The sequence below is a fragment of the Nipponia nippon genome, unplaced genomic scaffold, assembly GCF_047370975.1.
Source record: "Nipponia nippon isolate SJK-2023a ecotype South Korea unplaced genomic scaffold, ASM4737097v1 scaffold_27, whole genome shotgun sequence".
Taxonomy (NCBI): Eukaryota; Metazoa; Chordata; class Aves; order Pelecaniformes; family Threskiornithidae; genus Nipponia; species Nipponia nippon.
The window spans coordinates 2,545,205-2,829,169 of NW_028262344.1; the positions used below are offsets into that span (position 1 = coordinate 2,545,205).

At 50.0% G+C, this 283,965-nt stretch overlaps 3 protein-coding genes, 2 long non-coding RNA genes and 1 other non-coding gene across 10 annotated transcripts in view; all 6 read left to right on the forward strand.

Moving 5' to 3' along the window:
* Nucleotides 1–656: 656 nt before the first annotated feature.
* Nucleotides 657–162,111, forward strand: LOC104016049 (uncharacterized). Its single transcript, XR_015705975.1, has 12 exons — nt 657–752; nt 4,540–4,639; nt 13,438–13,515; nt 17,373–17,512; nt 20,901–21,079; nt 22,234–22,370; nt 22,938–23,051; nt 40,024–40,179; nt 45,215–45,391; nt 100,039–100,213; nt 156,317–156,442; nt 161,606–162,111. It is a non-coding gene; the product is annotated as an uncharacterized LOC104016049 (transcript).
* On the forward strand, nt 95,504–99,127 carry LOC148055029 (uncharacterized). The gene is made up of 2 exons (XR_015705976.1): nt 95,504–95,613; nt 98,409–99,127. It is a non-coding gene; the product is annotated as an uncharacterized LOC148055029 (long non-coding RNA).
* Nucleotides 162,112–162,150: 39 nt separating the features above from the next.
* Nucleotides 162,151–177,239, forward strand: LOC148055030 (uncharacterized). The gene is made up of 3 exons (XR_015705950.1): nt 162,151–162,250; nt 167,005–167,158; nt 177,117–177,239. It is a non-coding gene; the product is annotated as an uncharacterized LOC148055030 (long non-coding RNA).
* Nucleotides 177,240–253,576: 76,337 nt separating this feature from the next.
* On the forward strand, nt 253,577–256,035 carry ZNF703 (zinc finger protein 703). Its single transcript, XM_087763008.1, has 2 exons — nt 253,577–253,789; nt 254,213–256,035. Exons 1-2 carry the CDS (start codon nt 253,577–253,579, stop codon nt 255,590–255,592), a joined length of 1,593 nt encoding a protein of 530 aa, XP_087619134.1. The 3' UTR covers nt 255,593–256,035.
* Nucleotides 256,036–269,659: 13,624 nt separating this feature from the next.
* The window catches only part of ERLIN2 (ER lipid raft associated 2), a 14,326-nt gene continuing 20 nt past the window's right edge, over nt 269,660–283,965 (forward strand). The window contains exons 1-13 of one of the 5 annotated variants that reach the window (XR_015705908.1): nt 269,673–269,850; nt 269,953–270,024; nt 270,443–270,489; nt 270,962–271,023; nt 271,911–272,036; nt 274,008–274,081; nt 274,506–274,564; nt 275,812–275,903; nt 276,250–276,339; nt 278,630–278,709; nt 279,829–280,227; nt 282,824–283,118; nt 283,908–283,965. The exon at nt 283,908–283,965 is cut by the window's right edge and continues 20 nt beyond it. Coding sequence is in view for 3 of the 5 variants with exons in the window: in XM_087762734.1 (XP_087618860.1) it covers nt 269,683–269,850; nt 269,953–270,024; nt 270,443–270,489; nt 270,962–271,023; nt 271,911–272,036; nt 274,008–274,081; nt 274,506–274,564; nt 275,812–275,903; nt 276,250–276,339; nt 278,630–278,709; nt 279,829–280,038 (1,080 nt within the window). In the remaining 2 variants the exon portion in view is untranslated. Of the gene's footprint in view, nt 269,851–269,952; nt 270,035–270,442; nt 270,490–270,961; nt 271,024–271,910; nt 272,037–274,007; nt 274,082–274,505; nt 274,565–275,811; nt 275,904–276,249; nt 276,340–278,629; nt 278,710–279,828; nt 282,768–282,823; nt 283,119–283,907 lie in introns of those variants that run through there. The other 4 variants (XR_015705910.1, XM_087762735.1, XM_087762734.1 and 1 more) reach the window with 4 other exon arrangements.
* PLPBP (pyridoxal phosphate binding protein) overlaps nt 283,227–283,965 on the forward strand; it is a 6,210-nt gene continuing 5,471 nt past the window's right edge. Inside the window, exons 1-2 of the mRNA XM_087762738.1 lie at nt 283,227–283,560; nt 283,908–283,965. The exon at nt 283,908–283,965 is cut by the window's right edge and continues 19 nt beyond it. The gene's annotated coding sequence lies outside the window, so the exon portion shown is untranslated. The remainder of the gene's footprint in view (nt 283,561–283,907) is intronic.

The following is a 283,965-nucleotide window of genomic DNA, read 5'->3' on the forward strand; positions in this document are numbered from 1 at the left end:
TCCCTAAACTTGGTGGGGGACTGTAAGTATTGCTGCAATATAGATGATAACTACAGACTATTTTTATCTTAGTGTATTCTGTACGACCGCACTGACTTCACTGGGATTACATGTGCATTGCTTCGGGGCAGATTTGGTTCAGTGGATGTAATTAAGAAAAATTTAACTACTCATTTTTAAGATTGGTTTTACTTGTTGCCTGATGTATTTGTTAATTATTGGATGGAATACTCTAAATTATAATATTTTGCAATGAAACGTAATACCTCTGTGTCAATTAATTAAGCCTTGTAGTTCCTTACGGGGTAGGGAAAGCACTTTGATTTGTTGTGATTGGAGTGATATAATCCATGATGACGAACAAGCCAAGTCCAGACAAGCACCATATTCTCACAGTGCGGGCCTGGGAGTGAGAAAAGGGGCTTTGTAGCAGCCTTCCCAGGCACAGGCAATTTTCATTGTGTGTGTGAAACTCCACTCCTCCCTAAAGGAAAAGGTTAACATATGTGCGGATCTGGGAGCGATTCAAAAAACAATAAGAGGATTCCCAAATGGGATGTGAACCGAACAGCCCACATGCCAAGTGTTAAATCATCCCCAAGGCTGTGGTACAGAGGAAGGGGAAGGACGTCAGGGCATTTGTGCTGGTGGGCCGGGCCTTTCCAGATCCAGCTGCTGGAGCAACCTGCCCGTGTCACGCAGGTACCCACGGGTGTATTCTCTCTGGAGACTTCTGTGCACACATTTCTCACGTGAGTAGGTTTCTGGGGAGCAATGGTACAGCTCTTCTGGGCCTTGCTTGTCCTGAGGTGCTTTGTGAGTAGGCTTCTACCCCTTTATCTCTCTGGGCAAAATTTAGGACATGGAAATAAGCTCTGATCCCTGAGGATTTGCTGCTGTTCTGTACTTAGAGCACAGAAGGCAAACCAAATGAGCACAGACCTCGATGCGTACACGTGACATTAAGACTCATTGTAGCCACATTTTCCCACGACAAGGAGTGGAAGAGCTGATGTCGGAAGACTGCAGGCGAGGCATTCAACAAAGCTTTAGGGCTTTGCAAAGGCATTATGAAGAATTTAAAGATAGCTTGTCAGCGGGAAGTTGTTGGCAGCTAACAATTTGATAAAAGGACTTCCACTCCCTGCCTTCTAATGCTATAGACAACTGTTAATCACTTATGTTAGTCCTCAAATGAAGTTTGAAACATCTTGGACGTGTCTAACCATCTCTTAGCGTGGCTGAGAGCTAAATTATCTACTTTGATTCATGGAAACATGACTGACTGGTTTATATTAGGTCATGGCTGTGGAAACAGGCAAAAAAGAAATGCCTTACTATGTTGTAGCACTCTCAGTTCAACTCTGGTACACTGGACCGAACTGCCATTTTGGATGATATATAAGGTATTGAGCTGGGGTTATTTGCAGTATAAAACCAAATTTTTCTTCGAGTTTAATGGTGGGCTATTGTTGTAATAGACTCAGTTCGTCTGTGGGTTGGGCACAGACCAATTACACCAGTGGCTTATGCACCTGACACTGTGGAACACTATTTTCAAAATGTTCAGCTGCTAGGGCCACATTTTCAGAAATGCCCACAGTCCAAAGTACGTAGTGCTTTTGTAAGTCACTCCACTTGTACCGTCTTTGATAACGTGGTCTTGTGCTTTTCTGATATTCTGTTCAGTGCAATGTAAGTGTACGAACCTCAAACGAGAATGTGCTAGAGAAAGAAAGGTAACACAGACGTGGCAATGCACAGCATCATGTGAATGCAACTGTTTTCTTTACAGACTCATGCAGAGCCAACAGAGATAACTGTGCCCCCACAGCACAGTCAATTTGTGACCCAGATAACCTGCTAATGGCTGTAGTGAGTGACTGTAGCTCAATCAGAGACTATTTCTGTCTCTGCTGGGTACTACAGCATGTCAGTTCCAGTGCCCTCATCCTCAAGCTCCTCAGAGTCCAGTGCAGGATGATTTACGAGTCTCTCAGGAAAATCAGATTTCTGTAAGAATCATGTAACTTGCAGAATATATGGCAGAAGGATCCCTTAACTAAAGAATGGCTTGTTAAATCAGAACGTGCTTGGCTTTGGCAAGGTGGATGCCATTACGATGAAGTGGTTTTCCTGCTGTCTTTTCCTGCTATCTCCCACTTTAGGGATCCAACAGGTGTTTCCTCCAAGGCGTATATATTTCCCATAATATTAGAATGAGGAGTTGTCATTTCTGACAGGTTGTGTGTATAGATGATGGCTTTATTATGATAGAGATATATACATTGATTGATTGGTAAATCTGAGTCAAGTAAGGGAGCCTGTGAGAAGATAGTCTCTAACTTGCCAAAATACCATTTAATCACTGGCCTAAGGATTCGTTATCTGAGGAGATGTGTGGCTAATAGATGCAATCGCTTGTGGTTAGCACAGGGCTGCATAGAGGCACTGCAGAGATTTAAAGGGGTATGTGCTCCCCTCTCCCTCCAGTTTTGTACTAGCTTGCTAAACTCAGGAGAGCCAGTTTGAAGCCTCTCCCTCCCCTTGTCAGAGATGCAAAATTACCTTTCATTTTGCTGAAGGCGGGTACTTCAAAGCTGATCAAAAAAACGCTTCATGTAATATGCTGTTTGCCTGTGAAACTTCTTGCTGCAAGCGCTGCTGAGAGCAAGAACTGTGCAAGTGGCAGAAGAAAGCAACAGGGATAGGTAGTGTGGTGGCTTTGGCTATGTTTTGTGAACTTCTGGAGATCGATGGACTTCAGCTGAAGGGCCTGGAAAAAGATTGGAAGCCTCAGTCTGTAAGAGGAGCAGAGCTGTCACGAGCCATTTGGCATCTGCAGCACTTCACTTTGTGTTTGCCCTTCCTTTCTTTTCCCCTAGGCTACTTCCAGCTGCCGGTGTCTGCTGCTCTTGCCTCCTCTGAAGCAGCAGTAGTGCAGCAGCCAGCGCACACAGATCTGTTCTGCCTCTTTGGTGCCTTTCTTGCAGACGAGACTGGAGAGCAGCTAGGCAAAAGTCTGTCATTACAGTTTATGTCCATGCCATTAGTAGACCCTTTGTGGCTTTTATATCTTGTGCTGGTTTTAGGATAGGTGAACATTTATAAAACTTACAAATATATTAATTTAGAAGAACAAGGTAACCTGTTCTAAGATGATCAGTCCTGGGATTTGTTATTAGTCCCTTAGTTTAAGACCTGGGGAGCTAGCAGAAACTGTAAAGAAGTTCCAGCCTGGTCTTTGAATTCTCATATGGAATGGGAAAGACTCTGTAGCTATGCTGCAGTTATTGAAATGACTGTGACGTTTAACTAGTTCTCTTGGGTAGGGGTGAATTGTATAGCTATGGCACCATGGAGTTCGGCACAAGCTGCAAAACCCCGAGCCCCATTTGCAAAAATGGGGCAAATTCTCAGGTTCCCTAATGCTGTGCTAAGAAGTGCTAAAGCCAGTACCAGTGTAAGCTGGTCTGTACAGGGCACAACTAGATCCACTTTGCAGGCCTCATAATGAATGACACCTTCCCCTAGCAAAATCCCCCCCTCTCCTTTCTGTTAATCTCACCTCACCCAATACTGCATAGGCAAGATAAGGACAAATAGGACATGAAAAGGAATGTCAGGACCAAACACTTGTCTGGTCCTACAGCTCTACTAAAGCTGTTGTGTCCAGTATGTATTGTAATCCTAGATGGCAAGTTTCAGTTATCGTTGTGATTTCACTTACAGAGTGATTAAATAAACTTTGCTCTTGGGCCAACTGTTCAAGGCTGACTCTACCTACAGTAAAGCTAGAGAGCTGGTGCTGAGCAAATGGTTTATCCAACGGATTCAAGGTCTTTTTCTGTCCATGCCTGGGCCTTGAGGAGACATGTGAACAACCCTTTGTTGTTTGGCATGACTTCCCCAACAATTCTATTCTGTAGCAGTCCTTTGAAACAGTTTGATGTTCAGAGCAGCATTTGACTGAATGGCTTTTGTTTCATGTGGTCTTGTTGCTGCTTGTGAACTAACTCAATGCAAACACAGCTATGGATCTGCAATTTGCCTCTAAGAATATCCTGCAATATGGGCATAATTTAAAGTCCTTGAAGACAAGGGGAAAATTCCTGCTGACTTCTTTTTGCTGTTAATCAAGACCATGTTTATATAAATATTGCTTCAATGAATGTCCCCACTGAAGAACTCATTATTTAGAATAATCCTAGGGACCAAGTCCAAACAGATATAAACATTACAACTAATACAATAATTCAAGGAAACACTTTGCAGTATATTTTTATATGCAGTATGTTTGTCTCAGCTGACATTGACAAAGGAATTCCTCTACCACACAACCCTTTTCCCCCATACTGTCATGGTTCATATGTGACTCATATGTCCTAATTTTTCCTTGCTACTATGGGACGTGAAAGTTATGATGTAGATAAAGAGGGCATCTCAGCAGCAGCCGGAGATGTGATCTCAACTTGGGTAAACTGTAGCTGCTGCTCCTGAGAGGTTGTTCTGTAGCTAAGAAGTTTCTCTCTGTTTTAGGGGGTTTGATGGCCAAGGAGAGGAGAAGTGCAGTGTCATCCTAGATTCAAGAGGAATGTTCCACTGGTGTGATGCTGTTGCACTGCAGGAGGCTATTCTGGTAGGTGTGGGGGATTTGCTTTTGGGATCCTCACGTCTCTTCCTCCTTGTTCTCCTAGGAATAAGATGGAGCTTCAATGTATTGATCTAGATGGAGGGCACAGCACTCTCCAGTTTACTGCTGTTTATTTAGCAATGTTATCTTAGCCAATTTCTAATTTTGATTTCATATGCAAAGGTAGGAGACAGACCCTGCCCTGGAGGGGAGAGACTGAGGGTTTACCATTACCCCTTTTTCAGGAGTGAGCTGCAGATAAAGTATCTTGACCAGGGTCGCGTAGAGACTCTGTTGCAGTGGTGGAAGCTGAAGGCTCATTCCGCAGCCATATTCCCGTGTAATCTAGGTGGTAACCTGGGAACAGAGAAAGATCTCCAAGGGATCAGTAATGCCTTCTGTGTTCATGTAAAGCAGGGCAGGCACTGTATCTCAGGAGAGGATCTCAGCAGATGGGCAAAGGAAGGTCTGATTGACATCTGTTTTATTCTAAAATTTTGTATGTTGTGTTTCAAGACCCCTGTGTCTGTGACATTATTGATCTGGATATCTGTAAGACAGTTTGGTTTATTTATTTAATGTGTCTAATCCGTAAAAGAACAAACCCCATCTAGAAATGGCAGGTTGCACTCAGAGCTGCCAGAGAGCTGAGAGTAGGCAACCAAATCTTGCAATGAGGTGATCAAAGATTTCATCAAAAATACAGAATGTTCAAGCTGTTCTGCCAGCTGGGAGACTTGTAGCAGGCTGGAATTCATGCTGCTTGAAATGCTGCAGCTTCCTTCCAAGCAAATAAAAGGACCCTATTGCCCAGCAACCTCCAAAATAGGATTAGTCATTACAAATGGGCAAATATCCCAATAGGACTGGAAGCTCAGCTCTGTGAATTGAGGGGTGATGTTTTGAAAAGACCTTACAGGCGGGTTTACATGAGGAAAAAGCTCACAACTGCTAGTGTGTCCTAACTCCCCATGCGCCACTTCTGTTTTGTACTGAGTGTTTTTGTGTAGCTAAGCTAGACTGTGCAAGGGGCTTCTTATGAGGATTAAGAATGTCCACAAAGGAAATTAGTGTATAATAGCTATTGCACTTCATGTTCATGCAGTACCTTCCTTTGCAATCACATTTCTGGGACAGGCAAGCCTGGGAGTCTTAAGACGCATTCTGGGGAGTGAGTTGGGTGCTTGACAAAGTCCCAGACTGTGCTTTGGGTTTTTAAAAGTTACATTTTTGAAGTTGTTTAGGTGCTTAAAGGTGCGAGTATACTCCCATGGCATTTGTCATAACACTTCAGCATTTTGTTCTGTTTGGAAACCATGGGCAGCTAGATGGATATACTTTACACAAGTTCTTCCTTGATGTCCATGCAAAACACAGGGCATCTCAACACATAGCAAAATACGGTCCTCTGACTTTTACGTAAGATTACACAACCATCATTCTAATACAGCATAGATGTTTGAGAATTAATATATTTTTTTTTCCTTGACCTCAGTAATAAAGTGATAAATGCCAGATATGGCCAGCTTCTTGGCCTCAGGTTGGAAGGAAGGCCTAAGTCCTCCCATAGTGTCTTCAGAATGGCTCACCTGTCCCTGCTGCTCACTCACTGTACTGACTGCTCCTGTTGGTCTTGTAATTGTGCATTTCCTCTGCAGATTTCAGCAGTAATAGTTTTTCCAATTGTTCCTATAAAATAAGCTATAAAATAGATTGTGTTTTTAATTGTTTAGCTTCATTCAGCAGACTAATCGTTGGACTTCAGGCATGTTACATTAAATACAGCTAAAGGTTTCATTATTCAATTTAAACTAATCTAATTAGTTAGAGACAACCATTTAATTTGGTTATGATTCTAATCTCTCATCAGGAAACTTCTCCCTGACAAAGACCCTTGTTTCTCTGTGGAAAAAAAACTGCCAAGGACTGAACATTCCAGGGATATACTGATCCCACAGTTCCTGGTTGGTTAATGTGGACATTAATGCAATGGCTCTGACAAGCCTGGTTGGCTGACTTGGCCATACTACCTACCAACTGTGAGGCACCACACTAAGCAATACCCGCTCCCCAGTACATTTTCCCAGGCTAATTAGCTCATTTGAGAAGCATGATCAATTAGCCAGGAAAAAAAACACCAGACCAAAGTAATCATTAAGCTCCTGGCATTAAACTAGTATTGTTGCCTTGCTCTACATTTTTTATGTTTTATGCCAACATATATGAATTTTTCACTGCTGTAGGATACACTTGGGATCCAAATACTTAATGGGAGATACTTCTTTTTATATATAGTCTCATTCTACCCATAGATGTTACGCAGCTAAGAAATAGTTTAAGTCTTTCTAACTGAAGAGAAAAATCTAAATAAACCAAGTAGCTGGTTTAGAAGAACTCTGTTTTAAATTTAGAGTTGCAAGGACCAAGCAGCACTGAACCTGCAGGATCACGTTTTGGTCTGCCTCTTTGGCGATGGAAACTCACCACTGATTGGGCTGCAGGACTTCATGATGCCCTTAAGAGCTGGTAACAATTTCCCATGAGTTGAAAGACATTGTTTTTCTTGGGTCTTTGGAATATCTGCAAAGAGAATGGAAATTTATTCAGAACTTCCCAAAGCTGTGGTTATTCTCAGTAAGAATTTTTTTATATTCTCTTTCCCTCTTCCTTCCTTTCTCTAGCTCTCATGCACATTTCTAAATACCTTTTAAAACTTTTTGATGATAGCACAATTCAGATTCAAAAAGGACCAACATTATCTCAGGCTCTAGACCTGAGCTTGAATCCAAGATGGTGTTGAAAAGCTTTCCCTTCTTAAATATTCCTTTTCTTCTGGGGAAGTCTTGGTACTCTCTGGTTTCCTGCAGAAGCACTGAGAAGCTAATCCCTATTGGTCAGAGAAGAAAATTCACAGGTCTAGACTTCCAGTTTATTGGACACTTCCCCATTTCCAAAATTGCTCAAACCTTGGAGATGTTTCCAAAACACCTTTGTGCCAGCTGAGTTTGAAACAAATTTAATGTTCACCTTTCACCCTTAAAGATCCTTAATGTTCAGCTTTCTCAGATTTCTCCTTATCGCTATTTCTTTGGTTTTATCAGGGTAGGGCTCTTTCCTGTGCAGATCTGAGGGCAGCTAATGGCCAAGATTGTGCTGCATGCGCCATTCTGTCTTCCAACACAATGCTTCAAGCAGTCCTTCCCTGGTGGATGCGGAAAGCATCCTGGCCACTCTGAACATCTGATCCACGCAGGGTAAGTCCAGCTCAGCCCCCTAGGTAAGCATGCTTCCTTTTGCCTCTGAGCATGCTGATGTGACCAAAATGGAAGCTAAAGGAGGGAAGAATGAAAGGATCACTTGTCACTAGTCTAAGCCACAGCCTGTCTCTCCTGAATATAAGTATGTAATTGAAAAGAGCCAGGAGTCCATTTTAGCGTAGCCAGCTGTTAACAGCCTAGTCCAGTTCCTGTAGCTACAGGTATGCGAAGGAAGGAGTGATAAGGCAGCATTGCTCCTGGAAATATGCCAGTTCCTCCTGCAAATTCTCAGTGAAGCTTCAAGGTTTCCAGTAAAGAGACTGTGGCTGGAAGGTAAAGGGTAACCAGTGTTGGTAACTGCTGTATTATTTGCAAAAGCATGTGTGAGTGGAGGCCCCTTCCATCCTTCAAAAAGAGAAGAGCAATGCCTTTCCCTTGAGACTTGATAGGGTGGGTGCTCTGTTCCCAGACAAACAGAGCTTGTAGCTCAGAACTGCAGTGGAAGCAAAAATGACTTCAGCCCAGTAGAATATTTATTGCATCTCTTCCTCCCTTAATTTGGCGAAGGAGCTAAGATTTGTCCTCCTCTTGAGAATGTGGAGTATTAATTAACTGAAGACGGGCTGAGAAATGGATGGCTCTCCTAAGTGTTTTCCCTATACTTTATTATCATTCTAGGCTTTTAAAACAATGGCTGTGCCAAAGAAAAGATTAGAGTTGAGGCAGAGACAGGGTTTTTTTAATAACAACTAGACAAAATAATATCAATATACAGAGTATACAATCAGAACAGAAGACAAATTATTTATAAGGCATATTTGAGTAAGAGGTAATCGTGACTTGAATAGATTACTTTTATCTAATGTATTTATTGCTACATAAATATAAAGATGTATGGAACTGTTTATTGATTGTATCTAGAGAGGAAGTAAATAGTATGTACTTTTATATATATAATTTATGTATCTCCATCTATAGTGACAGATATAGATACTGTACCTACTGCATCTTTATACCTATACCTGGAAAACAGAGACTCAGAGCAAAAAGGATGTTTCATCCTATCAATCGCTGTCCTACTCCCCTCCAGTGTTTTTTGTTTTATCACTCAAAATTGTGGTACATGGAGTGCAGAACTCTGAACTACAATGTGCGTATGGAAAATAGAGATGTGAGCATCTGTTCATCAAAACCTTACCCAGCTGCCTTGCAGGGTTCATACTTAGTCATTTTTCTTTGAGGTGATAGCTTTTGGCTTGCTTTGTCTCCTTCCAGCAGAAGACCTCAGGGACCTAATGCTGACATAGGTGTGATCAGTTGGGTAAGCTGAGGCATGGCTGGTTAGGCAATTTACCAGGCGTATCATTGTCAGAACCATCACCACCTGCATACTCAAAGTCTTTTTTTTAATCCACAAGCATATTTTTCCCTCACTTCCCTTGGGAAAATGGGCACGTGATGAGTTGCATCAGAAAAATGGATCTTGCAGATTTAAACCTGTTCGGCATCCTTGCTATCATGAGAGATGGGAAAAAAGTTTGTTTAGTCATACTGGCAAAAACCATAATCAAGTTCTGTAGTTACAAGGTCACCGAGAACAGTATCAAAAGGATTTCTGCTTGTGCAGAAAGAGGCTAGTAGTCAGAACAGTTAGAGCAGAGACATGCAGGCACAAGGCTATTTGTGTATTGCAGCTAACACTGTTTCAGCACATCAGAACCAAACCAAATACACACCACCACCTTTCGGGTATGAGCAGAAATTGGGATTGCTTGGTCCTCTGTCAGGAACCGGGGTAAAGTATGGTCTAGACATTAGAACGGGTGAATGGAAATCAGTGCTTCTGGGTTTCTTTTCTGGCTTTGAGAAGGGGCAGGATCAAGTAAGGGTCATGGTGTCAAAGTTTCTTCTATTTCTCTTACTCCTTTGCTGCGCGTCCCTGGCAGCTACTAGAGGCATGCTGTACCTCAGCATAGAGCCCCATAACAATATTTATTTCCCAGGCTTGTTTAAAGCCAGATAAATTCAAGCTCACAATGTAGCAATACACAAATGCAAATTATTCTTGTTATTACCCATTACTGTGATCAGTTATTTCTGAAAGATTGATTCAAACTAGAGAGGATAGATTCTATCACCATTTACTATAACAGCATTGTCTTACTCTAGTTGACAAAATACTGTGTTTCTAAACCCACACTGGTTTATCCATTTTAGGTGTTTCACTTTGCATATTTATAAGGCCCCTATTGCCTAGCTCAGATGTTAGTGAATTGTCGCTCCATAAGCTGACTACAATTCCAGTCTAATAAATCTCTGGCTACTCAGTTAAGGCTATTCTTCAGATTTACAGTGTTTTCTGCAGACAGAAAAGCAGTGCTCAGTTACAGGATATCATCATCAATGAATAAAGATGTATTTGCAAAATAAGGCTAAGACACAAGTTTCACTTCTTCCTCAAGTCAGCCATTAAATCTGCTAGTGTAAAAATAAGCTCGCTCTCCTTATAGCTTCATTAGACGAGTTGCTAAAAAAGCCAGCCCATTTTCTTCTTTGCTGCCACAGTTATTTATAATTATAGGACCAAAATCTTAGGTTAGGATTCCCATACCAGAAGCTCCTTCAGATTCAACTGCAAGATTAAGGCTGTTTCTTACACTCTTTAAGGTCTTTGCCTGTGAAGGTCTCCAGACGCATTACAAATGTGTGCTCCTGTAAGATAGTAAATTACTTACAGGTTGTTGCCACCAAGTTTTGGATCAAGGTGCCCAGAGTAGAAACAGAATGTGCATGTCCCCACTCCCACTGTTTCAGTCTCTGCTTTCCCTCCCACCATTGTTATTTTATAGGAGTTCATCTCTGAGAAGACAAAATTTTCACTGATAAAATCAGCTCATCTTAGTTGGTCCCAATGGACTGGATGGCCTCCAGGTGAAATAGTTCATGGGAGTCAGAAAATGAGGAAAGTTTCAGGGAAAAGAGAGATACAAGCTGGGAAAGGATGGCTTTTATCAGAATTTATTTGTTTCTTTGTGGGGAGGAGTGAGAGTAGGGCTGCTGGCCTTATTTAAGTTATATAAGAGCACTGAAGACAAGTCCAACTAGAAAAGAACCAACAGTACAGAGAGTATCAAGAAATTTTCCAGAGTCAGTGGCTATCAAGTTAGCTAGGAAGCAATAAGAACAGCAAATGCTGGTAATGTAGCCAGGCCGTGCCCATGCTGATCGGAACTTGGTGTTGGTTCACCTCTGCAGTAGTTAATTACAGTGTACTGGTGAAATCTGCATTTTCCACCAGCGACGTACATGTACCAGTGGGTGCTGTCAGCTGCAGAGTTGGAAAACCAGCAGGTTTAGTAAGTCTTTTCCATTTGTAGGAGAAATGTCTACAAGTTGTGCAGAAAAGGAAATGGACAGCAGAAACTAATGCATATAGGGGAGACCCAAAGAGTACGGCAGTCCTCTGCGTCACAACCTAATTTTGTGAAGGAGAAGGGTAAAGTTACATTCAAAACTTGGATCCAGGAAACCTAGCCTCGACTAATGCTAGTAGCCGGGAGAGGAAGCAGGTAGAAAAAGACAGAAGAATCGTTGGGAGAGCTTTCTAAAGCAAGATGATTATGCAACTATTATCTGATTTAAAAAGAAAAGACAGAGGCTGATGTTTCTCACTTAGTAGTTGTCATTGCTGATGGGACAGCAGACAACTTCGCTGGCTATCCAGCTACCCTACCCATCCAAATCCTTTCTCATCCCCAGCTTTGATGCTGTAGACAAAGCTATAGCATTTTGCATCCTAACCATAGTGGAAAACAGTTATTGGGATGGAAGACCCTGAGTTCCTTTAACAGCTCGGGTGCTTTGGTAAGCATTGCGGCAGGCATAGTCTCAGTTTGGAGATTGTAACAAAGCCCAAATCAATTGCATTTCCTGTGGTTTTAGATTTCGCTGTGAGCATTTCACACCCAACAAACCCAGGCGTGTTCTGCACGTTACCTGTCTCATGGGGTAGAGAATTAGACAGGTCTTAGAGAACCAGACCCACACAGAGGTAAACATTACTTACACTTGCAAGAATGAGCGTTTACTAGGGTCAGTGCTGATGCCAAGGACTTCTAGTCTTTCCCATGGAAAAATTTAGGTTTTCCAGTAATGCTGTAATTATCACCCTGTCATGTCACAAAGCAAACAGGTTGGCAAACCTAGGTACCGAACTAAATAATCTGTGGCATAATCTAAACATATAATGGTAATTAAATCTGACAACTTAATAAGATACTGAAATTCAAATGTACAGTAGTAATCTACAATTAAGTAATCTTTTGTAATAGCACCCTGCCAGTTTGTAAAATTTCAGGTAGAGCGCTATGTACTGTTTCATAGCAAAAATATTGACATAGGGAAAAGGTATCCAGGCAATGATCAGACGTACATTCAAATCAACCGGTACAGTACGTGGAAGGGCACAATAAAGGCAATGATTCATTTCAGGCCTTCAGCTGCTGCCACTAGCATGCATTCGGAGATGCCTTGCTATACTTGGGAAGGACTTTTCTGCTGTTTTGAGGGATTGTGATGCCTGACATCTTTAATGAGGTTTTTGGCAGTCCATTGCCTAACCTCAGAGATGGTCGATTAGAGCAATGGTCCATCTAGGACCCTGTTAGGGTCTTTGATCTCCAATGTTCACGTGCTCCTCTGAGCAGAAAGGATCCATTATGCAGTATCTGAACTGGAAGAAGTTCCATTTCTAGCATAATCTTTAGTGGAGTTTAGATGCCATCATTTTGACTTTGATACTGTCTTGTGCAACAAGGAGTATTATTAATACTCAGTTACCCAGATGCTGTGCTAGGTAGCAAAGGAAAAATTTAGACATAATGGTACGGGAGACAAGATTGGATGTGATCAAAACACAGAAAGCAGACTTCAAATTGGGACTGATTCTACTAAATCAGCTAGCTGGGGAGAACTGGGAGGAAATAAGGACACGTGCTTCTAGGAACTTCTGGATTTCTCTTTTAAGTCTTTTTGGTTGCCAGGTTTTAAAAAAATAAGTGATGGTATATGCTTTTGCCTTCATTCCTGCAGCACGTGTCCCATCTATTTATGTACAGCCTTCTTGAAGGGGAAGGAAAAAACACAACCCCCTCCCTCAAAAGCCCTCTGAGTGCAAATTGGCTTAGTGGGGGCTTTGTGCCAAACAACACTGTAACCAGCACTGCTGCTCCACTGAGGGTAATTATATTTTAGTTATGATGTCAATAAGCAGCTCCCAGGGGAGCTTTTCTTTTTTAATCCTTTGAAGTTCTGAGTGCATAAAGTGAGCCTTGGAAAAGCAAACCAAGGCAAGAAACTTTCTAAATATAGGAAATGCTTTGGGATTTTTGCATGACAATGACATTTTTAGGCATAGGTAAGAAATTTCCTGCATTTGTCAGTCTGAACCATTGTGCCTTGGTTTCTTTCTTTTTCTTTCTTTTTTTTCTCCTTTCTGCTTCTGCTGACTTCCCTCTCTCCTCATGTTGTTATTGACTGTTTCTACAGATGCTGTTTTCAGAGCGAGAGCATTGGTGAATCAATCACAGCCATGTTATAAAAGGATCCCCATCGCTACAGAGCTGAGTAAGTTGTTCTTTAGGAACAAATTTCACAGAAGCAATATGCATGCTGCATTATTTATTTACCCCAGGCCCTTTTTAGAATTCACGGGCAGAAAGCGACAAGCACTACATGTCCAAGGAACTTTAAAAGGTTTGACTTAGATGTTAATTCACTGGCTTTGAAGGAGTCAGGATGGTTTATCAAAAGAATAAATATAACAAAGTGTTACAAAGGTCTCAGTGTGTAGCAAAACTCTGAAGCATCCATTTAGGAGAAAGATGACGTCCTTGGGTTTTTTTCTGCTGGACTGGATCTCAGGAGATCTGAGTTCTGGTCACATGGCCTGCATTCATCCCACCTATCCTAACATACTTCACTAAGGTAGATAAAGCAGAAGCGTATTTGCCTCGTTCACCTTTATTTTCAGTGGAGAAAGAGGCATCACCAAAGGCAATACTGCCCAGATGAAATCTGAACTTGCCCTTTTAGCCATGCTTTCCTCTCTGATGATTTGAAAAAGCACTGAGAGAAACTGTATACCCAGTTTTCACCCCACAAAAAAATGGGGTGAATCAAGGCCTAATTCTCTCTGTTGCAACCCTACCCTTTGTGAAACACCGGTGATGGTTCCCTCCTCCTCTTCTGGATTATGGGGGTAGCTGCAGGCTTCCTCATTTGTACAAGTGGCTGTGAAAGAGCAGAGCCTGTTCCAAACAGCCTGCATTGTGCAGCGATTGCTTGAGGTGCAGCACTTGGATGGGTCCGTGCACGTGCCAAGGTGGACAGAGTGCAGGCATTTTACTCCAGAGCCCAGACACCTTTGTCCTTATTCCACAAGGCTCAGCCTCTCTAGTCTGCATTCATAACTGAAGTAACCCATGGAGTTCTTTCATGCCACTCTTGGCTATCTTCATCTCCTGATGGTTACAAACTGGATCTGTTAATTAGGAACATGTGCACCGATTAACTGATTACTAGTAACATAGCAGTCAGCGTCACACCAGAGTGGTATGGCTGGGCTGCCAGTCCCAAGGGACATGGATGTTTAGCTCCATTTAAAGTGCTGACACAAGAACGTACCCATCAAATTAGCGTAGCGTGTTGCTAGGCATCATGACTGGCCGCTGACTCACTCTGGCGCTTTTTTTTTCTTTCTTTTTGATGCAATGCTTGTAAATGCTGTGTGGATTCAGCACATGTGGGGTCCTTGCTTTGGAAAGCACCAGTCCTCACCAGGTTTGCAGCTGGAACAGGGCTAGTGAGCAGCCTTGGCCTGTAGCAGGCACTAGCAATATTTTATTTATATGAAGCTCTGATGTACTGCTTAGTCAAAACTTGCACCTGATGAGCTGTGTCCCAGAAGCAGTTAAGCACCTCAATGGGCTATTCAGTCCTGTGTGCTCCTTAGACTGAAACACTCAGGAGCTACTGCAAAATAAAGAAGCGCAAAATAATGATAAGATGATGATGCCTCCTTCTGAGTAATTTCAGAACTCTTGAATTTCCCAGAGTGATATTTGGATGTCTTGTGCTGTGGTTTAGGCTTTTATTTCTGCTGTGTCCAAAAGTCTCAGAAATGTTTTGAGCTGGCTACTGAGGCCCAGCTCCTCTGAGAAGATATTGTGCAGTCAAGCTAACATCTTCAGACAGGCATTGCACCCCTGTGATTTCCCTCCAGGATGTGGTGTGTCAGTGGAGGGAAAAACATCTGCGATCTGTTGACATGACTTGGATTTTAGTCATGTCAGATCTTTGACAAAATAATGAATTGAGCCCAGTCCCTTAGCACATGGATGCCTTCCCCTGCTGTAGTCTTGAACAGCACAGAAATATGTTCAGAGTTACAGGGATGGGCTAGGAAGCAAAATAATCCCAAGAATTTAAAACCTGGAAGCACAAAACAGCTAAACAAAAACAGCTGGAGCTTTCTTGTGATTGAATAAGCTTCCTGTAAGTCCCTCTGGTAGACCTTGATCTAGACAAATGCTTGCTTTTGTGCCTATCTCTAGAAACAAGCTGAGAGGGGTAATACTCATGTGCCTTAAGTTGTAAGGGCTTTGCTCATTCCAGGCAATTTCTTATTTCACAGCACACTGAGTGTTGACCAAGGGTTATCTGTATCATTTGGTGTGTCTGACAAACCAAAGCCGGCAATATGATGCGTATTGCTAGCACTGTTGCTGCTCAAAACCTGCCATAAGAGAAGCTAAGACCCTTCGTATCTTCAGTTGAAATCCTGTCACCACTGAAGTCAGCAGGAGTTTTGCAATTAATCTTGACAGGCGCAGGAAGCAATGTGCTATCTCAGTAGAGCCAGAACTGCCAAGCTTGACTTGCCTCTGCCACAGTTTCTTTGTGACCAGGATGGCATGCCAGAGCCCCCCGAGTCCCAGAGGTGTGCCGTGGTCCCAAAAGGTGTGCTGTCCTCTAGCACCTACTGAGCTAAGGGCATGGAGTCAGGGACAGAGTTGATGGAATTAGCTGAGGGCCTGCAATCCCCTAAAGGGGGCTGGGTATGAATTTTGCCTTGAGGAACAGGAGAGTTGTGTGCTGTCGTCATGCTCTGACATGCTGCTGCTTCTCCTTGCCCAATGGTGAGAAAGAGAAAAATAAGAAATGCTAAACTGGCCGCTTCGCATCAGGCTGATGCAAGGCCTGTTAAATGGCAAACTTTGCATGGGGTTTCTGCAGGCCCAGATAACCAAGCTGATCACGGTTCGATGTGTCGAACCTCTTCTGAATTTGTGAGTTGGTTGGTGGGCTCAAGGGCATGTTATAAATGGTTATTCCTTGGAGACAATGGATTCTAGAAACCCTTGCCATAAGGAGACTGATCTGGGAGAGAAATAGCAAAGTGATCTGTAAAGAAATAAGAATCCTGCAAATATGTAAAGGAGAAAGAGAATGGTGTGGAGAAATAAAGTGGATCTCTTATTGTGGCTGTGAGACCGTGCTTTTCATACCCAGACTGTATAAGCTAGTCAGTGGAGTTGTACTGATTAATGCCAGATGCAGGGCCAACTCGAAAATCCAGGGTGGGTGAAATATTTGTGTTGAGAATACATGGCTGAAGGATGACACCAACACTGCAAGACAACAGGAGACATTAATAGTATTGTGATTCTGGCTAGTTTTAGTCATCTTTAAAAATGATGCACTCAAATGCTTCCTGACCCAAGGGGACATAATAGAAATCAGTCATTACTCACATGGAGTTAGTTGTGCTCGCACTCTATTTTTTAATGGGAAGATATGAGTTCTTGATCTCAATTCCTCTCAGTCTCCCGCTGTGCTGCTGTCATTCATCAGCATTCTTACTGGTAGTGCTGGAGTGCCAGGACATACCTAGCATGTTCAGTAGCACAGCAGGGGCCTTCTGCCTGGGTGTACTTAGATAGTTCCCTGAAAATAGAAAAAGTTAAGGAGGAATCACTTTCAGAGCAGAGGGAATTCTGCAAGACTATCTCAGCCAGTGAGAATAAGGTTGAGAAACTGGTGAAGATTCCTGTACCAGTAGGACAGCTGTGAAAGGGACTCTAACCCCAATTAAAGCCAAAAGAAACAGTAATCGTATTTCTGTTAAGTCAGGAAAATTAGGGGAAGAAATTAGATTATTCTTTTCTTTTCCAAAGCGGGTAAATTAATTATGATCTGATATCTTAAAACTTACTTTTAGGATTCTCTGTCTTTTGTCTGCCATTGCACAATCAGTTACCAACGCTGAATATTTTGTTCCTCCTTTCTTTACTAATGCTGCATGCTGTTGCTAGTGCTGGACACAGAATGGTAAATTGGATTTGTTAACTTTCATTTCTGATTCTAGATGGCTTCTCTCTGTTGCTCAGATGTTTCCTCTTTCTTCCTTGCTTTTCTAATAGAGTCTTCACCAAATGCCTAGTTCATTAATCAGGCTCCCAGCAGCAATTCTGAGATTCCAGAGCAAGATCAGCTTTTCACCACTGGTGCCCCCACAGGAGCTATCTTCTCAGATGGCTTCTTGAGTTCTCTTTTGTCTGTGGTAAGTAGATGTATCATGTCCTGTCATATTTAGTGGCATCGGTGTGTAACAGTGATTACCAGCCAGGATAAACCCACTTAATCTAGCCTTAGCAATGGTCAAGGCCATGTGTGTCAGAGAAGGGCACAAGAAACATTGCAGAGATTGGTGATGTGATTAGTTACGCGATGCCCTGAGAATTATATGTATCTATTCGTATTTAAGCAACTTGCTAATCAGTGGGCCTCTCTGATTCCTTGGGGTAGTGGGTTCCATACACTGAGGGGCAGCTATCAGCTCCAAAAGACACGTCTTTTAATATGTGCTATTAGCAGCAACTGCCCCTGTTGTTGATATACACATAGAATTATTTGGAGAAACTTTTAGAGTGTTTTTGTTAAGTTCCTCCTGTTCCCAGCTGCAAAATATTGACAGGCTGCAAAAGGTATTTAAAGGCAGCCTGATTTATTTACTTTTTGACAACGTGATGTTACAATCAGTCCCTCTAAGGGAACTGCAGTCACTGAAGCCAAAATAGCATTTGACATCAGCTGGCCCCTTGGTGGAAGCTCCAGCATTGGTGCTAAAGGCTGAGAAGATTTTGTGCACTCTGAATTTTTACCTGTTCATGTAGGAAGGAGTTTTACAAGGCTGGCTGGAGGTGCATTGGTAAGCTGTGGAACAGGGAGCTTGCACTACCACCACTTTACCATAGCAGGCGTTGGGATAAATGGAACATTTAACTCTTCTCATCTGTCCATCTAGCACCTAGGCAGAAATTCACTGGAAGTTTGGATGGAAAATCTATTGAGCTCAATGGGAATCTCTCAAGGGCTGCTTTCTGAAAAGGTATAAAACAAATTTCACACACATGGCCACCGCTGATGTTCCGCAAAACCACACCAGATTTTAAAAGAAGTGCATATTTTGATTCTCTGTAAATTCCTGGCAGTATGTTCTTCCAGAAGCATTTGCATCACAAGGATTGAATACATTGCACCAAAACTGCAAGAATGGAGGGAACGTGGTGATCCCACCCTGGTGACATAATCATTTTAAGTTGCTGTCAAAACTGAGTGATTCTGTCAGTAGTGACACACGTGTGGGTCACACCTCGGTGGAGTTATGCCAGGATTTTGGCAGCAAAACAGCAGTTCATCTCACAAGCTGGCATTTCCAAAACTGCCTTTTTTTTTTTTTTTTTTTTCTGGAAGCCCCTTTCTTCCTCTTCACCCCGATTCCCCATGCTGCAGTCAAGTTCCACATGCCTTGCTCTCAGCTCGTGTCCAGGGGGATAGTGCTTGGGTGGCAGTTTTACAGAAACTGAATAAATACAAAACAAATCTCTCCAAGGGATAAGCAGTCCAAAATAAGTGTGTCAAGTCCAGTTATGCTTTTCTGAGAAGACTTCAGTGCTAGGGAAAGTATTATATTGCTGCTACTCACTGATATGTCAATCAGCCAGATGGTAATTAATGACTGCTAGTGTCAAGTGTAAAAGTAACTCAAGACATAGCATGACCTGTCTTAAAGGATAAAATTTCACTCAAGTGTAAGATTCCAAGTCTGTCCAGGAATGATCAGCACTCAACTCTGCTTTAAAGTAGAGGGGCACCTTAGGTTGGATTCAGTCGTTCTGTAAATACAGTGAAGACGGAGAGAAGTACAATACTGCCTAGCAGTTGCAGGATGAGAGAAAAGATGTATGAACTGGAGAAGAAAGAGAAGCAAGGGAGCCTTCAGCAGTCCGATATCACCTCCTTTTGCTGTCACTGTGAATATCTGTTGAAATTCCTCAAGACAGAGCAGGAGTGCTGTTTTCTTTTAGCTTGGAAGAAGACTGGCAGAAGAATCGGAATGGCAGAATGTGGTCTGTAAAGTGAAATGTTACCCCTTGGAAGCCTGAAGCAGAACTGGCATTTGCTTCAACATGATTCTTGGGGTCTCAATAGGCAGAAAACAATTCAATGAGCACGATCGTTATGGCTCAGGTACTCTAATGAGCCCGGAATTCCCTTCCTGATCCAGCTGTGGGTTCCTAAGCTATACAGGACCAGTTTTAAAAGCTTAGTAGCAATGTGGAGTCAGTGGGACTAGGCAACTGCTTGGGGATGGGAGAAGGTTTCTAGCCTTGCCTTTGTGTACAGAGGTGTTCCCAGGAAATCTGGTTGTCTGAAGCTGTAACCGAACAACAACTGGGGAAGAAGGCAACATCTCATGGCCGCATTACAGAAATGTTGCTCCTTTCAAGTCAGCTTTAAGACCTATTCTAAATGCAGTGTGTTATTTCTTGAGTACGCACACACACATGCACACCTCTATAGTTTCCCCGCCTTTCAAGTTCCTGCAGTGTAACTCAGCAAAGAAAGTACAGAATGAGGGTGACATGCAAATCCTATTAATTCATCCAAGTATGGAAATGCAATCCTTTTGATGTCAAAAAGTACAGCAATGATATGTTAAAGAGCTCAGCACGCTTCTGTTAAATATGTAAAGTGCAGATTCCCCCAAAGCTGTATCACTCCTGGATAACCCTGGACTATAGCTCCTTACTCTAAAAGACTGAGAAGTACTCTAACAGCATTATACCCATTTGCCCGACAATATGGTCAGATGTTCTTAAGCGGATTTGAGTTCAGCGTGGATTTAGTAACACCATTCCTTCTCTGCAGCTTGTTTAGTTTCTTTACTCAGGCAAATGCAGGTGACAGGTTCCACAAAGTGGCTCTATGTAGGAAATGAGCTTTTTGAGAAAGGGTGGAAAATAAGTTACTTGATGCACTGCAGGCAGAGGAAACACTTTTAGATTTTTTTTAAAAAATAAAAAGAGAGAGACTCTAGACCTTTTTTTGCCTTAGATCTGAATTTGAACCATGGTAACTTTTTTCCCCAAGAAACACTGACGGGTAAGGACACAGAGTGAGGTTTTCAAAACAATGTGGCAACTACAAGGACAGAGAGCTTCCTGCTGCACCAAGACCCTGTAGGTCCGGGCAGGGCAGTTGCACTCAGCCTCACCTTGCACAGTGTGCTTCTACTCAAGTGACATCGGAGCTGCTGCCCAGTGTTCTTACATGCATACGTGTGCGCGCGCACACACACACACACGTCCCCACACTACTCCACTTGTGCCTTTGAAAATCTCTCATTCACATACAGCTTAGTGCATTCTTTTATAAGAGCAGAGGTGGGATCTTCTGACTGCTCTTTGAAGCTGGAATGGGCTAAGCAGGTGGTGATCTGTAAATATTGTCAGAAAACTTTAAACATAATTAAGGACTACTTTAAGTACAAAAAACTCCAAAGTGTCTGTCTGATCGCTTTCTCTAGGTTTTCACTGGAAAACTTGGTTTTCCTTTCCGAGGCATACTCTTTTGTCTTTGGCTTTTCATTGTCTCTTTCTTTCCAGACGTACTACAACCAGCACATCTTGGCTCTGCTGCAGACTTTGGTGACAAGTGGGACAAGCCCAGCATTGGGGGAACAGCTGTTGGAAGAGGGCGGCAGACCGCACAGAAGTCCTGACAGCACGATCCACGATGCCTCCCAAGTCAGATGCACGCTAGCGCTCCTGCCGCTGTCCAAGAGGTTGCTAACGGGTGTCATGGCGAGTTACATACTGAGTGGTGCTTCGTGGGCTAGGCTTTCATCCGTGCTGCTAGTGCTTTTGGATCGTCATTACCTGAAGTTTAGTTTCATTCAGTTGAATCTTGCCATGTAGCTTGAGCCATATTTTGAAGAGGCAAAGACATCAGATAGCCTTATTTTATCCTAGATTCTAAGCTTATGGGGGACCAGTCATTTTCTTTCCTTTCTTTCTTGTTAAATATTATGGTACTAAAAGTAATGAATAGTGATGATAGTTGGCTAAATAAGTGGTTTAGTATTGGGCTGAATTGTCCACTTTGGTTCCTTTGAGATAAGAGTGGTTTTGCTTCTTTTATAGCAGGAGGACTCCTTTGGAGACATTTACTGCAGAGCTTTAGACTTGTTGGGGATACTCTGCTTTGGGCTCTACTGCCTGATGGAAGAGCCCAATCCATACAAGAACAGGCAAGCGTACTTCATCTCAAATTGTACCATAAGCCAAAAGATAGTAGTCATGACTTTGAAGATAGGTATGTTATAGGCAACCTGAACTCCTTTTTTTTTTTTTTTTTCTTATCTTGGATTTAAACATTCTTGTAGGTAGCTAAGGCCATTTGAGGCAAACTGGTGTGTGGTCTGAACATGGTGCTTACTGGCGCTTGTATGAGATTCCCTTATGTTCACTTAAGATGTGATTTATCTTTACGAGTGAGCCTTCTGCATTAGAGAGCTGCTGGAGCATGAAGTTAGTAATGCTGCTGAGGGCAGGGATTTCAGAGAGTTTGCAGGCAGGGAGAACCTTCTCATCTAACCTGTTCTGCTCGCTGATTCTTTCAATTTCAAGATTTCAGTGATTGCTTGAGTTTCAGATCTCCTAGAGAGACATTTAGTCTTGATTTAAAGATTTTGAGCAATCAAAAAATTTATCACATCTTTCAGTAGCTGTTCCGGAGACTAATTAGCTTCATTTAAAATATATGTATCCCATTCCTAGGTAAAATTAAACCCTCTGTATATTGTCTCATCATTCCAAAGAATTCTGCACATGTAATCAGTCATTACAAAAAAACCCTACAGCTTTCTTGTTGTCCCAGACACTCAGTTCAAAGGCCTCACAAAGCAGCCTGAATCTCATGTGCTACTGCTTTTTTTAGGCTTGTGATTGCTCGGCCTGCCCGAGATTTGAAGATGCTGTCTACCGATCTGCTGCTCTGTGTTGTTCCATTCAACAGTAAAACAACTGATGACCTGTGATGTGGGATGGAAGTTTTCTTACCAAGCAAGAAAACAGGTACTACAGACACCTTCATGCCAGAGTTATGAGAGATTGTGAAATGCCCTGCAAATAAAAAATTGTACAAGTTATTAAGACCCCCACGATAAATTGTCTGTGTTCTTATTTCTTAGAAGTGGTAGTTTGAATTTGGCTAAACATTAACATGAGGTTACTAAAAACAGTATTGTTAAGCTTTAACAACAAACATATCGGAGAGTGAAATGATCTCTCTGCAAGGACAAGGGCAAAAACTTGAGTTTCTGCAGAGCACTGCACAGAACAGACCTAACTATATGCAAACACGATGACTCCATTGAGTTTAGAGATTCTCTGCTGAACTTCTCAAAGTTCAAAGACTCCAGCACACTAAAATTTGGTTTTCTTGCAGCGAGAACTGAAGATGCTGTATTGATATGCATGAAAAGAAACAAAAAACCAAGCAAAAAATCCCCATGAACTTGCACTGTAAATCAGGTCCTGCCTGTATGTTATAAAGTCAGTTGAGGGAAGGAAAGTGGTGGTGTTTGTTTTGGGTTTTTTTTTTTTTTCCTCTCTCTCTTTCTTTCCCCTAACACTAATTAGGTTTGAAAGACTGCAGCTTGAGTCCAGATACCACATGCCGAGAAGAAAGGAACCCAAACAGCTGACGCAGAGTTCAGACTAAACTAACTGCAAGCTCCCCAGGGACATCACAAGGTAAACCTGATAGTCTCTGTCATTTACAATCATTATCAGGCAGCTGACTCTCTGTAATTTTACTAGGGAGCCAATTAACAGATCCCTGAAGCTCAAGAATGAGGTCTTGGTCCTTTTTCTATTTTAGACAGGAAAAGGAGGAAAGTAAGTCTTTGTTTCAAATAGAGACTCCAAAGCTTTTCTACCCAGAGGAGTGGTCAGATCTGGGCTTGCACTTTTCCTCTTGAGGAATAAGATAAAGCACTGAGCATAAGAGTCAAGCAACTGGCTTTAGTACCCAGCTCTGCAACAAGCTGGCTGTGTAACCCTGGGTGAGTTATTTAACTGTATCCTAGTGCTGCTTGCTGCACACAGGAAATATAACAACATACTTGTTAATTTAGATAATGATTGCTTTGGAGAAAGAACTGTCTCTTGTGGTTTGTTTGGCCTAACATAAATAGGTACCGATTTAGGATGGGACATTTAGGAACTCCACTCAAACAACATGAGTAAGAAGCAAGAAAAAAGCTTGGACCAAAACTCCAGATGGATACATATCTGCGCTTAGGGAAATTTGGAGTTTGGATTCAGGTCTGAGCCTTAATGTGTTGGACTCATCTTTTCTGGAACAAACTAATCATACATTTTCAATTCAGGACAGATTGCAAGTAGGAATCAGTGAACCGTGCTTAGAGCAAACAAAATACATAGGAAGCATGCTTTCCCTTTGCCAGCCCTTTGCAGACCTGAACTTGGGCCAAGGCAGTCAGCTGATCTCTTGGTAGGAGTTTTTTGGCCTAAAATCACCCACTGTATATACAAACTTAGATAAGAATTTGTGCACTGGATTCTGTTTACCCTTTGGCAGAACAAGGCTTCGATAATAGTGTCTCAGTCCATTCCCTAGCATGCATTATTTTAAACACACAAGACAGTTAAGAGGTGGAAGGAAGAGCTGGGGCAGGCTTCGCAGTCCTTTGCAGACTACAAAGGATACCTCATACTAAGATTCTGCAAGCTTTCTATATTGTCATCATCTGAACCTTTCTTTATTTTCAGCTGTAATTCAGGCTAAGCAGGGCACGGAGGAGCTAACATCCTTTTTCTTCCTTATTGTTCTGTTGCTTTTAAATAACTACACCTGCCTGGACCTCTGTGCTCTGATGTTAAGCAGGCCTTGTGCAATGTTAAGGCATTTTTCTTAAGAAAACTGCAAGAAACGCCAAAACCTGTTTACTCGTAACTTCCCTGAGTGGGTGAGAAACTCGGACTATCTTGCCAGCACACTCTTCTATCTGAAATCATCTGCTTTTCCTAGAAAATGGAGGCAAATGTTGAAAGCATTCCTTCATGATTGAGATCCAGGATGTATTAGTTCCAGCTTTAAGGCACCAAACATTGGATATACTACTGTGTTACTCCAGAGCTATGCTACTTGGTGTAAAACTGTTGCAACCCCTGGTGTGAGTATCTGTCTTCTTTCCATTAGAAAGAGAGGTTTGCAGCAAGTGCCTTTTTTTTAAAACATTCCTTCTCTCCAAGGTGTCTTAGGTGCAGGACTGCCAGTGATGACAGATGCCATGCTCCCCCATCCTGCATTCACAGTATCTCTGTGATGGGGGAATATGCCCCTCTCCAGTCGTACAGCTTTTCCAGTACAGCGTATTTCCAGTTGCTTAACCTGCAACTGCTAGAGCATGTAATTTACTGGGGTAAGGTAGAGTGGAGAGAGCTGACAAGGTGAAGAAGGGACCTCTTTCACTTTGCTTATGCCACCTTTTTGTTCAGCTGCCATATCTGAGCAAGCAGTTCTGCTTCTCATGAAAGAAGGAAGAGGGAGAGAAATCCTAAGAAAGGTAAAAGCATTAATAGGTCAAGGCCTCCTTTGCATAATTCTATTATCACCAGGAAGATTCTGCAATAATCATGTTAGGCATGTGCTCTGGAGCATCAAAGTGACTTGTCTTACCTTACTTTTTGATGTTAGACAGGTTTAAATGCTTTGTACAGATGAGGCACCTCAGACAGCTGATCAAGAAAGCCTGTGCTGTTCAAGCAAAGCAGAGGCCTGTTTTGCTTTTTTTTAATGTCAACAATGCCACATTCTTCCAGCAAGGAATAATCTCTGTTGTCACAAACTGTGAAAAGCAAAGATGTAGGAGAGAATCTGTGTGTGGGTGCATGCAAACATGCTTTCTTGAAGCTACCACCTTTGAATCTTCAGCAACAGTATCTTCTTGTGTATTGCTTGGGTTATATGTTCATACACCTATTGTAATTCAGCTCCTGCAATGAAAACCACAGGGTGGTACACAAGCTGTTACAGCATCTCTGCACTGTAGTTTGCTAATCTGCACCCATTCGAAGCTGTAAATGTCACCTTAGTGTGTGGGTGGCAATTAATATTAGTAAGTTTTACTTTTTAGCAGTGTTACCGGAGTCTCCGATTGAGTTCTGAAACTTTTTGTGTCAGATACAATCAGAAGTAGTCCCTGACCCTAGTGAGCTTAGGTGGTATATACAAAAAAGAGTTATAAGGGAAGCAGAGGAGTTGTAGTTTGCTCAAAAGCTTACATCAGATTGGTGGAAAAGAACCCAGACCTTCTGATTTCTAGGCTAGCAGCTTTCCTGCTAGGCCATTTTGCATTTCTGCTCTCAGATCTCGGGTCCTGCTGACATGATCATTCCCTTGCCAGGCTGTCTAAGGATTTAACAGTCTCTTCCAAAGGTGGCTCAAATAGTCTTCATGGAGCACTACCTGATGAATTGTTTTTCCATTTGTTGTAAAAACGCTGACCATCTTACAGAAGCAGACAAGTATCATGCTGTCAAACAGGAAAGTTACTTGAGATTACCCAGTAGGTCAGCTGTCTTGCAGTTGTGTGTCTTGTCTGTCTTGTCAGCTGGGCCACACCGTTGTTTCAGGCTGGTACATGACGAACGGAGCCAGAAACCTCTCCAAAGATGGAAGCAGGGATATGTAGATTCTGCAGAGACTCAAACATGCTACAGCACTTTATCCTAACATGTGCATCTACCTGGATCTGAACACGGATAAGGACATACACACAAACACAGGCCTCTAGAAAGAGCGCTTGCCCATAAGGAGATGGATATATACATCCAGGCCAGGGTTGTTTTCTCCCTCCTCCTCCTTCCTGTAGTCAGATACAATCCAGCAGAATGAGTAGTGAAGGGTGTCACCGCTGTGAGCTGGGCTGGGTTTTGCAGTACAGCGTGCTGCAGGTGGCGACTGACACATAGTCAATGAGATCTGAGGAGAATCCAGACTCTATAAATGTTAGATGAGGCAGGCTGGGCATTGACAAAAACAAGAGGTGGCTGCAAACACCAAGTGGCATTATTCTCTGAGCAGGGATGGTGAGAGGCCTAGGAACTTCCCATGGAGATTAACTACTTCACGGCAGGATGAGGAGCTGTCTCCTGATGCGAAGGGACATCCTGTTGTCCTGAGAACACTTGGCTTTTGAGAGCGTACACGCAGTTTCCGGTGAAGCACGTATCTTGTCTGAAAGATGATTTTACTCTGCTGAGATAAACTCCGGACACCTAATGGTTTAAATTAATGCCAGAACAGAAGGAGGTCTCTCTTAGTCATTAATTGGCAGTGGGTTCTCTAGCCTCTTCCTGCTGAAGGAAGAGCTCTTTGCTGCTTTCCCATCCATCTACTTCGGCTTACTCTCTTGACCTGCCACCAATGTACCATAAAGCCTTAGTCTTACTCCCGACTGTCTCTCTAGTGGCCAGTTATAAAGGGACTAGAGCTGTTTAACTGCTGATTGCTTCTCTGTTTGCAGCAGGAGGCCATGCAGAGTGAATTAGGTGAGCTAACTGTATTAAGCAATCTGGAAGTGCATCATTAATGCTTCTGACATTTTTTCTGTAGTACACATGTGCCAACTAATAAGCGTTAGTGACTGAAGTTTCTCTATTGCTCAGAAAACAGATGTAGCTAGAGCAGTGAAGGTATAGACGCAGCCCGCTGGGCTCTCTCTCTCCACAAGTTGAGATGCTTTTCCAAACTCCTCTATCCTGCATATGGGTGGGAGTTGCATGGGGATAACGATTAGAGTTGGCTGATGTTTCTAACTTCTGCTAAAGCTTTAATGGAGAACTTGGGGTTTTGGGGGTTGGCTTTTTTCTTTTTGTGACACAATGGGATTTTTGTTTCCAGCCAGAAGGAGGAGCCAGATCAGTCACTGTGACTTGGAATTTGGTTGTCTTGTAAGGTTTTCTGCTTAAAAAAAAAAAAAAAAAAAAAAGCAACCCCACTGAGATTCATTCTTTCCCCTTTGGGGCAAGGGGAAAGGAATATTAGTTTTTTGTGAGAGAAACGCATTTTTTTAAGTCCATCTTTTTTTTTTTCTTACAGAAGGTTTCCAGGGTTGAGGTTAAGGGTTTAGTTCTGTTTTCCTCTCATTTTTATTCTTGAATAAGCCTGTACCTTAAAGAAAGCTTTAAAGAAAAGAAGCACTGCTATGACTTGCTATTGTGACTGTAAAATATAATCTGAGTAACAGGCATTTCTTTCTCCCTTTCTCTCATCTTGGTCCTGTTAAATACTCTGCCAGCAACGGAGAAGCAAATGTACCCAGTTCCTTCACTTTTCTATGAGAGCAAGGACTGGTGCTTGCCAGCAATGAGCCTTTTGTTTCCACCAGTGTGACTGGCCTTATGTACTTGCTTATCCAGGCAACTACCAAAAAGAAGGAGAAGTCCTAAATGCCAGACTAATGCATCAATCATAATTCCTGAGCTGCCAGCAGTCATGTAACTGCTTAAAGACCTCAACAGCCCTCTGGCACTTAAAGAAAAAAATCATCTAATTAATCACAGGTGAAACAGCTTGGACCTGCTCCAAAAGCCCCTGAATTTACTGCCAAGCTTTGATGCTAATTTTCCTTCTAAGTAACCCCCTAAAGAAATTTACGATTAGGTAATTAAAGTGATGAATAAAGAGATACTTAGAAGAAGGAGGGAGAAGAAAAAGGGGGGGGGGGAAAATCAACCTTGAGTCAAAAGCCTTAAATCTCCTCCCCTCCTCAAAGAGAAATGTTAGTCATTTTTGCACATGCATTGTCTCTGAAAATTGATTCCCACAGGAGACTTGAGAAATATTCCTTAAATTAATGTTTGCATAACCAAATAAAACAGAAAAGAGGGAACTCCTAAACAGATTGTAATGTCAAGGTGGTTGAGGGGGGGAAAAAAGGACTTGTGGCTTCTCTCTGCGAATCACATACGTGCAACTTTTGTCAGAAACTGCCTCATGCCTTTTCCCCCTAGGTACCTGAGGTCCATTTTTGTAAAGGTAATTAGATACCTAGGAATGCCATCTAATTAAAAAATTTAGTGATATCTAATTAAGAACTTCGGAGCATCTGAACAACTTTTAAAAGTCTGACCATAAGTTCTTAATAGGTCACAAGTCTTGCATAGTACTTGTCAGTGTCCTCTCCCATTCTTTCTCTCTTTTTTTTCAGAGGAGATGGAACTAAGTAGCCTTTGATTTGCGTTTTTTCTTCAGGCAAATGTACCACACCAAACTCAGTGTAAGGAGCGTGAGTTTAAACATAGGAACACATGCTGCAAAATTTTGATGGTGCCTAGATTGTTTCCACAGAAAATGCAGTTGTAGCCCCAAAATAGAGAAAAAAATTAGGATCTAGTTTCAGTTCCAGGCTGCTTTTTTTTTTATTAAAAAAAAAAAAAAAAAAGAAACAATCCACAAAACAAGCATGTCACTTCCCAGGGGTTTGCTACTGTCTTTTTGGCACAGTCTTGGCTAATTCTTTTCTTGTGGCTAAAAGTGAGTCTTAGAATCCAGGAAACTTCCTTACTGGCCCATAAAATGAGAAGTTATGGGGGGAGGTTGTAAGGTTCGTTTGTGGTGGTGGGCATATTTTCCCTCCAGGACTACATCTCACTTTGCTTCCTCCATTTTGATCCCAGGCCTTGAAGTGGCAGAAAGCTGCCATGCGCTCACCTTTGCTCTGTTCTGGGAGTGTGCCCAAGACTCTGCTTCACACTACATGATACACCTGACCTTTCTCTGTTAATAAATGCTTGCTGACCCCATCACATGGCCCCCTTCTGCTCTGCCTGGCACTGAGGGAAGAGTTGCTGAATGATTTTTGAGGGGACCGGAGAGGATAAAAAATGAGAAAATGGCAGATTAGATCTGAGGTGACAGAGATGAGAAATAAAAGCCATTAGAGCCCATTTGCAATGTGCCCTCATTGAGTCAAGTTTCAAGGTGTTTTTCCAGATTATTAATAGCCTGACAGCAGTTTTTGTACAGGAATCTGATACGGGAAATAACACTCATGTATACATACTGCAGTGTAGAAGGGAAAGTAGAGTCCTCTCATTTATTTACTTGAAGAGATTTGAAATACAGCAAACCAGCCAGCTGGGTTACAGACAAAATAAACATTCTCCATTATAATCGTGGCATCTTCAGACACACATCTCTATAATAATGCAGTGGTATGAAAGGAGCTCTCATAAACCTCTGCAACCAGCCTTTGCTGTCTCCACAGTCCGGGCTGTGTTCAGAGTAGCTCTGCTGAAGCCATAGCTTGCTTTGGTGTGGAGCGCATTGCTCAAAGCCATTTCAGTCCTTGGTTAGCATCTCTGAACCTGGGTCCTGTGGGACGTTTTTGACACTTAAAATCTCCCAGGAATCTAATTTAGTCAACGTGGCAGACTTCTTTTAAAACTCGGTCATGCACCAATCCTAGACAGATCTTTCCTGTCTCATCCCCCACTTATCTGAATTATCTCGATGCTCTCAGTGTGATACCCAGTGAAATGAAAGCTAGAAAGAGAGGAAAGGAAGAACAAGAATAGTTGGGTGTGTGGGAAAGAAAGGTTAAAAAATTCCCAAAGTTATACTTTGTAGTTGCATGCTTGTAAAAAAGAAATACCAGGTGGGTAGTGCTTTGAACTTCACAGGGCTTTGTGGGACTGAGTTGTCAAATATGAGTAATTGTAGCTTTCTTCATAAACAAGGGGTGGCACAGAAAATTTGACTGATACAGTTCATAATGCCTACAGGCCAAACAGACATTCAGCCGAAAGAGAGCAGCTCTTCAAACATCATTAGATGGTGATGTCTGCTTGTCTGCATCTGTTGCTTTCTTTTAAACTTTAGTTTTTACTTCCTCATCTCATGTTGCAACCTCACTCTAACTTGTGAACATTACTGGGCAGAAGTAATCAAGTCGTGATCTATATTGTAGAACACATTGTAGAGGTAGCCAAGCTAATTACCAGTTAAACTGGACAACAGACACTAATTTTACCCATTTTTTTTTTCTGCTCCTTTCTGAACAGCCTCTAGCATGCAGCATTGTCTGGGATGATGTGCTACCATGCAAACAAGCAACACTCCCCACAGATAAAGAATTTCCTAGTGGTGGTTGCATAGCCTTATCCAAAACAAAAGGAGCCAGCCCCTTCCCTTATTTTCATGGTCTCACAATTTATAATTTAATTGTAATTGTAGTTTGCATGCTGGCAGTTTTAGTCGATTCTGGGTGCACTTATAAGCCTCTGCCTAGCAGAAGACAGAAATGAACTTAAAACACTTGGTTGCTTTCTAATGAAGTGATATCCCTGCCAGGAGGTCTTTTCCAGGAGACAGATGAGACAGCCTGAAAATCCCCTTCTGCATTAGGGTCAATTACCTCTCAGTGGATCCACGTCACCTAAGATGCAATTGAGCATGTGCGATTCCTGCTTAATTTGGTAAACCTTGTGGATGCACAAGTATTTCCAAATTATATATCGTTGTGGAAGAAAGCAATGCCCTGAAAAAGAGGCAAGGATGAGGACAACAGTCTCCCACCAGGTCTTGCTTTCACACCCTTACAAGTGCCGTATAACTTGTAGGAAGTGTTGAGAAGCGTTTGTAATTCCTTGTCCAGTACTTCTTGACTTCTTGGACTTGACGTGTACGCTGCGAGTTGCTTTGGGAGCCAACAGGTTCTATAGCATCTTACCTTCTCGATCCAAATACTGGTGTGAAGTAATTCAGATTCCCTACAACTGCACTTTCAGTTTCCAGTAGCGCTAACTCAGCACTTTACATTTTCCAGTGAGGTGAGTTAGGGATCAAGCACTTTGCTCTGTAGGTTTGCATTTGAATAAGCTTTTAAGACCTGGGATTTTGTCTCTGCAGAGAATTGACGCCACGTTGAATCAGTCCGAGGAGTTTTCTGTTAGGGGCTTAACCAATATTCTCCTTATCTTTGCATTTTGTATGGTGTCTTATGCCATTGGCCTCCCCCTTCTTGTCCTCGATGCTGCTGCTTATAAATTCAACTTGTCTGAGTTGTCACAGGACCCCCAGCATTGCTGCATCTGACCAGCTCGTACTGCTGACCATAAGCTGCTACCTACAACGTAAAGAATTTGAGTTTCTCATGATTTAATTAAAAGATGTCCTTCACCTTTTACTACAACTAGTTGGTTTTATTTTAAAAAAAAATACAATTTTCCCTCTGTGAAAAAAAATCCTTTCCTTTTAAAAATTATAAAAAGTGACTTTTTCAAATTTTAATTTTTTATGCAATTTTTCAGTAATGTTTTCCATTGACAGTATTCTCCAAACTGTAATTTCTTAATCAGCTTAAGACTGAGAAGGCGAATGATATTTCAGCCCTGTAAGACAAAAGGTAATACCAACTCCAGTGTTGAGATCTCTAGCTTGTAAACAACTATCCTTCAGGATGAAAGGTGCCCATATAACAATAAGGCATTATTACACTTCCTTTATTACTTTGTACACGCATAATTTACTGACTGCTAAAAAGCCCCTGGTGGAATGCCTCTTTGATGTCATCTGTCTTGCCTAAGTAGTGGTTGCTGCTTGCTTCTTTCCTACCCAACTAGTTGCGATGCTGCCTATGGCAATTTCAGTGGCTAAATTCCTTCCTCCAGTAAAATCTTAACTAGTTGAACTCAATCTTCAAACAGGTCCACGTCTCCCTCAATAAATATCAAAAGGGAAATCCAACTTAATATAAACAGGGAATAGCAAAATGGTGCTATTTATATGGTTCAATTTCCCTTCAGTTAAACCACTAATGGCACATAGAACTCTCATAATTAAAAGCTGCATCTGACGGAACAAAGTCATCTGTGGAAGCAAAGAAAGGGGAAGATGAAAGCGCCACCAATACAAAACAACAGTCCAGCTATAGGTCTGTACATGTCTTTTCTCTGTTCTGAGAAACAGCCAGAGCCTGAAACCTCTTTTGACAAGTAGCTCCTCTGATGACAGATGCTCCCTGCAGCCTCCACAGGCTGCAAACAGATGCATTGTTCTTGCTGTCAGCTCCCCATTGAAAGGTGATTCTGGTAAGCAGCAATTGGCCTGATTTGTTAGCATTAGTCAGCAAGTGCATGGATCAGATTTGCTACCAAGGAAAAGGAAAAGCAGGTCTGAGACTGAAAAATCAGTACTCATAATCAAGAGCTTGTCAGGGTGTAAGTCTTGTTCTTTGGGATGTGAGGGACATGTTGCTAGTCTTGACTTCAGCTCCTTCACACTTTAGAACAGGACTCTCTTTTTTGTCAGAGTGCTCTGGATAAACTGATCCCTCTTGAGGATCATCACCCAGACAGCCTGCAGACTTCATTGCTGTGGCAAGACTTGGTGACTCTAGCAAAACTCTGATGTGGAGAGGGAATGAATTACTGCAAAAAATTGACCCTTAAGCCAGAGTAGGACTACTGATCAGAATAGGGTGATGGGTGAGGAGGGGGAGGCTCTGGACTAGAATATTCATCATTTAGAAAGGAGACAGAAAAGCAGATGTCACAATGATGATGTTCCTGTTTCAGAAGGATTTCACAGTACTGAATGGCCAAACAATGAAGCAAGAGTGAAAATTCAATGCTAGTAAAGGCACTTGGTTTAAAAAAAGATCCCGAAAATATTTGCTCAAAAATGTCTCTTAATTCATTAATACGCTGAAGGAGAGAGATGTCAGTGCTACGTGGATAGTTCTGTGACGGCATCAGCTCTGTGAGAAACTTCTAGAGAAGAAATAGAGAGCATATTGCTCTTTATATCCATCGTGTACCTGTGTCTCAAATACTGCATGCATTTCTGGTCACTCCCATGAAACTCTTTCCCTGCTCCATTAGACGTACCATGGAGTAGCTTTGATTATTGTGGTCTCTCTTCAACTGTAGCTGGAACAAGAAAATGGAGAGCCTGCCTACTGCTTCTTGAACAGCAGTGGGCAGTAGGGAACAAATGCCTATCATTTTCCACCCAAGTTATCCTACCAACTTCAGTGCATCTGACTGAGGTCAGTTTGATACAGTAATGTTTGGCTCATGTGCTTGATTCAAACTTCTGCTTGGAAAATTCTAAATAACTAGGTAATTTATGACTCTTCTTCTCCCCAGCTTTCCTCAGGCAGCTACAGACCCTAAAGAAATGATAGGTTCTCCCTGTCCTGGGCAGCAAGTAGGCAGAAACCCCACTAATACGGCGCTAGCTATAGATTCAAGCTCGTCTATACTTTGCTTTTTACAGAGCACCAGAATTGTTCACGGTGCAGAAGTGTAGAGCAGATATGAGCCACAGAAATGGAGCAAATGATTAACACCAAGCATGCAGGCTGGAGCTGCAATTGCACCTGATTTTTATTTTCTTTTTTTTTTTTTTTCCAGTACATCTCGGCACTTTTTCCCCAGCCCTTCCCTTTCTCTCTCCCCCAACGCAGCTAGAAGTAGTCCATTAGTGTGAATGATGCGTGTCACTGCATGCTGATCTAGGACAGGGCTCAGGCTGCTTTTCAGAGCAAGTGCCTAGAAGCATTATTATGCACCAGCCAAGATTCTCAGTGGTAAGTTAAAATGGATTTTGATTTTAAAGGTACATCTTAAAAGCACCTGGTTTTCTAAAAATGTAAAAGCTACTCAGTTCTCACTATCTGCAAATCAGAAGCTCTCAAATTAGGTACGTAAAAATAGAAGCATCCCATAGTATTCATCTCTTCTGGAAATATTGTTAACCCAGCCTGAGTTCCTTCTAGTCTGCAATTTGTGCTCGCTGCTCACTGTGTGGAGTGCCCAAGTGTAAATGACTCCCGATGGGAGAACCAGGCCCCTAGGACTCGAGCAGGTTGTGTTCACATTACTCTCTGCCTGTGAACTTCAGTCACAACCTGCACCATGTCACCGCTGGGAGGTGGTGCATTCCGCAGCCCCTTTCTGCCAAGCACCGTAGCCTTGACTAGAACTGCTCATGTCTTGCAGTTCTTGGTCTGAAGACCCAGGGCTGCTACTGCACGTTAATCTGAACTCAGTTCCGCTCTCTGTGAGTGACTGCGTTCCCAACCGTCCTCCATGTATCTCTGCCCCTGGGCAGTCCTGTTTAAGTTCTCGCATATCCCTGACCGATTCTGCACTGCCATGTCTCTGGTCTTGACCAGTTCCCTTAACCCAGCTCTGCTCTGAGGCTTTTAGATGGCTCAGCAAATGTCAGTGCTACGAGATACTCGAGCTGCTTTAGTTGCTTGATTCTTCTCCCGACCGTCACTTTCATTGCAGAGTTCTTTGCAGAGAGGCTCTTAACCGTGTAGACTCGTCAGCTGGTCCATATATGACAAAACTGGAAACATTATGGATGCTTTTTGCCTGAGAATTCACTCATTAAAGTCATCTCTCTAAAGCTTGTACCGGTTGTTGTGGGGGAAAGAAAATTTATTTGTCTGGGATAAAAGCCTTAGAAATACTAACCTGAGCAGAGTTAGGGCTGCTCAGGATCTTTCAGCATCTGTCCCTTCTCCTTTTTATTAATGCAATTCAACAAGTTAAGCCTGAGCAACTGTGTCTGACCCCATGGCTAGAGTAACATCTGTGACTGTACTCTGTCATTTGCAAAATGGAACGGCTCTAATCTCTTGAGCACACTGCTCTGCAGTGACATTTCCAGGACATCCGCACTCCAAAAGGCATGCAGTAGCCTTGGATTAGAGTTTAAAATAGAAACATGTTTGCCTTTGTGTACAGCATGGGATTGCTAAGGAGAAATAGCGATGGGAGCATGCAGTTGGATTGCGTGACCTACAGTAGTTGTATGGTTCAGAGGCTTTCATGCCGTGGGACCTGGTCTGCTTTTCACATTACAGTGATACTCTCAGCAATTTATTCAGCTTAGTCAGGGAAAGCTGTTACCTGCTCCTCCTAAGAAACTATTCACCTCAGTAGAGACAGCGCTAATTAACACGGGTCTAAATTAGAGCAGAACTGAGGCCAATGCTTTAAAAAAACTGGATGAAGTAAGGTGCTTCCAATAGAACGTAAAATCAGGAGAATGCTGCGTGGTTCTCGCCGAGCAGCCTGTGACGTCGTAGGAAACGTGCTGTCATTTCCCTTGCTGCAGCCTCCAACCTGCCGAACGCGTCTGCACCAAGCAGTGGGGGGCAACGGAGGGAAGTGGGTCTGTTTTGGAAGCAGTGTGCTGTGCTAGTGTCCCGCCGTGCCGTGTCTCGACTTCCGAGCCTTGCCTTTAAGCTGATGTGACAATACACCTCCTGGCTGTTTTGCAGGCTCAGCTGGTAGCTGCTCAGGTCCTTTCTACCCTTCTCTGTAATGCAAAGTAAAAATCATTTAACTTGTGTTTCTAAAGGTGCTTTTCATAACTGTAAGCCTGTTAACTCTGGTTTCCTAACAAACAACAGCTGAAATTCTTTTGTTTGTTTGTTTTAGGTATGATATTTTTTAAACACTCACAGCAAGCTGTTGTTGTTCATCTGTATGTTGGTAAATAGTAGCTGCTGCCTTTCACCTTGGGAGAGGCAGAATTTGAGCAAACAGCAAACTGCCTGGGTAGAGCAGGCACAGAACTCCAGAGCGCAGGAGAGTGGATAGAGGGCATCTGTCCAAAAGGCAGCTTGCTTCCTAAAGCCCGCCGATTTTCACCCTGCGCTGGGTGCATAAGCATCAGTTTGTGCCTCTGGAAACCTCCTTCGGAGCCGCTCCTTCTATAACTGTGATTTCGAGGTAGGGACTCTGGAGGTCTCTGTCTGGCACAGGGAAGCGGGACCTGTGGGAGATGGGTGCACAGCAGGCTTCTTCCTCTGTCCTTCCTCCTGCCCTTCTACCTCTCCCTTCTTCCAGCAGCCCAGTGCAACTCACTGGAGCCTGCTGGTGCCCAGCACGGCCTTGTGTACTCTCTCATTCTGTTCTGCAGTGGCAGTTTTCTGCTGGTTTGTAGAGAGCATCCAACTGATTTATTGCTCCCAACGTCTCTTAGTTTGTAATAAAGTTTTCAGCAGCTCTGTCGAGCCCGCTCCCCGCCCCCGCGCACGCACACATCCCCGCGCTTGCTTTGTTCTTCTCACACATAATGTCAACTCATAAACCTTTCATCAAGTCAACCAGGTGGAAAAAACCCATTACTGAAAGAAGTGTTCATTCAGGTTCGGGGGGGGGGGGGAAATGGAGAGGAAGGCGGAGGAGAAAGTTCCCCAATGGAAAAAAAAAAAAAAAAAGGGGAAAAAAAAGGAAAAAAAGCTGTGTGTGCTCTTAGCTGAAAAGCCGGCTTTGCTGCGCGCCCCAGGTGCCAGGCCCTGGAGGAGCCTGGCAGATCTGTCATCCCGGTGACAGGAGATGGAAAGCGCTGCGTACATATTCAAAGAGGCAGCGATTTGGGCCTAATACCCACTGATGAAAGGGAGCTTCAACACAGCCGGCCTCTGCCAGCTTGAACAAAACCACTTGTGCTTTTGTATGGCAGGGAGGACCCCCCCCGCCAACACGCACACACGCACTGGTGGTGGAGGCTTCCCTCCTGCTCCCCCCCACCCCGAATCGATGTGTATAAGCCATATTGGCTGCGGCTCATGTGCTGAAAGACGCTGCTGGCCACACAATGGAGGAGCTGACAGGGGTGTGTCGGCAGGAGACATGCTGTGTGGAGAAGGCGCTGAAAAATGGAAGTGAGGAGGCATGTGTGAAGTGCAGAGATCAGGGAGCAGCCCGGGATCTCATTACGGCAGCGTACAACCGAGGCGGCCCTGGGGATGGTGCGCTCAGAGCCTGGGTGGCTGCGGCAGCGATGCCCCAGCAGAAAGCTGTTCCTGCTCTCAGGGAGACCCCGGCACCTTGCTGGACGGGCGCACGTGCTACCGCATCCCTGGAGCAGGAGCAAGGAATGTCTCCCGAGCAGAGGCACGACAGCGGGACTCGGGGGATCTGGGCAGAGCAACCCTGGGCCAAGTGCCTTTACTTCTGTGCCTCAGCCTCCAGGTAGCACAGATGATAATATTGCTGTCTCCCACTCAGTCTCAACTACTCAGCATGCAAACTCTTTGTGGAAGGCACTGTTGCTTGCATAGTTCATTGATCCCCACAGCCAGTAAAATGTTATTAATTTTGGATGGAATTTCAAAAAGGGCTGTAGATGGAGTTCACTGAAAAATGAAATCTCCTTTACCCCGGCACCTTTGTGTTTCAGGCACACACTTTTGGGTTTGATGGATTTCTCTTTACACACAGACTTTGAGAAAGTTCTGCACAAAATTTTATTTAAATAAGTTTTCAAGCAACCTAGTCCAGAGTTACTGCTCTGGAGAAGGGACACAGGGGCGCTAGGGGATGGAGAAAGGATGGGAAGCAACAAAGGAGTACAGGCGGTGACATCTGTCACTAGTATTTTAGAAGTTAAAAATTCAGCATAATCTACTGCCACCCTGTCCGCTGTACTGAGTTCCAACAGTAACAGAATTGTCATGATTTCTACATGAATTAATTCAAATCTCTTTTTGCATGATATGGCGTAAGAAAGGGGCCATCTGGTTTATGTTCTAGGTGTCAGAACCACTCATACCAGCACACTTTCATAGTGCAAGATGTAAGTTGACTGCACATATTAATGTCTCCTTACCCTCTGCCTCCCTGAGACCTGATGCTGTTGTCCCATTATGGTGCTGCCATTTATACTGTCAATAGCAATAATAATAATAACGCAATGTTTGGCATGCACATAGTACCCCCGGTTACAACTGTGTCTGAGTGTTACTTACCCTTACAAACATTTGTACTGGTTGCTTCACATGAATGAGGCTTAGGGACATTACGTAGGATCGTGCTGTGACTAAGTTAGGAGTGGCCGAGTGCACAGTAAAAGATTGTCCAGCTCCCACAGAATTAGTATCTAATTAGTGACCTGGTTCATATACAGAGGTTATTGGCTTCCCCCAGACTGAAGAAATAATCATTAGCCGTGGAGTTGGGAAAAAGAATCAAGGTATGTGGAAGCCTGCCCATTCCATTGGAGAATGACAGCTGGCAGGCAGGTGTCTTCTCATTATGGTAAATATTTAAATACTGGCTATCAGACTTAGGAGCCTGTGATAATAACTTAGATAACAGTAAAAATATCATTAGGATATCTGTAGGCGATAACATCATACAGATTTACACTGCGGGATTTTCAGAGACGTAAGCAAACCTGTATGTATTAATCCTCAAAACACCCTAAACCAGTGCAGTACTTGCAATTCCTGAGTAACTGCAGGTGGAAAAAAAAAGGATCAAGAAAATGGGTCCGACTTTTTGGGCTGGAAACAAGTGCGCCAGATTTCGATTAATTATTATAGCAATATATTTTTTTTTGTTTGCGTTACAGCTTGGTGACAAACTGGTTCACTGTGATTTTTCCAGCAGTTAGTTGAATATTCAAAATCCAACTAGAATTGCTTTGCTAAGACTACTCACCAAAGCCATAATTTCTGTTCCCTTTGCTAGATGAAAGAGGCTCAGAAGAGTGGGGAAGAAGTCCTGAAGCAGAAAAGCCTCGTCTACTACAGATTAGCTCTGTTTATATTGCAAAGGCTCTGGCTCAAGCGAGGGTTTTTTTGCTTAGAAATATTGCCTTAGCATGAATTTGTCTTGAAATGAACTTTGCGGTAAATAGAATTTAAGCATGAGCTTAAATTTAAGGTCTTATTTAAGTGCTTTTCTACTTCACTTGCCAGCTAAGGATCTGGCCTAGGCTTTGAACATCTTTAGGGAGAAGAAACAGATTAATGAGATTAGAACATTTTAAATCACTTTTGTACTTCCCTGGGCGATCTTTATAATACCTTGTCTCTATAGACTCTATAAAGTGTATTGGCTGGATGCTAATAGACGGGGATGATGAAAATAAGGCTTGCTTGTGCATCTTTTCAGATTTGGGGAACATATTCAATGGCCTATGGGTATGTTCAGTTTCAGACGTCAATGTGCATTTAATCTCTTTGTCTGCTTTATGAAATCCAGCATTTGAGTGCTTAACACTCAACCTTATGGGCCTAATTTCCTTGCTGAGGTTTGCACCAGGTATTTTACAATCAGGTCAGCAAAATGAAAAATGTGGTCATGGGAGATGGTAAGGGGTGACCTGGGAACAGACAGGCCTTCACCCAGAACATGAAAACTGCAGCAGAATCTGGACAGGTACCTTTTGGCAACCCCTCTTAGCGTGTCCACACTCACCCCTACAATTTCATAGGCAAATGGCAAATCTATGATATTAAGCTTTGCAATTTTTTCTTCCTAATTCAGAAATAAGCCATTTCTTCAGTAGTGCAGTCAGGGAATCAGTGGCCTGGTGAGTTCATATTTCACCCTGTGACACTCGGTGGTTTCCATTTACTCGATGATGCAATGTAAAGCGACCCCCTTTGAGAGCAGTAGAGCGGATTGTGGATTGTCGGCCTTAGGGGGTGAAGAGGCTTGTCAAAGGGAAATTGAGCAATTGCAACGGACTGGAGTTTCCTGCAGCTGAAGTTCTTCAGCGAACAAAGTTAATCTGTTCCTCAAAGGCTTTATTTGGAGGAAAGTAGCAAGAAGCCCAAATCCCACAAAATATCAAAAGCCCTAGGATTTTTGTGTCCAGAGATTTTCATCAAGGCAGGTTTCCCTGAGAGTTTAATTGCATGTTCATCTCTTGCAGCCCCTGGCAGTTCACGCTCTGAAAAGCCACATGGGAAGAAGTGAGAGAAAAGTTTGGAATATTCTCAATTCTGCTGCTGGTTACTGCTCATCACCATCAGCTGGTCTCCCTCAGCCAGGAGGAGAGAGGCAACGATATGGAGAGCTGGAAGTACGTGTACGTATATGGGATGCCAAGAGGGGAGGGCAAAAGCACCAAAACAAAGCAAGCCTTGTTTAGAACACTCATATGCATAGAGTGGAGCATATACTTAATGGAGTGTCGTCCAAAACGCAGCCAGAGTAAATGACTATCGTAGAGAGCTTACACCTTGTAAGCAGGTCTTGCATGGAGCCAGGACAAACGCAGCAGGAAATGTAAACCCTAGTTACAGCTCAGTTCCCTGCACTGAAATAGTGATTATAATTAAAAATAAATCACCATTGCTTTTAGTTTGATGAAATTACCACTTATATTAAGAGCGGCTTGAGCTGACTCTAAATAATTTTCTGCAGAATGTCACTTTGGGATTTAAAATATTTGATCATTTAAAGAATATGTTGTGCTGCATTTGGGAAAGAAAAGAGTAAAACATGAATCACACATGGATGAATGCAAGACGTTCTTATACTCTCGGGTGCCTGGAGTCTATAAGAAATGAAATTAGCCCTTCTGAAAAAGGGTTGATTAATCCAAAGATGCTCCCAACCACTCAATTCGTCTGCCTTAATCGGATGTGGGAGTCAGTTTTGACTGGCTGGCCAAAAGGATGATGAGAAAAAGTACATTCTGCAAAAAACAAGCTGGGATTCCTTACTGAAAGGCAACTTGATTCCCTGTTTGCTATTGATGAAGACATTTAAATACTCATTTAAGAGATGACCTTTGAACAGAGACGTTAGAGAATGTATATAAAGTAGAAGAAAACAAGAAGCAGCACAACTCTGCAAAGTGATCTGCTAAGCTGAAGCACCTTAGTGACCGAGAAGCAAAGCAGTCTACGTGAGGCGCAAGAACTGAGAGTCACAATCTTTCCCCCCACCCAAAACACAGCTCAGGTTGCACCTAGCTGGTTATACTGAGCCTGAGACGGCTACAAAGATCTCAGTCTTTTCAAATGTGGAAAACAATCTTCTTACCTTAGGGATTTTATTGCAAGTTTTACAGTATTGAGTATTTTTTTCTAAAAATCTCATCTCCCGAAGACATGAACTTAGATGACAGCCATAGCTTTCATTCTTTTTTGTTTCTTTTACGTTGTTAAAGCTAGGCTCCTATCCAGAGTTATTAGAAGTTCAAAACTAAGCCTTTTTTTTTTTTCAAAAAAGCATTTTCTGAATTTGCATTCAGCACTGGAGCTATGGTAGCTTAGGGGAAACGAGAGCTTGAACTCATGAATTTTGAAAGCTTGGGGTTTACAATGCTGCAGAATGACTATTTGTCGAGTACAAGGCCTGATCTGGAAATGCATTTAAGACATGCATGACTTTGAGCATATAAATAGTTGCACAGAAGTCAATGGGACATAAATTTATGAATTTGCCTAAGTGCTTTGCTGGATCTTTGCCTAAGGAACCACTTACCATGAGTTTCAATAACAGAATCATAGCCTTGTTAATCAGCGAACCTCTGGACCAAGAGCGTCAGTGAAATGTGAAATCCAGCTCCATGCCGTATCTGTGCTACTCAGCTTGATTTCATCTCTACGTAAACTCACTCTGCTGTGCCGAGATTTATGTCCCTTGCCTTTTCCAAGAAGTGATTTACAAGTTCCATTTTACACTTGTGAGTGCAACAGAACAGTGCACGATGTAAAGCAGCATCTACAGCAGTCTAGGGGTGGTGCAAATCAGAACTCAGTTCTAGAGGGCAGGCACTGGAGCAGCTTTTTTCCTAGAAAAAGGCAGTTCCAGAACTTCATCAGTGAATTGTGGCTTTCACCTTCCACTTTTCTCGTGTAAAGTTTTTTTGGCAGCAGAGGAGGCTGACCAGAAAAGAGAAACATGAATGACTAAGACCGGTCAGTATTGTCAGGTCTCTGCATGCTTCATTAGTGCTGTCAGGCAAGAGAAATGTGGATTTCACTGTGCAAAAAATCATAAATCACTTTGGGAAATGGAAGCTGGGGTGGGGATACTGGGAAAGGAAGAGAGGGACAGTTCGTACGCTACAGTACCCAGTCGATGAAGACAGAGCCGTTCAGATGGACCAGCGTAAGGCCTGTGCCACCACACAGGGGTGGCCCCACGACTTCATGAAGCCTGTTTATTTCCTGCAATCTCAGATAAGACCATCTATCCCACTTCGGTACACAGGCCTTGTGATGGCTATCTGCACAGGACAAGTTGTGTCTGCTGGGGCAGCTAATTGCTTTGACTGCCCAGCGCTTCTGGGAATAATCACAGCACCTGTTTTAAACTGCTCTGCTAACTATTATGGTTATTAGCTTCGGCAGCACAGGTAGCAACTAGAGGCCAGGTCAGGTCTTCGCTGAGTGAGGCACGATACAAAACCAGAAGAAAAACAGGGTCTCTGCCTTCAGGATATTACAGTGTAAATAAAAATAGGAGCATGGCAATGGGACGGGGCTGTAATACCTTTGATCCTCTACTGCAGGCAATTTTTACGTTGGCATTTCTTTTAAAACAGAAATTAGCAGCGCCCCTCGGGAGATCATGGAACAAACAAAGAGTGCGAGGCAGAACATTCATTTGCTGAGTATCACTTTGAGCTATTCAGCAGATTTGGGTATATTCAATAAATCTGTGTCAGAATTCTTGCACTTAGAAAGAAAAGTGTTGTTACAAGTCAAAAGTATTTTTATGTGTTGTTCTGCACAGATATTTGTTTCAATGAAATAAGAAATGCTACCAAGTCATAATGAAACTTTCCCAAAATCTCTTTGTGTGACCCAGAACTAGCCACTGCTACTTGCCTGAGACGACTACAGCCTCTGTTTACTAATTTTTCTCTTATGTGTCCATGAGGTGTTCTCTGGACTTCAAATGCTTCAAAAAGCATTAAAAAGGGAAGAAGAGCTGCTTTTATGCTGCAAGCGTGGCAGTCCCTCTATTCCCAGAGACCCCTTGGGGTGTGCTCAGCTACAGAGCACAGTGGAATGGGAGCCGAGGGCTCAGCCAGCTGCTCAGAGTGCATCCCCAGCTGAAGCAGTAGCAGGAATGCTGAGCAGACGCTGTAAGGAGACACGGTATATACTCAAGAATGTAAAGAAAGCAAATGCATGGAAGGTTTAATTTATGGAGATTAGCATGTCAGATATATTTTGAGGAAACTTCAGGATTTGAACCAAAACTTTTCCAGGATTCCCAGATACTTTGTAGGTTAAAGGACCTTCAGTCCTTCCTATTCTCACAGCATCCTCTGCTGTGGTTCACACAGAACTGTGTTAACATGAGTCTGGAATATCTCAGCACATAATTATTTATCCTTCAATAAAACAAAGAAAACCATGTCTAAATCTGACTAATATCCTCTCCTCAGCCTGCCAAGTGGGGCCTTGTGTTTTCAGTATTGAAAACCAAGCCTGACTTGCTGCATATTTTGTGTTGCCATGGTTTATGTCCAAATGCAAGGATTTAATTTTGTCCGTCATCAAACCGTGGTTTCCATATGACACCAAGACATTCCTTCCCTCTGCCTGCTGTTCTGACAGACGACAGAATAGAATTAAACATTCCAACTACCACGCTTAAAACGCAAGAGCTTATGTTCCTTTGGCTTTGGAGATCAAGGGGCAGATCTTTAACGGGTATAAATTGTCTTCACTGGAGCTATGAAAATTTACACCATTTACCCCAGCTGAGGTACAATCTTGGACGTCTTTATTTCACAGTACAATTCCAAGAAGATAGATACAGTAGGACTGACAAATAAGATAGACTCTCCTTTTCTTCTCTGCCTAGCTATTATGAGTGATTATTGTGTTTCCTTCTGGAGCAGTTACTGACCAGCCCGACTTATGCCTCTGAAAGCCAGTGAAGAGAAACCCCTCCCCATATTTCTCCACTAACTGCAGCCTGCCCTACATCCCAGCCAATTTCAATTTAATGGCATCAACATTTAAAAAAAGCCAATCCACAGTCTCTACCATACTGAGACTGGGAGTCGAAAAATGACCAGTTCCTTCTCAAAACACCGGCTGGGGTTACAAAGAAGCCTGGGGGAATTACACACGCATCTTACTTTGAAATTTAAGCTCTGGGTCTTGAAAGAATAGGTTTATTCCGCAACTTCACACCCTGAAGGGACAGCTCATTGCCTGGGATTGCTGTGATGTCATCCCTTTAGGGAACTGCTTCAGATTAAGTTAGTGCACAGTCCTAGGTCTTCTTGTGACCTCCATCTCCATCAGAACACCAGTGGTGTGATCCTGGCCTGGTGGGTTTTCAAACGCTCGTGAGTAACAGCAGTTCCCTGTCTGTCCATCCATAGCACTCAGTCAATATGCTGGAAATACAGTGTTACTTCTGAGGGTTGTAGTGAGGCCGAGCTGAAAAATCCCTGTGGATAAGAAGAGGAGATACACTATCCTCAGGAAGGAAAAAAGAGTCCAAGAGGATGATAGTAACAATCCAGCTGGGCCTGCAAGTCAACACCATTCCTGGATTTAGCCAAGAACTCTGGCAGTTTTTGAAGTGCTTGGGATTTCACCCTGGATCTGTAGTCTCAAGAGTGGTTGTTGTCAAGATTTGCTAGGTGTGGTAGGGTGACTGCTGCTGATGCCAATAGTCTAGGAGAGGGGAAGTGAAACCTGCTGAGACTTGGGAATGAAACAAATTTGTATTAATTAGAAGCAAATGCTGTATGTTGGCTAACAGGTTCCAAAGCAGATGTTTGTCAAAATAGCCAAGACATGGGTCATCTGAAAGCAAAAGTTATAAATAATAGGAACTATGTTTCTTGTTATTTCATGTTTTCTCAGGTCAAAACCATGTGTCATTCAGTGTTGGAAATACCATGGAGTGAAACATCTTGTGTTGTTGTGCTATAGGGAGCTATGGGCCATCATTTCTGTGTATCTGACCCATAAACCCAAACCACCGTGCAGTTAGAAACCTGTGCATGGCATTACACGGGCAGCCACAGCCTGCTGAACAGGCACTTAGAGTAAGGGGACGTTTTTGCAGGCAGAGGCTGGTAGCCTTTCTCCACCTATGACCAAATCACTCTCTTCAATTTTATACCCATGCAGATGTCTGTGTGTGAATGGCGCTAGCACCTCTGCGATTCTCCATCCTTCGCTGCAGCCAGCACAACAGAGGACAGGCAGTTCCCTCTGTTCAGTCCCAGGATATATTAGAAGGCGATGAAGAAAGAGATGTGCGTCTGTCTGTGATCCAAACTTTCAGAAACATATCAGTTTTTCCAGGTAAGATTCCTGCTTTTAATTTGTGTTGACACCTAAATTTGGGGTGCCTTATTCATATAATGTCCTTTAATAATTTAACTATGGTCTTCAGATCAGGTAAGTCTTCACTATTCACTCTGAACATGGAACAGCAGGTCCTGAGAGGCTCTTCCTATCGTCAGGGCTGCAGAAACATAAAGACGTGTAGAGCCAAATTCATTGCTGGCATAAATACACATAATCAACAATTTTCAGAAGGACGTACCTGTTTGCTCTTGAAGTGAACGTGGTTTGCTTATTTCCTCTTGTACCACTGTGTGTAATATCCCCACACAAACATACTCTGACTGTGTTCTAGTATTTATATGCGGTGTGGTATATGCTGTGTAAATACCTACGGGTTCAATTGCCAGCACATAAATCAGCACAGTTAAACAAAGATACGGATTTACACTCCTTGCAATTCTGACTTTATAAAGGGGTCAGTAGGAGACAGCTCCTCGGCCTGGCACTTCACATGCAATTACCAACCCTATTCTACAGGCAGGAGGTGGTACAAATGGAAGTGCGGGCATCTAAATCTTCATACCAGGGTTTCTGCATTCAACAGTCAACTAGCCTGTGTGTGGATAAATGTAAAGAAAAAGACATAAAACTAGACTAACAGTCAAACTTCACTTTCCAGATGAAGTGAAATGCAATTTTTCCCCAAAACTTTAAGCAAGTAAAGATAGTTTAGATTTAAAGAATATTGTCCTTTGTTTGTACTTGAATTTGCTTACAAAGAGTGTAGTAAGTAAACATTTTTAAAAGGAAGAAATTAAAAATATGGAGGTGTTGTTCATCTTGGGATGTATCCATGTGACTGTCTTCATGTGTGTGTAGATATTTAGATGTGTGTTTTCTATCTTCAAGATGTGTAAGCTAGAACAAAAAGCCTGTATTTAAAATTAATTTGTGTAAATACACATGTGCATGTAAAGACACCCTGTTATATACACACATTTAGTCACATATATATGTGCATATATAATAATGTTTGTGTACACAAACGCACACAAATTATGTACAGAAAATTAAGCATATGCCCGTCTCACCCTAAAATGATGCATCCCTCCAAGGAACATCAAACCTATTTGTGTCAACAAACAGACCTCTCCAGCCCAGGAAGATACTAATATAGATACACAGTGAAAAATAGAAATCTCTATACATGTAAGGGCACCTACTCATTTATGCATCATTTCTACACCTCTTCCAGGTGCTCCCTCCCACTGTCCCTCTGTCCCTCCCAGGCAACACTCCCCAGCCAGAATCCTATGATCTTTGCCCTCTTTTCCTTCAAATTAAATTTCAACTTTTTTCAAATCTCTGGTAGAGTGACAAGCCAGTGCCAGAACTGTCTTTTAATACACAAAAGCATAAATAATGCCATCCATCAGAGCTGTCACTCAGAAAGATAGATTGCTACTTGTCCAGACACTGGAATGACACAAAAGTGAAAGTTAGAAACTGTCTCTTTTCTTTGCTTGCTTTCTTTTTCTTCTTCTTCTCTCTCCCTTTTTTTTTTTTTATTTGCTGGACTGCTTGATTCTGATTAATGGTGCTGTCAGGGAGGGATTCCGCTTGCCCGGATAATGAGTCAGGAATGTATTCCCTGTCACAAACACAGCAGATGTCAGGGGCAGAAGGGCCCGGGAATGCCAGAAACAATATACAGTTTCTTCCTAGTCCCCTGACAGGCCAATATGCTGCACAAGGTCTAATTTATGTAGACAAAATGCAGGCAAGGGGCTGTAGCAGCAGAGAAACTGTGCTGGGAAGTCTGAACTACAATGCAGCAGGGGAGAGAGCTGAAGGGAGGTAATGAACGCTAGCAGTGGGACTCAATAGCACTGCATCAAATGGCCTTAACAAGAATGGCCCAGGACCACTTTGACTCCATTAAAGTGCACTTTACATCATTATAGAGAGAAATCAAACAGGGCAGAGGGCTTCTGTTTCTTTTAATGGCTCGATTAGGTTATTCACTCATCGGGGTTTGCAGCTGTCATAGTAATGCAGCAACTGCCAGGAGAGGTACAATAGCACTCGTGGCAATGTGGGGCCCACGTCCCCTCTCAAAGTGGAGTGCATTGCCTCGTTCTGCACATTCCCCACGTGTACACAACGACTAACGCAAAGGCAGATTTAGAGGGGATTTGCCAGTCCTAGTGAAAGAATTTCAAAGTGAGTTGTCTCGAGATGCCTTCACTTTTGGGGTTGGCCACCTGGAAGCACTGGAAGGGGGCCAGGTCTTTGCTGAAAGCTGAGCACCTGCCTTTGGCTATCTGGGGCCCTGGCTTGGCATGCCAACAAGAGGAACCCACATTCACTTCAGAGAATGCTGACCTTCCCTCTACTGGAAAGAAACCCATGGCTTTTCAGCTACAAAATGCTGATATCATAAAACTAACTCACACATTGGGAAAATAAATTAGCATTTTGGAGTGCATGCAACTGCACTGGTCTGTTGCACTTTCTGTTCAGCACTCCGGGGCAATTTGGTTTGCCAGCGCTTGTTCAGCACTTGAAGTAATGAGGTCCTGGTCCAGGAGGACTGACACTCAGGGCCGTGTGATGGTGTGTTTCAGTCCCACAAAGCTTCCCTGAAGGTGTTGCCAGGCTGCCTGTACCTATCACAGAATGACTAGTGAAAATATTATTTACAACAGAAGCATGGCTTAGGGAAAGAAAAGGGTTTGATTCAGAGTCCTCTGATGTCTGCCAAAGTTTTTGTATTGACATCAGAGTCATGCAGCAAACTCCTAAGCACTTGGGAAACACCCCTTTCTTGAAGATGACACATTATCTGTCTAGCATCTGCTTAATGAAGTCATGTTCTACTGCAAAATTTCGAGTGGGAAAAAGACTTTGAAACTGGTTGTGCCAGAGGCAGTTTTTTAAGGCCATGGCTAGCAGCAAGTTTCAGAACCGCATGTGGATTGCCCGCCCTTTGGGATAACAGCCTTTTCTTCTTCCACGGTGAGCTGTGGTCTGTGGAAGAGCTTCTTCCCACTCTAATAATAATATAATAATAGCTATTACCAGAACAGAGCTAGTCACTTAAAAGGGATCAATTCCTGTACTGGGGTAAGTGTACTCTTCACCCTAAATCTGTTTCTAGAGCTTTTTACTGTGATCAGTCTGAAAAAGCATACCTTAAGGTATGTATAAGTCTCATCATTGAGCATTTAGTCTTAGTCCTAATACAGCCATTTTACTCTCTGTCTTTAACCAGGGTAAAAATAATGAATAAAAATAAAATGACGTAAGGCATTTTGGTGCATTCAAAACACTTTCTGCTGGCTTCAGCACACTTTAAGTCAATCCACTTGTATTGTGGTACGGCAGCCGTCCATGAACTCTTCCACAAGAGCCTGCTCCAGCTTTCATCTCCCTGCCTCTTTAACTTAATCTGAACCCTGACCCGTGAAAGGTCCCAGTAACTCCTTCCTGAGGAGCAGAAGCTCGGCTCTGACACGATTTTGGCACTGAATGGTGAACGACCTTGAGGTCATAGGATCTGTGGGGGTAGGAGGAGAGCGCGCATATCCAAAGAGGTAAAAATCAAGAATGACAGACAGATGAAAATAAAGATAAGGTTCTGCTACCCAGAATCACCAGATTAGGCCGGAGCTGCTTTGAAGGGGAGAGTGCAGTCAGGATGCTGGGATTGGCAGATTTCATGCCCAAATTGAATAGGATTAAATGGTTAGTCCTGAGTTTTCCCCTGACCCTACCATAAAATCCCATGCAGTATCACAAAGCCACGTGTGTGCAGCACGTATTTCCTATGTATTACATCTAGGCAGCTTGTTTAAAAGTGGCACTGTTCTGCTGAAGTCTGTTTACACTGGTCAGGGAGCTGTGCTAGCAGGATCAGGTTTGCCAGACCCATGCTCTGAGGGGGCACGATGACGCTTTTAGTTACATCGGTGTAAATCCAGCCACTGGGCCATATTTGATTTCATTTACAGCAGCAGCAGTCCAAAGCAGCTCTACTGCAAACACCAGCCTGTTTGTTCAGCAGCATGGATTAGCGTGACTGTATCAGCCTCAGTGAATTAGGCAGCTGTAGAGCTGGCCCAGTGCAGCAACTTCAGCTTTACCAGGGTATGAAGTATATACTCAGTCGCACTCTATTGAAATCAAGCTAGTGACTTCGTATTTACCCAAGTGGAGGCTAAGTGAAATCTCATTTTGGTTTTGTGAGGCTCAGACATAGGTACGAAGTTATCTCTGAAAGTGCTCCTGAAACTACATTTCCTGAAAATGCTTGGAGCCCTTGTCCTCTTGAATCCCATGGTAAAGTCCATTCGGTTTACCCACAAATGATGTCTTTCTGATCTCTAAACCATAAAAGCAATGTGACTAACAAGAAAGGTTGCTTCCCAAGTTGCCTGGCTTAACACAGCCTTGTCCACAACACTAGTTAAAAAGACATTTATTCTAAATTGATAAGGTTGTGCTTTCCCCCCCCCCCCCAAAGCTCAACATGTTTTTTATTTAAAATAGCTTTATTCCTGCTCAGAATGTCCCTAATCAGAACCAGCCTGAAAATAAAGGAAATAAAATTAAAGATTGCAATTGCTTTGGTTTTACAAGCCTGAGGCCTGGTGAGTCTTGCTTCAAGAGAGGGGAGGGGAGGTAAGGGGCTCATTTTTGTTAGTTTTGCTTGTATTACACCGATCAAAGCAGCATATTGTAAGTAAGCGCAAGTGTGGATTTAGAAAGTTAGCACATTAAAATAGCTGTGAGTGACATCAGATTGCAAGAGTCGGTGCTTGAAGGGAGCCCAGAGCACGGAGGTGGGACAAGGCAGGTCCTCAGAGGCTGCCAGGAAGAGCTGAGCGGGACAGGGTGCAGAGACTGAAGGAAGGGGCTGCTTTGATGCTGCAGGTTAGGGATGAACCGGGACAGGAATGCAGGAAAACACTAAGCAGCAAAGCAAAAGTAAATTTACCTAATGTAGCTGGTGCAAAAGTGTATTCCCAGCAATAGGAATGACCCCTTTACTTTCATTTCTCTTCTGTACCCTTTGGTGATCCCCCCTTTAACTGAAACAATGATGTAAGGCTTCACTCTCTCTCCTGCTCTCTTTGTAATTCAAAAAGAGAGCTGGGTCTCACATCCTGCTGGGGGAAAAGAGGCCTGGGCTGAGCTCCTGGCACCTTCTGCACACTGTGATCCCTGAGTGTAATGGAAATCCTATGGAAGCAGTTATGACATGGACATTAGTAACAATACCAGAAGCACTCCTCAGGCTGAGCTGTGTTATGTATTACCGGTGGTGCTGAGAAGAATGAGCGCTGTTTAACAGCACAGCCTTGACTGTGTATTGTTGCATATCCTGTGTTGTGGGGAAGGGAGCATGCATGTGGTGGAAGAGGTAGAGATAAGGCTGTTACAGCATTTATCTTTTTATGCCTTCCATTGTAATGAAACTGCTCTCATGTGGAGCAGAGCCTGCAGTGATGTCTGTGAAAGGGAGTCAGTGACACAGGCAAAGCTGCGCCTGTTTGCAGCAGCATCAGTGCAGAGTAACTCCATTAGATTGAGGCCAATGAAAGGCAAGTCGTAACTCAGCTGACGCTGGAGCCAGGAGGGGCTGCAAGGCTTCGGGAAGTCATGCTGTAGCGTGTGTAATCAGCTGAAGGCTCACAGTCCGCAAAAGGCTGCTGTACCACACCAAGGCTACCCGCCGTACCTGGACAGAGAGCCAGAGCGCGCTGTTGGGAATGGATGACCGCCCGGGCGGTGGTGGGAACGGGGAAGGTGGACTTCCCAGGCCACCCTCCAGCCTGTCTTGCCCCCCTGCATGTCAGCATGAGTAGGCAGCAGCTGAGCATTAAGTTATTTAAGCTGTCACCTGCTGAACTTTGCAAAAGTTGCAGCCCAAAAGATTTATGCTTATCAGAGCCAGCGCAGTTTTGTGTAACCTGAGTCCTTGTAGGACCAGGTCAAAACCTGGTCAGTGTTCAGGCATCTCCCCGACATCCCGTCCCCACAACCCCACGAGAGGGGATTGGATTTCAAACGCACTCTGTGTGTCGTCCTTGAAAGACATAATACAAATAAGTGGCACCCCAGGACCAGGCGTCTGTATCAGGGGGCAAAGGGAAGGGAGAAAAGCACATCTGATCAAAGATGCCCCCAGCCGCTTCGCTGAGGCATGTCCCTCAGGAGGGAGGCTGAAAAGACCAATTTTCACAGATCTCAGCACCAGGAAATAGGCATTTCATCATGAGTTGAGTCATGGAAAGGAGGATTCGGCCAGGCTGCTGCTGCTAAGGCAGAGACAAATGTAATTTATTACCCTGAGGCCTGCTGAGGCTTGGGGAACTCGGGAGGAACATGCAGCATTAAGGAGGCCTGGCCCCCTAGGAGGCTTTTTGGAGAGTGACTAATTGAGATGGGATATTCTCATCTGTCTGAGCACATTCAGTCTTTTCACACATTTGTATCGTAAAACAAACAGCATGTAGGTACTGGGAGAATGGGGCAGCCTTGCAGTTAGAGTGCTGACCTGAAATTCAGGACACCTGGGTTCACTCACAACTCTTGTAGGTGGCTTATGCAATTCAGCAAGTCATTTAATCTTTTCCTCTATCAATTCCCCATCTGCAAGAGCTGATGATAGTAGCACAGTGCACCCAGGTGCTAGGAAATACATGTGTTCCTGTATGCGTCGTCCCAGCGAGTAGGAGGGAGGTGGCAGCGACCCTCCTGTCCGGGCAGGGAGCTGCCGGTTATGCCCATGGGCACTCTTATCTCAGCTGGGGAGACAGGGTCAGCTGTGTCTGCAGTGGACCAGCTTGGAGGCTGCTGCATCAACAGCGCTTTTAGTATAAGCGCAGATGATCAAGAGGTGACACTACAGGTATTTCACGGCACTAAAAATCCCTCACAGGGATTTTTCACTGCAGGTCTCTACTGCTTGTTGAGGTGAGGGCATGACCCACCCTGCCCCAGCCCTCCCCTGTAGAGGTGGCTCAACTGATTTCAATCATGGGTGCACTTGGCTGAACGCCTCAGGTAACTGATAAATAGTCGGGGTTGGTACAGGCAGCTGCTCTGGCCCAAGGGTGGGATGAAGTGGTGTTGTTTGCTGTCCCTCAGCTCCTGTGCCTGTGATAGTTTTCCTGCGGACTCCCCACCTCTGCACGTTCTTACATGTCATTGTTCAGCCTGGTAGGTGTTTTGGATGGGCAGGGCAATGAGGTTTTTGCTAAGGGAGGGGCTACGTGACCTTGCAGGAGTGATTTCACATCGATGTACCATAGTTAAGCCAGCACTATAGCTGAGTCTCCTGTGCCTGCGCTGCAGGGGAGGAGGGCTGGGAAGTCATTAATATTTCTGAAATGTATTAAGAATTTTCAAATTAATGGGGGCCTTTTATGGCTGTGCAAGGTACTGGGTATTTTTCACGTGTGTGGTGATTAACTGATAGTATTAAATGCTGAAGCCCACCACTTCCCATATGTGCAAGCGTGTGCGTGTGTAGCAAGGCCAGGCAAATGACTAATGCAAACCTGAAGAGAGACAGCAGAGCATATTGTAAAGATCAACCCTATTTCAGCTTATGTTCAAATCGGAAATGCCAGAGATTGTTTCATAGTCTTCTGCAATGTTCATTATAAAAGTCCCCAGATGGCAGATGGCTATTAGCTCACTGTGACCTATATAAATGTCAAACGTAAAGCTATTGCCCCAGTGAAAATCTCAAAATAAATAACAACAGGAGGGATGCTGTTCTGCTGCCACCAGGATTTATGGATTATGAATTCATGCTAATTCATCCCAAAGCTGGCAAAAGGAATGAATCTTGTCCTTTTGGAGGAGTTCACTTAACACCTGCTTGCAGATGAATTCGAGTCCCCCATGCCTGATTCTTCACTGATCTCAGCTGTGTCCCCCTCCAGTCTTCTGCAGCTTCCCCTGGCGGGGCAGCTGGTTCCTGGGAAGAACAGGGTGTGCGCGGGGTGGTATCGATTAACATGAGACAATGCCAGTGTCACTCACCGCTGACAGCGGAGACTTCCCTTTGTTTGCCAAAATTGTGTAACAACAACTTGAACAGTGATTTCAAATTGTTTTCTTTGCCCTTATTGATCACTGTGGCACCTGTCAATCAGAAAAGGTGTGATTTCTCTCTAGGTTCTTAGGTAGTGGTTGTATGTTTGTAAAAACCACTTTGTGCTTGTAAGCACACAGTTGCTTACATTGGTTTGTTTGGAGGAGAAGGGGTAGAGGAAGGGGGGCTTTGTTTGCTCAGTTGTTCTGTTATTATGTTCTCATAAATAATCAAAAGATGAATAACACACACCATAAGTAATTGCAGTTTCTGTAGCAAAACTTTCCCTGTCCTACTTATTACTATCAGAAAAGAGCACGATGGAACAGATGCACTTTGTAGAAAGCCTAGAAAATTAGCTGTTATACCTCACTCCGGTCTCACTTGCAGCACCATCCGTCTGTGGTAGCTGTGTCACTGGAGCTGCTCTGAAACAGCGAGGAGCAGTCTCGGGCCCCGCCGCTGCAGCAGTTGCTGACCCGTTTTGGGTCAGCTGGATCCCACGTGCCCATCCTGCGGCCTGGGACCGATGAATACGGGCACTCTCCTGGGCATCTCGGGTGCCTCGAGCAGCTCCCGGTGAACTGAAGTGGTAAACAACTCTGTACAGCAACAGTGCATGCAACCTATAAGCTCCTAAGTATGCTTAGGGCCTGGCTATATGGGGAGCCATGAGGAGTAACTAATTGTATGAGATTACAAACAGAAGTTCAAGGCTGTTAAACCCCCATGTGGTTGCTCTGCTTCAGAATAATGTCTGTAGTTTGCTGCCGCTTCATCTAACCACAGAGCTTTGATGTATGCACATTAACTTCATACTTCGGCTTCATTTGTCTCAACTTCCCTCAATGTACCCTGTAGACAAGACCTTTGAAAGGAAAAGAATTGTATTCATGAGTTTTGAGGAATTTGTCCTAAATGGCCATTTTAGGATGATGGGCTAGACACCTTGGCAATCACCATTTAGTATGTTCATTTATATTTATGTTTCTACAGTGTTCAGATGCCTCGGGTGGCATCAAGGACGCACAGTGTTCAGCAATGAGCAAACTCAGAAGCAGGTTGTTTTAAAAAAAAAAAAAAAAATTGTGGAATTTGAAAGAGTTGCTTTTTTTTCCCCCCTCAAAAACAGTTTTTGCAAAACAAGTTGTTGCTGCTGTCAAAATTCTTTAAGTTTCACCAACATAAATTATGTTTTGTTTTTTTAATATATTGCTCGGTGAAAAACATAAATGAGCAGATTTTAGAAATATTTCATCTCCATAAAAGGCATTTTTGGTAAACAAATACAAGTGAATATTTTATTAAAGTTTTTGATAAAGATATGAGCAGGTAGTGATATCATGCAGTGAATGAATCAGCTTATTAAAAAATTAAGAGGAAAGTAGGAATGTGGGTCACTTTTATCCACGCAGGAACAACTTCAACTATATTTTTCTCACAAATATGAGATTTCATTTTTGAACTGTCACAATAATAAACATTCCCAAGTAGCATAAACTTGCTTTCATTTCTTAGCGCACTGATTTATATTGGCTGAAAGCTTGCAGGCCTCTGAAGCTGAGAATCTCTCTTTAAAAATAAACCCCCTGTCACACCTAGAGGTGCACTGCTGTTCCCTGGCGATATCAAAATTGAGAAATGGGGTATATGTCATATATACAGAGTATACGTTGTATGTGAGGCAACGCTGATTAGACGGCTGCAACATCCTCCGAAAGCCAAGTGAGGCCTTGGAGCACTGTGTAGTAAATCCAGAGCTCAAATCTATCGTGTAGTTAATGACCAGAGCTCTAAAAATGTGTATTAAGCATGACATTAAAGTGCCAGTGCTAAGTACTTCACATACTAAGTGCAGCTCTGCCTGATATAAATTAGGAGTAATTAAATCTATCAAAAAATAGAACTGTACAGTAGTTGTGACCAAACTGCACTGTAGTTAACATACGTGTGGCCAAAAGGGACGGTCTAATTTATGATGTGGGTTAGTCAGAAGTCAGGACTGGAAATAGCTGTATTTACTGTTCGTATTCTGTCGTACAGCAAGGAACACAGCCACGCTCGGGGCTTCATTGCCACCATCAGCAGTGGATGGGTTCGCTGGACTTGCAAGGAAAGATACTCTCTGGATATGGCTGTCGGTGACAAGTGCTGTCATTTTTATGGTAATCATAGTAACGCAATCCTGGTGACTTTTTGCTGCTTTAACCCTCCTGTTCCAAGTTGCCACTCTTCAGAACAGAGGGTCATGTTACCTTTGGGTATAAAATGAGATTACTCCTCCTAAGTCCATGAAACTATATTCATTTAAATGAACTGACAATCCAGCCTAGCGTAGGAAAAAGTTCCAAAGAAGGTAAAATTTCTTAGGTACATTTTTATTTTGTAGCGGGCTGCATCTTTGCTGTGAAAAGCGCACAGTAAGGAAACGCAGAGGCCCACTTCCCGTTTGATCCATCCCCGCTGTTCCACAGCGTCAGATCAACAGGCTACTGAAATTGCACTTGAAAATTAATTTCCCACAAAGCTTTTGCCGACAGCTGACAGGTGACAGATTGCTGCATTGGTTGTATATATATTGTTTGTGCCCTAATGTGAAATGGAGGTCTTTGCACAACACCTTTTTGTTTTTCTTTTCTTTCATTAAGCCTGCAATTCCTCTATGACCAAAATTACAGCCACGGGCTAGTGCCATGCAAAGACACCAAAGTAATGTTGAGGCCACAAGTCCAGAATCAGCATAATTGTGCCCAAGCTAATCAACTGGGCAAGAAGGGCTAGTAAGCTCAGGATCCTCCCTGTGTATCTGTAGTGATCTTGGCATGGAGGCTAGTATCTCTGGCTGGCATTGCACAGTAACAGAGCAGCTTACTGGATCATTGCTGGGAAGTGAAGTTAGTTATGCTGAAAGGATGGGCAAAAAGATTCTGTTCAATCCTCTTCTTATGTCACACTGAACTTTTACGTCAGAGGAAAAAAAAAATAGGAGAAAGGATAGCAACAGTAAGGAACAAACTCCTCATTTTGTGCTTGTGCAGTTCTGACCGCAGTGGTTAATTTGCTGCCCCGAGGGTCTGTGCTGGCGCTGCTGGGACTCAGGAGACTCCCTGAGGGATGCAGAACTGGTAGGAATAATGGCAGAATGAGGCCTGTTTTTATGCCAGGCCTGCAGAGAGAGAAAAAGACAGCTTGGCTGAAAGCAGATCTTTTCTCGGAGGCCCAGCTCCAGCTGCCCATGGAAGCCAAGTAAATCTGTGCAAGATGATGGTATTTGAGGAATTGCCATAGCAAAAGATGGGGGCGTGCGGTTGAAACACCAGCATCCCTTGTTGTGTTGCAGCACGGCAGGGTTAGAGTTAACATGACCTAGAAGCAGAAACAAAGAAGGCTTTCCTTTTTCATTCTTTGGCATGCCTGTTTCTTGCCTCTCTGAGTATTTGCATGACCATAAATTCTGAGCTCTGGAGGATATTTTCAGCCAAAGACTACATGTGCAGGATACCATAATGTAAACTGCATATGTTGTGAGAAGTTGTTAAATGGAACCAGCAGATGATAATGTGCCCAGCGTTGCTGCTAACATCACTTGATTTCCTCCCACCATAGGTAAAACAAGACCTCTTCCCAATCAATTCTAACTTCCTGACAGGCCTATAAATTAAAATAAAGAAGAGAATGTTTTTTGGCTACCAGACCTCCACTAGAGATCCAGGAGCTGGCCCCCATTTATGAGAGCGGCCCTGGTTCTGAGCAAGCTTAGGCATGTTTGAGCACAAATGGGTTTCACTTGCCATTTCCCATTTCTGCACTCTGCCTTGCAGACAATGCGACATGTTGAAAAAGTCTGGCACAGCCTGGTACATCTGCCACCTTTCCCAGTCTCTTTTCCACTGCTTTTCCATTGCAAATAGCTGTTCCCCCTTTCTGGTGAAGGTAGGGATAATGGGAGCTGCAGTGTTTCCTCCTTGCTTGAGGATGTGCAGCTGTTAAAGCCACGTGGTGAATACAGCAAAACTATTTTGAGGAACACTCTCAATCAGCTTCAACAAGAATCAGGACTGAAGTGGACGGAAGACTGGCGCCTCTCCCTGTCAAAATATTTGGAGGTGGTTATATATCAGGAAAATAATCTGGATGCTTCTCTTGCAGTGCAATCCTAGTAGACACTGTTACACAGTCTCAGGTAAAATTCGAAGTTGAGGGAAGGGAAAAGGGTTAATTTTTACCATATTGTCAATTTTAAATGTATTTTGCTGTTAGTATTACCAGGTCCTGGTTTGGTTTGTTTGAAAGTCTGATATTGTACCTGAAGTAGGCAAAGATTACTAGGAGATTTTTCTTAGGAAGCAACCGTGCAATATCATAACACTCCTGGCAAATAGCTTTTGGTATAGAGGGAGCAAAAGGCTCCTGCACAGAGGGAAAACCATCTTCAGTATTTCTTCCTGCTCTCAGCTCCAACACAGAATCTCAACCTGAAAAAAAATCAGACTTTCTGATAGCCCTTAACCCCAATATTAGCGTTGGCCTCAGTGTCAACGAAATTCACCTCTGGACAATGATTTCGGAATTAGCCAATTATTTCCTTCCTCAACCCTTAGCCAGGAAGTTTGTTTGTTTATTTTTCTGCACGTGAATCAAAGGGAGATTGTATATTTATCTACATAATGTTAATATGTAGAGGTATAACACTAAACAGTAATCAAATGCATATTGAAAGAATGCTAGAACATATGTTTTGGGGTTTGCATTTGTTTATAACTTTAAGTGGTCAGGAAGAGATAGCCATGTGGGTTGCGTGAGTCTTGTGTTTGTGGAGCTCCTTTTGTTTCCTGAACATCCTGCTATGGAGTTTCTTGAATCCCTTTGCCGAGGCATTTGATGCAGGTCGCTGTCAAAGGCAGGATATAAGGCCAGATGATGCACATGATCCACCCTGGAAATTGCTTCCTCTCTCCAATTTAGAAAGGAGTTAATTCCTAAAATTGTTTATAAGTGCAAATTACAAAAATGCATTTTTGTTTCGAAGCTCAGCTGCTGGGAATCTATTTACCTGTTATTTACTTGCCAAGTCTCTTGTCAAATTGAGACTTTTTCCCTGTGAGATTCCAAGGTATTGCAGGCACCTCAAGCAGGACAGGCTGAAGGAGAAAGCTCTGCTTGAGGTGTCTGAGATGTCACTAACTGTTGCTGAGAAAAGACAGAACCCTAAACTCGAGCCTAGCAAAGTAAAGCAGACATAGTATTTGACTTTCCATGGAGTTTCGGCATGCACTCAGTTTGCCTCGATGTTAATTTTGTTTCATTTCCTTTGCCATTTCTGGCTTTAAAAGTTAATCTGTATACTTATTATTTTGTTATCGTTTGTCACAAAAGCTTCTGAATTACTCTTTAATTGGGTCAAATGTTGTCTGGGGAGCTGAAAGGATTTCCAGTCCCAATCACGGCAAGACAATTGCATCAAATCCCTGGTGTGAGGAATGCTCTTGCTGTGATCTGTATCTGTGCGATTGCAGGAGTTCGGAGTCTAGCCAAGGTGATAAATCAGCGATGCATTTTACACTGGGGGCCTAAAACGTAGCTTTTGCCATACCTTTTTCAGGGCGCTGGTGCACAGAACACACGAGCCCCTTCTGCAGATGCTTCAATAGGATTACCTGCCACTTCTCTTTCCCCCAATGACTTAGCAAGCCCTGCAGGGGATTAAGACCCAAGCTTGTTCTTACGCATCTGGGCTGGGTGATGCTGAGACCGTTATAAGGGCTCTTTGCCCAGAGGTACAAGGTCTTACTTGGGGGCTGCCATTTGGGATTGGGTAGTACTAGCGCTGGGAGCGACTGCATAGCTGCCGAGGCGTCTTAGGGAGTCTGCTCTTCTCTATGCTGTTTCTGGGGGTTAGTGCACCTGAGAAGGCGTGCAGAAAGCTTTGTGCTCTGGGTTAGGGAAAAATGGAACGGTAGCCTTCGAGGACAGAAAAAGAGAAATATTCAGATTACTGCTCTGCAGAGTGAAAGGGTCCTCGGCATTACCGGAGGTGATATTATCTATGCTGTATGTAGTGTCCTAAGTGCTTTGTTAGCTCAGAACCCGAGGCCTCCATTAAATAGATGGGACAGATCCTTAGTTTATGAGCTATAGGAAGCACAAGGAGGGAGCACTAGATCTGCTTGTGGCCCCACTGCCTGCTGAGTTTGGATGCTCTTGGATGCAGGACTGGGGGAATAAAGAACCCAGTTCTGGAGCTGTGGGGAGGGGGGAAGCCTTGTAATTCGCAGAAATGTCTTTATAAGCCTACGGAGCTGACCAAAGAAAATAAGAAAAAAAATAACTGCAAGCCAACACCTTTAGCATACATGGCATGCAATGCAGTAGCACCTTTTGCAGGAAGGTGCAAAAACTTTAGAGAACGGTTATCCTAATAAGGAGAGGGTTAGTTAAGAGACCTTTTCTATTAAGTCCTGGAGATTTTTCCTTAAGGACAGGTGTTAAACAGCCTGATGGGTTGCAAGCACGCTCTGTCCTCCTGAAACCAAATTCTTTACCTGATAAAGACTGGAAGGAGGAACTCTTGGAAACGCAGCATGATTTAGATCCTGTCGTTTCCCAAGGGAAGTTGGATGCCTGTTTCTGAGACAAGGAGCACTGGGGCTCTCACGGGGTAAGAAATCCTCCTGCTTCCTTCCTTCTTGCTGAAGTGGGCCCTTTTCATTCCACACTGCCAGTTCCCTGTGATTGAAATTTGAAAGCATGTAGCTGTTAATCTGGGAGTGATTAAAGAGCCTCATTTCTTGGAAGAGTCAGTACTCATCATCTGCCGTGCTGAATGAGCCTCTAACATCCCCTGATCCCATTATATTGTGATTAATTGTGCCAGTTTAAGTCAATAATTCATTTGTTAAAAATAGGCCTGCAAAGTATCATTTGTCTCAGGGGAGATATCAGAATAAAAAAAAAAATTCATTTGATACTTCTCATTAAATTAGTGTTGGGAGTTCTATTGAAGGGTTCTGTTCATGAAACATTTATTGCAGGCCTATTTGATAAGAAGTTGTATTTGTCTAAAATTATGTCTGCTAACAGATGTAACGGCCTGCATTTTTCCATTGTTAATGAAAGTATAAAGAGTCTAAATAAGTGCGTGACTGGGGAGTGAAGTCTGCGATGACAATAAGGGAGATTTCTGAACATGTGTTTTGCAAAACAGGCAGAAATAATGTCCTCATCTTTCACTACAAAGTGGGGTCCTCTTCTTCCCGCTCACTCTTCAGTGTGACAGTGCGGTAATGGGAGGTTATGTGCCTGCTATGAAAGATGGATGTGCCCCCAAGTCTCATATGTGTAAATGGTTATAAATGTTGCATTCATATTCATCGAGCCATTAAAAATGTTTCAGCTGTAAACGGTTCTAAAAGGAATATATAGGGAATAGTAGCTAGTCTGCTAATGATAATGGCCATAACTGACAGAGACACATGCTTAATATCTTCATCTCTCTAGTCAGTCATACTTTGTATCACAGTAATATTCCTGGAGATGTGTGGAAGGATGTATAGATTATGAGAGCTCACCAAAGCTGCACAAAACATCCCTTCAAGAGACAGTCTAGGTGGCTAATGGGTTGTGCAGCCTTTGATTGCTAGGTCACTGATTTAAATCCAGGCCAGGTCACTAAGGGCCAAAAGCCCTTACTAGCTAATGGATGTTCAGTGGCCTGCACGACTGAAGCCAAAGGTGGTTTCAATTGCTCTGACCTATCCCTGTCTTTACTAGAACATAAACTGAGTGGTGCAGGGCTCTCCCTTGCTCCCTAGGTGCCGGAGGAGGCATGCAGAAGGAGGAGAAATGGGTTATGCTTTGTCCTTTAAAGGTGTGCAGCAAGCCCCGGCCTGACATGACTGCTAAGATCCAGGCACTAAAGCGTGCCAGTGCTCTCCCTGGCGCAAGGCAGCGCCGTGCTTGTTTCCCGCACTTCTGCGCCTTGAAGCAAGATCCAACTCCCACAACAGTAGGATAATTTTTGTACAGGCTTAACATCCCTGTAGGAATTCCTTGCAGTGCCCTGAGTGCCACTGGCCCAGCCATGGCAGCGCGTGCTGCCCCGGCGCTCCCCGCCACAGCTGCGAGAGCTACTGGCCTTTTTAGAGGCTCTGGAGGAAATAAAACCTTTTGGGGACACTTACCTGGCTAGTTGCTAGATTGAGTTGGGGTTAGAGTCACGTGCATAGTTTTCTTTCTTGTTCTCTCCTTTCTCCTTATGCTCCTTGATATCTGTTAGCTTACCGGTGATTTATATAAAAGACTCATCGCAATTACTGAGCTCCAGCCCTAAGTTCTTGTTACTCATCACCTAGAGCACCAATGGCCTCTCTTAGGAAAGGTGTCAGGGGCACATCCCCGTGGGCGGCTGGTTCATGTGTGTGCCCTGCACTTGCCCTGCCTCTACTGCAAAGTGCTGGTTCTCACAGAAGCTGTCCCTGTTATTCCTTCTGGGGCTCACCCACAACGTGAATAGTGCAATGCAAAGCAGAGCCTTTTTTGGTTTATGGTGAAAAGTGCTGGTGAGCAGCAGGCTGTTTCTTTGCAGGTTACCGTGCAACATGGTGTGTTTTACTTTCACCAATTCCATGGGGCCAGCTGAACTTGGCCCGTAATTTGTTTCAAGTAATGAAGTGAAGGATGGGGGAGTATGTGCTAGGGAGGGAGGCACTGGAGAAGACAAGGAAACACCGCACTGCTTAAGGAAATGTGCATGTTAAACTAAAGCTAGGTTTGGAAACCCAATCAAGGCCGATGCCAGGGTCTGTTCCAAAATCTATACCAAAAAAAAAAAATCTCTACAAACCACAAGTCTCTCTTCGAAATGAGGCTCTGTGTTTTTTGCTTGTGTCTTTGAGATATTTTATAGCTCTTGCATCACATTACCTGGTGATCTGCCCATCAGCCGTGCCGCACAGTGTACAATCCTTCCATTGTTTGAAAGCCTTCTTGTTTGACAGCAAGTTCTATTAATGTGATGTGCTTGGCCAAAAATGTGTCACCGCTGAGAAAGGGTGAGCGAAAAGCGCCTTTGATGTCTGAGTGACAAGTTTCATATGTCTGCGTGGGGTAGAGAGAATGTGAGCTGGAGCAGCACTCGGCAGGGAGGGGGAAACAGGGATGCCGGTAGTCTAACAGCTGTAGGCGCAGGCTCTGCTGCGTTGTTCTGTGTCTGTGGACGCTGCTTACTGCTCTTTGGCAGAAGGATATCTATATTGCCCTATTTCTAACGTAATTATGGGTTTACAACCTTGGCCTTTTAATGCACTTGTGCTACTTCTGATGGTGTCCATAGAGAAACAGGATGGATCTTGTTTATGCTTAGCATAGCTCAGCTCAATTAAGTCAATGAAGCTAAATCAAGGACAACTTCTGTTCGATGAAGCTGCAAGAAAGTCTCTCTGTAAAAACAGTGCAGGCTTTATCTCTCTCTGACAGATGGCTCAAGGAAGGTAGGGGTGTGCTGTCATTTTCTCACACTTTGGCAACATTTTGTGTAGCTTCTCCTGTCAATAAAATCTCATTTGAATTGACCTGAATTGACAGATATCTACTGACTTGAACAAGAGATGGATCCAGTCAATAAGCTCTCATGCCTCAGGGCATAAGCCAGTCACTAACTCGGGGAAGGCTAGAAGAAAATATCCCTGATGTGTTGATTATTCCATAAAATCGTCCACTAGGAGGATTTATGGACACTTGGTTGCTCACAAATACAACATACAGGACTGTAGGGACCATTAACCTGTTCTAGTCCAACAGTTCTGAGGTTCTGCAGCTCTGAGTCTCTTGACAAGAAGTGTAATAGAAAGATGGAGTATGGGTGGCGTTTAAAAGGATGGAAAGAGGAAGAATTTTGTTGTTGAATCTTAACTGGATACCAGAACCCGAGACGTGCTTTCCCTGTTTCCCCTATCCTCCTTATAGGATCCTTTATCTAGATTTGCAAACAGCACCTTTACAGTGCTTCTCATGCTTTTTGTTCAGGACATGCAAGCTTTTGCTCCTTTCTAATGGCTCATCTGCTTGTGCTGTCTCTGTACCTTCAGCAGCTGGGACTTTGTCTGTTAGCTCTAAGGGTAGGACATTCCTGCAGTGGTTTATGCAGTTCCTTCTCTTTGTTTTAAGCAAGGATGCATCCATTAAAACCAACAGCAATACTAATACAGCACTTTCATCTTCTTGGCCTTAGTAATTTCCTCATTTGGCTAATGAATATCAATCACAATCCTGTAGGGTGAATAAGCATTACTATAGCTGGGGAATGACCATGGCACAGAAAGGTTTGATCAGTTCCCAGAAGCAACGCTCAAAGCTCCAGTTCGGGGCCAGAAATCCTTTACTCTCAAGTTTCTCAGCTTTAAGAACAAAGCATAACTAGGGGTTTTATCATGGTAAAAAAACACTTTGTGGGTTAACTCGTCACATTAATGTGGTCACTAACTAAATAGTGTCAAAAATCCAAAGAACCTATAAGAAAAGTTCCCATTTTACAGAGTAAACTGTTCACAGAGTAAACAGGACACTGTCTCCCGTCACATTAGGCATGAAAGAGAAGAATCAGGTACCTGCTGCATGGTCAGCGAGTTTCCGAAGTTCCCGTGTATTGCGTGCTAAAGAAATGACCGCAAAGGCTAACGCTGCAGTTTGACATCAGCATGGGATTGCTCTGAAATGAAAGCCAATTGCAAGGGCCCTGGTTCTGATCTACCTACCCCGCTGTAAATCCAGAATTACTCTGGCTATGTCAGCAGAATAACACTGATATCAAAACAGCATAAAGGGAGAATGGGACTTCTGGAGGTTACAGACTAAAATTTGGGCCTATCTCTTGCTGAAGATCTACTTCCATTTTACTCTGAGGGCTTTAGAAAAACTTGAGCCACGCGATGGGTTTTTGCTGGCTCTCTGCACTAATGGAGAGCAGAGTTTTACAGCATGCAGATCCAGATTTCCCCGAAGTCTGCAGAGCATTGCATGCTTGTTAGATGCTGTGCTTTGTTAAAGGCTGTCCTGTACTTAACTGGCAGTGACTTGAGGACTAGTGAAAATCTTGCCATGACCATGTATCCTACGTGCTTTGAAATCCAGTCCTGTGACATGTGGGATGGGAAAAAAACCCTTGTCTCAGTTTTACTGTTATTTTCTGATTCCAAGCTCAAATAGAAGAGGGAAAGGTCACAGTTTTCATTCATCAGCAGTTTATATAATAAGTGTTTGGGTTTTCATTTAAATAACAGGGGAAGGTGTGTCCCAGCTGGGCCAAGAATAAAACAGTTGTATGGGCTTGCAGCAGTGCCAGGGACCACCTACACTAACACACCAGCAAACCCAGACTAACCCTGTCCTGGCTTTGCTGTTGTCACTGTAGTCATCCCACTCAGAAAGGTTTTGCTGGTTAACCTAAAAATGAGAGCTAAGTTTTGTGACCTCTCCTTGTGTTTTGCACCCTGAAGCACCTGAAGTTAGGAGGAGCAAACTGCTTGGTTTCAACAGGTAGTGGCTGCAGAAGATGCTTGGAGTTGCGGTCCCACCTTTGTCCTATGTTTGCTCTCTGGAAGGGTTATTAGGGCTGTTTGAGGGTCCTGCACTGGCCCCTCGGGCTTGAGGATTCAATTGCATGGGAGGAAGCACTCAGCAGAAAGAACAGGCTTCAGCCGGGAGGTCATTATCAAACTTATGCCTAGAACATCCCCGGGATCTGAAATACAGACACTCCCTGCTCAAATGAGGACCTGAGACTGCCTGCAAGCCCATCAGAAAGCGGGCTACGGGTGTGCGAACCAAAGAAGCGGTGATCTTTCAAAGACTGCACGGAGCTTTGAAAGAGGCCCTCGGTGAGAAGTGAAATCTGTCAGGCTGGTCGCAACCTCTTTTGTGAGGCTTCAGAAAAAGCTGGTTTTGAAGACATTTTGTGAATGCTTGTGTGTGAGATGTAGGGATAACCTCACTCATTCCCCACAGCCATCAGTGAAGAACAACTTTTACTTGCAGTTGCGGGTTGGATTTGAGCCGGTATGCTAGAGGTCAGAAGCTGTCACTGCTATCCCTTTAAGTCATCCTCTGTTCCCAGCCGTCGTGAGGCTGCCTGTCAGCAGGGAGCATAAAACAGATTGTGACACAGGGCAGTGATTTTTTAACAATCCTATTATGAAAGACAGAGTGCTCCCATTTCCTTTGCAGCTTTTATCAAGACTTACATTGCTGCCAAGGGAGAAGGGGGGGGGGACGGGACCTCACTGCTTTTTTTATTTTTAATTTTTTTTAAGAAAAGATTTTGCTTAGTTACTAAATTCCTCCCTAAGTCTCCTCCAAGCAGAGATCCAACAGTATCCCTATTAAATTATATAGAGCGAGTCCAGTCCTTGGCTGTCAGCGGGACCCATCAGTCCTAATTTATCGCCCCAGGAAACACAGTACAATTATGGTAATAAATAATAATAGGATTCAGTACATGACAACATGAATGATGGAGCCTCTCAGAACTCATTTACATTGCTTTGTGTTGCAATCACCCTGCTTCTAATGTAATGCCAAGCAAATGAGCCTTTTTGAATATTGTGCAATCTATTGCAAGTCAACTGGCACAAAACTCACTCAATAAATCATGTTCAAACACATGCCTCTAATGACAGGTAAATCAACAATGAAGTAATTGCATTTAATGTATTGAAATACTGGACAAAAACAGTGACCTCAAAGTGACTTTTTGTAGAAGGTTTGATATAGTTGCAATGGCAAATGGGTCTTTTTTTATCAGGCACTTCTTGCTCAGATGCACATGTGAGAATTAATGATACTATTTCCTTCGCACACCTTGATTTACTGGCTGCTTTCTAGACCAGCCCTGTGCCTGATGCTGGCAGCACTGGCTGCTGGGAGTTTGCTGGTGCAACCCTTGCGTTGCAGGTCTGGGGACTAAATCCCGGACTCGGTTACATACTCTCTGAGGATCGATGTACTTGATAATCAGTGACGCACTAGGTTCTCTGATGCTGCAGAGTGGTGTGACTCCATCAAAGGCAATTCAGCTCTACCAGTGTGTAGTGGTGGGGTTCTGGTCTGTTGCTTTCAATTGACTTTGTTCAGTTTCCCCAGTTTCTATGTTCCATTTATTTAAATGGAAAAGGAAAAAGACAGGTTCCACTGTGGAGCAGAGGCTTCTGTGGTACCTCCTATCAGCCCCTCATGGTTTCATATGTGGTGGGTTTTTTTTGTTTGGCTCTTTTTTATTTTCTGGGTGGCTGGAGGATGGAGGAATATGTGTATTCAGGTTCTGCTTAAACCAGAAGGCTGCTTTTGCTTTGGTGGCAAGGACAACATTAGACTTACATTTCTGATCCTTAATGGGATGTTTCAGGAACGAATTTAGACGTGATTCCCCAGTGCCTCATGCAGGCATTTACACCTCTGCAGACCTCGTTGGGACCATTTTCTACCCTGCTACACTGAGGGAAATGTGAGGGTATTTTCTGCTTCTTTCCAAGGTTGTTACTGACTGTAAGGGTCATGTCAAAGATCAGTTGGGCTCAAAGAGTATTCTACATGGGCAACTAGAAATACTCTGATGAAAAAATGTTGTCTAGGAGGACATTGCTCCAGAAAAATGTCAGCGCTCTAGCAGAGGTGTTTCTATTTTTGCTGCCGTTCCCACGCCATGTTGCCTGCTCGCATCCCAGCAGCTGACCTGGCGGGTTGCAACAGATCTTGAACTTCCACACGCTTGGCTCTTCAGCAGCCATCCGTGAACAAGCTGAGGGGCCAGATGGCCAGGCTAGACTAGTGTGCAAGAAACAGAGCCAACGGTATGAAAAGAAGTGGTCTTAGCAAAACAGTTCCTCAATTGTTGTTGCCCCATAAAAACATGGTAGCAGCAGAGGAAGGTTTTAAGGTTATCATAGAATGGTTTGGGTTGGAAGGGACCTTAAAGATCATCTAGTTCCAACCCCCCTGCCACGGGCAGGGACACCTTCCACCAGACCAGGTTGCTCAAAGCCCCACACAACCTGGCCTTGAATGCTTCCAGGGATGAGGCACCCATAACTTCTGTGCCAGTGCCTCACCACCCTCAGAGTGAAGAATTTCTTCCTTAGATCTAATCTAAATCTACCCTCCTTCAGTTTAAAGCCATTGCCTCTTGTGCCCTTGTAAGACGTCTCTCTCCATCTTTCTTGTTAGGCCCTCTTCAGGTACTGGAAGGCTGCTATAAGGTCTCCCCGGAGCCTTCTCTTCTCCAGGGTGAACAACCCCAACTATCTCAGCCTGTCTTCCTAGGAGAGGTGCTCCATCCCTCTGATCATCTTTGTGGCCCCCTTCTGGACTTGCTCCAACAGGTCCATGTCCTTCTTGCGCTGGGGGCCCCAGAGCTGGATGCAGTGCTCCAGGTGGTGTCTCACCAGAGCGGAGTAGAGGGGGAGAATCACCTTCCTCAACCTGCTGGTCACACTTCTTTTGATGCAGCCTGGGATATGGTTGGCTTTCTGGGCTGCAAGCGCACATTGCTGGGTCACATTGAGCTTTTCGTCAACCAACACTCCCAAGTCCTTCTCCTCAGGGCTGCTCTCAATCCATTCTCTGCCCAGCCTGTATTTGTGCTTGGGATTGCCCCAACCCATGTGCAGGACCTTGCACTTGGCCTTGTTGAACTTGATGAGGTTCACATAGGCCTATCTCTCAAACCTGTCAAGGTCCCTCTGGATGGCATCTCTTCCCTCCAGCGTGTTGACCGTACCACTCAGCTTGGTGTCATCAGCAAACTTGCTGAGGGTGCACTCAGTCCCACTGTCCATGTCACTGACAAAGATGTTAAAAAGCACCAGTCCCAATACTCCAGCCCCGGAGGAACGCAACTCATCACTGGTCTCTACTTGGACGTGGAGCTGTTGACCGCAACTCTTTGAGTGCGACCATCCAGCCAATTTCTTATCCACCGAGCGGTCAGTCCGTCGAATCCATGTCTCTCCAATTTAGAGACAAGGATGTCGTGCAGGACAGTGTCAAATGCTTTGCACAAGTCCAGGTAGATGACATCTGTTGCTCTTCCATTATCCACCCATGCTGTAACCTCATTGTAGATGACCACCAAATTTGTCAGGCATGATTTGTCCTTAGTGAAGCCATGTTGGCTGTCACCAATCACCTCCTTATTTTCCATATGCCTTAGCGTAGTTTCCAGGAGTATCTGCTCCATGATCTTGCCGGGCACAGAGGTAAGACTGACTGGCCTGGAGCTCCCTGGGTCTTCCTTTTTTCCTTTTTTAAAAATGGGGGTTATGTTTTGCCTTTTCCAGTCAGTGGGAACTTCACCAGACTGCCACGACTTCTCAAATATGATGGATAGTGGCTTAGCAACTTCATCCACCAGTTCTCACGGGACCTGCAGATGCATCTCATCAGGTCCCACGGACTTGTGCACCTTCAGGTTCCTTAGATGGTCTCAAACCTGATCTTCTCCTACAGTAGGCGGTTCTTCATTCTCTTCATTCTGGGCAGTGTGGCTTGAGCACTTGCCTGTGAAGACTGAGGCAAAAAAGTCATTGAGTACCTCAGCCTTCTCCATATCCTGGGTAACCAGGTCTCCCGTTTCCTTCCGGAGAGGGCCCTCATTTTCCCTAGTCTTCCTTTTATCACTGATGTATTTGAAGGCTAATGAAGAAAGGACTGCAGATTTTGGCTCTGACTTTATTCCCTTACCCTTCTCTTGCAAGGGAATTTGGCGAGTGTCAAAGGTCTCCTTGGATTCTTCAGGCAATGGAAAGGTTTTACATATCCCCAGGCTTGACTTTCTCTGCTGATAGCTCCCATATGATATAAACTGATTAGGAAAATGTCTAGAGTCAGGACAAAAGAACTATTAACTAAGAAAAAAAAGAAAAGAACAAGAAATTTCTGCAATTTCAGAAAATTGTTACCAGTTGTACTTACCATCCAGTTTGTTCCTCAGCAGTAGGAATGTCAGGATGCAATCACGCAGTTTTCCTACACACAAGGACTCTAGGATCTCAGTTATAAATACTTCCAGCGTTGATCTTGTGGTAGTTTGGGGGGGGGGCTTTGTTTTGTTTTTTCCTAGCCGTTAGGATAGAAGCATGGCAGGTATTTGGCAACAAGGCTTTCTGCAGCCACAGTTCACTGCCGAGAGAGGTAAACCACTCACCCTGGTAGTCTTAAGTCAAAATGGGTGTGGGGGTAGTTATTTTGCTTGGGGTTTTCTTAATTGGGCTACAGTCTGTGAATCTGAGCTAAAGTTGTAGTGTAAACTTTTGTAAGTGTTGACCTAATTTTCTTGCTGCTTTTAAGGGCTACCACTGAAAAAAAACCTGAGCTTTTTAGATGTAGTAGTGTGAGTATCAGTCTAGATAAAGTAAGCAGCTGCAGACTGGATCTGGACCTCTGAAGTAGTGGAGGATCAAGAGCTGGATCCTGGTTTTGGTCCAAGATTTTGCCTAGTGTTTTTCTCCAAACCACTCTACTCCGCTACGTAGGGCAGTTAGTGCATACATGACCCCATCTGTGCCGTTACACGTCTGTTCACACACATGCACACAGCAGCTGGGTAGCAGCACACAGACCCTGCAGTGTTCACTTGCACAGATAGATTCTCTTTCCCGGCTCCCTGCCTCCCGCCGCCTTCCCCAAGCCCCCCCGGTGTGAATTAATGTCAGCAGTTTGGCGGCAGGAAATAGACTCACTCCCCTTGTCATTTTATTACGCAGCTCCCAAGAGCCAATAATCAGGCTCTGGCTGTGAAAAGGCCCCGGCTTAGGCAGCTTGATTAATGACTGGGGGTCACTGCGCACCACCTTTCCCACTGGATCTCTGAAGCACACATACAGCCCAGCTGGAAATGAACAAGAGTCTGAAAGTGAGGAATAAAGAGTCTGAACAATCAGGAACTGAAAACAGCCCCAGCCAAGACAAAAGGGAGGAAATGCTGCTTTTGCAGGCGTCCTTCGTCCAGGAGTTGGGTTTTTTGGTTGGGGTTTTTTCCCCTCTGCAGTCAATTCAGTGGAGTTGCTGCATTAACTGCTCTGGAGACAGGGAAGGGTGCAGCCTGCAAGGATTTGGGAAATCTGGGATTTTGGCATAAGATTTGGGAAATGTGAATGTTCCTTTTCCTTTGCTGCCCCTCTACCATCCCTTCTATCTATACCTGCCTGCTAAAAAGGACTGTGTGCAGCCAGCAAACTGAAACGAAGTGCAGCGTTTTATGAAACGCTGGGAAATGGGGAGGACTAAAACGGGAAATAAACCTTGAAAGGGAGTGAATGCTGCGAGCAGTTGGCTCTTCTGCACCTCCAGGCTCAGGCCCAGCCCACGCTGCCTTCCCTGGCTCCTGGGAAAGGACAGGGTGGGAGGCTTGGATCCACACCTCATTTTCCAGGAGCAGAGAGGCATTCCTCCTGCAGGACCTTTTCTTCCTAGGTCCCACTGTCACCTTTGAGAACGGCTTCCCCCTGCAGCGCTTTCATAGCAGTGGCTGCTTCAAGCCAAGTTTCTCAGGTAGTTTAGCTCCCCTCCCTGCTTCGTGCCAGCACCAGGCAGGAGGAGGCAGGATGTCCAGCCCCACGTTGTTAATTCCCCTCTCCCCTCCAGCAATGAAGTAACAAGCAAGCGCATACTGTTCAGGGGTGATGTCATTGGTCTTCACAGGAGGCCTAGGGAGATGTTCTGCCTTGAGACATATTAACCCCCAAGCTTTTCACTTCACTTGGTCAATAATTACTCTCTGCTTTCTTCCCATGAGCTGTGGTGCTCAGTGCAGACTCCTTTCTGGTAAATAACCTTTAGGGGTGGACCTAAGGTTGGGGCTACTTACTCTCTCGCTTTTACAAACTTCATCCTCCAAGCCTCCAACCTGAAACCACAGGCCAGAAACACTGTATCAGGCAGCGTGGTTCTCTTACCCCCTGTGCTCAGGTGCAGCCCACGGAGAAGTGCATGCTGCAGTAAGCCTGCCCCGCAGAGGCAGTGTGGAAGTGAAGAACAGAGGTGATCTGCAAAATCCAGAGACAGTTCAGCATCCTCCAAATGTAAAATACTATTTTTGTCCTATGAGTGCAAACTTGGAGCAGTTCCATAGAGATGAACTAAGTTCTTGGCATTCCTGGAGTTACTACATGTGCACCAGGGTACCTGCAAGCAATGGCTTGGACTCAAAGATCCTTTCTCTTACAGTAGACGTGTGCTTTGGTTCACCTCTAGGGCCTTGTCTGTGCCCAGAAGTTTTGTCTTTTTAAGAACAGTGGTCTTGAAACCACTCTAAATGCAGTAAAGCATTGTGTGAACATGAGGTTTGGTTTCAGGCTGTTTTAAGCTGAATTAAGAGATTAAGAGCACCAGCACAGCCTTTGTACTCGTTTACTAAATCAGGTAAAAATTATATATCGACGTGTCAGATGCATCATCATCTTCCTGTGACTGCAGCAGTTGCTCCTTCTTCACATGCAGAGATGCAAGTTAACGTGTTTGAACTAGAACATTTTTCATTGAGATTTAACTCAATACAACTTAACTTTTGTTTGCTCTAATGACTTACAGTGGCTCGACTCACAGTGAGGGTGTCGCTTGCACTGCATTTAAGTCATTGCAAAAGAGGTGCGAAATGTTGTTGTTGCCCTACTTTGCAGAATGAGGAGATACAGTGGAAGTGGGAGAAATCAGTCCAATAGCACTCAAGAAACTGGCAATAAAGAAGGCATGTCAGTCACTTGTAGGAACAGAGGGAGATTTTGGATTTAATTCACCTCAAATTTCAGTTGATTCTGCACAAGTGAGTAGTGATTTTTGATTCACTGCAAACAAGAAAAAATGCTGATTTTGCTGGCTGAGTCAGCTCTAAGAATCTGATTTGGGTATGGCAAGCTTTATTCTTCTGTTGTTAAAACAAAATAACAAAAACATCTTCATCAGAAGAATAGGTGACATTTTGCCCTTGACTGAACTGATCTTTCTATTTTGTGAGTATGTAACTTCCCACTGTGATAGGCACTTCTATGTAAAACAAGCTGGGTTTGAGATGGCACAGGAGAGGAAAGCAGACTTAAACTGATGCAGTTAAAGTTTCCAAGACCTTATGGACTAGTAATAGAAAATCTACTTCGATGAGGTCACCTTGTTCACACTCACTCTCCTGCCCCAAACGCCTGCCTTTCCCAGCACTCTGCACTGCAGTGCTTTGTCCAGCCAGTTTTAAATGACTCGAGCAATGTGGTTTGCACTGCTTCCCTTGAGAGAGTATTTTGCAGTCTAACAGAGCTCACCAGTAGGAAAGATTTCCTGGTAATCAGTCTAGATTTTCCTTTGCTCGCTTTCATCCCATTGCTAATTAGCTATAACCCATTGGCCCATTTCTCCTTAGTGAAATGGTCTTAGAAAGCCACTTCCAGCATATCACAGTTTCCCATTTCCTCGCCAGTTCCCCATCCCTGTCTCTCCCCATCACCCACCATTTCCCCAGACAGGCTGGGCCCCTGTGTTCTTGGTGTTATCCAAGTGGGACAAAAGGCACCCTGATTTCCAAAGCCAGCGCCCACGGAGCAGGGAGGTCAGGCTTAGAATTCGCTGGAGCTTCAAAGAACGCGGGTCAAGATCCAGCAAACTCAATACCAGAGGAAATTAGGTTGCTAGGATCCCAAGATTGTTTATTATGCTCTCAACTTTAATTAGCTGTAAGTAACATCATGTCAGTGTTCTGCCACAAATGCTAAAGCTGTCAAGGCAATTTTACCGAGTCTGGCAGCTTAAATCAGAAACAAGAAAGTCAACATGTCAATAATGGATCTAGACATGATGGATATATTAGAGGGGAAACCTAAAAGTTCTGGACTTCATTATACTGACTTCAGCTCTGAAAATGTATGCCAGAGAAATCTGCACCTCGTTGGAAAAGCCCCTTGGAGATATTGTTCTCAATTATGGGGCACTTCTCTTCACCTCTGTGCAGTTGGGTTTTGCAGTATATACCTTACAAAATAAATTAAGGAAAAGGGCAGGGGTGGAAATAACCCGTTCAGGTTCAATTTCTACAAATATATCTGTAGAAGTGGAGAGGGCATGGTGAATCCAAGGATGGGACTTTTATTCCCCTTTAAGAATGAACTTTAAGACCCCCAAAGAAAATGCAGTCATCCTTAACATCAGGCAGTTTTTTCACTGGGAGTTTGAGAGCGAAGTGCGAGGGACTGTTACTGCGCTGGGAAGCTGAGAGGTGGTGTTTTGCTGGAAGATACTAAAGTAGAGATTAGCAGTGTCTCCCCCAGGGAGAAGTGTGCTCCATGGCAAGATGGAAGGATAGCATTTGGGAAACACCAACCACGCACGTTCCCAGTCCAAAAGGACCTGCCTTCTCCCCACCTTGAAGCAGCACCTCCCGCCCCGGGGGCCCTTTTGAAGATAAAGGTGCTGCCAGCTGAGCGGTGCTGGGTTCGGTGCTGCCAGGAGGCACGTAAGCAACAGAAAGGCAGCGGCTGGCACAGCCAGGCCGTGTCCATGCTGGGACTGCAGCAGTCACGCACGATGCTTGGAAAGAATTGAGCGTGATTTTTGGCAATAGAATTTGAACACTTGTCCTGTGGTGCATTGAGGCAGATGTTGGTCCTGGTGCGCAAAGCCCCTTTCCCCTATTTTAACATGGGAAAAGAGCTTTAAAGTGAACGTAAGTTCCAGTCTCCCCCATTTAAGCTTTCTTAGTGTAACAAGCACAAACAGTGCAACTGAAAATCGGGCCTTTTAATGCCTCCTCCAGCCCATGGGTCCGAAGGGGTGCTCTGTTGCCTCCGAGCCAGAACTGTTCTGTAAGTGTTTTGGTGAGGCTGGCTTTTCATGTGAAAGTTGCGCTTTCTTTAAAGCTTCCTTAGAAAGGGACTGACACCTTGACCATTAGAGCAGTGCTGCTCTGATGCTGAAAACACAAACGCGGGCAGAGGCCTCGCCTTGTCCCTGCGCTCCCTCCTGTGCTATCTCGGCACGCTTAGAAGAGGCGTCTGTATTTTCCTGTCGAAGCTCTTGGGCGTGAGGCTGCCGCGGGGAGTCACGAGGAGGAGACGACTGAGCTGCGACTGCAGGGGACGTGTGTGGGAGAGGGACAAAGTGCAAGAACTGACTTCCTTTATATTCTGTTAGTTAATAGGTGTTTGTTTTCTGACATGTCCCATTTTAAGTGTATTTTGGCTTGTGTATTATACATATGTCTATTAAAATTAAGCAGATTTGCCACGGTCTGACAATGTTAATACTGCTCTGAAAATATAAACAGATGTTTTATGAGCTCTCAGGTTGTGGGTTAACCACAGCTGGTGTGTGTGCGTGTCGGGGAGCCTGCGCTCTCCAGTACCTGGTGGGAAAGTGTCCCTGTGTCCTTAGGTGGGGCTGTCAACAGAGGAGCAGAGAATGTCTTATTTTACACTAGCGGTGGTAATGGTTGATTCAATGTTTGTTTTAAAATCTGGAAGTCTACAAGTTCAGTAGAGTATAAGGACTAAAGAAATCCAAAGCTTTTAGTAAAGCTGAACCGGCCTCTCAGTTCAGCAAAATGTGTGTGCACCTGCCAAATTTTGAGTAGCTGGATACCCCGTTTGCTCAAATAATGACTGCGGCTCCCCTTCGCACCCACGTGCTGGTGTCAGGCACCGGGCACGGTGCTGTCGGAGCAGACCAGTGCAGTGTGTCTGCAGCCACCTCGGGCAGGGCGACGAAGGAAAGGCCCAAACTGGTTATAGAAGCAGGAGCGGCCGTCTGAGTAACCAGTGATGCTGCTCCTGCGCTGACACACGGCTCGCGGAGCCCCACTCATGCTTTCAGTACTCTGTTCACAATTCCTCTTTCCGTGCGACTGTAAACCAACTTGCACACATCTGTTTGTTACCTCTTACAGACTCACTTGCTTTTGATCAGCCTTCTGTGAACTGTTGGTTTATTTTGTTCCAGTTCCAAACTGGTAACCACACTTCATTAAGCTTTCTGGACCTAGTTACAGAGCTGGCTATGGTACCTTCCCATCACTAGAGATTTCGGCACTGTTCAAATGTTTTGCATTTTGAAAATCTATTTTGCTTTTTGTTCTTTCATTGAAATACTTTGCTTTTGTTTCCCTGATGGATTTCTGTTCTTATTCACCGTGTTTGGTTTGGGGTTTGGTCTGAACTTTCTTGTCCTGTTGCCTGTTTTCCGTCAGTTGCCTTACAGCACGTTCACGTCGTGTCGCTGCAGGAATCTGCTGGCCAGCTCCGCTGTGCGCGCGGTGCCATTTAGTGCCGCGTGGGGAAACTGGTTCGGGCCCTCAGTGTGACACAGCTCTGGTCTGTCCTTAACAGGTACCATTTTTTCAGGCTCAGCACTGTGTTCATACAACTCCAGTGCTTCTAGTTTTAGGGCTGTCACTTGCTCCGTGTTACACTCCATGTGTGGTACAGGATTGCTTCTTGTGTAACTCCCCCTTGCTCTGTTGGCCACTGCACGACCGGACCTTTCTGCTATCTTACAGAGGCTGCTCAGACTGACTTTGCAGCTGCTTTTCCTGAGGTTTAGCAGCATGCAAAGGCCATCATGGAATAAAAAATTTGGCCCCTTTGCTCCAGCTTTCTTTCTCTTCCACATTTGGCTCTCCCAGATGTTGTTGGTCATTTCCGGGTTGTAATTAATAATAATAAATCAACAGAGTCCGTCAGGGCTGGCTATTTCCTGCCACCACTTGGATTAGGGGGATACGGTTTTTTTCCAGATTTTCCAACTGTTGGTCAAGGGAAGCTGTCATATGGGGACTGTTGGTTAATAATAAACCCCACCACATTTCCTCCCTGGGAAAGCAACATCTTCACATCTGCTTTTGGGTGGAAACATCTGTTCTATCCAAGCCTTGTCTGTCTTGAGAAGAGACAGGCATTCTGGGAAAGTGTTCCAGCTGGGTGGGTTTTTTCTTCCCTTCCCCCCCGAAATCTTTCTGACATTGATATGCGCCAAGCAGCCAGCAGTATCCGAACATTTGCCAGGCATTTGTCTCTTACACAAAACTGTATGAGCAACCCAGGGAAAATCATGAAAGATGCAGTAAGATTTTTAAAAAAAAAAAAAAAAAAAAAAGCGGCTTCTTAAGGATGCAAATATTTAAGAAAGGTGTTATCAACAGCATGAATACGCAGGAGCAAAGCAATCAGAGCTAATGGAGGCTTATCCTTACCCTATAACAACAAGTAATAATAAGCAAGTCCTGTTCTATAACTGAATTTCTATTAACATAGCAGCAAAATTAGGTAGGGAAGGGAAAATTACACAATGCTTCTGAGCTAACCCTACTTCAGTAAATAAATGACTATCAGATTATAGTGGCAAACATTACAGAGCTGGATATGCACATTCAGGTGACTGCAGCAAATATTTTGCTTTATCTTAATGGAGAAGCCAATGACTTTCTCATTGCAATGTCCCTGAGACAGCTGCAGAGCATGTTGTGCATTGCAAGCAAGGAGGAGCGATGCTCCGTCTAAGCTGGGTTGCCGTACCACCTCTGTTTCAAGACACTAGCAACCCATTTATTTGAAATGCTTCAATCTGAATTAATTCTCTCTACTTCAGTGGGTTGACCCCACACTCTACAGTAGCGACAACAGTATTTGGCCCTGAGGCATCTAACCAAAGAATAAAAATTGCCATTGCCAACATTTGCAACCTGCTGTGGACTTTAATTTCTTCAGGAAAAGGAACGTATCTGTGGTTGTGGAGTATCCACTGTAGTGGAGTCTCCAGCATAATTGAATCTGTGTGCCATGCCAATGCAAACGGGCTAAGTTTGACAGCGATATTGCCATGGCTGCATCTTGACTCTTTATCTTCTCAGTCCATAAACAGCACCTCTAGTGAGATGAGACAGGAGAGCTAACAGCTTGCTGGAGCACAGCTCACACTGCCTGTCAGATTTTGCTTCGCTGGTGCTCCCACTTCTGGTTTCGCTTCACAACCACTTCTACTTCCAAGCTCCACTTTTACAACTCGGGTTCAAAATATCACTTGCATGTGCTGCTATCCCATTTGAGAGGCTTTCAGGTCATGACTAGAGCTATCAGGACTATGCAGAGCTCCTCCCCACTGCCAGATGCTCTGCCCAGATCTTGCATTCCTTATCATCCTTGGAGGCCCTTGGGCTGTCAGTAGTAAAGCCTGTCTGTCCTTTCTCTCAGCTGGTGTCAGTGTGAGCCAGGGTGATGGTGGAGGAGAGGAACCTTTGGTGAGCCAAGACGCTGTCCCTGGCTGCTGCCTCCTGGGCCTCTCACCCTGCTTGGAGTGGGAAGATAGCCGGTGGTGAAAGCAAGCAGCCGCGGACGTTTTCAGTAAGTCTTAGGCTCTCCTTCCTCGCCCCATGGGCGCTTTCTGTGTTGCATGAACATTTGTTCCTTGTCGCTTGAGGGGAAGAGCGCAGTGTGTGTCAAAGCCAACAGTGCTCCAGCAGTGAAAATGTGAGGAGAGATGCTAAACAGCTCAGGAAAGGATTGCAAGCCTCCAAGTGATGAAACAGAGAACCGCAGCAGTGTGGCTGCAGAGGATCTAGGCCAATTATTTATTTTCTTGTGGTCACTGTCACTCCTAAAAAAGCCAGCTGCAGGCTCGTCCGTGCCCCCAGTGTCACCCTGACTGGCTGGTGCGATCCTGAGTACGTGTCAGGCTCTGCGTTTGCTGGGAGAAATGTCACTGGGAGCTCCATGCCCTGAGGCCCAGTGCAAAGTGTGAGAAGTCAGCAGAAGCCCTGCCAGGCAGTTGCCTGACTTTTTATTTTCTTTCATCGCCCTTTTTTTTTTTTCCTGTTTGGATTGCAAAGGATTCCGGGTGACAGATTTTGTGCAAAGAAGAGCGAGCATAAATCAGGCAAGACTGGCAGTGTATGCCACCACCCCTTGTGCACATAATTGCTAGATCTGGCCCAGCTGATGCTGGTCACAAAGTCCTGCCGGCACAGATCCACGTTCAGAGCAGAGATGCTGTTGTACGTGTCATTACCAAGGGCTGGACATAACGGGAGAGGAGAGCAGGGAGTAGCTGCTGCGCTGGGTTAGCTACACAACGCCAGCAGAGCAAGCAATTGCCTAGGGCAGCAAAATAGCAAAGCAGCGGCTGACTCATGGTAGATATTTTTGTTTGTACAATGCTTCACTTGAGCTGGGAGCCTGTGCTGCTGTTAGGATATAAAATGCAAAAGCAACCAGCACAGGTAAAGATAATCACTTACCCAGAGTGGAAGGGAAGGAAGAGAGGGATGTACAGGGTTTTGAGAAATGAATCCTGGAAGCTGGGGGGGAGAGACATCCTCAGTGCATCTCTGCAAGGCTTACCTTGTTAACACGGTGTATAATCCTCTCATCTTTTCCGCTGGGTGTCCCAGGGTGCTTCCCAACCCTGACAGGTTAAACTTCGTGCAGTGGCAAACTGCTGCATTGGTATAATCACCTGCACTGCAAACAAGGGAAACTGAGGCATATTGAGATGGGCTGCTTTGTCGCAGCTATCCTCTGCGTCAAAGGCTGTGCTGGAGGAGCAGAGCATGAACACCTTCCACCCTGTTCCTCTTCCTTCATCCCCAGCCCAAGCCATGGTGTAGGTGCCGTGAAAAGGCTTACAGACCATTGCAATTTGTGAGGTTGTCTTTGAGGCTGCAAAAAGATCATAGATTATGACAATGTTTTGTGCATAACATCAGTGTAAAGTCCTTTCTGGGAGCTCTGGAAGGCCAGTCGGAATCTTGCAGATTTTGTACATCCCTTATTTGACATTTTTGCAACCGCGTGAATTGTTCTCCTTCCAGCATGAAGCTCTGTGATTCAGTTTGTAGCTAACGCCTCTGGTGGGGCCCACCCCTGCTCAGCCAAGGCAAGCGAGGCTGCGGTAGCTGACACCAGCGCTGGCCAGGCTCGCCTGCTGTGTCACAGGAGGTGGACAGCAGAATTGCTCCCCTTGACCTCCACTGGTCCAGTGAACAGTTTCTTTCTAATGCTTGCGCACCAGGAGCTACGGACCTTGCTATTTAATGCCTCCACTGAGGTAGCCCGGCTGTGCCGCTCTGCAAAGCCTTCCCTGCTCACAGCTCTCCGTGGTGTGGTCAGAGGGGTCTTGTGGACCCCAGCCCAGCAGTGGGAGATGCGGCCGGACTGTTGCCGGGGCAGGGAGCGCTTCTGATGGGGCTGCAAACCTTCTTGCAAGGTGGAAGACTGAGGAAGTGGTTTTGCCAGCTGGATAGGGATTTATGACTGCAGCGGCACTTTCCTCCTGCACTCTCCCCTCCTGTGCTCAGGCGGAATTAGTCAAGCCACGCGCACCCGCTGCCAGGCCTTGTATGGATGAACTCACACGTTAGAGAAGGATTTGTCTCCCTCCGCTCCCCCTCCGGCGTCCTGCCACCTCCAGCCACCCCTGTTATTGTTTACAAAGGAGTACAGCCCTGCGAATGAAGCCTGCCGTGGTCTCCGGCTCTCTCCAGCCATGTGTTGTACCCCATGAGCTGGCTTGTGGCATTTATTAGCAGGAGCAGAAAAGTGCTTGCCTCATCACAGAGAGCAGCTGGAGACAGAGAGGTTTTCAAAGGCATGTGACTGACCTCTACCTCGGCTGCCGGGGGCTTGGGTATTGCCGACTCAGTGGAATTTTCTTCTTCTTCTCTTCGTCTCTCTCTCCCTCTCTCGTTCCTTTCCGCAGTGTCCTGACCTTGTGAGGCCTTGGTCTCCCCCCATCCATCTCCCAGCATTCAGTCTCTCCTGTGAACTCATGCTGGGAGATTAATTGCCACTATCGCCCCTAATCCATCACACTTCCCAAAGATTGTTTTGACATCTAGTTAATTTTTGGCTGATGATTTATCAAATTCTTATTACCGTGCTCTGAAGGGGCTCATTTATTGTGTTGATTCATGGTAATGATAAAGGGGAACCTTTTTGAATTTTAACTACATTCCCTCATGTTCTTCCCAGCACAGCTAAAGAGGAAAAAGGGAAAAAATATAGCCAGGGACTCTTAATTCAGAGAGTAAAAGGGGAGGGGGGAAAAAAAAAAACCAACCCTCTCTATCCTCCATTATTTGTTTGAGAGCCAAAAGTCCTAAAAGAGGTTAATATATATTAAGACATATTTTTAGAGTTCTGGTCTGGACTGTGTTTCAAGAGCATCCCCCCAAGGCTCTTTAAAACATTTATTGCCCTGTAATATTACCTAAATGTCTACTACCATTTTATTCAAATAGAAGTTAATGCTAAATGATGTCAGTCATGTACCAGTGGAAATGTAAAACATGTCTCTCTGCCAGTCCATATGGCAATTCCAGCTTTTAAAAGTACACAGAGAATTTTCTGCAACCCTTTATGTCATTCCCCCATCTTTGTTCCCACCTATTTTTAATTTGCTGCGCAGTTTTTAATAAGCCCAGATGGTAAAGGAAACACAGTAAATGGCCATTCTCTCTTTTTCTTTCCAGGCAGCTCGGGGAGTTAGAGCCCTTACATGGAGGGGAAGAACCGTAGCATGGGGTATACATGGATTTGTACGTGGTTTTGGGGAAGGGAGATGCACAGCTGTGGTAGTGGGCAGTGCGGCAGCGTTACAGGAGCTGCAGTGATCCTAGAAGGGTGTGTGCTGATATGGGATTCACTCAGTTTAGGGCTGAGGACAGGCACAGGAAGAGTCACTTGAAAGATGCTCCGAGGACCTAACAAGCAGCCGTTTCCGTCTGCCCAAGCAGCAGCCTCCTGCGTGGCCCGGTTTAAGTGCTGGCTGTTCAGAGGAGGAAGGATGCTCTTGTGTTTAAAGCCCTGAGAGCTTAGCTCCTGGTTCTGCTCTAGCCTTTCCCTTGTGACTGCAAGCAGTGATGTATGCTCTACGTGCTTTAGTTTCCTACTTCTGAACAGCAATAATAATCTTGCCTTTTATCCGTCTGTCTTCACTATTAAGCTTGCAGGTTCTTTGGGGTGGAGACTGGCTCTTCTCTGTACAGACACAATGCTGACAACAGTCCTGGGCACTAATCCAGGATAACTGAAACAATGGATGAGAGATAAGGGAAGTAGAATCAAAATAGTAGGGAGAAAGCAAACAGTTCCTTTTTATCAATTCAGTTTTCAACTTTAGCAGATCATTTTATTTAACCTTTAGGGACCCTGTAGGATTCATTACCAAAGCACAGAATTCATCACAGAAGAAGCCGTGAGCATCCAGCTAAGGGCTGAAGGAAGGGAGGTGGCTGATATATTCTCTGCTGTAGTCAGGTTTAGCTGCAGGCCAAGGTTGTGCTGCATGTGGCGGAGCAGGCTTGCTGGGCGCCGCGCTGGGCTCTGCCGTCAATTTGCTGAGACAGATCAGTTTAGAGCTCCTGGGTATGTTGTTTTATCGGTCTGGGTATCTTTCTTACCAACAAATGAATATAGAAGTTTCCATCAAAAAGTGGAGGTGTTAGATGTGAAAATACGACAAAATGCCGTAAAAATACCTGGGTTTCCGTTTCCTTAAAGAAATCCCTGGAATTTTAAAAAAAACCCAACCAACCAAACAAAAACCCCACAAAACCAAAACCATACAAAACCCCCTGCATTCTTCTGACAGTCCATACAGGGTTCTTCTGGAAGCCAGGTCCCAGCAGTCAGTGTGGAGCCCCTGGATGGCTGGTCCTGCCGCTGCTGGTCATCTCCCAAGCTAACAAGACGTACTGGGGTTCAGAGTAAAATTCCTCCAGGTTCGGCACACTGATGTGGCTGCAATAACCTTTCTAAACAGAGAGGGGCCTCAGATCAGCAGTTTAACAGTCCTTCCCAATCGTCCTGAGAGAAAGCAAAATGTTGTTCCAGCTCTGCCCAGAGAGTCACGTTTTCCTTCCACCCTCCTCCTCCTCCGTCCTGGAGTGCACTGAGCAAAACCCAGCCCTTTTCCACGCAGGTCAGCAGGTGCTCTGGCTTCCATCAGTCCTTGTGAGCTGTGCCAGGTGGCTGGGTTGTATCTGTAACGTGTTTGACAGCACTGTGCGCTATGCTTTGTGGCTAAGTTTGAATGCTGCACTTAAAAACAAATCTGATCCGTTTTAAAAATTTGTGGTGGGGTTCTGTTTTAATTTGTTTCAATTTTTTTAGGGCTACTGCCATTTATTAATTTTGATCCCACTTGCATATTTTACATTTATTGTAGATGTGGGATTTTTCCAGTGTTCCACATTGCTTGCTTGGTTTCCCCTGCCTCTGCCTGGAAGAGGAGGTTGGTGGCTGAGTGTCAGATGGAGGGAGAGTTGCTGAAGAGGAGATGAGGGTTCCAGTGCGAAGGTAGAGGGCCTTAATAAGGGGACTAGACACCCACTCTCTGAATCTGTTTATCACCTGTTACCGTGCCACAAGGAATAGGGTCCGGCACAAGATTGAGTATGGTACTAGTTTGGGGTTATTTTGTTGCCCTAGGCCGAAAACCGCTGATGGCCAGGAGCTCTTTCACAAGCCCTTCCTAGCTCTGGGGACAGTTTCTGCCAGAGAGACCAGATGGGCACCTTGCAGCGATAACCACTGCACCCATAACTGACCAGATCGCGGGAGCTATGCGGGCGCTGCGTGGCCAGCGCTGGGACCAGGAGTAACACACCACATCACAAGAGGCAGGGGCTGCTGGCCCAGTCCCACGAGCTCTGGGAGCCTGAGCAAGGCTCAGATTTGCACCACAGGGGCCTTACTGTGCTCTCAGTAGCACTTGTGTAAATCAGGAGGAACCCTGTCCAAATAGGAGCAGAATCCCGACTGGTGCAGGGCAGAATCAGTCCCGTAACGACCAGTGCCACCACAGTGCTGGAGTGAGCCCGAAGCAGGGTAAAAGCTCATGAGAGATTGTTCATTTACATCACGCCCTCTCCTTATCTTTTATTTTTCTTATTCTCTCTTCTTCTCCTCCCCTCTCTCCCCCTTCTTCCCTCCCCCTCGTACTCTGCACCTCTCATTTTCCATCCCTTTAAATGAGGTCACCCTGACTGAATGAAGGACGCAGGGAGCGGGAGAGGTCACGCATTAGCACTGCTATAACTGCGCTGCTACTGAAACTAGGCAAGTCATCCATCACGGCCTCCACTACTCCATTAGGCCCCGCATGAAATATGCCCTGCTCTGAATCGCACGGCCATACATCTCCCAGTCTAGACACCTTCCTGTTGTGTGAAGATCAATGCCGCGCGGTCATGCATCATGTGTCATCCAGTAGCCCTCACTCTAATAATCGTGTCTATTCTCTAGTCTGCAGTATAAATTATGGGTACTGTGAAAGTACTATATTATTCAGCAACCTTGGTCACTAATGGATTATTGGTTTATTGGCTGATAATGTGAGCTCCTTTTTTGCCTGGATCCTACCTTTATTTATTTATCTTTTTTCATGATTATTATTCTGAGTGATGACTGATCTGGATTCTTATCCACAGGCTTTCACCCTTGCAAAGCAATTATAATAATAAGGCCCTTTGACCATGGGCCTATTGCCCTGGCTCTCGCTTAATAGAGATGGCTTTTGCTAAAATAGAAGTCAAATATCTGTCTCTCTCTACCAGCTCGGTCTCCCCTTCCTATCTTGTTGAAGCTACTGAGCCCTTTTCCTGGGATAGAGCCCCAAGCCAGGGACTAGAAGTAAAGACCCCAGGATCTTTACGGGTGATACTGCAAGAAACTGATTTCTGAAAGAGATCTAATGCAAATAACCTTCTCTGCCAGACCGCCGCAATCTTTCCTCCCACGGTCAGACACATTCCCGTCTGGAGAATAAAAGCAATCCCACAGGGTCACGCCGAGGGTCCCACCAGCTCAGCACCCTGTCTCTGATAGCAGCCCGTACTGGATGCTCAGGGAAGTCATAACAAAACACGCAGCATACCCCAGCAGCTCCTTGCAGTTGGCAGCCGCAATATTGAGGTAATTTTTCCCAGTTCTACCAGTAGTTTCTTGTGTTGCACCTGACCATACCCTCTATCGCACCCAGTTGCCGACAGGGCGTTCAGATGGCAGAGGAGGAAGAAACCCCAAGAGGGGAAGGCAGACTGGTGGTAAGGCTGGTAAGGCCACGGGGCTGGGGCAGGGAGCACGGGACGAGACCCGGCTGGCACGTGAGCAGTCAGCACAGGCAGCCTTAATTGCCTGTAAAGAGTGCTGCATGTTGCTGTGCCATGGCTTCCTCACGTGTCAGCTGCTAATTTGTTGCTGTTTGTTTGTACATGACAGTAATGTGTTTACCTCATTAGGGGATGTCAAAGTTCCCCAAATCTGTAGCTGGGAGATTACGGATTTCCTTTGCTGACACACTGAGGAAGCGCGGCAGACGAATGAGCAGGGGTTTTGGCAGTAGGACGAAAGGCAAGCAAAGCGGAAGGATGCGTTAACCCTTAGAGCACTCGGTCCATCAGAAAAAGCACACCCTTCCCCGAGAAGGGTTGGCTGCTATTTGTTCCCAGATCTGGAGCCAATGTATCAAACTATGGCAATTAAATACCTTTGGATACCATAGCAAGGACCACGATGTAAAAGCTGTAAAACCTCTTAAAGCAAGGACGTGAGAAAGAATGGGCATATAAAGAGAGGGGATTAGAAAACAGCCACTATACATCACACTCGGCTGCTCGAACCGCAACCAGGCCCACATGCAGCTATTCATTGAGCGGTGTCTTCCCATTAATTATGATTAAACTACCTTACAGTTAGTCATTCCTTCATTTGTAAAATGCTCCTATTTTCCAACCAGTTCTAATCTTGGCTGTAATTGTCCTGATGGTAGAGTAGTCGCTCCAGAGAGCCTTTCCTTCTCTCTCTGATGTATTTGAATCTAAACAGGGTTTGTAGCCCTGTGGCTGCGTGCCGTAGTTCCTGCTACTACAAGGAGGTACAGCAGGGCTTGACCACGTCCAGCACCCCGTTCCTGCACAGGGCTCTGCTGTTGAGACCAGCTGAGGCCCTGGATCTCACTGACCTCGGCCTTCCCCTTTTCAATGGCATTCATACCTATCTAATTTACAGGATGGCTCTGAGAATTAATTAGTTAAATTTTTGCACGTTACTCTGAAAGTACTAGAGGCTACTGCTGCCTATGTTTTCTGCCAACACATCACATTTGCCACCTTCCATGTGAATGAATTCCTAGGATGCTGTCCAAACTGACAAGAGGAGCAGGAAATGCCTCCTGCGAGGGCAGCAGGAAGGTGTGAGGAAATTAAAGGAGCAATTCAAGAGCTGCAGCTTTTTCTTTCACTGTAAGAGAAAGCAATAGTCATGTCCCCCTCCCACATCCTCGACTCACCAAGATAAGCCAGGCCATGTTTTCTCAGGCCCCGACATGCTACGAAAGCCCAGCATGCACATCAGTGCCGATGAGGCTGTCCCCCTTTCCGCAGCGTGGCTGCAGCCCCCAGGAGGAGGCCGGAGGGAGCGAGAGAAGCCTGAGGGATGGGGATGGGAGAAGGGTCTGCATTAGCTCGGTTGGGGTCACTTGCAGCACATGCTGGGAATTCCTCAGCAGCTGGTATCGCTGACAGACAGAAGGAGTATCTCAGGGAAGATCTCAGCAATCAGTTTGACGGGGGCGGCTGGTTCCACTTCCTATGAGACATAACTCCGGCACCACATTTGACTCTGCTGATCAGATAGGAGCTGCATTACAAGGCAATATTGTGGTTTCCCTTAATGTCCTGCCAAACTACATTTATCTTCTCATTCCTTCCCCACCCTCCCTGAGAAACCCTGCTCAGGTCACAGCCTGGAGAGAAAGCCTTCCTTGTGAGGAGGAGGATGGAGCCCTAGTGCAGAATCTGGGTTCATAAGCATGTTTTGTATTAGGCGGGAATGAGGCAGAATAACTTAATTAGAGGTACTCTCAACTGGTTCACTGTACATAGGTCTTGACCTACAAGGGTGCATGTAAGAACACTAGAAGGCTGAAGCAGTGGTTGTAAAATCCTGGAAGGCTTCTGACTACTCTTTCCAAAAACATCAAAAATGTGGCTAATAAAAGGTAGTCTTTCGAATATGTAAATCCATAGTGAGGAGCAGGGCAGTGTGATTGAGTTGGCTGAGTGCTGTGTTGAAGTGTTGGAGCGACATTTTAATTCCAGCTCTGCTGACAGAGGGCTCTCCAGCAGCTCGTGACTGGGGAGCTGGAGTAGCTGAGTAGAGTAAGACGGAGCAGAAAACTCTTAGGCTCAACCTCGCTGGTGAAATGTGGAAGGAGGGCTTCCATCAGCTTGTGGACCAGAGGAATGGTTGTGCTTGGGACTTGGGAAAGGCACGGCAAGGAACAGCCCTGTGCAGGCAAAGGGCGTGATAGGAATAGCTGAGTCTGTCTTTTTTTCTCTCTTAAAATCAGTGAGGAATTGCAGCAATTTGTTCCTGTGCCTAAGTACTGCTACGAAGGTCTGCTCACAGTCGTCCTGAATCATCTCGGTGTAGAGGAGAAACTAAGTAAACAGCAACAGCCACATCAGACCCTGAGCAGCACCAGCCAAAAATATTGCTGTGGCAGTTCCAAGTGCCATCAAGCATATGGCTAGCGAGGGCACTTTGTCATCTCTGCCTAGCAGGACTGAAATACTGTGCCGTCAGCTTCCATCTGCATCTTTGTCAATGGAGGAAGGCTTCCATCATACAACCTCTGTAGGTACCAAGGGAACAAAGGTACCCAGTTTCTCCAAAAATTGGTAAAAAAGCTGGGCTGTGATTTTGATCAAAGCATCAAGCTACAATTAGTAACAGCAGGCTTATAATGCACTTGCAGCCAGAAAGTGGTGTGACCATGGAGAGGTAGACTCAGCTCTGAAGGATTACCTACAAGCTTATGCTGATTTTAATTATACATAAAATCAGGTACAAACACACACATGCATCTGGATACGTGGAGGCACGAACACATACACAGTCATCATTAGCGCTGGATGCCTAATAACCTTTGCCAGGCATATTTGTGAGCGTGCATCATACCGGTACAGGTGTGTATGGAGAGGAGAGAGAAAAAAGCTGAAAAAGGAAATGTACTGACACCTCCTAGCTTTCTTCTATCTGCTGCTCCAGAGATCTCTTTCTCCTCAAATTACTTCTTGCCACAGTGATAAAGGGCTTGCAAGGCTTGTTGGGATCCTCTATCCATCTTCAGGAGGCCACAGTCAGGGAGAGGGAAAAGAAGGGGGGAACCCCAAAATTCCTCAGCGCATTTTTCCATTCACTTGATCCATAGCCGAGGCCCTCCACCTGCAGAAATCCTCAACTATCACATTTCTACTGCTCTGGCCAATAACGAAGATAATTGTTTCATCCACTTTGTCAAGCTGAAATGAAAAGAGGGCAAAGCAAAATGATGCCATCATAAATCATCAGGCTGAGACAGCAAAAAAAGGACAAGATAGTGACTTCATTAAGGGTTATGTATTGTGTCATTAAGTTGGCAGGGGTCACCTTTCATGTCACGCAGCAGCCCCATGATGCATTGCTGGCTCCTCTTCCCAATAAAATTAAACGTAGATGTAAAACTGATTAGGCCGTGTTTGCTTCAGCCCAAGGCAAGGGAACTGCGCAGGGAATAATTGATACAAGATCGCGACTGATTTGTAATGGCAGCGATTTCTCTTCCTGGTCATTTCTTTGCTGACCTTGCCCATTAAAATAAGCCCAGCTGCCTTGAAAAGAGAGACGCTCATTCCACCCTTTCCCTCCCCCTGCCCGAGCCACTCGCCTGGAATTCATTTCCTCACTTACTTTCCTAGGGATTTCTCATTCAGCACTACGGCAGCCTGACGGCCACACGCTGCCTCTGGCTTGGTTTAAGTGCGGGGACAGCCCTTTGTATCTTCTTGGTGTCGCCGGTGACACCGTCCTCATGTGTCGGTGGCATCCCCTGTTCCTGGTTTTGCCCTCCTGACTGACAGCGGATCCTTACCTTCCTCTAAGCCTCCACTCCCTTTTCCATGCCCTGCTGCAGGGCAGGCGATGCTCTCCTGAGACCTTGGTTACAGAAACGTCCCAGTGCCCAGGTCTTCAGGGTTTTGGGAGTGTTTTGTGGAAAGATTTTGTTAGGGCTATCAAAACATCTTCCAGACAGGATGGTGTTAGCTTCTGAAGGCCTGAAACGTAAGACCAAGTATCTTCTGACAGCACCAACCTGCAATTCTGCAGTGCCCTGCAGTCCCTCTTTGCTACCCGCCATGCTGTGCTGTACAGCTCTGAAACAGGGGGCTGTCAGATGGGTGAGATAGGAGGGAAAATGTGGGCTGATATAAATCCCTGTTAGAGGTTATTGCAAACCACAGGGCCGCTTACCATCCGAGATCCGGGCACCTGAAACACCCTTGTGCTGCGTAGCTAGAGTATGTAATTGTGTCCCCTCTGAAACTTAGACGCAGTGTCTCAGAGGTGGTGTTGTTCTGGAGAGATGCAGAGACCAGTGCCGGCTCCATCATGCAGCTGTTTGGTCCTCGGATGCCCTTTATTTCTCCTTTCCTTCTCCTGCAGCATCTATCTAATAACATGGGGCCCACAATAGTGCTCTGCGTTTCAGAGGAGGCCTCCCTGGTGCACCATATATTACTTTGCCCGAGTAACCTCAGCAGATTTACACTCCCGCTGTTTACAGCACTTTCCCAGGTAAGGTTAGAGAATATGAGATCAGGCCAGGGATGAAAGTGGAGGCAGTCACTGGGATTTTAACTTCTGCTTGCACTTTCCTTCGGGGAGTTTGAAAGAGGAAAAATATGACGCTCACCCAAAAGACAGCGCCAAATCTAGAAAAGTGTTCAATGTGGGTGGCTTTCAGAGGGATTATTTATCCACTTAGAGCTAAATATGTGTTTATATGATCTGATGGAGTGGAACTCTTACTTGCAACAACTGTGCCTCATTCTTGGTGCCTTTTGGCCAAGACTTTCTTAAGCGGCTACTGGATTTGGGGCACTCCACTTAAGAGGGCCAGAGTTTCTGAGCACAGGCACTAAACTTTGCTGGAAAATTGAGTGGCTGCTAAGATGCCTCAAGGTAGATGATTAGGACAGTGGATTCCTCCCTCCGGTCACAAAGTACTCTTGGAAATCCCAGCCCTGGTCCAGGATAAATCTGTGGCCTGCGAGGCCACATCCTCAGCTGCGGGACGCTGCAGCTGCTCTACGTATTGCTCCATGGGGTGACACCAGGTGGTTCCAGCTGAGGACCTGACCCTGAGCACAAAGAAGTGTGTGAGCTTTCAAAGAGCTGGGCCTCTACAAACATCTCTGAGATGAACCCAGGCAGGGTTTCAAAGCTCTCCCTGCTTCTGTTTCCTTCGTGCTCAAATAGGTCAGGGAACCTCATAGCTATCAGGCAATTGGATTGATTGAACCGAGCACTCGCAATAATGGCACTGGAAGAAAGCAGAGTAAATAACGAACATTGGATCCCCTTTGCAATGAAAAACTATTAGAGAGACAGAACCAGTAAAACAAACACAATTCCATGTGTCAATCCAAGACATATGGACTAAAAATACATATAGGGAGAGAGCGAGCTTGCACAAGAGAGAGAATGCAAAAGCCTTATAAATGGCGAAGTGAAAAACACTCATTTCCCATGCAATAACTAATATGGTGTGGAACAAAGGAGCTGAGACCTTCTCGCCATAAACAACCGATGAAAATATAAACATTTTCTGGGGCGCAGATGGCTGATGCTTTGATTTTATTTTTCTTTTCTATACATTTGACAGCTAAATTCAGTCATTTGTGAACAACGTGGCCATAAAAATGAGTAATAATGATTGGAGGTATCTTACTTTTGTTTTAATGGGCTCTAGAGTGATTCTGAGGAGCTGCTCCAACCCTTGGGGGGGAAAGGGGGTAAGATGCGCCGGCCAGATCCTCAGTTGCTGTTCGCAAGCCTCACAGCAGCAGAATTACACCAGCTTATGCCAGCTGTGGACTGGGCCTGTAGGTTTTCTGCAGTACTGGCTCCAAACTCTAAATTAATGCTGTCCTCAGCTGCACTGTTTCAAATTTGATTGCAAAACCCTGTTGCTGACACAGACAGCTATCAGCGTAACATTACCCAGGACAGGCGGAGGGGGGGGCTTTCAGAGATTTTATCTGCTTTTCAACTTTTTTCCCTCGTTAATTATTTCGGCTATGTCAAACTTGAGCAGAGGATTTTCTCAGCAACCAGAAAGAGTTAGGCACTCCTTGCCAACCTTAATTATTTGTATAAAAGTCTTACTGAGAGATTTTCGGAGGGGTAAAGCTACATCTGCAGGGAGACACGCTGCCAGTAACTGGAAGGGGCTTCAGCCATCACTGCAACAGAATTGCAGTCTATTTTCATCCACAGACTCGCTATAAAACCTGGGTGAATCCAACAAATTCCCTGTACTTCTCTTTACCTTGCTGTAGAAGATACTTACGTTACCTACATGAGCTGCTTTGAGGTCCTCAGATCAAGGAAACACAAGGTGCTACTGTTTGTTTCCAGAGCTTTTACACACTGAGCAAAAAGTAAGTGTGTGTGTGTGTGTGTGTGCTTTTCTGTGTGTGTACCTCGTTATTGTTGAGGATACTAATTCTGGATATAGAGGAGCTGAGTGGCAACAGCAACATGGAATCTAAATATAGAGAACATATAACAGAAATACAAACTCCATTCTCAGCAATGTAAATTTTAATGAGATTATGTATAATCCTTCTATTGACATTTCTGCCAGGGTAGCACAAAAGCATGAGGTTTGTCTGTATCCACCTCCCATATAGCTGAGCATTTTAGCCTCACATTTAGGAATCTCCCCCAAATTGCCTGGCCAAAGATTACTCTGTCTGGATGAGAGTGGATCCAAGGGATGACTTTGCCTGGTATCGAAGGATTAGTTGGCTTGGAACTTGTTTAGGGACACATCCTAAAATACACAGGCCAGTGTTGCACATCAGCTATTCAATGACGTGATATTAGATGATATTTAAAACTAAAGCTGGCTCTGGCAGTGAGATTTACCAGGCTGGAAAACTGAGTAAAGCACCATGAACGGGAGTTTCAGCTGCTTTGCTGAAGGTGGAAATTAACTGCTTTGCAAAAAAGGCAAGGAAAAAACCAAACATACAGTGTCAAGAGTCCTATTTTGAGGGCTTGAACTCCTCCCAGGCTCAAGCCAGTCTCTACTAGGATGGATGCTGTCCTAATACTGCAAATTGCTACACGCTTTGATTAAGGCCTTTGCTTCATTCAACAAGAAAGTCTTATGCTGAGCCCCAAGACAGGATCTGTACCCTCCCTCTAAGTGTTCAAAACCACCAAGCACCAAACCCTGTGGTTTTGCAGTGATAAGGACTTGACCCACACTCCTGCAGTCCTTTCCACTGGCCTCGCTGAGCCATGCCAGGGCTTTGTATAGTCCTTGCAGAAATCTCCGCCACTGAATTAGTGCTCCTTCCACTGAGCCAAGCACGCCGATGCACAGAATTATGTTCCAGCCACACCTCTGACCTTCCAGCATTTAGAAAAGACATCTTCATAGATGAATACAAGCCCGGAGGGAGGCCAGGAACAGTGAGAAAGAGCAAAGTACATTTCTGCCACATTCTCACTAGTGTTCTCTTCGCGGTCTCTCCTGCTGGTTGTACTCTTTTACTGCCATTTGTAACAGAGCCAGAAGACAAGGAGAAGAAAAAACGGGGGGCTTATTAAGTAGATCAAATGTTAAGGTAACATTATGTGCCACACTACATTCTGTAAGCTGGTGAGGACAAGGTATTATTCCAGCGGTAGCCAGAGATGGCTTTGGTGAGTTCAATTGCTGCTTTTTCCCATGGGCCTATAAGATCCAGGTCTCTGTGGTTCAGGAGAGGTTGCAACAGGGCTTTTCTACCATCCTTCCCCAAACAGGTGAAAGAAAAGACAAAACTCCACTTCTGACTCCTGGTAAGGCTTGCCCAGCCCAGACGAGCTGGCAGCTCCTCTTCTCTGCCTCTTTGGGATGTGAGAATCTTAGGGTGCTGTGACGTGATGTGACGGCTTCACCAGCAGCATATTCCTCTCGTTTACTGCCCAGCCATAACCTAACTGCAGTTAGAAAAACCTCTCCAGCAGCCCCTGCCCTCCAGCTGGGCTGCACTGCATTTCTTCCCCTGTCTCACTGTACACCCCGCTCTCACTGGCCCTTACAGGATGTTTTGAAGTGATGGTCTCTGCTGAAGATGCCCTTTCTGCAAGCAGGTTGGCCACTTGCTGCAAACTGCTGACAGCAGCTGGCTGGGAGCCGACCAGAGCTGGCGAGTCCCTGCCCTGGGTGCTTAGCACGCCCAGGTGCCTTCCCACCCCACTCCTTTGCATCTCTTTTTTTCTCACACTCATCGCATCTTCTTGTTTTTCTGCGCCATGTCCTGCTGGGGCTGGGTTGCTGGCTTGCCCTCAGCTTGCTGTTCATGAGATGGGGCTCGGGCTTAGCCGCTCTTCTCTGTGCCTCTGCTGTATTCCCAGCAAAGGGCAAACCTGCGAGCCTGTGCAATGAGTTGCCTGGGCTTAGCGGTGCAGTGCTCGTGCATGGGGGTGTTTTGCCAGCAGTTCTTAGAAATTGCAGAGTATTTAATTTTAAAGGTGCCAGGGAGCACTAGGCACCAGCTTATCAAAAGCAGGAGGGGAAGATTAAATGATCCCTGCTCCCCATGTCAGGAAGTAGATATCCCCACAGAGAGGTCTACTGGATGCCACAACTCCTCCATTTACTTCTCCCCAGTTCATGCCACAGAGTCACGATGGTGAGCTCTGATCCTGGAGTGATTTTTCTTAATGTCTTTATATAGATGAGTTAACTCAAAACCTTTCCAACATAAGCATGTTTTTCTGTTCCTTCATCCTGACCTTGGCATTTTCTTTCTCCACTCCAAGTTCTCTGCTGTCCTCTGGCCAGCTTTGCCTCTCATTTGTCAATGTTATTATTGAATTTTCAAATGCCAGTAGTGCACATAAATCAATGGCTGGCTTCTCCCCAGTGGCATATCCCTGCCACATGTGGTCATTCATTTTTTTTAATAAGTCCTCCTCTCCTTTCACCCATTTATAAAAATGCATCTTGTTCGCCTGCTGCCGTCCATCATTCGGTGAGTCCAGCTATTTGTTGCCCCTGAGTGCTTATTCATCAACGTTTTCAAAAGCAAAATCACTCTTCGACTCCTGCTCTTATTGTGCCATCAATCTCGACTGGGGATCAATAAACCTCGCTTTTGCAATTTTTCCCCCCATCATCCTGTGCTAGCTTTCCCAAAGTCTAGCCTTTGTATTTACATTTTTAACTGATCATCAGAAGTAGGACAATGACAGTGTCGATGAGCAGGATGCTTTCATTTGCTCCCAGTGTGGCAATACCTGGCCCGGCATCACTCATCTCACTTGGGGACCCCGAGAATTGAACACTCATCTCTTTATCTTTTTGCTTTGGCCCCAGGAGTTGTAAATGGGGAGAAGATGACCCCTGGCCACACAGTTCTTGCAGACATTAGCCCTGGGGACTAGAACTGGGGGAATATTTTTCTTCTAAACATCATTTGAATGAAAAATGGCTTTTCACTGAGAACTGAAATCTTCATGGAAAACTCTTTTTTGTTGTTGTTTTTCAATAACAACAGACAAAACTAAGAAATTCTTTTTTTAAAAAAGTTTCCTCTTTCAAATATAGACTTAAAAGGCTGACATTTATTTTTGAAACTGTTTCCAAGAAAACAGACTATTTTATTTTTTGACCAGAAACGTTTTCCAAAGCTGAATATTTTCACGACTTTTGAAAAAGCTAAATGTTTCAGTTATCAGTTTTATCTTTTCATTGAAATTCTCAAGAAAACCCTCTCTTCAGCTGAAAAGACTTCCAGCAAAACTGATCAGCTTCTAAAATTTTCCAAGCTGTCCTGTGCAAATAACAGGCCTTTCTGGCTTGCCGTTATCATAACAACCCATATCAAGCACATAAGGACTTATGATTCGGGCTGAGGCACCACAGAGTGGTTGAGGTTGGAAGGGACCTCTGGAGGTCACCTTGTCCAACCCCCCTGCTCGAGCAGGACCACTTGGAGCCGGTTGCACGGACCCTGTCCAGACGGCTTTTGAATATCACCAAGGAGGGAGAATCCACAGCCTCTGTGGGCGACCTGTGCTAGTGCCCAGTCACGCTCACAGTAAAAAAAGTGTTTGCTGACGTTCGGACGGTGCCTCCTGTGTTTCAGTTGGTGCCCATTGCTTCTTGTCCTGGCACTGGGCACCACTGAAAAGAGCCTGGCTCTGTCTCCTTTACACCCTCCCTTCGGATATTTATACATGTTAATAAGGTCCCCCCCCGAGCCTTCTCTTCTCCAGGCTGAACAGTGCCAGCTCTCTCAGCCTTTACTCATCTGTGAGATGCTCCAGTCCCTTAATCATCTCCGTGGTCCTTTGTTGGACTCTCTCCAGTATGTCCATGTCTCTCTTGTAATGGGGAGCCCAGAACTGGACACTACTCCAGGTGTGGCCTCACCAGTGCTGAGCAGAGGGGAAGGATCCCCTCCCTTGACCTGCTGGCAGTGCTTTGCCTAATGCAGCCCGGGATACTGTTAGCCACCTTTGCGGCAAGGGCACGTTGCTGGCTCAGGTTGGTGTCCACCAGGACCCCCAGCTCCTTTCCTGCCAAGCTGCTTTCCAGCTGGGTGGCCCCCAGCGTATCCTGGTGCCTGGGGTTATTCCTCCCTAGGTGCAGGTCTTTGCATTTCCAACCCATTTCTCTCTGGGGCAGGGTAGCCTGGCCTCATTAACCCTTCCCTAATGAGACGGAGGAGGCACCTGCCCCAAAGTTTTCCAACAGCAGAACCTGAGTAAAGGAGAGAGGCAGCAGATGGAAGCGTGTGCCAAGGCAATAAATTCAGGCCGCAATCACTAACATTTTGTGGTTTGACACTTAATTGATTAACTAATTTGAGGCAACAAGATTTAGTGTAGCTGTAGATTAGTGTCGAAGGGATAATTACGGCTAAGCTCCCGTTTCCAAACAGTGTGTCAGCTGCAGTTTCGAGCTGGCAGGGCCAGTGTTAAGGCTCTCGCCTTGCAGCCGATAGCAAAGGTTCCTGGAAGAGGTTCGCTATGGCTCAGCACCCGGGGATTGCAACGGAAAGGTCAGGCACTGACTTATCAGCATAGACAAAATCCCTTCCTATAATGTATGTGTTTATTCTCAAATTAAATATATTAATGTATTATTTGTTCTTAAAATGTCATTCAATAGATAGTAGGCTTAGGTTTCCTGGCAGACCTTTGAAGCTTAAAGAGTAATGTAATAATAGCACATTAATCCATAAGCTACACAGTCTTCTCCCAGCAGACCCCAAACTCCAGAACTGGCTCTGAACCACTGAATTTGCTGCATCTGTTTCTAGGAATTTCTGTCTAACAATAGTGGACTTGTTGGAGTCTGCTCTGCCAGTTCCAGCATGAAATCCTGCTTTTCTCCCACCCATCTGTTCAGCATTAACATTTGGGCACCTGTAGATGGTGTTTCTGGGGGCAAAGGCAGGTGTCCATTCCTCTAATGATGCACATCTCTGTTCTGCTAACACAGGGGTGGGCTAGGCACCAAATCCTCTTCCCCGTGTGCCTGCCGAGACCAGGTCTTTGGAGCCAAAGTTTGGTTTGGGCTAAGCCTCAGTTTAAGCTGGAGGAAATGCTACATTTGGACTTTTCCCCAGGCTGAATTCTTGGCACAAGCAAATCATTGCTTGGAAAAAAAAAAAGTCTTGAAAGAATGTCTCCATCTTTTTCTCCAAATCACCCATTCATCTATCTGTTTGTCTGTCTAGAGATGATAGCTTGATAGCTATCTAAATGCCAAACCTGATGTTTTGGAGAGCTTGGAATACATCTCTGAACTGCACTGATTTTAATTCTGCAAGTCTTAATACTTGATTGACAAATACAGCTAAACAATCCATCACAGTTGCCTTATCTAAAAAATGTAACCTTTTTTCTGTTTATGGAACATGCACATGTGGAACATGTTTTTCTTTTACTGTCTTATTTATTCCAGTTTATTCAGTGCACTCTTATTTTTTATTTTGTACTGGGTTTGCTGGCTCTTCCCACCTTCCCGTGACACACCTTTCACCTCTCATTCCTGGAAAATACGGGTTGCTTGCAAACAAGCTGTGACTGTGTGTGAAAGCAGGTTTGAGAAAAGAGATCTTGGAAATATCCCAGCCAAAGGAAAGGTTGCGCTTTCTGCCCATATCTCGCTGAACATCAGAGCCTGCACATGGAGCTAGGCGCTGCCCGTGCTAAAGGCTTCCTTTGAAGCCTGCATCCAGCCATGGCACGAGGGATGGAGAAACTGCGTGCTCGCTCCAGTGTCCTCAGGAGGGATTGTAGCATTTTATATTCATGCCAAGGGACAGACTGGGTTTGGTCCGTGACTGGAGCTTCTAGGTGCTGCCAAAGTGACAGTAATAATAATAATCATGCTCGTCTTCTACCCTTTTAAGATAAATGTGAATCTTCTGTTGTTTCAAGCAACCTTGGTGGGCTGCCAACAGTGCAAGAATATCCAACAAAAATTGATGTTGAGATACGCTCACCACTGTGGATGTTATTGCTAACAGTGTTGGCAATTATTAAATTATAGTTATTGCTGTAACGATAGTAAAAGTAATGTTTGTTAATTGCTAAGGCAAATTAACAGCTTTTGCAATTTCACATTTGGGGAGAAGCTTAACAGACTGGTGCTGCTGAAAGAGTTAATGGCACCGCGGGGAGCTAGGCTGGGAAGGATCCATGCAATTTCACTCTACTGCAACCCTGTTTTCATCCCAACCCCACCCAAAACAGCTCCTCTGCTCTTTAGAGGAGAGCTTCAGCTCTGCTAGCAAATGGCAAATATGAAAATAAATAACTGCATAAATGAGTGAGTTTGGCAGGAGGGAAATTCCTTCCCCCTCAGCTTCCCAGAATTTCCCTTTCCTTCCCGTCCGCGGCAGAGCAGACCCCGGGCTCTTCGGGGCAGATAAGTGCCTCCCAAGCTGTTTGCTCCCCGCGAGGGGAGAAGGCAACGTGGCACCGTTCCCCTCCGAGAGCAGGGGAGGGTTTCCTGGTGTGACCCTGGATCACAGAGCCATAAAGGTCACTGAGAGAACATGCCGGGATCCTTCTCTTCAGCTCTTGTAATGGTATTAGCAATGACTGTTTCTTACTCAATCATACTCCCAAAGGATTTTCAATAAACTTTTTATGTGCCATAACTGTTACATTAAATAAAGCTGAAAGTATTGAGTAAACTGACTGTAAATCACTTTAGATGCCTTGGAATTACATTAAGTGTGAGAATTATGGATCTTTTGCTGCTCGCAGAAACAGAGAGACGACAGAGCCAGAAATTTTTATGCTGCCAACCCTTCTGAAGGTTTTTTTAATTATTTTTTTGCACCATACAACAGGCTGTTTCTCCTGTAAATGGCTTGTTCAGGGACATGTTGGGACCGAGTACCATCCCTGTGGTGTAGGATCCTGTGGTGCTGGTGGATATTTTCCCTTCCTATCAAGCTGGGTTGGTTTTCTCAGTCTGGAAATTGTAATTAAATGCTGGGGTAGGGTTACTGTTAGCAGAGCTGAACAGGCTGTGAGTTTTATTGCATCAAGAGTGATTTTCTGTTTGTAGCCTGACAGCCAATACTTCATCAATACAAATATATATTTTGATATAAATAAATGCTGAGGAAAGATCTTCTGTCTCTACTCTTTAGGCACCCCAGAGTTAGCTTAAACGTATGTTACATTTAATACTCTACAGAGAGACACAATTTAATAAAAGCAGCCACAAGTGCTCTGTACTACAGAATAAATGAAGTTCTCTCCTCCTTTTCCCATGTTTCCCCCCTCACGCAATGTCCCGCTTACGTTTCACGGTCGATCACTGGGACCTAAGACAAGCTTTGGAACACGCACCGGGTACTTTGGAGCAAAGGCGGAGCAGAAGAGGGAGAAAGCCAGCTCTCAGCAGCTTCCCCATGGCCTGACCTGGATCTTTCTTGCTGGGTACATCCTGCCCTGACATCCCTCCAGGTCGAGGAGACTTCTCCACTGCTCTGTCGGTTGGACGCCAGTGGACGTGTGACAAGGACATGTAGGAAAGCAGATCCCTCCGGAACTTTGCTCTACCAGCCCAGACTGCATCAAGTGTGGCGAACAAAAGGCATCCCATCTGCCCAGCGCAGCGCTTAGCACTGAATGAGTTTGGTGGTAGCAAATGCAACTCATCTGGTGGTAAACAAAGACAGAAGAAAGCTGGCTGGACAGTGAACTCGGTGGAGGCTGGACCCAAGAACGTGAAACCTCTCTAATGATGTTGCATTTACGGATAGGGACCATGGGAAAGCTCTGGAATTCTGCGGATCTTCCACATTTTAAATCGAGCTTTACTTTCCCCTACCTACGTTTGCGCCCATTGCTAGGGCTAGTAGTGAGGATGTAAATATGAACCCAAGGGCTCAACCTAGTCCAACAAAATGTGCTTTTTCTAGCTGGGGACCCATGGTACGCAACATAAGAGCAGGTTTATACTTGAGGGCCTGAATCCGAGATACCCTGGCTCCCCAGAAAAGAGTGGGCTGAGACTCTCTTGTTGTAACCCCCTCTTCACATCCAGCAATATGGCAGGGGCTTGAGATGTTCCTCTCTGGAGTTCAGAGCAGTCCGGCAAGTCTCAGACATCCCCACCCGCTCACCCCCAGTCTCCTGAAGTCAGAGGAGGGCTCAGCCCAGCAGTAACAGTGACAGTTCCCAGCTTATCCCAAACAGGCCGGAATGAATGTCCCTTGTTACGTATGGGAAGCGGGAAGTGGAGGGCAATGGTGTGGGGAGATTTTTGTTTTTCAGTGTTATCACCACTGCTGCACTAGGAATCTACCTTTCCAGCTGAAGCAAAGCAAATGGCAGCCTGGCTGGCGGCACGGAGCACTACGGAGTGTGCTAGTCTGCGTGTGCGAGAGAGAGGGCGAGTGAGGGATGTACGCCTGGCTGGAGATGCTGCTCCGCGCTCCTACCAGACGCATGGCAAATCAGAGACTCCTGCACGCCAACATCCTGATGAGGAAATAGTTAGAAAAAGGCTCCCAGTGGGAAAACCTTCTGTTTTGCTGATCTTGTAAATCAGCCGAATTCAGCATGTCACAAGCACGTCTTACAATACACGAGACAATGCCCAGATTTTTGTAGTGCAAAAGCATATTAACCTTTGTGTACTCTTGCCGGGTTTCGACAAAAGATGTCTGTTAAGAACTGCAGGGCTCATTGTAATTGCTTGCCATGTGGGTAAATGATCCGGAGCTGTGTGAAGATAAGAAGAAATTGCTAAAGGCAAATCACCTGGGTTTTATTATGCTTGCCCTAAAAATAATTAGCATGGCCTATGAAATCATACTGTGAGAGGGTTTGTTTTAGCAGGAAACTGCAACCTATATATTGTAGCTTTTTTTCTAGAGAGCTGATCTTTGTAGTTGTGTTGATGTGTCTTTTTTTTTTTCTTTTCTTTATTATTTTCTTTTTTTTAACTACAGTGAAAGACAAATGAACAAGCTCATACTCCTCTGAATAGCAACAAGGTGACTGGTTGCTAGCCTGTAAAATCTGGTATTGTCCCTCCTGGAGTCAGAGCTTGACCTTAAGAAAATTCCTGCTAGTTTCTCCGAGGGAACGTGTCCCTGTGCTGCTGCAGAAGCCTGTTTGCCACAGGTAATGCTTTTTACTTGGGATTATGGGTTGTGTGTTTGCCACCAGGCATAAAAATTCACCACCTCTTCTGAGATGAAAGAGCGTTGCATGGGAGCAAAATGGTGTTTTTTTTCCATTTGCTCTATCTGTCTGGGACCACAAAAATATCAAGGTCAGAACAGAAAGCAGGAAATAAAACAGCAACTGCACATAAAATTACAGGCTTGCTGTTTTAAGTGCTAGCTACCCACAATTTGGTGTGAATTGCAGGTGATCAGAACCTCTGAAAAGCATTTGTGCACATACAGTGTTGGCAACCCCAAGCATTAAAAGCCCTGAGTCAGCTTTCTTAAAATCATGTGTTTTGACTTAAATAATGAGATACTACAGAAATAGTAATATGGGGCTGTGTTTGCTTGAAGCCTTGAGGGATTTTTTTCAAGCTTTGTTCTGCCGGTTTCTTCTCTGTGGCAGCCCTCAGTTTATTTTTACCTGAGTGCATTGGAGGTGTCTGACCACAGATGGGAGGCTGCAGAGACCCTTGCGTGTGTCTAGTGCTCCCCAGGCTCTCCCTGCAGCCAAAGCAGGGAGAGAGGGTCCTCCACAGGCCGCTGTGCCTTCCTCGCATCATTCTCCAGAAAGAAAAGCTCTCCCACCATGGGCAGCGTGTACCCGAGAAGCAAGGGCCCTAACTTCAACATCCAAGCTGGGTGGTGAGCATCTCCTAGAGTGCCACGCATCCAGTGCAGAGAAACCTCACGCTACGCAAAGCCAGTATAAAACCCTCTGTTTAAGTCCTTTCCAGAGTGATAAGTGGGGCTTCTGGTGGTGAGTGGCTCAAAGATTAGCATCGCTCTGTCTGACCACCTATATCTCATCCATACTGATTCCTCCTCTTCTTGATCTCAATGCAATTGTATTTGTCCAGCACAGTTTCATTTCCTAGTGTTTGCTGTAATCCTTGCATAATCTTGGGAAGATGCTTTTTCATGGGTCAGCTGATAATTATGTAGTTTTGCTGTGTGTTTTCTCTGTGGAGAAGAGGAAGGCAAGAAGGGCTGCTGCCTTAGAAAAGCTGATTCACAAATGTTCTGGTGTATCCCTTGTTGAAGGCTGAATGTTTAAGTATAGACATTTTGTGCTGTTAAGCAGCTTTCCCAGCCAAAAAGTAATAACACTCGGAGCATCTCCCAGGTCCTGGGAACTGCAACACTTTATTTCTTTGTGATGACAATATGTAGATATTAATGCTGGTCTTCTCTTTTGGTAATGCATTTGAAGGTTGGATAGTCCAAATACTGTTCCTCACTTGATTTTTCGTAGCATTTAAGGTGAAGGAAATGAAAAACCACACTGACGTGTTCTTTCAGTGGCTCTCCACAAAAGCACTTAGTGGTTTCTACACTGGGTGGTTAATACCACTTTGCAATGTGACAACCGTTTTTTTGCTTTGTTTTATTTACTTTTGTTTAGTTGTGGCAATAAGTACCCAGCTGGCTGTCAAGCAGCACGAACTCCTTGCGGGGGGTAAAGTTCATCCCCACACCAAAAGCAAACACAAGGTTTAGCAGTCTCCTTACTGGTTCTGGAGGGCTCAAGTGAGAGTTGTGTGGTGCCTAAGCCTTGTGTTAATTTTACCCAGCCCAAGTAAGTTAATTCTTGTGTCTAAGGACTTCAGTACCCTGTTATTGAAGCTCTGGTGCCTCAATGGCAGCTGTAAATGTCAGCAGTTGCTGCTGTGCTTTTTGGGGGAGGAACAGACCGATTCCTGGACTCGCACCAGCGGGGCTGAGGTGGTGGATTGCGACACAGTGAGGATATTCATTGGCATCAGATTGGCTTTGGGGACAACGGAGTCTTGCTTGCAGGCACCTTCAAATGCCCTGTGGGTACTTGGCAATGTTAATGGCAGGGAAGTGGCTCTGGAGCATCAGGATTCCCTGCCATTCACTCGGAGCATTCACAGAAAGCTTCTGTTGAATGCGGTACGCTTGTCTGTTGCCAGCGCTCAATGTGAAGGGGTATAACTTCAATGGTTTCATCACTCCCTGGGAGCGTTTGTATTCTCTCTTATTTATTACCATTGAATTTCAGTGAGCTATGTGCAATTCCCGGTCTGGGCCTTCATCTGCAGCCAGGAGCAGGCTTTCTGAGGTCGGTGGTACCTGTCTGGTGGCTCCTGGCCATTGGAAAATGTTGGTAGGCAGCCTGCAAGCTCGGGAAGGCTGGCCTCTCTTCCCCAGGTGCAGGAACCTTGTCAGAAGGGCAGCACCGCGCTGTGACCACGGGACTCCAAATGGAGTGGGTTTGGGTATTCTTTGCTGAGCCAGGTCAGGGGTTTGTAACTCCTAGTGCTAGCTGCAGTCTGGTTGCCTAAACAGGCTGGTCAGACGTGGTGTGAACTACTGGGGCTATGGGGTGCTAAGAAGTTCGAAATGTCTGGCCATTTGTAAGCCTTCTGAGTCCTGCTTTAAGTGTCGGTTCCGACGCACCCGTATTTGTTACTCCCCGCAAGCTAACCCCGTGTGTGGGTCAATGAGTGGGGTTTCTCTGTTGGGCTCTGTTTCCTACTGACAGTACTATAAGGCTTGAGGGTGGGTTAAGGAAAGGAAACTGAATCCATCATTTCTTCTCCAAAACAAAGTCAAACCATGCTGATTTGGGTGGTGTTCATTGTATATTTAATTTGTAGTTAAACCGAAACTACTATTATCAGCCTGCAGTAAATTGTAAACACACTTTCTTCTGAAATGGCTAGTCCTCCATCTGCCCCAGTTGCGATGTTTCCCATGTAGTGGACATGAGAATCTCTATCTGAGTTTTAAAAAAATCCATCTCGTAGGAAAGGCATCCACTGCAGACAGCTTCTTCCTAGTAATCTTTGTTTGCCTTGTCCAGCTGCTTTCTGAGCTTCCTTTTAAAGGTCATGAAGAGTCATAAAAACCCTTTTCCCCATTATTACACATTTAAAACAATATATTCCTTTCTGCATTCACTTGAGCTGGGTTTATTAGACTAAGAGGTGAATTCCTGTAGCAATTAGTCATTACAACAGTATTCGCTAGAAAAACAGAAATATGCTAGTCTATAATTTGGTTTGCATTTAAAATAAAATACAAAAAGCCTACTGAATACACAGAAAAAAGCGGGCAGCAACTCACAAGGCATGAACATAGGCTGTTGTTTTACATTTGCCTAATCCCAGAGTAACCTGAAATAATGCCTCTGCCTGCGTCTAGGGCAGAACATGCTCTTCGCAGCAAATTTTGCGGGGTAGTAGAGACTGCAATAAACAGCTGATATGATGGTTTGACCTTAAACCTCCTCTTCTTAGCTCTACAAAATTGGGCCAGAATCTCTCAAGGATCCAAACTTTCCTGAAGGTCACTGGTGCATCCTGTGCATTAAAAAACGATTCAAGGAAGATCTCAGTAGTGAGAGCACCCAGCATCCTCAGTAGTGAGAGCCTAACCAGACTGCGGCTCCCTCAGGGACATGCTGCTCCCTATAAGTTTCAGAGACGCATTAAGGACCAGCAAACTGAAACAAAAATTGGGCTGAATCTAGACCCAAACTCCCCAGCTTAGGTTCATTGCTATAATAATAGGAAAAAGAAAAACAGTAGTCTCTTCTGCTGAGCTTTTGACCATCGGATTTTAGGCTTTTTGCAGCGGAGGCTCAGCATTGTTACTCTCATCCTCAGTGGGATGAAGTAAGGAACTTGCATAACCGAGCATCTCTCCATCCAGTGCCAGCCCATGTGCCATTTGTGGTTCTGCACAGCTGGGTTGCTGGTGGGATGCCGCCACATGGTGGGAAAATACTCGGTGCCGCTAACTTGAGTCAGATTTACTCTAAAGCCGAGAAGTTTTGGAGATGTAACTTTCAACACGGAGATGGAAAGATTGATTGGGAGCTGGTAGGCTTTCTCTGACATAAGTTCCCCTGGGCTATTCAATGCCTCTCTCAGCTTCAAAGTTTCAGAAACAATGCTAGCCTAGAAACTAGCAGGGGAATCCCTTTCCCTGCTGATCATGGATTTTTCTGCAGTAAAACATTGTAAGAAAGGCATTGAATTATATAAACCACAACAGTGCCTGGTCCTTATAGCCCTCGATGACTTGGAGGCACTAAAGACAATGTGATGTAGCAGTATAGTAGTTTCCACACTCTGGATACATAATACAAATATATTATTAAATACCAGAATAAATACTCATTTCAAACCCACATCATTTGTCAGCTCTTGAGTTATGGCTGCTTTGGTAACTTAGACACCCTCTCCTTCTGCCAAGTTCCCATGCTCTTTGTTTTGAATATGTGTAATTTTGTGTGTTTGGACTTAAATAACTTCTGCTGTTTCTCCCAGATTCCTCCTGTGCTAGAACCTGCCAGACCCCTTCTGGGGAGGAACAAAGGCAGAGGCACTTCCAAACAGGATGAAAAGGAAGGGGGGGAGGACTGTGTTCGTGAGAAACACATTGTTCTCTTTTTTTTTTTTTTTTTTTTTTTTTTTTAAGGAATTGGAAAGTCATGCAGAAATTGAATCAACTTTGCTGTTAACTTTGGTCATAGATCTTGAAAATGTCTCTTTCCCATGAAATCCCAGCGGCTTTCTGGAGTTTAGCACCCACGGGCCATGTTTACAAAGCAGTTGTGGACATAAGAGGTGACTGGATGCTAGAGGGCTATACAGAAATGCCAAAACATATTATGCATCTGATTTCCATTTAAAAACAGTTCATGCTGGGTGCCTCTACCACCTAGATGCTTTTTTAAAATCCCTCTACAAGTCTATAAGCCTCTTTGAGTGTTGAATGCTAGTGTCTATCTAGACTGGTTTTGCATGCGTGCGTTTGGCAACATCACTTAAACAAGTTCATTGTATAAATGGATGCAAAAAAAGAGTTCCAAAAGACTTTAACATTCTGTCAGTGCTCAAGGCAGGTCTCCAGGAGTCTCTGCTAGATACTGAGCTAGCAGAAATCAGCATAGTTCAGTGGGCTTTACCTGGAGCTCTGCTGGTTTATACCAGGGGAGACCTAAAATGATGTCTCTTGTGCTTGGAGCAGGGGCTGGAAGGGCTGGATGAGAAGTGATTTCCCTGATGCCTTTTGAGACTGGTGTGGTTTGTCTCACAAGTGGAATGAGTTTGGCATGTCTTAACTACCATTCATCAGCTCCTAAACACATGACAGAAAGGTCATGGACATGTGGGGATAACAAGGGACCCCGTGAATTAGGAGTAAGAAATAGCAGCATTTAGGGCTGGCTGGAGACTTAAATGTTTCAAAATCAGACTTGGGGAAAAGTAGAAGTGATATTTCCTTTTGACCTTTTAGAAACACTCTGAGAGACTCCAGACTGCACAGAGGCTGGAAGTAAGGGCCTTGGGGGCTCCTTGTGCCGACAGACCCTGGTCTAGAGTCTCTCTTGCCGAGAGACCTCGGAGCCAGGCGGCCCGGGCTCCTGGGGCAGCCAAGCCAGGCTGGAGAACTGGCAGGCTCTGCTCGAGCCCTGGCCGCCGCTGCTGTGTCAGCACTTCACTGAAACCAGCCCAGGGAGCACTGCAGCGTGCCAGGCTGGCATTTTCCTACAGAGGAGTGTTTCCTGGGAAAATTTCAAGCTAGTTTCATTGCAGAGCTGCACAGTGAAGGCGGTGGCACTAACGGATGGCAGAGCAGCAGGGCAAGGCTGGGACGCTGGTGTGAAACTCTGAGGTAACCTGGTCTAGATGAATTTTGCTTCGGGAGAGCTGGAGAGATGTTTCTCTTGCTGAGAACCTGTATGCAGCATCTCCCAGGCAGTCTGAGCATCATCACTGTACCCTTTAATTTTCTTTTCTGCTCTCTGGGGTTCCCAGCAGGAATTGGGGAGCTGACATATGATGGGTCTGCCCTCACCGGACCCAAGAACAAGGCAAGGAGGTTACAGGCAGGCACAACAGGAACTTAGGGCATTAAAAAAACGGCCAGAAGAGTCTTGGCAGGAGTCTGAGGTAGTGTCTAGGGTGTGAGCTGCTCCCTTCCTTCAGAGATGCATGTCAGCCGTAGCCGCCTGCCTGCTGGCTGGTAGCTGCTTTGCTCTGCAGCAGAGGTCACTGTACAGCCAGGATAGCAGCGCCATGCGGGGCCCCGCGCTGCTCCGGGTACAACCTGACCTTCCCTGGGCAACGTGCAAGGCTCAGTCCGGCTCCTGTTCTGCCTCGCGTCACCCAGGTGCTGCCCAGGGACATATCCCCAGTGGGATATGATGGGACAAAGGGAGCTGGCTACGGAGGCAACGTCCATCCGTCCCCTGGGGAAGCGTGAGCAAAAGGGGTAGCTCTGCCAGGGAAAGCGGGGTGTTTGACAAGCGCTGTCAGCCGTGTGCTGATAAACTGCCGGGGCTGGGGTGAAAGCACTAAGGCGTCTCTTAATACACAGGCTCACACTGCTACCCTTTCTGCCAGGACATTCATACCTTGTCTGTCTTCTCATCTGTTACTTTTATTAAAACTTCATGATCTTCAAGGCCTGTAGCTCTGCTGGCCCCCTACATTGCCGTTATCAAAGTTAATCCAAACTTCCCAAAAGGTCTGAAAGTCCCAATAGGTTTACCCCTCCCTGCCCCATGTAAAACCTGCCCTTTTTTAGGGAACAAGGGTGGGGGAAGGCTTTTTGATGCCTAAAATAGGTGCATATTGAAGTGCTCTACTCTAGAAAGCCTGTATAAGCTGAATGCTGAAGGAGGATGAACACTACGTGTACCTTGCTCATCTGACACGGTGCTGGCTACAGAGGCGGGAGATGGGCAGCACGCATCCTAGCCCAAGCTGGATGCTGAAGCTAGGCAGCCTTCCACCCGCAGACCAGAAGGGGCTCAGAATAACCTGGCTTTAGTCTCTGCTTGGGGTAAGCAGCACCCTATAGGCATCCAGAGCTTCCACTATTTGTTATTATTGTTTATTTACCTATTTATTGGGAAAACACTGAAGACAGATGGATAATGGAAAGGTTAAGCAGTGAATTGCTGCACTTCTGCCTGGCCAGAGAACATGGGGCACAGCCTTTCTAACCTGTAATATAAGCCCTAATGGGCAAGGAAAATTATTTTGCCTTCTACTAAAGGGCAATTTTCTCATCAACTCTCATTTTGAAGCATGCAGAGAGGAGAGAGCGCAAAAGGAGAGAAATATATATTTTTATATATTAAAAAAAAAAGGGAAGAAAGGGAGGAAGAAAGAAAGAAACACTTACGCTTTAATGGAAGCTCATTTTTGTAAAGTACCCTAGTGGCCCCTGTGGGCCCAGAGAATTAAACGCTGTCATTCATAGCTTGAAAGCAGAGCCATCCAGTTTGCAGACACCTGTCATAATTAAACTAATGGCTCTGAAAATGTGCCTTGATATTAAATCTATCTTCCGCCGAGGAGCAGGGCTGATTAAAACCGCTGTTTGACAGTTAATGATGAACCTCTTGCTTGCTGAGCTCTGTAACTGGAACAGACCGGTTCATCCCTCCCTCCCCTTGTCGAGCCCTTTCCCGTATCCCTCCCCGCCGCCTTCCACCCTGAACTGCGGGGCTTCTCCCCAGGTCCTGTCCTACAGGCGGTGGGAGATGGAGAGCCCTAAGGCTCTCAGTAAGTTCCTGGGATGGTCAATGTTCGCCACAATCTTGGGCTGGGACTCCAGCATGCAGTTAGTGGTGGGAGAGAAGACATCTGCACAAGGACCGAATTTGCAAGCGGTTGACTTGCCATAGTACTTGTGTAGAGCTACTGATGATGGGGAAGATGGTGAATCACATTTTTCTGCCCAGAAACTGTGCCCTGTCTGGGGCTGTGCATCTGGGAGAGCTGAGAGCTCTCTTCCCAGTGCTGGTACAAGGTAGCTGGCATCAAAATATGAATCTTTCTTGCTCCAGGGTTCATCAGCTGCTCCTGCTCATTCCCCTGTAGATGTCAGAACCAACTTCTTCTGACATCACAGCTTGTTGCCAGGGCAATGGGTTTGCTGTTGCAAAACCAGGATTATGATTAAACAGAGAAAGAAGAGTCCTTAAGGAACAAAATCAGTGTTTACTTGGAAATGTGTCCAATAACTACTTGGTACTTCTAAAGACATATCTCTCAATACATATCTCTAAATAGACTGGTCCAGCCACAGCTCTGAACCCCATCAAGCCAGTTGTCTCCCTTCTTCTTTTCCACTTGCTGCTGACCTCATCAAGGACAAAAACTAGACAAGCCGTGAGGATTGAAGTCCCTCTTGCCCCACAGGTGGTCGGTTTTGACACTCAAACCGCAGCAGTGATCTAAGTGTGGGATGCCCAGATAGGCACAATAATCCTCAAGTGAATGCAGAGCTAATCAGACACAGCCCCAGTAATTAGTGTGACACAAACTCTGCAAAGTTCAGATAAGCATCAGCAGTTCCAAGTAGCATTTATTATTATTTGCTGGGTCTCTTAGTCTCTAGGTACTTTAATTCCCCAGCTCTACGATGGAGATAATAAAGCTCCCTTGTCTGCTTTGTTTTAATTGATGAGTTCCATGAGGCATGGGCTGCCTGCCTCTGAAGGCACGCACAGTGCCCAGCACTGGGACCTGTATTTGGGGCATCAGTGTGCTGCCAGTGTACAAATAACTAATCATATTCACCAGTGAGGATGCTGCTGAAATGGTGAGGGGGTCCTTTGATAAATATATATATAGAGAGAGAAAAAGACCCACTTGTTGGAGCCACCTGATGACAGAAGCCTGCTCTCCACCCCGCCTCGCACTGACACCCGGCCAGGCTCCTATCTGACTATCATTAGCTTTCTTACCCAGCTCTAATGCCATCCGCTGCCACAACAGTAATTACCAGGAGATTAGGCAGCATTAAGCACTCTTTAATTTGACACATTGCAATGATCTCCATTCAGCCTTTCTGCTCGAATAACTCTCCATAAATATTTTGTGAGGCTACCAAAATAAACAGAGGCTCGGCTGTTTGCACAGCTGAGATCTTTGCAGCTTTTTGAGAACCTGGGTAGCAAAGCTGAGGGAGGCACCAGGGGCATGGATGGGAACCGAGTGGTCAGCTGGGTATGCGAGGAGCAGCAGGGAGTGGGAAAATATCTTTGTATAGCAAAAGTAAAAATAATAACGATAATATATGCCTCGCACCGATGGCAATTTAATAGGAAACATTTTTTAAACAACAACCCAATAAAGAGAGATGGGTATTTATGTAAGAAGTGGCTGCATTAGAAGAAATAATAATTACACTGGAGTTGTGTTCTCTCTCTTTTTTTTTTTTTTTTTTTTTTTTTTTGGTGTGCTATTAGCCTAGACATTATTCATTAAGTAATGCAATGGAAAACCACTGTTAATACAGCAATAAATCCCATGGGGCCCCATTGCTTCTGAGATAGGATCATTTGGTAATTACAGTGCATTAGAAGTTCAATATTCTTTCATTTTTTTCCCCTCGGCTCCTCGCCTGGATGAGTGGTGGGCTACGAAGGCATGTGCCGGGAGGATTTACTGTAAACACACCGTGCTCTGCTCCACGTGGCGCTCCTGCACCTGGTGCTGGCACCGAGGTGTGCGAGAGCAAAGCAAACGGAGCGGGGTGGCAGGGAGAGCTCAGGGAGGCTGGGGGCCCTGCGCCTCCCGGGCTGCCAGCCTCTCTCTGCTGACCGGGGAAGGAGCCCGGGACAATGATACTTCTAGGGTGGGCCCCGTGGTTGTCTGTGGGAGATGGTGTGAATCTGGGCTCTCAAGCTTTCCTCCTGCTTTGTGAGCAGTGTCTCCTCTTACTGCATGAGTGACGGAGGACCAAGGGCTTGCAGGCACTTGGGAGTGAAGGAGAGATGGCTTGGCCAGAGCACAGATGAGCCAGGGATGGAGAAGGAGAGAGTTCTTGGTGGATTATTGACAAGATCTTGATAAAAATAGTTGCTACTTTCAGGAGCATATTGCAGAGGCCCGTGAAGGGAGGCAGGAAGGGATCACCCATCTCCACTCACCCGAGCTGTGGAGCCCCTGCTTGCCAAAGCACCGAGCTGGGGCCTGGGGAGCAGCTGTGTGTTTGTTGCGTTGGGCAGTGTCACCCCATAAAGGAAACTCCCCCTCCTCGGCGAGGCAGCTGCTGTTAAACAATAGGGAAATCTATTGGCTGCCTTAACAGATGCATCTTCCCTGCCTGCTAAGTAAACTGTCTCCATTTACGGTGTCAATACTGGCTCAGTCATCCCTGTTCCTGAAGCAGCCCTCGCTGGCTCGTGGCCGGCTGCCGCCCCGGCTCTCCTGCGCGGGGAGAGCTGTCGATAGACCTGTCAATAAGATACTGGGGACTATTGATCGGCATAGGCATTTAGGGGTCACTGGTCGATAGGAACTCTCATCAAGAGATGTAGGAAATGAGCGCTTTCAAATACAGGCAGCAAAGTGAGACTCCCCAAGGGGGAATGATACAACTCAATTTTCCCTATCCTGTTGCTTTGTCAATTTGCCCAAGTCTGGAGAAGGTGGTGGCTGCAGGAGCAAGGAGAGAGGGGGAGGAGAGGGAACAACACATCCGAGTGTTTGACTGAAAACATCTCGGAGGCTGAAAAACAGCTAGCCACAACCCAACCGCAGGCTAGCGCCGGGCTGGGTGCCGGGGCAGGGCAGGGGGACGAGCAGGCTCAGCGTGCGCGGCTCTGCCCGGGTGCCCAGCCAGCTCGCCTCGGGCTGCGAGGCTGGATCCACGCTGGGCAGCTTCTGTACAGCCTGTGTTGGTGAAGATCGTACTGTGGCTGAGCGGGCTGCAAGGGCCGAACAGCCCGCGTGTTGCTTGGCACCAAGTCCAGCATGGAAACATCGCGTGGCACAAATCCACACATACACTGTATGCACTTATTAAAAATAGTAAGCTGATGGTGGGGACGTTGAGAATTCCAGGGTTGCTCTGGGCCCTCGAGCAGTTAAAAATCTCTTTGCTGACCCCCTGACAGCCTTCCTCGTGTTTCTCCTCTCTCTCATGTCGGCTTTAAAGGACCTGCTAGCAGCCCTTGATGGACGATGCTGGAACATCTGAATCTTAATCATGGTCTGTGCTGCAGATACAAAGTGTTTGCTGCTGTTCCTCGGTTTCTGAGGCTACAGCCAGACAGCTGCTGACAGCAGGAGCCGGGCAGAGCTGGGAGCACTGGCTGGCAGAAGCTTGTCGGAATCTTTCTGTGTTCTGAGGTCTTCAATTCTGATTTTGTTCATGATTTCTTGCAAAGTTTTATTTTGAAGCGGAAGAGAAGCCCGTGCATGTTTCTGTCCTGGAAGCGGTAGTGTAGAGACCCACCCCACAGACAGCGCAGCAGCTCTTTGCTAAGACTCATCACTTGCTTTACTCTGAGGCCTTTTTACCCATCACATCTGGTGCCATTTAGTCAGGCAACGGGCAGCCGCTGCAGCCTTGCCAGGGAAGGGCGAGTCAGGCGGGGGCTTGCCCCCGGAGCCTGCTGTCCTGCGCCGCCAGGCCTTGCCCACCCAGGAGCTGCATCAGGGCAGCAGCTCTACTTGCGGTCTGCTGACACTGGACCCTGTCCCTGGGGCTGTCACAGGCCTGTAATAACTTGTTTGCAACCTGTGCGCTTACGGGGAGCAGGCAGAAATCGCAACATTGAAGAGGACAGGTCTGATGGATCTGTCATTTTGAACAGGGCAGAGTGGGGTTTTCTTTGTTTTCATTTTCTGCACTTTTTTTGCCTCCTTGTGAGGCAGGTGCAGAGCACAGAATCAGAGGGTTTCCTCCTTTGAAGCAGTGACAGTAGATTAAAGTAGAAAGGTACAGCCTAAACTAAAGGGAACTAAACCTCAGGTGAGAGATGAGCCTCACTCAGCAGGGTTCCTGGGTGCCTCGTGTGGAAGGAGCAGAGGTAGTACAAGAAATCTGGCCCTGGCTGGATGCAGCTCGGGGGAGTCCCTTAAACCCCACGCCTTGTGGCATGGTGACACTGTGCCACCGTGATGCAGAAGTATTCGTGGTTTCCATCTTGTATGGCATATCCTCGCTGGATTCCAACTTCCAGCACACAAATATGGTACGTGATGGGGGGAAGCTGCAGCTACTCAGCATTACTCCCAATAGCTCAGTGGTCTGAGTTTTTCCTTAGGTGCCATTGGATTGCGTGCATTGCAAAAAATCTTTTTCTCCATACCTCGCCACTTGGCATTGTTTTTCATCTTGTGGTATTGTTTTCCCCTTTCCGGATAGTTTCCCAGCTCCACATACCTCTCTGACTTGCTTGATTGTGATACTTTTTCAGGGTTTGGGGTTTTAGGTTTTTTTTCCTGTTCTCAATTGCTCAGGGCCAATGCTTGAAATTAAACTGTCTCTCTATGTGATGCAAATCAGATAAGAGAAACCAAATGAGCCCCATGTGTTCATCTGCAGAATCCTATTCTGCTAAAACTCGTTCTGTTTCACTCTGATCTTAGACAGATGTAAATCAAGAGGAACTTATTTTAAACCAATGTCAGCAGGAAAAAGCTCAGCAGAAATAACAAAACCACCATGCCTTGTGTGTTTATCACTCTTCAAGGTAAGATAAACTTTTAGCCCGATTTGTGATTCATGCTCTTGACTTTCCCTGGAGGGTTTTTCCAACCTTGTGCAGGCTGTAGTGCAACTCCCAGTAACACATTTGCAACAGCAACTGGTGTGTGCTGCTGGGTGGTGTAATGCAGGCTGGGAGGAAAGGGGTGCAAGGCATACCAGAAGTTTAAGGAAAGAGATATACAAAGCATAACAAAAATGCAACGTTGGGGAGATTTCAAAACCACGGCTCAGAGCTCAGTGAATATATTTCATCCAAGGCAGCCTGAGAGGCCACTTGCCACCTCTGATGTGGCGGGCTGGCTGTTAGCCGTACCTGCAGGGTCTGCCAGCTCTGCCGGCGCTGAGCTCCGCTGCTCAGCACGATGTAGGTGAATCGATGGGTCCCAAAGACAGGACCCAGACAGGCCTTCACTGCTGGAAATGTTGGACTGTCCTAGTTTAGGAAGACCAACTCACAGGCTAACTCTAAAAAGGGAAACTGGGGACTAGAGCCTCAGGTTATGGAGCAACGAAAATAAAAACCGCAGCAAGAATCAACCCATCTCCTGTGTGGTGAGCTCCCCATCCTGTCCCCGTGGGCCGTTTCAGCAGAGGGGCCGGGAGGCCATGAGTACTTAGGCATGTTGGTGGCACGGAGATGCGGTCATGGCAGTGCTTCCACAGCACAAGTGGCATCAGCACAAAAGAGGAGAAGAAAAAAAAAAATTGCAAGTAAATAAAAAGAAGCCCATTTGCAAATATTGTAAGGAATGCATGTTCTCATACGTGCTGCTATTAAGTCCGTTCGTATCATATCAGCAAACATCATGTCAGCTTGAAGAGGTTCCTACTTATTTCTTTTTCCCCGTGAAATGTTTTTCAATGCCTGAGCGAATCAAAATGAATGTAAATGAGGTTTATTAAGTCAACCCCACACGGTGCTGTATTGTCAGCGTTTGTAGGCTGTGACAGGTTAGTTATTGCAGTTTGAAGGGAATGTCACCAGCACAGCAGTCTTCAGAAGTAACTTTTTAAAAGAATAATAATAATAATAATAACAGCAATAACAACAACATCTCAGGACTATCTGTGATTTTTTGAGAAGTCATTTCACAGAAAGGTGGTGTGTCTAGAGGGCATTTCTAGGCAGCCTCTGGAGTTTGCAAAGGCAACGTGCTTTGTGTACAGTCATGTGTGTGCACAGGCTGTGTTGGGGCCAGATACTGCTTCGTGTACACTACCAATCACCATGACATCTGGAAGATATCCATTTGTAAATATAACCCCGTTGAGCTGTCTCACGAGTCTTGCTGGTCTTCAGTGAGCCAGGCTCATTATTTTTAGTAAATTACTTTGGCCTTGGCTATGCTACAAAAAACAACTAGTGAGGGTAGCGTTAATTTAGTTATTTATTTAGATTTAAAATAACAGAGACACCCATCCAAGGCTCTAGGTGCCTTAACGTTGTTAATTGTACAATAAATTCCATTCAATTACAAACTCTGCTTCATTAATATCCTCATTTCCATAGGCACTCAGCCAGCAAGCCACCACCCTGCTGTCATCTAGAAAGCTCGCTTTCCAGCCTTTCTAAACACTCTCTCCAGTCTTTTGCAGCGTATTCGACAAGCCATCAAATCCAGGTTGTTTCTAACCAAGTGGGAAATAGACTTCAGGAGCATGGAGACCTCAAGGGAAATGTCCAGGGATCTGCCCATGGGATCCCATCTATGTGATCTTTCCAAGCATGGCCAGTCATGGTAGGATGGCATGGGGAGAGGGGATGCCCACAGGAAGGCCGGTCCCAAGTCATTCCGTGGGGTCCTTTGGTGGGACCTGGGATCTCTGGATTGCCTACTGTTGCTCTTATCTCATGAACTCCTCATAACGTGGGCTGGAGGACTTCAGTAATCTTGACTGCTAAAAGTCTGGAAATAGCCGCCTTTAGAAACATGCACGTTTTTTGCCATCCGCAGCTAAGTTTGCGGGCAGTCAGAGGTACTTTCTGGGTAAGCTTTTCCTTACGCTGTTCCCCTTATCCCCTGTAAACCAGATTCTCCGTAGTTAGATTTTCCTCCAGTTTATTCTGCAGGAAGATCCTTTCCCTTGGATCAGCAAGGAGGGTGGGATGTTTTAACCAGGTTTTAAAACACATAGGTGAAACCTGTGAGTCAGTGTGGATGTGTGCAATCATACTTATTCGTTAGCTATCTCTACTAACTGAAAAATAGTAGCGAAAATTAAGACAGCTTTGTTTTTGAAGCCAGCAGACAGAATCCAACTCTCCCCTATATGAGTTTCCAGCAGCAGTGGCCTAAAATTGATCTAACGAAACACCCACAACACTTAATATACTTTGGCTAGGTTAGTGCTAGATCAGAAATGTTCTGAGGATGTCACATAAGCTAGACAAAATTATTTGTTCCCTAAAGGTATCGATCTGTGCAAGGTGCCTTGCAGTCCATCTGCAAAGAAAGGAGTTGCAGCCTGACAGAAACCTGCTCTGGTTTTGCATATTTATTCCTCCTTTAAATCATTTCCAAACCACTAAACCATTTTACAAGGACGAAGGAAAACATCAATTACAATTATAGTGAAAAACTCTTTCAAGGCAGAGCCTGGTAGACAGAAAATGTAGCCATCCATTTGTAGTTTTTTCCACCAGGTGCTTCATAATATTATGGTCTGTTTCCTCCCCACCCATCATCTCTTCCCCCGTCCCACTGTGTGTCCAAGATCTTGGTGTTTCCTGGCAGCCGGAGGAGGGAAGGAGGCTGGAACCTCCTGACCTGTCTCAGATGCTCACCAGTGACGCTTCGGTCCCCGCACCCCCGCCTCCCCGGGCGAGAGCCGAGGCTGGCTCTTGGGCAGGGAGTGCTACAACAGCAGCCCGATTAAAAGGCTGCTCCTATTCCCAGTAGTGCTGCTTAGGGAGCGTACGCAGGATTCGTAGCATCTCACAAAAGAGCTTCTTCCTGGGAGAATCCTAGCTCCGTCTCGCTGATGCAAATGACACAGGTGGCGCTGAGGATTTCCCAGGTTTTGTGGACTTACTCCAACCTCCAACCCCTGTTGCTCAATTCCAACACTTGGGTTTCCTGCTGGGCAGAGGGATGAAGGAAGAGGATGCTGATCCAAAGCGCTAAGCCGGTGGCTCGGCGGCTGCTCCTCGCCTCAGGGTCTAGTCCAGCCCTGCTTTGAGCCTTGTCTGGTCACTGATGTTCATGCAGAGGGGCTGCAGAGCTCTGTGGCTGAAGAACAGCTGTATTTTGTACCATCAGTTAGATTCAAACCAGAACAGAAAACACTTTTTCTGGAAAACTTGTGCAATGGTTTGCACGCAGATGTGTGTATCTGTCTCTCTGCCTGTCTATCCTGTATTACTCAGAAAGAAAAATCCAAAACGTTTCTTTTTTTTTCCCCCCTAGATTAAAATGGACAGCAGCTAGAACTTGTATAAAATATAACAAAATCAATAATTTAACATAGCCTAAAAACTGAAGGAAGGAAAATGAAGGAAAATTACTCGAAGTAAAAAGTTTTATCATACCTATATGAAATATTTTATCACTGTGCAAGATTAAATGAAAAACGCAGATGATGCCACTTCCAGCTCTCTTAAAAAAAAAAAAAAAAATCCGAAATAACCGTCTTCCAGTCCTGTTCAGGCTGGACCAGGTTTTGCTGCTTAACAGACATTTGTGAATTGTCTCTGCTTCCAGCATCTCCCTGAGATACAAGGCAAGGGCGGCTGGAAGTGCTGGATTTGGGAGACAGGTGTTCAGTGTCTTGCCTGAGATCTAAGGCAAGCGTTCGTCTCAGCCTTTCGGGGAAGGACGGGGAAGGTGGTTAGAATTTGGGTTGCATCACTTTTGAACGTGACCCACTTTCCGCGCGTGGCTCTGCAGCGGGCTACACCCGGCGCTGGCGGTTGGCAAGCGGAGCCAGTGCTTACTATGTACATCCACCATGGCACTCAGTGGGCTGCAGACCTGATAGAGCAAACTAAATTAGCTACTAATTGGTTAATTGGTGAGGGGTTGTGTAAAGCAGCTAGGAGCAAATTAAGCAGGAATGAGAGAAGTGCACATTTGTGAGCCGTGATTGCTCTCTCTGAGGGCTGCCAGTCAGTAACGTCATGGGCTGGAAAGCAAATGGGGAGGAGAATGGCTCCTGCCTACGCTGAGGGCTCATCCCGCCTGCCCCTGGGGTGCACGGCGTTATCCTCCGAGCTGGACCGCGGGAGCCTTGCCCCGCGATGAACCGCTGAGGTGTGTCGGTAGCCAAGGGGGTCTTGAGCATGCTGGTGTGCCAGAAAATCTCTTTGCTTCGATGGCAAGCTGGACTGTAGTGATTAATCTAGGTCTAGCGAGGACAGCCTAGCAGGCACAAGCATGTGAGAGCATGTGCCCACATGTAGGGGTGTATGACCTGCCACGTGTCCTCCCATGTGTACATGTATACGTGCCGTGCCTGTCTGTGAATCTCGGGGAGCTCTTGTATGAATGAGACTGCACGGAGGCTGCGAATATCCAGGGTTTGTGTTTGGAAGCACTTGTGTCCTCACACAGCTCTGGTGCCATAGAGGCTGCGGTATAGCCGTGTTCTGCCCGCTCGGCAGCCGCGCTGGGACTGTGAGCGGGGCGGGTGGGTGACCAGAGTGGGGCCTTCCCGCGTCGCCCACCGCCTTCCCCGAGTGTGCTCGCACTTGCTCAAGCTTGGTAGCATCCCCAGATGGTGCCCCCAGATGGAGCTCTAGTCAGCAAGCTTCTGCCTCCAAAAGATGAAGAATTACTGTTCATCTTCCTTGTCAAAAACAGAAAGGGGAGGGGGGAGGAAAAGCCTTTCAGAAGTAAATACGGGGGACGTCTACCTGCAAAGAAATGCACCCCTGCCCTATTCGAGCAGAACTGCCCAGGCTGTGGGCAAGGCCAGGAGAGCAGCCACAGGTGTTGGAGGGCAAAGGTGGATTTGGGTTTTCCAGCCTTGTGCATTTGCCTTTAAATTCCAGCCAGATGCCACATTAACTTGCGTGACTTCTTGTCTGTAACAGCACATAATGCAGCACGAATGATGTAACTCAATGTGATGCCAAAATTTATAGGAAAAGACACTGCTTTCTGAGGTCAGGCTGGTATCTGATTTAAGCTGGCAGCGGGAGCATCAGTGTTTCTGCAAACCTATACCGTGGCTCTCCAGCAAATCACATTACTCTGAAAGACTTTGGCGAGCCCCTAATTTAGACAGCTCTTCAAAACTGGGGACATCAATTAGGCTGGAGTGCATCAAACCCACGCAGGGCTTTTTGGGATCTGACTCAGACCAACTCCTAAAACCACTTTCAATATGAGATTTTTTTGGGTGGTGGTGGTGTGTTTTTTTTTTTTTTTTTTTTCTTTTAAATGAGCAGAAGGATTCTAGATAAACTCGATAAGGGCTGGAATCAAAACAAGATCCTAGAGCCAAAACTGGAGTGACAGCTATTCCGGGTAGTGAAAACGATGACAGATTCTGAGCAGACAGAAACGAACATGATAAAACAAGCAGGGCTATTATCCTTCCATTTGCATTGCCATAGCACATACAGGTCCCATCTCGAGCGAGGGCTGCGGTTGTGCCAGGCACTGGGAAATACGCGCCAAGGGCCGGTCCTGGAGTGAGCGTGGAGCTCAGCATCTCACTAGAGGAGGGAGCTGCAGGGCTGGGGAAAGGCAGGATTATCTGCTACACAACTGGAAGTCTTAGAGTCAGTCCAAGTTCTGCACCAGATTCTTTCTTCTGGTGCAAAATGACTCCTGAGATGACACGGGGAACGCAGCCAAGCCAAAAAAGTCTAGTTTGGGAGGAAAAAGACAGCAAGTCCCTAACCAGCGAGAAAAATTTCTTGACCAGCCTATGTGGAAACTGAGGCACTGGAAGGGTAGAAGCCACGTGCTCAAAGCTGAACGTGGCCTGGCCATTCTGATTTAGCTCCGCTTAGCTGGGTTTTCAGCATATAGATATCCCTTGTGGTGTTCTTGGGAGCTGAAAACTTTAAAAATCTGGTTGCAAGCTGCTTGACCAAGGCAAGTAGCAATGCAGGATAGCAACAGAGTACAGGAGTTTCAGCTCCTCCGAATTTCCAAGACCTTGTCTAGTGCCTAATCGAAATCCTTGGTTCCACTAAAAGCTATCCACACCCTAAGAGGAGAGCCTTCAAGAAAGGAGATGGGGCTGGAGTTCAGCAAAGCCTTTAGGTTAGCATTTAGGTCTGACTTAGGGCAACCTGATCAGAAGCCAAAAACTGCTCTCTGGACGGAAAGCAAGGCTGGCTCTGTAAGTGCTGTGGTTTGAGCTTCAGTCAGTCTCTGACAGCAGCAGTGGAGGCTCTCAGTCTGGCGCACCTATAGCTCTTGAAGCCATTTGCAAAATGTTACCTTTAAATAAGTGCTTCTTTTTAAGCAGTGGTTAAAGTCTCACCAAAGAGTTTAAAATAATAATTTATAGCAATAATATGCTAGGACATGAAATAAAGCTGCTGATGGTAACATAAATAATGTATAGAATAATAAAAACTGCTGCTGTTGTTGAAATCCTGTGGTCAGCTCGCAGCGTGGAGCACGCCACAGTCGGAGGGCTGATGGCTTTCGGCATGGCAGGGGGAGGCAGGAAGGAGTGAGAAGCCTCATGAAGGTTTTCCAATCACTCCAGCCACCATCTCTAATTCTTTTCTTAAAGTATAAAATCATTCTTCCCCTGATCTCACTTGTGGTCAGAGCTCAGTACAGGCCCATCAGTCACCGCGGTGATTTGGTTCAGCAGGTGTTGGTTGTGCAATCGTTCATTTCGGGCTAATCTGCTAGCGGCTGTCAGGGGTTATGGAGTATTTATTGAGTTTGTGTCAGGTCCAGATGACCAATAGCCGGCAGCCGCTGGATACCCATTGACACTGATGATATTGCTGAATTAAACTAGGTGATGTATACAGAACTTGCTTAGAGCTAGTAATGAAGCTGGGAACCATTTGAAACACAATACAGAGGACCCCAGTGCTCGGGGCTTTGCTCTCTACCTTTTAAATAAAAAATTATTATTATTTTCTTTTAACACCAAAGGAGAAGCCATGAATCGAGCTCCCCTGAAATATTTAGAGAGAAAAATAGAGTAGCCCAATGGAAATGAAAATCATCTTTATATTCTGCAGATTTACTGCCTGCTAGTTGGCCAGTGACTGAGGAATTTCTCAGCTGCTTTTTAGAAAGGCATCATGGGGGAAAGAGAAGTAGGGAGGATGATGAACTGATTATTGATTACGTTTCAAGGACCTGATCCTTTAAAAGGCTTTGCTGAGCACCCTCAAATCTCATTGACTTCAGCTCAGCACAGGACAGGATCTGGATGTGTTTGTGTCTGGGCTGTTCTGTCACGTGTGACGCTCCGTGAATTACACTTTGCGGAGCCTGCATCTCCGTGTACCTGTGAATGTGGTCATCCTCCCTGGCAGACAGAGTCCTAGGAGAGCCCGGAGGCGTGAGGGCAAAGGCAGGATGAGCCCAGGGTCGCAGCCCCTCTCGCTGGCAGGGCTGGCATCGCTCCGCTCCACAGCTTCTTGTAGGGGCTGGAAGGGGAAGGCAGCAAACGCGAGGGCAAAACTGCGGGTGCAGTAACCCGGGGTGCTTGCGAGAGACGTGCACGGGGCACCACCAGCTCCGACAGCGCAGGAGGGCAGGACGGGCCCGGGGCCTCTTCCAGGCAGCTCACGGGCAGAGGGAGCCTCGCACCAAGTGCTCCGTGCACCTCCAGGAGCTCGCTCTTAGCACCGGGTGGGAGGGGAAACTTATTTTTAAAAGATTGGGCTTGGCCATCCAAGGCAGCAGCTCCTTCTGGCTGGAGGTGGAGGAGGAAGCAGAGGGCTGTGGTTTGGTCACTTGCTGAGAGGGTCAGGATCAGCGACCAGGAACGGGGTTTGGGATGGCTGTGTCAGGCAGGCCTGAAGGTCCCTCCTGGACTAGCAAAGCCCACAGCAGAGCGGGAGGATGTCCTGTCCTAACCGTGGAGGCTGAGCACCCCTGAGCCACCACAGCTTTCCCGTGAGGCTCCCCTTCTGCTGTGGGGATGGAGACAGGTTCCAGGTTGGTGATTAGACCATGTTGCTACTGAATTATTCTGCACAGAGCATCAGAGTTAATTTGGGGGACAATCAGCTTGTCTGAGGCTGTCACTGCTGCCGGCTGAAACCTGCAGTGCTGGAGAAAGAGCAATCAGAGCTGTGACCTTGGCAAGGACTGGGGTTAGATTACAGGCATGATTAAATGCCAAGGAGAAGGCTCTGAAGCCGCTATTTGAATACCTGTTTACATGTAGGATAATAGATGGCCACCCGCTGCCTGCAAGGCTGTAATTCACTCTGGGGATTCTGGGACTCGGATGACACCATAAACCATGCGAGGCAGAGTGCAGGATGCTTGCAAAGCAGCGCTGAGGCCCTGCGAGTGATTTACAACCACTGGCTCACTCCATGGCTATCTAATCTATTGTCTTTTTATTGCAGACACTGCACAGAGAAATTATTATTGTAAAAATTTGTTTAAAGGAGCTCTGTAAACTCACTTTGATCTGACAATTTCACCTTAAAATCCTCCTGTTTCTGTGGCTGGAGGAGAGGATGTTTGGCATCTAAATTATCTGTAGGTACAACTCCATCCAAGGCAGCAGCATAATAGCAGGAGAGAGTTGTCACCTAGGGTTTTACTTTGGGGTATGTATCTCAGGGTAGAAAGAAGCAGGGCACAGAGCTGAGTAACCCTGCGTGTACAGCCTGCAGAGCCCCAAGGGGATACGATTACCCCGTTAGACTCGGTCTGGGCTCGTGTTGTGCCTAACTCAAACCAGCCTGCCCCGGCACCCCCCGCCAGGCCAGCAAAGGGGCCCGGGCTCCCCCGTGAGCGCTCGAACCTACACAGGCAGGCTCTGAATCCCCCAGAAACCTTGGTGCCCGCTCACGACTGAAGGTGGGACTGCTGGTGGTCCCCGCTGAGCAAGCGAGGTGTAAATGAAGAGCACGGCAGTAGGGGAAGGTTTGGCAGAGATGGGGAGGAAAGGGTTTGGGAAAGCAGCAGGCGCGAGCTGAGCTGTAGAGCAGGGCACCTCTTTTTTTTCCTCTATCAAAAGAATAGGTGTTAATGACTTCTCTGAGCTTCTACTCCTCCTGATGAATAATCTCTTTGCAATCTTTTCTGAAAAGCATGGTTTAGGATTAGGGCTGAAAGCTCAATTTGATTAAAAGAGAGTCAGGTGCAAATTAGGAGGCATTTGGTGCTTAGTCTTGCTGCTTTTTATAACAGGGCCCTAGATGAAAATATTTCAATTACTATTTACTCTTCTGTAGTGTCTTTCATCAAGGGACTGTCGGGAGCTCTCCAAGCCCAGCTCCCTGCTGTGTGAGTATACCTTCGGGCACGGGGCAGCTCGGAGCAGAGGAGACCCTGTCAGCCGGGCCGCGAGAGTGGGGCTCAGGCAACTCGCATTCAATTACTTTGTGCTACAGACTCACTCTGTGACCTTGGACAGGGTGCTTAATCTCAGCTCGCAGTGGTAAACAGGAGATAATATTTCTCTATTTCCTGCAGTGCAATGTGAGAATAAATCAAGTGAAAACGGTAGGCTGTTCAGAGAGGCCTGGGAGCCAATGCCCTCCTGAGGTTTGTCTCCAGACCTGCTCTCATTGCACATCTCCTCCCCTGCGCAGCCTGCTTTCACGCTCCATGCTGCTCACTGGCATCCAACCTTCCTCTGAAGGTGCTGTTGTGCTTTTGTCGAAGTCCTGACAATCTCAAACTGCTTTTTATGCAGGTTTCCCCAGGACCCTGCAGCAAATAATCAGTGGCGTTTTATACAAATGGTCAGCGTCTGTCTCCCACCTTACAATTTGCCGTCCGTTGTTGCGTGATTGGCATCCAGACCTGCAAACTCCCGATTACCTTAATGTTTTCCCCTTGCTGAAAACCATGAGGGTACTCCTTAGCTTGTGACTAATTGTCCAAAGCCATCTGACACAGGGACAATCTATAAATGCTTAATCTATCCATGTCTGTGTGGCAAGCAAGGAAGAAAGCAGTTTAGAAAGATCAATCATCTAAAATCATCACGAAAGGCATTGGCACCCAGGTCCCTGCCCATCCTCAGCTGAGAAAATGATGGTTCTGAGAGATTAAGGCTTGAGAAGAGCTTTTCTGTGTCTCTGTAGCTTTTTGATCCTAAGATAGATTACCCAGAGAGCGCTAACTGCTCCCTGCTTGTGCTAAACAAAGATAATAGCATTTGGAGTCACCTCCATGTAATGATGCAGCCACCAAATAAATTATCCTTTCTCCCTTCCCAGCACCAGAGCAGGGACGGTGGCCTGGGCACCCTGATGGCTGAGAGGGGAGGGGGGAGGCTGTGACTTGTACCCTGCTCTCCTGGGACTGCCTCAAAAAAATCAAGTTCCTAAACAGCTGAAAAAACATAAAATGCTCCATATACTCTCTATAAACAAGCAGTTAGAGAAATCCAGGCTGGAAAACACTTGGTGGAATAAGGTCAAGCTTCTCATATGAATCAAATTAGTGGCCGCTCAACTAGCACCACAGTACATTAGGCTGAAGGGACTGGGGAAATGCAGCTATTTTCAAGGTTATGCTTTTGTTTCCTCTGAGCTGCTCGCTGCCAGGGGACCTTGGCCACTCCGAGTCACTTTGCGGGGGATATTTTCTGTCCCTTTCCAACATCTGCTCCGAAGGTGATAGAGATAATCCTGATTCGTTGTAAGAAAAGGGGAGACAGTGTTACAGACTGGCGTCTGTTCCTTCAGGTACCCTTTCTATTCATTGGTTTGGGAAAGCGCCTTGGAAGTAGCAAGGAAATGGTGGGGGAGACTAAACCCTGAAGGAATTGCACAGGAACTGCAGGAGGAAATTACCTGGAGTGGCTCCCATTGTTCTGGGTTAAAAGCCTGGCACGGGAAGCTCGCTGCAGGATGGCGACGGTGGAGTGCAGGCAAACACGCTCACGTAGCCCAGCCCCGAGGGACTCGTCTGAGGCTCAAGAGGCAGTCTGGGCTGCAAGCAAGAACCGGGCTGCTGCGTCCCAGGCATGGGGTTTGGGATCCCTCTGCCCACCAGGACACCCCTCGGGAAGCGGCTTTGTGTCTCACAGACCTCCCCCAGCCTGGCCATGCTCTCGGAAGGAGGAGGGAGCAGGGATCTGTTCAGCCATGCCCTGTGGTTGTGTTTCAGAGGTGTCTCTTGCCAGGTATTAAACACAGCCGGAGTGCCTAGCTGTCATCCTCCTTTGCCTGGTTTCAGGCAGGAGGGCCTGGTGTTTGCTTCTCGCAGTAAAAGCGAGATTGAGCATTGCTCTGAATGCAGGGAGAGTTTCTTGAAACTGAAGCGTTCAATTTTACTCCACTGAGCATCCAGTATAATCCATTGAAAGGGCACTGTCCTTCAGGCCTTTCAGCTGGGCTGACAGCTGCCCACTGATTAATTGACAGGTTAAAAAGATTGATTCCACATGTCAGAGCTGTAACCCTGCCAGAACAATACGGCTGTCAATTGGGCTGTAAAACAGACGCTTACATTAACAGCCCTGACAGCAGCAGCACATGAACACATGCACCTGCCTTTATGGAGAGCCTAAACACACAGCCGGGCAAAGATTAATCATCTTGAAAGCAATGTTGTAGGATCAAATAAATGTTTCTGCAGTGGAAAAGTGGTGCAGCACCGACTTGGCATGGAGTCCAGCTGCAGATGGTGCCCGGCGGGCAGCCGCAGAGGGCACGGGGACCTCAGGGGTGGGGTCTTGCAGTTGTCTTCAATGCTTGACTTATTATCTCAGCCACATGTCCTCCCGTTCTCAACCTACTCAGACTTGCACAGACACTGCATAAATACCCGCCGTACACAGAGCGCAGCTGTGTTCAGCATTACTTGGCCTCCCCCTGTACATGTGCAGACCCCCGCCATGGCAGTGCCCTGAGCTCCCTGCCCCTCTCCCATGCTTTCCCTGCTCAGGTGCCTGCTCACCTGTGGGCGTATTTCGGCACAGGTAACCCAAAGCCCCCCCCAGGCTCTCTGGGCTGCGGTGCTGCTCCCGGCTGGCCCAGGCAGATGGCACGGCGCAGGGCCACGAGCATGTTTCGACATCGGAACAAGCATCGCCCTGGATGGGAGTGTGCTCCAGAGATTGGCGTGGGCACCAGAAAGCAAAACGCTGAAGTAAATCACTTCTTCCTTTCCCTCTCGCTTACTTTCCTTATCAGCAAAATGTAACTCATTAATATCTATCATGCAGGGCTGTTTCCAAAGGTCCTCAGCTGGAGCACACTTCAATAATCTAAAAGGCTGTTTGTTTTTCTGACGTCCTTTGAAGCTGGGCAAATTGCAGTGAGTTAGAGACATTCACGCTCGCTCAGGAGGTCTGGACTGGGGCTGGGCGAAGGCGAGGGCTGGTGCCGGTTCTCCATCGGAGGGTGAATGACCCCAGCCCAGAGCATCTCGGGATGGAAAGTGTGCTGACACCGGCCCGTGTGCTCCCCACCCAGTATGCTGAGGAATGAAAAAACCCTCTGCAATCTGGAGAGATAAGGAGAGGTTGAGTCACAAGTGAGCTCGGCTTTGCCAGAAGACGTTTCAAAGCTTTTATGGCGAGATTCAATACAGATATACAGAGATCAATTATCTTAAAAGCAGCGAGGAGGTTCAGCAAATATTTCCAGCTTTAAACAGGTTTATTTCCATCTGCACTTATCTGTGCTATTTAAACTCCATTGCTTGCAGTTAATCTTTTGTAATGCAGCATAAGAGGGCTTATTTACTTTCTAATGACATCAATTGGCCATAAATATTAGACATCTAAGGTTCGCTGAAGCTGTAGGGACAGTTTTCCATTCCTACTTGACATTTGACTATTTGCAGTGCTTCCTTTCTGTTTGTTCTTGTGTGACTCACTTATCGGCTGTCATAGGCCCGTGTTCGATTTATTTAAATTGAATGAATAAGTACATTAGGCAAAGCTGTCAGGAGAAGAGAGAATGGGAACTCACGGGGATGAGTGATAAGTCAACAAGCTGCAAGGGAGATTCTTAGCAGAGCTGCACAAATCAAAGTGCTAAATAGGAAGAACAAAGACAGCACGGTGACACGATTCTGGTATGAGTGAAACTATAGATCTCAGGGTAAACAGGACCTACCGACCGTAATCTGTGGGACACAGCGAGACATTTGTTCTGCACGCCATATCCTTGGAGTAGGCATTGCCGTAAGCCAAAGCCTGGGAGCATTTTAACAATACTAATAGTTCTAAGAGTTATTATAGGATCAAAGACTCCAGACTATTATCTGCCACTAAGGTGGGAGCTGTGCAAATACCCAGATATCTCTGTACTTGGGAAGATAGTTTTTCTTTTTAATTTTCTTCATCGCTTGGTACTTAGCTGGACTAATTAATTGCGGAAAGCTCATATCACGGCCCTACTGGAACTGTTTGCATTGAATATATTAGTGATGATCTGAGAGGGAGAAAGATACCTCGAGTTATTTTGTCATTTTTAGATTATGGAAGTAATTTGCTTTGCGGGAGAGTGACAAAGTTTAAAGACAGCTCTTTCAGGGGAACCGTTTTGACTAGCTGGTCACTGGTGCTGGTGCCACAGCAAACTTGTTATGAAGGAAACTTGCAGGTGCATCGCGAGCATTGCGCTTGTTCTGCTTCTCCCATCATTGAAGACAGCGTCCCATTTAATCACAGCAAATTTTAAATTCCTCTGCTCCTTTTACCAAGCCTTTCAGTTGTGTTTTGTACAAATTCAGAGGATCTGGGACATGCCAGGTTTGAGCTGGAGCCACCCCACTGCTCCAGATCCTTGGGAGATGCCAACTGTCTGCGATGAGCCTGTGCAGGGTAACCCAGGGTAAGGGGCTGTGCCCTTGGGGGTCACCCACCCTCAGCCCGGGCTAACGCAGGACCCTGTCTGGCCTGCAGCCTGAGGCTTGTGCAGGGCGACCCAAACCCCTGTGAACCCTCGGCGCCAGGCTGTGCGGGTGGGGAGTCCGATAGGACACTGATGGTTTCTCTCAGGGAAGGGCTTGGAGAGCCCTGTTCCTGTTCTTGTTTCAGCGTTCCTCTCCTCAAACAGCATGCTTTTGTCTTTCACCTCCTCACCTTTGGACCCCCCAAAAACCTTAATTGGCTGAACACAGTAAATCAGAGCTGACAGTAGTTGAATAGCAGCTGATTAAAATAATTTGTTTTCAAATTCAACCAGCTGCAGGCTCTTGCCTACATGACTTTTGTGGCATTCCCTGCATTGCTCTCCCTCTCTCTGCCTTTCTTTTAAAGGAATTGCATCACATTTTTCTAATTCTTTGAAAATGAGATGCTCTTCTCACCCCTCTTCCCTTCCCCACAGAACACCAACCTCCGTTTTACAAGCCCAGCCTTGTTTATCTCCGCAGCCACTCGTGAGATTCCCACAAAGCAGCGGAGCGCTCTCCGTTTTCAGTGCACAGGCCACATCTGGTTTGGTTTTGTTTGTGTTTGTTTTGCTTGTTTTTTTCCCAAAAGAAAAGCAGGGAGGGAGGGAAAAGCATTTAAAATCATAATGCCACATAGCCTGCCTGCTAATCGCACCCCTGGCCAAACCAGGCCGTGAAATAGTTAGAAAACAGTTTAAAAATGCCATTCAGGAAGCGATGCCCAACTGTGAACGGGCAGGTACGTAAGAATTGAAATGCATTACCTGTCTTTTGAGAGCCTGGGAGAGGTGGGCATCCTTTAATGGATGCTGTGGATCACAGAGAGGCGGATCTGTGCGGGGGAAGCACCAGGGTGCCAGGAGATGGCACAGAGGAGGAAAAGCTCAGGGCCAGACTCTGAGAGGCGACGGGTCTTTGGCGTGACATGCTGGGGGACCTCCGTTTGCCGGCACAGTCCTGGGTGACGGGACGCGGTCAGCCCTTCCCCGGCGCGGGGTGGGCGGTGTGGTTGCAATGTGCTCTCCTTCTGTATTAGGCCACAAGCCATCCCCTGAAAAATGCGTCCTGGCTGAGAGTGCCATTCCCCAATCTCAGGCATCTACAGCCATATGCGTCAAATTAAAACCAAATGCAATATATAAATCTCCTTGCCATTCCTAGGAAAGGTTTCACATGACAACCACATTCCTGTGACACTTTCCGTCTTATGTTTTACCGCACAGACTAACAGCTGTTTCCAAAACAAACCCTGGTGATGAACAGAGAAAATCTTGACTATTTGGACAAACTTGTTGTTATTGCAGCAGGGTCATGCATGAGTGGACGCTCTGTGTGCGTTGGGCTTCCACAGCGACTGGCAGCGCACAGCGTGCATGCAAAGAGCTCACGTGCAGACCTGGGGCCTCGCTCGGGCTGTGCCATCATTCTTTTTTTTAATCTTCTTTTTCCCCACATAAACATATTATGAAGCCAAGTAGTATATGGTTTTAAAGAGGTAATTTGTCTTACAGAATAGGCCTTATTCTACCTTAAACTTTTCCAAGCTGAGAGAGGAATTTGGGTCACTACTTAATTAAGACTTCTGAAGCTTCCTTATTACTATTGTCATTTTTGCTGTACTTGGAGTTGGCAAGCTCTCAGCAGTGGGAATTGTACAAGCACATACCAAAGAAGTGGCCCAACCCTTGATGAGTTTACAATCCTAAGTAATCTGGTCCCATCGGAAAGGAGAGTTTATACTGATGAGTCCGTTTTCAGTAAGCTTACACACCTTGGAGCAGTCGGGCACACATCCTTCTGCAGATATCGCTGCTCTTACGGCCCGCCTGTCTAGGAATTACCCACGCGTGCCGCAGCTGACCCAGGGGAGGGTTTGCTTTCCAGTGCCCCTGGGTGCCAGCTCCTGAACTCGCACATCCACCTTTCCCGGTGCACAGAGAAGCAGCTCGCGTTCCGAAAGTGATTACTTCTCTGGGAGGATGTTTACCTTCCACAGCCGCCTTTTCCTTACGTTTAAACAGAAATGTTTCCTTTTCTAAACAGTTTACATTTCTGATTCCAGAGGTATCCAGCTCGCCAAAGCCACCAGTATTTGTCTCACTTTACACGCATTTATACGCTAATGCAGACAGTCTCTCCTGCTTGCACACATACCACACACAACTGTATAGAAATTATTCTTTTCTTGCTAGATTTACAAAATATGACCATCAAACATCCTTTGGATTTGTCTACGTTAATGAAAATCTATATACTACCTAGTGCTCGTGTGATACAGACGTTCCTGGTGATAAAGCAGACGCGCACACCTCTTGTCCAGACTTGACAAATCGGTGCCACGTTTGGAGGAGGAGGAGAGGGGAGGAAGGAAATGTAATTTCAAGGATACAGTTCTGCGTTGGCTGGACAGCTTTTCTCCCTTTTTTATTGCCTTTGGGATCATCTTACAACATTCTCTGTCCAAAGACTTCAGAGCACTTCGCAGATATTACCTGATTACAATCTGCAGAGGTATGAAGTGCTTTTCCCAAGGTCAATCAACCACTCAAAGCAGAGTTTGTATAATCACTGCGATTTCCAGGCTGCAGAGCCGTTTGGTGTATAAAAGACTCATCTCCTTTTCCTGGGGGAAGCGAGGTGATGCTCTCATTGTGTCTAGACCTTTTCTGCAGAGGGGAAGGGAAGCAGCAGCTGCTTCTCCTGCGGATGCTGGAGAGCTCACGAGCTCTCTGGGAACCCTCCCGAGGACCAGGGTGCCACTGGCGCAGCAGCCCACCGTGAGGGTGCCTACCCTTAGCACTGCTAAAGGCGAGGGGACTTCTGCTATCGAGTCAGGGTTTTTATCTTGCGTCTCTGTTGCCCGTTTTGTCCTGTCTGTTCTCTCCTGCCCCTGTTCACACCTTTTTCTGTTGCACACAATTCCTGTTTCCTCTCTGCTGTCAAGAGAGCTGGAAAACACCAACCGCCCTGTGCTTCGTTAGACAGTGCTTACAAGCAATAATGAAACCTGATTAAAAGGATGTACCTGGAATGCTTTTCTGTTGAAAACTGATGATTCAATGGCATAAAAATGCTCCATGCTAACCTGTAGGTTTCTGTTTACCTTTTTGTTGAAAACTATGAAAATGTTCTGCTTTTTAAATCCCCAAATCTTTCATTTTGACTTTTGACTTTGACTGTGTTAAGGTCATATTGTAATTGATACACAAGAAAAGGATTAATTGTTTCGGTTACAACGTAGTAACAGACACTGGCTTTCTGTCTAGATTTGGGACAATTATTCATATTTGAAACCGCAGAACTTCTCATACAATGGAAACTCCATTTTTCAGCCAGCTATAATAGTAACGCCATCGCACCAATATTAATCTTGAAAGGAGGCTAGAAAAAATCAAATCAGTTGCGCCTAAGATTTAAAGAACAATGTCATCCCTAAACCACCTTTCTTCCTTTCAAGTTTTCAAGAGTGAAAACTGACACTGGAAGGGAGAATATTTAGACTCATAGCAGACAAGTTGGACACCTTGCCAAATCATCCAGGGCCCAGTAAAGTTCAGCCTTATTCTTCTGAAAAATAATGATGGAAAATTCATTTAAGTATCGTGTGTAGCTTTGCTGGGGTGGAGGAGGGAGGGGGCAAATTTAATTCAGACCCAGAACTCCCCTCAAACGGATGCTGAATGTAAACTTTAGCTGCATTTCTGTCAGGCTTAATGGATTTCACTTATGGGAACTATAATAAACAGCTCATTATGGAGTCAGCTGCGGGAGCATTTTGAGCCCAATAGGGTCATTTGTTTTCCAAGGCAGATTTAGTCTAAAGGGGGTGGACAGAATAATCCAGTGTTTGAAGTGTCTATATCAATACTTGAGGAACAGTGACAAAGTGGTATTTTGGGTCTCCAGCAAAGGCCGCTGTTGGACTGAGGCATGGCGTGGAGCTCCAGAGACTAACTGGGCTGCAGCTCCAGTTAGGTGGTGGGTCGCTGCTGGACACAGGGAAGACCGTTCTCGCAAAACAGATTTCAAGAAAACTGTCATCATTAAAAATCCCAGCTCCCGGAGTCCTGCTATTACATAAAAATCTGACTTCTTTTCGCTGTGTGTGAGGAAGTTTCCATCCTTCACGCTTGAAGGGAAATTATGAGTCCCAAAAGCCAAAGAAAGCAACAACAGAAAGACACTTTGCTTTGTTTCCCATGGTTTTAAGCCACTACCCAGTTTGGGGGAAGAGGGATGTCTCGCTGGGCAAAGGGAGCCGAATTTGCCAGCCTCGCTGGTTGTGCCCCCTCGCATCCCCTCCCCGGTGCAGGGCTGCTGCCAGGATTCAGAGGGAGGGAAGGTTTACTCACAGTAAATGGGGGACAATAAAAAAGCAGATGAGCAATACTGATACCTTCCCTATTGCTCGTGGATAAGCTAAGCCGTGAGAGCCCCTGCGCCCTCCACCATCGTGGGGCAAAAACCATTTTCCTCGTCCCGGGGGGAGCTGCAGGGCATGGCCAGCTGTGCCAGGAGAGGAGAGCCATCACCGCAGATCTGCACTCTAATGAACTTCTTGAAAGACTGAATTTATAAGTCAATAAACATCTGCGGAGTAGAGGGCTTGGGATCCAAGTGCACCCTCTGGAGCAGATCTTCCCCTGCTCCACATCTGGCGGGGGGCTGGGAGGGGAGCAGGCATCTGCGGCCGAGGCAGCGCTGGCTTTGTACCGCCATAAATCTCCTCCTCCCCCGCACCATTAATCTGAGCCATCCCCTTGCCGGGATGAAGCCAGAGGACAGTGGTTTCAAACAGTATGACTGTCAAATTGCTCAGCACGCAATAAATCACACACAGCATCTTCCCTTTCATGTCTGCTCCGGCTGGGGGACTCGCAGACACTTCTTAAACACTTCCATACCCACGGAGATGCTCTCTGCTTGCCTGCGCGCTCTGCCCGGGCCGCGCGCAGGGAAACTTTTTGCTCTACAGAGCAGAAGGTAAATCATTCAGGGAGGGAGCAAGGGGCGATTGGCTCGTAAGCATGAAAGGGGCTTGGAGAAGCATTTTCTAGTGCTCGGCTTGGCTTGTCATTGGGTAATATGTGCATACACGTAGCCTCCTGCTCGCTCTTGCAGGTACAGAGTACGCTCACATGTTAATGTCTTATGTTAGCGTACACGGGCACAAGCGTGTGTGCGCACGCATGTGCACTCAGATGTCTGCACCTACTCTTGAAAGCTAAAAGCCTTTTTTTGACCCCCAAGGTAGGAAAAAAATACACTGCCTTGAGGAGGAGAGATGTGGATTATAGAGGATACCTAAGCCAAAGTGTGTGGTTGCTGGGCTGAAATACAAAATACACTGTTCTATTTTCATCCTTGTTCATATTTTGGATTTGGAGAAATTGAAAGAAAACGCTGCCCTCCATTTTAGTGAGAGCAGAGGCGATTCTTGTGTCAGATCTGCTAGGTTTCACCCAGCAGCTTCTCTTATTTGCTGATGGCTTCCAGCTCCCGCGGCAGACTTAGCCACATCTAGGGATGGTAAAGGACACATTGGTAGAGGTACAGAGGACTGTTTCTTCGATTTTTCCTGTTAATAGTGCTAAGAAAAATAAAAATCCCTGTAAATTTAGTCTAGAAGCCATACTGGTTAATAACCCTGTAATAAACCCCAAGACTGCAACTTGTAAATGCCATTGCAGTTGTTGTTGTGGATGCTTTGAAAGCCTCTGTTTTCCTTGTTGGAAAAATGATCTGCACTGTGTAATGACCCTTAAAGCTTACCGGTTCTAGGAGATGACAAAAGAATTGAGTGCTCGGGGATAAATAATTAGCTGCAATAAGAATAGCCAGTCTTCGTTATAGATTAGTTTATTTTTGAGTTTTATTCCTGAAGATGCTATTGATGTTTGACCAGCTTTTTTGAGGTCAGCCTCATAATTTCTTATGCCTTAATTATTATACCATTTGTTAAACCAGCGAGTGTTATTAATCAAACCTAACTAGGCAGTGGAATAGATACAGGTCACAGTATTGTTGTAGCCTTTCCATAGGTGTTTCTATGGCTGACCTGTGACCACGTGCTTGTGGAGTCTTTCAACGTCTAAGAGAAGAAATAAGCCAAACTCAATAGAGCAACTTCCACTCATCCGGTGGGAGCAAACTCCCTGGGATGCTGCCGGGGGCAGCGGGGATGCGGCACCCAGCCTTGGCTGTGCCAGGAGAAGGGGTAGGCTACGTTTTCTCTGCCTCCTGGCCAGCTGCCTGCGATGGTCCTGTGCTGACTCTCTGACTGTCTAGGTCTGTGTCTGATTCTACACCGGTTTTACAGCATTCATTCCTTTTGAGAAATACTTTTGAGTAACGATGCTTTGCGTTGCTGTGAGACTCAAAGCAATTTTAAATATTAATTAAGTCTCTCAGCTCCCTTCTAAAATGGCTGGTTACTATTTGTGTTGAACAGATAAAAATGAAGCAATGTTGACAACAGCAGCGTGGTGAATTTGTGCTAGAGGCAGGAACAGAGCCAGGCTCCCAGGCTGGTAGCTTTGACCACGAGAGCTTCCCACCTCCCACGATGGGAGCGATGCCCGGGAGCACGGCAGCCCCTTGCACCCCGCCAGCCTGGGGGCCGCGGCCGGGCTCGGTAAAGCAGCAGCTCCATTCCCCTGGTTGCCAGGTCCATGATTTAGGAGCAGGAACTTTATTCAGCAGAGATTTCCAAACACCTACTTGTGATCACCCCATGTTCCTGGCGAGGCAAATGTTCATATGCCCACCCGAGTCACAGCAGGACCTGGCTGCATTAAGCACCTGCATCCAAGCAGCGGCGGGACCTGGGCGCTGGCTTGCAGAGGCTGCCTTCCCGCAGCTCACGGCTATTTGGTGTGGGGCAGCCAGGGCTGGGCACCTCTGGAAAACCAGCTTCTAGCTGGGTGCAGCCATGGTGAGAGCCTGAGCCCGCTAGTGGCAGGACAAAGGAAGAAGCTGAGAGCAAAAGGAACGCTGCTGAGCTCCACTCTGGTACTCGGAAAGCAGCGGCAGCGAGCGAGAGCGCCCAGCTGGCTGTGATGTGAACTCCAGAGTCTGATGTTCGAGGGCTCTCTTGGGCGGAATATATTTACCTTCTTTGTAGCTGGCTGTAACTCACATCCCTGCAAAGCACTCTGCCAATACAGTATTTGCTGATGTATAGCTACAGCCATTTTCGCTGTTTCCCTTACTCTGTCTCCGTATAGAATAATATGCGATTAATTGATTTTCTGTCGCTCTTTTAGTACGGAAAATTAATTTTGGAGCAACCTTGTTTTCTCAGGGTATGAATTCTCTACATGCAGAGTAATTCCACTCCTACATTATTCATGAGAGAAAATAGTGATGGAGTATGTAACTGAGGCAGCCCCAAGGCCACAAACTGATAGTCTGCGTTACTGATACAACAATATTCCACTGATGCTTCTAAATAATTCACGGCTACAACTCAATATGGCACCAGGCACGCGGCTCAGGATGTGACTGGTGCGGAGGGGAGGAGAGGCACCTTGGCAGGACGCTTGGCTTGCCAGCCAGAGCGCAGGACGGGGGCTGCTGGCCAGAGCCCGATGCCACCAGGCAGCCGGAGCATCGCCCGTGCCTGGCCGGTCCCCAGGGACATGGGCCACCACACAGAGAGGGACCCAGCGCCGGAGCGTCTGGCTGAAGCTCCTGCTGGAGTCAGTGAGGTTTCCAGGGACCTGGAATCACAGCGGGAGAAAAAGGGCTGGTGGGAGCACGGGGGGATGCCTGAGGGGCCCAGCCCCAGCAGTGCCGGGAGGCGCAGGCAGCAGACGGGGCGTGCAGGGCTGGGAAGCTCGGCTGGTGGGTATAGGTACCAGCAGCACCATTTTCTGTAGCTGGAGAGATGTCTGCTGCTCTGACTTGAGGGCATCCCCACGGCCGCTAGCAGGGCCGCTGCAGCCGCGCAGGGCTGGTGGGCGCCAGCCCCAAGGGAGCTGGCAGAGCTCTGCTTTCCAGTGACGTGCTCAGAGTGCTCCCTGGGCCATGCTCATGGTGTGGCCCAGACTTAGGGAAGTACCTGCTTGGGGGTGTTAGAGCAGGCACGTTAAATAGCGAGGGAGGGTAGGAGTGACATATCCCCATAAAGGAATGGTTGGGCAAGGATGTCTCCCAGGAGCAGGATCTACCAGGGAAGCCTGAATCTCCAAGAGTGTGTTGAGAGCTTCTTCATGTGAATTATTTAAAACTACAAAGTGCAAAACATAGGCCATGCAGGGAAAGTTTGGTTTTGTGACAGTTTGAGGATTGCACCCTGGGTTTCCAGGAGCCCCCCACGCTCCTCCGCAGGTCATGGCTGGGACCCCCTGCACCTCCCCAGTGCCAGCCGCTATCCCTTCTCCATGCGTTGGGCCAATTGTGGCTGCTTCTGGTGAAACTGGAGCCGTGAAAAGGGACAGGACAAAAGCGGGCAGCTGGTGGCAGCTGGCCAATGCCATGTCCCTTAGCTCTTCTCCCTTCCTCAGCTGAGGGGCAGGCTCCGTGTCTCCCCTGCCTGCCCTGCCAAGTAGCCCCAGGTCACAGGCACCGAACAGGAATTTTATCCTCCTGCGGCTGCAAGGCAAGAGGAAGGTGCTGCTCCGAGGAGAGGCCCTGGAGCCACGGCAGCTTTGCCGTGTGCCACGAAGGCGGCCTTGCCGTGCAGATGAAAGGGTTAACGGTGGCTGAGGGGCTGTGTGGGACAGATGCTGAGCATCGCCCTGCCGATAGCTTCTCTGGAGCTGATGCTCGAGCCTCCCCTTGGGTGGCAAAGCCATGTGTGAGCTGGCCCGGGCTTCAGGGCACAGTTCTGGGCTGCGGAGAGGGTTAACAGCCTGGAGAGCACTTTTCATGCGAGTGGAAAATGGCAGGGGCCTTCCCTTCCCTCCTTCCCGGCCTCTGGCAGCAGCTCTGCCGAGCAGGTCCAGATGACGATGGAGTGAGGGAGAGCCTTGTCCTGGCACTGGTCTCCTTTTAGATTAATGACTTGCGATGAGATGCCTAAGTCACATATTGGGATTTTTCAACATTGAACTGTACCTGGCACCCTGCAGCCATTTATCACAGGGCTGCAGATGGAAGGCAGCAGCAGCAGGACTTGTGGAGGGCCAAGAAACACAGCTTCCCAGCCAGCCTGCTGGTGGGTTGGGGGGGATTTTTCTGGTGCATGTGCTTGTGTGGTTTTTTTAAATCTAAAATGATAAATCTGATTTCTTCAGGATATTGGAACAGCTGCAGCTGACCTGGCTATTTATCTGACAGATCTTCAGGGTATACGATAACAGCTCTTAGAGGATGGATGTGGTGTTATAAGCTGTCCAGGCACAGAACATGATTAATGGGATTCACAGAGATAAACAGATGGGGGGGAGAGAGCTCATGATCTAAGAAAATCCCGCCCCTGGACTGGGAAACTATTGGTGAGCTGGAACAGGACCAGGAGCTGAAGCTGTCCTGGAGATCAATGCTCCATGGGTGCCAAAGCCACCCACCTCGGCCTCCCCACCTGCTCCCACCCCACGGCCGGCCGGGGCCTCGGCACGCCGGCGTGGCTGTCATGGCTTGTACCGCACGGTGCGGAGGATGTTCGTACCTAATCGTGCAGCTGTTCTGCGCAGTACGAGATGGAGGCAGCCATCCTGCAGCATCTCACAGCCCTCAGCCACTGCACTCGGACACTTCCCGGCTGCCGTGCTGTGTTCCCAGCCCCCTGGTTTGCTCTTGTAGGACAGGCGTGCTGCTGCCTAACCCTTTGCAGAAATGAAACACCATAGTGCTCCTGCTTTGGCCCCCAGAGTCCATGCAGTCCCCTTCCCCACAGCTCCCACGTACCTTAAGGTCGCTTTTTTTCGGAGGTCGCCACGTGAGCACTCTGCAGTTAACAGCCCGCCTCTTCAGGGAGAAACTAGTTTGGTAAAAGTTGAAAAATCAATCTCCCTTATATTAGCTGGCACAGAAACGCGCAAGGAATTTACGCACCCAGCTAAGATGACACTCATTTCCTTGTCTCTTATTTTCTGATGTGGGCTTAAAAGCCTCCTCTCTCCCTGGCCCCTTTCTTCTGGCTGTCCCCGCAGACCTGCGGTTGGGTTCCTGGTACTCACTCCTTCCCGGGGCGTCTCAGAGGGCGTGCAGCTGGGAACCAGGAGCAGAGGGTCTTGCTTCCTTCGGGACATCAAAGGGGCCTGGTTGCAGAGCTCTGATGGGGAACACCATGTAAAAGGGAGGGAGCGAAAGGAATCAAAAGAGCGTTAGTGCAGAAATTCTCACTGAAAGGGACGGATCAAATAAACACTGAGATTAATTAATCACTAATGGCATGGACTAAAGGTGACCCTTCTGCATTTACAGACTGAAGACAGCAGGGTCAGGATTGAAGAGCATTAATCTTACATTAGCAGAACTCCATCCTTGCCAGAAGGGAGGAAGAAATCCCTTTGGTTCATGCAGAGGAAGCTGAAGCTTATTGCTTCCTGCCAGGTCCACGGCTGCATTTTTATGAAACACCTGCAATGAAAAAAAGAACATAAACCTGACAAAATTAAACAGCCGTCCCAGAGGAGGGCTGCAGCCCTTCGCCCAGGCGCAGCTCTCGTGCTGCTCCCCGCGGCCGGCAGCCCGCAGGTCAGGGGCCGATGGCCATGCTCCGTGCAGCAGAGCCCAGCGAGGTTTTGTCGTTGGTTATTAATAACGCTGGATCAATTACAGTGAGCAACTGGGAAAACGGATTTTGAAATCCTTCCTCTTTACTGCTGAAGTTCGTGTGTGTGTGCATGTGTAATGTTAGCAATACAAGCCACCAGAGATGAGCTATAAAAGGTGCTTTCTTTTGCCTCCAAATTTTGCTCTGTGGTTGCTCTGTAGCATGCACCAGATGCAGCAGCAACAGCGCAAGGCCTATAACCTCTTTCCAAATGGTAATAAATCCCACAAGACCCTAACACACTTGTAATTTACAACTCTGCTAAAATGAACATTATTTCAAGCTAAGCGTATTCTCCAAGGTGCAGGAGGAATGTGGCAGCTTTCCTGCTGACAGCGGAGTTTCTTTTTTAAATGTCATGCATTCACTTTCATTACTTCCAAATAATTGCCCAAAAGATCAGCAGCCGGACGAACGAGAGCATTTTATACCGCTGTTAGCCGATTCCATCATCGTAAAAAACAGCTGCAGGGACCTGCTCGTGGTCATGGTGAGAAACCACTGTCTATTTGGTTCCTAAAGCCCACCAAACAGACCTGGCGGGCTTCAGGAGCAGACCCGCTGCCCTGCTCTTCCACGGGTGGAGAAAGACCTTTGAAATCAGTGAGGTCGGGGCAGGCAGTGTCATGTCTAAGAAAGTAATCTGCGTTTATTTGAGGTTTTTTCAATGAACTGAACCCCTCTTCTTGCCATTTGGGGTTGTTTGCTGTATTGTTGGGGATTTTTCGTGAACGATCCTTCATAGGCAGCAAGGGCTTGTGACTTCGACTTTGAAAATAAAATAGTCGTTTTAACACCGGGCTGAGCCGGGATGCTGAAAGGCTGCTCAGCCGCCGTGGGCCATCACCCATGCAGGGCAGTCCTTTCTGCAGGTTCGCTTCAGAGTGGTTTTCCCAGCTCCCCTGTCTGGGAGGCACCTGGGAGAAAGGGTACGAGGGGGAGCCCCAGTGCTTCGGCCGCCCTCTCCTCCTCCTCCTTCTCCTCCTCCTCCTCCTCCTCCTTTCCCTGCATTTCTCGCAGGAACTGTCCAGAAACGTCAGCCTGTGGAGGCAGCCCCACGCTTTTGCAGATCAGGTCCAAGACAAACTCCAGATCCTGACTGTGAAAGCTCTGTGGCCTGTAATGAAAGCCTCAAGGAAAACTGTAAATATAGGAGCTATTGGCAAAATTCAGATCTGGCCTTGGGCTGGAACTCCCTCTCCCACAGTGGGAGGTTTGATCCCTGGTATTGGCGCAGGCCTGTGTTTCAGCCTATCTTAAACAGCTGGAAAACAAGATCTTTTTAATCTAGACATGGTTTTCTGCCTCCACTGGAAAAAGAAAAAGAAAGAGGGGGAGGAAGACGAAAAGAAAAAGCTGTAATAAAACCCCTGGATGATGGGAAGTACAAAGGAGAAGTAGTAAGGAGCAAAAAGCCAGTGCCACTGTTAATTATTCTGCAGCTTCTAGTCCAAGGCCTCATATCGTTTGAGGGCTCAGATCATTAGTAGAAAACGATGTTCTTTTTTTGAAAAGAATTTCTGATTGACTTTTTGGCCAGCGCCGGTGGCTGTGTGAGCAGTCCTGGAGTCTGAAAACCCTTGTCTGATGTTGCACGCCAAATGCGGCCAGGACAGGGCTCCCTCGTGGCAGCCAGTCGGTTCATTTCTGATTTAGAAGGTTGGTTGCTTTTATAAGAACATAGATTCTTGTTAGAAAACTGTATTTCTGCTAGAAAATAAGCTGGTTTGGATGAAAACACAAGGATTTTAATTGGTAAAGCAAAATGTTTTGAGTTTCGCTGCTTTGGGTTTTTAAAGGGAGAGGGAGGGAAAGGAATTCCTGGTTTTAAGTTGCTTCTCTAAAACTCAAAAAATGCCTATGGAGCGTGTTCCAGATTATGAGAAAACACTGTTTTGTCTCCTTGAGAAACTGGCCCGGGGGCAACCCGCTCCACCTTATACTTTATTTTGAGTGTTTAGCCGTGCTAAACTCACACAGGCCTCTTGCCTTCGAGGGAGGACCAACACCCCGATGCCCCTCTCTGCCGAAGCTGACGGCACAGCATCAGTAGCGACGATGGCAGTTGCGGCACGTTTCCTTGCTCCTCGGAGGCCGTCGGAAGGCGTGCTGCTGTGCCCTGCCAGCAGCCGGGAGCTGCCGACAGCCCGGAGTGCTTGTGAGCCGGGCAGCGCTGGAGCCGGTGCCCTGGGGGGGGGCGAGCTTCTCGGCCCATTACCCCTCTCCTCAGCCGTGCGCCACTTAGCTGGGATTGACGGCGGGTCCGTACTTGGGCGATGTCGTCCCAGATGCCTTCTGCCTTCTCGTTCTGCGCCCCTCATGACCCGCCACACTTGTAGCAGGGTTAAATCTAAAGCCGTGGGAGATGATGGGATAATCCACTGCTCCCCGCTGCTGTTGCAGGACCGCCAGCCTCAAGGGTTTTAGATCTGAAACTCATTCAAGACACCCTAATGGGGTGAGGCAGATTGCATCATTGACCCCCCCACCCATGAGGTGCAGAGCTGCAGTGTCCCATTTCCAGAGCCCCCAAAAGCCTGCGGAGAAGGCAGAAGCAGACCCCAGTTCCCCAGGACCCACCCGGGGGCTGCCATTGCAGAACTGTGTCGGTTGTGTCTCGGTAAGGGTGTAAAGCAGACGGGGCACAAGGGCTGCGCTGCCTCGTGCTCCCCTCCTCGCTCCCGTGGGAACCTAGGGAGCCCAAAGGAGCAGGGCGGGTGAAGCCCGGGCAGAGCATCCCCTGCCAGGGGGCCGGCGAAGCACTGTGCTTCAGTGCCTCGTGTCCTCTGCATAAATGCAATTTCCCTGAATGTCAGAGGAAAGCATTACAGATAACACACTGTGTGTGTCTCTGACCCAGTAAGTGCTGAAATCACAGATCTCATTATTCTGACATGATAGAATTTTTTTCCCTCCCCGCTGCAACCCTGCTGCTGTTGTTTTCCAGACTGCAGACATAATTGCCGAAGGTGCAAAGCCTCCGCAGACAAATACGTCTTGCCTACTTCCCTAAATCTAGCAAAATGCCAGTTCTGTGTGTGCATAAGAAAACGCTTTTAGATCACGCTCATAAGCAGCACGTATTTCCATAGGGTGCCAGTCACAGTCAGGCTCACCTTTAGGGACGTGCGAGACGGCGGAGCGGAGCGGGGAGACACGCTGAGCTCCCAAACGGTTTCCAGACTCAAGGTTTCAAGGTGCCACTTGCCAGCCAGCGTGTGCCATCAGGGGGTGATACGCCTGAGGAGAGGAGCCCTTTAGAGAGCCGTCCTGGATATTTACTGTACTTGATCTTGAGCACAGGGATCACAGGGGACCAGCCACATTTGCCTGGGCTGGACAGCGAGGGACCCTCTCTCTGGCTGGTAGGGGCTCGTTGCAGCAGTCTTTGGGCTTTTGGGCTCCTTACAAGTAAGGGACATGCGGGGACACAGAGGGCAGCAGTGATGCGGGCAGCCCCAGCACCAGAGTAGCTGCATCTGTGCAGGGCTGCATCTTAGCTAATGAGCTCTGTTAACAGGCAGCACTTATTAGCTTGGACACCGTGTGGAGCGAGTCTGCTCGCAGGGTCTGTGCGAGCATCTCTGCTCTGCACCCAGGGGTACAGCTCCCCGCGCAGATCTCTGCTTTCTGCTGCTGCCCAGGCCTGCAGAAGTCCTGCTCAGAGGCAGGGCTCCACAGGGGACACCACAGCTTCTGGAAACCTTCCTAGTCAAATGCTGAAGAAAGGCCATTTTTTTATTATTGTAAGTTTAGTTAAAAAGAAGAAAGATTCCCCCTAATCTCCACTTTTGCGATAATTTCTGTATAATTTTTCTTTTAGGTGGGTCAGATGAAAAGATCTGTTTGTAGCCTGGGTCTTAGAGAGATAAAGGTCTCTCCTTGCAGGTCAGATCGAGGAGGAAGGAGTAGGCCCCTTCTCAGGGTCACTGTGGCCGTCTCCACAGGACCATCTTGCCTGACCAGAGGACACTTTCTCACTTTTATTTTCATCTTCCTGCACCTTTGCTTATTTCACCTCTTTCCTTATGTTCCTTACCGAACGTTTTTTAATCAACTTTACAAATCCACCGTATTGGCAATAACCCTAAATGGTTTTAATTGCGGTATCATTAGCTCAACCATGCAATAACGCGGCAATTAAGCACGGCCTTAAACAGAGGGGGCAGGGAGACAGAGTTCCCAAGTTTGCTGTTCGGGAGCAGAAAGCAAGGACGAGCGCCCCGAGGACCTTGGGCTGCGGAAGGCAGCCTGCTCCAGGGCAGAAATGCCATTAAGAGGATCTGCCAGGTGTGAAGTCCCAGCTGAGCCCGTCTTGCAGACTCCTAGACTTGGGGACTTTCAAAGCACCTGCGTAGCGCGCGGAGCTCAGCAGATGGTAGGAAAGAGGAGAAGGGTGAACGTTCGCTTGAATTTTGAGTGATTTTATGATGCCGCTGCATTTGTACCCCTTTACTGCTGCTTTTCTTCAGATATTTGTGAAGTGGCTTGTCAATCCTTGCACAAATGCTGGTGAGGGGATGGTGTGCCTCTGAGCAAGGATGCAAGGATCAGGTATGAGGGAGAGATGTGGGCTTTCGCTGCCCGGAGTGGAAATGCCTCATTTTGGAAGCAGTTCTGCTCTAGGAGGCTGGACAAAATAACAGAGCTGAGAGGTGCTCTGTGTTGTCCTCGTGCTGTCCCTTCTGTGCAGGATTTCATAATGTCATCTCTGATCATTAATCAGAGATCAAAACCAATTTCATGTGATTAAGATCACCAGTGACACACTTTAAATGAAATGTGAAAATGGAAAGACAGCAGTGAAGGCCCACATTCCTGGAGAGCCGATGGGCTGAGAAACAGGATTGCATCGAGGGTTCTTTACCATAAACCAATAAATCACTGAGATCAATAGACCTTCAGAGATAACGCGGATATGGTTAAAAAGGAGAAAAGCAGAGGGTTAAATTAATCAGATAAATGGCTCACTGAAGAGTTTGGCCAGCTCTCCTCACCAGAGAGTGCTAGGCTAATAGAAATGCTAATAGAAACGTACATATGTATATATTACCCTTCATCCACATAGACCCCAAAGTACTTAACAAACTTCATAGGCATATATTTTACTGCCTTTTATCTTTGAAGTTCCTTCTGCAATTCGGGCTGTTTTAATTACTGCAAGGGCACGGGGAGCTTGCGCACAGGGTTTTAAAACGAGATACGTAGGGTGAGGAGACTGGATCTGGTTTCAGCAGTGGTGGGGCCCGAGAAAGCCACCAGCACGGTTTGCATAGCCACTTGTCGTTGTTAAAACTGCATGGGGCAAAATGAAATCAGATTAAATCCCGTGATTTAGAGTCAGGTAAAGCTCCTCGTCCTCATCCAAAAATGGCGGCGATTACATTTCTTACTCGGGGTGGTGTTAGGCACCAAAACGGTGCCGGTGGGGCGGGCAGTGCCGTCACAGGTGACTGTTTCACAGGAATAAAGGAGGTGACATCTCCCATCATCGCACAGTCTGGCAGTACCAACATTATCTTCCTGCAGACCGGGGGCTCAGGTCATCGCTCGCCTGCCTCTGCCCTCGCCTCCAATAGATGCCCGGTAAAACTGGGAGGATGATCTTTTTGTCTTGCTGCCACATCTCGTTCTGTTTGCTGCCACGGCCTGGGGGAGGCTTTTCATGTACTTTATCCCTGAATCTCCCTGAGGTTTGATGGCCTTTGATAGCCCAACCGAAACACAGACTGTGCTTTGCCTGCTAAACCCTGCCAGCCTTGCGCAGGGCTCGAACGCTAGCAGAGCTTCCCAGAAGGAATTTCTCTCCGGCTCCCCGGGAGGTTTTGGCAGTCTAGTCTCTGTCCAAACAATCATTATTAAAGCCGTGTTCAAACACGCTTGTGTTTGCAGAGTTGTGCAGTGGGGGGTCGGAGGCGGCAGAAGACGGGGCGGGGGGGCAGAATGTGTTGGGGAGGATCTGAAATCGGGGTTTCCCTCTTTACCCAAGTGCCGATGAGCGGTACTAGCTCTCAGGCACACTCAGTAACTCTTCAATTATACCATGCCCTGATATTTCAATTCTGATTGGGAAAGTCAGCGCCTCCATCCATCTGCCAGCACAGATCTAGCGGGGTCTAGACAGACCCCAAGCCCTTGGCACAGCCGTTGCCTGTCCTCACCGCTGTCCTGACTTTGAAGTAGTGGTATGATGTTAATGTTGCAGCTAAGAAACGGAGGCACAGGGAGATCTAGGACCCAGGTCTTTCAATATTCAGGCACTCAGCTCCTGCTTAAAGGTGATTTGGATGGAGATGAGTGTCAGAGTGCTAGTACGTGCGGGTGCAGCCGTTCGGGGATGCTGCCCTGGGCCTTTACAGCCCCGAACTGCCCCAGCTCCTGTTCAGATGCTGTCACTGTGGGAAGCCCAGCAGGCTCCTCTCCTCCGGTGGAAATTGGAGTGGGTCAGGCATCCAGGAGGACCTTGCTTGCCCTGTGTTTGTAGGAGCCCACTCTAGCAGGATCTGCAGACCCTGCCTTTATGCCCCTAAGGGGTCTCTGTCCTGGCCGGGCACTGGCAGAGGCATCTCTCTGCAAAGCTCTGACTTCAAATCTCCCCGGTTAGAAAAATGCAGAGTGCAGATATTAACGTTTGTAACAGGGGTCCCTGCGCAGTTGCAGAAGGAAGAAACTGCCCGTCTCTCCTACACCCGTCCCTGGCTCCTGCCTTGCACCCAGCCTGGCTTCTCCTGGCACCCTCCATGGGGGAGCGGGTGGGGGAGCTCTCCTGCAGAAATGCGCTTTGCAGGTTGGCCTGTTACCGTGCACAATGGAAATCTGGCGGCTGCATCCGCTGCTTAAGAGCCTTCCCCTTGTGCAATAACCTCTCATTATTTTTTAATGTTGTTGTAACTTTATGGCTTAATCAGTATTTGCAATTTGTTAGTAGTCCAAGCTGCAATAAAATTGTTTTCCAGGTACTGAAACATCCTATCAAGGTTTGTAAAGCAGTGGTTCTTAGTTTATCACACCCATAAAAAGCACTGGCAACTTGACAGATATAATAACTTTTTTTATCAAGTGTCTAATTTGAGAGGAAATTAAGCCATACATTACATGCCGATCTGAGCTGGAATTGGAAAAAGACCCAGCCACCCCTCTCCCCACCCCAGCGAGTTTCCTTTCTCATCCCAGCCTCTTCTGTACGGAAAAGACTATTTAAAGCTGGCCATGCTTCTGCATTTGCTCTGCAGTATCCTCAGATTGTGTGTGTATTTTTACAGGGCACTGCACACTTAATAAAAAATTATTTATGTGGCCTGCATTGATGTCACAGCAGTGAAACAATACCTTTCCTTTACTGCAGCAGAGTGGTGATTTATACGAGTGCCTGGAAAAGCTTCCTCGAAATGCAGTGCAGATGCTCCAGGCCACTGTAACAGCCACTATATCCAGTTTACTTACAGGCCAAGATTTTTAAATCAGGGAGGTGATTCTGGGTGCTTCCATTTACGGCATCCATCTCAGGGTGCCTGAGGGGGCTGGGACTTTACCAGCACGAGAAAAGCTGGTCCTTTTCAGGCCTTTGAAAAATTGCATTTTTGTCCTCAGAATTTTGGTCAGTCTAACATAATCCTCCCGTGATCCCAAATACGTCTGTTGAAAAGAGCATTAGTGAATTGGGGGGTGTCTGCTTTGTAGTTGCCCCAAAAAGGCCCTCCCTTGGCGAGGGTTGTCGTGCTCCGGGGCTGCCTTCTGGTCCGTGCTTCAAGACGTGGCCCCCGGTCTCCTCCGTCGGCAGCCCCGGCCCCTGTCCTGCTCCTCTCGCCTGCACCTCTCTGCTGCGCTCGCCCCGCGATGGCAACTGAGGGGGAGAATCCAGGCTGTCCTCAGGCAGTCATTTTAAGGATAATTATTTTGGTGTTTAATTCCAGTACTCATTTTCCCCCATTCCCATAAGTGGTACCAAAATGCCAATAAACAATTGAGCAACGAGCATGGATCACCCAGAGGCAGCTTTCTAAAAGAAGGCTTTCAGAGCAATGCCCAGGTCTCCCACTGTCTCCTGCAGGCAGAGCGCCTCGTCCTCGAGCGCTGCAAAGTTTCGATGCTGGCTGAGGCCAGAACGAATTTGCACTGGAAGCCTGGAGTAAAAGTCAGACGCTGACTACAAGCTGCACACTGTATTTGTTTAAATTTTCATGCTAGCGAATGTCTGTGACACAGGAGACAGGTTTATGGAGAGCGAAAAAAAATGTTGACAAATGGCCCAGTAATCAACTGGAACATGCAATAAATCATTGGAGTGCCAATAACACTTCCAGGACGAGTTGCGAAAGGTCATTACGATGCCACCATGTATCATGCAGCGCCAAACAAAGCAAACAGAACATGTTGGGAATAGGATTATGGGAGAAGCATCTGTCAGTTCTAATTAAGAATTAACTGTAGATCCTATATAAAAAGATGTGTGGTTTATTCCTATCTCCCTCCTTTTCCCACTTAGCTCTCCATTTTTCCCTCTCCAAAATAAAACTCAATTACTTAAAAAAAAACCCCTCTGTCATTTAATCTATTCAACAGCAGCAAAAATAACCCGATGTGACAAAAGAGTGAAGGCTGGAGGGGAGGGACAGGATTTTCTCTGGCTTCTGCAGCCTCTGTAGCGTGCGGGAGGGTGGCTCAGAGCCTGCCCGAATTGCCTGAAATCCCAGAAGTCCTTTGGCATCTCTGAATCATGCGTCCGCGATGGTTGCAGAAGGCAAAAAACGTACAAACCAAAACACTTCGGCCCCCCCCTTGGTGTGGATGAGAGGTGGAAATGGAGAGAGCTTGGAGGTTGAGATGCTGAAAAGATTTTGGCTACCAATGGAAGGAAATGCGAGCTAAGTAAGTGGCAATAAAATAAAGTAGAAAAATTAAAGAGAGAGGAAACCCAGTAGAGAAGAGGCACCAAGTGATGTGCCCTCAGAGGGGGCGAGGGGTGCCCGAGCCCGTTCCACACCGCATCGTCCCCCCACAGCACGTGTTGCTCAGGGGCATCCCCCCACCTCTGTCACAAGCCTCTGGGATTTTATCCCCTCCGGCGGTTTATCCATGTTGTTGGCACTGGGTCTCACCCAAAGGCGGCAGAGGGATGGCTCTGGAGTCGTTCACCGGGCCAGGCATTGCCGCCTTGCCGAGCCGAGCCACGTGAGCAGCCCGTCACCTCCGTCACTGCGAATGACCCTCCCTGCATAAGCATCTCATAAATCCCCCCAGCACCTCCTTCCTTTCGCCTTCTCTTCCCTCTCCTCCTTCAGGCTCCCCTTTCTCTCTCTCCCCATTAATCTGAGTTGCATTTTATCATGTGGGCGCCTATCCCAGGGCTCCTGCTGAGAGGGCTATGCAAGCAGCATGCTTTTCTTTATTATTATTATTTTTCCCTTTCTTCTCCTCTATATTTCCAGGCCTCTTTTCTGCTTAAGTTTGCATTTCTTCTTTTTCTTCCCTTTTTTTCTTTTCCTTTCTGCTGACTGAGACAAGACCGTGTCCTACTTCAACATCCCAGGATTTGTTACAACTTCAAGGTGCAGGTTTATGGCCACGGTTGTCCCGTTTATGGTACAGTTCCTCTTATGGGTTCTAATAAACTTTGTAGCTCCAGGGTGCTCTTAAATCCTGATATGAAAGATAGAGAAGAATCATTATTTAGTCCAACTAAATATAAGATGCTTCACCCTTGAAGGCTGAGGATAATGTTTCTTTCACAGGTGTGGAAAGACCCATAATTCCTGTGTACAGCAAGTGCAGCTGCAGGAAAAAATGATCAATTCTCCCCATGGAAATAAGTGTGCTCCCCCCATGTGGGATGGGGAGAAACAACGCCGGCTGGGACAGGCACGGCTTAAGAGGGATCCTTTAGCACAGGGAAATAACATTAAAACTCAATAGAAGTTGCAATTAGCTGAAAGGCATGTGTCGGGTAAGAAATGCGGCCCCTGGCCAAAGGGGCAATTAGACCCGTTCCCCCGGCAGAAGGAGGCACGGGGCAGCGTGATCCGTCACCGCCCCGGCAGAACGCGTTCAAGTCTTTGGTCCCCTTGGAGCTTCAGGACGTTACCCGGCGTTATGCAGAGGCAGCAGGGACCTGCCTAGGTGACAAAGCACCGGCTGGAAATTCAGTGGCATTTGTGCAGCTCCAGCTGCAAACAGCCCTCCCGGTTCAAATAAGGGTTGGGGTTTTTTCAGCAAAAATTTAGAGGACAAGCTCAATGGTAAACGGAATAAATAGCTGAAGGCTGGCAGAGTGGCAAGCGATGCAGTTCTGTAGGTGCGGGAGGGTGTCTGTGGTCCGTCTCTCTTACCTCCTGTACGCCCTTGGGCGAGTGGATTTGCCCCTGGGACTCTGTCCCCGCTCCCGCGCAGGGCAGTAGCCCTGGTCTCTGTGGTCTCGCTGGGCTCTGGAAGCGGAGATTTTGTTCCGCCGTTTGCACCGAGCAAGCTGAGCCTTAGAGCCAAGCCCTGGTGCGTGGCCAAGGTACACGTATCTGTACGTATGTCTGTGGGTATGTATGTCTGTGTGCGCAGAGACAGCAAATCAGCGTATTTCTTTCAGGGAAAAATCTTTTCCATTTTTTCCTATTCCCTTGGCTTTACCAAATCCTGTCTGGTTTCTGTTTTGTCTCTGGGAAGGAGAAAGGAGGTCAAAGAAGGTGGAAAGGGCTAAACAATTTTCTTGATTTTTTTTTTCCCCCTAATGTGTATTTTTCCTCTAAAATTTCTGCAACGTACCAGGAAAGTACAAGTGGTGTTTGAGGGGTCCTGGGATCCTCCGTTCCCAGCTACACTTACCACTGGAAGGATCAGCTGGTCCTATTTTTTTTCCAAAGTTGCCATACACCAACCAATTATTTTGTTACGAAAAAACATCAGACAACAACATAATTGAATTGTTGTTTGGTACGCTGCCCTCCAAACCGGTCACCTAATTATCATTTCTCTACAAACAGCTTGTTTTCCGTTAAATTTCTGGTTTTCTTAAGTAAAATGATAGGTTGTTTGTAGGGGACAGAAAAGCAAATTGATGGAAGCTGCAAATGAACTTTCAATTAAACGCAACACCTCTAAAGCCGGCACTCTTTATGATTATGGTACGATGAGAGGAGGGTGAAATGGATTTAAAGAGGTAACCTTGCAACCACTGAGGGTTCATTAAAATTAAAATCCTGTGTAAAGTGTAAGAGATGCCCTGTCAATTGGCATAGCTGTCTAATTCTGCTCTCTCTACGGTAATATCGGAGTCGCCGGCTGGAGAAGGTGCCTCTTATTAAAATCCTTGGGTCGGAGCTGAAAAGAAAAAAATCCAGCCCACATTGGTAGTTTATGGGTCTTTCCCTGCAAAGTGGTGCAAGAAGCCTTGGTGTTGCTTTTGCTTCACGTGCAAAGCAGACGTGTATGTACATATACACACACTTATATTTGTACACGTGTGCGTATGCAGGATCAGATTAGACTGAGGGAGGAGCTTTCTTGGAGGTTTTGGGGACCATTGCTGAAAAATACCAGGGACTTCGGCGGGGGGGAATCACAGCAATGCTAAAGCATGTCTTGGGTCTTGCTCGTGGTTCTGCAGCAAGACACAGCTCAGCACTGAGGCTCTGATGGGGAGGGACGCAGCAGGGGGACGTCAGCCCACAAGCCACGCTGACGACCCGACTGTCGGCCCCGAGCTCACAAGTCGCCCAGCTCTTGAAATGGGCACCAAGCGCTGCTTAGAGCATCACTCAGGCTTCACTAGCCTTTTTTCCCCTTTTTTTTAATATATCATCTGTTGTCGCAGTTATTCTTACTTGTGAATGAATGATTCGGTGTCACTTTTGGCTCGGATCCGCCCGGCCGGTTTGGTCCCTCCCGCAGGAAGTGCCCGGCAAACCCAGCAGCGCTTACACAAATACCGAGACTCTCCATGAGGTTGTGGCAACAACGAGTCACCCCCGAACCAACAGACTGAAATAGCAACCTGCCAGGAAAGTTTCCTTTCCTGTCACTGATCCCTTGAACTGGTTACTCATAGTTTCTGTGGTTCCCGCAGGCCTCCAGCATGGTCAGCCCCAGCCATCCCAGCCTTTAATAGATCACTCTCTCAGCAGCCAAATGCAAGAAGGCAGCGCTGTCGCTAAAATACCTATTTGATTGTGCTCACAAGTATAAATAATTGTTTTTAAAGCCATTGAAAAGGCCACAGTATAAGATACCAGCTTGTTTGCTTATTCAGATTTATGCAAATTTTTGGGAAGGGTGTGTTTCCCTAAGCTCTAGGTATCCTTGACACACACTGAGACACATCACAAATCATACCCGAAGTGCGGCGGTGAACAGAGCGGAGGGCACAAGCCAAGGCACGGGGACCGCGTGTGCCCTCTTGCAACCTCGGGATGCAAAGACGACCTTTGCCACTGGGCTGAGCCCCACTGGAAGCAGCGAGACCCTCCCAAAATGTGCCCTTCCAGCAGCCTCTTTGCGTTTATACCGAGCAGGCTCCTCCTCAGCAGATGTTCAAGACTCAGCACTCAGGCTTACACGGAGGAACTTCCAAAACAAACCATCTGGAAAAGAAAACAGCAAACTATTTGCAAGCTATTTCCCTCCTCTGCCGCACCCCCCCGCCCGGCGTCCCTGATCTCAAAGTCACAGGGAAGGATTTGAGAGGACCGAGAGCGGAGCGCCAAAGCCGGGAACGGAAGGAGCGCGTCAGTGAAGAAATGTTCCCAGCAAGGCTGCAGCTGTTCTTGTAAAATATGGCAAGGCAGCACGGCTTGCTCGGCACGGCCCGGGGCTGGCGAGGCACCGGCAGCTGTTCGGGCACCCCCAGGGCTGAGCGGATCCAACAAGCTTTTTCCAATGATGAAAAGTGAGGTGCTAGGGGCAGCGGGAGACAGGAGAACACACGGGGGCTGGAGCTTCTCTCTCTCTTTGCTTTCTATCCTGGCTTCCTCCCACCTTAAAGAGGAGCCGGTGGCTTTAGCCCCCAAATGGGAAAGTCGTATGTTGTTTGCCGATTCGTAACGTCAGGAAGGTTGCAGCTGAGATGTTACTGCCCTCCGGCAGGTCCTGCGGTGCTGCGATGTCTCTGGTTTCCCGTTAGCTATCTGCAGCTCTTCACGCTGGTGTGCTGGGGAGCCAAAATGCAGCCAGGCATTTTTCTTCCTTCAATTTCCAGAAACATGAAAATGCTCCCTCCCACTGCAGGAGGGGACATGAGGACAATTTCTCCAAGAGGGGGGTCTGGGCTTCATCTCCTGCATCCAGTTCCAGCCTCGAGCAATGAGCAGGGGCCCCTGGCAAAGGGCTGATGACTGCTTATGAGAAGGGTCTGTCCCCTCTCAAGTCCCTTCAGAGACCTGGCCAAGCCCTGTGCAATGAGCAACGTGCACCTCGGTGTCCCCGCTGACAAAGGGACGAGCCCGCCTGGCCTTGTCTGCCGTCTGCATGAGAGCCACGCTCCCGCTCAACGTTGGAACAGTAAATCGCAGCAGGACCAAGATGGACCTGCTCCTCATGCCTTTTATAGCATCTACAAGATCAACAGCATTTATTCTGCCCCTTGGCAGGTTTTAAATTCATGGTGCTTTACGCCAGTGGCTAAATCTCACCACTAACCATAACAGCAGGGCAGGTTCCTGCACGCCGCAGGCTGAGCACGAGTGCGTATATCCCCGTTAGCACTTCAGACAAGATGGTCCGTTTATGCCTGCTCTAAGTGCTCCCGATCTTAGAGTTTCTTATGCCCATGTCATTAGTTAAGAGCAGCTTGCACCAGGCATAGGGTTTGGCTCACCGACCGCCTTTCCTGCACGCTCAGGTAGCCCTGGTCCTCCCCAGGGTACAGTGCAGACAGGAGCCGGTTGTCTGATGTTTTGATCATGCTGGAGGTGCTGGCTCTTCCCTTGCCTTTCCCACCGTAACCTCTCAACACCCTCTTGCAGCTTTGGGAAAAGCTGCGTTTGAACAGAGCTTTGGGCACTTTCCACATACAGGATTATTGCAATTACTATTAATAGTAATAACAGTGCATTAGTTTTTGTAAGACTTTCTGTTACCTCTGGTGGGCACGTGAGAGCCCATTACCGAGCAGGCTGTGATCCCGGTGTTACACCGCTATTAGATTTCCTGCTTGAGGGAGGAAGATATACGGCCACAATTGAGGTAGGAATGTGCATTGCTCCAGGAGCACAGTGTAGCTCTGTCTGTGAAGGGCACGTCTGGGTGTCAAAATTGCAATGGGAAATAGGTGCGTGAATCACGATGCAGCGTGTGTGCGAGGGCACGTGTGTTCGTGGCCGGTGTTGGCATACATGTGCCATGTTAGCTGCATCCTTTCCCTTTATCTTTTTCGGGATCCAGTCCTCTGGCATCTCCCCTTCCCCGTCTTCCCGGAGAGCTTTCTGCACAGCCTAGGAAATTGGGTAATGAAAGCCGAGTCATACATTCCTGCTTTATGTTTCCAAAGAAGCAAGTGTGACTGTCAGGTTTACAAAAGATTGTTTATGTTCAGTGGCGTGAAATGGGGAGCGAGTGTGCGGAGCAGAGCGAGAGAAAGACTGCCCTGCCCGGGCTGACAGCACTGCATTCATCCTCCATGCTACAGCAGACAAAGCGCTGGTGCTGCCTGACAGGGGCCATAAATCACCGCTGGGAGATGCTGTACCTACAGCTTATACCATTCCAGATGACAAACACACAATAATCCACACAGCACAGCACTTTTTCTCCCCTCTCTCCCTTGGACTCACTGGTGCTCAAGTGACGACAAGAGGCAGCGAGGAAACCTGCAAAGCCTGGAAGGCTCCTGCGGGGACCGCGGGAAGGAGCAGGGGAAGCCGCCGATGCAAATACTGTAAAGCTGTGGCTCACCGGCGCCGGCGGCTGTTGAAGGGGCAAGAGTAACGGGGGCACCGGTTTGCAAAGGCTAAAAGGAGGGGCGGCCAAGCAGCGGTGAATCCTCCCTTGCTAAGAGGGCTCTGATTAGAAAGCCAATGATTTTTGCTTGCTGCTGCCCAAGCAGGATGGAGCTGGGGCAGCTGCAAGGTGGGATGGGGCTGGGGAGACAATACCAGCACCCGGGGCTCTGCAGCAGCCCGCCGGGACAGCGCGGGCAAGGCATGCGGTGCCACGCTTTCGTGCAACCTGGAAAAATCTTACCAGTCTCTGTGCTGCTTACACAGGGCCCACGTGCACTTGGTTGGAGACATGGCCTCAGCTGCGGATGCTGGGCTTTGTCTGGAGCCCTGGCCTTGCCTCTCCCTGTGGAAGTCTCCCCGGCCTGTTTTCCCCAGCTGGTAGATGGAAGCATTGGCCTTTGCTCTGCTTGGCCTGTTTGGTTTGTGTGCCCCCAGGTGCTCGCTGGGCCCAGCCGTGGTGGGAGCTGGCCGGCACCGCGCCTCCTCCAGCCTGACCCTCCAGTGTCCCCACGGGGGCTCCGTTAACACAACCAGTTTAAGTCGTGCCTTGGGTGAAGTGGGTGCAAGCGTCAGACGTGCCAGAAATGCCCAGCAGCGCGTTCAACTCCCAGCATTTTCCCCACCAAAGGCACGTTCGAGTCCACGGCGTTGCCAGCTCTGCCGCGTCACCCGGGCAGCTTTGCCCAGGTTTCTTTTTGACGTGAAAGTGGAAACGTGATCTTTGAAGAAGGAGGCGATGAAAGGCAGGGAGGCAGATGCGCTGCCACCACCCTGGGCTGTAATTTGCGAGGGAAGGGAAAGGAAAGAGGTCTATCTGGTTGGACAACCCTTAAATCAATGTATCCTAATTAACAAAAGATCTAATTCATCAAAGTGACAGCAACTCTATTTATATCACCTCTGTCCATGGGGGCTGCTGGGGGTTTAGGGTTGGGGGTTTTTCTGCTTTTCCTTTTCTGACAGCTTTATCTTTCCCACACACATTTTTATTTCTCGTTTCTGGGGGAGAAGGACTGATAGAGAAGCTTTCCTTGGGAATATGGCCATTTAACTGCCATTTTTTGCCTCACCCCCAAAACAGAGGGATATGTGGGGGGAGCTGGGAAAGAGGGGTTATCTTAGTGAGGGGCAGGTCTGATTCAGAGAGGAAGGAAAGCACTGAAAGGTGAGCAGAGGGGTATGCAGCTATGCGTGCAAAATTTGGTCAAATCCTGCAAGCTGGGGTTATGCTCTGCAAACACCCCCAGCAGGAACCGTGGTCATACGGGGATCTTGGCTTTCATTTGGAAAAGCAGACCCTGAGAGCTTGACAACACGGCTGGATGACACCTTAAATCTTGAAGTGCATAAAAAGAAGCCCAACTGTTTTGTTTTGTTTTGTTTTAATATCTGAAACCTCGTGGTTTGGGGGCTGGGAGAGCAGGATGCTGAATTGCCATATAAATACAAGGACCGTGTCATTTCAGAATTGCTCTGCTGTTCTCAGTGGGCTCGCTCTTGGGAAGACTGAGGTTTGGACGTGATATAGTAACACAAAAATAGTAATAATAGTAATGAATCCCCATTCAGCCAGTCCTCCCTGCTGCAAGCACAGGAGCATAAAATCCAAGATGCAAAACGCAAGCCCTGTCTCGTGGGAAGAAAGAAGCTCGGAAGGCTGCTGGGGTAAAAAAGCCCCAAACCAAACCAAGCCAAACCAAGGCAGCTTTGTCTCCGAAGTGCAGCCGTGTTCACAGCACACCGGCGAAGAGGAGATGAAAGGGCCATAAAATGGAGCCGTCGTCTGCAGGCTGCACCAGCGCATATATCCTGATGTGCCGGGAGTACCTGCTTCTCCCGTAGCCTAAACTTCTGATGAACCAACGTGCTTCAGAGCGCATTTATATGCAAAGGCGTATAATATGTCCCCTGTATCTAATTATCTGTCAACCTGAGGCAGTTTGTTTTCCAAATCGGCCTCTCGGCTGTGACTTTATGAGGTCATAAAGAAAACGGTGCCACTCTCGCGCTGGAGCGCCGGGAGAGCCTGGATCAACAAATTACCATCTTTAATGGTGTCTCCTCGTGCAAGCTGACGCCCTCCGGCGTGCCCCGGCACGGGAGCCCGGGCAGCCCCCAGCCCCCTGCACCCAGCCGGACGGGGCAGCGGCGGGCAGGGGCAGGGGCAGGACTGTCCCCTGCGCTGCCCGCGCTGCCCGCTTGCCCTCCTCTGACCCCGGCGGATGTGTTGCAAAGTTTGGCAGGAGCTGGGGGTGAACTCCAACCCGTCGACTGTGAGAGCAACACCACCGCCAGCGAAAGCCGAGCTGCGGATTCCTCTGCCCACGCTGCTCCTGTGATTAATGATAGAAAGGAATTAAAAAGAAGGAAGAAAAAAAAGAGCGAGGGAGAGGGGAGGGGAGCGGGTCAACAGCTGAGTGCAAGGCAAGTCGCTAGACAGGGAGTAATTAAGATACTTGGGTAAATATGATTAATAAGCTCAAACTGGCAGGGTGTGCAGTAAACAAGGGCTAACCAGATGGTACCCTTTCCTTTCTGACAATGCTGCAAGCTTTGTAAAAATAGGAAGGAAGGCTCTGGATCCTCCCAGCACTCTCGCTCGCTCCGGGAGGAGGGAGGATTCAGCACGGGGCCAGGGCAGTGAATCACCTGATAGGAACGAGAGACATTTCCCCCTTCATCACGTCCCTGGACGGCTGCGAGGGGAAAACAAATGGCTGTTCTCGCCGTGCCGGGGTGGCACTCGCAGCCATGCCACGGGCCCGATCCAGCGCCTTGCTCAAGCACGGGCTGAGTTTTGCCTGAGACTGGCTGCCTTCACTTGGACGGCAGCGGCGGGGAGAGCCCTTGCGCTGCTCTCCTGGCATCTGATCTCCAGCCGGAACGACTCCGTTTGAAAAGTCCTGCCCAGAGCTCGTCTGCGCTGCCAGAGCTCGAGGCTGGGCGCCACCGAGACCCCCTGCTCCTCCCTTCCAGCCGCAGCAGGTGGCTCGTTCCCAGCAAGAGCTGGTCAGAAATTTCCCCACAAAACACTTCTCTGTCAGAAGATGCCATTTCACCAAAGGTGAAACATTTGCGGAAATGCACCGATTTTGATGAAATTGCATTTGGAAAGAAAAATCAAAGGAGAAAATCATTTCGATAAGGCCAAAGCATTTCAGTTTGACCTTTTAGGAATTAAATGGCATAGGGTTTTTTCCATTTCAAAAAGCATTTTGTTTCCATGTACTCTCTATATGTCTTTCTCTCTGTAAGAACTATTGAAACCAGAATCAAATGTTGTGATTATCCCAACATGTGATGATGTATTTCCCCCAGTGCAATATTACAAGAAATTAAGCCCAAATATCCTTCTGCTTTGAAACAGGGAAGGGAAATCTGAGAAATGTAAAAAAAACCCAGTTCTTCTCCTGGCCCTGCTGCTGGGTCATGCTGCCAGCGGCCACGTCCCCGCTGGGGCTGCTGGCTCTGGGGCCGGGGAGCGGGCACTTCGGGCAGCGCTGCTTCCCCTCGGCCTCCCAGACGCTCGGCTCGTCCTGGTAAGGTGCCCAAAGCAGAAGGGATGCTCGTGTCTCTCGTCTCTCCTTGGCATGTGCCACTGGACCGGAGCTAGCCCCTGGCTGAGGGCCAAATGCCTGAGAGTCCACAAAGCTGTTTGTGCAACCCCTGTGATGCCCTGAGCTGGGCATTTCATCACCTAAGCTCATACACATCACAGCAACATGAGAATATGCTCAGGGTCTCAGAGCTATCAGTTTTCATTTGACTATTTACTGTCCAGTACTTTGAAAATAAAAAATTTGCCAAGTAGCCCCAGGTATTAATAAAAGGTTAAATCAGCACTTAGCTTTCAGCTTCCTTAGGACAAGGATTCTCTTTTTTCCCTAGCTGAAAAGTTCCCAGAGATAATGAGAACAGTAAATGTTTTATCTTTGCAGGGAGACAGGCAGAACAACGGGCGCAGGAGGAAATCTCTGAATCACAAAGATGTCACCTGAGGAGCGGCGTGCCACCAGTTTCTGCTCGGCGCTATTTTTTCCCACACCGTACCATTTTCACTGCATGTAAGTTGTCTCGTTGTAGTCAACTTCTGCTGGGCAGAGAGGCTGCTCCTCGGCTGTGCCACAGACCCAGAGCGTCACTTCTGATCTCGCTGGGACTCACCTTCCCATCCCGAATAATAATGCTGCTTCGGCTGCCGCATTGCTTCGCAGCATCCACAGGGCAGGGGCTGCCTCTGCCTGCCTGCGTCTACCGTGCTTAACACACCGGTGCTGCGACTGGCGAGGGCCTGTGGATGCTTCCCGTTGTGGAAAATGAAGTGAGACGTAGTTGGGAGGCTTCGAGGTGCAGCGAGGCTGCGGGAATAGCCAGTGGCTCGGAAAAGGTGGGGTAGAGATTAAAGATAAAGAAATTTCAGCTCATTGGCAGGGCACATATTTTTCCAATATAAAAGCAAATGGGGGAACCCTTTAATAAATGGACTCTATAAAAACGTCCTTTTGTATTACTGCCTCACCTTTTCAGGGGGAAAACACCAAGGTTTATTTTCCTGGCTCCCGAATAAAAATATCATTGCTGCTTCATAATTTCACAGAACCAACAAGCAGTCCATAGCTATTTAAAATACACAGGCCCCCCTCGGTACCCACCATCCACCCGGCTGCAGGAGCAGCTGCCACGTAATTACAAGTCCTCGTCACAAGTGCGGAGAAACAAGTTGTGGCATTTAGGAAAGGTCTGCAAAAATAGGTGTCAGACCTTAACTAATAGTGATTGTCCTTCCATTCTGCTGTAATTTACATTTAATTCACACATTTCATTTCCATTTAAAATATGATTACAGTGTTTTGAAGCACATCTCACCTGTCCCCTCCGATTACGGCAGGATGAAAATAACACGAAGCAGCAGGAGCGAGGCTGGCTGCCCCGGGTCTTGGCTGCGGGATGGTAAACACACGGTGCCGTTCTCCGGGCTGGAGAAAGGGACAGAGAGGACTTCCAAAAACATCACCCGAGCAGGGACGGAGGGATGGATGGGCACACACAGACACAGCCAGACAGACAGACACACAGCCCTGCCTCACCTTCCTCCTGCTTCATGCAGGCAATTCTTGCTGCAGGATTTTAAGCACCAGCAAACACAGGGAATCAGAAGTGCCAACAGAGAGAGCTGGGGGGCAGAGAAGATGACTCTCTAGGCTGTATTTTTCCCTGTTTTTTCATGGCATACACAGGCTTATCCTTGTGACATGCTAGTGTGGCATCCAGGCACGCCAGTTCGTAAGAAAAAGCAGCATCTGGGCGTCTGGTACAGCCCACCGCGGAACAGGGCCACAGCCTGTCCTAGGAGAGGATAAGCAGGGCCTGGGAAACAACGCCGTGAGCTTTTAATTTGTAAGTAGCTGGTTTAAACCCAGGCCTGCTCAGTGAACGCTGGGCTGGAGAGCCTGGTCCTGTCATAGTATTGCATTCAGCAAGTTTCTATAGAAATAAGACGTTAAGTGTGGAGCTGAAGCTGACTGGGAATTAATACTCCATAATTCATATCCTGGAGTTTGCTCTTTGTAAGTCCAAGCAATTTACGTCACTCAGTTTCATTTCGGGTACCGCTGCGCTTTCCCCTCTCTCTTGCTATCGCCTGGCTCTTGCTGCTCAGGGCTCTCGATGAATTTTTTTCCTTGAAGCTCGTTTCCCACAGATTTTAAAAAAGGAGGATGTGGGGGAGGGAGTAATGAGACCAAGTGTCTGGGTTTCGCTTACATTTTATTTCTACCTCAGCATCATCTGCAGTGACAGCTCAACTTGGCACAAGGCTGTCTTATTGTTGCTGCAACAGGAGATGGATGCCCGTGCTGAGCTGCGAGCCTGCGGGCCGGGCATCCTCCCAGCCCAGCAGCAATCGAATGGGCCGAAGCGGCGTGTGCCCAAGCAGGAGCGCTGCTCTGCAAAGCATGTGTAAATCCCCAGTCCACTGTAATCCCTCCCGGAGAGGAGGATGCCAGTTCCCAGGGGGGCCGCAGTGCTCTCACATGCGTCCTCTGGGTACCAGCCACCGCCTGATGCCCCCGGAGCTCATCAGCATGGAGCACATGGCGCCTCGGCTGCAGCTCTAGGCTCTTCCCCGCTGCACGGAGGCATGAGCTGTATTTGAACACCTCCCTCTCCCGGCAGGCGAGGTGCTCGGGGGGAGACGGACAGTGATTTTTCACTGGGAGATTATGGTGATTTGTGCTCTCTGTCTAAATTCCAGCATAAATTTCAGAGCTGCTGGAGTGCCCGTTTCGGTTTTGTGGCTGCCATCCCACCAGGCGGCCACCGGCCCGGCAGCTCCGGCACACTGCCGGTCGCTCTGGTCAGGCGAAGAATTTGCTGTCTTTATTTGCTTTTCTCGACTCTCCTCCATTCTAAATGAATTTAGAAGCACAAAAACTTTGCTATGGAGAAGGAAAAGCTGGTCCTTGCCCTCGGCAGCCTGGAAAGGAGAGGTTTTACCCTCCTCTGGAGCAGATACACAGCGGGGATGAAATTCCCCCTGCAGAGTCCTTCATAAAATCTGGGCGCTATTTAAGCCATCAAAACAGGGTTCAATGGGACAGAAGAGGAGCACAGGCCGTATGGCACCTGTAGCAATCAGGTGCTGCTGCAGAGACTGGTCTGGTCTGATCTTGAGGGAAATTTTAATTTCTCCGGGATGGAAAGCTTGTTCATGCTGCCAGGCTGAGCGCCTCTCCCTGCGCTTGGTCTCAACAGAGCGTATCCCAGTGCCGATGTGAAGCGCAGCAGGGGACAGTGCTGGGGCCTCTCTCAAGCTGAGTTTCACCCTGGACAGGAGCTGGGAGGTGGAAGCTGGTGTGTAAAGTGCTTTTTACCAGGACAAAGGGAGAAAGTCGCCAGGAGAAGCAGGGGAGCCCAGGAAGCCCCGGGGAGGAAGCCATCCCTCCTGCATTTGGGGACAGAAGCGTCCCTGGGGAAACACTGACACGCTTACAGTCCGCTCTGTTAGTTTTAAGACATGTTTATTTGTGTAGCTCTCTGAAGCACATTTGCTGCAAGGAAAGGATGCTTTGCTTCTCTCTGTCTCGGTTGTAAGTGCTGCTGTTGCGTCCGGAGGGAGCGGGAGTTCGGGCCGATGCTTTCTGCTGCTCCCGCCCTGCACCGGCGCTGAGACTTGGTGCGTGCCACCCGCCCGGAGACATCAAATAATACTGCTTTGGCAGCAAAACAGTGAAATCCCACAAAACAAGTGCTCGCTGAGTAGTTTCAACTGACTGTGTTGAAGGTAGCGAAACTCTTTGCACCAGCTTCAGTGGGGTTTGGAAAAGTCTGCAGGCTTTTCTGCAACCCGGCTGCCTCTCTTAAATTCATGCCTCAGGCACCCAAATGAGGAGTAACCTGGAATGAAGGCACCTCTTCATCGCCCAGCAAACCCTCGATGTGTCGCGCTTGTACCGTCGGTGCCTCCGCTTTAACATCTGGGCCAGTTTCCCTCCTCCTTGTCCCTCCAGGAGAGGCAGTGGCCTGGCTGCACCCAAGCTGTGGCTCCCCTCGCGCAGGGTATGCTCTGCTGCTGCTCGCTCCCCCAAGGAACGGATCGGGTGGGAATTACAGTTTTCGGGATGTCGAAATCCCGCCCATTCATCAGAAGTTCCCAGCGCCTGCGCAAGCACAGCACAAAGCGCCAAAGACACTGCCCAGAAACGGGAACCACCAAAAACACTTCCAGTGCCGCCCCCGCACCCTCGGGACTCGGTGAAGGAAAAGTTTACCTCCTCCCGCAGAGGTCTTTCGGAAGATTTTTTAGACACAAAAACTCTTGCCTAGAAAATAAATCAGGCTCGCCCTCCCCACCACGTCCTCACCCGGCATCTCCCCCGTGCTGCGCCCGCCCCCGGAGCACCGAAAAGGCATGGACGCGCTGATTAATATCTGCTACGTGTAGGGGAAAACAACAACCCCGTAAACAGTATTATTAACCCATGGGCTGGCAATAAATCAGTGTGAGAAGGTGACCTCAGCAATGCTGGAGTAATCCTGTGTGTCAGGGTAAATTTATGAGGCCAATTTTATTGGCCTGTATGACCCAGGCTCCTTGGAGATGTCTCAGTAACAAATCCAATCCATATCATTTATTAGCTTTGTACAGTGTCAGCTCTAAGCATAGGAGGGATCCCATTAAAACGTATTGCTCCCTCTGCAAAAGATGGGCACAAATAAGCTGTTGGATAATTGTCGGCTGCAAGGAGCCCCTGATTAAGAAATTGCTCATTGTAGATCTGCTCTCAGGTCCATAAAGCTTGCCGGGGCTGGAAGTGCTGGGGTTTGGGTTTGCGCCCTCTGCCCCTTGCCCTCCCTGCCGGCGCTGGGCTGACAGCCGCTCTCCAGGAGCAGCAGGCAGGTGTAGCATGGGAACAGAGGTGCCGGACGCTGGGGAATTTCCAGCCGAGTCCCCCAGGCCCCGTCAGGTGCTGGACGAGGACCTGGTGGCCCTGGGGGCTGCTGCTCTGCCGGGGGGCTGGGGAGGATGCAGGGACCGTGGGGTCGCAGCGGGAGGTGTGGGGATGCGACGGCGCAGGGGATCTTGCGGACGCATCTCGGGAGGGTGCTGCAGCGAGAGGGACGGCGAGGGGATTTTAAAGCTGTTTGTGGCTGAAACTCCTCCTCCGAGGCAGGAAACTGCTTGCAGGAGGGGAGGGATCCTCTGGCCAGGCCCTGCGGGCAGCCCGGAGAAAAAGCTCCATTTCGGAAGCCGCTTGCGGACCTCACGGTGATGTGCGTCGTGCCCAGCACCCTGGTGACGGGAGCAATCACGCCTTCGCACCAGCACCTCCCGGGTCTGGTCTCTGTTGGCTAACCAGAATCTGGTGGAGGCAGCTTAAGTCTGTTTGACTGTCCCTGTCATCATAAGGTTTACGGATGGTTAATTTATTCTTTATAGCACAGTCATTGATGGCTGTTAAATCACAAATGAGAGCCAATAAAGGGTGAATTGCAGCTGAAATTACACTGTTTATATGACAGCAGAGTGCTGGCTAAAAGATTCATATGCTGCTGATGAAGTACGTTATAAATTTTAATTACCATAGTTTGTACAAATGACATGTTTGAAATGCTATTGAGTAATGTGACCCTGATAATGAAACTATAAAATAAATCATTAACTTTCTGAATGAGCTTTTTTATTTCCATGCTACATGAAGTAAACTTTCCAATTTATTCCATTGCAGCCTTCTTCTGAAAAAAAAGTGCAGAGACAAGAGTCACCAACCACCCCCTCCACTCTCAGGGACACTGACAAGCAAACCAAAGGAGGGATGAGCGGGACCGTGTCAGAAAAGATGTCAGAAGACTGGCCAAAACCAGCCGAAGCCCCCAAACTGCTCGTGATTTCACCCTGGTTAATACGGGATGATGCCTTGCTCCTGCAGCCACAACCAGCTTAGCTGAGGGAGCACAGAGATAAGAGCAAGGCTTGAGAAACAGCTTCGAAGAGCCACAAAAATCACAAGCACAGAAGAGAGAAAATCTCCATTAAAGTCAGGGCGTAATTATAACTCACTCCTTGGCCGGGGGCTTTGCAGCCCGAGTCGCTGGAGATCGCCCTGCCCTCCCCCGGGAGCTCCCTGGATCTGCCAGGGCTTTGAAGCAAGAGCGAAGGTGCCTGAGCCCCCGACTGCTCAACACAGAAGCGGAGATAATTCCCTGGATGGGGTGATGAGACGAGTTTTGGCCGAACAAGGGATTTCTCGGGAGCCTGCCTGGGGAAGGAAGCACAGAATGGCAGTTATCCACCCAGCATCCTTCGGTCCAGCTCCGCTCACTCAAGAAAAGGGGATGCTTCTTAAACCCTTCTGGAAAGGCAGTGATATCAGGTTGTTACCTTATATTGCCATATATTATTTTTTAAGGGATACAGGGCACGAAACAAGATGGGAGTGTGCCAGAGCTGCTTTCTCATCCCTCTGCAGAGGGGTGCTCCAAATACCAAAGCGCTGTGCTCCCCCTTGCCCCCCGGCTGCCCACACTCGCCCATCTCCCAGAGCGGGAGCAAAGAGCTCCCCCAGCCCTCCTCCGGAAAATCCGGACTCACCAGCATCGCTGGCTTCTTCCTCATCTCCTTAATTAACCTGGGTTCTTTGCACACCTCAGCTCGAATATAAACCTTTCCTATTCCCCAGCTTTTTCACACCGTACGTAAGCAACATATCCATCTCACATGGCAAACAAAAGGCAATAACGGGAGTCTCCAAATAAGCAGCAGGGAAAGGAGAGGGAAAGGGGACCCATGACATTTTCAGGCTGTGGGGATGCAGCAGAAGGTGGCAGTGTCAAGTACCGTACAGCAGTTGGTTTCAAGAGACGGGGTAATTTATGACCCATAATAACGTTTGTGGTTCTTTGTGTGGAGGTAGAGATGGATCTTATTCTTCAAGACATCAGCTGCTCGTCCCTGGGGTCCCCGTGTGCAAGGGAGTCCTTATCCACAGCAACTCAGGCAGATTCGTGGCTGGGTGCATCACGTCCAGCGCTGGCTGACTCCCCCTTCCCGTCCTCTTCTCCAGGCAGCCTCTCTCCACATCTCTGCCCAGAGCCACTCCTCAGCAGAGGATGCATGCAATGAATTCAGATCCCGCCGAGTGTCTGGGTTTAAGCCAGGTGAAGTGTGGTTGCCCATGCCCAGCTCCTGAATGGGCAGCCGGCATGGGTGCCCGCTGCCGGCCCGGGTCTGGCCCCCGTGGCACAGCCACCTCTTGCAAAGGCCACGGCCATCCCACCGCCTCTCACTGTGGATCTCCTCGCTGGGCCTTTTTTCCTCCCCAAAAGTGTTTGGAGTTGGAGGGCTTAATGCCTGCTTTTGTCTTATCAGCCAGACTGAAAATATTTCCAAGCAGGCTGCTCATGCCGCACTACTTACCATTAAAAGAAAGGACCACATTATTGCTGTTATAAACCATTGATTAAGGTTTATAATAGCAATAATCCCCTCGAAATTCATTGTTACTGCAGTTAATGACCAGTTTATTAGAGCGTTAACCATCCTTGGCAATGGGCTGAGTCGTTTAATGCTGGTAACGACCAATTTCTCAAGGGTTATTGCTTAAATAACAATCCTTTGTTAGATATATGTTCAACCACCAGATACTGCTCCAGCTGGAACCTTCTCCTGTGAAATAATTGTTAATTATTTCCTCCAAGTTTTGCCACTGTGCCTCAAAGTTTTAGATGGACAGGGCTGCTTGGGGTGCAAAGCGTCGGAGATGCTGAGAGCTGAGACTGGGCAAAGCAAGGGGAAGCAGCCAGAGACGCGTGAGCCGTCACCCAGAGGGACGTGGGTGTAGGAGTTGCAGCTTTTGAGTTTTCTTCCCTCTTCTGTCACCCGTGAGTGTCCCAGCCCCGGGCACATCCACCCCAGCCACAAGCAGTGCTTTGCAGAGGCACTGGCTCAAATCGGAAGCAGCAAAGCTTCCAGGGCCGTGCCCTGGGCACCGCGGCGAGCCGCCCAGGAAGGGTGAGACACACCAAAGCTCTCCCTCCCTTCTTTTCTTACATGAATATGATCTGAACGTTTCATCGCGTTAACTATGTCCTATCGTGTCAGGTTAGTATCATCCTTCTAACAGCATTCATTTTGCCTGACATGATATGAAAGGTACAGATACGATTACCCTTTAATTGTGTCATATTAGCAAAAATAAATACTGATATAGTGCGAGGCTGACACAAAACGATGGCAAATCCCTGGGAACAGGATCGGACTCTCGTTGCCCAGAGAGTGCCCAGAAACCTGCACACTTCAAGACAAGCGTGTTTATCGGGCAAAGGCGGGAGAGGAGCGGGAAGGGGATCTCTGCCTTGGGTTTCTTTCACCGTCTCTCTAAAGCCAACGCGCTGGCTGTGCTGCCAGCCCTGCGGGGCAGCCCCTGACCGCAGCTCCCTCCCCTCTGCACGGCTCCCCGTTTCTGCGAGCCGTCAGCAAGGATGGAAGGAGGCTGAATTGCCGTGATCCGCTCCCTTCCAGCTACTTGCCCCAGTTGCCTACCCTCTATCTGGCATTCACAGGTTTTTTGATCATTTTGCTATGAAAAAAAGTATCCCCACGTCACCCCCAGAAAATTACATTTCCATAGCAAATGACTTTTCAAGCTTTCCTGATTATCATTAAGAAACACAAAGAACATCTAAATTTGGGGCATTGGGTGAAACCTGAACAGTGCTAGGTTTGGGTTTGGTGCTCCTCTCCCTCCTTTGTTCCTGAGTTTGTGGGATCTTTGGGATGTCACTGGGAAAAAAAAGGAAAGGGAAAGGTGGATAACTCTAAAATCTGAGAGGAGTTTAAGTCCTGGTTTGGGCAGTGAGATACTGATCTTCCCCCGCGATGCTTCAGGCCCCTCCAGTCCCTGGGGAGGCAGGAATCTGCCGAAAACAAATTATAAAGTGGAAAATACAAAACCTAAAAACTTTGGATTTTTCCCCTCTCTAGGAAGGACTTACTATTTTCGATTTCCACTGTCAGCCCAAACTGCTAGCTGGTGCCGGGCAGCTTTGAAACAGGCCCCGGCTGGGAAAAGCAAGAGGCGGCTGAGCCTCGCCGGCTGCTTTGCCGCGGCCCCAGTCCAGCCAGGCTGGGTCTGTCTCTGGTCCCTGTCACAACTGCTGTGGGGATTTGTGCGAGCATCCGTGTTATTTTAGAGATAATGTGAGCAGAGTGGAGCATGTCACAGGATAATGGTCTCCTGCTGCTAGGCTGTTCTTGGCATTTATCAAAAAATGACACCAGAGGGAATATGCTCAAGGGAACCGAGGTGTCGATTCGATGACTGCTATTTCGTGATAAAAGTTAACAGAAACAAAAATGAATCAGTCACAAAACAGCTTATTTATAGCCGTGCCCGGCCCAGAAGGGGATCCCTGGGAAAGGCAGGGCAACGGTGCTTGCTGCGTACACCGGCATCGCCTTGCTGGGAGCCACGGCCCTGCAGCCCATGCCCGTTCCCGGCAGGTATGGCACCGTACCTTCCCACCACCCCCAAAGTGCCCCGTGGGCGACGGAGGGGCTGGTGCGCATTGCGGAGTGGGAGAGGAGGGCTAGAGGATAAAGTCATTTGAGATTGCTCAGATCAGATGTGATTTTCTGGCTCCCGGGACGGGATTTGAGCGAGCACAGGATGACAGAGTGGGGGGGGGATGTCCCGTGCTCCTCTTCCTCCTCGAACTGTTCTGCTGGGCCCTCGGGCTGCCCGACCCGGCACTGCTGCACCCTGAAAGTCCCCCCGCGACAAACCAAAACTGGGCGGCATCCCCTGGCTTTCACACATTCTTAGCAAATACAAACCAAAACCTTTTTCCACAACACTTACAAAACAAAACACTGCCGGTGTTTTGCCTAAAAACAAATATTTTGAGCGATATGTTTCAATGTTGCCTGTGTTTATACATCGCCGTTGGGGTGGTCTCTGGATGGAGCTGTGACCTGGCGCTGGGCTCGGCTGCGGCGACCGAAATCCCAGGCCCCAGGGATGCAAACGGAGCCCGAATTCAGGGATGGGGATCACTGAGCCTGGAGCTCTTTGGGGGTCTCATTCCCTGGGGGGGGTGGAAAACAGGTCTGGATTAAACACCCACACGAGCCTGCAGCGACGTCAGGGCCTGGGACTTCTGAGGAGATACTGGAGGGAGCAGGAAATAGGGCAGAACATGGGGGAAAAAAAAAAGTCAGCCTTTGCTCTAATGGCTAAAAATGTCTAATCGTGGGTCTGGTATTAAGTTAAATATCCTGGCTAAAACCATCTCATCGTGGATATTGCACTAAGTTAAACGTGCAGCCGTTTAAGGCACGGAAATCTAGGCGGGATTTGGGTTTCCACACCAGCTCGTCAGAAGCACCCTAAAGCTAAAGGGCTCCACTTTATCAAGGTGAGCAAATTAATCAGCTAATTGTTGCTGGGGCCAAGTTCTGGTGCGTTTCCAGCGGGACAGTCTGGTTTTGTTATCTCAGCTGTGGGCAGGGAGCAGGAGGAGGAGGGCAGAAGAAGGACGCTGCAGCACCGGGGTTCGTTGGCCCTACACGTAATAGGAAACAACAGGGGCCACAGGGGACGCGTCGCTCTTTTCCACCTACATGTTATTCCAGCCATAAATCCAAGTGACAAGCTTGAACTTTTCTCAATTGACATGTTTACAAGGGAAGTCCGCATTTGACAGGAAAATTAAGCATATCAATCACTTAACGAGGTCGTTAATGAATGGCTCTCAGATCTCTCTGATTCTGTGCCTGGTAGCACAATTTATTGATCAAGTGTGCTTTCGGCCGGGGCCAGATGTTGCCGTGCCTTGATCCTCAAAGCCGGGACAGCCCTGGCCAGGGTTTAGCGAGAGGTCATTTTCTCCAGCAGACCCCGGGTTCCCTTTTCTGTCTTCTGTTTTCTCTTTCTTTCTCTCCCTTTTCCCCCACCAGAACAAAGAGAGCAGATGCGGGCTCGGGGCCCCTCACACCCACTCAGACATATGGAAGCGATCTCCTCTGTCTTTGTAATTACACAGGAGCTTGCTTTTCAATGGCTTCGGGTTTTATTGCACAGAAACCAACCTATTCCTACATAAAACATTTTTACGGTTTCTCCTCTAGGGGCTGCTTGGCGAGGACCTGTCAGGTGTAAGAGCGCGCAGGACCCCCGGCAGCCGGCGGGAGCCGTCCGGGCGAAGCGGGGACCCCCAGGGTCCCCCGGCAGGAGCGCGCAGCAGCCGGGGATGGCGCGGGAGGCAGAAGAAGAAAGGCTAAGGTGAGGCATGGTGGTGGAAAGATGGGAGCCAGATCCCCCAGTAAAAACTAATAGCTTTCGAAAGGCAGCAGAGAACACAAAATAATCCTCAAACCTTAATGAGACCCATAAGTAAACCCTGACTGTATTTGCCTTCCCGGCCCTGGATGTGCCCAAAATCCCACCTGTGAACGTGTTTGGAAAAAGCCCCATTTGTCTGAGCATCTCAAAGCCACTCATGAGGTTGCAATGGGGTGGAGGATGCCCACACCTATTTCTCCATTGGTGACACGGACCCAGAGTCCCCATGTTTCATCTCTGCAGGGAGAATTTGCATGTCCCGTGTCCCAGCCGCAGGCACTAACCCGGGGCCCAGCAGCCGCAGGGAGGGGTGCGCTGGCTGTACCCGCTGTGCCAAGCACGGCCTTTCCTTGGGTCAGGCTCAGGAGAGAAGCAGCGCCCGCGTACAGCCCCGGGCTGGCAAATGCAGGTATACACGTGCCGATGGACGGAGACGGTGACAGCCGAAAGACCCATCCATCCCCCACAATATCTGTGGTCTAGCTCATGTAGTGAAGTATGCTTTGGATATGCTGTCAGCTTGTTTTCAAGAGGGCTTGGTAAAACAATGGAAGAGTTACTCTGCAATCTAATGGAGTAAAAAAAAATATCCTATAGTGCATCATGAATAGTCCAAAATGCAAAGATGACAATTTAAGTGTTTAAAATGTACTCAAGGTAATTCCAAACAAATTTTAAAGCCATTTCAGACTATAAAACCTCTCAGCTAAATCATTGGTTATATGGTGGCGGTGCTTATGTTGCAAAATATCCCTAGCATGAAAGGGAAAGTTTAAAAAATTGCCAGTTAATCCTTACAAATTACTTATTAGTATTGCAAAGCTGGAGCTGGAGGAGCCTTCCAAGTAAAGGCCATGCTGTTTGGTCACTTCTTGCCCGGCTCCATGAGGAGCAGTTGGGGGCTGGCTTTGATTTGTTGGGCTCCGTGAAGGCATTGATGTTCTTCCAAAGTGTTGCATCAGCGCTGATGTCATGGCACAGCTCTGGCTTTATCCCTCCCGCTCCTCCAAGGGCCTCTCCCTCCTCCCAGCCATTTTAAGGAAGCCAAAAATCTCGGGCTGTCCCTGCCGCACGCCACCCCAATTGCTTGCAGTCCCCAGCAGGAGTTGGGGGGGGAATTGCTCCCCGAGGAGAGCTGTAGCTGCAGGGAGAGGTGGGCTCGGGTCCGGCGGTGCTGCACCCGGCGAGGGGCTGGGGCAGCATGGCCCCCCAGCTCCCCGCGGCCGCCCGCGTCGCTGCACGCGGGAGGGCTGGTTGTTGTTTCGTGAAATGTGATTTATTCTGGGCCATCGCTGCAGCCTCCGCCTGCCAGAGGAGTAGTCGCTGGCGTCTCTCAGCTACGTTGCGGCAATGCAAATCCTTTCGCTGGGTGTCCGTGTTTCACACCCTGCCAATGGATTAAACCCGCTGGGAAGCTGTGAAGTGCATGCAAAGAAAATAAAAGTTTATTCCCTTCCCGGCGCTTCTGGGCTCCTAACTTTTCTCCTGTGTGTTTGTGCCCTGATTTGAGAAAGCGACACAATCTCGCTCGCTCTCTTCTCTCGCTCTTTTCCTTTCACCAAACAGATGTAACTATTTATTCCTTATGTCCCAGTTTTCCTGTAATTTCATAAAGTGCAAATTTGCTGTCCTGCTCCCAAATGCCGAGTCGGTGGTTTGTCATAACAGTCATCAGTAACTGTCGCTTTCTGCCTGGGGCTTAATTAACCCACTCTCTCATTAGCATGTCCATGCAGTTGTAAGGAATGAAAGCCTGATTATTTTCTACAACAGTCGCAGCCAATTACTGCACCGAAATGGAACCACATTAATCAAATCTTTAGTACAGTGGCAAATTCAGAGATATCAGATTGCAAAAGACTGCAAACCTAATATGTCACTGTCAGCGGAGCTACGCAGGCATTTAGCGAATTGCATTAAATAGATGGCTTCGCTGAAACCGCATGAATTTAATATGTGATGGGATCTGGAAGCTATTAGTGTGACATGGCAAAGTACTGGGAGCTTGGCAGCTCTGGACTTTATCCATGAGCTCAGGAAACTCATGTAAAAACTTGTGTGTGTGTGTGTGTGTGTGTGTAGCAAAATGTCTCGCCTGTTTAAGGAAAAGGCATGGGTATAGACTAGTGAAAACGCAAGCAAAATTATGAATAGTCCCCAACCAGTTTACAGTAAGTCATTGCTGCTGGTTTACACTGGAGCAGAGCTTGGGGCTGGAGAGGGTCTGTGCCTCAGGCTGGAGGGGCAGGAGGGAGACGAGACACGTCCATGTGCAGGAGCCGCTCTCGCAGGCGGCTGCTCGCCAGCCTGGGCTCGAAGCCTGTGCTTCGGGAAACGCTTTGAGGCAGCAGGGCACGGCCCTGCTGCTGTAATAAACCATGTACAGGGGAATCCCAGGCACAGAAATAATCCATGCAGAAATTACCAGGCATCACTATTTTTATGGCGCCTTGCGTGCAGAAGTGTGTCCCCGAGCACTTTACGGACACCCCGAGCCCCCATGCAGGGAGGGGTGAGACGAGCCGGGCACGGGGGCCAGGGGAGCTGCTGGAGGAGGGATGCTTTCCCCAAGGACCTCTGCGACCTCACGACTAATTTCCCGCTGCCAACCACTTTCTCGGCAGCAATCTGCTCCGTCCGCCCAGTGAAGTCCTGCTCGTTCCAGCTGGACGTGCCCCGTGCTCCGCTCCCTCTTGCGTTGCCTTGGCTGTGTTTGCCTTGTCCCTGCCAGAGGTGTCAGCTCGGCTTTGGCCGATGGCGTGGGCTCTCCCTGCTTTACCCCGCCGACTGCAGAAGCTCCCAGTGGAAATTCCTCCTCTTCCTCTTTCCTGGCAACATCTCGGCGTGTCTTTGCTTCAAAGGCCGCGCAGCTGAGGATGCCAGTGCTGTTACAACAGCAACAAGTCGGCCTTGGCTCAAGCATGAGCTAAGATGCATTTTCCATCTCTGCTCAGAGGCATTTTCCATCTCTGCTCTAAGTGAGCCCATCAATTAATTTACTTTCCTCTGGCTTCAACACATTCCCTACCACCTGGAGACACCCCGTTTTGCAGGTCTCAAGAAACAACGGCGAAGGTATGCGGGAGCGACGAGAGGATGGGCACGCTTCAAAGCACGGCCGCGGCTTCGGGGGGCACAGCCTGGATGTCCTGCCACCCGCCGGCTCCTTGTGCTCCTCCTCGACCCGAACCACCTCCTTTTCCCACCGTGCTGGCGGCAGCGCCGGCGGCTCCCAGGGGCTGCGCTGGAGAAGAGGCAGCTGCTCAGATGGCAGCTTCCCCGGCGGGGGATTTCGCCTGCGAGCACGGCGCTGGCCGGGCCCCGGAGCAGCAGGTGGCTGCAGACCTGCCACCATGGGAAAGGCGAGAGAATGAGGAGGTTTTTTTCAAAGCCACGTTCAAGGGCTCCGTTTGTAAATCTTTCCATGTTCCCAAACAGCGGCTGTGGGGAAATTCACACTGGGTCTGGGTTGCTGCAAAGCTTGACGGGAAACCAAGATTTATGCCCTGTTTTAGCCTGCTTAATCCTTTGTTTGCGGGGCTGAAATCACAGCAGCCTTCTGCGCAGTCATGGGCTTCACCTAGACAGCGTTAAATATCCCCGGCAGCCTGAAAGCAAGACAAATCCGATGAAGAGACTCGCCAGCGCCGACCGCCCTGCACGCACCGTCCGCCGGTGCGTGCCCCCCATGCCCGCGCAGCACCGCGAGCTGCTCCGTGCACGGGCCTGGCCGCATGCGCCGGGGAAAGGCAGCAGACGCTGACAGCGATGACTGATAAGTCTCAATAGTCAGGGTCTGCTCTTACACAAACTGCCTTCATCAGCAACTTGCTGCTACCATCAGTTAATCTTCTTGCAAAAGGTACACTCCCGGTACATTTGTACGTTTCCTCTCCCAGTAACCTAATCTACCATCTAGTTTATGCATACATGCTCTGAGGGGTTTTTTATATATATTTTTTTTTCCTGAGCAATCAATCTGTGCGGCTAGGAGCTGCAACTGAATTTAAATACCAGGGTTTTCATTATCTCCAACACAGGAAAAAGAAAGGGGAGAGAGGGACATTGGAAATAGAGGGAAATAAATTCCAATCTCTTGAACAATGTATTTGAAGGTGTGCATATTTCTGCAACCATATAATGCCTAGTGTATTATACAAAATCTTTTTCTGCAATAGGAATATATTTGGAAAGTAGATTGCAGAGTCCCTTTTTGACTGCATTTTTGCTATCCTTCCCACTGTCTTGTGATGCATTTGAGTAGCCTGAAACTAGTTCACAGGATTTGCACTGCATTGCCTTTTAAAGACCCCCCAAAGAGACCTGGATCCTGTTCTGCCAGGTAGATACACATGCAGACTGAAAGATCTCCCCACCAGGAGACAGACCCGAAACGTGGGCAGGGGGAGGGGGCAGTTATTTGCCCAGGGTAAGGCAGAGCCGAGAGCAGAGCTGGGAGCTGCCACTGCCCCGGGCCGAACTGGAGGCAGGGCATTGCCCCAGAGCTGCCTGCGGACTGTATTCCCAAATACACGCAATGCGGAGAAGCATCGCTTTATTGGAACTGAAGAAGCCCGCTCAGGTGACAGGTGGCACTCTTCCAGGACCTGGTAGCTCCGTTTCAACGAGCTTGGGACAGGCCATGTTGTCTCCTAAAATTTCTATTAGAAAAAGAAATAAATTATTCCTGGGTTGGGTTAGCTGAGACTCTTGAGCTGTAAGAGCAGCCCCCCAGTGCACGGATTAATTAGCTACAGGATGCAAATGCCCTCGTGCAATAAATCACCGGGTCGCTCCTCCTGCGGTGCCTGCAGTTACAGCTCTCTGGGGTGGAGATGCCCTGGGCAGCGAGGGGGAAGCCCTGCCGCAGCTCAGCCCTCCTGCCACTGGGACCAGGCCACCGCTTTGGCGCGGCGATGTCTCCGGGCTGAACCGCAGAGCTGACACCCAGCTGCGGACAGCTGCCGGCCTGGTCCAGCGCCACTGGCGAGATGCCCTGGGGCCGTTAAATGGCTTCAGTGCCCTAAAACCGTGTCTTTGTGCCAGGCACCCCTCCAGCCCCAGCACTGCGCACACCCTTCTGCAGCCCTGTCAGTCCCCGCCTGTCATCTGCTTTGTAAGTGGCAACAGCAGCGGGGCCAGCAGTGATAGCAATTCCCAGCAAAAATAACCTGCAATGGATCTCCTCCGGCGTAAGCGGCACCATGCTGCACCCGCACCGGAGCATCACGTTTCCCATCCCGCCTGCGGAGCCGTGTCTCACGGGCCGACCCTCGCTCCTCTGCCCCACGGCCACCTCCACGGGGACACAGACCCCCGCGTCCCACCCCTGCCCCTGCGCCTACTTTGTGGCCCCACCGGCACCCACGTGCAAAAATCGCCGCCTTCCCCCGAAGCCCGGTCTGGGGTGGAAGCACGCCGTTCATCTTGCATTTGTCCTTCTTTTCTGTTGTACCTAACAAGAGCAGAGCGAAGCACCCCGCGCTGCCCTGCGCACAGCCTCTGCACATCGGAGCCATCTCCTGGGGGGCAGCGGGGCCCCGGGGACCCTCTGCCTCAGCCGAGCTCAGCACCCGCGGGGGCTTAACGCTGTCTCGCTTGCTAATACATCCACGTGCTAAGCAAACATCTCCCTGTCTCCCAGCAAACCCCTGGTTTAGTAATACTGAGTTTTCAGCCACAGTTTTCTCTTTCAATATAGCTGGTGGGATGCCGGGTTTGGGGAAGATTATTTGGACTTAAAAGGATTTGCAATTTTTTTCTACATTTATGCAGTGTCTGTTACAGTGGGCCCTCGGTGACGCCAGGGAGGCGAGAGCTTGTTACCAACGGCCCGGTTCGGGAAGCTGAAAGGTTCTCGGTACCCAGCACCCACCCTAGAGCGGCGCCCAGACCCCGGGAAGGGCCACACCGGGGCTGGCCCACGTGTGCAGAGAGTCACAGCACCTACAGATTCCCAAATTTTTAGATTTCTGATCCTTGAGCAATAAGGTGCAAGTAGTATCTTTCCATACCCCCAAAGCAGTATCTTGTGCCGCACAAGGTTTTAATCGCTCACTTTCCTCCCTTGAGGTGCTACAATGGAGTCGAATGGATTTGCTGCCCCAGGAGCTCTAGAGGGGGAAACCTCTTTTGCATTATTTAACGTTTCCAGCGTTGAAAAATCAATGATTGCACAAAAAGTGCTCTGAGTTCAGGGAAGTTTCAGGTGAAGTTTCAGAGGAGTTTTGCCCAGAGTCAAGGCAAAATCCCAGTTCTGCGAAATCCAGCGCCCATGCATGCTTGGCTCCCGCACGTGAGTGTGCGAGTCCAGGGCTGGACCTGCCCCGGCTGCAGCTCCCCAGGGATGGGGACGGGGGACAGGCGGCCACGGTGGCCGGCTGGCGTCCCGCAGGAGCACGGGGAAGGTGGCTTGGTTCACACCAAGGCTCCTCTCTTACACTAGATACAGCCAGGAAGGCCAGGTCAGCACACTGGGTCCCATAAATCATCTGACGTTTTGACTATGTGTGTGTGATAAAGCAGCTCTGAGCAACAGCTCTGGCCGTTAAATCACGATGCCCCGCACGGGGCCGAGTGAACCGTCCACCCGCCAGCGTCCTCCGAGAGCCCGCGCTGCAAATCCCGGGAGGACGGGTCCTCGGCTGGGGACATCGTCCTGCTTTTGCCTCCCCCTGCTTAAATGGCCCTTTTGCAGGAGAAGAAATTCAAACTGCACCTAAAAGACACCCTAAATTTGTCTTTTCTCCCCAGTTTCCCCCCTCTCTAAAGGACTGTTTAGCAATGAGACAGGGAGGAAGGGGCCCGAAGAGCAGCAAACAGGGGTGTGCACTGGGCGCTGCCCATACCGAACCCCGAGCCCGGGCTCTGGGCAGCCCCCAGAGTTTTAACGTTAAATAAACTTCACGCAGGCAGTGATGAGACCCCTGGGGCAGGAATTATTTCATCCTCCGAGCCCATACAAGTGACTGGACCTACCCACGGGGACAGCCCTGCTTCCTGGGGGATGCTGCGGTGCCCGGGACAGGACCACGCACGCCGCCGGCTTCTCTGCGAGCACATGGGGCTGTGGGTGCAAATCAGCGGGGGGACCTCACCCCGGCACGGCCTCGAAGAAACGCGGCCGGGGTCTGCAGGCGAGGCTTCCCGCGCCCAGCCCGCGCTCCTGCGGCTCTCAGTGCAGGCTCCCCGGCCTCTTCGGCACAAGACGTTTCTTCTCCTCCCTCTTTTCCTTTTTTTCTATTTTTTTTGGTCCTCCCAGGGAGACTTGTACAGAGACTGATGGTTTTATTTTACATGAATCACTGATGATCTAACAAATTAATTACCTGCTTACTCCTTCCCTCCTGCGTGAGGTCATGGGAGGCTGGGTGGGGGCAGCTCGCCGCCCCCCGCTCGGTGGCATCATAGCTCCTACTTTAAAGACCAGAGACAAATGTCAAAATTGCCAGTTTAGGTTAAAATCAGAGTTAAATGTCTCTTACTAAACACAGAGGCACACAAACTCAATATGTCATCTTTAATGGTTCAGAACAAAGCCTAGAAAAATAGTGTCCCAGCACACAGGAATTTTATAACCTTTGATATATAGCTTTCATTATTAGCAATAATTTCTGTAACTGCATCCGGATTCACAGGAACACATATTGAATAATAATTCTACTTTTTTTGATTTGCTCCCCGGTGCCCGCAGGTCCCTGCCCCTGCAGACCCTTGCCCGGGCAGGCTGCTCCGGGCAGCGCTGCCCCAGCCCTTCATCCTCCTCTTCTGCCTTTTACAAAAACAGGCTTTTGTTGTATTTTTTGTTCCTCTACTTTTTGGTTTTTTGGCCAACACCCACTTCTCCCTCCCCCACTCTTTTGTCACGATATTAAAATCTAATTACCCAGACAACTCTCTTCACCTAAGTCATCAACGGGCCCAATTATTTCTCCGGCGTGCACAGCCCCCCATGTATGCACACACAAGCACACGCATAAAGCAATGAACAATAAAAAGGCAGTCGCTAACCTCCGCCTTTTTTCACAGTCAGGCTTCAAGTTCACATGTGAATTTATGCCAGTTTTGACATTAGCAGGAAAAATTAACAGTTCTCACAAAAAAAAAAAAAAAGAAACTTGCACAAAAGAGGTTTTGTGTTTCAAGCAGAATAAATTATAGTGTGATGTTATTAAAACACTTAGTTGTTAAGTTGCCAAGAAAATCCAGTATATTCACACGGACTCGAGGACCTGTCTCCATGCAAAGTAATTAAATTAGATTTATGGGCTGCATTACATCAGTGTTTGATAGTTCATTTTTCCTTTCTTCATATTTTGTCCTGCTTTATTAGAGCATGTGACAGATGGTAAAAATAGTGTGAAGTTTCTTGGCCCTGTGCTAAATCCCCCTTCGGTAGTATATCTCTCTTCTGTCAGTTCTCCCCAGCGATGATAAATTAACCTCTCCTCTTCTATCCCAAGTGTGGCAGTAAAGCACTCTTTGACACAGCACTATCACTTTATCTTAATCTGTGCTGTTCTAGGGGCGGGGTGGGGAAGGAAGCGAAAGGGAGATGATGCAATCGCTACCACGAGTTTCGAAAAAAAAAAAGAAAAAGATTTATTGTGTCAAAAAAAAAAAAAAAAGCAAGCCAGGAAGAGTGCTGATTTATAGAATCTGCTTTGTGGCGTGTACATATATATATGTATACACACACATATATATATTTGCCCATTCGCAGCTTCCGCTTTTGCCGCGGGTTAGAGGGACGAGGCTCTTTTTTGATTTACTGACATCTGGACCCTTGGGTTCCCAGGCGCCCTTGCCCACCGCTGCCCCGTGATTTCTCCAGCCAGTCGATGGACAGAGGCTCTTCTCCTCCAGCCACCGGGAGTTATTTATCTCCTGGTCACCCGCTTGCTGCTTTCGCAGAAGGGCGGCGTGGCAATCGGCCCTGTCCTGCCCAGGCTCCAGCAGCCCCCGGAGCAGGTTGTCCCTCCTGTGTCCCCTCCCAAGGCCTTGGGGCTCCGCACGGGGCTCCGCACGGGACCATGTTGCCGCTCTCCGGGGGAGAGCTTTGCAGAGCAGACCCCAGGAGGGTCCTGCGAGCTTTTAGAGCACCGGGATCGTAATTAAGTGAAGTGAACTCAGAAATTTCCTTCTAGTGAGACAGAGCAGGAGCCACAGGTATTTTCAGGCAGTCTAGTGGGCAGGGCAGAGGTGATGAGTGAAAGCAAAAATAGGCAGCGGGAGGTGTAACAGGGAGAAAGCCCTTCCCTGGGGAATCCCCCGGCGTCCGTGTGATAGTGAGGTGTTGCGTTAATTGTGTCAGAGACGGCAATACTTGACATACGGAGACAGAAAGGTAGTAATATCCCTAAATTTAAAGTACTGAGACAAATGGAGCCAGCCCTCACTACCTCTTGGTGCACCCCATCCCGTTGGTGCCTAGCTCGGAAGACACAGCCTGGGTCCTGCCTGCTATTTCAGGAGTCGGAGACCTCAGCTTTCTCCCAAACTAAGGATGTCCTAATACAGGAAAGATCTGGGAGATTGACCATGTGTGGTAACTCCTTGCTTGCTGGGGATTAAGGCTGCCTCTCAAAGACACTTGGCACGTTGTGTATGAACAGACACCTTAGCGATGCCCAATAATAGCACAAAAATTAAACTCGTGCATCCACCAGCTATAGGAACTGGAGCTACAGGCTGTACTCGGTCTGGGCCATGTGCTCCCCGGTCCTGGATGGGATCACCCAGTGGCACAATTTCATACCGGGTGTTTTGTTAAATGCTAGCTGCGAAGCCAAGTCAGTCCGCTTTCCCCTCTGATGCCGTATCCCTCGCTCCCTCCATTTAAAAACCAATTCCTGCCTGTACAGGAGCCATTTACTGTGCATCTTTCTTTCCTCCTCAGCCAGATTTCAACTCGAAGAAATTGACTGAAGCGTTCAGGCACCTGGACTGTAACTAAAGACCACGGCGCATCTGTCACGGGCGAGACTGTCACTGCTCCGGGCATCCTCCCGCAGCCCCGAGGCAGGAGAGGTGAGTGGCAGAGCCCGCAGCGCCAGCTTGCCCGGTCTCCAGCCGACGCAAAGCCGGAGTGACTCCGTCTTCCTGGCAGAGGGTCGCAGAGGTATGAAAGAGTTGGGAAAGCGGAGCGGGGTCCACGTGCCAATGGCTCCCAGGTCACCCCTCCTGTCACGTTGGGGTACCCCCGCGAGTGCCAATCCCTGGAGGGGGCTGCAGTCCCGACAGCCGAGCAGGGTGGCTGCTCTAGGTCGTTCTGGTCTGTTAGAGCAAGACCTTAAGGCCCAGCTATAGAATTTTTAATTCATAGATCAATAACCAGATAATACTAATGATGGTGTCGATGCAACTTAAACCCCTTAAGAAAAAAAACTGTGGTGTGGTGGGCGCAGCAATTCACAGCTCGCAGAGTAACTGGGAAATGGGGAAAACACAGAACCAGCCTGAGCCTTCACTTGAAACGCACCCCAAACCCTGAGCCTCCTCCAAGCCTTCCTTTGAACACCCTCCATGGTCTGCCAGGATCCAGGGCCAGCTGTGTCGCCGAGTCTGGAGCCTGGGGGCAGAGCTGGAGGCTTTTCCAGTTAAAAAAAAAGATTAAAGTTTTAAAAAATGGCCAGTTCACTTTTGTAAATAAAAGCTGAAGCCCCTGCAGCACTTGTAGACCAGCCCCAAACTGGTTTGTGCTTAAAAGGAAGACACCAATCACTTTGTTGTTGCCATCAGCACAAATGTATTAAAATAGCAGCTGGCACCCACGGCTCATGTCGGGCTCCGGACTAATAAGGAGCAGAGGGATTCTCCCAGCGAGTTTACGGGGTGAATAGACTGCCAGTGGTGATGACAGTGGGATTAACCTTGTTCCCACCCGTCCAACTGCAGGCAGGTCAGCCCAACCTGCCTCCTGCAGCGCAGGCACCCAGCCGAGGGTGTATTTAAAATGAAAACAAAAACCCCACTGAAACCAAACCCTCAGCTGTGCCTACAGCTCTCCCCGGGAAAGACTCGGTGACGGGAGGCAGCAATGGGTGGCATTGCACTGCGGCACGGGGGTCACAGTGATGGTGGCATTGCACTGCGGCACAGGGGTCACAGCGATGGTGGCATTGCACTGTGGCACGGGGGTCACAATGACGGGTGGCGTTACACTGCGGCAGAGGGGTCACAGCAACGGGTGGCATTGAAATGCGGCACGGGGGTCACAGCAACGGGTGGCATTGAACTGCGGCACAGGGGTCACAGCGACGGGTGGCATTGCACTGTGGCACAGGGGTCACAATGACGGGTGGCATTGAACTGCGGCACGGGGGTCACAGTGATGGGTGATATTGCACTGCAACACAGGGGTCACAGCGACGGGTGGCATTGCACTGCGGCACGGGGGTCACAGCGACGGGTGGCATGGCACTGTGGCACGGGGGTCACAATGACGGGTGGCACTGCACTGCAACACGGGGGTCACAATGACGGGTGGCATTGCACTGCGGCACGGGGGTCACAGCGACAGGTGGCATTGCACTGCGGCATATGGGTCACAGTGATGGGTGGCATTGCACTGCGGCATATGGGTCACAGCGACGGGTGGCATTGCACTGCGGCACAGGGGTCACAGCGACGGGTGGCATTGCACTGCGGCACAGGGGTCACAGCGACGGTGGCATTGCACTGCGGCACGGGGATCACAGTGATGGGTGGCATTGCACTGCAACACGGGGGTCACAGCGACGAGTGGCATTGCACTGCGGCACGGGGGTCACAGCGACGGTGGCATTGCACTGCGGCACGGGGGTCACAGTGATGGGTGATATTGCACTGCAACACGGGGGTCACAGCGATGGTGGCATTGCACTGCGGCACAGAGGCACTCAGGGCGTGACTGCAGGCAAGAATAAGTTTGCAGACCTGACCATCATGTCTATCGGACTTGGCACGTTGCTGTTCAAAACCTCATCTTGACAGGCAGAAATAGGGGCAGAAAGAGCCCACAGCTCAGGCAGGGGCTGCAGCGGAGTTTTGGGGTGCCCTGTGTTGCCCTGGGCACCGCCGAGCACAGGGAGCCTCTGTCCCCCACCCCTGCGCCGCTCAGGTCTGCAGGTCTGAGCGCATTAAGTAGCCAATCACACTGCATTACGAGCCCAAGTAATGCTTATCATTAAACCTGTAATTTATTTCTTCTGTATTTCATAAAATGTGAAATATTACCACTCATCGGGTGCCCAGAGAGAACGGGGATGCTCCATTAAGTTCGACACTGCTCCTCCATAAGATGCAGTAATTATATGCGGCTTTTTTTACTGCTAAGTTCCTACTTGCAGATGCTAACAAAAGAAATAAGCTTTTAATCCAAACATAATTAATATGAATTACCTCCACAGTACACCCTGGCTTTGCACCATTAAACTTAATTTTTGTTTTGCATGATAATTGTGTTATCATTACCATTTATAGGAGAACTCAGGGACCTTCACTTTGTTTTCAGCCAAGACCAAAGGCACTAAAAATGGCTATCGGCGGTCTCACTGCCTGCAGAGTCCGGGGGAATTATTGGCCTTGTCTGGCCTTGGGTTTGTCTTCGCTGTGGTCAGTCTTGTTGGGTCGCTTACACGATTCCCGCTGCTCTGTCCCTGCAGGCAGGCGGTGGGATCCGTGCCACAAACCCTCCGGGCGCTGTCTCTGGGCTCTGCAGCTCGGCTGGGCCGCCCCACGCTTCGGATGGACAAGGGGAAAATGATCCTAAGGGGGCTCTTGCTGCACATCCACTCCTGGTGGTGGGGCGGGCAGCGGCGTAGGCAGGGCAGGGCAGGGCAGGAGGACAGGCAGGAGCCTGCCTGGGAACCCTCCATGGACAGGGAATAAAACTCCCATCCTCGGTTTGCAGGGAGAGCTGGTGCTTGCAGCACAGGCCAGGATGCCGAAGCCTCCCCAAGCACGCCCCAAAAACACCCAGCGCGGGGCCCCGGACCACTGCATTCGAAAAGCAGAGTCAGCAACCCCAGAAGAAAAGCAGGGTCTGTACCCTGCAGTCCCCAAACCCATGGGGCCATCCTGAAGTCCCATTGCTAATTAACTGCCCAGCCCTGTGTGATGAGTTTGTGCAGTCACATTTCAGGAAGAAGGGAGATGAAATCAAGTCCCGTAATTATTTATTGAAATTACAGCCCCTGTCGAGGAGGACTGAATTACTGCAGAATCCATTAGCTGGCTCGCTGTGTATGGGAGAGAGGGAATGAGAAAATGATGGATGAGAAAGAGAGAATTTTTAAAAATAAAAGGGAAAGAAATGAGAGACAGAGGGGCAAAGAGAGGGGAGAGGCAGGGTAGGGCCCTGCCCGAGCGGCTCCCGAGCCGCAGTGCCCGGCGGGTGCCAGCTCGCTCCGCAGCAGGGGCGTTTCGCAGGCACAAATCCTGCAGCGGAGCTCGCACAGCACGTTGGGGCTGATGTGCTGGGGCGGGAAGAGGCGAGCTTGCTTGGGAAAAACCAGAGGTCACCTGCAGATCGGTCCCTCTGCCAAGGGTGACCTGGTCTTGCTGGCAGTTCTGGATTTGGGGCTTGAGAAGTTACGGCTCTGCCGCGTGGCTTAGGCAGTTGGGTGGGCAGGGAACCCCCCGTGCCTCGCCTCGCCTGGCTGACCTTGCTCAGCACCTTCACTGCAGGCTCCGGGCAGCTCGGTCAGCGTCGGGCACTGCTAAAACTGGGCGTAGTTACTGCCAGGGAGCCCTGGTGCTGGGAAGGCACGGGGAGAGGCGCCAGCTACTTTGCTGCTCAGGCCTGGGAGGGAATGAGGGGGATGATGGAGGACGCAGCTGATGTTATCAACGTAGCTGGCCAAGAGCAGAGATAAACAAATGGGAAGAAATTATACCGCTGAGCCCGAGGAAGAGGTGGCTGTCACTGTTAAAAGTTTTCTCTGCAGTTGTCTGTAATCAGCACTTTGAATGATTGCATAAATATATTAATTACACTAATTAATTTCCCCAGGAAAGAGGCTTCAGTAGCTGGAGACAGCAGGTATCTGAAGGAGAGCATGAGCATCATTTTGCAGGCAGTGCATTCTCGGCAAATTCCTTAATTAGGGCTGCTCTCTGACACTGAAGTTTGGTCCAGGGATGAGTCTTTAAAAAAAATAAAATCTCAGTGCAAAACATTTTCGGAAACACGAAGAGATCTAACAGGAGCCTAATTAACAGGCAGTCTGGAAACAGGCACCTGGTGCCCGAGCCCACCCAGCACGGCACTGGCAGGGGCCCTGCCTGGCCGGGGCCATGCAGGGCCGGCGCAGGGTGGGCACCGGGGTACCAGGGCGCAGGGTGGGCACCGGGGCACGGCACAAACAGCCCCCGAGATGAAAGCCTCGGGGGACAGTTCAGGGGGTGACACGCAAAATACCTGGTGGTTCCCTGAGCTCCCCAGTGCTTGTGTCCCCACGGTGGAGGTGTTGGGAGCGTACTAGACCGATCCCTGCGGATGGGCAGCTGAACAGCATGGCCCAGGGAAAGCCCAGCAAATGTCCCCTCATGTCTTTGGTTCCCGCAGCGTTGCAGTCACTGTCATTCTGCAAAAACACCCTGCAGAGTTACCTGACCCTGGCTAAGGGCAAACCCAAACTCCCCTGCCCCCTCCCCTGCCCTCCCCTCTTGCCTTGTTTGCTTTCCACTCCACACCGGCTTTATAAAGGCCATTTTTAGATGGAATGAGTGATGCACAAGCCGCTGTGCCCCTCATCCCCTTCCCAACCTGCCTCCTGATAATAATGAGCCCAGACACTTTTATTATCATTATTAATTAGCACTTTCAAGCAATGGAATTAAATCAATATGGTGGACTGAAACTAATTTTAACAAGCCATTGAGATCAGTCATCAGGACTTTTATCTACATAAATGCCACTAAACTCAGCTCGTTAGTGTAACATTAGCTGGAAAAGGGGAGGGGGGGAGAGAAGGGAGACTGGCGGGGTTTTAATTAGGAAGACATAAACCATGCCACAATTTTTCTTCTTTGATTTGCTTTTAATCTCGTCCGTGAGCTCTCCTGGTGCCCTGGCTGATTATCACTCTCTTCACCTCCTCTCAGGAAGCAAAGGCAGCAGGAAGGAGAAGAGGGGGAGCGGGAGAGGGCAAAGCCAAGGAGAGGTGCTTGGCTGTGGTGTCTCTGCTGAGCCACTTGCCTCTACCGCACTTGTGTGGGATGCTGCGGGATGCAGGGTGCTGCGGGGCTGAGCTCCGTCGGGATGCAAGGGTGCTGCGGGGTGCTGTGGGACTATGCTGTATCGGGATGCAGGGTGCTGCAGGGTGCTGTGGGGCTGAGCTGTATCGGGATGCAGGGCGCTGCAGGATGCTGCGGGGCTGAGCTCTATCGGGATGCAGGGCGCTGTGGGGCATCTGCAGCATCCCCTGCACTGGGGAGCTTCCCAGGGCGTTTCATCAGCCTGTTCCTCCCCTGAGCCCCTCGCACATCTCCCCCAGTGCCTCTGAAACCTGATTTTCATCCTCTTGCTGTTCCCCAGACCCAAAGCAGATGAGGGTTTGCCATGCAGGGCTCCCACTGCATCCCCATCCCGGGTTTTGGGAGGCCGGGGAGGTCGCTGGGGTCCCTTTGAAGCTGGGGGAGGCTGACTTGCTGCATCGAGGGAAGGAGGGGAATGGGAGGATGGTGCCATCGATCACCAGAGCACCTTATTAACGGGCACCTCTGAGCTTTGCTATGATCAAAGCAGCCCAAAATAAAGAGGAAAAGGAGGACGTTCCTTGCAAAACTCCCTTCGTAGCCCCTAGGTCCAACGTCATCTTTCCTTTGATGGGTAAGAGCTGATGGTGGGGTGAGGATCTGCAGAGCCTGTTTCAGGTTGGGCTGTAATCAAGGGCTATAAAATTGTCAGGTACTGGGATTAGTGGGCTATAAATGGGGCTGGGGAGCGGATCTCCAGCTCTTCTCACAGCCCCTGGCAGAGCCGCGTAGGTGGGCAGGGTGGCAGGGCAGAGCTGCCCCTTGCAACCCAGTCCTTCCCGGCCGGAGAGGCACCCTCCTGCCATCCCTCGGAGAGCTGGGATCTGCTCTGCTGTGTCCTACAGCGCTCAGAGCTCAGCGTTTAACAGGAATTTTCGATTCCTTTAGTGCCAAACACACTCTGGGTTTGGAGCAAAGGTAACACAACCCTCCAGAACTGCAGGTTTGCATCAGATGTCATGGATTTCAGTTTCTTCTGCAAAACAGAGAGCTTCAAACGTTTCCTTCTTTCTAGGAAGCCAGATTTCTCCCCACAGACTGATCGTTGTTTTCCTCTTCCACTTAGCTGTAGGTAGGAAATAAATCCAGGGCCTCTGAAATGGCAAGTGGGTTTCTGGCTTTTTAAGGCCACCTCTTGTTCGTCTTCTGTCTGCCTGGGACGGCCTGACCCTGCCAGTCCCGGGTCTAAGGCGTTCCGGGAGACCTTCGGCTCCCCCAAGCCCACCTTTGCCTCCCACCTCCCCCGGCATTGCTCAAGGCTGGCTGCTTGTGGCATGATCAAAGTCATCGCCACTCAACAGCCCCTGCTGCAGACCTTTGCGTGTGTGTGGGCTGCGAAGGCAGGCCAGGTTTAAAAACCTCTTAACTTCTCATTAACAGAGCTCAAGTAAGCGGCCAGACTTCAGCGGGGCTGCGCTGGTTTACACCACGTGAGGATAGGTCCCCCGGTGTCATCTTTCCCGATGTCTCTGCCAAACCTTCCCGTGAAATATGACAGATGCACTAGAAAATATTTCCTTTTTGTTTGCTGGATGGGTAATAACTTGCCTTAGAGACAGTCTTTATAGTCAGCACAAAAGTAATTTACCTACATGCAGCGCAACCAGATTGCAATAAATCTGCCGCTCTCCAGTCCCGCTGAACGCTGTGCCTGCCCGCGCTTCCCGGCTCCCGGCGACCGGCACCGAGGATGCTGCGCCCCTCGCCCGTCCCCTCCTGCCACCGCCCCGGGCCGGGCGCTGCCAGCTCCGAACCAGAGTTAATGTTTGCAAGCACCAAAAAATAAATAAATGGGATGGAGAGCGCTGCAATGGCAGCGGGGCCCTAAATCACAGAGCCTTGCCTGTCAGCCAATTTCTCTGCAGAAAGCTCTTAGCAGTTAATTTCTGGCTAATTTATTATCCTTCGGCTTAGCCCTACAGCACCATTAGCAGTACACTGACACAACTGAGTGAAATATTGTCTAATTTATTATCTTATTACTCCTCTGGAACAGGATCAATTAATTACCCATTAAAGTATTTCAGTTGCAGAGATTTATTAGGGGACTCGGCGTTTTAACAGATGATTAGTTATATATGTTTGTTTGCCTGAGGAGCGCAGACTAGCAAATGACTGGAGGGGAAGGGGAAAGACACCGAGTCGGGAGGTAGCTAATGGATCTTTTCTTGACTCTCTGAAAATGGAGCAGTCAATGACAAGAATTATCGACTCATTCACTTGCGGTTTTGAGATAACCATATGTACAGGGAGAGAGAGAGGGGGCGAAGGGAAAGGGGAGAAAAAAAGCCTCACTCAACTGCTTTTTCCATTCAATAAATTTGCTTCAGAATATATTGGATTGGGGTTTGATGGCTATTTCGTGTTTTGCAGAGTGCTGACACTGGTATGATTCAGTAATTATTGTTTCTTTTAAGTTATTGCTGTAATTTTGCTTTCTAAGATCCCAATCAATTCCCACCTCTCAAGGGCACGCTTGAAAAGCGATATTTGAAAACAGCCCTCTGATAGATTGTGCCGTTAGACAGTGGCTGAGACAAATAGCCTAATCTGGCACAAATTAGCTTGGCTTCCACAGATAGTTTTATACAGCAATGTAAATTATATTGTCAGGGCCAGTCACTTTCCTGCTTAGAGTGCAGCTAACAAGAAGCCATGGAGACATTACTGGTGCTGCCGCTCATTCCCAGGGCTGCTGCAAAGCCATTTGCGAGCCGGGCTGCGCAGACAAGCGCTCGCCGGGGCCCCGCGCCCACCCCGTCCCCACGCGCTCCCGGACCCACCACCCAGCTTCTCCCAGGGGTGCGCCGCCGGGATAACCGCGCTGCAGCACCGGGGTGGCTGCTGCAAGAAGGGAGGCGGGTCGCAGGGGTGTTGGCGGTGGCTGTTGCCTTACGCAGCCCAGATCAATACTTTCTTATTTGCTCTCCGCAGTTATTGGGGCTGGGTGGAGATGCTTGTTAACCCCAAGTGGTAACTGATGGGAATGATAATGTAACTATGCCCAGCCCCTTGGGTGTCTGCCTGTCGACGCGTGCCGCAGCAGATAACTGCAGGCTGCGATGCTCTCCTCCGCGCCCGCCTGCAGCCCCCAGTGGGGCCAGGACCCCTAGGATGGCGGCGGAGGCGGACGGTTCTTGACTCACATGGGAAATACCACCTCCACCTTGCTTTCTCCGTACTGGAAGCAGCCCTGGAGTGGGTCGCCTGGCCAGAGGGCCAGATCCAGCTGCAGGCACAAGGGAGCAGCATGTGGAGCGGAGAGCACAGCCCTGCCCAAGCTGGGGCTCCGCAGCCGGCCGCAGTGCTGGAAAGCCAGCTCAGACGTCTCCTCCCTGCAAAGCCAGCATGAAGGTACCCCTCATAGGTCCTCCGCACGTGAGCCCCTGGGCAGCTGCGGGAGCAGACGAAGCCGAATTTCCCCATCTGGCAGCAGAAACGCATTCTAGATCCTACTGGCTCTTCAGCTTGAGACTGAATGAAATTAGGGTGGGCTTAAGCAAGAGGGGAAAGCAGGCTGAGCAAATCGAAATGGAGGGAGAAGGTGAGTAATCTGGAGCTGCTGTCACAGCACAAGAGCCATGTCAGGTGCAAACAGGCTGAAAAGCATCACAAAAAGATGTATTTTTGTGCAACTGTTAGCTAACCCATGGAATTCATCACTGCAAGATATCACAGATGACCTGAGCAGCATGAAAATGGGATGTTTAGACAACGAAGCGGGTACATAGCCATTTAATGAGACAGGTTCAATTTATATCAAGTTATAAGGGATCCAAATCTTGTTTTAAGGCATAAGCGAACTGCAAGCTAGTGGAGACAGGAGACTCTGCACGCTGCAGCCGCACGGTCCCCAAGGCATGCTCCCAGGGCTCCTCGCCTCTCGCCCCCAAGGTGGGATCCTGGATTTTGAAATCCTTACTGGAGAAAAGCAGATGGAAACGCAGCCAGAAAGCAGCAAGCTACGCGGGCTGGTGAGGCGGAGGGACTCACACACCTGCCCAGCCGCTTGGTCCTGTCTGAGTGGATCCTTGGTCTCAGATCACGCGTGCAGCAGCAGGTCCATGACGTGCCTAAGCTGACCTAAAACAGTTGTCTCATCCTATAATAGAGAGATAGCTGTGTCAGGAGTGAATTTGTGACTTTAGGGAAAGAAAAAAGCAAGGAACGGCTTCTGCCAGGCTCTGTGGGAGCAGATGGAGGATGCACTTGGCCGCGGCGAGAGCCGCAGGCCCTTCTTAACCTTGCAAATGGCTTCCGTACCAGGAGGGATGGGTTAGTTCAGGCTTGGAGGGCTCCGTCTCCTGAGGAAAAGCTTCTTAATTTCCCCTTCACCCTCTTCAGACCAGCAGTTTAGCACGAGGACTTGGAGGTGGAGCTGACGACTGCAGTGACGAGGCTCGGACAGAGCAGGGAAGCAGCCACCGTGCCCATCCAGTCAGCAATTGTCCGATAATACTGGAACGACACTTATTTGGAAATACAGCCCCAAGGGGTGCAGAGGAATCATTAAAAATGAGGAACAGGGAAGAGAGAGTGGCTTTGGAGACCTTTTAGCTCTGCTAAGCTGGTCTGAATTTCCTCCAAATTCACTTGAAACAAGCCATGGTCTCCTCAGTCACCTGCATGACATGAGTGTGTGCGTTCTCAGCCTACTTCCCACTGGGAGAGGTGCTTGCTGTAGGAGATACAGCTGTATATGTGATGGCATGTTCTGCTTGATGACTCCGTAGGCTCCTTACACCTCTTCCCAGAGTCTCCAGAAATGATCTGAGCCCAGCAGAGGAAGGGCAGAAATGGTCCTAGTCTGGTGTCTCCTCAAAGCTCAAGGAGTCAATGGTTTAGGAGGACAAATTAGCCTCCATGAGAGGAACAGGGGATGTAAGACAACCCCAACCCACAACACCCTGGAGTTCCCACTGACTGGAGCACCCCTGGGGAAAGCCATTTTCCATCCCATTTGCTGACTCTGTGTCTCAGCCCGCTCCCTCTGCTCAAATCTGCAGACAAAGCCAGAAATAAGCATGGTTTTAATCTAGCACAGGGACTGGTTAGTCATAGGCACTTGCTTTTAAGCGGTGCCAGCTTGGTGGTGTGATGGGTGAGCCCCAAGAGCAACCTGGCATTAACTCATGCCCCAAAGGGCGTTCCAGTGGTTTGGGTGCTGCATTCCTCTGGCTCTCATGAAAACACCCGTATTTTCGTGTCGGAGCCTGCCTCGTAGGCACTAACGAGCAGCAACCCCCAGCTGAGAACCGTGCTCCAAACTGCAGCTAGCTTTACAACATCAGTAGTAAACATCTCTGCAGGTGGGGTTCATCTTGCTTGACTTCAGCCGTCAACAGGAGATATCTCCATCTGCGGTTGTCACCCCGGGCTCCATTTAGATGGAGGAAAACAAGCGTTTGCAGGGATTTGTCTGCCCTATTTCAGACACCTCTGATGGGGCTGGGCTGACTCAGAGCCTACAAGTGTTGCTTTTCTCCGTGGGTTACGTAGGGAGCCTTGGGCACCGAGGGTAGGTCGGCGTTGTAGGTGACCACCTGTGGTCAGCCTCAGATGCCATGTTCTCGGAGATCGCTGCAAGGGAGGGATGTGAAGCCAGCGGCAACAGCCTCTGTGCTTCCAGCTGGACCGCAGCACAGGCGTGGCTGGTTCCCAGTTCCCAGGGCTTTTTGCTCTGGAAAGGGGCTGGGCAGGGGCACAGCCGCTGGCTGCCCCTGTCCTGTTTAGCTCTGTGTTCCTTGGGGGGGGGGCTCTGCAGGTCACCTTCTCATCTCCTCCTTGAGCTCACAAAAATCAATGCTCTAATTTGCCAGAGCGCAACAAAACAACTGTGATGACTGGAACAGAAATAGGATCATATTCCTAAAGGCTCTGCACTAAAAATGATGCCGGTTGCAGTACAGAGCTTCCCTCTGGCAGGCCACGATGCTCCTGCATGGCTTGGGGGATTTGGGAGGCGCAGACTCCCGCAGGCGGTGGGCTGATCCTCTGCACCCAGCCTGTGGCACACTCCTGTCCTGGGGAAAACTGCTGCTGGTTGGGAGCAATTCAGCCAGGCGGAAGGAGAAGCGCAGCGGTCCAACCCCTCTCTTAAACTTCAACCAAATGAGCAGTGCCGCGTCCCATCCGCCCCCTCCCCAGCGCACGCACTCCTTTGCTTTGGGTTATTACACCAGCGTGCAGAGGTTCCCATCTGCACCGGAGCCGCAAAGGGAGCAGGGCAGAAAGGGAGCATCCCCAGCTGTGAAACCGAGACGTCATCACCCAGAGACTTGCCCAAGGTTGGCCAAGAGAGCTGTGGCAGAGCCAGGAGCTGAGCCCAACTCCGTCCCACCACCGTGCACTGCCATCACCGCAGAGCTGTCCTTTCTTTTTGCTGGTGCAATTCTCATTCCTCTTCCAGAAGCTGAGTAATGGCTTTGGATAGATGACACTGCGCTGATTTAGGGGCTTGACCTTGGGAATGCTCCTGAAAAGCTGCGGTTTCCTGAGCACAGCTTCACGTTGCCTTTTATGAACGCTTTACAAGTTACACGTATATTTGGGTATCTAGCAACCGGCTGGGGAAAAAAATACGCATGCAAGAGAGAAAGAAGGGATGAAAAAAAAAAATCCCTTTTATATCTCCAGGCTGCCTTCAGCAACAGCATTCCTAAATAGGAGAGGTTAAATATATTGCTGCCATTACACTCTACAAGGAACACATTCCATAAAAACGAAGGTGCCGTAAATTATACAAATATGATGCTAACAAGCCAGGAAATGCACTGCTAATGAGGTCAGCTATAGAACTCCCGCAGTGCTGCAAATCATGTGCCAATCCGGCGCAGGAGGTACAGGAGCAGCCCTGGGTCAGCATTTTCTGAGCGCATTTGTAACCCGCTGTTCGGCGAATAGTTATACAGGTAGATAAAAATCCTCCTCCTCTCCTTGTTTATGTGTCAAATAACCAAGGCACCAGACAATCACGCTTTGCATTAATGTACCTTGCTATTATGCCTATTGTTCTGCGGCGCAGAGTGGAGAATTAGTCACTCCGATGTGCAAATATTGGTTACAGTTTGGAAGCATGCATGCTTTTGTGTTCCTATCAGACTTGCTCCTAGAGGAATTCTACATGCTGGCACCAGGGTTTTTTTTTCTTTCCTTATACATACTGTATTTGCTAAAGCTCTTAAAAAAAAAATCAAATAAACATGTTGGCGGCGGCTAAGTTATTAGCTCATTCAACCTTCCTCCCTTGTTAGGCAGTGGGACAATAAACACATTGAAATGTGGCATTTAGGAACCAAAACAAGAAACCTGCCCAAAATCTGTGAGCTTGACAAACAAGCTCAAACCCCTTTGGGCTGTTTCATCCCAGAATTTGAGGCAAAGCCCCCCAAGCGGCAAGGCCGGCAGCAGGAGGGGGCTCGGATGCTTGTGGCGGCCAGGAGCTCCGACCTTCAGACGGAAGCAATGCTCTCCATCAGGGCAGCGTGAGCCGTTGAGATAATTTTGCCATTTCTGCAAAGCTCGGCTACTGCTGTGAGCCAGGCAGAGAGCGTCGTGGCTGCGGGGGGGCCCAGCGCCGAGCCCACCGCGGTGTCGTGGTCCAGGGCCTCTTCTCCTCTGCATCACAGCAAACAGAAACACCCTGAAATAGCACTTGTCCCCGCAGCGCAAGCCCAGGGCTTGGCTGCACACAAGGCATTTCCATAGCAAGCCCTGACTATAGGTTTCCTTAGGCATCACCTCTTTTTTCTACCCCAGCCTTGAGCAGCAGAGTGTGGGATTTTGAGTGCTTGCTCGCTGCCCGAATGCAGGACGTGCGCCGAGGTGCTGCTGGGGACCGGGGAGTCCCACCATGGTCACCCCCATTTCTCCTGGGCAGGTGCACCCGCGGCAGGGAGCAGCGTGTGAGCAAACCCAGCGCCAAAGGCGGGTGTCCCAAAAGCATCTGCCTTTGCTCGCACCCGCGTGCAGCCGGCGGCAGCGATGCCCGGGCTGGGGCGGTGGAAGGTGCTGGCGGGGAGATCAGGTGCTTAGAACAGATAAATGCTGACGATCCCCGAGCTGTGGGCCCAGCTCAGGCAAAGTATGAAATATGCATTTCTGCCTTTCATTTCCATATGGTTTTTATGGGTCCTCCATGCAGAAACAAGAGCAAAAGCCTCATTCAGAAGCCTCCCAGCTTGGCAGATTTATTACCAAATTAAGGAAGGAGGAAGCACATCAGCTGTCTGGCCCAGGTAGAGGGGATTATCTCTGCTTGAGAGGAACCAGACAAAGCCATGGCTTGATCTCAGAAAGGCTTCCCATCACGTCCAATAAAGGCTGCGAAGTTTGGAGCGCCTGAGATGAGCTCTGTGGCAAAATGGCCTTTTTGTGCTGACAGTTTAAGCGGCTGCTTGGCCACCAGAGAGCCACCCATCGCCAGGGCCCTGCCCTCCCACCCGCGCTGCTCCGGGCTCCTCAGGCAGCGACGAGCCGAGAGCTCTGCACTTGTTGTTTCTTCTCATGCAAATAACTGTTGCAAGCAGAAATGCATTTCTATATTTAATAAGCTGGATATTTACATTAACTAAATAGCAGCTAATTGTGAAAACATACTTAAGAGTCTGAGCAATTAAGCAATAATATATTACATAGTTATCAAGCCTCCAATACACATGTCCTTAATAATCAAAATATTAATATGCAGCTACTCTTCTATTATACAGCAGCTCTGCTATTATACAGAGAGTGTCCTATTACTGCCAAATTAAATGCATAGTTAGGCGAATTTAGGACACTTAATTTAATGTGTTCCCAAGAGTTCACTATGCCAGATTCTGCAAGACAGGCCTCTATCTAGGTAGCACAGGATTCCTGGAATTGCTCTTTACTCCAAAGCCACATGGCTTCATTTGCTCAGAGACACGGTTAACCCGTTCATGGCAGCAAATTGCTAGGGAAACAGCTAATTCCCAGGGCTGCGCTCGTAGCTACCAATAAAAGCTACCATCAAGAATGAAAGAATGAAATGCAATGCGCTTTTTAATGGATTGCAATGGGAATGAGATGAAGAGATACTGTAAAGCAGAGCTGGAGCTGAAGATGAATGGGAAGAAAGGAAGTAGAGAAAATAGCGGGCAGGTGCCTATATTGTCCCAAACACATAGTTTGCTTTTATCCAGTTGCCAGGCTCACAGTCCAGGGATTGAACTGAGAGACATCGGTCAACTCAAACTCTGTTTTTCCCCCATATAAATACTGTCTGGTTGTATCTAGACGTTCACTCGTGGCAGGGGGAGGGGGTGGTAAATGCACATGTAAATCCCTGCCATATAAAAACCTGGGGAATGTTTCCACTTGCATACTTTGCCCATCGCTGTTGGAGAGCTGCCGCATCCACATGCTGAAGGAAAGGTGCTGCTGGGGCGGCTCTGGGTGTACAGAGCCCAGGGGTGCTCCAGCACCCAGCAAGGGGCACCCAGGAACAGCGCAGGATATTGTGTTTCGTAGGACTTTTTAATTAAGCCCCACAACAATAGGCCTCATTCTTCATCTCTTTACACATTTTCTTGAGTGCAAAGTGGGTGTGAAATGTAAACAGGCTGATTTGGTATCAATTTACACCTTGTTCTGCATTGAAATAAATAAGGATGGGCAGGGCAGGGATTGGGAAAACCTGGGTTTGGGGTGTGCTGTGTTTTCTGTGCTGCTATAACAGTGGGGAGAAGACAGAAATGTGAGTTCCTCTGTTGTGAGGCTCTTTTAGCTCAAAAATCTCTAACTTTAAAATGTGAACTTACCTCTGTGCTTATTCTATCAAAATAGCTATCTTCAAAATGCCCATAGTTGTTTTGGGAACTGCTGATATTTACTGTCCAACAATTAAATCCCTCAAGAGCTGGGGTGTTAGTGGGGGCTGTGGAGTGAGCAGTGGGGAGACAAACTGGGGTCTTTGGTGCTGGGGTCTGTCCCCAGCACACCTGCCTGCTGTCTGGGTGGCAAACTGGTACATACTGGTCCTGTAGCCAGTAAAGCTGGTGCTTCTGAGCTGTGTCTGGGTCCCAGCTGCCTCTGGGTGACCTGTGGTATGCTGGCCTCAGTTTCTCTGTCAACATGGCTTTTTCTGCAAGAGATCTGATGGAGTGAAGCCCCAGGGGATGGGCAGTCAGGGTTTTATTTTTTAGGGGGATGATTTCTGCTTCTGAGCTGCTGGTATGGGTCTGGAAAACCATGAAAACCCTTTTCTTCCTGCTCCCCAACCAGCACAGATCCTTATGGAGGGGGAGCAATTCGCACCGCTGAGCCGGCACGCGGTGCTGTGGGGTCTGCCGGAGCCCGGGGAGGTACAACCAAAAAGCAAATGTGCCCTTCTCCCCCCGTGCCCTGCTCTGCGGAGGAGCTGCCTGCCCACTGCTGCTCGTGGTCATATGTTTTTAAGGCCTTATCTGCCATATGGCTTCCAGTTGGGATGATTTATGGGGTGAGGAAAGCATACTGATAAATTTTACGGCTGGGCCCTGCACAGACTGGGGGTATCAACAGCCCGATCCAGACAGCCCTAATGGAAACTGCCGGCACCAAAGAGCAAGGTGTTATTTATGACTGTCTGTAATGCCACTGTTGGAAATTTATCATCGCTTCTGCTGGGCAGGCTGGAGCTGCGGCGTGGCCGGGGGAGGAAGGGGAACGTGGAGGGGAGAGGGCAGGATGGGCACTCAGGGGGGATGCGTGGGGAAACTGGAGCAGAGCGACGGCGTGAGCGAGCCCAGGGGCTCGGCGGAGCCCAGCCAAGCTTTGCCTCGGCAGGGGGAAAGGGTGTGCAGCCAGGGCTTGGGGTGCAGATGCCTTCCCGGGCTCATCTTCAGCCCACTGCTCTGAAAGTTTTATGTCCCTGGCCGGCACCGAGACCCTGAGCACAGCCAGCGTAATGGGATGACGATGAATGTCCCTTCCCAAGCCGGTGTCTCACAGCCAGGGCTCCCCCGCTGCACAGGCAGAGGGGGTTTTGGGGGTGTACGTGGTCCCCAAGGCTTGGTCCCCAGCCTCGCTGCCAGGCTCCGATGCTGCGAGCAGCCAGCGGGACTGAGGGGACACTGAGGCCCAAGGTCACCCAGGAAATCCATGGGGAAAAGCAGCCCCAAGAAGGGAGCCTGGAAAGCCAAACCCCTAATGGCCGCTGCCAGGCTGGAAATGCAGGGGATAAATCAGGGAGCCAGGGAGGGGGTGCGGAGCAATGCGAGATGCTGGTCCCCCTCTTCTCAGCCAATGCTACGTTTGCTGGAGGAATGAAAAAAATAATAAATTAAAAAAAAAATTAAAAGGGAGCAGCTATAAAATCTAGATACTAATAAAATGTTCCAGGAAGATGAATTCTTCCGATATAATGGTGATCCCTGATACTGAAATGTTCCACAAATACATTTTCATAGCCCCACTCAGTATTATTTGTAGATCTTTTTGCAACCCTTGTCAACAAATTCCTGATAAAAAGGAGACACTTTGCTGTGTGCTAAAGCTATGAATTTAAGAAGTGTCAACTGGGCCTTATTTATGGCGCAATCTTTGGCTTTCTCATTTTACTGATGTGGTTTGGTGCAGACTTGCTTCTTCACTCACACACTCTCCCTCCTTGCTCCCTGGTTTGGGATATTAATACTGCAGCTGTCTCGGGGAGAGCGCTGACTTTCTCAAGGTGCAGAGAAGTTATGCTCTGCAGACAAATCTCTCCGAGTAGGAAAATCCATCAAGGGGAGGGGGAAAACACCGCCTTGGCAAACATCAAAATTCTCTCTGTGTTGTTAGGCAATGCCGGTGTTTGCTCGAGCCGCCCTGTCTCCCTGGGCAGGATGATTACGGCTTCGGAGAGCTGAGGACAATGGGCGAGGAAGCGGCTGGTTAAATAGAAACGTAATCCCTGGGGAATGGGATGGAGGGAGCGGGAAGGGGAAGGTCGGGAGGGGAGACCTGCGGGGCTCCCTCCCTGGGTGAGCTAAGGGGCTGTGTGCTGCTTGCACCCTCCCTTCCCTGCACGGGCTAGAAAGGGGTGAAATGGCTCAAAATCCTGCCTGGAAATGTGGGCCTTACCCACTGGTGCTCTGGAGGGAAGGCAGGCACATTTTAGAGGACAGCAAAAACACCATGGGAGCGAGATGGGAAGTCGTGACTGCCCCCAGGATGAAGCGGAGGGGAGCGGGGTAAGAGGCCTTCTTCAGGGGAGAAGGGCATCTCTGACAATGCACGGCACAGGATGAAGTCGTCAACAAACTCGTTTCTTTGCTAAATTTAGCCAGAAGTTTCCAGCTCAAAGACTGCGTTTGGTGTCCAGCTGACCAGTAAACGCTGGTTTGCCTTGGGAGAGCCGCCTTGCCTCGCTATAATTCACACCAGGGGCTTAAATTGCCCTTAGAAGTTCTAGCTCAGGGTTGATTTAGGTTCCTCTGGTGAGGCCCTGGCACTGAGCAACGGTCCTGTGACTCACAGCTTAGCCTCGGGCTCACCCTCCCGCAAACGCTCCATCCAGGACTAATAAAGGAGGCTGTGTAAAGCCGGGGGTCTTGGGAAAATCTTTTCCGGTACAAATCCACGTACAAATCAACAACAGATTATTCAAAGTTTGTGCTTGGAAGGGTGGTGACAGTAGTTACTAAAATAACTGCTAATAGGAAGTTATGCTTTGCGAGTTTTTGCTTGCAGAAAGCTGGGGCAGGGAGGAGAGGCCGTATGGAGCTGGGTGAAGGTCTGGATTTCCACCTCACTGCTGGAGACCCTGCCAGGTCCCAGCCTGCTGCTACTGCCTGGGGAGGGAGCTCCCTGGTGCCCCGGCAGTCCCTGAAGTCCCCTGCACCGGTGCTCTCCGGCTGTGCCCGCAGCTCCCGCTCTCCCCAGCACAACCAGGTATTGCAGTCTGGAGCAATGGCTGGAGCGAGAAGTCTGGCTGGGGCCGGAGGAGGGATGCTGCAGCACTGAAAGACCTCCTTTGCATGCTGCAAGGGAAGCTCAGCTGTAATTGTGATCTGAGGCTCCTGATGAGCAAGAGGGCTGTCACAGGGCTGCTCGCATGCAGGGCTGCAGGGGGGCCGTGCATGGAGGGAGAGGCTGGGCTGTGATGGCTGTGAACAAGGCAGGAGCCCCAGCTCCTCCGGAGCTCTTCTCTGTGCACTTGTCTGCTTCCCTTTTTCTGGCCTGTGCTCTGCTTCTGCAGCAGTCTTCTCCTGGACCCAAAATGCAAAGCTAAAATCAGGAGCTAGTTGTGGAGATCAGCTAAGGGTGCCCAAGCAAGGAACCTGGCTCAGGGAGGAGTTCTCTGCATGGAAACTTGAGACACAAAGACACTTTGTGGGTCATTGGGTCCTTTACTCTCACAAACATCGTCTGCTCTTTTGTGCACCTCTTAATCTTCCCCAAAAGGAGATGAGGTCTTTTGCTGGTCTCTGGGATGGAGATCCTCACTCATGCTGTCCACACAGCATGGCTGTGCCCAGCCGGGGCGGCTCCGAGCACCCTGGGGCACTGCTCTCCCCGGTCGCACTGCAGCCACAGCCATGGTCTTTCCTCTCCTACGAATGAACTGGGAGCACTGGGATTCCTGGGGACAAAGGACCAGTAAGCATGGCCTGATTTCTCCCATGCTTGCAGAGATGCTTGGATGCCTCGAGGACAATTAGCTCCCAGTTTGCAGATCCTGTTTTAACTATGGCACATGTTCATAATTTAAGGTCTTTACAATGGTGCTTGGTTAACACCGGAGCCTACTCCCTGCTGCCCATACCTTTTGTTTGGGTGATTTACTATTCCTCTGTGCCCCTCTGCCCACTGAAATTCATAACAGCTTTCACACAGCAATAGAAAGCTCGTAATTATAGCTATGTCTGGTAGTGCCATTGGAGCTAAAGGGCCTGCTGGCACTTTCTTTTAACAGGAATCCAGCTCCCAGCTGGAATGAAATTTGCCCTGCTGACGGGGTCTTTTTATTAGTTTGTTTGAGCCCTTATTAAAAAAATACACTAGTTTTTGGCAGCGATGGTCCGGTATATTCCACCTTCAAGTCTCCTGTGCTCAGACTCAGAGTTTTCAAAGGAGTCTTGGGAGCTTGGTTCAGCAGCGCCCAGGCACTTCACCCCAGCCAGAAAGCGTTGCCCTCGGGCTGTCGCTGCCCGAGACACTGATACCGTTTGTTTGTTTTTTATAAGAGGTTTATTTTTAATTATTCAAAGTCGCCCAGGCAAACGTGCAAGAAATCAGGTATAACCCAATAAAAGCTGTGCTGTTTAGGTGCTTACTGATCTACAGACCTCACTATCCACTGCAGCTTTTTTTTTTTCCCTTTAACTCCATTTGTGTTCCTTAAAAGAAGGTAGTTTACCTTCTTGCAGTGAAATGTCGCGTTGGAGTGATAGCGGCGTGGGGGACCAGCATCCCCCCACGCGCTGCTGCCCACAGCAGGGATGGGGTCGCAAGGACGCTTGCTTGTGGGAAGGGATTTTCCTCTGCCCCCATCGGCTCCTGCGCAGGGGTGCCTTAAACCGCAGCAGAGCAGGGTCCTGCGAAATGTATAACCAATGCCAGCAGAGAGGGCTGCAGGGGAAGGAGGGAGAGGAGAGGAAGGACAGAAAGAAAAGATGGATGGAAAAGCAGACAAGAAGGTGTTCACAGGGTGGATGAGAGAGGTAATGCTTGGGGAAACACTCTAATTTTCATTTCAGTTTCCCATGTTTTTGTCTGGGGACCTCAGTCAGTATTTGAGCAGTTCTTGGAAGCCACCAGAGGTGATGGATGTCCCAGCCTACCGACAGCCGGGCAGGGGGCTGGTGTGCAGCGAGCCACCAGGCAGCCCCAGAGGAGCTCCAACACATCGTGTTCTCGGGGGTTTATTCCTCACTTGTCTCTCCAAGTGAGTGGGATGTCATGGAAGGTACGTGTGGGGGAACGGGTATCTCCAGAGGGGCCTTCTCTGCTTTGGGAAGAAGCAGGGATATCTATGGGGTATTGAACCCCGGCGCTGCTGCGGGTGCTCAGATGCTTCTCTCTCCTTCCAGTCCCACATATCACTGCTCAGGCACTTACTAGCAACCAAAGAGTTCCTACACCTTATTTTCAGCCCCTCTGTTGTTGCTGCCGGCTCGTCCTCACAGGATCCTTGGCCCAGGCACCCCTCAAGCCTGAAGGGTTAACCGTGAGCGTTGAGCCATCGAGCCAGGGGACGTGAAGAATCCAGTTACAGGGAAGGATATGGAACCATGAGACAACTTCCAAAAATAGAGAGAAAGACCAAAATAGTGGGTCATGAATCTCAAACGCAGAAAGCAGGTCCAGCATCGCAGCGGGGGGACGCACGCTTTTGATGTGCCAGCCACGCTGCAGTCAAGCAGGGGGGCTCAAAATACAGCGTGCAGATGGACTGCAGCTCCTCTCATGTTCCGCATCGAGTTTCAAGGTGTAAATTCCCATCAAGAAACTGGCTGAAAGGAGAAGCTCGTCATCTGATCTCTGTGCAACGAATTTACAAGAAGGGATCACACAGGCATGGTGGGATCACCGTAACTAAGTCCAGAGAATATTCCTGGTAACAGGCGACAGGAGAGAGCACCCATCTTCCCTGCGCACTTGCACTGCAAAATCTTAGAGGGATTTTAACAGCACAAGCCAAGTTTCGTGAAAGCTTCAATGGCAAAAGGGTAATGGGGAAGAGCTTTAGGGAGTTTTAGTGCAGTTTGGCATTCGTGGGTAGAATTGACAGCGGGTCCATGCTGGCTGTAGGGAGGTGGCAGCTGCCGGGGCCGCCCCTTCCCTGCTCCTGTGCCACCGAGTCCTGCCACCTTTCCTGGTGCCATTGGTGGTAGAACAGAGGTCCTTGTGCGGACATTTTTCTCACGCAGCTTCCTTATCAGCCCAATTTGTGGAAGCTTAGTCCTAAATTATGCTCCAGGATGCTACAGATACATCATTTGTAATAGCTTTGAGACAAGACCTTTTATTCGTGCTACCAGAGGGGCTCTTTAGCCAAAATGCGTCATATTTAAGAACTTGATCTTGTGAACGTCTTCTCAACGTTGTCTGTATATGCTGAGGAGAAGCAGAGACTACTAGTTCTGTGAATTCCTCTTTTCTTTGGAAATGCTGGGTCTTTGTTAGTGCTTGTAGTTGAAGGCAATTGCTGTGTAAAACAGGGACTACAGCATGTATTTATTTACCTCTAAAGGGTTTTATTACTTCCACACACACACATTCTTTGCTGATTTGAACATCCTGAAAGCAAAGCTATGCGTGTGCCAATGCTCTGCAAACTAAAGGGCCAGTTCTTGCAAGGTTTTCCTGCTCTGGTGACGGCTCCAGGGTCAGCTCACAAAAAGAAGGTCATTCAAAAGACAAGTGATGTTTAGAAACTGATAACCACCCGGTTCTGCTGAAAGGGATTTGATTTCCCCATCTAAAAGGAGATCTTTGATTAGTGACTGATGGGGCAACTTCAAAAGCTCATGGGGTCTGGCTGAGATAAGCATTCAAACCTGGGATGCTCCTTCCCAAAGCCTCTTTGATCTGGAATTAAAGCTAGAAATCTTGCAGGCTTTATTGTGAGATTTCCAGTGTTTTTAATGACGTACCAGGCACAATAGGATCCACCTGGCTTTTCCTCTCCAGCCAGCAGTAAACCAATGGGGTATGGTTTTAGCTGTGGCTTTCCAGGGGTGAGAAGGGCTCCAGGTCCCTGTGGCAGAGCATGGCCCCGAAGCCCCTTTTGGAGACTGAGAGCTGAGGGGAAATAAATGTGCCAAACACCACTGCTTTAGGGTGAGTGGCACCGAGCGGGGCCCTGACCCTCGCCATGGCTCGTGGTTCCTGTCTAAGGTTTGCTCGTACTCACGCCAGTGGCACAGAGGGACTTGGATGTGCTGCTGGCTGCCCTGGGGTCAGTCTGAGCCACAGCCTCTGATGCTGCTAGTCTAAGGCACTGGTTGCTACTGGGAGCTCACCAGTTTGCACCAGCTAGTAGCCTGCATCGATCTGCTCACTGCAGGTTTTGGAAGGGACACCTGCTCCTGGCTCCCAAGCCGAGCATTTGCTTGGGGTCTGTTTGCACTTACTCTGCAATTACGGTTTCCAAAAGCACCGTCGCAGGGCACGCATCGGGCCGAGAGCTGAGTCTCTGTTCGTATCTGCTCCAGAAGCGAACGCTGACAGGGTACTGCTAGTCCCATCCTTGTTTTTAGGCATAAAATGTGTCACACCTGGAAGTAATTAGAATGAATTTTTACTAATTCATAGCTAATTGCACAATTACTCTTCTATGAGAGATTCAGCTCTCGAAAGACACTTCAACACATGAAATAAGTTCCTCCAAATCTGGCTTGAAGAAATAGCATGAAAACATTAAGCTGGATCCAAAACATTATTTTCTTTTCAAATTAAGTAATTCTTTCTGAATGTATTTCAAAATGCTCAGAGCTGACAGGGATGGTTTCTCTGGCAATTTCTGAAGGGGAGAGCTGGGGGTCCTGTGCGAGCTGTGGTCCTGGGATGCGTGAGCCCAGCAGCCGCCTTCCCCGTCGCGTGGCTTCCCTGGCTCTGCCGCGCAGGCAGCAGGAGCTCGGCTTGGCGCCGGCCGTGCTCTCTGCTCCGTGCGAAGGAGAAGCTGAGCTCCCAGGAATGATGCTCATCCCTGCTTTCGGTGGCGTCAGGGTAAAGCAGTTTCTGGCAGTACCCCAGGCTCAGCCCCGCAGCCCCCCGTGCCCGGTGCAGGATGGCGCTGCGGCGCGGGACCACCCGGGCTCGAAGCGGGCGCGCGGGGAGCGACGCCTGTGCGCAAACCCCACCGACCCGCTTTGACAAGTCGCTTGACGCAGTGTCTATATCTCCTGCGCACTTGCAAATGATGTTTACTATTTAATAAGATGTGATGAGACTGTTCTGATACTTCAAAGGCAGCTGACAGTTTTGTTAGAGATAATCAAGGAACTTTTGGACAATTACGGTGAAGGCTTTGACAGCAAGAAAACGCAAAAACCTTGTAACTGTAACTAGCACCAAAGTCAAAGATTCTTCCCTGGAAACAACTTGAATATTCATTTTATCCATTAAGCGTCACTTTTTTATTTATTTATTTTTATTCCGTGCTTTTTTATGTCACTTTGCTTCCTTCATGCCTGGGAGAGCTCTTTTCTTGTTACAAGATGTGAATCTTCCCACCTTCTTGAACTTCCTCAGCTCCAAACAGGCGGATGGCTTTCGCTGCTGTGCTGTCTCCCTGTCTGTCTGTCTGTCTGCTATGCCGGCGCATCCCCGCTCCTGCAGCAACGGGCGGGAGGAACACGCTGCAGTCCCCATTTTCCAGATTTCTTATGAGACCAAGAAACTCAAAGACCTCTGCAAACCCTCCCGGAGCCAAGGCAATGGGCTGGATCTGGTCAACAGAAAAAAGCCGGAGTGACTTCCTAGGGATGGGCTTGGATCTGGGAAATGAGACATATCAGTAATTCAGCCAGGATCGGCAAAACTTAAATATCCCTTGAAAGCATCTGACAAAGCAGGAGAATGAGAATGAAAACCAGCTGAGCTCTTCCTCTGGGTCATCTGATATGCTGATTTCCCCTAATATTGATTGATGTTTAGCTTATAGACATATTGTCAAGCAGACACACAGGGCTTTTTTCCAGTTGATGTTCAGGGAGAGTGTTTCATTTAATCACAAACCTTCTATCACTCAAGCCAGGGAGAAGGAAATTTGATAATATGGACGTAAAACTAAAGCCGCTGATCTAATAAGACTTTTGCGTGGTGTTAGCGGGAACACGCGGTGACAGATCGCTATCGTGCTCGGGTGAGAATTACCGCCGTGACGAGACTTTTGCAGCAGAACCAGCGCCTCCTGTTATCCCATTAGCAAAGCTGAGGAGACAAAATTGCTAATAGGAGAAAACTTTCAGGTTGTGTTAGATCAGCCCTGCCTGCGCTGTGACGCCGTGGAGGGACGGGGGAATGGGCACGACGAGGCAGCGATGCCCGGCGTAGCGCTGCCTCTTGCCGGGGGCCAGGCCCCACCTCCGGGTGCACCCCAAGCCGGGAGGGCTCACTGGTCTGCTCCATGCTTCTCGTGCCCGTGGTTTCGCCGCCATACGGTGTGCTCGTCCTCTTTTCTGTTTCCACCCCCATCGCGTCCTGCGCTCGCGTCCCTGTCGAGCTCGGCTCCTCCGGCGCGCGGGGCTGGCCGTGCGTGACCCCCTCCTCTCCCGGCTGCCTCAGCCCAGCCAGCAACCGCTGCGCATCGCATCCTCCAGTAGTCACTCAGAAAAGTAATTGGCCAAAGATTATTCTGTATAATTGAATGGCAGGGGCTTTGTATACCAAACAGGGACTTGTCTTTGTCAAAAAGTCTTTACAAAGTATCCAGCTCGGGGTGTCAGGGAGGACAAGTTTTTTAATCATGTTAAAATGATTTATTTAAACGTCAAGCCGTGTCACCTCACTTCCTTTCATTTTTCAAACTGTTTGTGTTTTTTCTGGATGATAAATTTATCTTCAGACAGCCTCAATATGACTAATTAACTTTGAAATATAAGAACCAGATGTGTGAGCTGGAGAGCTTTCTGAACTCATGCCAGGCATTTTTTTCCCCTCTTCTGTTTCCCTCTCCTCTCCCTTTCCCCGTTGCCTGTGCCGAAATCGCTTTGCAGACACCCGCAGCACATGGAGAAACCCAGTTAGACAGACAGACCGACCCTCTTCCCCCTCCTGTCCTGCCCAGGTTACGTTTTACCGCCCGAGATGGCCCCTACACTGGCCGGGAGTCGGGGTGAGCCGCAGAGGGCTCTGCGTACCTGCTGTAATGATATTTAATGTGGAAAGCAAGCTGCCATGATTCGTTTGCCACATGAAAGGAAATCAAGGCTGGATGTGACATAAAGTGATTTCTTTTAAAGAAAATCCTCCCGTGTGAAGTGGGTTTCCCCCCGCTCCTCTTTTCATGAGATGATCGCTCTGAGCCACTCGCAGAAGGGAAACATTTATGTACCAATTAATTAAGCAAAGCCTCTCAGCTTAATTTTTCTCTCTGTAACTTGTGGTCTCATCCCCGTTGCAGGCATGAGAGGCGGGAGGGCGAAGCCCCCGGACAAGGATGGGAGCAGCCAGGCAGCGTGGCCACGGGTGGCCAAGGGCCAGGTCCCAGCTCCGGGATCACCTCCCATTCCCACTGTGCCACCCCCCCAAAACAACCCCAAACCCACAACCGGAGCAGCCGGAGGGTGCGGGGGGCTGCCCTGCGTGGGGCGACCGCAGTGCCGGGTGGGATAAGAGGAGCAAGCACTCGATGGCAACGTGCTTCTGTCCGCAGAGGCGGCAGATAGCGAGGACAGTAAATAATGGCCTTCGCCTCTCTCATACACTTTGCTTGACAAAACACTCATTAATCACAAAATGTGCTGAAACTGATTGCAGCGAGGGCTGGCGTTGATTCACTTTCTGTTCTGGAGAGCTGTCTCATTTCGAAACTGATGGACAAATACCAGTTTCCAGTTTTAAATTATTTTTCATTTCACAGCTCTGTTGGGCACACGTAATAAGCAGAATAAGGGCAAGGTGTACAGGCTTGGAATTGAAACGAAGCACCAGGACCAGCTCCGGACTAGGGAGAGGATTTCCGAGGTGACAGCGCCGCTTGAGCTCTGCCCAGCTCAGGAAGGGAAAATGAGTTTTCTTGGATCCTCGTGATGAGAAAACCCTTCCCTGCCCAGAGCCCTGGGCTGGGGCAGCGTCTCCCCACACTGCTAACGAGCCCTTCAACTAAGGCGGCTGGTGCGAGATCAACGGGACACGTCGGAGAGGTGCAGGAAAATCCTGGGATGCATGGGTACGTCTGAGCGGCTCTGCACAGGCACTGCAAGCCTGCGGGAAAGATTATCCCTGCTGGGAGCTTTCCAGGTTGGGAGATCAACCCCAGCATCTCAGGAGGAGCAAAGGTAACAGGACAGGACTTTTTTCTGCCCCTTTTTGTGGCTCTGGTGTCTTCGGACAGGCATATGGGGAAACTGCAGCGGGGAATTGCCCGGCTCTGTTCCCGCGATCCTGCTGGGGCTGGCGGCCATGTGCGGCCCCTGCCCCACGCCAGGTCCCCACGTCACCAGGGGAGCGACATCACCCATCAAGCAAACTTCAACAAATGTCTTCTCAGCCAAAACAGATTTTTCAAACAAAGTGTAAATATTCATGTGAAAATGTTGATTTCGGTGGAGATTTTCCTGATCTTCTTGAAAGTGGTAATCAAAATAATGTTTTCTAAATTGCTTTTTTTAAATACTTTTTTTTTAAGTTTTCATTTCAACAACCCTGAATTTATTCCATGGAAAAACTTCAGTCAAAATTATTGGGTTGGTGTGTTAAAGGAGATGGCTGCCATTTTTTAACCACTTCCAGCACAAGGTCTTTTACCAAGCGTGCTTCAAATTTGCTCCTGCCTTCATCAGTGAGAGCACAAATGGCTGGCAAGGTCAATTTTTTTAATTACAGCTTTCCAGGGCTGATTAAGCAATGTGTATCTGTGCAAACACACGTGCAATGCCTGCTAGGTCTCTGCTGAGCAGCGCGGTCAGAAGGGTGGTTTGTGCGACCCGAGCAGTCCTCTGCTCCCGCGTGTGCTGGCGCCGGGTGCGGAGTGGGGTTTGGAGGCTTAATCCCACGAGAGCTTTGCACACCCAGCACCTGTGGAGGACCCTGTGCCCTGGGCAGTGGATGAATCATGTCCACATCCAAAGAAAAATTGTAAGGATACCCCTGGCCTGCCACGCAGGGCTACCACCAGAGCAGGAGTTCGCACAGGCGAGCTGCCACTGCCATAAGGAAAAATAAGCGGATAAAATGTGTTGCTCGGTGCGAGGCAGCCCAGGGACTCTTCTGCTGGGCTTCTGTTTCTTCCAGACAGATAAAACGCTCCGTCCAGGGGCTGCATGGAGAGGAGGGATGCGCAGCGGGGATGGAGAGGGGACCAGGAGGGGAGCCGGCGGCAGGGCTCCCCGCTCCTCTCCCCCGGCGCAGGCTTACCCGGCTGGAGCCCGCGCAAGGCATCGCCCTCCGAGCCGGCTTGGCGGCACCGCTCACGGCTTGTTAGGGCGATAATGGAACATTTCAAACTCAATGGCGTTAAAAACCGAGCTGAACTTTCCCCTCCCTGTGCCTCAGCCGTGCCCTAAATATACATAACAAGCTGCGAAAGCCGGCTCGGTGCGAGCTAGGAGCCATCAGCGGATGTTGACAGCCTTGATGTCTTGGCGGGCGGGATCCAACAGCATCTCCCACTGTATGGCGCTAGATATTTAATAAAGTAAAACCCCCAGGATCAAGAAGGCTGCAATCCCTCCCAGCTCCTTTCTTCTGCTTTGCTCGAGCTCTTTCAAGCCTGCCTCCCGTCTCTCTCCAGAAAATCCTTTCATGCCTCCCTCACCAGACTGACATTTTGACAAGTTGCCACGAGTGACATCTGATTTGTACAAATTTCAAGACTAATAAATCTACCTGTCAAAGCGGAAACTTTAAAAGGAGCTAAGCCCAGCGGGTATAGTTTAACAGAACTCAAGTTGATGAAACTGTAGGATGGAGAAATTATATCTGTCACAATCCACCCACATTAGTTCTGTAGAGATGTTGGCAACTGAAACAAACGTCTTTCACAGCCTCGAAAAAAAGGAAAAAAAAAATAAAAGGAGACTGTTAATACTGTGAGTAACAAGTAACAGTTCTATTTGTAAACTAGCAAATTTATTTATTTAATTTTTAATTTGCTTGTAGACACACGAGGGAGGGAGCGACCCTCCCTGCTCCCGCGCGCCGTCGGCAGCCCCAGGTGCCCGGTGAGCCCCGGCGATGCGGCACGAGGTCTCGGTGCTTTCGGCCCCCTGCGCTCACCAGCACCTCGCCGTAGTTATGACAACACGGGGACGATACTCGTGCAAAGCTGCAGTGCCCGCCGAGACCACGTCCCCTGTGAGGCCGCGGGACTCGGCGCCATCCCGCCGGATCCAGCCACGAAACCCGCTCGGTGAAAGCCCCTTGGCAGCCTGAGCGCCGTGTGATGCTCCATCCCTTAGCCCTCCTCTTTTGCTGGTATTTTCTTCTGTTTTCTCTCCAGCCCATTACCCGCCTGCGCCGAGAGCCTGGGACACACGAGGAATGCGCTGCCTCCGCCAGACTTATTTCCCATTTACAAACCTGAAACTTTCTAAAGGCTCTGCTCAACTTTCTCCCTCGTTTGTGTTTCATCTCCCCAGGAGGCCGCGAACACCCCCAGCCGAGGGAGCCGGTTTGGGAGCAGAGCACGGGCTTCCCTGAGGAGCTCCATCCCTGCAGGGCTGGTGCAGAGGCAGCAGCAGGGCTGCAGGGAAGGAGACCCCAAACCCCTTCCCCTTCCCATTCCCCCACCTCGGATCCAGAGACTCTAACCCCATGGTTGAAACGTTTTGTTCCTGCAGAGTTACAAGGGGGGCTGGGTGTTTGAAGAGGAGGTTAGAAAATCATCCAGGCACGCCAAGGGAAGGAGATGCGGTCTCGTACCCAGCTGAATTTCCTTTTTTATTGCGTCTTCTGTTTGAGACACACAGACATGAACAGCCAGTTCATTCTGCCTGTTGGAAAGAGATTGATTTGAAAGTCGCACGTTGCATGAAACTCCTGTAGCCACGTCTGCAGCACTGAGAGTGTCTTCAGGTGTATCTAATGACTGAATGAAACCTCTGAGCTGATGATTTATGACAGCTGGTTTGGTTATAACTTGCCCATCTCCTTTCATTACAGAGGAGACTGGAGTGTTAGCTCCTTCCACTCGAATCCCATCTGCCAAGAGACTCCCTGCTTTCTCCCCAGCCTGCAATATTGCTGCCTCACCCGGCAAGGATGTGCTGGCTCTGCACGGAGAGGAGAGGAGAGCTGCCAGCGGTCTCCTTTGCCTGGTGTGGGCTTGCTCCTGCCCCCCCAAGCTCCGCGCAGGAGGCACACAAAAGCACCGCTGCCCTTCGGCACAACACGGTGCCAGGCGGATCCGTGTGTGGGTCCGTAGCCTGCTGAAGCTCGTTTAAATCCCGCTTCCAGTGATGCCCAGGCTTCGTGCAGGTCCTCTGCTCCTCGTGAGTAAACCACGTCTTGTAAACTTTAATCACAACTGGCATTTCTGAGTGCTGGGGCCCCTGGCGAGACAGGGAGCCCAGGGGATCGGCAGCGGTGCAGAAAGGTGCCCGCCCCAAAAGCCCAGCCAGCCCCAGGGTCTGTCCCCAGCCTGGCAGCAGCAGCTGCAGGGGAGCTGCATGGGGACAGGGTGTTTATGGACCCCAATTTCTGGCCATCAGTCACATATGGATGGCTATGAAAGTCCAGTGGTGCTGGCAAAGTAGCTTCTACCAGTAGACTTAGTGCAGCGCAGAGAGCGGTGCCCTACCCAGGAGCACAGAGGCAGCACGCAGCAGAGATGAGTACGCACGCTAACACCAGCTCCTATGTGCAGGAACACAGTAGCTTTTTTTCTCGAGGCAGCAGCACTGGTGAAGTTGTTGCAGGCAGCTCCCTGGCAGGGCAGATTGCCCAGGGCTTGCTCCCACACCCGTGCTTCTCGCCCAAGGCTACTGCCAGTGGAGAGACCCCCTGGATGAGAGCCACCATCCTCAGCCTCCTGAACGCCTCTTGCAGCCTCAGCCTCAACCCCGGCCAAGTGCCTGCTGCCCAGCAACGTGCCAGGACCCCCCCTGAACCGGCCAGGGAATGTTTGCAGCCGGCTCCGGGTCGGCTGCAAACCAGGAGCAGCTGCAAGGAGGAAAGGGCACGGCGGTGACGGCTGAGCAGGGCTGCCGGGCTGAGCCCCGATAACTCACGGCAGAGCAGGCGAGGACAGCTGCCGCCCCGCACCAGAGGTGCCGCTCTCCAAAGCAGCCGCTCGCTGGTCCCGCTCTGCGCGGCTGGTCGCGGCGGCCACCAGCTTGCTTCGGTTGCACCAAATCCTGCAAGCGAGCTGGGCAGATGGGGTGCTCGGGACTCCTGCGCGTCTCCTGCCAGTTCAGGGCCATCAGTCCCAAGCCCAAAACCCCAGCTGCAAACCCAGGACAGGTCGCAGTTCCCAGGATCGCTGGCTGGCCGAGGCTCCCCAGCACGGGTGGGACAGCACCGGGGACTCAGGCAAACCCTGCCGTGAGACCCCCGTTTTGGTCCTGCTCCTAGAGAAGTCGACAGGAGCTCTCCCATTTTGCAGACTGGCATTTCCATGGGATGAAGCAATTACCACACAACTAGTAAATCCCACTGCTCGTCACCCGGACCCACCGGAGCATCTCACGGTGCTGTGAATCTCCGGAAGGTTTCTGAAACCTCAGCTCTGCACAAACATTTTCCAGCACAGTAACAGCCACGTTGGGATTATCCTGGGCCATTCCTCACTTCAAACAAGTCTTAGAGATGTGCTTCCACGGAGAACCAGTCAATATATTTGTTTTCCTCTAGATACACAGCTGCAGAAGCAAGCCATGCAGGAAGTTTATTAAGCTTGGTTAATTTTCTAATAGCCGCAGCGATGATGGATGTACGCCATGCTGTCTTCCAGCTCAACTTAAAAGTCAAATAAAAATAATCATGCTGATGGGAAAATATAATTCTTGTAGCTGAGGCAGATAATATATGATACGTTAGTACCTGCCAAGCGTCTCGTCTCTGGTAACGTTCCCATGTACTTCAGCGGGGTCAGGGTTCGGCTCACGCTATGTGCTCTCCCAGCCACCATATACTGCTGGGGAGTTTAGTGTAAACAACCTGCCGAGGTTTTTTTTTTTCCCCAACATCTGTGTTATTTCTAACGTAATTCCTGCGTTGAGGGCTCTGTTGTGATGAAGACCGAATAGAGAGGCTCTGCTCCTGCGCGTGCCCGCGCCTGCCCGGCTCCCGGGGTGGGCACCCTGCGGACGGGCGCTCGCTGCCGTAGCTGGCGGCTTTGAAGGCAGTTACAACTTGCAGCTCTTCCACCCAGGAGGGGAGGCCCCGGGGCTGAGGGCTTGGTTTTGGCTGGCGTGAGGAGCTGCCTTCCAGCGATTTCTGCCGCAAACCCAAGGGCGTGCTGCCGTTTATCCCAGCTCTCCAGGCAGTCTGTGCTTGGCAAGCCCTCGGCCATCTCTCGCCGGGGCTCAGCCCCGGTTCGAGCAGGGGGACCTGCACCCCCTCTCCCTCGGGTCGAATCCAGCCTTCATCACTCTGTGGCCTGGAGCCACCCATTTATATTGAATGGCATCCGAAAATCTCTTGCTCAGAAACCCACAACGCGCAGGGATTATCCAAGAAGAATTTAACTCACTTCTCTGTGATAAACTCTGGTTAGGGAGATTACGACTGTTTATCCAAGAAGTAAATAGTGCTCAGTGCTTAACTGCCACCAGATAGGAGGGAAAGGGCTCGTGGCTGCGGGGCCAGGCTGCAAGCGATCCTGCAGCACGCCCGGCCCCTCTGCTCCCTGGGCACGGCGTGAGCCGCCGCTTAGAAATAAAGACAACTGTGTTTTTCTGCAAGGCTGCCCAGCGGGGAGGTTTATAGAGTTTGGCAAAGCAGGGACGCCCATCCCCTCTGCCTGCACCTGGGTAAAGTGTTTCTGTGCTGGCTCTTGCTAATGTGATTTGCTGAGCTCAGCTAACTTGATAAGCTGGATGAAGGATGGCAGGCTGAGCGTGGCAGGGAACTTCTATTATACTTCTTCCATTGCTCTATACCCCGTCCACAGCATATGACACCTATATGTCTTGACAGTGAAATTAAGCATGGTAAGGAAAAGTTTTCCTCTTTCTCACTAACACCTTGCGGCTGACACCGGTGTTGATATCCAGACGGGCATTTTACTCTAACATGTCTACAACTGAACAGAGATTGTAGTACCGATGTTGCCGCCGGGCACGTTCATCCCTGCTACCTGTGCCCCAGCCCCGTGTCTTTGCCTGGCTGCTGCGCTCTTCTCCTTAGGACAAAGCCCGGCACATTAATGCCATATTGCACATCTGTTTAGGGGAAAAATATTGTAAACTTGCGTACGCTCAGAGGTTTCTTAGCAAAGCATGCCATGCTCGCTACGCTGTCCTGCCTCGCTGCCTGGTCCGTACGAGGACAGCAGCCAGCTGCCCCCGGCTCCTGGGGGGTTTCCCCTGCTCCAGGCTCGCGCCGCCCCGCTGTTGCGTTCCCGCCAGCACATGTTACGGGGGCTCCCCGGGCTCTCAGGGGCTGCTGCTGCACTTCTAACCGTGAGCACGAAGCCGCTGCATGGCTGTTACTGTCGGCATGTGAGCTCGCACACGCTCACACAGTGCCCGCATCGCTGCTCGCTGCTGGCACGCTGAAAAGCAGCACATGGGCTTGAAAATCAGGTCGAGTTACTGCATCCAGCACTGCTCCTGCGTAATACCAAACCGCCTCTGGTACCTCTCTGAAGCACACCAGACCTCCTCAACTGTGATAACGGGCGGACCTTTTGGGAAGAAAGGTTGTAGCCTCCCATCTACAAATACTTCCAACAAAATTTATGTTGTGCTTTATCTTTGCGGGGAGCGGAGGCGGGTATGGGGCGCTGCCCCGCTAATTTGCGATCTCTGCAGCCGGCCAGGCGAGCAGCTCTTTGCAGGCAACAGCTATGCACATCTGCATGGATGGCAGAAGAAGACAGATAGACCCCGTTGTCTTTCTAATTCCCGTTCCCTTTGTAATGTGAGGGCTCCCCTCCTCGCCTGGTGTGCTTATCTCCCCTCCAGGTTTCAAAGCCACGCTAATCATATCCATCACACGACTCGCATTAGCAAGGCAAGCTCCAGGCTGTCACCGCACCTCATGTGCAGGCATATGTTCCAGCGAAGGGCCGAGTGATTTAGAGGGGACCATTCACATTCACAGTCATCGCTTCAAATAAACAGGCTGAGAGTTTAATGATTTCAAGGTAAAGCTCTTTTATTAAGACAACACAGGGAACTTTTTTCAACCACAGCTGACATCACTATAATAAATCACCATCATGTCTTGTGGGATTGAAAAAGCCAAAATACTGTCAGAACTGATTTTTCTGGCTACTCATGCCTCCAGAACAAACCATGTGTTTTTAATCAACAAATCTTTGTTTTGCATTTCTAAGACCCTAGCACTCTTTAAATAGTTAGCATTTACCAGAGGGATATTTTAAATTCAACACACTGCTTCCTTACTGAAGAGATTAGGAAACAGGACACCACATTACAGACTTACTGGGCTTGTCCGGGGCTTTTGGAAATTTGTTTTTGTTATATTCATGCCGTACAGAGAAAGACTTTCCCATACTTGTCTCTAGCTTCATTAGACCTTTTCTATCCCCAAAATCAGGACGTTTACTGCTTGTATGAGTCAAACCGTCTACCAAGACACTATGAAAACCTTCCCTGTCCAAAGCGAGGAGAAAAAGTAATGGAAATAACACCACACCCAGGGAGGTTCCCAGAGCCCCTGGAAGCCTGGCAGCAAGAAATACCCCTTTGCCCACCATCATGCGGGCATCCTTGCACCCGTTATCCTTCGCCCAGCAAAGCCCCGGCAGAGCAGGCTGCTGGGGGACCGTCCGAGCATCGCCCCAGCTGTGCACGGTGCACCCCAGCCGTCCCCGCTCTCACCCAGCTGCCGATGCCAGCGCTGCCCGTTCATGCCGAGGATGTGCCAGGCTTTTCTGATGTGTTTCCCCCCACACCAGCAGTGTGATCCGGGCGGGCTCACCTCCCTGCTCCGGTTTCAAGGTCAGGCTGAAAGCGGAGACGTCGGGATCCTCTTTCACGCCACGCAGGAACCCCTCCTGCTCTAGCAAATAAACGCGACATGCTCTGCCTGCTTGGCACAAATGTCAGGGCTGAGAATAAACCCGGGACCGGGCCCAGGCTCAAAGATGCCCATGCCAATCAACCCACCGCGAGCGGACGGAGGCAGCAGTGTGCCGGGGCGCTGCTGCCGGGGAATTGCGAAAACCCATGGGGAGCGAGTCAGGGCAGGCGAGCAGTCCTCAGGGGTGCTGTGAGAGGGCCCCTGCAGGATAGGACCCACAGGGGCGAATCTGGACCCAATTCCCTGCACGCTGCATGGCGGCTTTGGTTTGGAAACCCTGCTGGGAAGGGGCTGGGTGAGCCGGGCACTTGTCCCCGTGGAGGACACCTTGCAACGCTGCTGCCCAGGAATGCACACTGGGTGGCTGCCTGCTCTCCTCCCGGGGCCTCCAGTTGTGGCAGGCTGGTGGCACGCAGTCATGGGACCACCAGTGCAGGCTGTCAGCGGGACGATGAGAGCAGGGAAAGGTGGGTACACCACCCAGGGCACCCCCTTGTCTGCCCCAGCCTCAGCCCCCGCCATCCCAGGGTGCAACCTCACCAACTTCGGGCTGGGCTGGAGCAGGTCCATGGAGACAAGGTGACCTTCTCCAGAGCCAGCTCCACTCCTCCACAGCGGTGGCAGGGCTGAGCATCTGCACCGCTCTCTTGGACACTTCTCCCCCAGGACGACAGCGAGCCCCCGGGGCCCCCACACCTCCCCTGGATCAGGGATGAACTTTCCCCTTCGGACGAACTCCGGTCAGCCCCGGCACCTCCTGGGCTGACCCCGGGGCCAGCGGCCGAGACCTCCCCTCCCGCGCGACCCCTTCCCCGCCTCGCAGACCCCCTGCGGGCAGCATAAAAGCGACCTGGGCACATACATTGCTCTAACACCCTCCCACGCAGCCAGGCGAGATCAAAGCCCGCGCCAAGAATCAAAGCATGTGACAGACAGGTGTCCGTCCCCCTCGACAGGGCCACGATTAATCACAGGGTCTATCCCACAAGGAGATCAAACCGGGCCTCCTGCCGGCTGTTGGTTAAAGCCTGCCTTCAAGTTACCCTAATTAAAGTTTTCTCTTCGCCTCCCCCGTGTTTGCCCGGCTGACTGCTGTCCCATGACCGCCCCTTTCACTCCTTAAAACAAAGGCTGCTGTGAGGAGCTCCGGGCAGCCGGAGCTGCCGGCCCCGGCCATGCTTCGCCATCCCTTTCTTCTCGAGCTGCTGCAAAACCACAACCTGGCAGGGGAGCCTTTCCCGCGGGCAGGGCTCTGCCTGCTGCAGGCAGCTGCCCCCTGCCAAGCCCTGCGCCCAGCCGGGCAGCGGGTGCTCTCGGCACCCCGAGCTCAACCAGGGCAGCCTCTCCCTCCCTTGCTTTCTCTGAAATTTTGAGTGCATTTGTTCCAGTTCTGGAACTACCCACTTTTCCTCCTTCTAAACCAGGAGAATTGGCTGAAAAGCGTTGGTTCAAATATTTGCAGAAGTGCTGGACTCACGGAGTGGCGGTGGGACCCGGAGGAACCTCCTCCTGGTGAGAGTTCCTCTCCATCCCCCTTCCCGAGGGTCTCGTCTTGCCATGACATCAATAGTGGCATTTTGATGAGAAGGCAAAGGAAACGCTTCTCTCCAGCAATGCTTTGCTTTGATGTGTTTCAGGGTTGCATAAAAGCAATCCAGGGGTGAACCAAACTGCATCTGTAACCAAAAACCGGGGGGATTTAAATGCACGTTTTGGACATGCCACATAATGAAGAAGTTTTAAGGTTTTCTTTTCCCCTCTAACGTGCACGTTACTTCGCTCACACGGGTTTAAAAAAAAAAAAAAAGGAAAAAATCACGAGGTTTCACTGGGAAGCTGCTTGCAGTTGGGAAATCAATTATTTTGATGGCAAAAATGCTCAAAACAGAGCCCTGCCACGACCAGGGCTCATCCCTGTCTGCCCGCGGGGGCTTGTGCCCAAGGAGGGAGCGGAGGGACCCTCGCCGATGCCTTTCGTGCCAGGGTGCGAGTGAGCACAAGGCAGCACGGCCGCGGGTCCGGGGGTCTCCCTTCGCTTGTGCAGCCAGGGGTGCTGGCCGGTGGGTCGCTGCCTGCCGCCCCGGGAAGGATCCCCTTGCTTTTGAACTTGGCTTTTCTCCCTCCAAGCAGTGGGGCCGGCTGACAAACGGTTGGGCTGTCGGTGCCGGGCGTGATTGATGGTAATGACTGCGGGGCAGGACGTGGGCTTCAATCGCCGGCACACGTTGACTCTGGCACCAGGACAAACCACCTTTCACAGCCTCCCTGCAACCTCTCTCCCTCTCCCCGCTCGCAGGCTATCACTCAAACGCCTGCCCCAAACCTGACCTTTTTTCCAGAGGAGCCTTTCTAAAAGCAGCATTTCTTCCCCAAACCCCACCAGAGGAATTTCGCTGGCGCTGGCAGGGACACAGTGCCAAGCCGATGCCCGCCGCGCTCTGCAGGGCTCCGGTGAGCGCCCGGCACGCGGGGCCGCAGCAGCCCAGCTCGCACAGGCGAGCACGCAGGTACGCGCCCGGCCCGCACGGCTCCTCACACATATTTGTCAATTTGCACAGCTGCTTCTAATCCCCGCTTTGAAGTCCCCCCTCTCTGTTTTTCTAGCTGACGGCCTCGACGCGGGGTTCCTGGGGTCAGGGCGGATGGGCTGCAAAAAAGGTTTCACCGTCAGGTTCGGAGCAGCATCCGAAAGTTCAGGCTTTTCCCAGTCCCCGGCGCAAGCGTCCTCCCCGCCCTGCCTGGGTGCCGACGCTGCCTGCCAGGGCTGGGGCTCCCGCCACGAAGCCCCCAGCAAAAACCGCTTGGAAATCTGGGCAGTGGGGCTCCTCTCTGCAAAAAAAACCTGGGAAAACCAGGCCAGCGCTATGGTGCAGGTTTGTGCGGTCTCACACACACGTGCACAGCCTAATGCAATGTTGTTCTGGTCTTGGCCTTACATTATTAATAATAATAACTGTAAAATTTTGTTACCCGCAACACACAGATTGAAGCAGCCAGATAAAGGTCTGTGAGCTCCACAACCTGCTGCTGGGGAGAGATGGTTATCTAAATAAGATTTTTTTTTAAAACCCAAGATAATAATGATAATGCTAATAATAATAATAGTAATAATACCTCTTTTTAGCCTGCTTCAAGATCTAGATCTTATCCTAAACAAGAAAATAATTCTAAGCCCCGGAGAATGCATTGAAAATTAATATTGATTATTAGGAATAATAGTCCTTCTAGGAATGGCACTGCGATGTCTAGGGAAAGGATTCCTCCAGGGCCAGGTAATAATCACAATCATATTTAGTATCTGCACTGCACTTTCTATCCTCAAAGCAGATTAACCTCTTCTATACTAGCTTAATTATCTGGCGACGGGCTTGCGTGGTTGGAGGCGAGCAGCTGTGCCCCTGAGCTACCTCTCGCCTGGAGAACTCTCCTAACGTCAAAACCCCTCGCGCCCTGCCACGCACAGCCTCTGGACCGCTGCGACGCTCCCCAGGAGCCGGCAGCATCGCGCTGCCCCTCCGGCCGCCCCCGGCCCCCCGGGAGCTCGACCCCCTCCCCTGGCTCCGGCCCCCGCCGCAGCTCCGGCAGCGCCAGGTTCTCCGGGAGACCACACAATGTGCCTGACATGCCATTTAATACAACACAATGAAATATTGAAAAGGCTTTCAAAACTCAACATGTTGAGGCAGAAATCTATGGAAGATGTTTAATACTAATTCTATTAGGCATCTGAGTTAATGAATCACAACTGTAAGAAATCATGATAATCCAGAAGGCATTAGTGACAGATTAGCTTCAAAGCTACCATAAAAGTGCCATAATGCTTACCTAGCGGCATGATTAATACCGGCAATACATAATGGCATTATGAGGGATGGAGCTGCACGGCAGCGGTCTGACAGCCCCTTTGCTCTGGCCATCGCCCCGGAGCACAGCGCGCGCCCGGCCCCGCGCCCCTGCTCCGGCTGTGGGGCAGCAAACCTGCGCTGGTCCCGGCACTGCCGCGGACCCGCTCCGGGCACGTCACAGCCCTTCGTGTTATTTGCCCGCAAGAGTAAGCCCACAGGTGTTGTCCACAAGATTTTCTGCTCTCCTCCATCACAGTAACAGTCCCTGGGCAGCGTGGGAGGTGGGTGCTGCAGGTGCCTGCACTCATGCGGTGATGGGGAGGCAGAGGCCATAAAAGGGAGCTCGGCAGCACCAGCCCAGTATTGCTGGTGCTCTGGGGTAGGGCTGGGATGGCACCGTGCAGCAATGGAGGGTGCTTATGGACCGCAAACAAAGGTCCTGTGCTGTAGGTGCTTGAGCTGTTCCTTCCTCCAAGGCACTCCCAGCTGAGTCTTCAGCAAACCCTCCTGCTGTCTCCTTCCTCCACAAGCTGACCTGGACCCAGGGTTTGGCCAAACACAGAGACGATCTCCTCTGAGGACCACGTTAGGAGAGCTTGGACCACTGCTCTGCCCTGGTCTCGGCGCTGCTTGCAGGTGCCCAGCTGATGGAGGTCCAGCCGAGCGTGCCCTCCCGGGCCGGGGTGCTGGCAGGCACCGCAGTCCTGAGTGTCAGCAGAAACGTAAGTGGAACAAGTTGCTATTGAATGAAACTAGACGTCTCATTATGGCTTTTCAGGATTGTTTTCCTACATCTTTATTGCTCAGGTTTGCTTAATTCTAGAGTGGATGCCTGCCAAATTGTCTATCAAATTACCTACTGGCAAGTAAACTGAGATTAGTTCACTTGAGTGCGGCCCTCTTATATTTGACTTATAGCCAAGCAAAATATGGGTTTAATCAAGGGAGAAATTGGACATGATGTTTCAATGAAAGATAGCAGGGTACTATCTGTTCAGGGGAAACAGGGGAAGACAACCTGGAGGCAGGGAGCAGAGGAGGGTTGGCCAATTCAGCTCCACAAGAACCAGCTGAGGACGATCACTCAGAAGCTGTGTGAGCGGCTTGGGGACACTGAGAAACTCAGCCCTCACCCAGAAAATTACTTGGCTGCGTCCTCTTGCTGCCTCGGTGGAGCCGAGATCAGCCCTGGTTGGGCTCCCCAAGCACTTACTGTCCGCCGTCATGTGCCCTCCCGAGAGTCTCATGATGTTACACCAGCTCCAGCTATTTCAGTCATGTCCTGTGCAGATCCGTCTCCCAGCAAAAACCCTCTTGCCCCAGAACGAGATGGTTCAGGAGCAAATGCTGTCGCCGGTGTGGTGTTTATTAATGCTGGCATGTGAGGTGGGGCTCACCCCGGGGTCCTGGCTCTCCTGCAGGCTGGGCAAGTTCTCAGCAGGCAGAAGTCGGTGAACTTGCACCGACTCTGTCTCAGCTCTTCTGATTGACGGTGGCCGAGGATGTGCGGGAAACTATTTCGTCCAGAGCCCCTGGCAGCCGGCGGGGTGGGCTCAGGGTGGGAAGCGAGGAGGAAGATGGAGCTGCAGAGGTCTGTGAGGAGCGAGCACGGGTAAGCGTTTGGTGTTTGAACAGGACGTAGGACCGACACGTCTGCAGGTCACGTGTAAAATCTCCTTCCACTCTCTTGTGCTTCGGTTTGTGCCTCCTGCCGGGCTCCCAGGAGAAGGAAGGATCTCAGTCGATGGGCTGGCTGGGCCCGGTGCAAGACATGGGGATATTTCTGTATCCCAAAAATTTGGGGGTTTTTCTCTCCTTTGCAGCTGGCTGTTTCCCTGGTGGTGAACCGGTGCAGGTCCCTGCGTGAGCCTGGTGGGACCCGCCGCTGCGCCGGGGGGCTCCCACTCAAAGCCCCTCTCTCTCGAAGTGTCTGCAAGGGCAGGGTGTGCTCTTTGGGGAGGAAAGATGTTCCTTGCTCCTGGGCAGGCGGTACCTGCGGTTGCCTGCAGCCCCTGGCTCTGGGATGGTTATCACAGTCCCTGTGACGTGTGGTGTCGTTTTAAATCCCCAGCTCCTGGCATCACGGGAATGTGGGCGCATTCCTCTTCTCTCCTTTTTTTTCTTCCTCCCCTCTTTAATTTTAAGCTGTTTCCAACCCTCACTGAGGCAAGCTCAAAAGTTTGACTCCTGAAGGCTAAAAACTGGAAGGTAAATAAAAATAACCCCAAAGTTAATTATACACTTAAGTCATGATTTTTTTAAGCCTGTCTCGTTCCTTGTGGGGGTCTGACTCATGATTCTGAGCACTTGCAGTTGGCAATAATATCTTGCTGTAATTTGAATTAAACCACTTGTAGCTGTGCTCTGTTCTCTGATTTCATTTAGACCCAGTGGGTGTCCTGTCTTCCTGGAATTTGTTGGCTATCTAATGAGAAGCAGCCCAGCAAACCCAGTTAATGAATAAAGTCAGGCATCTCGCGGGGGGGGGGTGAGAAAGGGATGGGTGGAAGTGGGTAGGTGAGAGGGGACCTTGGGGACCCAGGGAGGGACCTGTAGGGCCGTTGACGTGGGGTCCTCGTGCATCAGGTGCCGTGCGAGCTGCATCCCTGCAGCCACCCCATGTCCCCCTGGTCCCTCCAGCAACCTCTTGACCCGGCGCTGAACTCGGGCTCAGCCTGGAGCTCTCGTCCCTCCCGCCCCCGGGCTCCAGAGGTGCGTTTGATCCTCACCATCTGCCTGAATTTTCCCTATGAAAAGGGGATGTTTGCTCTTTCAGGCAGAGCCGCTGCCTGTCCCAGGGAGACTCAGGCAAGTCATGGCACTGGTGAAGAGAAGTAGCTGTGCCCGTGCCTGCGGTCACCTCCAAACCCAGGTGAGCGGGAGGGTGCCTGGTCCCCCGCTGCCACCCACCAGCGACAGCCTGTGCGACGCTGCGCGATGGCGGCGGGGCATCGCATCGCTGCGCTCCGTGCACTTCTTGCTTGCAGGTTAGGAGCGTGCAGGCTCAGCTCGAGGCCGGGCACGCAGCCTAGCAATGAAATGGTTCCTCCTCTGCCAAAATAAAAAGGCGGGGATATTTTCAATGGCCTCCTCTGTCCTGCAGGGACGTGTGGTTTCCCGCAATGCTCTCCAGGAGAGCTGTTTCCACCAAACCTTTGCCAATGGTTCCTGCTGGCAGGGAGTGTGTGCCTGGAGCTGGCGGGTCCATCCCGGGCTGCCTGTGTCCCACGGTCCTCGGTGTCGTGCCTTGCTTTTACCAGCCATCGCTCTCATCGATCCCGTTTTGTAGCCGGGGCAGGAGTGGCAGCCCCAAACCTGCCACTGAGCAACAGCCTGGTGCGGTGCTGCAAACCTGGCTGTGCTGCTCCCGATTCCCTTGCGAGAAAGCAAAGGGAGGTAATAACGATACAAGCAGATAATGCTATCCCTTCAGGGGGAAAAAAATTAAAAAGAAAAGGGAGGAAAAACATTTGTTGTTTTTTTTTTCATGTATTAAAAAGAGTAGGGGAAAAAAAAAAGGACTTCCAAAGTCGTGCGAGTTGCTGAGTTGAATTACGGGGGCTGGGGTCGAATGATTAACAACCCTCCTGCATTTCTGCATCGCAGTCATTACTCACTCCAAACCTGAGGCTTCTCAGTTACATACCCCGGCACAGCCCGACCATTTTTTCCATTGACTGAAAACACATTCTGACTGAAAACAAACTTTCGATCCCCAAGGCTTGGCACGCCTCGGGTCCTTCACCATATTTAATCAACGGGAAGCTAAACACTTTCAATCTGTGATGGCTCATTTGGAGAGGGAGCTTTGGGCCCTCGGTAGGTGCCAGATATAATAACTCTCCCCTTTTCTTTTCTGAGGCCTACTTTTATAATTTTGCTGTTTTTCAATGTCAGACCCATCTTTTGAAGAAATTTTATTGGATTTCCTGCTAGACTTCAGCGAGGATTTTTCTTTCTTTGGCAGAAATATCAAGCAGAACAGGGGAAAAACTCAATCATAATCTTGGAACAAGGATTATTATTAGTTAGGATTTCTTTGTCTGTTTGCACAAACACGTTATTTAAGAGCCCCGCGGGTCAGCGGGCCCCTGGCTCTCGTGCACCGGCCCCTGGTGCCGGTCCTTGCTGTCCGTCTGTCTGCCGCGGCCGCTCCTGCCAGGAGTGGGGCAGGCGGTGCCGGTGCATCGCCAGCATGTGCAGGGCACAGCAAGGGTAGGCTGGGGGGCTCCTCTCCCCTTAGCCGGGGTATTTATAAAACCTCTCCAAGATTTCTTAAACCTTTACCCAATCCTTCATCTCTTCAGGAAGCCAAAGAGAAGCGAACGCAGAGGGCAGGTCTGCGGTCCCCGCTCGCTCAGCCCCCGCCTGTGCTTTGCCCTGGCTCTTCATGGGAGCGGGCGTTTGAGGGAGACCCCAGCTGCCTTGTGCCTCCACGGGCGCCGTGCCTCCGAGCCTGGGCCAAGCGCACGTGCTGGGTGCTGCCTGGGGCCCCCTGCCCGCACCAGCGGCCCCCTGCCCGCACCAGCATCCCCCTGCCCGCACGCAGCGGGGCTGCGCAGTGGCACTGCGGGGTCACGGGGATGCCAGGCAGCCAGGGGACTTCTCTCTGCCCTCCAAACCACCCTGGTTGGTGCAGGCACAGCCAGGTGGCTGGGAGCGGGAGGTGTCTGCTGGCCAATGCTGGCTTTCCCAGGGGGTGGCTTCAGCGCCAGGCTGAGCGAAGCGCAGGGGATCTGCAGGGGTGTGCTCGTTTCTTCCCGCATCTCTCTAGTTTTGCAAATGCTTCTGGTGCCTGTGCTTCTCTGCCTCCGTCCCCAGCCCATCCTGGTCCCCTGTCCATCCTGGTCTCCGGGGGCTTGGAATTCGGGACAGTTTTGAAACCCAACCTGGATGCGAGTTAGCAAATGGGCAGCGTTTTCCGCAGGCACCTCTGAGCTTTGGGGTGTGCAAAACCCAGACAAGGGTTTCCACAACTGACTCCTGCTCCTACTTCTTCCCGGCCGAGCCCAAAGAAAGCAAGCTGCTGCCGCCGGAGCAGAGCTCCTGCCCTCTTAGCAGAGCAGCTTTTGCTGTCTCAAGGTTTTCCAGGGGCTCTCAAGGCTTTCCTTCTTTTTTCTTTCGGTGTTTGAGGTTAGGAAGTATGCTACAGTATTCAATAAATCGCCTGGCATGGCGTACGACAAAACAAGAAAATGTAATTCAGATTAAAGTCACCCTCTGGCTAAAATGATAGTTTATTAAATAAACTGCAGTGCTGCCAATCAACTCTGCTGGCAAGCAATCCTTTGACATTAATCTTTTTTGATGTGATTTAGGGTACACCTGGGCCTTTGTAGAGTATCTCCCATAATTTCTTTCCCATCTCTCTGGATCAAGCTGCTGTGCTTGGCTCCGTTGACAAATTCCCCAAGTAATCCCTCAAAAGATTGGAGAAATGCTCCAAACGCTCCATTAAATTTATTTTCCGTGCTTTAAGAGCCCCAAAACTATGTCCAATAAATAAGTGTTCACTGTGATTTATTGAAATGCTGCTCTGATTTAGAGTTATAGGCGGGGGAAATATGTCACCCCTGGGAACTGGAAGACCAGCCTCGCAAGCGAGACCAGATGTGCCGGCGCAGGGCGGGGGGAGCGCGGCCAGGCCGGGGGGGCTGCGCAGCCCGGGGCCTGGACCCTGCTCCCAAACCCCAGCACAAAAGGTCCCCGGTCGACTTTTCTTGCCTGAAAAATTTATTGTGGTTGTAGTTATTGGGGGAACCATCAAAAGAGTAATTCTGGCCCTTGTTTTTGCACAGGCCTTTTGATAAATATGATACTTAGAAATATGCCTCCCACAAGACAGGAAAGCCATAGAGTTAAAATGAAGTAATCTGTCAGTAAACTTGCTGGAACCGAGGCCAAAATGAAACCTGTGAAAGCAAGAGGGGGAGAAAGGGAGCCTGTGCTCAACAGCACGTCAGCCGAACCGGGGGCCGGCAGATGAGGGGCTGGCCTTCCTGCGGGTATTTTTATCCTCGCAGTTAAAAGTGAGGAGCTATTTTCAAAGGGGCTCTGTTCACCCCTGGTATGGGTGCTGGTCTGCTCCGGCTGCTGCGAGGGCTCCCTGCTCCGCACCCTGTGCCGGGAGCACTGCGCTGCCGGCGCCCCATCCTCCCCGGTGGCATCTGCGGGGCTCTGGGCCACCTCTCCCCCTGCTCTGTACGCCCTCTCCTTGGGCAGCAACGTCTGCCTGCGCCTGCCCGCCTGAGGGCTCAGCCTCCGGGACGTCCTGGCCAGACCCCTGCGCTCGGGGTCTGCAAATCCCACCTGAACCCTGGGGAGCGGAGAGGCAGGGGCCGGATCCTGCTCTCCTTGTGCCGGCACGGTGCAACGCTCCTGCTGGCCTGGCCACAGTTAAAAGCAAGGTGTGTTGCACCACCTGTGTTTACACTGCATGATCTGCAGTTTACTGTAATAAAATCATTTAATACAGTCATAATTTTTTTGGCAAGGGCCGTGCTGGCAGGAGCGATGGGGAGCGGAGCTGGCTGACAGCAGCCCGATGGACCTGATAACTCCTGAGCAGGAGGCAACACGAAAATCCAGTCTGGAGCTCACGCTCCAGCGTTGCGGTGCGGCTGCGCTCGCTGGGGGAGGCAGGTGGCTCCTCTGATCCACGGCCAAGCTCCCCGGGTGGGGAGAGCGCAGGGAAGCAGGCTTCCTCCTGCAGCCCGAGTGCTCACCGGCTCCCACCGGGTGATGAATCCCCACCAGGAGAGCCCGCGGCTGCGCTATCGAGAGCCGGGATCAGGGAAGTGGGAGCTGGCTCTCCTGGGTTTGGTCCTGATGCTGCCCGGGGTTGCTGGTGCGGGGTGAGGTCTGCGCCGGCCCGCAGCCCTTGGTGCTCAGCAGGCTCAGGAGCACGTTGGGGTACCCATGCCCCAACATCACTGTCGTACCCGGCATGAGGGATGCAGCTCCCTGCTGTTGGTCCATGCTTCCATTAGCCAAAGCAAAGACAATACCCAAGACAGACAAGGCTGCAGATGCAGAAGGTGACCTGACCCCAGCCTGGCACCCAAAACACCTCTCCTACACCCCGCAGCTAGCACCGTCTGATGAAGCAGAGGACGGGCGGGTGCTCTCGGGCAGCCTGACCCGGCAGAGCACCACAGCGAACAGGGGACGGATTTTTTACAAGTCTGAAAGATCACTGCTGCCGCACGGCTCCTGAGATGCTGCCGAGCGGGGCTGCCAGCTTGCGGGTGCCGGAGAGGGCAGGGAGCGGGATGGAGGGTTTTGTGGGGGCAGTGGGACCCTCTCTGGGGTCTGGATCAGGCCCTGGGGTGGCGACAGGGGAAGGCGAACAGAGGGGGTGAGCAGGGAGAAGGGGGGAAGGAAAAGAGCGAGGAAGCATGTGTGTGTGTGTGACTGTTAAGAGAAACAGGATTCATGGTAATTTCCTGCCAGATGCCTGAGCTCCTCCAGCACGCAGACGTTTCACATGCGAAATATCAAAGCGTTCCCAGTAACAAATGTACTTCCTGCAGCTCCTCAGATCTGCCTCCGTGCCAGCCAGGGAGCGCGGGGACGCCGGCAAGAGCAGCGCTCCCGCCGCTGCGCCGGGTCCGGCACCCCCGGCCCGGGGGGCTGCGGGGGGACGCAGGCATCGCCCCGCTCTCATGCTGCAACGCTGGCTCGCTGTGCGGGCTCTGTGAAACGTTAGCCTCGTTTTTTGGGAAGCGCTGCCTGCGCCTCCCGGAGCACTTGTACGCATATTGGTCCTGACAGCTTGAATTAATACGTCAGGGTGTATGATCCGCGCTGGCGACGGGCCTTTGACCCTATCAGCACAGTGCTTCCCCGGCTGAACGTCTCCCGGCCTCAAATTGATTCGGAGTTTTATAAACATCCTGACGTCGGGGCTGGGAAGGGAGAAAGGGGAAAAAAAAAAATGTCACCACCAAGAAGCTGCTGGGCTGTGCACCAAGCGGTGATGGGACGGGAATGGGCTCCATCCCACCGCCAGGAAGGCTCCCCCGACCCCTCCGCGTCCCAGCAGAGCCACCCCCGGAGCCACGGATGCCGCTCGCCGGTCCCCAGCAACCCGGCCTCAAAATGTCGTCTCTCTTCCTACTCTTTGGGGGTTTTTCAGAAAAGGCAATGCGTCTCACCCGGTTTCACAATTTTCTTTGCAATTCTTTATAATGTCTTACAAAGTTGGTTCAAAATCCCGGTGTATATAAAATCCCCCCACCTGTGAACTTGATTCGATGCTGTTTTTCAAGCTCTTTCTAAACGCCGTGCTCGTGGGGAAGCAGAGAATTTCATTTGATTTAACATTTTTAGCATGTTTTAAGAGCTGCAAGATGATCCCAGCGCTCTCCAAGCAGTCAGAGGGCCCTGCCAGGTACCGCTGTAACTCACTCCTCACACCCATTCCAAGGCATTTTGAACCTTGCAGCAAATCGCTCTCACTCCTATTTGCATCTCTCGGCACTAACGAACGCGCGAGCCTTGCGGGCACAGAGCTGCTTTGCCTGTGAGAAACTCATGCAAAAGACCCAAATAATCATAAATCAATATTAACTGTGCATTGCTTATTATTTTCTATTTATTGTCTATTGGCCTGAGAAGTTAATATTGACTCAGTTGGAACAAAATGTCAATAACCGCAGACCTTGAAGGTCGGGGAAGATTGATAACGATTAAAAGCCCTGGCTGCTGGTGGGTGGGCTGGGGCAGAGCCGGAGCCGCAGCAGGACGGAGGCAGCTCCCCGATGGGAGAGGGTTCAGGCGAGGAGGTGCTGGTTGGGTTTCAGCTGCCGGCTGCAGCACTTGCCACGCTGGAGCCTTCTTGGCCCTCTTTGCCTGTTTCGAGGGAGGCAGAAGACCTTCCCCAGGTGATGCAGCAGCACGAGCTGTTTCTGCCCCTCTCCTCCACCAGCCCTGCGCTGAGCTGTGTGGGACAAGGACATTGCCCATCGCCCCCCACCCTGGGAGGGCGTCCCCAGGCTTGCAGCCGTCCCGTGGAGACCTTGGCATGCAACGGGCCGTCAAATTGGTGGAATTCAGGGTGAAAACTTCACTTCTTCCTTCGGCACATCAGTCTGCTCCTTCCCCGCTTGCTCCTCCTCATCGCCCTGCTTTTGGTGCCTGCGTGCGCCAGCACCACCCCGGCACCAATTATTCCCCTGCCAGATTTCCGCCGGCGCTCGCAGCGATGGGATCACAACAAAGCAACGCGACTTCAAACGCGTCCCAGCCTGTTTCCTATTCAGTCCGTCAAGTACAACTCAATACGGGAGCTGGCAGGGGAGGCATCGCCGCGCTCGCTGTCGCACCCCGCTCGCCGCGATGGCTGGGGGGCAAAGCAACCCAGGGAGGAGCAAACCCCCCCCGCAGACCGCAGGGAAGGCATTTGAGCCGAATTTGGCTCCTTGGTGCTGTCCCCCCACTGTGCCTTTATTTTAGCTCTCTGGGCCAAGCCTTTCACAGGGCTCTGCAGTACCTGGCGCTCAGTGAGGCTGGGGTTCGGGTAGGGATGCTCAGCGTTTCATGCCCCTTTGAGGTTTCTCAGGCAGAAGCCTCCAGCCGTCCTCCACCATGAGAAGCCTTGGCTTGGCTACGGGCGGATTTCCTGGCTTCAGCTCCAGTTCGAAGCTCTGACGAGAAAAGCAGGTGGCTCCCTGCGGGCTTGGGTCCACTGAGGCTGGCTACGGCCACGGCTGCAGAGCCCCGGTCCCCAGGCCAGTCCCATCACCCTGGCACAGAGCAGAGGCTGAGCAGTGGTCCCAGCAAAGCCTCGGCCAGCCGGAGGACGGAGCTGGCGCTGAGCCGCCCTGGGAAGGGGGGGACCTGTCCTTGGGGACTGCGGTGTCACTCCTAGAGCCAGCCCACTCCTCGTCACGTCTGTCACTTCTTGTTAGTGCCCATCAGCCGGGTAACACGACTTGACTGATGTAACTGGGGCCGACACACCAGCAGAAGGAATCTCCGGAAACTTTACACCATGCGGTTTCCCAGCCCACACTCGCGCCGGCTCTTTCCTGGAAGCTGTGTTTGGAGGCGATGCTCTGCCTGGCACGCGGGAAAATGGGAGTCGAAGTGCTGCGATGCTGCGTGCTGCTTGGTGAGCCCCAGGCTCCCCTCCAAAAATGGGGGTCTCAGGCCAACCACGAGCTCCTCAGTGGGGCCCGGCTGGGCTGGACTCAGCCAAATCTCCTGCTGAGTTGGAGGGAAATAAAGGAGCAGGCAGAGCTCCGGGGATGCCTGGCTGGCAATGCCAACCCCACTGCCGGGGCAGCGGGCACCGGCGGAGCACTGCGTGCTCTTCGAGGCACCCAGCTGCCAGGTACCCACCGGCTGTAGCCCACACCGCACTCACGCTCGCGGCTGTTTGGCCCTGGGAGCGCCTGACGCACCGTCTGCGCCGCCCCAGCCCCGCGGCGGGTACACGGGGCTGCCAGCCCATCTGCTGGCAGTGCGGGCTGGGGCAGAGCTGGAGAGGCAGATGAAGGAGGAGATTTGGGGTATTTCCAGCTGCCAGCCTGGCTGGCAAGAGAGGAGTGGCGAAGCGGGGGGGCACACCCATCCCTCGCACCCCTTCTGCAACCCTGTGCAGCGCTGGGTCGGACAACTCCGAAACGTCTTCAGTGGGAGTTAGCTGGAATGAGGAATAAAGGCACTGGGGTCTGGGCTGGGTCTCGCTTGTGCAGCAAAGGGAGGTGGGAGAAACCCTCCTCCAGCCATGCTGGACACCGCAGCTGGGGGCTCCCACCGCCATCGGGAAGCTCCCGGCCAGCCGCAGTTGGAGCCACACACTGCTGCGGAGAGACGGGCTGGGGGCCGGCATGGGCAGTGGGAACAGACCTGGGAGGGAGAAGAAGAAGAAAAAAGGGGGGTTCAGTCACCCGAGAGGTTCTGTGGTATGCGGAACAGCAACACTGAGGTCTCACCACTCCCCTCCTGCCTGCCATCGGGTCTGGCAACCGCACTCACCTCCAGCCGCAACATCCCCGGCACGTTCAATCCCACGTGAAACAACACTGTCTCAGTTATTCCAAAGAAATTCCCCCCTGGGTGAGGAATCACGAGTTAAGGTCTCTATCCCCATCCCCACCCCGGCAGAGGGAGGGGACCAGTACTGGGGCGGCGCGGGGTGTCCGGCGCCCCGGACGCGGGTGGCACAGCCAGGCGGTGGCACCCGCCTGCCTCCCATCCCTCGCCGCAGCGGGCACACGGGAGCAAAGGGCCAAAAGCTCCGATAGCAGCGAGGGTGGGGTGGCGGGGACAGCGCTGCCACTGACCCCCAGCCTTCCTGGATCAATTTATATGGCGGGTTTTGGTGGTTTATTTGCCGAAAATACTTTCTCACTGCAAGTGTCGTACGTAATGAGCAAGCACATCCGGCACTTCGGGGAGATCAATATCTCTGCAGTTGTAAATATCCGGGGAAATCGATGTGGGATGTAAAATGTATTTCGTCCATTTTCACTTTTAACATCTCTTTGTAATAAAAATGCTATTTTAATAAATGAAAATGGGGAGATTCACTGCTGGGCCAAGGCGGGTTTCTATGGTGCTGGATTTTTGTCATCCCCACCACCGTTCCCTGAGCTCTGTGGGTGCAAACCACCCTGACGAGGCCAAACCACTTCACTTCATCCCTCTTGCACCGAGCCCAGGGGATCCCGTCGCCCCGGCCCCGGCAGTGAGCGCTGGCTCAAGCTGCTGGCTCCGGGGCACCTCCCGATGCGAACTCATGGGTGCAGTTCTCCCTGTGCAAAGCCTCCGTGTTGCCACACAGCCTCTTAATCCCTTGAAACAGGTATTTAATGCCATGCACAGACGTGTAGGTGTCAGGCCCATGGCACAGGGTGGGGTTTAGTCTCTCCATGTGTCACAGGCTTTTCCTTTCCGAGCAGCTCCTGAGCCCATGGCCGAGGCACATCAAGGGGGGATGGCCCTAAACAACATGCTGGCCTCCGAAAAAAGCCCCTCACTGTACCTTGGGCAGCTCTGGAAATTGAATCTTAACCTCTTTGTAATTGCTGTGCAACAGCCACTTGTTAAGTACAACATAAAGCCTCTCACCGTCGGAGAGACGGATTTATGGATAAAATCCCCTGATCAGCATTCACGGCAGCGCCAGGAAGAAATGTGCGGGGTAGCAGGGAATTTTTTTTAATTTTTTTTGGTAATTTTTTCTCTCTGTTTTAATCTTGGCTGACCTTGGAGTATGTTAAGAAAGACTTTACACTTGTTTCCAGAGGAGTCTTTCCTGACAGATGCTGGCCGCGGGGAGCTGCCAATTGAGACACTGGTTGCCCACGCGGGAGTGAGCCACCAAAACTCCCTTGCAGCACTGTAAAATCTTCTTTTCTTTCCCAAGCAGACGAGGCTGTGGGGGAGCAGCTGGTGCGGGGCAGCTCCTGGCTTTGGTGGCTGCAGCCAGCGTTGCCCCGTTCCCTCTGCCGGGGCAGGACAGCAAGGGCTCTGCTGCAGAAGCAAGGCCAGATTTAGATGAAGAGGTCAGGAAGAAATGATCCCTGCGGGGCAGCCAGCCCGCTGGCGTTTGCCGTGATGGATTTTGCATCGTCCCTTGAAGACCCGCTGGCATTTCTCCGCAGGGCTCAGGAGCAGATGCCGCCTGGTCTGAGCCAGTGTGGCAATTCCTGCGGTACGGCTCCTGTTTGCCCAGATAATAGTCAGTTACTGGGCGGTTTCAAATGTTTAACCGCTTATAAAATGTTTGTTAACCAGATTTATCTGGGCAGCTCGGTGGTAGCAGAGCACCAGCAAACTGCTGGTTTGGATGGGAGGAGAGGTCAGAGCTTCCCCACTTTGCCTGGGAACGCGGTGCTGCCATCCGCCACCCCGGCCGGTGCCCGCAGAGCCTCGCCCTTCCCGGGAGAGGGCACGGACGTGTCCGGGCAGTGTCCCAGACATTCCTGGGAGACGTACACCTGAGTTCTGGGAGTTCCCAAGGCAATTTGCATCTCTGTGCTAACAGTGGTTTTCTCCTCTGTCTAGGCAACTCCTTCATCAAGGTGTGGATCTGCTTTTGTCTCCGCTAGCAGTGTATCTCAGGGAGTTTAATTAGAAGCTTGGCGTGGCGTGTGCAGTTACAACAGAAATGCTTTGTACGGGCGATCACCACCAGCTAGGTCAGTACCCCCGTGCTGCCCCGGGTGCTTCCTCCCTGGGATAAAAGATCCAGCTCTTGGGATACCTTCAGCATGTGCATTTTTCCCTGCTCCGGCTGCTATCGCGGCGAGGTTTTGCTGGCATTACGGCTGCGTTCAGAGCGCTCAGTGCCGGGACCGGGTCAGATGCGGCCCCGGGACACGACACCTCTCCGAGCACCGTCCCAGCCCCTCTCTGGGCACCGGCCGAGCGATGCAGTGGCTTGGTCCCCATCGCTGGTGAGCGGCAGAGACGCCTTTCATGTCTCTCTAAGAGCAGAGTGGAAGTCAGCACGCAGATAATTACAAGGCAATGCATCTCTGTGCCCTGTGACTAAGGCAGTATGTAGAGCAAAGGTAGGAACAAACCACCAGAAGAGCAAATAAATAAAGAAGGCAGCTTTAATAATGGGGTAATTACCTAGCTTAAGTACACAATCATCTAGCATTTTGCTAAACTTTATGACACATGATGACAAGTTAATAAATGAGATGTCTTACCAGCAGTAAAACAGCTGTTACCAGCCACCTTGTATGTCTGGGTAGCCCAGAGCAAAAAAACCCACCAAGCCAAATGAAAAGAAACTGGTTATTTCTGTTTGTCGAAATAGCCCAGGTAATAAATCACCATTAATGATGCTGTCATTTATCAAAGGGAAAGCTCTTGTTGCAAAAGCCTTTGAAGTCATGGCACCTATAATTTCCTACCTATAAAAAGGTACCTTTGTGTATGTGTCATACCTGGAACCGGCGGCAGCCAGGAGGTACAGGGAGTTCATCACCGCCCCACACCCGTCGCACCAGCGCGGCGCTAGCGAAGCGGGGGCTGCCCCGGGCTGCAGGCTGGGCTGCACAGGCCATCACGGGGCCCTAGGTCTGGCAGGGATCGATTTGTGATGGTTTATAGGTGGTTTTCCTCTCCTCCCTGTATCTAATAGCTTGTTTACCTAGGAATATTTAGGTGGTTAATTCATGTTAATTAACAGGGATCTAATGTGGTTAAAATAATCAACTTGACATTTGCAATGGCAGGACCAGCCAGGAGCAGGACTCTGCATTACCGGCGTAGCGAAGCCCCTCTCGCCGCTACGGCTGAGCAGGCAGAGTTCGGCCCTCGCCGAGCCTCGCCAGAGGAGCCTGGGTCTCCCTCCTCTCCCATGCTGCTGGGCATTATTAGTGCTGATGCAATTATCGCATTATTGCAAGAATCTTTGTCTACTGTCATGTCCTGGAGAAACACACAGCAGCATCTGCCGGGCTCCGGCGCCGCTCTCTTTCCTGCCCTGGTCCCTTGCTGCGCATCCACAGTGCAACAGGAACAAGATGGGGCGATGGTTACAAACGCGGGCCCTGAAGACGAGCAGTCTGGCTGTCATCGGAGATTAAGTCCTCTGTCACCAGAGAGCAGGAGGTACCAGACGCTTGAGCTAAAGGAACATCTCCCTTTAGATGTGAGAAAGCAGCAGGCTCGCATAGCCGCTGGGGAAAGTGGTAACAGGAGACACAATCGTGTGCATTAAATGCACGTGCGTGCTTGGGAGCGCTGCGGAACCGGCAGCCGTGGGGACCGATGGACAGAGCAGGGCTCTGCCCAGCCCCTGCCTGGCTCCGGCCACGCAGAGAGGTTGTGCAGAGCGGAGCAGCCCCGCTCCTTCCCGCACTGATGCCCCTTGCAGAAGGGGATATACATTTCACGGGAGAGGTCTCACCCGACCTCAGCGCAGCCGTAAGTTGAGCCGGTGGGAGCCCGAGGCTGAGCTCACCCTGGCCGTGCGCAGCAGCAGAGCTTTGCAGGGCAGCATCATGTGCGACAGCCTCCAGCTGAGTCCCGACTCTCCTGCAGAGACCACCCAACAGACGGTGGGATACGACTGTATTTTTGGATGCTTTGGTGGTTTCTGGCATTGCCAAGGCCAGTGGAGCGAAGCAGGGCAAGCCCTGGGGCTCACAGCACGGCGGCTGCGGCTCTGCCCTGGCCGTAACACCCCCAGCACGTCCCCTAAACAAAGGGCTCCGCATGCAAAGGGGAGACATCTGCTCCCCAGAGCATCCATCTATTTAGGATGTGTTTCTTTTCTGGAGACCTAAGGAGGGTTTGTTTTTTTTTCCTTCTTCTTGACTATTAAATGAGGCAGCTCCTAGGTAGCTTTGTCATTTTTCTCCTGCTGAAGACACTTTTTCTTTTCTTCTCATCTGAGTGGCAGGCACCTCACCCGCCTCGTAAGCATCTGCTACAAGAAGTCTTCACCTGTCACCTCTTCCCAACTGACTTGAGAAAACAGGATAGGAAAGCTATAAATAATTAAGACCCATCCAACACAGGTGCAGTGACTAAATATCAAACCTGCCTGAGCATCACCAACGCTCCCTTGATAGCCAAGGGGAAACTAACCTAGTTTGGAAGGTGGATGAGAAGAGAGGCAGGAAACGTGCTAAAATTGTGGCCAAACTGGTTTCAGCTCCTATCGAGGACTCCCGACCAGGGAATAACCCGTTCGTATCGGCGCAGCGTGCCGCCCCTGGATGAAGGTTCACATCATCCTGAAAGACCTGGACGAGGCACCCCAAGAGTAAGAGGGTGGCTCTAGCGTCCAGGGCACGCAGCCTGCGCGTACCCCCGTGTATTTCTGGGCAGAGAGGAACCTCTTGCATTTCTGTTGCTTCTCCCTATTAACATGCATGATTTACTGATCAAATCCTACAGCCGTCTCGGAGCTTGTAAGAAGTTAACATCAAAGCCGTGGAAGGGAGGGAATGGCAAGTGCTGGAAAGAGATGTCACATTAGTGTCTGGCTCTCCGAGAGCTTCTGCATTTTAAACCTTGTTCGTCAAGGCTTCAACTTCATGGCCCTGCTTCACGGAGAGGGAAAAGATGCCACATACAAAGAACTTGGCTCCCGTGTGGGAGAGGCTTCGGTGGCCAGGGCAGCCTTGGGATGGTCCTGCCTGGAGAGAGCCACAGCCGAGGGCAGAACCGCTCCGGCTGGGGCACCTGGCCGTGTCGAAGGATGTAAATCCTGCTGTCGTCAGGGCATAACGAGGCTGATGAGGGTGAGATAGAAACTTCCCCTTTGGGCACTTCTGTAATTGTTCGTAAGGGCGTCAGTTCAGCAGAGCATGATTAAATTCCCAAGTGAGCAACCACGGAGATAATTAACTTTTGGAACAACTTACCTGTGAGACGGAGTATCCATCACTCAAGGTCTTTACGGAGCAAGCGATACCCTGCTGAAAGCTCCTGGAGGTGACCCTGCAGCCCAACTGGTGGGAAATATCCTCCTGGGATTGGAAAATGCTGATTTACCTGAATCTAAATGATCTGCAGGAATACTCCTGACTCCAACTTGCAACAAAAGATAGGCAAGCTGCATAATGTGCTGTCAGCCTGCCCAGGCCTGGGGACGACAGGGTCACCCCGAGCCACGTGGCTGGGCCAGCTCCAGCTCCCAGCTTGCCTTCTCAGGGCTGCCGGCTGCCGCTCCGGCATCAGGCTGCCGGGGAAGCGGGATTTCAGCTCTCCCGCTGTTCAAACTTTCTGCGGTGCTTTCTCCACCCACACACATGCACGGCTCTTTTTTTTTTTTTTTTTAAGTTTGATTTTGCCCTGGTTGGGGATGAAATAAGGACCGTTTTTGCAAGCCCTGTCACGGGGGCAGGGAGTGCTGGGGCAAGCTGGGATGTCTCCTGCCGCCTCCAAATGCCAGGAGCCTGGAGACAGGCTGGACAGGCAGGATCTGTCTCCCCATATATCCAAGCAAAGAACCAAAAAAGCTTTGCCCCGGGACGAACTGCTCGTCTTCACTGGTGTCTCAGCGCGAGAGGGGAGGCAGAGGGGCAGGAGGACAGAGAGCGTCCGGAAAGCGTTTCCAAGGTTTGCTGCAAACCCTGCGCCAAGGAGCGAGCTCGGGGCTTGAGCTCGGGGCTCTCCCCACTCCAAGCAGAGCAAAAGCCTTCGCCGGCCGCCCTGTGCTGGTCTCTGCTGGGGGGCCTGCCCCCCGCCCGAACCCCCCTGCCCTTCCCGCGGGGGGCCGGGGCGGCGAGACCCTCCTGGACACCCATTAACCCAGGGAGCTGCTTTTATTTGGGCTCCATGGCACGGTCCCTGGGAGATTTATGGCCTGAGTGCCTTTGATGTGGGCTCCTGATAAGCATCAGGAATATTTTCGTTTCATGACAATGTCAGCCAGTGCGCTCTGACTGAAGGGGGTTTATGGGCAGCGATGTTTCCTGCAGCTATTGAGCTGGCTGCCACATTCCTAGGGAAGGCCGGCCGTTAAAATAAAATCGTAAAACCCCCTCTGGAAGGCTTTATAAACAGAGGGAAGCTTCTCCTTTAAGGGAAAGGATTGGGGAGTATTTCCATTTCAATCAGGAGCATCTCTGGAACAAGACCACAGCCAGGGCTGCGCAGAATTTGTCAGGGGATTAGCTCAGGAAAAGAGGGAGTGCAGGATTTTTCCCCTTCGCACTCACTTGGCTGTTATTCCAAATTAGGCTGTTCGTGTTCTGCTCGGAGGAGGGTAATGAAAACCAGAAGGGAGCTGTGGCGAGAGCCTGGCTGGGGGCAGGGGATGGTGACGGGGCGCTGGAGGCGTCCAGGCGTGCACAGGGCAGCCCGGGCACCCCGCTCCTCGAGCAGAGGGTGGGCAGCCCCACTGCCGGCCTGGCCCCAGTGTGCAAGAGGTACACGGCGCTGCATGGTGCTTCGTGGTGCTGCATGGTGCTGCGTGGTGCTTCATGGTGCTGTACAGTGCTGCACGGCACTGCATGGTGCTGTACAATGCTGCGTGGTGCTGCGTGGTGCTGCTCCTCTCCTCCCCTCGATGCTCCACTGGGAGCAAACCCGACGGCAGGAGAAACCTCCACCTCGGGTGTATGCAGCACGACGGGCAGGGGGGTCCCGCGTCGCCCCCGCCGCGGCCTGGCTTTCCCACCGCAGCAGCCTCTGCTCACTGTCAACTGCTTCCCACGTGATTTATTTGAGGTTTACGCTCTGATCTGTAATGCAAAGCCACTGAGCGCATTTCTTCCGCCTTGTAATTAAGGCCCCCACCGCTGAAGCGCACACCTGGTATAAACAACTATAAAAATACACATGTGCAGCGCCAGCACTGTTTTTAGGTGCTGGGAATGCAGCCCGGCACCGGGTGCCCGTCTGAGAGGCGGGCGAAAGCGGCTGTCCCGTTCTGAGAGGGGGGGACACAGCTGGATCAGGCCTTACGCAGCCACCGAGGCTGAGTTGCAATTTTCCCAGGGTTTTTGGGATGCATTTTTGGGCAGGAATAGGTGTCCCTTCCTCACTCATCCTTCCCGGACATCCTGAGAAGCTCTTCTTCTCGAAGGGCATAATTCCAGGGCTGAGCTCCGGGCTTTAAAGACAAATGATTAATGCCCGATAGGTTCAAACTGCCCAGTGGTTGGGAGATTTATATAGCAATGGTTTTCCTGAACTTTACCAAAATACCATGGGCTGAAGCCAGCGTGAATACGAAAGCACACCCTCATTTGGGGGCAGCGAGAGCCCCTCACCAATGAGCCTCGGTGGGGATGGAGGGGAAACACCCGGGGCTGGCGAAAGCCCCTCAGTCGGGTGGTGGGAGAGAAGGAGAGCAGCAGCTCCGGGGGCGGAGGTTGCCCTCATTCCAGGTCCCAACTCTTCCTTGTGCCAGCTGGGAAAAGGGAAGGGGTTTCTGTGTACTGACGGAAGAGCATTTATCGCTGCCAGTGAAGGCACGGGAAGCAAGACCAAAGGGCTGCTTCTGGCTTTGAGCAACGTGCCCAGCTGAAAAACAGAGCCTCTAACTAAGGCTGAACGCTGCTGGAAGAGCCATGCCGCTTCTCTTTATAGGAGATGTCTCTCTGATGGCCGTGGCCCTGGGCACAGCCTTGGCATGGGGCTCCCTGCTAAGAGAGCAGCACCCGCATCCCATCCAGAAAGGGATCAGGCTCCGTCCTGGAAGCACTGGCGGCTCCATCCCTTCATCCCCCTGCTCAGGAGGCTCTTCCAGAACCTTGCTCCCCTGATGATTTTAAGCTTTCTTCTCATTTCCAGCCTAAGTCTTTTTCATGGCTAATTTATCCCTTTTGTCCTTGTGCCAACATTGTCCTTTAACTTAAACAACTCATCCCCCTGCCTGGTCTTTACCCCCTGTGTGTTTATAAAGAGCGATCATTTCCCTGCTCAGCCTCCATGCTCGCAGATAAACAAGCTGAACTCGGCTGGTTTTTAGTTGCTCTTTTCCCCAGCGCTGTCAGCCGCCGTCCTGCCGCCCCGCTGTCCCTGGCCCCACCGGCCAGCCTGGCGCACGACGAGACCCCATCCCTGCGTCCCACGGGACCTCCAGCCCCCATCCCTCCGGCTACGGCAGCAAGGAGGGAGAGGTTCGGGGTGGGAAGTGTGCCTGGGAAGAGCCGTGTGCCGATTCCTACTGGCACCGGTGTGAGCACCGGCGCAAAGACTGAAATGAGATGGAGATGGGACGCCCTGTGCTCAGAGCATGGGAAGTTTCCCGGCCTCCCTGGCAAGCAGCACAGCAGGACAAACAGGTTTGGTGGGTGGCATGGAAAAGAAAAAATGGAAGGTCGGCCCCAGCATACCCTGCTGGCGTAAGAAAGTCCCAACCCAGCGCTGCTCCTCCTGCGAAGAAGTGGGTGCTGGGGTGATTGCCAGCCGTCCCTTTGCTGTTTCCCCAGAGGGGATGTCCCCACCGACATGGCTTTCTGCCAGGTGGTTTTGCAGGGCTTCCCATGCCCCCCCGGCCACAGGAGCTGGACGAGGCTCCCGGCCCAGCCTCCCTCTGCCTCGGTCCATATTTCACAGGAGAGCAGATACCCATTGGCCATCTCACGGCAGAAACCCAAGAACTCAAAGCAATTTTAAATGAACTTTCAAAATGATGAACAAAGAGCCCTTGTCCGTGTTATACAGCAAATAAATCACATCAAAATGATAGTTGTAATTCCCAAAAGTACACAGAGAATTGATTTTCCGATGACATTTATCATGATAAACCGGTGCAGCAGCATACAGGCACATCTTAAGTTGCAGCTGGTTGACTCCCTCCCATTTATCTCCCATCCCATCTTCGCTGGCCACATTTGCACAGTTGCACAAGTGATTATTGCTCCTAAGGACAACAGTCCTGGGGCCGGTTTCAGCTCACCCCGCGCCAAAGCTCGGGCTGGGTTTGCCTCTTGCCCCACGCTGACTCAAGCCTCAGCTGCAGCGGGCGCGGGTACAGGGCGAAGAGGCGTTTTAATGGCTTGCCAAGCACAATGCCGGCACAGGCAGGCTCCCGAGCCATGCAAACTATTTCTGGGTGGACATGAAGCACCTCTGGATTGCAGATCAAAAGACTGGTTGAATCTGGGTTGGTTTAAGCCGCCCTCCAGCCCCAGGCTCTGGAGAAACCTCCCAGGACAAAGTGCCTGGAGCAGCTGAGCTGGACACAGGGTGGGGGCCAGGAGGGTCCCGCTCTGCCGGGGGAAAAGAGCAGGCATGTGCCAGGTCCTTACCTAGCAGAGCCCAGTGAGCGAGGACACTGAGCTGCTCATGTTGCAGTGGGCAGCAGGCAGGCAGGGTTCTGCCCTCCAGAAATCCCCCAGCCCGTGGCGGCCGGGCCGATACCGCCATGAAACAGTCTTGGTTTGGCTTTGGCTCTTGCCCAGGAAACCCCCCCCCCCCCCCGATTCCTGCGCTGCTGGGGCAGGACGGACGGGGAGCATCCTCGGCCGGGCCAGGCCCCAGGCATCCCAAAAAAGAGCCGGAGATGCAGCTGGGCTTCTTAGCGAAAACCAAAACCCTTCCCAAAAACGAAGGATGTTCTCCCAGAGAGCGAAGCCAGCTTCATTAGGATAACATTGCTTTCAATCCCCAATCAGATTTTTAAATTATCTCTGGCCGTGGCGGTGTATATATCTCCCTTTGTCAGAGCCTCGCCAGCCTCTCCCGCTCGCCTTTATTTGTCTTGCTGCTGTTGCAGCGAAAATGTATTGGCTTTGCAGTTAGTGATTACACGTCATCACATACCCAATTTATAACACCATACCCCAAAGAACAGATGTAATAAAGCCAGGCCAGGAAACAGCAATGTTATAAAACAGAGCAGTCAACTCAGAGGTCCTTGCATGTGTGCAGGAAAGAAAATATTATAGACAGTGGTTTGGGGAGGGAGGGATGCGGGGAGGCAGGGGACTCGTGTGCCGGGGACAGGGGCGGCACGTCTGCGTCTCACTGGGGTGGGGACGGGGGGATCGGGGGTGTTCAGTCCCGAAGCCGCTGCCTGGGGTGCGGCGGCTGAGGCAGGAGGGTTGCGGGTGGGTTTGGGGGGGTTGCAGCACCCCGGTCTGGCTGGGGCGGCTGCTGCTGGATGGGCAGAGGGGTGACACAGCTTTGCCTCCAGCCGCACAGGGGTTTCTCCCGGAGCCACGCACAGAGTCAGGGTTTCCTCGGTCTTAGTCTCGTGCTGAGCCCTCAGCCCCCTTCTCTCCGAGTGGAGGAAAAGCGAGGGGGGCTGTTATCTCCAAAAACTTTGATTTCCCCACCGCCGCCTTCCCATGAAGCCCCCCAAGCCCCGAGCTATTGCACCAGGAGACACTCTCCAAGAAGACTTGCCCAAAGCAACAATTTATCTTCTATTATTCATGGGCCAGGGAGACACGAGAGTCTCGCAGCGGGACCGGCTAATCACCGGCAGAGATAGAGGCAGCCCCGTCCTGATAGCAGCATGGCGGCAAGGGGCTGATAAACCGGCAGCGGCAGGAGCGGGTCTCCGGCGGCCAGGCTCCCACTCCGAAAGCAACAGTGCCTCATTATCAGAAAGTTTTTTGTTTAATAATCCAGGGTAATAAAATGCACCTCTGGAGGGCTTTGCCCAGATAAGGGAATGTAAATCGGTGATAGAGTTTTGAATTTAGCTACCACAAAGAACATGTTAAAGCCCATTGTTCCCCAAGCCTCCACCAGTGACCTTGGCCATGTCTGTGCCGGCGGCTGGGGCCGGTGCCGCTCCTGCGCCCCGGGGACGGCTGGAGGGAGGGATCGGCTTCCCAGTTGGAAGGACCCCAGGCTTTGCTGGGAAACTGGGGGGGGGTCCCAAGGAGCTGGGGTCGGCCACGCGTTGGTGGTGGCAGCAGGACCGCCGGCGGACATCTGCCAGGGTGATGCAATTTATCCAGTGACAACAAAGGCAGAGCTTTGGGAAGGGGCTGGGGGAAAGCCCGCGTGCCCTAAAACTGGGTGCACCCAAATCCCCGAAGCACCAGAGATCTGCCCCACTGCAGCCTCATCCAGGGACTGAAATACAGAGCCCCGAGGCTTGCTGTAGGCTGCTGTTAAAAAAAAAGGAGTGAAAAACAACAAAAAAAGTCTGGTCCTAGATTGTATATGTGTTTAGAAACTGATGTTATGGAAATTAGCTAGCTTCAAAAGCTAATCACTTTGAAAGGTCAAAACTCACATTCATAATCGGACTAAACAAAAAGCTAATTAGAGGCCTTTTGTGTGCCTAAATGAGGCCAGAGAATTCCCCCTGCTCCCAGGGGCGAGTGATGCTCAGGAGGGCTCTTGGCAGGATTATTCCTTCCGCGAGGTATTTACTAGTAAAACCCTCTTGCCGAATGAATGGAAATAATGATACAGAAATGGCACCAGACCCGAGGCGTGTATTAGTGTAACATTAAACTGCCATTATGGACTGAAGCATAAATTCGAGAGAGGCCAGAGCTGGAAGGAGGTGCTCTGAGCCAGCCCGTTCTCGGGATGCAGCTGACACCCGCCACGTCCACCCCGGGCGTCGGACGGCTGCTGCCTGCGGGAAGCACGAGGCAGGCAGCTGCCTGCACATGCAGGGGAATGGCGATGCTCTGTCCCCTCGCAGACGATGCCCAGGAGCCCGTGTCCCCTCCCCAGCTGCCCACGGCTGGGGGGCTCTGCGCTGCTCGGGGTCAGGAGAGCTCTGCGAGCAGGGGCCGGCAGCAAGCTCAGCTCCACCAGTCTGCACCCGTTGCAGATTTGGTCTCTTGGCTCTGCCGGTGCCCGGCGCGGTGCAGAGCAGCACACGCAGCTACCGCGGGCACCGCACCGGCTCCGGCGCTTCCCCTGCGGGACCCCCCGGCCGGAGCCGCGGGCCCTCAAAGCGCATTTTAATGCTTCCCCAGGAGCAGCCCCTGGGCTCACCCCGGCTGTCAGCGGCACCGTCACTCCAGCTGGTCCGGAGCGCTGGATTCCTGTTGCCAAGATATGGATTTGGTTTTAATAACAGTTAGTGCAAACATTGTAAATTTACTGCTGCTAGAGAGAGTTTTTGAAAACGTCCAACTCTGGCTATAATTTTTCAATCGCACCAGCTGTTTGTGCTCTGCTCATACCTGACATGCTGCTTTGAAATAGCAATCACTGTATTTATAAGAAGGGAAGGACTCATAAATATGTCAGGAGTGGAATATACAACGCCATATTTCACCATTTTCTATTTTAAAATTGTGAGTTATGGCTACAGAAATGTGGTCCCATTAAAGGTGATATGATGTATTTTGTGTCTTGTTCAGGAGCCCATCCATCATTGAGACAATAAAGAAAACCGCACTTACTTTTTTTCCCTGTCGTCTGTAATTTATGATGCCCAAAAAGCTGTAACCTTTTGGCAGGCTTTGCAGAAACTGCTGCACTGTTAGCAACTAAATAACCTTTTATAAGGTTTTAAATGTGTTGCTACAGTCTCAATGCACTTGCTGTATTGATCCAGAAGATCCTGCAAAAAAGGGGAGAGGAACATGATCTATAACAGGATCGATAACAGTATATAGATTGTTGAAAGATGCTTCTAATGATTTTTGCCAGCCATCATCTTTCAATGTGCTGCTCCCCATCTTTTAGGCTTCAGTCCTTGCTCAAATTAATTAACCTTGCTCAGCCTCTCAGCGTGCCAGTGCTCCAGACAGACTGGGAGCACCGCAACGTGTTTTCAGCCCACGGGTTAACCGGACAGGGTGGTGATGATAGCACGGACGGGGAGGCCCTGGCAGGGAGCAGCACCCCAAAACCAACCTGCAAACCCCGGTCCAGCCTGGGGAGGGAAGGATGGGAAGAAACGGGGTGTGCAGAAGAAGCCCTCCTTCTGCCAGGCTCCCACTGCCCATCCCTGCTTTAGGGAATGGTATTGCTATTTTTTTGCCCTGGCAAGGCGCTGGCCCTTCAGCTGAAGCACGGGGCATCCATCCTCCTCTGGGGGCTGGGACCTACGAAATGCACCCAGAACCTGATGCCACGCCGGGACGCGGGGCCCGCCGGCGGCGTGCCGGCTGCCCGTGCTGCGGCTGGTGGGTGCGACGGGTCCACGCCGCGGGGTTTAATCATTAACCCTCGGCCCGGGTTTTAAAAGTGCTGAGTGGAAAGCAATTATAAAGCAGAAGTCTCCATGTTCACAGGGCTATTTAATCAAAAATAAAAGAGAAGGGAGCCGAAGCGGGATGTGCGTGGCTGGGCATTGACGGCACGCTGCTCCCAGAGAGCCCAGCTCCGCTTACCCTCCCCGCCGGCTTCCTCGCTTTGTCATTTATGTTTTCCCCCCAAAGCAGCCACCAAATCATTATTAACGTTATAAATAAAATGAGAGGGCAAGTTATTAAATGTAAAATATGTGGAGTCCTCCTCGAACTCACTGCGTAGTTCATAAATATGATGGCTTAATTTCATCTGTAATCCAAACGGCTGATGAAGCATTACACAGCTCTCTGTTAATTGAAGTTGTTAACAAAGCTGAAGAGAGAGATTATTATGTATAGACTTTTATCCTTCAGGGGTATCATCATAACAGATCATAAATGGAAATGAATTCATCGCTCCCACATGCCATCGCGGGAGCCCTGCGTGCAGTTTTATGCCAGGCGGGTGGCCGGCGCGGCCCCCGGGGAGGGGATACAGGACGGGTCCCAGCCGGGAGGGTCCCCGTCCCCTCCCGCAGCCCCAGCACCAAGCCCCGTGCCCTGGCCAGCCCAGCCTCACCCCGCAGCTCTCCTCCCAGCACCATCGGGATGAGCTTCCCGGAGTCCGGCTATCGGTTTGCAAAGCCCCTTGGAAGCCTTTAGCTGTGATGTGCGATCATTGCCATCATCTGGGGCACGCGATATATCAGTGAAGATGGAAAATCCATTCCCTCAGCCGATATATCCCAGCCGAAGCGCTCACGTGCGGGAGGATCCTCCGAGTTCAGGCCAGTTAATTTACTGCCGGGCACGAGGCGAGTTTCTGTGCGGGCACCCAGGGCTCAATATATTTCTCAGCTCCATAGACAAAGGGTCATTACTGTCTCAGACCGGAGCGTCTATGTTCTCAGCACGTTGCATAAAGTAATAATTGCTTGGCTTCTCGTTAGTGATGGGTTGTTTGTTTTACGGAGAAGTAGCCGCCCGGTGTTAAAAGTTGTATGGTAGGAGGAATACCCCTTCCTGCGGCTTTCCGTGGTTGCTCTTTACACCCTGTTTCTGCCCAGCCCTGGGAGATGCTCTCCCAGCGAGCGAGAGCCAGTGCCCACCCCAGCCCCCCAACTTCGCCCTCCCCGCGGCGAGGAAAGCCAGCCCAGCCTGTGTTTCTGGGCTGCGCTGCTTCCAGGTGGAGTTATGAAAGCACACAATGCCGTTTCCTTCTCCTGGATCCCATCAGCTTTTTCCATCCAGCACATTATCCAGGAAATTCTCGTCTATACCTTTGAGGAGTTACCGTGATTATCTGGAACACGTTACTTGCACACAGCAAATGCAAATTAATGTAGTCTTCACATTTCGCCGTGGCAATAAAGGGGAATGTTGACATCAGCCTGAAAGTAGAATTAACTTTTGCATTATGTGGTGTGAGAGCGAGGTGTTGAAACCTGCGTCCGAGACTTTCCAAGTCACAGTAAAGAACTGTTCTGGCAGCGCTGCAAAAACACGGCAGTGTTTCCAAAAGGCAGAGGTAAGCTGAGTGGTCTCTCTGTTCCAGGCTGGATTATTGCTTCTGCTGGGCTTTCAAAACCCTGCCATTTTGTCTCGTTGCCTCTAATGTGCTCTTTGGTTTATTGCAAGCTCATCTCCTTAAGAAGAGAGAGTTACAGCGCTGTCAGGCTCTGCTACTCTCCGATAAAGAGCCCACTCCGTTCCCAGCAACATCATCTCCCCTCCCCGCTGTAATCCCTCCAACAACCCTCCTTTCATCGCAGCCACGGGAACCCTTTGAACCAGAGCAGACAAGGGCTGGAGGGACCAATCCTGCCTGGGCCCTGCCAGCTCCTTCGCAGCCATAACTCCAGCGGCTCGGTGTTAACACCTTGTTCGCGGCGGCGATGTGCACGTTACCGGAGCCCCTTAAATCACACGCCGAGGCTCAATAGGAAGGGACAAGGCTAAGAACTGTATTGATCCCTTCTGCAGTGCACGGGCATCCGCTGCGCTCCCAAATCCCACAGCGAGCACAAAACCTGGCGTGGAGCGGCCACCACCGCCCTGGCAAGGGCGTCCCTGGGGCTTTGTGCCCCCCGATCCCCATCCCGCTCGGGGAGGTCGGTCCCACCACGGACATTTCGGATCCCGGCGTGCGGGGGACGGGGATCTCGGGCATGGCTGTCGGGCGATTTCCATGTAAAAGTGGGTCAGCTCCGATTTTCTGCCACTGGCCGTGCTGGGGCGAGGGCCAGCGGCTGGGCGAACGGCGGCAGGAGCAGTGTGAGGCTGACGGGGATGAGAGCAGGGGCTGCCGAGAGCCGCACTGAGCAAGAGCGGAGGGCGAGAGCGAGACCCGCGTGGGGACGGGCTCGCTGTGTCAAGTGGGCTTCACTTGCTCAGCAATTATATCCCATCCTTCTCTCCTCAGAGAGCTGAGCCGAAGGGTAAATTAGCCTGTGTGATTTGAATTAACCCCTTGTCTGCTCCAGCCTCGGTACCTATGATGCAGGAGGCTGTTTGCTTAGCAGCATTCCACCCCAGGGTGGGAGCCCCTAGCTCCATCCAGCACCATCCTGCTCTGTCCTGGCAAGGGACGGTCTGACAGGTCCATCACATGCGACTGCTCCGCTGCTCCGCAAGCAACGCTGCCTTGCAACGGGGCCTGCTTTTATCCCTGTGCTGAGCAGCAGGGGCTTTGCTCTCGGTGGCTGCCTGCACGGAGCAGGGGGGATGCAGGGAAGGGGAGCGGGAAGAGTTTGGAAGAGGATCGCTAGACGTGCCTGTGTGCACGGGGCCAGATGCTGGCTGCAGGCTCAGCTTGGAAAGCACTTTCTTAATAAAGAGCGAGTTTAGTTTCATAGCCATGAAGGGCGGCCGTGTCGTTATTCAGCATGGGGCATATGAAACAGGTCGTTCTGCTGAGACCCTCAGGAGAGAGCAGAGTGCAATAACAGGAGGCTGAAGCGGCTCAGCCCCGGGACCGGGACCACCGGGACCGGGGGCTTGCAGGTGGTGCCAAGCGCGCAGGCACACGGCGAGCACCCAGCCCCGCATCTGCCGAGAGCAGAGGCGAGGGGGCACCCAGAGCACCCCATCACCTTTGCATGGGATGAGGGAGATGTGGGGGCAGCTCCGGCTGCCCGGGGGGGCTCGTCGTGGCCCTTCGAGGGGGCAGCACCCCCCTGCCTGGCCGGGTAGGCAGCGCTCCAGGACAATTTGGGCTGAGAGGGCTGTGAATGAGGAAGAAGGGAAAACAAATGATGCCAGCAGCAAGTAAAGGAAGTGTAGGAGCATTATGTAAAATATTAAATTTAATGCTATTCCATTTTCCATCTCGGTTATTAAATTAACTGAGAACTATGCTTGCACTTAAAAGATTCCTGTCATATTTTATGCACACGATGATCTCAGAGTAATTCGTGTTAGAAATATGTCATGTTAAATTACAGATACCAATAAACCTTACTTAAACTCGGCATTGATCATGTGTGGGAGATAAACTCCGCAGGGCCAGATCCCCCCTGAGTCGTGCACCCCTGGCACTTCTCCCCATGCAAAATGCACCTGGGCGGGAGCAGCGGGTGACAGCAGGGATTTGCTTTCCCCCGCTCCCACCGGCACCAGCATCTCCCACCGTAGGGCTGGGCAGAGTCAGCCGGGCACGGCGGGACGCAGGCACGGTGCTGCTTATCTGCTGGGGCGAGCGGGTGTTGCTTGACGTGCGTGGGAGAGCCGAGGGCGCCGGGCGGGTACGCCGGGCAGGGGTGAGGGGTGATGGCTATCCGCGGGGAGACGATACCACTTATCGGCAAAAGATTTTGTGTCGCCATATCAAATGTGGCACGGTGAGAGTCTGTCTCCTATTTGGTGTCACCTCTGCTCGCACCGGCCCTGTCTTTCCAGCTTTCCCCTTCTCGCATGGGTGGATGGAGCGATGGATGCCGCAGCCTCACTTTCTCCATGCGCTTTTCTGGGCCACGTAAAACCTGCTCCTCCTCCAGTGCTGAATGTGCTACTTTTCCGAGGGCTGAGGTGGCACCCACGCACACAGACACCCCCATCCCGGCGTGATGGGGCTGCAGCAACCCCGAGGATCCAGGGGCAGCAAGCGCTGTCACACCCCTGCTGCAAATGGGGAAACTGAGGCAGGGAGGTCAGCCCTTGGGATGCTGCCCCAGTGGCACCGCACATGTCAGGGCAATGCTGCCCACTGAGGAGTGCCCCCCAAACCCCAGCCCATCGCTGCAGGGCAAGTGGTTGCCCAAGAGCCAGTGGGCAAGTGGGCAGCAGCGGGCAGGCGGGCTGCCCTGGGCTGCGGCACAGTGCCTGGCTGGCCACACTCACCGCGGGGCTCCCTGAGCCCTCGGAGCCGGTGTCCATCCTCGGCACAGGCAGGGCAGCCCCGGCTGACAGCTCCGTGCCGTGAGAGCGAGCCAAAGCTGCATTATGAGGCGCCAGGCTCGGCGGGAGAGGAAAGGTGCTAATAATAGGCCTAGGCAGACAGGGGAGCGAGCTCCCTCCCAGCCCAGGGTCCTGCTGCCGGCTGCAGGATGCGACCTCTAGTCACCAGCCGCCCGGGGGATGCTCTCCTGGTCCAGGACCCTGTGCGTGGAGCAGACCCTTCCACCAAGGCGCGAGGCCAAATGCCCCGCCGGCTCAGGGACTGCCAGGCTCAGACGTGGAGGGGTGCAGGTTCTGTTTTGCAGACAAGAACGGTACAGACATGCTCAGGGTGGATATGTGTGCTCGGTCCGGAGGGTCCTGGTGGTGCCCCTGTGCTGCCCACAGCCCTAGAGGAGGATGGACCCCACTGGGGCTCTGCCATCAGGGCAAAGCCAGCGCATGGGGACGGCAGAGCCCTTGACGGGACAGCAGGACCAAGCTCCTTCCCAAAACCTGACCTGCAGCCTCCCTGGAACTCGCCCCGCTCCCTGACTTTGCTCTGTGGTGCTGCCCTCGTGATCCAAGATTCGGCTTTTCCTTTATTAAAACAGCCTCTGCCTCTGTGTGCAGGAATCACAAGCTCCAGCTGCCCCGAGGCTGCTCCTGCCGCAGCACAGAGGCTTTTCAAGAAAGTTTGGCTTCTGCCCTCCCTTGAATAGAGCCGCTTGTTCTTGGGAGCCGGTGGCCCCGGCCGCCTTCCGCCCGCTGCTGGGCTCCAGCACCCTCCTCCCCGCCAGCCCGGCCGTTTGCTCCGAAGCCTGGGTGCCAGAGACGCGGTGCATCCAGACGGATGAGGGCAGGAGCCCCAGTTGCTCCTCAGTCGTCTTCACCTTGAGTGACCTGACAGGAACGCCCCAGTGTCCCCGGGGCCCACTGCTGCTAATCCAGACCCAAAGAGCCCCCAAAAGCTCAACCCATAGGTTCCTTTTACCATGTGAGCTACCAAGAGGCTCCCCACAGTCAATCCCTGCCGATGGTCAGAGGCTTAAACGCGACCTGTCCAGCGCACGGCAGGGTTTGAACCCTCCCGCTAAGGACGTGGTGGCTATCCACCCTCCATGTATGAACCTGGGGCTGTGGTGCAACCATCCCTATCGACAGCAATTTCCCAGAGCCGCCAGAAGCCATCTTTGGAGCTGCTCCCATGTTGTCTCGGCAGCCAGACAGGTGCTGGCAATACTGGTCTGGCGCTGGGTGCCAAGCACCCACAAGCCGGGCGCTGAGCTCTCCATACCACGCAGCTGAGCATCCCTGGTGCCAACGCAAACCAACATTTGCCACGGCCACATGGCACCACCAAACCGCCCGCGTCGGCAGCCGTGACCTTGCAAAGCTCAGCTCTGGTGGGAGCCCCAGCCCCGCGCCGGGCACCCCACGGCTGCCGGGGCCACGGGTACCCCTTGCTGCAGCCGCCCACCGCCAGGGAGTAATTGGGTGCAGCAGCACATGCTGCAGGGCTGCTTTAATCCTGCTCCAGGTGGCTGCAATCCAGTGCAGGATTTACAGTGCCCTGACCCTGAGCTGTCAAGAAGGAACAGCCAGATTAATGGGGTGGGCGGGTTCGTGCAATAATCGTTTGTTTGATGTGACAAGCCTGATAGGCGTTGATTTACTTACAGACTGATAGGCTTTTAATTGAGCACCTCCGTCCCAGTCACATCAAAGGCAGAGGTTGACAAGGGGCCCCTTTTACCAAAAGCTCCCAGTGACTGACAGATCCTGGATGCTAATTCTCCCGGGGAGGGGGTTCCCTCTTTTTCTCTTCTTGTTTTTTTCTTTTTTTCTTTCAGGATCGGCCAGGCGGGTGCAGAGAAAGCCCCTGTTCTTGCAGGAGGGGGTGCCTCTCTGCCCCCTCCCCATCACACTTACCCAGAGCCCTCCGGCAAAACCAAACCCTCCTGCACAACCCAGCCAGGCTTTTGTCCACCTCTGCGAGGCGTTTTGGGGTCCCCTGCCTCCTCCCCACTGTTGGCCATGATGCCCAGGATGCTGCAGGCAGGAGGGCACCCACTTCCCCGCCGCACTGTCCCCAGCACCATCCCCATCACGGCGACGCTGCCGCCTTGCAGCCCATCTCATCCCTGGGGATGCCCTTCCTCCGCAGGGGGCTGGTGAGTGCTCCCCTCCTGCCTGGCTCTCTACCCCCAAAACTCAGGTCTTGGAGCTTTGGGGTTGCTCTGGATGATATTCCTCCCAAAGAAGAGGAGGGATGTATCCCGCTGGGTTGCCGCAGGCTCCTCGCCGGCGCAGTGCCACGCTCCGTGCTGGCACAGACAGGCCTGGGGGTCAGGGTGCACCCATGGGCATCGGCACCGCACCTTGCACCCATCCCCAGAGCCAGCAGGGTGGCCCAGCACCCTCGCCCCCATCACAGCATGCTTCGGACGGGCCCACCGCAGCACCGACAAGAGCAGCCCAGGGCGGTCCCGGCGGCAGTGACCATGGTTGGGTACGCGGCACGCGCCCATCACCAAACCCACCTCTGGGTCCAGAAAACGGACAAAAGACGGTTTAAATGATCTGAAAAGCGTAAGGCAGAAGAAAATCCATGGTTGGTTTATCAGTGATTTTCTGTGTATCAGGGTGGCTGACCTGCCTTACCTGTACGAGAGCTCGTGGGATTCAGTTACCCACCGAGAAAGAGATTTTGCGAATTAGCCGTGGATGGGCAAAGAGAGAGAAAGTCCCGGCGAGGCGAGTGCGTGGGCACGCGCGTGTGACCGCGCACGCAGAGCCCGTGTGCGCCCATCGACCCACCAAACGGATCTGGAAAAGCCAAAGGAAAAAACCCCGAGTGGCTCAGACATTTTGTGAAAGACTTATGGGAGATTATACACTTAATGGGAAATTTAAGGAAGCGGGTGTAAATCACAGCTCTTTTCTCTAACCTGTGGTGTGGCATTCGCCTGAGCCTTTGGGCTGGATTAGCTCTGTATATTTATGTTTTAAAGTCTGATGTGTTTTTCAGTATCTAAATATAAATTATTTTTACTGTATCAATGATTAAATATTTTTCTTTGAGATCATAGAGTCCAAAAAAATAAATGTTTCTGAAAAGGCATTCAAAAATTTTAAAAGAAAAAAAAAAAATCCCTCTGAGAACCCCTTTTGTCATTTGCAACCAATAAAAATGCCTATTGTTATGAAGGGCTCATAAATAATCTGATTTTGGCATGCTTTCATACCATACAGAAAATGAATAAATTAAACTTGATTTACAGCCTTTTTCATTTGTATTAGAGCTGCTCCAAACATTTTATGTAACGTACGTGCCAGATGAGCTACACCAAATGGTTTGAGGCTCTGGACCTGATATTATAGAAATTAAGTTGTTTTAATTTGCATAGTTTAATTAACTAATACTGGCAAGGAAAAAAAGAAAAACAGAGGTAAAAGTGATTTTTTTTTCTCTGGGTGTCTGAGGACTAAATGAACCCACCAAGGCAGATCCCCCAAAAGCGCTTGAGCCGGTGCCAGCGCAGGGAAACGCCCGCGTCCCTGCAGCGCTTTTGGGGGGGCCGGCGCCGCTGGCAGCACCTGGCCGGCCCAGGGCCCCTTCCCACTGCTCCCATGGCGAGGGACATCGGGGGTCACTGTCACCTCCCCATTTCACAGATGGGGAAACTGAGGCACATAAGCTCGGCAGCATTCCCGTGATGTTAAGTAAGACTGGCTCATCGGGGAAAATACCCCAAACCGTCCTTACTAAACAACCCATCCTTGTAAAGGCCACCGCTCTGATTGTGGCGGCAGAAAAGTTAGAAATAAACAGGCCAAAAAAATAAAAATAAAAAGCCTTAAGTAAAGCCGCGGTGACCCAACATCAGCCCTGCCGCCTGTTTCGATTCGCTGCCCAGCCCTGCGAGGAGAGCAGAGCTTTCCTCCCCTCCGAAGCACTTTGGTAAGTGTGGGATGTTCTCCTCCCCCTCCTGCAATTTATCCCGGAGAATTTCACACCAGGAAACAGCTTCATTACATCAACAACAGGAAGACCCCACTGATTTGTCACACAGAAAAACAGCTGTTAGTCACACATCAAGGGAATAGGGGAGGAAAAAAACCCTCACCTTTTTTTGCTTTAATGTTCACGCCGTTCTTTAATGTTAATCGCTCTGCAGAGGAAAGCGAGCTACCCGGCTATTCAATAAGTAACCATCACCCAGTGAGTATCAGTTAATATCTAAGTGTCTTCCTGCTTTTCCTGCTACATGATTGCTTTGGAAAGAAAGATTAATTCCAACTTTAAAAAAGAAAACACTATTCTTATCATTGCCAGAAGTCTATATGGGTTTAAAAAAGAAAAAGCACTTGCTTGTCGTTTTACATCTTGCAATTTTGTCAGTTGTTTTAAAACATGTCTCCTGTAATAAATAAGATCATTTTTATGCACTTGTTCTGCAGCTAAAAGCGAGGCCTCAGCTCGCGCGGTGCTAGGGAGAGGTGGGACTCAGAGACGGGAGCGGGGCAGGGAAACTGCTGACTCGGATGCTTTTGCTCCCACGGAGACAGCTGGAGGGGCCGCGACTGCCATTGCCTCATTTACAGGGTGGCTAATAGAAGGTGATTTACCTATAAAATAGCAGGTATACAACAAGCACCGACACGCAAATAAAAGCTCAGCTTTTAAGATGCCTCTCGGATCCCCATCCTGCCGTGATGGCCGGAGCCGTCCCCTGACTCCCCCCCGCCAGCTCTCCTGGGCTGGGACCTCGGTGGGACCCGACCGGGGACCCGCCGGAGCAAAGGCTGCCCCTCTGCCCTGTCTCTCTTAGCAAACGTCCCCGTCCTGCCCCGTTGAGGCGGGAGATGGTGCCCATCCGCTCGGCAGGGCCACCAAACCTGCTCCCCGCTGCTCCCCGCGCACCCCGGCAGCTCCCGGGCAGCCCCGCTTTTGCCAGATGAGGGGCGTTTTCCCAGTTTCCCTTAAACCACATCCAGCAGCGATGAAATGGGAAAGGCGTTTATTCCAGCAGAGAGAGATGCTGGAAGAGTTACAGCGATTTAAATTCATGTCTTATCCCACCACAATTTCCCGTGCAGGCTGCGGCGGTCGGATGCCTCTCTCCTCCATCCGCGGAGCCTGGACATCGCTCCCTGCCCGCTCCGCACCCCCGGCTCCACTCGGCCTCGGGATGCCCACGCCCGGAGCCGACATCAGTCCGTGCCACGGTGTGTAAAACACGACACGAAGAGCAACCTTCTGCATACCAGCAACACAAGAACACGTTGCAAAACTGGAGAGGATTTTTCTACTAAAGGGCAGGGCGAAAATAGAGAATAAAAGCACCAAGGGCCAGACAACGTGTTGTCCACAGGTGCGCTTCGGCACTGTTACTGGCTGCCAACACAGGCAAGTGAAGGAATACACTTGACTCCCTGGGAAAAACACTTTATTTTGATGCAGGTTAAAAATTTATGTATTTAATGCCGTGGTTTGTGTAACGACTGCCTCAGAAAGCAATTTCCTAGAAGTCACGACTGCTGCCCTGGCCGTCACGAAGGGCACGCGTCCTGCGCAGGCAGCTCTGCGGGCAGGGCTGGGACCGAGGGGGTTCCAGCAGTCCCTGCACATCACTCATTTCCTAGCCGGCTTTTAAAAACTCCTCTTTAAAAATACCTGGGGTATCGTGTGTGCCTACTGTCCTGCGCCACCCAGGACTGGTGGGACGAGGCTGGAAAGGGCCCGGGGAGCGAGGGGCACCCCCGCGGCATGTGTCACCCGAAAGCCCTGCCGGGAGTCACCCCAAGTTGCTGAACGATCTTAAATTAAAACACAATTCCCTCTTCCACGGCCGTGCTTCGCAGGTTGCAAAAACGTCAGAGTCCATCGGCGCTGTTACGGCTCCGCGCTGGGGATACGTCCTTGGAAAAATAAAACCTCTAATAGCAGCCCAGGTGGGGCAAGCCCTGATTAGGGAGCAAAATATCATTAGTCATTTCTGAAAGCACTCATGGAGGCTTTTTGTCTTCTTTGGCTTTACTTTTATTCAAAATATTTTGCTTTTCATTGGGTGCCTGTGTTATTTTTATTTGGCAAGTGGTCTCGTTTATTTTATTTGAATATCCTTTGTGGCGGGCAATTTCTAAGCAGAGGGTCAGACTTGTCGTGGAGCAGAACTGAACGTGACACAGGGAAGTTTTATTTTCTCTCCCTCTGGTCTCTGATCCCCTTAATGAAAATGGGACCCACATGGATTTTAGAATTAAGAATATAACCAGAGACGGTAAGGGCATCAATACTGAGCAGGATTCATCGTTACCCATGATGACCCTTGGATGAAGTTTTAATCCAGCAAATACAAGCTGAATCTAGAAATGTTCTCTGGATGTCCGCCGGAGCAGGATCAGGCCTTCAAAATGACCGGGCTCTGGGGAAAGCGATAACCGCAGCCCTGGAGGCATCGCTTCCTCGGGCCCTCCCTCCCTGTCAGCATCCCCCGGGGGAGTCGGCCTCGGGAGCGCTGCCGCATCGCCGCTGCTCTTACGCACTTGTCCCACCTTACTTTAGGTTATTTTGTTAAGGCCGTGTTGTTGTTGGCGTCCAACTCGAGTGACTTTGAGGAAAGATTTTTTTTTTCTCTTTCCTCCTTACTTGAATGGCTCCTTTGAAAGGCAGCGCTTCTCCGTTTACATCCCTGCTGTCCGGATTGAATCAATCTTGCGGTCAGCTTCGGGAGGGGGAAAAAAAAGAAGAAAAAAGCCTCACAAAGAGGGAAAATTGACAGGTCCGACCAGTGGCGTGATTGATAGCGGTTGGAGAAGCGGGTGCGACATCGGGCTGCGCCGGGGCGATGCCGGCGCTCGCTGGGGAAATCCAGCAAAGCCTTTTTTCCCAGAACCCGGAGCAGACGGGCTTGGTGAGGGGTGGCCGTATGAACTTAATAATAGCAACACTGTTGGAACATAAAGCATCTGTCAAGAGCTAATATGATTAATTAGAGGTGTCTGTCTCTCTCCCTCTTTCCCCTCTCCCTCTCTGGGTAGGCAGGAGGGACCTGAAACCCAAAACCAGGGAGGGCGGAGGTGGGTCCGTGCCCTGGCGCTGGCCGGAGCGGACACCCAGCCGAAGCCCCCGGAAAGCTGGTTCCTCCCCACCAGCCCCAGCTCCGCTGCAAGCAATCGCCGTGCAACCTGCTATTGGCAAATGATACGCCTTCAGCCAGAGGTACATGAAGGAAAACACGAACATGTCAAACATCCAGAGTCATAAACGCGCCGGTGGCACCCCACGCCGTCAGAGGGACAGGTTACCGGGCTCTCAATCGCCGATTTGTTCCAGATAAGCCTTAATTTTAGCAGTGCAGCGATGACATCACCCCCGTGCACTACACACTCATCCCTCCGCTTTTCAGCACCCGACCCGGCAGATGGGTTCAGCGTGTGCAGGGCAACATACGGCTGCCTTGCGTTGCACGTGGAGCATCCTTCCAGCTCCTTGCCTTCCTTTCCTAAAGACGCCACGTTGCTTTTCTCCAGGCCAAAGCTTTTCAGTATTCGCCTCACCCCAGCCTCCAAAACTTTCTCCCATGACCCCCCCATCCCCACCCCTTTGCACATCTCTCCCCAAGCCCCCGTTCTCCCACCGGCTCCCAGCCCAGGGGAGCAGCTCCCCGTCCCACCATGACCCCGCAGCCGCCGCGCGCTGGACGTCACACCAGGCTGGGCGAGAGCTCCGAGATTTAACCTCAGCTCCTCATGGAAAGAGCCTGGCTGACCTCCGTGGGACGCTGGATTTCAGTCCCACCGCTGCTGACTGCGGAGCCCCGGGGGTTTGTGATTGTAATTCAAAGACGTCTGGAAAGGTAACTAGAAATAGGAAGTTAATTGTCAGGAAGCTTAATTAGTTATACAGCGGGCTGCAGCGTCACTGGCAAAAATTTAAGACTCTGCAAGCCAAAGAAAATAGAAAAGCTCTTAAAGAATGGAGTATTGTAGGTACGTAAGGGAATTGCCACTTTTTGTGGGACCCGGGTTAAGACCGGCCCCATTCGCCGCGTTGCAGGTGCACTGGACGCACAGCCGATGGCTGCGTGTTTATTGATGGGGTGAAACGATCAGTGGCCGTTTGGTCCCTACCCCAAGAACAGAAAATGCTCTGTGGCAGCCAGCGCTGCTGCTGTTAAAATAGTTGAAATGCTGGTGACTGCAATACATGCAAAATAAAAAAGTACGTATGCGACCTGCGCTGGCCCTTCAGGTTTGGGCGACACTGCTGTCCCACCAGCAACCCCAGCGCTGCCCCAGTTTGCACACGGGTTGTCTCTGGGGCCGGCAGAGACATCGAGCTGCCCCTGCAGGGAGACGGGGGCCTCGCTCTGCCCCACGTGGGTGAGCACCCCCAGGCAGGGCGCCGGCAGCCCTCGCCTTGTGTGCACTGGGGCGGGATGGGGCGCAGGGCCTGCACGCCGGGTGCTGGGTGCAGAGGGCAGGCTGGGCGCAGGGGCTGGGGAAGGTTTGGGTGCAGGGCAGGCAGGCTGGGTGCAGGAGCCATTGCAGCAGGGGTGCTGAGCTGCGCTGTACAAAGCTGTGCCAGGCTGAGTTTACCTAAGCCATGCCCTGCCAGCTGAGGCATGCCATGCCAAGTTGTGCCAGCAGTGCCATGCCATGCTAGCTGAGCTCTGCCATGCCATGCCATGCCAAGCTATGCCAGCCATGCCAGGCCAGCTGAACTGTGCCATGCCATGCCAGCTGAGCTGTGCCATACTGTGCCAAGTCATGCCAGCCATGCCATGCTCTGCCAGCTGTGCCATGCCATGCCAGCCAAGCTGTGCCATGCCAAGCTGTGCCACACTATGTCATGCCAGCTCAGCTGTGTCATGCCATGCCATGTCATGCCAGCCATGCCACGCTCTGCCAGCTGTGCCATGCCAGCCAAGCCATGCCATGCCATGCCATGCCAGCCAAGCCATGCCATGCCATGCCATGCCATGCCATGCCAGCTGGGCCGTGCCATGCCAGCCGAGCCGTGCCATGCTGTGCCGAGTCACGCCAGCCATGCCATGCTGCGCCAGCCGTGCCGTGCCATGCCGGCCATGCCAGCCGAGCCGTGCCGCGCCGTGCCGAGTCACGCCAGCCATGCCACGCTCGGCCAGCCGACCCGCGCCGCGCTAACCGCGCCGTGCCGCGCCGTGCCGCGCCGTGCCGTGCCGTGGGCGGCTCTCCCCCACGCGGCGGCGCGGCGCGGGGCGGCGGCGGCGGCTCGCCCCCCCCACCGGCGGCTCTCCCCGCCCCGGGGGCCCGGCCGGGCGCGGATTGGTGCGCGGCGCCGGCCCCCTCGGAGCGCGGCCGCCATCGGGGCTATTTGACGTGTCGGTGGGGCCGGGGAAGGGTTTCGTCTCGCCGGGGCCGCCGCCGCCGCCGCTCCGCCGCCCGCCCGGCCCGGCCCGGCCCCGCGGAGCCCGGCGGCCCCCCCCCTTCCCCCGCCGCCGCCGCCCCAAATGAGCGGTGCCCCCGGCGGGCCCCGGCCGAGGACCCCGCCGAGCCGCGGAGCCGCGGGCGCCCCGTCGCCCCGGCCGCCCCCCGCCGACCCGCTGCGCCAGGCCAGCCGGCTGCCCATCCGCGTCCTGAAGATGCTCAGCGCCCACGGCGGCCACCTCCTGCACCCCGAATACCTCCAGCCGCTCTCCTCCACACCCGTCAGCCCCATCGAGGTCAGTGCCCGCCGCCCCCGCCCGCTCCCCCGGGGTCCCGCCCGGGGCTCCCCCCCGTGCCCGGCGCTCCCGGCTCCTCCCGGCCGGGCTCATCCCGGTCCGGCGCTCCCGGCTCCTCCCGGCCGGGCTCTGCCCTGCCCGGGGCTCCCGGCTCTTCCCTGCCCGGGGCTGCCCCCCGAGCCGCTCCTTCCCCCCCCTCCCGCTGCAGCCCGGCTCCCCCCACCCCACCCCGGTCCTTCTCCCCGGCCGGGCGCATCCCCCCCCGCCCCGTCCCCGCCATCCCCCGCGCCCTGGCTCGGCGCCGGGCCCGGCCCCGCTGGACCCGGGGTTTTGGGGGTGGGATGGGATGGGGGGGGGGGGGGGGAAGGCCGGGCCGGGGGCGCCGTCGGGGTCCCCCCCTGACCGGCTCCGCTCCGCCCGCAGCTGGACGCCAAGAAGAGCCCGCTGGCGCTGCTGGCCCAGACCTGCTCGCAGATCGGCAAGCCCGACCCGCCGCCCTCCTCCAAGCTGAACGCCGTCGCCTCCGCCGGGCTGCCCGCCGCCGAGAAGGAGCCCGCCGCCCGCCCCGCCGCCCTGAAGCCGGCGGGCAGCGGGGACGCCCCGCCTGAGGACAAGTCCAGCTTCAAGCCCTACTCGAAGGGCGGCGGGGAACCGCGCAAGGAGGGCGGCGCGGACAAGGCCGGCTTTCGGGTGCCCAGCGCCGCTTGCCCGCCGTTCCCCCCGCACGCCGCCGCCTCGCCCGGCGGCTCCCGCGGCGCCTCGCCGCAGCACGCCGACCCCAAGGGCGCCGAGGAGAAGAAGGAGCCCGAGGCGGGCAAGCCCAGCCCCGAGGGGACGGGCGGGGGGCTGGGGCGCGGGACGGCGGAGCCCGGGGCGCACAGCGAGCCCCCCTCGGGCCGCAAGTCGGAGCCCCCCGCCCTGCCGCCCGCCGGCCATGTGGCCCCCGTCTCGCCCTACAAGCCGGGCCACTCCGTCTTCCCCCTGCCGCCCTCCAGCATCGGCTACCACGGCTCCATCGTCGGCGCCTACGCCGGCTACCCGTCCCAGTTCGTGCCTGGGCTGGACCCCACCAAGCCGGGCCTGGTGGGCAGCCAGCTGCCGGGGGCGCTGGGGCTGCCGGGCAAGCCGCCCAGCTCCAGCCCGCTCACCGGGGCCTCGCCGCCCTCCTTCATGCAGGGATTATGCCGGGACCCGTATTGCCTCAGCTACCACAGCGCCTCGCACCTGGGCTCCAGCAACTGCTCCAGCTGCGTGCACGACCCCGGCAGCCTGAAGAGCGGATACCCCCTGGTGTACCCCACGCACCCCCTGCACTCGGTGCACACCACGCTCTCCTCCAGCGGCACCCCCAGCCTGCCCGGCCACCCCCTCTACACCTACGGCTTCATGCTGCAGAACGACCCCCTGCCCCACATATGCAACTGGGTGTCTGCCAGCGGACCCTGCGACAAGAGGTTTGCCACCTCGGAGGAGCTGCTCACCCACCTACGGACCCACACGGCCCTGCCGGGGGCGGAAAAACTCTTGGCGGGTTACCCTACCTCCGGGCTGGGCTCCGCAGCCTCCTGCCACCTCCACCTCCCGCCCGCTGCCCCCGGGAGCCCCAACACGTTACCTGCTTCCCTCTCCTTGAGGAGCCCACACACTTTGGGACTAAACAGGTACCACCCCTACGGCAAGAGCCATTTGCCCACAGCCGGCGCCCTGCCGGTGCCCTCCTTGCCGGCCGCCGGACCTTACTACTCTCCATACGCGCTCTACGGCCAAAGACTAACTTCAGCTTCTGCACTGGGATATCAGTAACTACGGCAGCCCCTTCCCCGGCTCCAGCCTCCTCCTCGCCCCAGCCCCCCCGCTCCCTCCTTGGACTGTGTATTTATTTACTGTATGTTAGCTTAAAGCTGGGAATATAAGTGCATTAATACACCAATGAATCAATGGTATGCAAAAAGTCTGTGTCCAAAAAAAAAAAAAAAAAAGAAAAAAAAGAAAAAAAATTCTTTACTTTGCAGGTGTGGGGCTTTTATTTTTCCCTTCTGTTTCTTTTGAAAAAAAATTTTTTTTCCTCCCCCTTCTTAATTTCCCCAGAGAAATTCTTGCATGACTCCTGACACACAAGGAAAAAAAAAAAAAAAGCGTGTTTTTTCCTCCTTCCCCCTCCGCGTTTATCGTTCTGGGATTCTGTTCCTCTTCATTTGTAAAGTTAACAGATGTAATTTTTTTTTTTAATTTTTTTTTTTTAAATTTTTTTTCCCCCCCCCCCGCAATGACTTGGGGAGCGGCTGCGGCGGCCGGGCGAAGGCCTGGCCAGGCTGACCCCCGTCCCACGCCGAGGGCTCTGCCTCCGCGATCGCCGCGTCCCCACCCGCGGCCGGGCCCCGCCGTGGGAAGCAGGACCGTGCCCCCCGCCCCGGGGGCCGAAGAGCGGCGGCTGCAGCGGGCAGGACCGGGGCGCCCCGGAGGGCGCTGGGCCGCGGCGCCCCTCGGCCGGAGCAGCGGGAGGGCGGCGAGCGTGGCGGGTGGATGAGCTCCGGCTTGGTAAGTCTTATTTTGTTAATAAATGACTCTTGGTTATATCCACCCTGTGGTGTCTTCTCTCGTCCCTCCCCGCGCTGCCCGGGGCCGGGGGGGCTCCGTGCGGGGCCGCGGGCTCCCAGCACCATCTAGCGGCGGCGGTGGCGGCGGCTGGTCTCGAACCCGCGGCCCCCGGGGCTGGCGGGACCCAGCCCGGCACCGAGCGCGGCCCTTGCCGCCTCCCCGGGCCCCGCCGCCCGCCCCGGGCCCGGTGGCGGCTGCGGGGCGGGGGGGGTCCCGTAGGAGAAGAGGGGCGTCCGGGGCCTCCTCGGTTCCTTTTCCTCGCGTGTCTGTGTTTCCTGGGGAGGAAGGCGCCGGGTTTTCTCGCGCGTGGCGGAGGAGGGAAGGTTCGAGAAGGCGTTGGAGCTGAAATCGATGCAAAAAGCCCCGGTCCCCCCCTCCCGAGAGGCTGCGGGGAGCGGATGGCAATCCCTCTCGTAGCTGCAGCCGCCGCAGGAATTAAGTTTTAGGGACGGGAATTGCAATAGAAACGGGGTCCCGCTCCCGCGCAGGGTGTGCGTGGGTGGCCGAGAGCTGGCGCGGAGGCTTGTCCCCCCCCTCCCCGTTTAATCTTTTTGCTGTCTGTGCGAGGAGAGTGCGGAGGGGTTGATAAATGGCTCCGAAATTGGTATGGCTCCCATCCCTCCTGGCAGGGATTGCGAGCTGCCCTGCTGCGTCTGCCTCCGCCGCGCGCCGAGCCTGCGGCAGGCAGGGAAGGGCAGGCAGGAGGGCGGCCGGGCAGGGTGCTGCTGCCTGCCCAGCTGCCCACCCCATGCCCCAGGGAAGGGGCCCTCCCCAAGCTTCTATTCCAGCAGCACCCCAACCTTTGCAGCAGGACCCTCGGCCGTGCCCCCGCTCCCCCTTGAAATCCCACATGCTCCCATTGCCCCACATCACTTTTTTTTTTTCCTGCTGTTGAGCGCTTTACTCCTGTTGCATTTTGGGTGAGTCATGCAATTAATCCCTGTTAATTGCCTTCTCTATATTGCCTTATGCCCTGTGTTTAAATTCCTTTGTGTCCTTTGAGCCGAAAAATAATGCGCTTAAAACAGGGACTTGTTTTGCCAACGGGATTTTTAGTTTTCTGCCTGTTCGTGCGAGCGTGGCCGTAGGCGTGCGGCCGGCAGGGAGGGCCCTGGCTGGGGTCTCCTGCTGGAAATGGGAGAGGCTGGTGGTGCTGGGGACTGGTCTCCCCTTGGCTGGCGGAGGGGTGGGCAGCACCGTCCCCAAGCTCCCCAAGGCTGGGGGGAGGCAGGTTTTGTGAGTCCATGGCTACCCCTTCCCCTGCTGCGGACGTGGCTCGTGTCCGGCTCTGCCCAGGGTCTGCCTGCACTGGCCCCGCTCCTTCGGGGCAGGATGTTTGCAGGATGAGGGCCTGGGGTTTGCAGGACTGGGTTTGGAGCAGAGGGGGCTTTGCTGTGGCCGTTTGCTCTGCCCGGTGGGCAGTGGCAGGGAAGGGGTGCCAGGCCTGGGCTGCTGCGACTGTGCCGGTGTCTCCCATCCCGGTGTCCCCCATCCCCATGTCCCAGCTGGATGCTGAACCCTTTGGCTCTGGGCGTTGCAGCTGATGTTCCCCATGGAGCAGGGCGTCTCGGGGCGGCGGGCAGAGCACCGGTGGGGCAGCTCCTGTGCTACCGTTCCCTCTGCCGCAGAGCTACGCGGTGGCGTTTGACGACGTGCCGGGCCCCCCTGCCCCTCGGGAGCATCGCTGCTCCCTGGCTGTGGCTCCCACTCCCACCAGTGATGCTGCTCAGTGTCGGCCTTGCTCGGGCGCTGCCGGTCCCCAGTGTAAATCACGGTTCCTCGGCTGCAGCTCCGAAATGCCGTGCCTGTCGCGGGTCCCTGCTGTGGCATTTTGTTCCACCATGCTTCTCCCTGGCTGTAGCCAGGCGTCTCCGGCGCCAGCGCTGCTGGAGAGCCTCGTGCCGCGGGGCGAGAGGGCGATGCCGTGCTGCACGCGGATGCACATGAGGCACGATAGCCTGGTGCAGCCGACGCTGGCTCTCGGGGCTGCCGGGGCCGTGCCGTGTGCCAGCCGGTGAGTAGCTGCCATGGAGCAGCCCAGACAAGGGGGTGAGGGCTTGCAGAGCCCACCGTCCTGCCGGAGCCCTTCTCCCAGAGCAGGGCAAGCTGCTGGGTGCATCCTCCCCTTACGGCAAAGGTCCGTCTCCCCTCTCCCCGCAAACCCCTCCTTGCGCCAGGATGCTCCCAGCTCCAAACCCGAGCCCATGTGCCTTCCCTCCACCGACGGTGGGAGCTGGATGCTGCTCGGATACGTCCTGCTGTGCAGAAGGTTCCCTGAGGAATATTTTTTTCCCCTCCCTAAAGACTGCAGCAGCAGGGCCAGACTGTGTAAACACTGCAAAGTATCATCTGATAGCAGTCGACACTCGGGGGCTTTATCTGCTAGGGAATGATTGTGTTGCCAATATATTAAATAACTCCCTATCTAATGTATGCCCAGGTTACTGCAGAATTCATTTTATAATAAGAGCACTGGGATGCACTTTATTAATCATTCTGTCTAACAACCTGCACTCCACAGTTTCGGTTTGATTTGATTCAATCCTGTCTTTCTGCAAAATATATGGCTGAGTGGGTCGGATAATGTATGGCTTAATTTAGAGTTGTATGGGTTTGAATTACCATTTTCATAATGTGCTGTGCATTAATGTGTTGCATCATTTATACAGAAAAATGTGTGAGGTTTCAAACCTCTCCGGGAGGCAAAAGTCACCTAAAGGGAACGCGGAGCGACAAAAAAAAGGCCCTTTCAAACCCAGCTGGCAGGGGGTGGTTTGGGGTGGGAGGGCAGGGGCTGGGATAACACAGGTGGGTGCTGGACACGGGGACGGCGGGTTTGGGGCTGCACCCGCGGCTCCCCTCCCTATTGCACAACAGCAACTTCTCCAGCTCGCCCCGAGCTGCTGGGGACCTCCAGCGCTTGACTCGCCGGTGACCCCGGTGCCGGCGCTCGCCGCAATCGCACCCGCCGTCAGTCACCCCGCGCCGCGAGGAAAAAGCTCTGATTATCCAAATACAGTCATTAAAGGGGAAATGTGTTTTTAGGACTGTCGGAGTGATTAATGAGGGTTAGCAATCCTTGCAAATGCACTTGTTTAGTCTAACTGGCAGCCTCTATTTTCCTATTGATTTATTGCGGCAGTTGCCGGGGCTGCGGTGTGTGTGGAAAGAGCCGGGACGCGCCGGGACTGTGCGCTATTTAAACGGCGAGCATGCAGGGCTGCGCGGTGCGCGGCGGAGGGGCCTGGCCGAGCGGCACGGCGCGCTTTGCTGTGCTGGGCTGTCGGAGGCAGCCGAACAAAGGCAACATTATACCTTGTGCTGGGGAAGGAATGACTTGGACGCACATGCAGAACAGCTCCGCCGTGCTGCGTGCCTTATAAATATCCCCGTTTGTAAAGCCCGAAGCCCATCTGACCACAAATGATCTGTCCACCTAATAAATATGTGAATGAAAGAGCAAGGCCATATTTTTTTTGTTGTTTTCCTTCCTCTCCTGCACGCAAATCCCCGATGGCTTTTAGGTGATGCAGAGGTGTCTGCCCGCAGACGTACAAGGCGTTTCAGAGACCAGACCGGAGCACAAAGTCTTCGAGGGCTGGTGCGTGCCCGCCAAGAGGAGGTCAGGTCAGGATGCAGAGGCAAGGGCCGGAGCAGAAGCCATGGTGGGTGGATGAGAAGTTTCTCAGCTGCATAAAGCAGCTTTTCTTTCCGCGTGAGCCCTGGTGGAAGCCCCGGAGAATACGGGCTCTGTGTTTGTCCTCCCAGCCGGAGCGGTGCGGACATCTCCCGTCCCCCCGCCAGCATCCCCGTGCCCAGCCCGGAGGTCAGGGGTTTGCTTTGGGGTGATGCTTTGTGCTGCATGTGCTGAGAGCAGACCTGGAGGGACAGATCCGCACCCGGGGACGGCCCCGGTAGCCAACGCCACCGGCAGCAGAGCTCCTGCTGCCCGGGGCTGCGTGCTGGAGCCGGGAAGGGAGCAGCCGGTAACATGGAGTGGATGGGGCAGCCTGGGGGCACCGGGGTGCCAAGCGTGGCCCCGCGCCGGAGCCCAGCGCTGCCCTGTGGTTTGCCTCCAGCCAGTTTCAGCAGCGGGACAGCACGAATGACGGGAGGCCTTGGAGAAGAGCACAGCCCTCGGGGTGCTCAGGGAGCCCCCTCAAGCCAGAAGAGTGTGGGCAAGCGCTCGGGGTGCTGCGGTGACCAGGAACGCTGCGGGTGGGAGAGGGCTTTCATATGGCTTTGAAGCCACTGCTGTCACCTCCCTGGCCATAAATCGGTGTGCGCTGCGAATCCTCCTAGCGGCACCAGTGCCAGCTTGCAACAGCGATGCATCGACGTCTTCCCCACCATACCAGGACACCCAGTTTTGGCTGGTCACCAGTTACCCCACGGGAAGTGCCCAGTGTGACCCATGGCCATGGCTCCCCCTTCTTCTGCAATGTCTGGTCCTGGATGCCGGAGCCAGCCGGCCTGCGCCAGCTCAGCGTGACGGTCCGGCACGGGCGCGGGGCCACTGGCAGGCTGCAAAACACCCCAGTCCTCGGTCTGAGCCCAAGCCAGCGCTGGGCTGCAGCCGTTCCCTGCAGAATACAGCCCCGCTCACGCAGATTTACACCGGCGCGCGTGTAAGCGATACTGTTCATTACTGTGATGCATGGTTAATAGTTATCTCTCTGTTTATTATCATGATGAATAACTGAAGAGTCGTAATTCTGTATACACAAATGTTTCAGCTAAATGCTCGCTGGAGAACGCTGGGGGAGACGCTCGGCTGACAGCTCAGTTTACAGAGTATATTCCTTTAGCTCAATTCACAATAACAAACAGATTTCCACAGACCATAATGTTTTCTAAGACGGTGTTTATGGAAACCTCCCAGAGCAGCTTTACCATGACTTCATCCCACCTTCCACCGCGGTGCACGAGACGGGATGGAGGGATGTGACCTCTGCAAGGACGGACCTACGCGGGAGGTGCCTTTGAGCAGTGGGAGACAGTGGGACGCCGCTGCCGCGCTGGCAGAGCTGACCTCGACCGGCTGAGCAGAGCTGGGTGGCACGCTCGACGCTGCACAGGGTGCAACGCAACCTCCGCCAACACCTTGTGGTCCCAAAGGGATCATCCCTCCCGGTACCGAGAGCCAGAGCCCTCCCAGCCTGGCAAAACCCGGAGGCAGCCGAAGGACATGCAGCGTCCCGCGCATCTGGTGTCTTTGGGGGGCTTTATAACCTCCTGTAAATCTGGCCGCCTGCAACCCAGCTCGTGGACACCCCGCTGGATCAGGGAACTGAAATGGCCTTTTTGTGTCCCCCATGCCTGCAAGAGAGCAGCTCCCTGGTGGCATGCAGGGCCACGCCGGTGCTGGTGCCCACCGCAGCAGCTCAAGCATCTCTGCCAGCCACCAGTGCCTTACTGGGAGAGGGAGATGCTGCTGCTCCAAAGAAAAAGGGACCGGTTGGAGCCTGGAGGTACTGGTGCCGCCTCTCCATGAGCAGCTCCCGCAGGAGGGGTGGTTGGGGGGCTGTGAGAGTGGAGGACAGAGGAGAGGGGGGGGACCGAAGCATTTAAATATGTGCTGGATCTTTCTTGCTGAGCCCTCGCTGCCTTCTCTGTGCTCCTGTCCTCCTGGGGAGGGAGGAGAGGACAGACTGAAGCACCCAAAAGATTTGCTGCATTTTTCTCTCCTGGCTTGTTCCCTCGCTACCACCCAGACCCGGCCGATGCCACACTCCTCTCCCGCTTTCCACCCTAGCTGGGCTGGGAGCAGGGAGTAATGAACCCTTTCACCATCCCAGCTTGTGGCCAGTGCCCGCCCAAGGATGGGGCTGCCCATCACCCCCTCGGCGGCGAAGCCGGCGGCAAGCCCGGGAGCCCTGCTCCGCTGGGCAGAGCTCCTGTAGAAGTGACTAATTGTTTCTGCTGGAGCAATGGTTACCTTCGCAGGGTTTCATTCCAGTTCCCTGCACAGGCTCAGTGACGTCCACAGGGCTGGAGCGGGATGGTGGCCAGGTCCTCCCTCCGAGGTGGGAAGAGCCATGTTCCGTGGAAAATGTCTCTGACATGAAGCAAAGCACGAACCGAACTCGCGGGGAGCTGCTGAGTTGTCACAGGCGTCGAGCAACCTGAGGTTTGCAAGAAAATTATTGCTCAGCCTGCCCCAGATAATGACCCCTTGCATGGCAGGGCTGGGGAGGAGAATTTGCCGCCCCGGCTGCTGGGAAATGGAGCCGAAAAGCCCTTCGTTCCTTCTGGGGTTTCTGCATGTCTCCTAGGCTCTGGCTGAATTTTGTATTAGGAACAACTGCTCAGGAAGGGCTCGCTGGGTGCCCATGTTGCCCACTCCTCCAGCTGCAGAGATGTGCTCTGCCCCGATTGCCATGCTGATAATTCACCAACTTTTTTGACTTGTGTATGCCGGCGCAGCACCGGCAGGGGAATCCTGCAACACTCACCGGCGGACCCCTGCGCCCGCAGCCCCCGTGCCAGCTCCGGTCCACTGCTGGCTGATGAACTTGCCTGGCTTCTCTGGGGCAGAAAAGACGGGATTCTCCCCAGGGAGCACCGTAAGGAGAGCACCAGGCTGTCGACAGCCAGTTTCCAGGCGTCCCAGCCCCAGCAGTCGGGTCACTTGCTGGTGCATCCTGGTGCGAGGCAGAGCCCGCAGCCCTCCCAGCCATAGAGGAAGCTCTCGCAGCGTTGGGGTTTATCCTGTCATTTTGGGGTCTGGCTCACACTGCTTGAGCACTGGGGGTTTGCATGCAGCACCTGGCATGCTTGCAGATGAATTTGGGGGGAGATGGAGGCCAGGGCAGAGCCAGCGCAGGGCCAGCAGCTCCAGGGGCTTGGCAGGGAATGCTCTGTGCGGGCCAGGGCACGGGGAGAGCTCGGCACCGAGCCACGGCACAGCCAGAGGGTGGGCAATGGGCACAGGAGCCCTTCTGGCTCCTGGCCTTTTGTTGGTCCAGGTTGCACCCCACATTGCACACTGACACCCGTCTGCTTGCACCCCAACACAGCGCAGCGATGGGCTTTTGGGGAGAGGGGCCAATTTTCTCCATGGTGTGAGCACGGGGCAGAGCGGGGTACCAGGGATGCTGTTAGCATCCCACATCCCGCCGCCACCCCGGGGTGCCCCTGCTCATCCCTCTCCCCCGTGCCCTTCTCTCCGCTGCCGTGAACGGCCCTTTTATCTCTTGTGTAGGTACAAATGGAGCTGTCAGATGCGATCAGCCCCACGATATGACAGGTTGCGGGAGCAGGGGCCCCTCGAACAGAGCAGCCTTGTCTGTCAGAGCCGCCTGACACTCCCCATAATGGCCAGATGGATGAGACTCTGAAAGTAGGGCCCGGCGCGTTTTCAACTCTATTTTGGGTGAAAACACTTCTTGAAAGATCTTGAAAGGAGCTGGCAGTTTAGTAGTTCAAATGATTAATGAGCACTGGCTCTGCCGGGTGGATTTCTCGCGCCGTGCCAGCAGCTGGGCTGCTCCAGCGGGCCAAGACACGCTGCACTCCCCCCGGCTCCCCCCGAGCCCCCCGCGCCCCCCGGCTCCCCCCGAGCCCCCCTGGTTTTCCCGGAAATGACACCAACGCGACAGGCCCCGCATATGGAAAAAGTTAAATATAAATTACTGCTGAAAGAGGCCTCGCTGAGCGGAGTTAGTTAAAGATGTTTATGGATTCAGAAACATGGGCCTGCATATGTATTTAGGGATGACAAATGTGATTCAATAAGTAAGGAATTTCTCCGTGGGCTGAGGCGGGACCCGCGCGGCGCGGGCGCTGCTCTGGGCTCTCCGGCTCGGCCGCGCCAGCACCATAAATCCTGCAGACAGGCTCCTTTTTCCTTCCTGGGCAGCTCAGGGTTTATTTTCATTTTTTTCCCGGATCAGACCAAGTCACTGCATCTCCTGCACTTGGGACGTGACAGGACCCCGCCATGCCTGGACCCTCGGCGTGCATCCCCTGGGGCGGCTTCAGAGGACTCAGGGAAAACCTGATGGATGCCCTGAGTGGGTCCCTGGGGACTGCGCTGTCCATGCCGCCACCGGTGCCAGGCACGTTCTCATCCCCAGGCTCTCCTGTCCCCCTGGAGAGCCGCGCTCGGCGGAGCAGCCGGACCCTTCAGGACTGTCAGCGGATGATTAATGACCAACAACCCCGAAACTGCCCCGATTGCCAGTTTGGGTGTTGTTTGACCTGGTGCTTAATGAGTTCAGACATACTTCTGCAAGCCACTTCACACGGGCAGCTGGGCAGTCTCATGGAGCCCAGTGGGGCAGGGGCACGCACGTGTCCCCCAGCCAAACTGCCCCGTGCTCCACGCTGCTCTTGAGCGTCTCGTTTGGGGTGTGCAATGTCGGGGACCGCAACAAACTAGTGCAAGAAAGCCCTAAACTAAACTCCAGCTGCCGTGGCGTGGGCCAGGCAGGGATGCTGGGTCCATGGCAGGGATGCTGGGTCCCAAGGAGGGATGCTGGGTCCCAAGGAGAGGTGCTGGATTTGGGGTGACAAACCCCAGCGAACCTGCAGAGACGGGCAGCACAGGAGCCGGCCCCTCGGCTCCCCCCCGGTCCTGCCACCTCCGTGGGGCTCGCAGGGAAGCGCCTTTCAGGGGGTCAGCGCCCAGCTGGGCTTTTGACCGACAGCCACATTCCTTTGTCCTGATTTTATTCATTAGCAGCGTTTGGCCTGGACACAGAGACAGCTAATGAGGGACTGAGTTTATTGCAGTTTGATTTTTCTGTTAAAACAATACAATAAAATAAATGCACTTGGAAATCTGGTATGTGTTTGTACATAGTAGATTTATGGCTCTGGAGGCTTCCAGAGAGACTCAGCCTTTCATTCCCTTCCTTATTGGAATAGATCATATTGCAGAGTTTAAAGGGCTCTGGAGTTGTGATTTATTTGAAGGGAGAAACTAGGGAAATCCAACTATCTGTTCCCTGGCTCAGATCATCCAGTAACTCCCCGGCCAAGGGGACGGATCTGCACCTCCTCCACGGATTTTTTTTTTTTTCTTTTTTCCTCCTGTCGCTTACATTATCCCGCTCTAAATATATCACTGAGACAGGGCTGACTCCTGACCTGGGCTTCAGCACCTCACTGAGGCTTCCCCAGCCCTTCCCGGAATCCCACAAATAAATCAGCCTCCTGGAGCCCTTTCCGAGCAGCTCCGTGCCGCTCACGGGACAGGACCTGCGTGGGGCGGGCACTGCCTTGATCCAGAGCAGAGATCAAAGAAGAGGTCTTGTTTTTATCTCTGGAATCGGGTGATAAATCTCTGCCACTGGTCCCTGGTTCCTTTCGGGGGAGCCCCTTCCCCTCCCTCGCTGCTCTCCCGGCATTTGCACAGCCCCCGGGCAGAGGAGAGCACAGCAGCTTAGATCCAGGTCAGGATTCATGCCTGAAAGCCTTTTTCATGCATTTCCTAACCCACCAGCCCCTGCCTTGTTCCTGCGGCTCAGCCGGACCCGCCGATGGTGGGATGATGCTGCAGCTCCTGCATCCGAGCAGGACTGTGCTCCGGGCCGGGGCTGCCATGGCCACTTCCCTCCCACCCTCACAGAGGAAAACTGGGTTTTGCCCCTCTCTGAGGTTTCCTGCACCCCAGGGATGAAGTTGTGGGGCCAAGTGGAATATCACCGCGATGGCTCGACACTCGGTGCTGCCATGGTGCACCCCAGCACCATCCCAGTCATCCCAGTGGTTCCCATCGGCAGGAACAGGGTGAGACTGTTCGCCCAGCCCAAAAATGAGCTTTTTCTAAAGCATTTGGCTTTAGAATTCTCTGGGTTTTGGTGCAAAACCCCTCCTGCCCCTCCCTAGTCCTGGGCACCTCCAGGACATCTGGGAATGACCAGTTTGGGTCCCGCCAGCAGCATTCATCCTTCCCCGTGCCGTGTCGGGAGGCTCACAGGAGGAGCTTTCCCTTCTCCTCTGCCATGTCCATCTTGGCTGTGGGACAGACGAAGAAAAGGAAGGTTTCCAGCCCAGGGGGGCACCGGCTCTGGCAGCCGCTCTCCTCCTCCCGCCCCTGCTCCATCTCAGCTTCTCCAGCCCATGTTTTTCACGGGGTATTTTCTCTCCCTGCACACAGACGGGCTCTGTTTGCCATTAGCTTCCCCTCCTCTGCCCTAGGAGCTGATCCGAGTGCTAATTCTCACGCATGTTTTGGGTAAATCTACTTTCTTTCCCGGGATGAATTGTGGTTTCCAAGCGCCATTAATCATTTCCCTTTAGAAAACAGCGTCAGGGGGCTGGAAACATTGCTCCTTTATTTACTGGGAGGATGACCTGGCACGCTGGCGCCCAGCCACGGGGCTGGCGTCTGCAGGACGACGCAGAGCAAAGCCTCGGGGTGAGCTCCCCTCCGTTGTGCCGGGATGACGGCGTTGGCTCCCACTGGGACCGTCCCCCCCCCCCGAGGACGAACCTCCTAGCCCCGAGGTTAGGGGCGAGCAAGAGGATGGAGGACTTTCCTGAGAGCCTCTTCCCGGAGGGGTCGTTCCCCAGGGAGCTTGTGTGCACCATGAGATGTGTCGTGGCGACGGCAGAAATGCCAACCCTGTTCTCTGCCTGCCCCAATGCCCCTCAAAATGTCTGGGGCATGAAATCAGGACCCTCCGCTTATCGCCCGCTGGCGGGGCTCGGGTGGGCAGGGAGTCAAAGGAAACTTCTCCTGCCCCGATTGCAGCGAGGGTAAAGAGGTGCAGCAAGCACATGTGAACGGTTTCCTCCTTTCCAGCTCAGGACTGTCAGAGGATGATTAATGGCCAATGCCGCAGAACTGCCTTGATTGCCAAGTGCTGTATTGTTAGCACTGACATGTAACGAGCCCGGACATACTTTAACACAATTCTGCACCGTAATCTGCAAATAACGTTCGATAGACTTAATTTGTTAAGTATTTCCCCCTTCACAGTCCCTCTCCCCACCTCCTTTCCCTTTCAAAGCCATGTCAGAGCAGCCAGGGGCCCGGCCGAGTGCCCCGCAGCCCCCCAGCCCCGCTGCAGCCCCAGCGCTTGCCGGGGATTGCCCTTGCCGGGCTCGGCTGCTCCTTTAGGTTTCGGCTAGGGAGCAGCTTTCTCTCTTCTCCCCAGCCAAACCAAAAATCAACTTTTTATGCACATTCAACCCTGTGCAAATTCAATCCCCTGCTGCTGCCGCCGCGCTCCGGTGGGAGCTGCAATAGTTACTGGCAATTTTGGGGTTCCGCCAGATGACTTTGGGGCTCCCCAGGCCAGTAAACAGGTCACCACGCCAGCTGGCACCGGGGTGAGAGGCCCCTTGCACCCCGAGCGGCTCCTGGCTCCCAGGTAAAAGGCCCGGCAGAGCCGCGGTGAGTTACAGCAGCTCACGGAGCACGATTCATCCTCCAGGCACTTTACAAACATCGTATTAAATAGTTATTAGGCATCACGGTTAGCGAAGGGATGGGTTTGCCTTTTAAAGCAGCTTCCCCCAGGAGTGCCGGAGCGGCCCAGCCCAGGGAGGTGAGTGGGGCTGTGCCGGAGGGTGCTGGGAGCACTGATGGGTGGGGATGGGGATGGGATGGGATGGGGATGGGGATGGGGATGGGGTGAAACTGTTGAGCAAGAGCTTTCCACTCCACCGCTCCGGCTGCACACAGAGGTAACCTTAAACGCCGAAGCAGGAACCGTGGGGACAGAGTTTTTCCACCCCTATTCACAACTGTCAGGCGGTGATTAATGGCCAACAGGCTCGAAATTGCCTTTATTGCCAGCCCGGCATTGTTACTTGTGACAGCTAATGAGGTTAGACAGACTTTTACACAGCGCTTTACGCGGGTCCCGGCGGAGCAGCCCCGGGGGGTTCGGTGCCCTGGGCGGGGGGACCCTCCCCGCTCCCCAGCAGCGACCAAGCCCGGGCACGTCCCGGGGGGGCTGCCAACCTGCCAGCCCCGGGTCGGGCCCCCACAGGCAGGCTGGGACCGTGCCTTAACGAGAGCGCCCAGGGACCTTCCAACTTGTCTCAATTAACTTCGCAGTAAAACCCGCGAGATATTTTTATACGGGCTGCGCTGCAGCGGGGCGGTGAGGAACAGGGCAGGGATGAAAAAGTTTTCAAGTGCCGGAGAGAAGTGAGTGTAATAAACCACTTGTTCATATAAAAAAGCCCGTGCTGTTAAAAAGCAGAGAGCCGCGGCACAGACACCACCGAATGTTCCTGGCTCCGGGTCCAGAAGTAATGATTTTTTTTGCCTCTTTTTTTTCTTTTTTCAGGATTATTACAAATAATATTTACCTTTGTGCTAGTTCACATCTTGATGCTGTTAAACACGTGGCCGCAGCTGGTTTCCCATTCAGGGTAATGATATAGCGCCGATGTTATGAAGCAAAACCTCGCCTGCGAGCCAGAACACCCCACATTTAAAAATCTATTACTTTTCAATATTATATGAATGTACTTTGCTTCAGCTCAGAGCAATTTCCTAGTTTACCCTTATTAAACTGAGAGGGGGCTGAGCAGAGGTTCTTGATTTATGAAACACATACTGGATTCATTAAAACCTTTAAAGATTTAATACATTTTATCAGGGTCTTAAATCTGGGCAAGCATTTAAAAAAAAAAAAAACCTAATACAGGGTGTATTTCATCTCTGGCACCCTTTTGCGCTTATTTAAGAGCTGTAAAATTTGGATTGACAAATATCGCGGATATTTCATTCCTTATTTCTAAACGGCGCTGAATCCTCCTGACAGGTTTGTTATATATAACCCTCGGAGATCTATCAAGTGTAAAGATCAAATTATTCTCCTTTATTGACACTTTATACATCTCTCCCATGTTTTTTAAGTCCCCTTCAACAATTATAGAGGTGGAAGATTTAATATGTTTCCGCCCGGCCTGTCGCTTCTCCCCTTATCGCCCCTCCGCCTGCCCGAACAAGGCCCAGACGGGGAGCAGGGGGCTCGGTCGTGGCGAGTGGGGGCCCGAGGAGCGGGGCCGTGGCGGGGCCCACGGGGGCCAGTGATGGCCACCATGCGCGAGCCAGAGGTCAGCGCAGGGGAGAACCTGCCGTGGGTGCCTCCCTGGGGGCAAGGCCCCCGCGGGGCCGGGCGGAGCGCCCCGCCACGCCGCCCTCCCGCTCTTCCCCGTCCTCGGAGCGGGGACCCGGGAGTGCGGGGGTGCGGAGCCCCCAGTCCGGCCCTGCGGGGCGAGGGGCGCTGGCGAGGGCGGGTCTCGAACCCTCGGCCCCGAGGTTCCCGCGCCTCCACCGCCCCCTGGCGGGGCGCCGCCGCGGCGGAAGGGGCGGTCGCGCTGTGATGACGTCAGGGCGACCGCGCCGCCCGGGAAAGCCGCCGCTGCCGCCGCCGAGCGCCGGGCATGGCCCAGCTGGGCGCCATCGCGGCGCTGTCCCTCAGCTTCCTCGCCGCCGCCTTCCTCTCGGCCATCCACAAGATCGAGGAGGGGCACATCGGCGTGTACTACCGGTGAGGCGGGCCCCGCGGCCTCCCCCCGCCCGGGCGGGCCGGGCCGGGCCCTGGGCAGGCCGCCTCTCACGGCCCTGTTTCCTTGCTTCCTTCCTTCCGCAGCGGCGGGGCGTTGCTGACCTCCACCAGCGGGCCCGGCTTCCACCTCATGCTGCCCTTCATCACGTCCTACAAGTCAGTGCAGGTGCTGCTGGGCCGCTGCCCTCCCGCCCGCCCGCCGGGAACGGGGCCTTGCCGCGGGGGTTGGGTCGGGCTCCGCGGGTCTCCTGCCGCCCCCGGCTCTGCGGGGGCGCGGGGTGGCGGCTTCAGAGCCGCTGTGGTAAACGCCGGGGCTGGGTCGTGGTGGCGGCTGGCGGGGGGGGGGGCTTGTGGCCGGTACCGGGGGAGAAGCGGCTCTCGGGGCTGTCCCGCTGAGCTCGGCGTGAGAGGCCGGGTGAGGCAGGTTGGGCCCTTGCTTTTAGCCGTTCCCCTGAGGGGTGCAAGGGGGAGACGTGGGCAGAAACCTGCGGCTGTTTTGTATGCTTATAAACAAGCAGGATTTGTGCAGGGAAAAGCCTGTCTCTTAAGCCTCTTTTCTTAAATCTCTCTTCAGACCACGCTGCAGACAGATGAGGTGAAAAACGTTCCTTGTGGTACCAGGTGAGACGTTCAGCTGTTACCGCCCACGGTCCTTCCTTTTTGCTAGAAACCTTTCAATCCTTTCCCTTTTTCCCTCACTACTTGCTACAGCACACTTTAAAACGTGTAGGTTTGTTTTTACGGACTGGATTTCCCACCACCACCCCAGCTGACATCAGTGAAAGGCTCTGTAATGCATCGCCCGAGCTGATGAGCCCGGCTGGGCTCATCCTCAGTGTCTGCCCTGAGTTTTCCAAGCCTGGGCCTGCATTTCGCGATCCAGTTTCTGGAGACGGGTGTAATTGAAACCAGGAGCCTGGCGCAAGGAGTGGGGCGCTGGAGCTTTGCTGGAGCGCCGCAGCGGTGCTGCACGGTGGATGCCGCGCTCAGCCCGCTAGAGGGGAGTGTCCTCCGCTCAGAAGCTGCCCGGCTGCACAGGCGGAGCACTTGGCCTCCGGCAAAATTAATTTTTTTTTCCCTTTTTCTTTTGCAGTGGAGGAGTGATGATTTATTTTGACAGAATTGAGGTGGTGAATTTCCTCATCCAGAGCGCAGGTGAGTTCTTCCCTTGTGACCCAGCAAATCCCGCAATCCGGTGTTGTTTGTGCTCCTGCTAGTGTGAGATGAGGTGAAGAGGCTGTGGGTGGTTGCGCTTTGATTTGGAGCTGGGGTGTACCATGGATATTCCCCTGTGTACCTTGTAAAGCCCCGTACTTCCTGGGCAGAAACTTGAAACCAGATCTCCCAGACATTTTGTGTGTTTATTTCTTGCACGTACTTGTTCTTTGCTGGTAGTTGCTTCACTAGTACCTGAATACCATCCATCGCTTTTATTATTTGCATTATTGTGGCACTACTGGGCTTTATGCTTCAGTGAGGAACTTCTGATTTGACTAATGACGTGTGCAAGAGGTAGGGGAGACAAGGTGTCTGTGAGCAGAAGGCTGGCTCTGAGGCCCAAGGAGAATGACCTGTGCAGCCCTTTTTCCAAATTCTTTGATTTTTAACATCCTCTTGGTTACAGGCGTGGCATAACTGCCTGGCTTATCGGCGGCCTGCTTCGAGACCTCTGTTTTATGCCAGCTGCAGGATGCCCTTCCCTCCTGCACAGGCCACACGGTCTCTGTATTCTGCAGCTCGGACACAAGCCATGCGTGTTTGCCGATAGTGTAGAGAGGGCTGTTATGAGTTAGATGGCCTTCTGTTTACAAAGCATGCGACAGAATATTGGTTAGGGTGTTAGAAAAGATTAGCAATAAATAAAACTCCCCTGAACAAAGTATTCGTGGTGCAGGCTTCTCTTGTGGGTGGATTCCTCATTTCAGATTGGCGCCGCGTCCCTTGCTGCTGTGGCTGAGCCGTAAGGTTTTCACTGCGAGTGCTCAGCCCAAGCCGAGACATCCCTCCGGCCCGGCTGTTAACACCGGTTTCTTCTTTTGTAGTATACGACATAGTGAAGAACTACACCGCTGACTATGACAAAGCTCTCATCTTCAACAAGATTCACCACGAGCTGAACCAGTTCTGCAGCGTCCACACGCTGCAGGAGGTCTACATTGAGCTGTTCGGTGAGCTGCTCTGACCTTTTGCTGTTGGGCTGATGGCTCCTTGAGTGATGTTTCTGATGGCTCTTTGCGTGGTCTGTTGGTGCAGAAGTCACTGCTCCCCACTGATGGGCTTTTTACCTTTTAATCCAGTGTGGAATCCAGTTTTTAATCCTGTTTGGAATCAGGATTGTTAACCAGCTACCGTCATTTACTCCTTGTTGTCTTTTGGTGCTGAGTGCTTCAGTATGTTGTAACAAAGATAATCCAAACCCAAACCTGCCAGTAGGAGCGGAGGGCTTTAGGGAAGAAGGGAGCTGTAATTCTGCGGCGTTCTTTGTGTGTTTAGCAAATGTGACTGGTGGAATTGTTGCAGGGTTTGCTAGTTCAGATGGAAAAGCCGGTCTTCTGCTCTTTGCTGTTACAAAAAGTATGAGCAAGCGCTCCCCGGCCTGTGTGTTTGATTAGCTTTGTGTCACGCACGTTGCTGCAATGCCCGGGCGCCGCGAGTGAGTGCTGGAAAACAGGACTGCTTGGCAAGGGCCTGCTGACCTTCCCTCCCTCGCTTCAGGCCGCTGGGCAATCAGGCAGCCCAGACGCTGGGAGAACGCATTGCAAGAGACTGTCTGAAGAAAAGTTGTGGTTTCTTGGTAGAAATAAACCGGTCACTGCCAGTGCTGAGTGTTTTGTTTATGGCTTTGGACTGACAAGAAATCCCTTCCAGCGTTTCAGTACTACAGCAGTGCTGACTGCGGGCAAAGTGTTGCTGTAAGTGGTTTTGGACCCCAAATGGACAGAATTTGTGCCTGAAAGAACACAGGGTGTTTGCAGACTCCTGTTCTCTGTTCAAACTGGGATTTTCAAGAAGTCTGGCTTTCCACTTTCTGACAGGCCTCTGCACAAAATGCAGAACTGGGGCTCGGTTCCCCTCCAGTTCCTTTATGGGACTGCTGGCGGGTGTACTGGTTCTTTGCCGATGGAGCCTCCAGATGTCGGCAGCTGCTGACAACAACTGCTTGAAACGGACTCAAAGCCACTGATTTGCACAGAAGGAACTTGTATAAACTCCCGTGTAGCTCTTTGTTTGAGCTGCGTGTTTTCTGGCTCAGGAGTTCTGAAATGGGGCGCAGCCTGTTTCGAGCAGACGTACGTCATCCTCTGCCCCCGCAGCTGCGAGCAGGTGCAGGAAACTGATAACAGCTGTTTCCGAAACTCCTGGCTGAACTTCGTTATGAGCGTGAGTTCCAGGGAGCTAAACTGGGACCAAAGCAAATAATCAAGGAGTGCAATGTGATCGCTTTCAGGGCCGTTACATTTTTATTTTCCCTTTGCACTTCTCGGCAGGCCCCAACTGGAAACACTGCTATCCTTAGAGCTTTTCATTGAAGCAGGGTTTTGGTTTGTATTTCCTTTTGAAATTTCTTAGCTACGCTGGAGTTAACTGTTACCCGTTGAGCCAAACAGACGTTACCAATGGATTTTTTTTTTTTTTTCAGCCTATTAAAATAACTAATGCAGCCATTTCACATTTCTGCCTTTCCATTTTCTTCGTCTCCTGCTGGCACAGATGCAGTTCCTAATCAGTCACGATTTAGCTGGACCACATTACTTCAGGATGCAGTTGAGAAAATATCAATGGAGAAGTGCATTAGGGCACAGATTCTTTGTTGTAAAGATGCTGCTTTGGCTCAGAAAGATTCCAAACTGCAGGTTGTGGGAAACTGGAAGGAGTTTCATTTTAAGCTCTGCCATGTTCCTGTAGTCTGTCCCAAGCGTTTGCCGCTGGTCAACGCTGCTTGACATGCTGAGAGAGATGGGAACCTGCCTTGGGGTCGGGGATGGTTTTTCTCAGCCCAGCACTTCTACATCAAACTTATATTTGTACTTACTTTCCAGGAATAAGAAATCTGCGCCGTTCCAGCTAATTCTGTACGTGTTGACAGCAAGCTGCCTTGCGGGGTTTTTAGTTACCTTTTTTTTTTCCTCCCCAATCAGATCAGATTGATGAAAACCTTAAACTGGCCCTGCAGCAAGACCTAACGACAATGGCCCCCGGATTAATTATACAGGTAATCAGGATTCCACTTTGAGATGTCTGAGGTGCAGATCATAAGGAGGGGTAAGGGCTAAAAGGAAATAGGAAGCTGTGGAACTTTTTTAGAAAATTGCTTTATAATACAGACTTTGTTTAACTTGAGGAATGAAAACAGTCTCCTTTCCACCCCCTCTTAGCTTTGATGTGTTGGATTTCTTTTCGTGTTCTTCTGGGTACTGGTTTACCCAGGTTGTAATCTCCTGTCACGTCAGGAGATGGTTCAATCCTACGTTTGCTCTGTGGAGTTTGGACCTGGTCACAATTTCTGCAGCACGTGAAAGCTTTGTGTGGCAGAGCATGCCCTAAGCGTTAGCTCCCCCTTCTTCTGCAGCCTCGGGGACCATTTGGCTTTTGATTGTTGGCCGCTTGCCTATGTTTTCTTCGGTTTCTCTTTCCAGGCAGTTCGAGTAACAAAGCCAAACATCCCTGAAACAATCCGGAGGAATTATGAGCTCATGTAAGTGCCTGAGACTCCCACCTTTGTGTTACCAAAAAGAATTGGTCATCCAGATTAATGTGTTTTCACAGCATGCAGTGATCGGAGTGCCCTCTGCCAGGCCTGCTCTCAGCCTCGTGCTGCCGTTCAGAAAGGGTCTGGGGAGGCTGCACCAGATGAGCACGTGTCTGTCACTGTGAGTGGCTGGCAGGTGACTGCGGAGTTAGAAGGTATTTCTCCATTTTGAACACTTGAGCACAGAAATTATTTGCCCAGGGGCTCCTTCCTCTTGACGCCGGCCCTATTTTAAAGAGGTCTCCCAGAGTGTGTGAGTGAGTGGCAGGTGGATAGATTCCACCACTAATCCTGTTGTTTGACTAGGATGGAGAAACTGTTGATTCAACAGGCTGAAGACTTGCAAAGCTTTGAAATAACTTTCTTTAATAGCACTTGACATACTGATCCCTTTTCAATGCTCTGAGCCAGCTGCCTTCTCTTGCACTCGATCATTCAGAAATGCTTACATTCTCTGAGCGCTCTGCCAGCAGAGCCTGTGTAGGCCAGAATAAGATCCCTCCCGTCCATCTTGCTTCTCTAGCACTTCATATGAGCTTTTGGTATCGTGGTAAGTCATGTACGGTATGGTCGTGATAGGTAGAATCCCAGTCAGCCTGTTATCTGTTGCCATAAATACAGCAGGATATGTGTTGAGAGAGACTTGTTCTTGGCCCTAATCTCTTTCCTGATTGGGAGCAGGAGCAGAGTATTTTATTTATATACACACTTCTAAAACTTCTTAGTGTGCATACAAAACGGTAAGATAGAAAAGGCTTTAGCAGGTAAAATGCACAGAGCCATTTGATTGAATGAAGGGCGATTTCAAAGCTATATACTTCCAAACGAAGAAGAATAACTGCCTGTGAGGGCAAGACGTTGACAGAATTTTAATTTCTTACTTTGTTTAAATAATTTCCTCATTAACAGTAGCCCAGAAAACTTACAGATGTGTGTGGTCTGTGACCTGCCTCTTGTAGAAGGCGTTACGGCAGCCTGCAGGGAGTGTTTCCCACTGACTTGGCTGAAAAGTCTTCCCGCTATGGAGGGGAGGAAAAGATGCTGTGATTTAGAAAAAAAGCTCTGGTACATGCCCTCACTTTCCTGATTGCTGCCTGCCCTAAACACATGCCAACAGCTCATCCTGGAGATGTGGTAGGCCACACCACTTCAGTAAGCTCATGTTTTGTAACTGGCTTCTTCTGGCTCGCTAGGGAGAGTGAGAAGACGAAGCTGCTGATTGCGGCACAGAAGCAGAAGGTGGTGGAGAAGGAAGCGGAGACAGAGAGGAAGAAAGCCCTCATCGGTCTGTATATCTTTGCTCGAAGGCAGTAACCATAGCGGGGTGTGGTGGGGTAGGCAGCAAAAAGAACCCAGACACCGGGGAGGGATGCACCGGGTTCGCTTTTGGGTGATCTTTCTGCTCCATCTCTTTGCTGCTGATCTGAAAGTCTTCCAGAGAAACTCAAGCGTTTCTCAGGTGGGTTCCAGCTTTGCCCACAAACGGAGACTGATGTCTTCTGAGGGCTGAAAATTCTTCCCTCAATTTATTTCCACCAAAAGGGGGTGGTGAGGACTTCCAAGGGTGAAGTTGCTTCTGGCATGAGGAAGACTGCGTGACGACAATGCGGATGCGTTCTTTTTCATTTCAGAGGCGGAAAAAATCGCACAAGTTGCCGAAATAACTTATGGACAGAAAGTGATGGAAAAGGAAACGGAGAAACGAATTTCGGAGATTGAAGGTGAGTGGTGAGCTTTCCAAGAAGTAAATGTTCTGTGGGGAATTTTATGTAAAGATCCTGAAGCAGTTCACCGTGGAGTTCAGTAGTTCTTGAAGTGTGTGTATTGACTGTGTTCTTCAATCCAAGCTGACATTCACAGGGGTGAAGTTACTGGTCTGAAGTCTTTCATTTTAGCCCACGTATGTGGTACCTTACATATTGCATTGCAGTTCTGAATAAATGGGTCTGAATACTCAGATTCTCCAGACGTTTTCACAGCGTATTTTGCAGCGGAGTTTTCAGGGGAGCAGATCAGTCAGGACAGTAGAAGGCGTTCAGGATACTTGGGCAATGACAAAGTTAGTGAAGCTTGACTCCAGATTCTTAGGTGATTCTTCATATAACGTAAGGGGAGGAGGTATAGTTGTCACAAGTACGGAGAAAGGGAACAGCAGGCTGGTGTCTTCCTAAAAGAAGTCGTGCCGGGTTTTGGATAATGGCTGCGGACGCTCACAGAGAAGTGGAAGCATCCTAAAATATTACTGTGCAATCTTGTGGGGGCAGCCACGTCTCTTGATTATCTGCACTGGGGTAGGGTTGTGGCAGCTTTCTATCCTTTTCTTGCTTAGGATTGTTCTAGAACCTCTCTCTCGGAGGGAAGAAGAGGTATGCAAATTTAGCTTTAGTTTTTTGTGTAGTGTGAAATATTTAGAAAGCAAAGTCTGGCTATTGCACACTCTGCAACAGCGGGGATCTCTTATGTAGCTTCCGGCTCTTAAGGGTTGAGAGAAGGGGAGGGGAGCTTTTTCTTTTGAAAATACAGTATTTTGCTTTAACCAATAAATCTGTAATATCTCTGGTTAGTTTGCATTTTTGCTTTTTTATCTTCCTTTAGCTTTGCAGCTAACTACTTTTAGGAACTAGAATTGACCAGAGGCAGGAATAGGAATGCTTCTTTGCAGACTGTGCTTCTTGAAACTCCCTTTCTCAAGGTGATCTTTCTAGGAGGTTGTACTGTGAAGTTAAGAAGATGTCCCCCCACCCATCCGATACAATGCTTTGTCAAGGAAATTCCAGGACATGAAAAGGGGTCTGCATTTCCAGCTCAGAGCGGCAAGGCCTTATTTTTCAATTACATTCATTATAGGCCCTGTCAAGCTTTGCAGAAGGCCACCGAGGAGCCAATTAAGAGTTTTACAGATCAGCAGCTTCTCATTAAGAAGCTCTTCACAGAAATAGAATGGTTTTTATTTCTTATAAATGTGTGTCACCGGGTGGCAGGCTTTCAGTTCAACTTTGTGCTGGCAGAGGATTCCTGTCTCCCTCATTCTTTCTAGTGTCTCTGACCACTCTTTTTAGCCAAAAGAGAGGAAGTCACGGGCCAAACCATCCAATTGCTTATATGATTTTTAAGTGTAGCAGCTCCAAGGACTCCCTGCTAGTACAGGTAAACAAATGGTTTATCCAGCTGTGCAACTCTGAAAGCCAGACTGGCGTGTATTACAATCGTGTGGCTCCCTGTCATAGAAGGAATGTCAAGAGATGACATCGAACCAGCCAGACGACGCTCATCTTAGCCTTAACATAGTGGCCTGACATCGTATCGTTACTATTGGATAGATAAAAAGTCAGAAGGAAAAAACGGAATGCAATGCAGAAAGGGGAGGCGTTTCTGTCCTTAAACGTCTTTGCCGGGAGTCAGGAATGTCAGTATCCTGCAGGATTAGACCCTTTACGCAATTGTTGATATTGCAGAGAAACAGCTCGCTGACATCTCTCCAAGGGGCAGAGCCTGTAAAGGTTAAAATCGCCTGCCTCTACGTGCCAGAATCTTAACCTCAGTATCCCAGACAAAATCCCATCTGGGGAATTGCTTTTGCAGTCACAGGCTTCATCTGTAGAGCAGTCTGCTGTGCTGTTCTCGGAGTCCTGTGCAAACGTCGTGGGTAAATACCACTTTTGCAGTGGAACGGTTGCTGCGTTTTCAGCACGAGAGTTAGTGGCTGGCTAGAGAAGAAAGAGCGTTCTCAGCCCGCGTGACAGGGGTAGTAATAAAAACCTTATGTTTATAAAATGCTTTGAGGTCTTCAGCTGCAGATGCAATTTACTTATTTAATGCTATCATCCTGCAGCGTTATAGATGTAAATTGAGATCCTGTTTCTGGGTTTCCCGTTTTGTTCCCTCTTCCCCTTGTTGTATCCCGTACAGTTTAGATGTGGTACCGGCCACTTTAAGAAGTTTCCAGCTGCAAATGGTGCTAACATGTCTGGAAATAAAAATCTGAATACGACAGCATGTGTTTTCTTCCAGATGCTGCATTTCTTGCAAGAGAGAAGGCAAGAGCTGATGCCGAATGCTACACTGCTATGAAAGTAGCCGAGGCTAACAAGGTATTGTGCTTTCCTTACGCTGTGCCTTGAAGCAGAGCTCCTTACATTAGGCCGTATAGAAGCACTCAGCAAGAGCAGTCTGTCTTCATTGTTTGCTTGTTGTGTCGCGTTGTTTAAGTCAAAAAGCAAAACAAAGCCATCTCCCCTCAGAAAAACTTTCATTGAGACTGAAACAATTAGATCCTTATTTGCAAATTCATTTTCTTCTCCGGACAGATAAATTTGTGTCAGGATACGTGAAGTATCTGGTCATCTCTGGAGACAGCTCTGCTAGGCGCTAATGGGGCCGCGGCTCCTGTAGATAGAGTATCGGTTTCAGTATTGCCCTTTCACGCCGTTGTAGTCAGAAATGTCGATTCGTTCCAATCTGCAAGCTGGCAAGCAATCAAAGCAGGGACATCTCTAGAGTGACAGGCAGGCTTAGAGTAAACAAGCATTCAGGTAGAGAACAAATGGAACTGAGCTTATACACCAAACTAAGCAGCCTGGCAAAGCCTTGGTCCTGCAAAAGAAAAAAAAAAAAAACCCAAACAAAAAAAGCCCCCTGGAATCAAAGAAATTATACGGATAGAACTGCTAGGTTTGTTATTGCCACAGCAAGTTCCCACGACATCCCAGCAGGAAGACCTTCTGTTTTGTAAGGGTCAGTGAGAATGGACAGAGGTCTGGGATGTTTGTGCACAAGTTTCGTCCCAGTTATTCTATCCTCTCTGTTACAATGTCGTTATCCTGAACGAATGAGCCCTGCTTTCCGAAACAGACTCGTCAATCTGCTCTCTGGAAAAAAGCCAGTTGTATTTCTCTTTCCAGTAGCTTGCATTGCGAGGGCTTTCAGTGAGTTATGTGCTTTCGAGCATCTCCATCTCTGGTACGTTTGGATTGAACATTTCCCCAGCTGCTTCCATCACTTTCTCATTTTGCCATTTAGTCACTGGGATTTAGAGCTTCGCTTAGACGTACTGAAAGAGAGCTGCCTTCTGGGCACTCCGTCTTTTCAGCTGAAGAGAGGATGAGCATGCGTGCTAGCGTTGTGGAAAAGTGGATGCCTCGTACGCTCGTGGCAGAAATTTGCTTTTGACTGAATCCGAGCTGTTGGTGATCTGTTTTCTTTTTGTGCAGCTGAAGTTAACTCCTGAGTACTTGCAGCTGATGAAATACAAGGCTATCGCAGCAAACAGCAAGATATATTTTGGCAAAGATATTCCCAACATGTTCATGGACTATGCGGGAAGCCAGACCAAATTTGCAGAGGGACTGGCAGAAGGAATCCAAGAAGAGGATGGGGCAGGAACCAGTGAGGACACAAAACTACTTCATAACGTCAACTGAAAAGAAAGATTTCTATTTGTTTTATATCAAAAGAAACATGAACTGGGAAGTTCCTTTTTGTTTCCCCCTTTGCTGTACTGAAAGAGATGGATCAGACTTAATCCTTTCAATCTTTTGTATGACAATTAGACACAAAGACTTTGGTATTTACGGGGTGTTTTCTGGTAACTTCTAAGCAACCAGCTCCAGGTATGTCCTCTAGATGCACCTCTCTCTGCTCTTGGACATAGAGACCAAGTTATTCGGGAGAGGCTAGCTAGACTATCTGTTCTGCAGCCAGCTTAGATGGGTACTTAATTTTGGATTGAGGTAGTTTGTAGCAGTCGGAAGTAAAGAAATGTTGAGGTTTTGGAGGGAGGGGAATTGCTGCTACAACTTGTTTTGGTTTTTTCTCTTGTTGGAAATTTCGAGTACTTTATTTCAAACCCCTTTTAAAGGTGCTAGACTCTTGTACACTACGCGTGTCTGCTTGAAGGCCCGCACCTCGTCCAAAGGGCTGGTTACTGCCCGTGGTGCGGGGCGCTGGGACGATCTAACAGCCTGTGTCTGTGCTCCAGGTCTGTCCTGAGTGCAGGGTGTAGCAAATGCACAAAACCACCTTTTACTGAGGTCTGAGCCGATGGTTTTGCCTTGGTGGGGCAGCTGAGACCGCGTGCAGAGTGAGTTACACCAGTTCAGCTGCGATCCTGCAGGTTACCTGGTTGCCACGGGGGGGATCTAAGCCTTAGACCATGTGTCACGCAAGCAGTGGCCCAAACTGTTCATTTTCTGCATCTTAACACTGTTTTTTTGTTTTCCATTTGTCATGTTTGGGAAGGGCGAAGGGGAAATCTGTGTTTTGAGGCTTTTGCCAGCAGTTTCGCTGCTAGGTGCGGGGCATGGGCCTGCTGATGGCGGCAGTGTCCTGCCAGTGGGTAACTGGTTGATTTTCAGTGAAACCAGACTGCGAGCATGGTGCTCGGCACAGTCGTCCAAGTTAGAAAAACTAGGGAGAAAAGAATTTTTGTCTCAGGGACCCTGACTTTGCAAAAAGCCTTGCTGGCGAGTAACTGCTTGAAGGACTAGTCCCATAGTCGCTACAGCACGTTGTCTGCCTCCGCAAGACCAACTGGATTTCAGTGTTTACAGTGTCTTATTAGAAAGAGGACATTCAGGTAAACTGAAATGAATGGAACCGAGTTGCTGTTGGGTTTGCTTTTTTTTTTTTTCTGAATAGACCTTGTGAAAGGAAGATTTCCTAGTAGCAAAGGACACGCAACATCATACTGAAAAGTCACAGGGCAAAGAAAAGAACCTCTTGTCTCTGAGCTGTCCAAAGATAAATTTTCCTTTTTCGCTCAGAACAATGCTATGTAACGTACCTTTCACTTCAGAAAACTGATTAATTCTGCACATGCCAGATGCAAAGAGGTAATAGGGTTTTGTTTTACACACATGCAAAACTTGAGGGGGTGTTAAAGACACAAGTTCAGGCCTGGAGAGAACGTTGTGTTTTTTTTTTCCTCTCCCTAATCCATCTGCCACTTGGCAGGAGAGCCTGTTTATTAATTGCTGTTATAATTTGCAGCCAACATACTAGTATGAGATGATGCAAACGTGTTAACTTAATTGTCAGAGACCAGCCTATTGCATTTACAGTCTTGTGCCCCAAACGCTTGCTACATACTACACTTGGTTTCACTCTTCAGTGTTTAAATATGCATTAGTCTTTTTAATAAGGCAATCACACTAAGATAGAAATCTGATGAATTTCAGCTGCTGGTTCCAGTATTTTTACTTCAGTTTTCTTTTCCCTGTTAGGAGAGTCACTATTGATACTTGCAAATGCAAAATAAAAGATAAGCATCAGTTCCTGCTGGAGAAAAGTCCCACCTCCTATGCGTCTTCTTTCTGTTTGTTGGAAAATACAAGCTAAGGGAAGTTCCATCTCCAGACCTATGCACTACATTAGACAACACAGCAGTCAAAAAATTGCATCAATAAGTAGGCTGTGATATCACTAACTTTTATAAATAGGTCTCTGCAGGAAGATTATGAACAGGGAATAGAAGAAACTTAGGAAGGAGGTAATAGTACCTAAACCTTTGAGGATGATCTCCTTTGGGATTGTTTGACATTTCACGTTAGAGATTTCCGCTAGTAACTAAAACATACTTTTTACGCGAGTATTTTTCACTAATGAAAAGACCCAAATTAGCCAAAGTGGTGGCATGAAGTGTGTTTTTGTATGACTTCACGGTAAGATGATAGTTTGGAATAAATAGGTCTTAATGATTTTTTTTAATTGAAAACATTACTGCTAAAGTATTCTTGTAATTTAGTTAAATTGTAATAAGAGTAAAAAAAGCAAAACCAATGTTGAAATCATACAAGTCTTCACATGCCAAAATCCATCGTTGCGTTTTCATTCAGGTTTCTTCATTATATGTATAATTTCCTTAATTTTCCAGAGTAGATCTGTCACTACATGTAAATCTTTATTCCATCTATCTCTAACTGATGTTTTATCCTACCTTCCATAATCTGAAATCTTGAAATGAAGATCTGTATTTTAAAACCACTCTGTATAACCAAGAAAATACAGGTTTGTGGCACTGCTGATACCTGAGAATTGCTGGCGGGAGGATGGTAATGCTTTACCAGTACAGTCTTTGATCTTCTTATGTATTGAATTAAAAGCCTTTTTATTTTGGTATTTGCTATGACAATAAAATGGCCTTCAATTTTAATACCAAGTCTTTTTTTTTTTTTTTTTTTCATGGATAACCTTTAACACAATGCGTAGATATATCTGCAGGGGAAGATTTACCAGCGGTAACATCAAGGCTGCTGCCGCTCCCGTGGGAGAGCGTGGAGCTGTGGGGTGCTGGCAGACGCACGCCTGTGCCGCTGCACGGTGCCGGTTCTCCCTTTCCAGTGAGCAGGAGAGAGGAAAGCAGAGCTCCAGCAGAAGAAGAGGGGCAGAGGTGTCCGTATCGGCTCAGCCGAGGAACGCCGCGAGCGTCTTTCGGACCCACTGTGCTAACCAGATTGGTGAAAAATACAATAACAAGACTTCAGCGGCAAATACCTAGGATTTGGTAAAGTTTGCAGAAAATCATTGTCATGTTTTAGCAGACAAAGGGCAGGAACCTTCTGGGTATTTTTAAAACAGCTGTGTAAATACTGTCATTGCTCAGAATATGGGGAGGGAGAGTAAGTTCTGCACATTAAGGCAAATATTTTAGTTAATGGGTTCCAGCTGGCAGTTTCCCATTCTTTCCATCCGACTTGCCGCGATAAAGGCTGGCATTGTCCGCGGCGCTGGGGCCTCCCGCGCCCTGTGGCTTCTCCGGCTGCGTGGCTGCCGCGGGTGGCTGCGGAGCTTCGTGGCTGCGCTCCAAGCGCTCCCCGCCGCCCGTCCCGGCCTTCACAGCTCAAACCGGGCCTGCGAAACAAGCGGTGTCGCCTGCCCTGGTTTTATGAAGTTTTTTTTCTGAAATAATTGAAATTTGCACCCTAGGAGGACTGCTCTTCATACGGGTGGGAGGAAAATAATTTTTTTGGGGGTGGGTTGTGGACTTTTTTTGTTTTGGGGGTGTTTTTTCTTGGAGCATGCAAAGTACGTGGGTCGAAATTAGTTCTGCAGTATCGTTGCGACGGGCAGTACTTGCCCGCTGAACAAACGAGGCCGTTGGCTGCCAGATTTCCTTTCCAGTCATGAGGGCCAAGGGTTTCTGCGGATGCCTGCCTTGGATCCGAGTGAAGGCTCTCGCCCAGACCTCTCCAAAGCTGCAGCGTGGTGGCAGCCGCCTCCTCTCCCCGCTCGCCTGCAGCGGGGATGTCGGGGCAGCGTTACGGGGTGCTGACACCGCTCTCGTTTCTTGCAGCCGGGACCCCCAGCTCTCCTGGCCGCCCCTCGGAGCAGCATCGCGTCTGCGCCTCCAC

What these genes read in the sequence shown, in the direction of transcription:
- ZNF703 (XM_087763008.1), top strand. Translation starts at nt 253,577, where the DNA reads ATGAGCGGTGCCCCCGGCGGGCCCCGGCCGAGGACCCCGCCGAGCCGC. An exon ending in CACCCGTCAGCCCCATCGAG is followed by an intron (nt 253,790 to 254,212) that starts GTCAGTGCCCGC and finishes CTCCGCCCGCAG; the next exon opens with CTGGACGCCAAGAAGAGCCC.